Source organism: Larus michahellis, chromosome 3 (assembly GCF_964199755.1).
Source record: "Larus michahellis chromosome 3, bLarMic1.1, whole genome shotgun sequence".
NCBI lineage: Eukaryota > Metazoa > Chordata > Aves > Charadriiformes > Laridae > Larus > Larus michahellis.
In genome coordinates, this window is record NC_133898.1 from 56,082,461 (window position 1) to 56,316,873 (window position 234,413).

Consider the following 234,413-nt stretch of genomic DNA (forward strand, 5'->3'; position numbering starts at 1 on the left):
CAGCTGAAGCTGCTGCCAGAGCAGGCGGCACCTTGACATCGCTCCTGGCAATGATGCTTTAGCATGGGCAAAAGCAGAAAAGGGGGAAAAAAAACTTACCTGGGGAGATGTCATGGTTTTGGCCGGATTGGCCGATCAGAACGACGGATGGCCCTCCCCACCCCCTCTCCTCAGAGAGGAGAGGAAGAGATGAGGAGATTTACGAGTTTAGAGAAAGAACTAAACTACTTTAATGAAAATAATAATAAATAAGAAAATAGTAAATAATAATAGAATAATAAAAATTAAAAAAAAAAGTATACAGTATATACAAAACAGTACCCAGCTCCCAGGATGACGATCGCGTCACCAGCAGACACAGGGAAAGTCCCAGACTGGAGTCAGCGACAGACAGGAGCTGAATTCCGGAACTAGAGTCAGGAGTGCTCGGATCGGGATCAAAGGCAGACGAACAGACAGGGTCCTCTTCAGACGTCGGCCATTGAAGAAAGAACGAGCCAGAGCCCCTTGTCCCTTTGATCCCTCAGCTTTTATACTGAGCATGATGCATATGGGATGGAATACCCTGTTGGTCAGTTTTGGGTCACCTGTCCCGCCTGCTCCTCCCTGCAGGTGGGACCCCTCTACGCTTCTCCGCTTCTGACCCTCTAACGGGGCAAACAGCAAAGTTAGCTGACCTTGGGTGTTATAGCAATAAGTCTAAGCAAGAGCCTCTGTGCGTACCATTCCTTGGTATAACCAGGTCTTCTCACTCTGAGAGTGAACAGTTTCTGAACAATATGCTGTTAATTTCAGACTTCAGAAGAGGCCCAGCTAAAAAGTAAAATTACAAAACAGAAAATTGCTTCTGTTTTACCTCAAACCAGGACTGGAGATGACTAAACAATGCAACAAGACCCGGAGCTGATGAGGTGCCAGGGGGCCAACAGGGCCCCTCAAGACGAGGGCCAGCCCCCATTACGGACTTGCTGCCTTTGGAAAGAGGGGAGCATTGAAGGAAACCCTCTTCAGGAAGGCTGCATGGGCAGCGCAGGAGCGCCTTGCTGGGGGAGGAGAGACGGAATCGAGGGAATTTGCTGTAATTGTTCAGCCTAATTGTAATTGTGTCCTCAGCCTCTCCAGCGGCATTCTTTTGCCTATGGTGTCTTCCTCCCCCTTCAGAGGGAAACAGATTTACAGGCTCGGCTGACATTATTCATTTCAGCGGAAATTTGAGAGGGAGCCACTTGTAAAAGTCTGTGTAAAACAACAAAAGAAAAATGGCAGAGGGACAGGGCTGATAGATATTGACAGTTACAGATGTCTTCATCTGCCTGAAACAGAAGAACTGCATGCAGTACTCCAGCCACCTGCACCAGCAACAAGGAAAGAAAGAAAAGGAAAAAAAGGCATAGTTAAAGGACAAACAAGCCTCTAGGCTTTGGAGAAACCTGCGTGTCCCTAGACCTGAGCCAAACTGCTTGCTGCAGGTCCCTGCAGCCTCACCTGAGCCAGAACAGGCCTGCCATGAGAGGCCAACACAGCTACAACACTGAGCCTGAAGTACAGCATGGTAACTTCTAAAGGAATTGAGATGTGATAGGAAGTACCAAAGCTGTGGGAACAGCAACTTTGCTCCCTTCTGGCTCTTCTGTTGGAGCCTCAGATGCTTTGGACAGTGATCAATGAGGGGAAAACAACAGCATTTTCCATCTGTACTTGGTAAGCAGACACACTGGTATGAGCAGCTGCTGTAACCAGGGCATCCCACTGGCATCTTCTGCCCATGAATCCGTGGCTGGAGCAAGATGACTCCTGCTACAGAGGTTTGGAAAACGCACCGCTTTATAGAATAAGAAGTTTTATACCAGTGAGAGAAGAATCAAAAAGCGATGCTCCCAGGAAACATCGCTTTTAGTATCAAAACTCTGGTGTCAAGGCACTAAGTGAAGGCTGCCAAAGGGCACGGCCAAATGTGCAAAAGCAGTGTGGCGCTGAGGAGTTGATGGCTGCAGCGTCCAGAACAACTCTGGCACCCCAACACGTAGCAGGATTCAAGGCCAGATACCTGGAGGGTCCAAAAGCCCTGGCTCTCAGGCCAAAAGAAAGACATCTCAAACTGAAGCTACAAAAGCTTTCTGGAACAAAAGAGACAGTGCAGAGGAGGGAAACAACCACCTTATGGGAGCAAGCAGCAAATGAAGACTTTGAACCAGAGGTCAAAATGTAGATATGAGCCCTTGAGAGCAAAGGCATCATGAGATATGGGAGCTCAGAAGAGGGCACATGGTTGAACCTCCTTGCCTGAATGGGTCTGGCAGAGCCACAACCCAGCAGCATGGATGGTACTTGCTACCCCACAGCTTAAGGAATGGCCTAATTTCAAACAGTGCTGACTACCTAGCAGGTTCTCACAGAAAATTCAGGCCATATTTCAGGCCTTATAAATGCCTGAAATCCTCACCTTAAGCAGCTCTTTGAAACCACCTGCTCAGGAGTCACAGCTCAATGTCCATGTGCATGCACATGCCTGGTGTGCACCCTCATGTTCAGCCTCTCCTGTGCCAGGGAAGCACAATTCCTGCACACAGCCCTCCCTGCTACATCCCTCTCAACCTTTTCTCTTCCAACACTGGAGGAAGCACTGGGACACCACTGGGGGTAGTGGGGGGGCCTTGCTTAGAGCCTAGGGCTACCAGTGGTGTCAAGGGCATGTTGGCAGGGACAGGTCTCTAAGGAGCAGATGGCAGAGAAGGAGGAGGAGGAGAACTGGTCTTTCAGTAACAGAGGCTGGATGAAAATGCAAGTGTAAAGGCAAAAAACCCCACCCATGTTGGTGCGAAATCATTCCTCTCACAAACACCAAACCTGATCACCTGAGTGCTGGGACTGCTGTAGAATACTTTAATCAGTTTTGGGAATGCTTGTGTCCAAAGCCCTGGTGAAGGTTGTGCTTGCAAAAGAGATAGATGTGCCTAAGCCCCCGGCCCGTTGCTCAGCACCACAGTGTACCTGATGCTGCCATTGCCGACTGCTAAAATCTGGCCTTTTCAGCCTCCAGAGTGAGGGAGGTGTGGGTGCTTGGCATCCGTTACCTGCATTACCAGAAGGATCCTGTAAATACTCCCTCAGCCTCTCCATTGGAGTGTTCAGTTCCTGCAGAGTATACTCTTTCCTCCCAGGTGCTAATCACACCAAGGATGCTCTCCACCAACTCAAACCTCCTTTTCCTCTCTACTCCACAATCCCCACGGATGGGGGATCTCCAACCACAGAGATATAGAGCTACCGACCGGTTCACTGTCCTGGCAGCAGTGAGCAGGAAACTCAGAAGCTTTAGCACCACCCCCGTGGACACGAATCCAGCTCTCCTGTGTCTCCTAATGCCTTTTGCCCAGCAATGCTTCATGCAGAATTAAATTCATACAGTTGAGCACACATTGGCAGAGATGTGCATCAGAAGCATCATGAAGGTGCCTCTCAGAGTTCTCTGTAATTCCCCAGATTCTGTAACTGAGTGCTGTAATTGAATAGATGGGAACGTCAGCAGAATTTTCTATCGCTTATAGAGAACAAAAGACTTAAAATTTAACCTGAGTGACCTCTGAGGGCTCAAAACCATGGACTCAATAAAATGCATGGCAAAGAACACCAACACATTTGTTGGAAGTTTTCATGAACTTTTTTTTTCAGCTAATCTTATAATTTATGAGTCGGGGAGATCTGACCCATGATTTTGGAACGTTTTGGGGTGGCAGCGAAAGATGCCCCATGCATGTTTGTATCTCACTGCCTCTGAAAAGGTCAAGACCACTCATTAAGTAGTGTGTCAATGCTCTTGCAGATAAAGCAACCACACAGCTGGATGAGAGATGTACAATGAAGCGGTGTGTATTATGTTTTATGGAGTAGGATGCTATTTCACTGAGGGGCTGACCTGAATAGGCAGCTTGATCTCCTTCTGCCTTTGTAATTTCCTGAGATCTTGTGATGTCAGACAAGGTTTATGCAAAGAAAATGTTACAATATCCACCGTATTCATGTATCCACCACACACTAGAGGTGTAAACGTGAGATTTATTTCTGCAAAATTCACCTTCACCTCTCTATTCTAGTCAGTAGCATCCTTTTACACAGCTCAGGTGAATTTCCATACTGAGCTAGAGAGTTCACCAAATGAACAGATTATGTTATGATTTACTTTTGGGATTAAAGTATCTACTTACTGCTCACCTATTTCCAGTCATGGAACCTGTAAACGGGCAACCCTGCAAAAGAAAAATACAAGAAAAAACTCGTACACATATATTAAAACATCTAAACTTCTCCTTGCTCTTCTTAGGAAACAAACAAACAAATCAAATGTATTTGAAATCATGAGCATATAAAGAAGGATTTGTTTCTATTACCGTAGCAAGCAGGATGCAACGCAAACCACTGAAAGGTTCATAACGATGCAGCTCTAAAGGGGTTTGTGTCAGAAACACTGCAAAAACAAACACGGAGCTATACAAATCCAGGGTGGTTTGCTATGGCTGACTCTTGTTATCCAAGTTAACGATGCTGCCATGTCACAACAGCACACCCATGCCTGGTGGGTCTCCAGCGGTGCCGTTTTGCATCCGTGGAGCTGACTCAGCCTCCAGAGGGGCTGCCCAAGGCTGCGGGGCCAGTGCCCTTCCTCGCCTGGGGAGGGGGGAGTGGGGCAAAAACCAGGGGGTGGGGGCCTTGATCACAGCTCTGAGGGCTGGAGAGGCGGGAGGGGAAGGGTGAAGAAGGTTAAGTGCGAGGAGCACTAGGAAGGGAAACACCTCCCTGTTGTCCCTTCCCAGCAGGAGCCACTTCCCTGCATTCCCCCCTGCCCTCCCTCCACAGCTCTACCCAGCTTGGCTTCTCACGGTAGAGGATGGGCAAAATAAATGATGAAGACGGTGGCTGGTTTTCTGCCAGAGGCTTGCACTGCCCGTGTCTGAAACCAGCCCCGTGTGCTGCACTTCATGCTTAGTTATAGCTTTGATTTTATTTTAAGCAGGTAACTCACCTTAAGACATGATGTTGGTTTAAGTTCCCAGAGGTAGCCAAGAAAACAATGTGTTGGTTTGGTAATAACGACCCTTATTGTCCAGCAATTAATAAAAGCTGTGCCTATTAACATGCCATTGATGTTTGCGCTGAATCATGTCTGAAACCTGTTTGTTAAGCCAGAGATACCTCATCATCCTGCTGGTTTTATCAGGCACAGTTTTTGGAAGTTCTTCCTCTCCTTTTTTTGGATCTAATCACCCATTTTCCTGCCTCCTCCCTGGCTCCTGTGCCCAACGGCAGAGCAGGAGAGGGAAGAGGAGCTGGCAGTAAGAGCTCAGGACCCGGCTACAGCAGACAAGAGCTCAGGACTCGCCTCCCAGGACCTGGCTTCCCATTGCCTTCAGTCTGCGTGCACGTATTGCACCAATCTGCAGTTGCAAGTTCAGCAAAATCAAAGCAGCATAAGGCTATCGTCACGCTGCAATGAACCAGACCATTGACATCCAGGTGAAAGTTTCAGAGCATCAAACACGTGTTTCTCCTCCTATAAGGGCCACAGCTAAGAAAGGCTCTTCTGCGTGAGCTTCGGAGAGGCTCTCTCCTCTAATTCCCTGAAGAAAACCCAAAAGCAGAAAGCGAGACCAGCATTGCATTGGTATATTGGCTGATGGGTACAAAATCTTCTGACAAGTCGTTTGCTCGGCCCTGATTGGAAAATATCTTTAATTAAAACACCACATCAGAATCCTGAACCAATTTCATCCCAGCTCCGCTAAGTGCTTTGTACAAAACATTAACTCTAAAATCTCATTACACATTAGCAATCCCTGTGACAAACACAAATGATAATTTAGCTCTAATGCGTTCTGGAGCAAGCCATTTTTAAGAGAGGCACATGATATCAGCTTGCTAGGAGAAGGGGAAGAGTTGAATTTATCTGTCTCTTTATTTTTTAAACAAATGGCTCGAGCCGTTTCAGCAATGGGCTGTACAAATCATTGTAGTGTGTAGATGTGACAGTGCACAGCAGCTGTTTAGCCCAAATCTGGCACTTGAGCCTGTGCTGGGTTTTGAAATCCCACCAGCAGTGCCCAGTTCCCAGGTCTTTAAGCATTCAGAGAAGGGAAACAGGGATGGGGAAGGTGGGGATGTTTGTTGATTTTACAGGACAGAGGGAGAGGGAAGCGTGTCCGGAGACTGCAGGTTACCTGAGCTTCCACAAAAGCACAGGCAGAGTCAGGGAGGGGGAAGGAGAAGGCGTAGCGCCGGCCTGCAGCCATTGTAGCTGGCTTCGGGGGCAAGAAGCACGACTGCAAAAAAGGCAAGACTTGCAGCAGTAGCGCGATCCCTGGCACTGGTGGAGATTGTGCACCACTAAACATTGCACAACCCAGCCAAGACCACTGAGGACACTACAGCGGATAATATTTATATTAAGTACAAGAACCGTCTTAACAGCACTTCTAGGCAGGAGGGACAGCACTGGAACTAATGTTATTTGCATTGTTTATTGTCAGAAAGATGTTAAACGTCCCTTCTTCGATTAACAGCAACACCCTCAATCTCTCCCCAGTCTTGAAAATGACCTTTCCAAACTCCACAGGCTGCACCTGGATCAATTTTTCTGTGTGCAAGTGGGCACGTGGGCATTTAACTTTGTGAAATGGGAAAATTATGGCTATTTACTTTGGGATTATGAAGCATGTACATGATGAATATTATACAGGGATTTTAAAAACAGGCAAAACCCAACCAGCCCATCTTCCCAGACACCTCCTCCAAGTACCATCTACCAGATTTGGTCATTTCCTTGAAATCTAAAGCTGGAATCAGGTTTTTTATTGGCTGACATAAAGTCACTGAAATTTTCAGCTAAGAGGGGGCTTTTCCCTCATCTGCTGCTTTCTGGCTGCACTAGAAATCAGCTGGATTATTTCTGATCAAATTTTGTCTAAGGACATGGGAGGGGAGAGATCTCCTGCATCCATTCTCTTGTCACAGCTGAAACACATCCCTGTAGCTTTATGGATGTGACAACATTTCCAGTGGAGACAGACTGTTGCATCTGTAGAGAAAAAGGTGCAAATGAAAAAAAAAAAACCACCTCAACTTTGGCAACGCACATCTCTCTCCTGTAAAAATACTTGAAAACATGTATGTTTGCTCCAGCAAGGAACAAGCCCCCTTAAAAATTGTTGCAAGATGGATGCAGTCTTCAACCAGCATCTTCTTCAGCAGCAGCTGTGCTTTAACTCTGCCCGACAGAAGTCAAGAGATGTTTACCTCCAGCTTCAATGGGTGCTAAGGCACGATAGCTCCATGTGCTTTTGAAACCTTTTTCTTCTATGGCAGGAGAAGGAAAATGACCACATTGGACTAAAAAAAAAGGGCTTTGTTTTTCTTTGCAACTGAAATGTCATTCTGTGATTTTCCCTATCTCCATTCCTGGAGGCCTGACAAAGTGACGCAGCTCTGTGCGGGGAGCTCCCTCTCCCAGAGCTCTGCGGTGGATGTAAAGTCCAGCAGTCTCCATACAGAGATCTGCTAAGTGTATGGCGTTTTACTTACAGTTCCGTTACAAAACATCTAAAAACTATCACACGGATCAGACAATGAAGCTCTGCTTGAGATTCAGGAAAAATGAGAAGCCCCATAGGAGGTTTTTGTGAAAAGGCAATGCGCTTTTGTTAGGGAGGGTGATAGCAGTTGGGGTTGTCTGGTTACCACAAGGCCAACGGTTCCTTCATTTTTAGTGCTTAAGAATAGTACCTTGGGATTGCATCTCTCCCTCTCTGTCTTAGCCTGCACTGAAGGCCAATGTCCCAAAATCATTCAGCTTCTGTAGAAGACTTTTACTTGAAGGGTTTTGCTTTTCCACCCTGGCCACTCAATGGACCCACCGGTTCTCAGGAAAGCCTCTCTGATACATACTTTCTGGTTATCTACTCTTACCTCTTCAACTGCTAGCTCTTGCAAAATTCAAAGGGGGAAGGCGACTAACGTTTTACCTTTCGTATCTAATTTTCCTTTCTCTTAGCTTTGCTCAGATTGGATTTCTCTTTTCTGAAAAAGACAGAAGATGTTCTTAAATCATATGTTGGATTTTGCCACTTTATTATGTTGGGGTTTCCTCCTTGCCTTGCTGCTTATTGCGGCAAAAGCCTCCTCTGCCTTACATTCAGATCAGATAACTTGGAGCCTTTCTGGTGAGCCCACAGATCTTAATTTCTTCACTTACAATAAAGCTTTCCTGAATTACTTTCTTTCTTCTAGAGGATTTGTCTTCCAAACCACCCTGTCATGCTGCCAGATTTCAGCATGATTTCCCTTCCTTTCCCCTTGCCACACTTGCCTCAGATACCGAACTCTTTTATCACACACTTTAAAAAATCTTTTTTAGTAAAACTTTCAGTAACAAGTAGCATGATGTGAAGGTATCTCTACTGCTGTAACCGCACCTGCGTTAGGCAGCTGTTCTGTTTCTGTCCTCTGGGTTGAGACCAGCGCACCACCTTTCAAGCACAATTCGGTCAAAAACCATTCCATGCTGCTCACAGAAGGGGTGGGGAGTAATTCGAGCGGATCCTCCCCTTTCCTCCCCTGCATGGCCTTTGGCTAATCGCTAAGTCATGTCTGTTGGTTCTGCAGAAGCAAGTCCGTTTTGGAGGGGACCACCTTGATAAACACTGCAGGGTGGGAATGGGAGCTGTGCTTAAATTTGTGTTTGGCAGTGACAATCAGCATTATCGAATGATGCTTCATTAGTCATGTGAAGAACTGGACAATGCTGTTGCTTTATTTTACAGCCTCTTGCCTCAGTTATAAATTCATATCCTGACCTTGGTCCATATAACTCCAGTCATAACATCGTCCTTCTGTGGTATACCTAACAAAAAGTCATCAAGGTCTTCGATCGTTCTGGACGTGCTTCACAGCTCTGCCTACATGCCCCTATAGCTGTGCACCACACCCACCCGGGACCTCACCGCCCTGGTTCAAAAGCAGCAACTCAGCCAAGGTAGCTTAAAAAAAAATGTGGAAAAAAAAAAGAAAAGGTTCAACTTGCCCCACTCCTTAGTTCAGCTTATCCTTGCAGAAAGTCACTGTCTGTATACTTTGTGCCAGTCACATGTTCAAAAACTACATTCAGTTCATATCAAGAGGAATTTATTTCTCATCGCCGCTCCAGCAGAAAGCATAAGCTTCACTTTCTGTGGAATACATCACGTCGCTCCAGAAATAGTCTGATACTTCTTCAGCTTGTTCAAGAACAACCGAGCTACCTGTTGGAGAGAAGAGCTATCGCTACAGGCAGGAAGCATGCTGGAACAAGGCAGAGGACAAACTAGCTCCCGAGAAGCCCGGGAGTGCAAGAAAACGAATGGGGTGAAGGACGAGAGAGCATCACGTACAGCCCCTGTGTATGCTCTCAAAACCATGGATCAGATGTGTCTGGATGTGAATCAATTAGATGGGTGGGTCAAATACAAATAAGCCTGCATTTGTGAGAGATGAGGTAAGTCTAAACTGGCAATGACACCGCAACGATTAGACAACGACTCTTTCAGACCTGCAGCTCTTCATGCTGCAGGCTGTGGCTCACCTGCAGTCTGCTTCTGGTGGCAGGAAGGCTCCTCAGTGCTCTTACTGCCTTCTCCCAGCAAGGGCCCCGATGCTGTTTGCTCAGCTTTCCTAGCCTTTTTCACGGGGGAGTGGCCACCCCATGGCCTGCCCCATTAGGCTGTAGCTGCTTCTCCACTTGGATGGTGCCTGGATAAGGGAAGCGTGAGGCAGAGGGACATCACAGCCTGATGGAGCTGGGGCTGCCCTCTGCCCGGGACCAGCCTGGCCGTGCCACCAGCCATCCTGGCAGCTTCTTCCCTCCCATTGAATGAAGAAGGCATGAATGCATCAGTCTTTGCAGGATAACCATTGCCCAGGTGGAAAACACCCCCTTGGGACTTCTGCTCTCAGTTCCTCTCTCTCCTCCTTTCTCAACCAGAGGCTGTTCTCTGCCAGCATCATTTCTGGTAGGAGTTCATGGTAGGACACCCACAAGTGCTGCTGGAAGCAGTTGGGAAGCGAGGCGTGGGAAGTGGGAGGACTGTATCTGCTCTCACACGGATCAGTGCCCCCCTTCAAGAGGGGCCTGTAGATACCATTTTCCAGCTTTGCAGCCCTTGCAATTTCTATGGTATCCCCTGCATAGTCTCCTGTTGCTGGTTGTACTACAGGGAAGAAATTCCCCACCCATCAGACTGGCTCTACCCAGGCTGTACCTGCCACAGCTTGTGGTGGTCATGCTGTCCTTTTCAGTAACCCGCATTCACAGTGATTTGTGGCTGCCTATAAATCTGCCACCCCTGCCTGGTGGCATCAGAGCTCTCCCAGGAGGCGTTGACCCTGTGAGGGAGGCTGGGATAAGAGCAAGCTGTGCCCTGCATCCTGCTGCAGGCAAGGCATCCCAGGGCACAGAGCACAGCCATCCCCAGGGAGCAGGTAGGCTGGCTCACAGGAGAGCAGCTGGGGTGGCCCACTGGCCATGCAGGCAAGTCCTGTAATGGGTTTTGCCCCCAGCATCGTCCTACACAGCACTGGAAGGGCACAGCCACGACCACCCAAGCAAATGCAGATCGACTACATCGGCTGAGGGGATGACAAACATAAGGAGGAGGAACGTGGTGTGAAGCAGCTCCTGGTGGGATCAGAAGCAGTGCAGCTTTCACACAGGTTTTGCTTAGCATAAAGGCTCCTCTGATGTTTCATGACTATCAAAGGCTTTGAAATTCACAGGAATTTCGAGGAAGGCAGAAAGTTCATCTGAAATGAGAGAAAGATTATATTTTCCCTCCCACCATATTTCCAGCTTCCCAAGAATTTTCCTTTGAAGACTCCACTGCTCCCAGAAATGTCTTTGTGATGTTTTTTAAGTCATTTCCCATACAGGATCATTACAGCACAGCACAGCACAAGCAAACGGCAGAGGTTCAGAAAGCAAAGTATGGGGGTGAGAAGTGAGGCTGTTGCTGAGCTTCGGCTTCTCAACAAAACCAAATCATTCCACCACAAAGCAGCATGGTTAGGAGGCAATTATACCAGATGTCCAATATAGGAGAGAGAGCAGGGTCTTTCCAAGGGGCAAATTTGACCGAGCAGTGCCTTACTGCCTCATTGCTGACTAGAGCAAGGATACAGATTTGGGCTAAGGGAGAAATTCCACTTGAAAAAAATTTTTTTCTGAAGTCTGGGTACAGGCAAGTCCCATCTGGGAAAGAAAGCGCTCGCAAACTTCCTGCAGCAAGGAGGAAGGGAGAAGGGTTTCATGGCGAGGCATTTTCTAGCCCCTGGAAGGGGATTCCACTGGCTGGTCTGCTCTGATATCTGGCCATGAGGGAATAGATAAGCATGGGGCAGACTGCAGAAACTATGAGATGAAACTGCTTCTTTCCCTCTGATAAGAGGGAGCTGGTGTTCAACCTATTACTCAGATTATGGTGGATCTGAATTCGTCTCCCCTTGAGCAGAAGCTACAGAGACAGAGCAGTTGGATTAAGTTTCACTTTCTTATGTAAAATGACTTAACTGGGTAGATAAAACTTAATATATTTGTGAAGCCTCATGTGTTTCCCTGAGACTTGATCTCAATAATGTCTTATGAATGCCTTGCTGATTGTTTAATGAATTATTTTTCTCCCTCTCAGACTGTTATTAATACATTATAAGTAGAAGAAATGCACAGACTGCTTGAAATAATTCCTCTAATATGAGTTCAGCTGCAGAACTCGAAATATTTTGCCTCCTGCTACATCTGAGCAAATGCTTTTTGATGAGGGTTTTGGGGCAGAGGAGTTCCCCCTCTTCTTGTGATGTAGGAAACCCCGCAGGATCTGAAGGACAACGAGTGAGCCGCACCGGGGAAGGTCAGCTTTACAAATACATGAGGCTTCAGCAGAAACCAGCTACTTCGCGTTCACATCGTTTTGTACCTTCACCGTGGGCTTCCAGTCAGCAAAGCAGAAGCAGGAGGGACAGAGAAGGTTTGGAGACCGAAAAGGGGAGATAGATAGTCTCATTTTAAGGCTGTGATACAGGACTAGGACCTTATTGTCCCCCTCGCCTGCTGTGGGCTTCAAGAGAGATTCAGTTCACATCCACCTCACATAAAATTTAGTTGTCTGAAGGGCTCATGTCCAGCCAAACCAAATCCATGGGGGGCCCGGGCAGGTTACAGAGGAGGAGAACGATTCCCACTCTTTGTATTAGACTTTTCTCCTAATCTAGGATGAAGTGCCCATGTCCGGCAGCTGACGAGGGAGGGAGCCTTGCTGAGAAGCCCAAACCAGGACTAAAGTCAGGCGTCCCACTGCTGGTGCCAACACCCACCCACACAGGAGTGTTATGTGGATGGGTCTCTATTAAAAGCTCGTAACTATAAGAGGCATTTTTTTTTAATAGCTGTGAACTATGAGAACTCAAAGTTCTTAACACCTGAAACTATTTTCTGTGTAATCCACAGATTATGAAATTCTGTCCCTTAGCACAGTTCACCGTGGAGGTTTCATGGATCATTTCACTCGCAGGGTTAAAATAACAGCCCACACTATACCCGTAGGCATGTAAACGGATCAAACTCAGCTACCTCAGTTACTCTCAGCAGCACTATGCTCATGGGGGGAAAAACAACAGGGCATTAAAAGAGAAGGAGAGAGTGCCAGGAGAGTAAATGAAGGATGGCATGAAAGACATGGAGTGCTATAATGTCAGCTGCATTTACAAACTTCCATTATTATCCTTCACCTTCATCCTTGCCTTTTCCAAATCAAAGTGCTTTCACTTTAAATAGCACTGTGCAGGCAGGGGAAGCTGATGAAAACACCCAGTGGTGCAGTTTTCTGCATGCAGCCAAGCCAGCCCATGCCTTGCATTCAAACCAGAGGCAAACAGCTTTCATAATCCCCGACGTGCCGCTACCACAGGTTGAGCTTAAAGCCAAGCAAGGACATCGAGGACATTGTACTCAGGGGAGTGGAAGGTGGCAGAGTGGCCTTTGAAGGGGTAGGACACACACTATCCTGTCCTGCAGCGGGGGCATGGTGGAGAGCAGGGAGGACAGAGGGGGCTGGTGTACGTCGTGCTGACCCCAGGAGCACAGGGCCGTGGATTTCCCCAGAGACAACCCCACACACTCCTCTGCCCAGTTTGCTGCACACCAGCCCAACCAGCTCCAGCTGGCCGGGCTGGTGTGCACAAGACAGGAGAGAGTGATCCCCAGCTGAAATCTGATGTTGTTCAAATAAAAACAATTCTGCAGCTTTAGAGGGAAATGCCAAATACAGAAAAAACACGGAAAGCTTCCTAATTACTTATACTAAGTGTTTGGGCATACACACTACGAGAACGTTTCTTCCATTAGTAATGTTTGCATTAAAACCACTGTCCCAGGGTCTCCTCTGCCCGAAAGGTGGCCCTGAGGCACACCAAGGCTGCAGGTTAACTTGGAGTCTCAAGTGAAGAAGCATGAGACAGGCAGATCAGCACTTTTGCTATTGCGCATTAGGGTGACTCACAGCTTAGTTTCAAAGCCACGTAGATGAGGATTACTCACTGCTCCTTTCAGCTGATCAGAGCTCTTCTCTTTCCAGAACCAGTTAGCAATCGTCACCTTTGAAAATCAAGGGAGGGCCGCACCTGCAGCTGGACTCATTACCATCATTTAGACATGTATAAGTCATCTTGTGGCAAGACACCGCAGCGCTGAAGAAGGGCAGGGAGGGATGCTCTGGCTTCTCTGCTCCGGCTGCTTTCTCCATGACTCCCACAGCACCGACCAGCTGGTGGCATGTCAGCTTTCCACCACACAGGGTGAGGGCTCCCGCTCCCTGCACAGGGCACAGGCGAGTCACGGGTGGTCCCCGGGTTGGAGGCTGCCAGGTTTTAAGCCACTGAATAACATCATTTCACGACTGTCATTTGTGTGAGCCAAGCTGTGCTGTGGGGTCTGCCTTTCCAACAGGACCCAGAAGTCACTCAGGTCACTTCAGGAGAAAAAAACCGCCAAGAAAAGTGTGAAAGAAAGAAAATGATGAAGAACAAGTTGGGGCAGCTAGACAGCAGAGGCAATATGCAAGGGCTGGAAAAATACAAATACACCGCAAGTCTGAAAAGTGGTGGCTGACAGACACCTTTGCCCTTAAAGATATGTAGGCACCTAACTGCTGACTGAAATCAAGGGGGAGGTAGATAGATATCTTTGCACCTTTAAAACTCAGGGTGTGGACTGCTCCCAGGCCAGCACCTGGTCCTCAGAAATGGCACGGACTGACCAAGGATTGAATGGGAGACCCCAGAAAAGCTCTTCTCTTTCATCTCAGGTGTTACAAAGTGGGATACTGAAAACACCTGAGGTATCCCAGTTCCATTTTCTCTGCTCTGATAATGAGTGTTTTGAGCTTAGCTAGTCTCCCCCACCTCTTTATCTATATGAAACCACCATTTTAAAAACACCGGGTTTGGTGCTGCATTGCTGACTCCTGCACTTGGGCAAAATTGCTCCAGAAATCAGAAAGCACTTGTAGGTCAATATTTAATAACCTTGTATTAAACCATGTGGTCATTATTGTCCTAGTGTTACACTACGCTCTTGGCAGTCATTACAAGCTCACTTGTAAAAATACCTCCTCATGTCTATACTTTCATCATGCTGGCTTACTAAAATAACTCCCTATGGCAAATGCTCTTCCATGATTACTCCCCTCTCTCCAGTTGTATTGCTTGTACAGCTGCTTCTCCTTGGGTTGTCAGACCCACGTGGCACCAAATTACTGACCTCTCCTACGTTTGGCAGGGAGCTAGGAAGCATTGCCACATTTCCCCACAATGGTACATCATCATTTTTAGTATTTGGGATGTTAGAGAATAGGTAGAGAAAGGAAAGGAGATTTCTGCCAAAAACACATGCCCTGGTTCTTGAAAAACTTAATGTTTCAGGCATTAATTCATCCCAATTAATTAGGGAGACGGCTAAGATAACCCTTTAAGTAACAAGCACTACAGCTGCTGGTTGAAAGATCTTTGGGCCTTCCTGTAACAAACCACAATAAAACGTCTGGTGGTTGGAGTTATAGCTTATTTATAAGGATGCCTTAAGCAAAATCCGGAGGAGAGGGAGAGGAGGGAGAAAACGTCTGACTAGAAATTGTATTTAATCTACGGAGGGGCAGGTGATGACTTAGGAGATCCAAGAGTGCTGTTTTTACAGTCATGAAAATAATACCAAACACTGTAGGTCTGCACTCAGGCCACCAAAAGAAGAATCTTGTGAAGCAAGCAGGTGGGGCTGATTTTAATGCAAGGAGGAAGCGTCTCTGAAGTTATCCATTTTCTTTTCAAAAAGATTCTTGCAGCAGGCAGGGATCAAGTAATTACTTTGCCCCTGTTCACAAGATATCTCGGAATAGTAACAGACCACACACCCAGGAGATGATTAAAGGAAGTCAGGGGTCAGGAACACAGAAAAGCTTGTGATACAGTAGAGAAGATTTGCATGGCCATTAATATTTCATGACTTACCAGCCATGTGGTTCAGAGCAAGTATCTGCACAATAAAGTAGAATTGTCTGCCATCAGGTTGCATATTTCAAGACGTACCTGAGTCATAAAAGTATTATTTACGTGCCTTTACCCATGAACAGAATGCAAACCCCTCTGGATCTCTGCACCCATCAGAGAGGAACCTGGAGGGCCTGTCTGAGGGCTTAGCAGGATTTAAGTGGTGCCTCTGCCCTGGGCTAGACCTCTGCACAGGGTGAGCTTCAGTCTAAAAGCAAAGCCTAAGTGGTATTTTTCTTACGGCAGGCCTGTTAGATCCAGTACAAAGGAAAGGAGTTACTGCACCATTGGTATGTCTCTTCAGCCATTATTCCAACCTGTGAAACAAAAGTGTTATTTATATGCAAGTGTATAGGTAGCAGTGCAGACAGAAGACCTTGAATTCTCTGACATTATTCCCATTATAGACACATCAAAGCTGGTAATTAAACTGGGGGGAAAAAAACCCATGAATGGCTACTTTTCTCCCAGTGAAAAGAGCAAGACCTGTCAGGGATTAAGCAGAAGCATTTCGTCCCAGGATTTTGGCAATTCTGCTTTGTGAGATTTCATTCTGAGCGAACAGACTTTACTGTGGCAGCAGAAGCAGGTCCTTTCCTCACACGCAATCAAAGCTAGGAATTTTCCCTGCCTGCACACGCCTGTGTGTGGCAGGAATAAGCAAGCGGAGCGAGTGGATCGGCTGCCTCACTGGCACAACCGGCCTCTCCCGCTGCCGCCAGCCACTCATGAAACTTTTTTTCCTGCCTTTGCAACTGGGCTCTCCCTTTCCCAACCTGCTATCAGCGCTGAGGCTCTTGACTCAGAGGGAACATTTAGAGCCGGAGTGACATTGCTAAATCGTCCAAAGGGGTCCCTCAGAGGAACAAGGCACGTTAGCATCACTCCTCAGAGCCGCGGCTACTCTCGTTCTGGTAGCGCTCTCTGTGTGCGTGAAGAAAACGGTGAGAGAAAATGAGAAGTTGTAGAAAAGCAAAAAAGAAAAAAAAAAAGTGCAGCACCAGAATTGCTCCCAGTGTTTTACTGACAAGAAATGTAAGTCCTTGCCCAGAGAATTTATAGCTGAAATGAGTCTAATGGCACTGGGCCTGATGGCCCCGTCTGCGTGCATTGCAAATTACTCACATGAGCAGCCCCACTGACTCCGTCTGAAGGGTTCTCCGACGTGCACAGTCTGGCTCACAGTGATTAGTGACAGCAAACTGCAAGGGGAAAAGGGATGACAAGGGAGAAATTGCTCTAAGGCAACTTTATTTACTATTTCCCTCCCTCATAAAAAGAGTCAGAAGTCTGACTATTTAATTCACTGGTTTAACTTTTTTTTAAACTAGGCATTTGCCAGAGCGGAAATAATTTATTTCAAGGTTCCCTCACACTGGGAAGTCACAAGACAAATCCAGAGCAGGTGAAAGTCCTACTTCATTGATGTAATTCATTTCTATCACTGTGACATACATGACAACTAATGAAATGCAGTTGCTTACTTCGCCAAGATAAAAATCTTAGAAGAGTCTTGATTGAGGAGCTAAATCCCCACTTCTCCACCTTCCACCTACTGGGGCTGGCCAGAAGTGTTTGGTTGCCAGCTGACTTGTGGTTGAAGGTGACCAATGACAAATCAGCCAATACTGACTGGGCTTTGGTGGGACTAGTGGTACGGCTGACGAGGTGGTTCTGTTTTATACCTACCTGCTAATGCTGGCTGGTGCTTGAGAAACCCAAAGCCCTGCTTCTCACAAACAGCATTTATCTCTTTCCTTCAGAAGCAAGTAGAAAGCTCACTGCAAAATCGGCATCCTAAATGTAACCATGCACAGCTACAAGCCTGAGGCTGCAAACATTGTTGTTCTTGCATCAAAGTTAATTATTTTAAGGCATTTCAGCTTCAAAAATCATATGGTAGCCTGAGAGTTGAACAATCAGAACCTCGCATGACTGCAGAGGAGACCTGGTGGTTTTATGCCAACTTTTGCTCCCAAATGCGGTCAAGGAAGAGCAATACTAATAAAATAAAAGCAACATCCAACACCCAGGTGTGGATTTAAAAAAAGCAACCCAACTTTTAAGTTCAACTGTCAAATGGAGATAGTGTATGTCACAGATATCCCCTCCTACATCCAATAACACTCACGCACCTTTGTTTAAAACTAATGCAAACTAACGTAGTGTTAAACTATCACTGTATTATAATGGTGTCAGGATTGCTTTAGTCAAAAGCTCAAAGCTGTTCAACCTCAGTACACACAGATCGGTGAAACTATCCGTGTGCTGGACTCTTCAGTGGGCTCTGTGAACAACAAAGAGTTCTCAGAGCAGATAGGCATTTTCCTAAAAGGCAGCAGAAAATTTGAGCAACCTCAGTATTTTCTGTCTGACAATACCAACAATCCAACAAGTAAAAAGCGGTGAGTTAGATACGCTAGTACTATCATCGTGCCCGTCTCCCGTGTTGTCCTGGGAAAATCTGACTGCCACCAATCAGGTTTGCAATTCAGCCCCGTCTTGCCTGTCCTGCTGGGTCTCAAGTGCAACTGGCACTCCCTGCTTCTACCTTCCACCGGTGAAGAGGCAAAGCAGCGTGGTTCCCTGCAGCTGCATCTCGGTCCCTTCGCCTCTCCTCAGACTTCCTGGCTGTGTAAAACGAATGCAGCTCAGTCCATCCACAGTGAGCCTGCAGGACGGAGAAAGTTATGAACGCAAATCAAGCCAACGGAAGAGACAGCCATCTCTGTCACTGCTGGTACCCACTGAGGTAATCTGGTCTGAGACCTAGGAGATTGTGCACCCTTTTTATACTGTGGGCTTGACTAAGTAAGAAATCAAAAGTTGGTGGGTTTTTTTTGCTTACATGCTTTATTTTTAAGTACATTCAGGATAGTAAGACACTTGGACACTGTGATGATGCTAGACAGCACTCAGCATTGTACTATCTGAGTACTCCACAGTCTTGAATGCAGTCATCCACAGCTGACACGCTACTTGGGTACTCTTATCAACCTCATTTCGCCGACGGGGAACTGAGGTACAACAGTCTTTGTACAACAACTCAGAACAAGAGCAACAAAGGTACTTGAGTGAAAGAGTACTGAGCTTCTTTATGGGTAGCTGGGGAATGCAAAAGGCTAAGTTATAACCATACACACTGTGCACATGAAAATGGGGAGAGAGACATACCCAAGCAGCTGAGCCGCTAAATTAGTTACTCTGGGTGTGGTTGAAAGACAGGGATTTATTGACCAGTACTTTCCCCTCTGCACTCAAGCAGGTATGTTGTCTCTGCGTACCAGGGATTTTCTTTTTTTGTTGATGTTGCTGCTAAAAACAGACAAAAGAAGATAAGGCAATGGCGTTTTATGGAATAACATAAAAAGACTTTTCTGTTGAAAACCTAGATCATCACCCTGCATATTTCAACACCTGAATAAGGCTTAATTCCCACTTCAGGTGCAGGTGACTGTGGGTTTTTTGTGGATTTGGCTGCAAGGATCTTGCTCAGAATTGCACAAGTCATGAGCAATGAAAGAAGCATCTCAAACCCAGGTGTTCCAAGTGTTAGATTTGTGCCTTCACCATCGAGAACATTCTTCTTCCATCTGCTTGGGCGGAGATATATATCTATTTAAAGCAGGCTTTCTAAATAATGTCACACTTGCACATCCTGATTTAGACCTGAAGTCTTGCTTGTAGTCTTTCTATACCAAGACCAAACTGTGCCACCTGGCCATACTAATGAAGGGAGAATTTGGCTGTAAAATGTAAGACAGCACAGGAGGGGGCAGGGCAGAACCTTAGAAGAACAGAACATGAAATTCAAATTAGGCTGAAAGATTTCCAGCAGAGAAATTAACAAGTTTGCTTAAGATAACAGGGAGATATGGCAAACCAGCTCTTCAAGGACTGAGATAATTTCAATTTTCCTCACTTTAAATTCCAGCCTACAGTCTCTGATGAACTTCTTGTCAACATAGCATGGGCTTCTTGACAGTGCTGGTCTTGTCTTCTCCTGGCTCATATAAAGTCCAAAGTAATTTTATTCATCTGTTCAGGACAGGATTCAAAGCCCTGACATTATTATTTTTCTTTATCTTCTTTCAGTCCAGATAGGTATACATTTCCTATTTTCTCTCAGAAACAAAGCTGAAGATCTGCTTCATTTGTTGCCTTTCAGGGAAAGAATCAAAATTGTCTCATCACTAAGGTTATATGGGAAAAGTCACACAAGAGCATGCCAGTAATGGCTTTGTGGTCCCCTCTGCAACACTGGATCCACTCTCTATAAAAAGATCCAGAGATTTACTAGAGTAGTATGCATGTGAAGCTCTCCAGATTGCACCCATGTTAAAAACAAGACATGGATTTTGCCATGGCAATTAACATGCAGTAACGTCTTAGAGCTGGTAACAGATGTTTGAACTTTTGGAGATTAGCGTGTAGGCTAGAAAATAAACTACGCTCCCTGCATCACAGTTTTACCAGGTATTAGGTAAAGGACAAGACCTTAAAACCTTCCTTTGAAAAAGGCTGTGCTCCCTGAAAAGGCACGTACACAAGAGTGATTTGCAGTATCTTGTCATTTCACTACCTCTGAGCCGTACAAGGTACATTCTCAGTCCCATGAAAACCACCTTGCCCATTGTTATAAATTATCAAACGACAGAATCTGGAAATCATAATTAGAAAGGTGTACACAACTAACAAGTAAATATTACACTATTATTACATTGTGCATTTCTAATGTACATAATACAGTGAGACTCCAAAATAGCAATCCTAGTATCTTCATTGTATAGTAACATGTTTCCCATAATACTCTTATACACAAAATCTGCCTTTTTACTGTAATAACTCCAGTTAAAAAAATACCCTTTAAAGCACTGCCCTACAAGGTACAGACTGATACGTCTTTCGTATTACAAAAAGACCTGGATCATTTTCATGATTTGAGAGACTATGAAAGCAAACCAGAAGTAACACTGAGACAACTGCTCGCTGAACGACAGACCTATGGCAAGAGGACCTGGGATCTTCCTAGCTTCAGGCAGTGGAAGTACCACCTATTTCAGAAAAGCCACCCTCAGTGAACTGAAAATCAACAGAATTCATTCTGAAAACGTCCCACTAACTGTTTAGACTCTGGTCTGCATAAGGGGTTTACAAATTTGGAGAAAAATTTGGAGAAACCACCTTCATTTACTGATGAGCTGCTGAAATGATGCAATGCTGAGAGGTGTGCCATTATTTGGTGTTTTTTCCTTGAACCTCACATCTGAGTTTATCCAGTTGGCTATTCGGACTAGTCAACCTTGTTTGCTGCTGAAGATGAAAACAGTTTGAAAATGCACCGACAGAAATTAAAAAAGGCAAATACATGCTATGCTATTTCGTTACAAAAACTTTAAAATGTATAGTTTGGGGAGCCACTGGTTATTTGTGGTTGATAATTTTTAGAAGCGTTCAACTCAACAGGCACTGGCTGTCGGTTGTCTATTTTTAACTGTTTGAGAACTTGACATGGATACTGAGAAAAGAATTGGATAATAGCTCTTTCTACTTTTGCTGGTAGACCTGAACATCAAAGTGAAAGACACACATTTCAGACACTGCATTTTGCACTCTGGTATGAATGCCTCTCATTATTTTGACATAGATAATGTTTGTATTTCCTCAAGGTAACTACAATAACTATAGTAAAAACATTCAGGAGACATCTAGTAACATCTGGCCACCCTCCATGAACATACCAAAGCACTGATGCAGAAAGTGTTGGTAGAACAGTAGTAAAGTCTGTTGATAGAAATTTTCCAGTCATAAAATTCCACATCTAACTTAATTTGTAGACCAATAAATGCAATTCCTAGTATGAACGTGATCATCAACAGGTATTACTGGCTTGGGGCCGGAGATAAGGAAGATCATCTCAATTCTGTTCTGTGGAGGTCTGGATGGATGAAGGAGAGGGTTCGCACAGTGTGGCCAAAGACAGCATGGCAAGTGAGGCTGTGCCCACATTTCAGGCCAGAGTCGTGCCTGGGTTTGCAGCCAGAGTAACAGCAAAGACGTCGCGGGCTGCTTTACCACCTCGAGTGGCACATGCCAAATAGCATCTCTATATTCTACAACTACCGAGATTAACGCTCATTCAGATATGATGCCACCACTTTGTTGTGACTCACCATGGAAGGTATCTTTGAATGCTAGTTATGCCAAATTTTCCTTCCTGCATGGAAGAGTGTAGGAGAGGAAGTGCACCTAAACCTTGGTATTCAGCCTCCTCTCCCCTATTCTACCAGACTTAAAGACACCATATTTAACCTTATCTGTACGCTAACTTCTGAAGGAAACCATTTTTTATTTAAACACTGTAAAACAGAAGGAAGTTTTAGCAAAAAATACCTTGGTAAAGAAATTGTCTTGAACTATAACCGGATATCATCACATAAATATTAATGAACTGTTAAAACACCATAATCTATTTCTTCTCCAAAGTGTTTCTCACTAGATTCATACTGGGTAGGGTGGCAGATTTACTATCTTCATCCTCTATAGTAACCAGAACCTCCCCACCAAAACAGTATGTTAGCTTTACTACAAAGTAGCACTCCTCTTCCTTATGTGCTCTAAACAATTCTAACAGTAATGCTCACAGAAGTACAACAACATCAAAATCACTTGGTCATCTTTAAGAAGTTTATAGAATTGGTGCAACCGCAAGCCCATATTCAAAATATGTATTGCATGTTTATGATACGTAATGCATGCTTGCTTCATTTACAGTTACAGACAACAGCATATGCAACAAGAAACTGTTAAGCAAAAAATACCCTGGTAATCAGATGACCATGAAAATTTAAGCCTCTTCAACAATTAACATCTTTCATAACACTGTTAAAAGCATTAATGAAAATTGAAGTGTGAAAAATGTACATTCTTTATTCTGCTGTTTAGATACAGAATAAAATTTAACTTTTCAGAAAATAAAACTATAGCTACAGCTTTGAGAGCTGTCAGTTTGCTTTTGAGGATAAAGTACATGCACTTTTTCCAGTTACTTTATTGCACATAATGTACAGTCATAAATGGTGTTTTATTTACATGTGTTCTGGCAACGTCCATGTTTGTTTCTCCCCTCAGAATACATTATTTTGCACAAACAAAACCTTAAATGCTTCACACAAACTGCCACAATACAAGTCAAAGCATATATGTAGATATGTTGTTTTGTTGTTGCTGTCTTTTCAATTCATTCTTCTAAGAGTTTCAGATCTCAGTTAATCTTTGCCTTGGGAGTCAGATTCCTCCCAGTTAGTCTGTTGTCAAAGACGGACATCCGAAATGCTGGCACCAAGAAATTAGCACTGCAACCTGCTGTGCCCAACACCCACCTCCCATGCAGAACCATACCACCTGCAATTAGTGCCCAGGCACATAGAAGGAAGAGCTTTCGTTAACCAGTTTGATTCAACATTGAGTACCATGTGTTAATGTTACGGTTCATGTGTTATTTGGACAGTGTTCCATTAATAGTGTTTTAGAAAAATATATCAAATATATTAAAAACAAAATAGAAATTCCAATAACAATTATGTACTTTCAACCCTAGGAATGTGTTACTTCGATTCCATTCTGTACAATGTGCTATTTACGATGACTGCTATTTTTACCCAGACACAAAGAAATAAGTTTCGTATACTCGTTAAGTATGTTTCCCCCAAGTTAAATTAATTTCTTAATGGATGGCAACACACTTCAATGTCTCCCTGCATTTTCAGGGCAGAAAACGTTTTAGTGGTCCCCCTCAAAGAGTACAGTCTGGGAATAAACCATTCATTACATGTAGATTTTGGACATACTTTTTAAAGATATGTTCAAATAAAATATCATTATTGTCAGTATACACCGAAAATATGTTCATTAAAAACATATGAATTATGTCCCTGAAGACTCTTTATGAAATATATTCTGGATTGATAACACACATACAAAAAAAATACTCTCAGAGAAACCATATTTGTTGTACTTTGGTACAACAGTTCACTTTTAAGAAGTGAATAGCTTTGCTCAGATTTTTCTTTGAAAGGCTTTACCACGTTTTTGTTTATATTCTGACCAACTAAAAAAAATAGATTTACCCTAAAATAAATCCCACTGGAACAGCAACTTTCTAATTAACTTGAATATATGATCTTTCAAATGTTAGAATTTGACCCCAGAATAATAATAAAGAACAACCTAGCTTCAGTGATGTAGCAACACTGAAGCCATTGTCCAATTCAGTTCTAAAAATAGCTTCTTTCTTTCCTATAAGCAGGCAACGTATAAAATGGTTACATTTTCAGACAGGCACTTAGGTAAACTGAGAAATGCATTTGGTGGACAACAACAAAATTTTGATTTTAGAGTTTTCCTTTTTTTGCCGTCCTTCAGCTTTAAAGTAGTTCAAAACTTACAGCAACTTTCACTTCTGCACATAATGAAGAATGAGATGAAAATGCACTGTGGACAAAGTATGACAGTAGTTCATATCTAATAAAAATACAAAATAGTAAAAATATTACAGAAAAGCAGTAGTTCTGGGAATAGAAGTATTCTTCAATATAAAATACTAATCTTTTGTCCCATCTGAATAGTTTCACCTAAACTGGAGAGAGGACTCCACCAACTTTAAATGCCTGCCTCTGATAAAATTCTCTAGGAATATAAATTATTTGCTCTGAAATGACACTTGTGCCAATGCAATCAAAAGGTCCTGACGTTATCGGTTGTAAATGCCTAATTTTTTTATCATCTGCCCGTGGCTGACTTTTAGGATAGTAACATAATCAAGATCTATTAAGTTAAAAAGATTCTGTACAAGTGAAACTACTCTAAATGCACTGATATTTCAGCTGTACCTATACATTTTTGTAAAACAAAAAGCAACATACCATTAAAAAACTAACAAACACCTTCATCAGAGCTAGACTATTTTTCTCCATAAAATAAAGATGCATTCTATTTTAATTACTACCAATATTGTGAGAACTTTTTTAAATTAATGTTTTATATCACATGGATTTCAAGATACGTATTTGAAACATCATAAATTAAAGAAGGCATTTGAACAGATGCAAAGACTCCTCATCTGAATTTTTACTATCTACAGGAAAAAAAAATGGGCTTTCACAAAAACTGGTGATATCTGAAGAGTTATCTACATCAAGGATCTCCCTCGACATAAACTGTAATTACTGTCCACTTCAGATTACAAATCTAGGAGGACGACCTAGGATACGTAAAGGAGCCTCGAACAGCAGAAGCTTTGAGAAACATTTCTGTAAAAGCATTTGCATAGATGTACATTCAAAACAGCACTTCCCCCATTTCAATTCCCTGCATTCATGCTGCTACAGTCATCCACAGGGATATAGATCACATAAAAGCAGCCCTGGAATTTGAAATGGCTGTTGCGTGGTAATTTAGCGAAAGGTGTATTTTCGTACTTTCTGCAGTCAGTAGGAAATGATCCAGTTTGACCTTTGGCTTACAGAAATTGTACTCCCCTGAGCTAGGCAATACTGATAGGCTATGGCAGAAGTACAAAAAAAATAAAAGTTACTTAAAAATAGCATGGCGTGAAGAAAATAAGGCACTTTTGGCAAGGAAAACCCCCAGATTTTGTATTTCAATGTACGGTAATTCTGTCTAGAAGTATTTTGTGCTTCGAAATGTCACGTGATGCAACAGTGAATCAGGTGCCAAAACCAACAAATCACCAATTCCTATGAGATTAACTGCAACCTCTGAATGGTTCAACAAAGAATCAAACTGGTTTCTGTACACCGTCACGATTTACCAATGCACTGGCATCTTTGCTCTTTTGCTGTGAGCTGACAGTAATTATTTTAGAGAAAGAAAAAGAAAGTGTGGAATTAGTAATGCAGATGCTGAAAGGCAAGTGGCAAGACTCTACAAGAAGAATGCCTCAAAAAAATGCTACTTTGTTCCCATTTCTACTGGCACCTATTCCCCAAGGTAAAAAGGCCAGAATGACCAAAGCCAACTTAATAGTAGTGTGCAGAATGTCAGCCGACAAACAACATAAAAACAAGTCACGTTGTGTTATCTGTGGTCACGTTCTTCAGGGTTAGTCCAGTAACTCAAGACTTTACATTCTTCCGTCTTTATTTGTTTATTTTAATTAAACATGTAATGGTTAATAAACAGACATAGTCCAGAGTTAGTAGGTTGGTATTATAACATTTATTAAAATAATGCTATGGGTTAATAGAAACAGCAAAGAACCAAAGAATTAAAATGCAAGCTATGTAAAAACCCAACTAAAACCCAAATATGTCTAATGTATTCATCCAGTAGCTAACTAAAAGCCCAAGAAAGACAACACTCCCAATATAATAAAGTACTGCAAAACAATTGGCAATTTTTCAGTTATCAAAATTGTGGGTTTTGCATTTTGTATCCTTTTTTCTCAATCAGGAAAAAAATTCTTTTGAATGTTATATAACATACATATAAAACAAGATAGAAAAATACATTATAAACTTGTAACAATGGCTGTAAATACATTATCTTACATGTTTCTCATAGGCAATAGGTTGGTTATGGTACATACATAGCATGAAACTACTAAGATAATAAAGAATAGACAAATACATGTCATCTGTACGGTTACATACAAGCGACACTCCCATCTACCCACTCTAAAAAAATTACATAATACTGTCAGAAAGAAGTCTTAAAACTACTTATTTTAATAAAGAAAAAGTCATTAAAGAATGATAATACTGAGAACCAAGGCATCCAGAGATTTCAAAAGTCATGCTTATTTTTTTTTAAGTTGATCCAAAATTTTGTCAACTAAGTTTTCAGAAGTTTGTTCAGAGCAAACGTTACTTTCACATGTCACACATCTATTTCATACACTTCCCCTCCCCCCCCGTAAAAGACCTTTGATAAACATCTAAAATGTCCAGGTTTTATCATAGTTGAGATGAAACTGGATCAAATACTGGTATTGTTTTAGCAAATCTCTCTTCAAATGTTCGAGTGTCGCAAGTTTATTCAACCAACCAACCAAAATAAAATCAAAATGGCACAGCATATACTGTAAGTAAAATCAACACAACTGTATGTGTAACAGGAAGACAAAGCCGGTGGCACAATAAACAAAAAGCTAGCTGAATACGGAAGGATGAATGTCTATTGCATAGTAAATAAACTGATAATTATTTCCAGGTGAGACAAGATGTTAGATGAGGTCACCATGCAGGTGCTTAAAAATGTAAGCCCTCTTAGCTTACTATTGACCTTTCATTTGGAAGCTGTGAAGATTTGCAGGAGGAGAATAAGTTGACAAGAGGGGAATAAAGTTATCACCTGATATTTGCCAAGTTTAGTACTGAGCCCCACACAAAGTAATACTTAATGTTTTCAGAATTAAATACTGTGCGTTCAACAGCTTCAGCTCTTGCAATTGCCCAGCTGTATGAATCTCATGTGGAAATAAAGGTCAAAAATAAAGTACAGCTGGACTTCAAACAATTAGCTGATGCCCCTCTCCTGCTTAGCTTATAAAGAAAAGCCAGCGGGCGGATCTAACAATAGTCAAAGAAGAGCTGAAAAATAAATAATGCGCATGCTGTTTGCCACTGCAGGAGCTGCTCGTAAAAACCGGGGACACGCTCAGACTGTAACTGAAAACTAGCTAAGCTCTTTCAATGTCATTATCCACCAAACATCAGTTTTCTGGGCGACGACGAAGCCTCCTATATTTGATGTGTATTTATTCTAACCAAAAATCAAGAAAACTCCTCTCCATCCCTGAACAAAAACGACATACTTCCAGCTCTACAAACATTTGTCAGCTAATAGTCTCATCTAGCATGAGGCGGTCTGCATCACAGAACCCTTTGGTTTACATTGCACAAGTACGGCATTTGCTATGATTTAGAAAGTGGAGTGGCTGAAATAACGATGGGCTGGTTTGACAAAAACTTAGCAAATATTTTAGGTAAGGAGATTTTGGCAAAGTCACATCACACTAGTATGGCAAAAATCAGGTAATTAATATGGTCAACTCATCATTTGTCTTTCCTCACAGCTTCTTTCACATACTGGGCGACTGAGTGGCATGCAGTAACTTGTCTGAGGGAGAAGCTGATTATACAAGACATTTGACTAAATGACCATGAAGAAAATAAGGCACTTCCTTTTCTTTAGACTTATTCCAATACTTAAAAAATAAAAAAGAAAGACTAAAAGGCTCTTTTGGTCTTTTGTTTCTTGACAACCACCAGAAAAAATCATTTAATGAAATAAAGGGTTTCTTTGTTCTTTTTTTCTTTTTTTATAACACTTGAAAGTATAAAATGCTACATTTCCAAAAATATATTTTTTTCTGCACCAGCACCCTTGTATAGTAAAAGTATCTACTTTTTTGTTCATTTTGTTTCAATGCACTACACTTTATCTACAATTTCATTACATGTATACAGCAAATAGGCAAGCATGGCTTTTACATCCTTAATGAATTTTTTTTCTATACAGGGAGGTTTAAAAAAAATATTTGAACAGTTTGCCCAGTAATGTGACACATAATGCATGTACCTTGTTCTCATGTAATCTTCCGAGGAGATTAAAATATGGTTAAAATAATTTAAACTCAGATTTTGCTTTAATAGTGTTGCTGTTTTGTTCTCGGCATTAACGTAGTTCTGAAAAGTCATCGGAATCTGCATTTCATGGCACACTTTCCTTTAAAACGTCCAATTTGGCAGGCAATAGAAAAAAGGCGGCAACGTCTGCCCTTTGAGGGCACCGGTAGTGACTAAACAGCGTATCAAATTTTGAATACTTTTTGGAATCCCTTCCCCAATGACATCCCTGACCAAAGGTTCATGCATGATGCATCATCACACAGTACATTCAGAGAGAGCTTTGACTTCTTTTTTTTTTTTTTTTTTTTTTTTTGAGAAGAAAAATATTCCTAGAAGTCTCTCACAGTAACTGCCTCTGTCATCGGGTAGTTAAGGGACATCTGTCTCCATCTCGTGCGAGGCCTCCTTACCGTTCGCTTGGGGCGGGACACTAGAGGATGATCAGTGCGGAGGGATGAGTTGGACCTTATTGCTTTACTACTATTCAGTGCAGGTTCTAGAACCACTTTCACCCAAACAGGAGAACAACAAAAAGCGGAGTTGGAGGACAACAATTTCTTTGTCTGTTTTGTTAGATGGTAAGACGAACGGACAAGTGCCCCAGCTCGCTGCACTGAAGACAGGCAAGCAAAGGCGTTTACCAGTTAACTGATCAGCAGGCAGGCATGGTCAGGTCATCATTGGGTGAAGAGTTCAGAGGTCAGAAGGTCATAGGTTAGTTGCCGGTGGCGGCTGGGTGGTTAGAAACAAAAAAAAAAACAAAACAAAAAAAGAAAGAAAAGATAGAGAAGAGATTAGTTCCAGCTAGTGACGGCTTAATGACAACATGAAAACTAATCACAACTAATAAAAAAAACAAGCATGTTTAATTCTGACATACTGATCGACACCATCTACAGAATGCAATAAAATCATGACAGCCCTCCATCATGATTTGGACACGTGAAGGAGAAGCCCGCTCCCACAAAACCGGTTAACAGGAGAAATAGAGATAAAATACGACTAACGACTAATGGTTAGTAGCAGTCGATGAAGGAAACTGGAAAACAAAAAACGATGAACAGTTTTGGAACTGGGTAGAAGATTTCTGGAACAACAGTCAGTGCGCAGCATCAGTATCTGACTGCTATTAAGCATTAGTACCTCCCCAGGTGCAAGCATTAAAGCAACTATTAATGATGGATGTGATTATTAATAACTGGTTGTTAAAAGAATGGAGTCATCTAAGGAATTCTGGACTTAGAGAAACAATTTGGTTCAACAAACTATGGGCCAAACAAAGGGTTTTTGTTCAATAAATTTTTTATTGCCTTTCATTTATTCTATTTACAAACAACATGGAATTTCTTGGCCTCATGATACAAAGCAATACTAAACTGAAGTCTAGCAATGTAGGCATCATCGTGGGAACCAGGAAAACGCTCAGCCTGCTACTTTAGCCAGCATTTTCCCGTTCAAAATACTATTTTACACATATAGGACACTTATAAAATGCACTTGCATGTAAACACTGTAAAAGTCCTGCCATTTTAAAGTCTATACTTAAAAAGCTCTAAGTACATCAAAAAATAGAGAAAATATCTAATTGATACTAATAAGGCATTTTAAAACTACAAACAGCTCTCTTTATTCATTTTCAAAGCTAATACTCTGCAAATACAATAAAATCTGACATTTCATATACATTCCTGCTTTATATTTTTATATTTTAAAAGAAGCCACCTGTAAATACTATTTTCTTTTGCAAAAAAAAAAAAAAGAAAACCAAAACAAAAACAACAACAACAAAAAAACAAAAACAAAAAATAAAACCCAAAAACACAAACAAATTACAGTAAAACATAAAAAAGTTCTCAAGTGGAAAGTTATCATTCCCAATGTTCTTGAGCTGTTCCTTCTTTAATCATTCTCTCACATTCTCCTTCACCAAACTTGGTCCACTTAACAGTAGTATGATTTTTTTTATAGTTTTTTTTTTTTAAGACTCATTCAACAGCTTCATTATAGCTAATAAATTCTGAGGTTGATAAAGTTTTTGTACTGTTGCCATTTTGACTAAGGCAGAGGAGATGAAAGTGAGAAAGGTATTCAGTGCAAAGTCAGATTTGTGCCATTACATAAAATGAAGTCCAGTAGGTGTAATATTCACAGATAGCATCGATTTAGCAATCCTTCCTGTGGGCTGATTTACTTTCACATAATAAAAATGGCCTATCATTTAGGATACAGTTCATAACACTATGAAAAATTACTGCTGTAACGTAAATGAGACCACATGCTCCCTGAATTTTTTCAGAATCATGCTAAGTGGGATTGGTTTAAATTAAAACGGCTCTTTCAAAAATAAGCAAAAATAAAAATAAATATTTTTGTGTGGCACAATCTCACCACTTTACAGGTATACTAGAAACAGAGTCTTAAAGCGTTTTGAGACCGATTACAATTTTGATTAAATGGTATTAAAATTTATATATAAATTATGTGACAGTTGGTCTGGATAAAACATTCAAGAAAATTCTCAGCATTAATATTTCTTGTGGAGTTTATAATCAAAGCAAGCTACCTTTTAAAAATACCAGTACACCTGTGATACATCCTCTGCCAAGTCTCTGGCCTTCTACAGTACACACAGGTTTGTCAACTGTGCAAAACCATTTACAGTTTATTACAATTAAATCAGTCAGTCTCTCTGTTATATGCATCAAATTCAATTTTGTATTATTTATAAACTGGGGTTTTATTCTGAGTTAAAATGAGCTATATTTTTCAACCCTTCACCAATTCTAAATGCTTAGTTGTAAGAGTAAAACATTTACACATTTGGGGATTCTTGCTTTAAATGCAGTGCTTATCTCTAAAAAAAGAAAAAAAACCTATGCAAAGAATAAAAACCTACTTAAAAAGTGAATGCAGTAGTACTACAAAGTCATTTGAAAGTTGATGTAGAACTTAAAAAACCCCAAAACTTTAGACCCAATGAATGCAAATATAGATTTAGTGACATTTAACGATATCAAAAAAAGTTTCTGCATTGAAAAAAAAGTATTTCGGTTTGCTGACATTGTTTTTCAAGGCCACAGCTATAGAAGTATATTGGTGACAGAACAACCAAATAGGTGAATATGGTAAATACTGATAGTGTTCTAATTCTGTAACATAATTTTAACATAGTAAATGAAACTGCTTTACTGCTGAACAAAGTTATCTTCAAAACTTTTTGTGAAACTGTTAAACCTGTGCAGTGATAATCTAGGATTTAAAATTCAAAATACAATGAAGTACAGTTGTAAAATTAACTTTGTGTAAGTTTCTTAATACACACTGGGATTATTTAGATAAGACTTTAAAATAATGTTTTCCTGAAATATCAGCATGGTTTTCATGCTGTAAGTGAGAGGTATGCATGACTTATTCCACAGGAGATAAGCCATGTGTATTTGTTTATTTACTTAAGACACTGGGCTTCCAATACGGCTAGATATGAACACAGAATTATCAGAAAGTGGCTGTATTTTAAAAGAAGATGAAACGATACCATTTAGTAATTTCAATTATAAGCGACCCAGACAAAACATCTAGGCCCTTTGCAAAGTATTTAAAATCTATGTTGAGTAAACATTACAATGATGAACTTAAACTACAAAGTGGTATTCCTGCCACCCCCCTCCCCTAATGCTTTATCAGTGTATTTACTGGTTGTCTCAGGCAAATATTTAATTAAACAAAAAGGCAGTCTCACCTGTCACCTGAAACTACCACTGCAGATCATGAAAGACCATTAGCAAAAACTGATTTTTGCAACATCAGGTCAAGCTTTCAAAGATAACCAAATCCTTACCACCCATTACTCTTGACAGAGACAGGTTTTAATCTTTTTTCCACTTCCTTTTTTTTCGGTAAACATGGGCTATGACCTTATCCTGGTTATACCCTGTTGCCCATTGAAGAGTTATCAAGAAATGAGAACAAGCCAATGGGCTGTAGATAGTGTGCAGTGATATAAAAGAAGAAGCAATCTTCTAGAAAACTTTAGTGTCTTATTATCAGCTTTACGCTTTCTGTAAAGCACAAGATCCTTACATATGAAAGATAAAAGTGTTACCTAAATAGAGCAAATATCCAGGAGTGCCCTTTCAACTGTATTGATTGAAATCTGTATTGTTTCCTGTAGTTAATTTATGGGAGGCTGTGAGAAGTGAAGTGTAGTCAATGTTAGGAGATGTCAGATCTGTCACCTGAATTTGACTTTTGAATATTACAATATCATGGGAGCCTGCACAACACTGATTTTGATGAGAGCAGAATAATAATACTTGGCACATAATGCTTTGCATCCTCAAAGCCCTGTACAAAACAAGAACCCCCACAACACCCCTGTGAGGTAGGGAAGTATTATTATCCTTATTTTACAGATGGGAAAACATACACAGAGAGATTAAATGACTTGCCGAAACCCACAGTGAGTCAGCAGCAGGGATGGGATAAGAATTCAGCCCACACGCTGCTTCCTAGCCAATGTCAATAAACCGAAAATATCACTTTTCTCAATAAGCTTAGATACTTCATTCAGGGGTCCAAAGGCATTACACTTGAGGAACAGGAGAAAAATGAAGATTTACTTTCCATTCAAGGGTTAAAGAGAGATGCCCAAATATTGGATGTCATCTCACCAACAGGACTTCAAAAGTTGCATCTCCTTCAGGTTACACATTTTAGCAGCAAAAGGCAAATACCAAGAAATAGATTTTGGTAAAAAAACCAAAACACCCTCCCTTCCCCCACCCTTAGTAATTCAAACTCAAACAACTTTTGAAGTATTATCTTCACAGCCCTTACCTTTCTGAATTCAGTCAGGTATCTGAGAACATGCATCCTCCTCATAATATACAGTACAGTGGCTCAAAAGTTTATTGGAAAAAAAAAAGGAATCTAAATCTTCAGATTTCTCCAGACACAGACAGGAGGCATTTATTCCTTTACTTCTTTCTCATTAAGCAACCATCCATTCATTTTATTTTGCAACACCAATCTGATACTTCCACACCAATTAAAAGAACAAACTGGGGGGGGGCACATGACCAAATTAATTATTGCAGCACTGAATTCATAGTGTTTCCTGTTGCAGATGGATCTTTACATAGTTTTTAAAAGGGAATCAGTTATAGCATTTATATTGAATAGATCACAAAGTGTATATATATCATTGAGCTGGGAAAGTCAAGTTAAAACTGCAAGCATTCCCAAAACTCTAATGAAATATTAACTAACCAGATTTTTGAGGAAAAAATAATGAATGGGTCAAAATATGGTATTTGGTTAACCAGCTGTGGTGTTGCAAATCTCATGTACACTCAAAGCACTTCTTACAAACAAGAACTGCAGAACTAAACTAACCTCGGTCTGCGGTCACAATCCTTTGGTAAGGATGGACACGCATATCGTGCCTTCGAACTTTAGTAGCCACCGCACCTAGTTAAATTGCAATTACCAAGACAAAGTTAGAAAACATTCAAAGAAAACATTAACAGCAGGTTTATCAAAATGGATTTAAATGATCATTAACTACAAAAGTTCATTTTAAGAAAAGCAACAAGTTAAGGCACAGTAGTTTCAAATCTTAATCTTAAAAAAGAAGTTTATCTGTGCAGATTAATATTGCATTTATTTTAAACATCCTGGCCTTAACCTGTTTAATCCATTCATTTACAATCCCAAAATTACAGTATTTCATGAAATCTATTAGACCCAAGCACATTTAAGCTTTACTAGTCACATATTCACTGAAGTGCCTTTCTTGCAGCAGGACTATTTTAAATAATGCCATCTTTTAATACTGACAATTATTTGCTAACCTTAAGATCACTTCCAGTTCTACCACAAAAAAAAAATAAATTTAAAGCAATTCTTCAAGCCTACAGATTGTGATTTTAAACTTTAAGTCAATAAGTATGAACTGCAATGAATTAGGTGATTAGTAAAGCAAACACTATATAGAACACTTAGCAGTCAGTACACTACTATACACTCATAAATTACAGCTACTCTGTAATAATAGGAGCTAACCCAAATTAATAGCACTATTTTACTTTAAATCTATGTGCAAAAAAGTGCAAGTAAGTCACTGACTGCTAGGCCAAGCTTTTTTCAAGGCTGCTGAAACTAAGCATTTGTTAAAATTCAGATCTGATGAAGGATCAGTTAAGACCGTTCTTGAATTCTTAGCCTTTCGTTGGGAAAGCCATACCTGAAGATAAAAGGAAGGGAATTAAAAGTTAGTCACCAACTAAAATTTGATCCCAACACCAATACCCCCAAAAATACTAATAGGGGTGTATTTCTTTGCCATTTTTAACAGAATTATTTTAAGACGCCTTAAAGGTCTGCCACAAAAATATAGCATACTATTAATAAGAATTAATGTAGTCTGAAATAAAACTCAACGAGAAACTAATTTAACTCAATTAACTCTATACAGTTGCTCAGATAGTAGAGTAGATGTATTAAGAGTTACTGAGTCTATGCTACCTAAGTGGAGGCGTGGTCTTTTTTTTTATCCCCCCCCCCCTCCCTTTTCCTTTTTTAAATAAGATTCTTTGGTGAGTTTAGGGCACTACACCTGTAATAAGCCCAAAAGTATGCAATGTTTTCAGATACCATTTTAGGAGTAATTTTCCCCTCCTCTCTCTTTACAGAAAACTCAGTGAGAAATCAAAGTTCCCTTCACTGTATTAAATTATTACTATGGAATGACGTATTTCTTTATTTGCTTTTAACTGAATTCAGGAGAGAGGTGTGCCACTAACTAGCAACTGATAGCTACTGTGATGATGCCTGTAGCAGTGACTTTACCCCAGGATGTATCAAAAGTGGACTCGCAGATTGGGGGGTGGAGGAGCTGGGGAGAACATTTACATGTTTGAGGGAAATCTAATAATTATCCTATGCTCACTGAATTCTGGCTATGGGGTAATGGAAAACAACCATAAGCTGCTCAAGGACAGACCCACTGCATACTTTTGTCCTACTAACATTTTTATTATTGATTCACTAATCCTGAAAGGCAGAAGTCTGAAAAAGTCTGAAATCATTTTCTTTTTTACTATATAAAATATAATGTGGGAACATGCACACATACAGATAACAAGTATTTGTCACGTAAGTGAAACACTGATTTTTTGCAATACCTTCAACAAAATATTGACTTTGAACCTTTTTGTCCAGCGTTCATTAGAGATGTTTAGAATTTGTGTAAATCAATAACTGCCACTAAACAAACTAGGATCAAAGTCCTATAAAATCAACATTATGCAGCACCAAGGTCACATGCAATTCAGAACAAGCTGAAGAGAAAATATTATTTAGATTGTGTAGAGGGTAGGGAAGGAAGAAACTATTGGAACTGCTTGTTCCATATTGACCAGTTAAATGAATTGTCATGGCTGCTTTATCATTCTTGCCTCACACAGCAAGTCAATGAATGACAGACATTTCAATCCAATGTATATAAAAGAAGCCATCAGTAAAGTTGCTAATTGTATCATCCTTTGGTCAGAATTTAGCCTGCTTTATATTCATTCACTGAAATTATTTTCTGCTTACAAAATAATTTACAGCTTTCTGACACCGAGGAGAGATTTATCAGTTGTGTACAACATAAAGAAGCAAAAAACCCAACAAACTGAATAAAGACCTTTCTACTCTCTTCGGCTTTGCTACTAAAAAAGGTATAGCAAAATAGGAAGTTCTCTCTTCCACAGATTACTGGAAATTAATTTGTATTGAAGACAGCACAAACAAATCTAGTATTTATGGGAGCCCAAATGACACATAATAGATGTCAACTTCTATTTGTTTTTTTCTTCCCTTGCCTACGTATTCACCATCTAGTGTCATAAAAACATTAAGATTTCATTTTCAGTAACCTTATTATTATACTAAACACACATATTTAATAATGCAAAACATGTTTAAAATGTTTTGGAGTTACACCATTTGAGCAGCTTTCCTAGGCATTTTTGATATACCTGAGACAAGCTTGTTGTTTCAAGCTCTTTTCTTTGAGCCCCATGACCTCTACCTTGCACATACAACAAAAGCATAGGCAACACAGTCTCCAGTCATCCGCGTACACAGATCTTACCTAATACACCACTAGGTTCAATAGGATACTCAAGGATTGATGTAGCTGGTGCCAGCGTGTAGGGGTATTCATATGGTGTGTAAATTAAACCAGCTTCGGGTCCAGGTGGAACTATTGCAGCGGTGGGATGAGGAGTTCCGTTTGGCATGACAGCGGTTTGTATTTGTCTGATCAAAGGCATTATGGTAGGGCCAGCTGGCGTAGGAGTACGCAGGGCAGCTGGTGGGAGAACAGGCGCAGGCCCAGTAATAATCCTTGGAGCCTGGGCTGTTGCTGCAAGAGAAAAGGCAAGGGCTGCTACAGTAAGCAAAGAAATTCAGAGGAAAGTGTGGAGATAGCAGTACAAAACGTGGAAAGAATGGGAAAAAAGGGGAAAAGTAGGAAAGAAGAAAAATAAAAGGAAATCATTAGTACATGCGCTGATCACACAGTGCCAAAGCACACCATTCAAATGCAAACAGCTTTCCATTTTCCAGTGTGATTAAGTATGAACATGCAAAATAAAAAAGCCATTGTAAAACAGTGAGGTAGATTTCTCAAACAGGTTACACAGCACAAAAGCTCCATTTAGACCGTATTTCTTCATTTATGCTATCAAGACTGCATGAGACCGAGATGCATGCAGGAGATACAAGGAAAATACTGTCATAATCAAATACAGAGTACAAAATTTAGTGCAACCATAGAGTCCACAGATACTCAGTTATGCAGAGCTGTCGTATGAGTCCACAGTTTTTATACATCCTAAAATTGTATTTAAACATATACGCAATTCCAGTTTCCAGGATTAGTAAAGTTAAAGACGACCTAGAAACACAACGCCTCTCCTCTCCTACTCTAGCATTAGTAAAATAGACTCAAAAGTTACTTCCATATCAAATTCCTCAAAATAAAATACTTTCTTTGTATTAGAAGTTCACTATGGTCTTGCTTAGGGTGAAGGAAAAAGGTGCCTTTATTTTTTTTCCCCCCAAACAGTGCTAGCACATTTCATTAAGTGTTATTTGAAGCCTGTTGGCACACAAGATGAACAACTTCTTAAACACTAACACATCAGCTGGTAACAGTCAATCTTGAAGGTTTATAATTTATAGATTTCTGCACATTACTGTTGATCTATATTGATTTAATTAACTTACAGGTGGTCTGAAAAAAGAAACGTGAGGAAAGTTTTTCAGATCTGAGACTTTTGTTTAAAAAAATAAAAGTAATTAAAAAAACACAAGTGCTCAGACTTAATGTATAATTAAAAAAACTAAACCCTTAAACATTTTCATTTCCTTTCTTAAAGGGAAATAAACCAATACAGCTTCTACATCTTCAAGTTTTCATTAAAATCAAAACACAATCAATGAAATTGTCTTATTATCAAGAAGTGAATATTAGTGTGGAAATCTCTAGTCAAAAAATGAAAAAAAAAAAATCCATCTTCCCACTTACACTGATACAATAGACCAATGGGAATAGCTCAAACAAAAAAAAAGTTCACGTTAATACAAAGGTTTCTATGCAACACTTTGCACCAATTTAAGCTAATCCGTCAGCTATTTTACACATAAATTTGTAATAATTTAGAGACTAAAATATATTTAAAAGTGATCTAGCTTTAAATATTACTGTGTTCATTAGAGCTGGAAGATTTACCGCTACCATTGTAGCGGTAAAAGCCCTTGCTCATGTCTCTTTTCAAATCAGAATAATTACACTGGTGTAAGCACTCTCAAATTGACCTAACTGCATTCCAACCTTTAAACATATTCAACATGGAAATGGTGACTGTGCGGAGAAACAAATTTGCAAATATCAGTGGGCCCTTAGTGAAAAGACTGATTTAACTGTGCTTACATTTGACATCTGTATCACAGCTACAGCAAAAATTTACTTTGGAACAGTATCAGCAACTACAGTTTCAGGAAGAGAAATGAGATTTTCAACTAGAGAAAATAATTTGTATCACACATAATAGCTATATGCTCTCATTAGTAGGTGTATGTAATTAATTTTCAAGTGTAAACCTGTGCATACATGCATTTGCAAAAGCATTCTCACACAAATGTAATGGAAGAAATCATAAAAATGGCTCATTACATCACTGATCCCTGTGAACTCAGCTGTGAAATCAGTTGATGAATTGTTGGAAAAACATAACATTGGGGGGACGCATGCAAGCAAGATGAAAGGAAGGAATATAATACAGAAAAATGTAATCACAGTATCCTGAACATCTGTAATGTTTTCAAATTAAATCTCTAAAAATAAAATGGAAAAGGAGTCCATTGTCCTTCATATGTATTAAGGAAAGAATGACTGTAAAATATAAAAATCTGGCTTACGGGTTGAATTTTCTCAAACTATATATTTGTAAATATTTCAACCCAGCCATACTGTTTAAAAAAAAGAGGGGTCCCGGGGGGAAAATCCAAACAAAAAAAACCCCAAACTGACATAACTTATCTCCAGAAGATCTTTTGGAATGGCTACCTACTGTCCTGTAGGCTTTTTACTTCCCTCCAACCTCCAACACAGTTGTACTGCACGTTTGCCAAAAAGTAGCTTTAGGAATCAAAACCTGCAAATATTACTACGGCATTGACCCTCGAGCTTATGACATGCTTACGTGATTTGATGTTGGCATCTCTGTAGGTGCCATTCAGAATTGCAAGCTCCATCAGCTGCATCTTTTTAAGGCTGTCTTCTCCTTCTGCCTGCACGTGAAAAGACGAGAATAAAGTCAGGGTTATTAATTCACTAGTGCACAAGATTTAAGGGACATAGAATAAAATGCCTTCAAGTTCTAACCAAGCAAAATACCTGCGTACCATTAGGAACAAAACCAGTAAGCTTTGTTAACATTTCCTTAAATTAAGTACAACTTGCATGTTGTCTATCATTAAGTGGTGTTGATAAATATCTTAAAAGAGTTTTGAAAAAGGCTCATACCATAAATTACAAAAATAGGGGTAATGTAAGTTGTGATTGATAGAAATTGATTATGGAAATTTTTTCTCAAATTTCAGTAAACGTTTTCATGTACTCCTAAAGGTATCTTTTAAAAAATTGTATTATTGGGCTAGAGGAAGAACAGACACCACAGATCTTAAGCAACTTCCAATTTATTGTAACTTGCTCCACTAAAGTTGATACTGACTACTTCAGCGGGGGGAGGCAAACAAAAAATAAATAGCCAACTTCGAGTAGCTTTCCAAACAAGATATCAGAAACTGCTGTAAGGCAGAATTTGTAATCCTGGCACATGTAGATGTATTCCGATAGGGATATAACTATTATCTTCATAATGTACATTATTCTTGTTTTTGCTTCAATGTAAATGACTTCCCTGAAGTTATCTACTCCTGCAGCTTGCATAAATATTGCATAGTATTCAGTAAAAAAAAAGGTAAAAAGGCTCACTTTTCCAGTTACTAACAAAAGTATTTCTAATTAGTACAATTTTAGTTTAAAGACCAGACATTTTCTGATCTGTCTTTCCAGAAATACTACCATTTGTTTATTCTACATCCTATCAAGCAGAAAAAAAGATTATGATACGGGAAACCCAAGAGAGATGGTCAGCGTGTACTTTGATGTTAAGTTACCACCTTGCTACTTGTATTGAATGACACTGCTGAAATTCTCACTCAGATGGAAAAGAGGGCAACTTCACTGTCAGCTGCACGGCATTCTTCCTTTGATAAACAGGATTTCTTATATGTTTACTTATCTTGTATATTCACACAATGTTTCCCAGATATTTGCAATGGCATTTCCCAAGATAATGGGAACCTGGATAATAACATACTGTGCCGTCCACTCTGAAAATATTAAAGTCTGATTTCAGAGAGAGTTGTTTACCTAACTCTTAAAAGATGGTTTGAACTAGGACTTCCAAGAGCACTTGTGATTACAAAAAAAAACAGAATAAAATGCCACAAAGAATAGCAATCACCGCCAATAATAATAATAAAAGAATTATTGAATAACTTTGTGTCCATTACAGCACTGCACCAATGAAATGTCATCTCAAACTAGTTAAGAGTTAATAGGATTATCTATGTGCACTGTTCCAAATGTGTAGGGAAATATTTTTTCAGGCTAGTTTGCAGCAAAATATTGTTATACATACTTTAACTCCCAAGCTACGGAGAAGGGATTTACTAAATTACAAGACAAAAGACATTTTTAAATTGTATCTAAACAAACATAATACTTAGTGTGAGGTATGCTCAAGGACCACCACCCCTTGCAATGGCAACTTTGAAATCCGATTTTTATCAACAACTTAACATAGTAAGATGGGTCAACACTAAATTACTTTCAGATGTCAGAAATGAGAGTCCTAATTGTAATACTGAAGACTTGCACAAACAAAGATTACACACAGCACGTAACAATTTATGTTGCTGATAAACATTCAGAATATACTGAAAGTTAGCCATTTTCTTTATATATTAAATACTGTGTGACAGACCAAGCCAACACTAATATTGAAAAAGTAAATACACATTCAATTAACATTTTAACTACAAATTAATTGTACAGTTAAGTACTGTACTATCCAGAAACCTCAGACTCCATAGTCATTAAAACAAGACCCTCTGGAATACAAAATGTACTGATTATAGCATGCGTAATACGACATACTCAGAACGGACTTACAATTTACATTGAAAATAAATTATTTTTTTTAAGAAACTATTATTCTATTGCATCTTTGCTGATAACTCACCTGGACGATCATGATGCAACAAAAACAATTCCAAATCTATCTGCCCATCCAGAGCTCAGAAATTCTTGTCATTCTGGATATACCTTATCTAATTTATTTCAGCAATAAAGATTTTTAACACATTGATTCCTCTTTTCCTCTCCCCCCATAATAGTTATGCTTTGTTATTGGCTTTTTGCTTGGGTTCCTTTATTTATTTATTTATTTGAAAGTGTGTAACAAAAAGACCTCCTCACAATGTCAGCTACATCCCCCATATAGCTCCATTAATGTTACTAAAATTGCTCACTTCCTTCAAATAAGAGTTCAGGTGATTGATCTGACACCATTAATGAGTCTCAGTAAATGCTGAATCTTACATTCCACTTGCTAGGATAATTTTAGTAACTCTAATCCCAGATTTTGCACCACAGTGAACATTTCCCAAATGTAACTATTTATGGGATAATAATTTTAAGGCAGAAAATGTTTTTTCCCTTATGACATCCCAAAAAGAAGGGGTTATAACAACTTAAAAGCAATAAAAGACAGACAAAGTAATTGTTCTTACATTTTGCTACAGGTCACTATTCTTCCTATGAGAAAAGGCATTGCAATTATCTAGGTTTTACAAAGTATGTTTACAAAACTAATAGTTGCCTTCAGCATACAAAGCAGACCAAGTCCTTTTATTTTTGAGATTTACTTCTCTGGAGTACTGCTCAGCAGTTGATAAACTTTTGCTCTTTTAAACAGTCTCCAAAACATAGTTTAAAGCTTTTATTTAAAGATTGTATCAGTGATAATGCACAGATGTCAGATGTGGACTTGCATTAGTAGACATTAATGCAGTCTTTCAGCTTCTGGTATTTTGTTTTTTACAGCATTAGATAGAGAGAGAAAAAACCAAAAACAACACAACCCCCCCCTTTAAAAATATCTTTACTGCTGACCACAAGGGCATCATTCCGACTCCTCCCAGAAGATGGCACTGTTTATTATACAATACTATCTCCTCAAGACATGGGTGCTTACCACTATTTGCACCACCCTACTAGTACTGCTCAAAATCCTGCTGCCCTCTCACACCCTAAACATGCAACAAGTCACTTGCCACCAAGCGGTCAGGAGCCTTTCAAATACGCTGTCACGTCCTTCATTCTCTGGTAACAAGCCCTCCACATATCGGTGAACATCGTTCACCAATATGCCAAGACCTCACATTTCCAAGAGCTGGGATAGAGCAATGGGCACATGTTTTTGCCTGCCCTATCCTCTCTCTTCCTTGCTGACAGCTGATCAAACGAGGCACACCGACGGAATCTAGCTTAGCTCCAGGCACTTCTGCAGGCACTCTCTGTTAAAGCAAAGAGAGGTTGCATCAGGGATACAAAGGCAATCTCTAAAGGGACAGTACATTACCTGTACAATAGCTACAACAAAGCTTAGTCATTTGTACCAAGAAGAAGCTACTTTGAGCAAACATCAATAAGGTCACTGAAAGCCAGATTTGCATAACTAAGTTGAGGCTCAAGCGATTGACTCAAACCACTCATCCTCTTAAATCTCCAGTGCTTTCCTTGTATTTCTCATGTACAAAATAACATGCAGATTAAGAAAAAAAAAAACCAAAACCTTAAACGGTATCTTGAAACATAATTCTTTAAATGTAAGCACTTGCAATTGCTCACTGAATACAAATATTGAAGAGACACAAGCAGTAAATCCTGACAAAGTCAACTGTGCACAGCCAACGGCAGTTCCCCTTCTGTGAACACACAACCAGTTTTCCTCACGCTAGCTCAGCTCGACTTAGGATAGCAATAAAAAGACCTGAAGACGACCAAATGCCAGTGATCACTATCACTTTAAGTAAATTGTTTTCTAACCTTTGTCAGAGTACGATTAACAGTCACAAGGTTTGAAACGCTAGTAACAACTACAAGTGCCACCTACATGAAGTCTCTGCGGAAACAGTTCCCAGAATAAAACAATTTCAAATGAAATACACAACGCTGACCATACTGATGCCCAATTAAAACCACAGCTGTGTCTTCTACACTGGGCAATACTGTCTGTTTAAAAAAGAAAAAAAAAAAAGAGGAATGCAGTTATGTAATAAATTGCTATTAGTAAGAGCTTGTTTCATGTCATGAAACAGGGAGCTCAGATAAAGCACTCCATTTAATTTTTTTAATGACTTCTTTTTATCAACGTCCAAGCTATACTTCAACCTCAGAAACCCCAAGATCCTCAGAGAATTCTTTTAACTAATGCTTCTGAAATTATTATTAGGCACTTAAATGCTTCAGATTCTCATACGCATACAGTGCGCCCTTAAGAGTATCATAGAGTTTAACTTCTTATTTATACACAAAACATACACAAGCATGGTATCAAGCTGGCAGACAGACTGGCATACAGACTCCAAAAGGAAGTGCATCCACTGTGCTATGTCAATGAAGACGTCAGAAGTTAACAACAGTCGTCAGAGGTGACAGGTAGACTGTTAAGATTCTGTGTACAGTCAACTCTGAGAAGCCTATAACAGATTACAGTAGAGAAGGAAAGAAAGGTACTCTCTTAAAAGGAAAGAAGGATCAAGTAGCAATGTTTACTACAGAGCAGAGATCCACCAGCTAGCATCCAGTAGAGCCAGTCACTGCTCATAGTGCCCTGCCATACTGCTGCCGAACCCAAACTGACACGCATGGAAGGTGACTGCAGCGGAGTTAATTTATAGACCAAACAATCCACTCACTCGTAGGATAGCATGGACACCTTATCCTGACAGAGCTCCTTGTGCCTCACAGTCTCACCCAGCTAAGTCTCAGAACATACCCTGATTCTCATTATGACCAATATGGGCAAGGAAGGCTTTCAGCATTTCTGTACAAACGTACATACTCTCCCCGTATAATGCTCATTTTCCTTTCAAAGTAACTACTTTGTAAAATATAACAAATATACTTTTTTCCTACATTCATAATAATATAGATATGCTTAAGGTGTCGTTCATTGACAGTCTAGCTTACAAATGCCATGCAGTTTGGATGACATTTTTGCAATCCTGTCGCACATCCCCGCACTTCAGCTGAATTCTCATGAATTAAACTGAGTCCAACCCTAGGAAAGGCTGCAGTCAGTTTTATCTTGCACCAAATGCAGCCAAGTCTGGCTTTGGTTAAGGGAGCAGTCCTTCATAAGCTGTTTCAGGGCTATCCATTCAGGATCAGAGCAGGAGCAGCAAGTGGGAAGAAGAAACAATAGTGAAGCAAAATGATGGATAAATGTGAATACAGAGACCAAAAATCAGTCTTGACCTTCCCCAGACAACTGCAGCAGGCCTGTCCCACTCAGGGAAAGAACAAGCAGGCACACTCAGCAAGACAAAAGCACAAAAGAGCAGCACGTACCTTCCAACCACCTCAGCAACTTCTGCAGACTACCTTCCTGCCTGCCCCATACCACCTCTGCTTAAACAGCAGCTTGGCACCTTTCCTGCCACCCTCGGAGAGATCTCTTCCAGCCACCACATTCTGTCCAAGTCCATATACTTTTCTCTACATTTACTTCAGGCAGAGAATTTTGCCAATAAGACATTGTATTTTTTAGTACACAGGTAAGGCATTAAGTAATTTTACACACACTCCAAACAGAAGGGCAGAGAACTTGGCAGTTATGGAAGAACACCATACTAATGAAAAAGAATAGATACTTCAAACTCTTCCTCAAATAGAAAAGTCACTTACAATTGCCACATACAAGAAACCTAACTTTTCTACCACCGTATCTCAGAAATACACACATTAAATCCACACTGTCATTATTCTTTAAACTGCGTATCAGTATAGTATAAGCCACCCACAATTTATTAGTTTAATACGAATTTTCGTAAAACACAATGGCACCACTGAAATTTTTTACTGTTACTGATCTTAGCCTTCTTACGCAGGCGGCGCTGCTGCCCCTGAGGGGTCTGTCACCCTGCCTTCCTACAGTCCCCAGCTGCTATACAGCCGCACAGCTGCAGCTTGGAGGCTTGCGCTGTGACACTCCCTGGACTCTCCGGGCTCTGGAATGCTTTTATCTCCCTGACAAAGAAAAATGTTCCACTGCAATTCACTTGTAGATCAGTAAGTATTCCTAACATACCATGCGCCGGTCAAACAGCCTTTACACATGAATGTCTCCATTCAGGGACAAAACCCTTCCATTCATAATCTATAAACAAAAAAACCTCACAAACAATATACTACAAATTCCTAGACATACACGTATTAAAACAAAAAACAGATCTCAGACATCAGTATATTGTAAAGTATATTATAAAATACCACAGGCTAAACCACGTTAGAATCCTTGAAGTGCGGGTATACATGCTTAAAATCTATTCTGTGTTTGGAAGGTCTTTTTTTTTTTTTAATATCCAAGTTGTTAAAAGACTGAAGTATCTATGGCAATGAAATCCTATGCAAGATGACAGGTAACCAGATGTAAAACACAAAAGAGCTTTTTAAAAGAATCTGAATGTGAGTAGCTAAACTATTAATCAATTGCCTACTGCGAGATTTCACTTTCATAAAGGCTAACTTTTACTTCTGGCAAGCTACTCTGCTACTCAGTGTTAAGGAAAACATCCCATCATCCCTTCCCTTCAAAAAAATTGACAAAGACTTCCAAGTTTCCCATGCTCAGAATGTAAATATTGATAGTGAGAAGTTGTTGGTAAACATATGTTACTGAGACTTTCTCATTCTTGATGATACACTTCCGATGGTGATGGAGCAGAAAACCTACAGCATCGCTTTGTTTGTGCTGAGGAGAATTTGCCGAAGAGCTCTTTTCTGCCATAATTTGGCAGCTATTCTTGTATCAGAGGAAACTTTTCCAAATACTTCTGAAACAAAGTAAAATAAATCACTGCTTTAAGACCAGCCATATTTCTTAAAGCCCTGTATGCCATCAACGCTACTGTGGCATTGAATAGGTGGCAAGCTATAGCTCAGTTATTTCTCTATTTCTTTTTCAATACTGATGCCCAGTACTATGCCTATGAGGACAGGCAAAGATAAATTAGCATCATTATTTCTTCTGGGCAACACAGTCTGCTTATCTTCTTCAAAGCAAGCTCTCAGTTCAAATGATATGCAAAGACGACTGTGCTGTTTGACTTGACAAATTAATTGGTCATAATGTTAAAGATACACAAGGAGGAAAAGGCAGCATATCTTTTTACACTTCCCATCACCTTATCTGACGTGTCCCTGTTTAATCATGATACTTGGCTTACCAGTAATATTTTCGAGAGTCCTTATGCCCTCCCTCCCCCATTTTCCATTTGTGCAAGAAGAAAATACAGATAACGCAAGAAGAAAATACAGAACCATCAGCATGAAGCGCATTTCATAAGCCAGACTCAAATACAGCATCAGTAGAACTCAAGGGTTTGCTTCATCGTATCCCCTCTGAGTACTAGTTGTTAATATATGGGGCGGCAGTGTGGGAAATCACCAGTAGCATTCTGCTTGACCTTAACACATTTTTATGTCTGTCCCAACATTTCTTCACAACAGACATGACAGGCTCGTATTGAAATCACAGGGGTCTGGGCTTTCAAGAAAATAAGGTCCCTTGGGTCAGTTATGCTAGACATAGCAATACTTAATTCCAGAATTTGCTTTTTGTTTAGCCTTTTTTTTTTTTTTTAATTATCATTCCTCTTTCCCTCACACCTCAACCTTTTAATGGTGTTAATAAAACCAGTGAAAAGAATCTCTGTACACCACACAGAACAGCTTCAGCAATTCATAAAGCTCCAGAACAGGAATGCATCTTTCATGACATACATATATACACCAAACCCCCAAAAATCCTAAAAGAAAAAAACATTTATACAGTGGCCTTCTAAAATGTTTTTAAAAAGACAGAATTATACTGAAATACTTCAAGATTTGTTAGCATAGACATTCGCTAACATTTGTATTAAGATTTAAATGAAATGGCTATCTATTTTTAGCAACACGCAAGCCCAGTTGAAAAACTTTCAGAGCTAACATTTTATTTTTGATATTTCTAATTTTGGAATGCTAGACGTTCAAAATTCCTCCTCACTGGCTAGCTTAATTCCGAAAGAAGGAGCTAAAGCTAAGCACACTGAATGAGATACTGCCAGGCAAGCCTCTGGTACAAATTTCCTGCATACAGCTCCACCAGCAACATCCTCAGTACTACGAATACACTGGGAATCTGAACAGAGCCGAAACCAAGCACGACATATTATGCAGCTCTTCATTCCAGCTGTAGCTTATCGAACAGACTGAACGGTGCCAAAACACTTCGAGGCTTCGTTGACACACTCCACTTATATCAGGACAAATGCTTTAATCCCACCCTGACTTTTAGGTAAATTATAAAAATAATTTAACCGACTTACGCTACACAACTACCTACGATAAAGGTGTTTGTTCTAACAGGTACAGACTAGAGGCAGTTGTTAGAAATATAACAATGGAATGATCAATTAAAGTACTTGTAGATAAGGCTGGCCTGACCTGTACCATTTATTTTTCCTCTGTTATCCCACGAGGTTTCTATTAAAAGTTTGAGTTTATACACTCTGATTGGCTGTAAATTTCCCTTAAGTGCACAGACAGCGAACGCAGGTATTGCCGGGGGGGAACAAACCCCATTAAGAGGTTTCAAAACTAGTATTTTATTCAAACTCTAGATTCCCCAGTGCCAGCTAATTTTGTTTCCAGCTACGCTAATGTTTTAGTATATAAACAAAACCTTTCATTCTCAAAATGGTACTGAAATATGACCCCAAGTTTTCATATGGAAAACATGCCCATTATGTTTTTAATCTGTTCCTACACAGAAATAAATAAAAAAAAAAAGTGTAAGAAAAATGACATTTCATATCAAATTTAGTAACCTAGAAAGAAAATGACAAGTCTCTCTCTTTAGAGCAACAAAAGAAAACTAACTGCTGGTGATGAGGAGTACGAAGATTGTTGCTGTGAATTAGTACGCATCTTTCAACTGTACCTTCTCTTATGTGTTTCACTAAACACAGAATTCAGGGCTGCAGACTACCACATGAGAATTCAAGCTGCAGTAGTAACTTTTAAGACATTTTCATCTTCAGCTTGAGACATCGTGAAAAGGTAATACTGACTAATTAAAATAAATTCATGTATAACAATACAAGGCAAAACCATGAATGTTCAGGCTTATCCAATTATAAAATGTTAGTATTCAGGGAGCAGTAGCCTTCCAATCGCCACACTTAACTGCTGTAGTCACATTTTCAACAAGAATCACAACACCTCAATGTGATTAAAAGAATTGTTTCTGCATTTCACCTACGTTCCTTTTTGCAAACCGTTTGCATAAGTTGTGTTTCGATTTTCAAGATAACAAGAAGTACAACAGCCCAGTTTTGTTGACACTGTCTTTTTCTACACACACAACCCCTAAGGTGGAGTTGTCAGATGACTGTTTAACTTAGAACTCTGTATAAAGCTACCAACTAGAGAAATGATTTTTTTAAAATGTAAGATGCCCAAAGATTCAGTTGATCTAAGTTTTAAATTTTTAGTCCAACGGTGGAAACACAACATTGAAAGTTTAAAAGGACTTATGCAGTCAATATATACTTTCAGTAATTCTCAACAGCTGCTAAAAAGTAAATGAGTAGTACTAAAAGCTCACAATTACTTCCAGCTGCTTACGAGTATATGAGCAACCTATAGCTCTGTTGAATATAACATATGTGTCTTATATGCATTTTCCTGGTACTCTAATATAAATGTTACTGTTTAAAAATTGAAGTTAACTCTTCCATAAACACCACAGACGCCCCTCCTGTTCTTCTTGAACTCTCAGAGCTGATGAAGTCCAGAAGGAGGGGGTGGTAGTATTCCAACTGGCTAGTCTCCTCTCTCATACGGCTGGCTAAAACCTGCTTTCACACAGCTTAAAAATACAGAGAAGTGAAAAAACGAATTGTGTGCACTCTCTTTAGGGGACAAATATGTCAATCATATGACCTTCCGTTTGAAGGCTCAAGCTGCTCAAGGCAGTGTGTTGCTAGGGAGAAGGCTTTCTGTGCTATTTATTGAGCTTTCTTTTCAGCTTTTAGAGACCAGCCAATGCTTATTTTCCAGAGACAGGAGGGAGAACTCTGGCTGCCTGGCAGAGGGTGGCACAAAGGGCCTTTGAGGAGCACCTCTTACCCAGGGAGCCCCACCGCTGGGCGCACCTGAGCAACTAACCACATTCCCTTCTTGGCAAATAGAGCTGTAACCCATGGATATCTCACGGGCAAGTAACCCTTCCTGCCCCAAGAATGAAAGGGGAGCGATTCTTGCTGTTGAAGGCTGTTATTAGGAGCGTGTGCTGCCAAGGAGCGGCCATATGGCGTACTGTCAGGTGTCCACCAGGTAAGAGCATCACCTATAACACACACATTTGATGATAAACTGAAAAAAGGTGGCTTGGACTCCAGGTAGCCATGAACGTTTATTCATGCTGTCACATAAGAGATGAGGGAAGGCATGAACGTTTCTTCTACCAGTTTGTACCATTTTTTTTGTTTCTACGTAACATAATTTTAGCATTAAAAATAATTTTAAAAGCCTCATAAGGCAAAGTCTCGTACATTTAGCCAAAAGACTTGTGACATTTATAAGTATTACAGAAAAATATACATGCAACAGATTTTCATTTTGTTGTCAACTCCTTTAATCTTCGCAACTTTAGTTACAAAAGATTAGTGGATTCTTAGTACATCATTAAAAATCATGCAACATACTTCAGTTTCTTATAACTACTCTAGAATAGCAGAAGTGATAATAATTTGACTTCTTTTTTTTTTTATAAGGCAGTCACATAGTTTTCCAGTGTAATCATTCAGATTAATTCAAACATACACAAGTCTTACTTTAATTATTCATTATAGTTCTTGGGGAAGAAAAAAAAAAAAAAAGAAACTTGAAGCTGGAGTAAGACACGTTGCTTGTGTTAAAAGAAAATTAAACCGACTTCTTGTTTCAAGATATTCACCTCTGGCTTTGGGAATTCATCACATACTTAAAGGTCAGTATTTAACATCCAGATTTTGACAAATAAGAACCACCTATTTTTCATAATATAGTTATGCAAAAGAAGTTTCTTATGATATTCAACTTTGTATATAACGTTTTATTCTGCTGCATTTTTTTAAGAGCAGATTATAAAAACTAGGAGATGGTAACAATAATTTAGTTTTTAGACTATTACTAGCACTTTAAAAAAACCCCAAACCTTTACATTCCGAAAAAAAGGTTACTCAATTGCAATAAAAATACCTTTCCATTATTTACCAATTTCACAAGGAATATACATTTCAGCAATTTATATATAAAGCATAGTTAAAGAAACTTTCCTAAAACTATCGTTTAATTAAAAGAAAAAAAACAAACAAAAAACAACAAAACCAAAAACAATCCGCACAACAACAAAAAAAAACAACATCAAAACAACAGTTTCTATAAAAGTTGCTTTCTGGAGTTTGGGGTAAAACCTACACATTTTTTATTTTCTTTCCCCAGCCAAGACCATTCAGATGCCTTGCATAAATAACAGAATTTACCATTTTTGCATGTGGGACATGTTTCAGAACTGTATCTCCCACAAGCAATTATAGATAACGACAGTTCACATATAGAAAAACACGATGTAGTTTTCTATCCAGAAGGGACTGGGATCATGAGGTATCTGAGTATCAATGAGAGACTTGCCAAAATAAAGGACTGGTTAACCTATCGGAAAGTCCCCAAAGAAATTACTGACCAGAATTTTTTCATTTCTTCTTTCCTAAAATGCTACGAACTCGAATCAACTAATTAGCATTAGTTTTCTATATAATAATTAAATGAACCTACATGATAAAACAATTAAGGTCTTTAAGTCTAATTTTCCATCCTAGAATGAGAAGTATGTATCAGACCTATCTTAAATAATTAATTTCACCATCATTCCCTGCTGCTCTGCACACTAATTTAAAAATCTGCCTCCTCAGCAGAAACACAGACACACTACACTTAAGTAACCATTCAGCAGAACTCACAGTGTAAATTTGATCAAATTTCACTGTAAGTTAAAGGCTATACTGGGACTGAAATAATCAAGAATTCTGTGCTTCTATTTGTTGCTGATCTTAGCATATTTTATTGCATTGTACCTGAACAGCTTGCTACAGACTCTGGATCAGATAGTACATCAGAACTTCATTTAATGGTTTTCGTTTTTCATTTTCTAAGCAGCTGAGTACCTGAACTGTGGCTGAAACAAACCACAGTCACTGAGCCACCTGGATCAATGCACATCATGCTCAGGAAACAGTTCTTGATAGGATAATCCTACAATATTTCTACGTAAGCTCTCCCTTGTAGCTTTCCAACAAACCTTAAATGCCAAATACATATTGTATCAACTCTGCGGAGAACAATCAATGTTAATATTAAAAAAATAAATCCACCCTAATAAAACCAAACTGTTCAAGTGGGAACTTACTTTGTTCCCACATATTCACTACCAGTGCCTTGCCCATCACTCTCACTCCATATTGTATTGTCAACTGCATATTGATACGCAATCTCCACCTCTTTCCAGAATGATCCTTGAGTCCTTGTTATACAAGTAAAACAATCATTCTCGATTGTTTTTCACATCTTTCTGTATAAATCTGTTTAAATAATGTCCAGACACTCTGGTTCCCAAAACACTTAATTGTTCTAATCCAGTCATTAGGAGAAACCAATTCTTTCTGTTTAGATATTTGAAACATGTACAATTAAACTGTCTCTCAGAGACTGCAGAATTATAATTTCATATTCCAGCAGACAAGATGCACACCCATAAGCAAAAGCAGCTTAAAATACATTTTCTACAACAGGATAAATCACCTTAGTCCCTCTTAATCTCCTGAACTCCAGAATCTCATGAATATTGCAAAATAATACCTGAATTCACATATTCTCCAACTTTCTGGATGATATATATATTATTTTGCATTAAAAACTTCACAAAACACCACCACCACCATCCCCAACCAGAAATAATACAATTAAAGCTCTCAGTTACAAGATGCGGCTTTAAAGTTAAGAAGCAAACCTAAAGAGGAATGCAAATTTTCGTATACTCTCTGAGAGTAACTGAAGAATGTTCATTTAGCCACCACCAATGGGAAGGGACAAACGAAGTCCTTTTCCTTACGTCAAGGGAAACACAGATAACAAAGGTCCAAAAGGCCTGAAAAGCTAGGGCAATTCTGAAGTGATTCAAATAAATGGAAAAATGAATGGAATTTTGTTTCCGGAATGTGTCAAAATAAGCCGCTGTGTATCTGCACATGATTGAGTTCAGAAAGCTGAGACCTTAAAAAACAGAGAATGGAATGGGAATCAATCAGATGGAAAATTTACGGAGAATAATTTCAGAGGAAACGTGTTCAGACAAGTTTACCTAGAAAATACAAGAGCCGATGCTACAACGTAAAAAATTAAAATGCTATCTTAAGACTTTTTCCCAGACTACAAATTAGTTCTGGATGATTAGGCTGAGGTTTTACACGGCTATCAAAGGAGTCCAAAATTATTTCTGAAGATGTAAAAAGCCTCTCAGCTGGCATTCCTGTGGTACTTTAAGCCAATTTAACTGGTGGTGGTCACAATCCTACTCTTTCCTCACTGTTACTATCCTGCGTCCATCACTGTATCCATGACTGAGCCATGTCAACCTGCTAATCTGGCAAAAAATTTTTTTTTTTTTTTTTTTTAAATATGAAGAGTTTTCTGCCAGATTACAAAACTGATAGAGCTCACCAGGCTCAAAGGTGTGCCATCATAAGGAAGGACAGACTGAGGGGAGTTGAGACCTCCCCTGTGCAGAGCTGTCAATTGACTCAGCTGCGTCTGGAATTAGAGTCTTAGTCTTGCTAATACTGAAGCCTGGCAGTCTAATTTCCAAACTAGAGGCAGGATTTTTCTTTTCTAACTGGAATCCACCATCTGCCAACCAACTGAATTATTTTCATATTTAAATATTTATTTTCATTTTTCTTACTCTTCTTTCTCCTACAATATTATTTTTTATTTTACTCAGTTTCTGCCCATTTCTCTTCACTTAAAATCATTATCGTTTCTGAGTTTCCTTTCTCTTGATGCTGACCTTCAGTGGAGGAATACCATTATACCTTCCTTGACCAACTGTACTAATCACACTCCTCTAGTGGTTACCTCAAACTATGTGAAGTACGCTTTCTCCATTTGTAGATTTGCTCATCAGAAGCAAAGGCTACAATCTCAACCATTTACTTACTATTCTAAGTATCTATACCCATGCATGTTTTGCAGAGACCTTTGAGCTTCGTTGGTATTTGCGCTCTGTGCTCTAAAAACACTGAACCCCCCCTTAATTTTTAAATCTCTTCTAAAACATCGCCACCCTAAACTGGCAATTTTTTCACCTTAGGCCACCAACTTTAAATCCATACCACTAAAATAGTATATCCAATACTTACAAAGCTCCATGTTAATAAACTGAAAATAATGCTTGATTTGATAGTGTGAGGACCCAAAAAAAAAGAAAAAATAAATTTCCTAATGAATATTTTTTCCTGTTTCTGGATTATATTCTTCCATAGAACTACCCTAAGTGATAACTGTTGATTTTCTTTAGACAAGAATTCTATGATTTTGGATGATGCATTTTATTTTTATGCCTCTGCATGCAATGTTAATTTTAGCGTAACAGTACATAAATGCTATTCTGATCTGGAAGTTCAGATACCTGCAATATGCATGCATAGCTTCGGCTCCCAAAAGCTTCTAAGTTAGTGATTAAGTGAAAAGAATTGCAGAAAGAAACAAACTGTTGGAATCTAAAGATCAGAGGCCAATGTAACAATGCCTCAGCAGAAGCAAAATTAAATGGAGAATGGATAAAAATACTTCAAGAGAATTTATCAGAAAAGGGGGAGTGCCTTGAGAAGAAACAGCTGCTACCCCTACTGTTCTAGCAGAACGCACATTTCTTTGATTCTCTGGATTCCCAGACCAGCAGGAACCAAGAAGCCTAGAAATACAACAAATTAAACAAGGAGAACAAGTACTTTGCATGGCTTTCCACTTCCTCCCCACTATGGTATTCCCAACCTTTTCTGTGTCCATGCCACTGACACTTCCTCTGTGTGCTCTGGTGCTTGTGAGACATTCAGTAAAGTGATTTACCTCTCAAAAATCACCAGAAAATTTTGTGGATTACTTTTGTACCATTTAGCAAATACAATCAGCTCATGGAAAGGCCTGACAAGTGCTTTTTTATTATATTCATCCACAAAATAAATAGTCTGCAGTTGGATTGAGCAGTGAAGCAGAAAGGGGACTTTTGCTTCTAATTGTTAAACAGGCTCATCACATCTCATGAAAACACGCCGCAGTTGGAATCAGATTCAGATCTCTGCAGGTCCAACTCCGTTTTACCTAAGACAAGATAACAGGTAACCTGGCTCCTATCCAGATATTTTTAAATATGTTATACTTTTGGATCATAAAACCATAAGGTTTCTCTCTGCGCTGCTCATGAGGTAAAAGACAGAACATCCTTCAAAGAAAATATCCATCTTCTATCAAGTAATCTGTCTGATGCATGTCTTCATTCACTCTGGAGAAGGATGTTTCTGATGTGACTGATCAATAATTTTCAGGTTATGAAAACCCTTCATAAAAAAATTAAGTTAAATACTAGGTAGCAATTCCACTTACCCCCCACTTTCCTCCCAGGTATTGCAAAACTAAGATCATACTATGCAGCCGAGAACCAGTTATCAATAATTAGCAAATATCCCTATCCCAACATCTGATCTGGCAGAAAAAACAGTTGAAGCTGTTCCTGTGCCCCCATTGTCACTTATTTCCACCTCAGCTGTGCAAGTCGAGCACAGAAGAGGAGAGGAAGACTTGAACTAAAGATAGGTCCCAATCAAGCCCCCCAACCTATGGAACCAAAACTCTGAAATGCGGAAAAAAATTCCAGAGTAAGAAATTTGAAAACTGTAATACCAGTAACCCCATTTTCTCTTACTGCCTGGTTTCTGTAAATAGCATGGATTTGCAGAGCTGCTGTAAGCTATTGGTACTACAGATCTAAGTGATGCACTCGGTTCCATTCAGTATCCCAAACAGTTCTCTGTATCACTGACTTTTCTGTACTTTTTTTTTAAAAAGAAACCAAAACGCTGTTAATATCCTCTAATCATTTAGCATCCCTCTTGCAATACAAAGTGTATAAGTATTCATAGTTTCAGTTTCACAAGCCACTTCACACTTTGATAACACCTTTAAATTTTGCTGTCCCCTTCTACTAACTCAACTAAGAAAGTACAGGGGTGGGGATAAGTCTGGTGAAATCAATTCACTGGCAATCTTAAGCACACATGCTCTGGAGGAACCAATATGTGTACATTCTATGAGGAACCAATACTTCTCAAAGTAACTTTAAATGAACAGCTAAAATTCTGAGTATTAGTAATAGTAAATGCTGCTCTTCATCTAATTTCTTTGGAGATAGTTCTGAAGTTTCACAGAAACAGTACCCTGAGGCTACCAAATGGAGTTTCAGCTGCATCATTAGTAACAGTTCAGGAATTTGTTAGAACTTAGCAGCTGTTCAGCTACTGAATCACCAGCACAAATTTACTATTTTCCTTTGCTAATTTACAGGATTCCTGCTAGTGATGCAAGATTATATCAAGGAGTTCTAAGCATATTTTTACTGCTTTAAACAAAAGTCTAAATTACTGCACTTATGGGAGTACTGCTCTCTTTTTAATTAGTTCCTCCACCATATCCTCATAGTTATGATGAGTAAAGATTTGAGATACACATTAAAAAGGATCAGAAGGAAACATTTAAGCTTTAAGCTATATACCCAATATAAATTATTGTGGGGGGAAATATTGCGTACTATTCCAAGTATGATATGTCCTTGAATATACATTTTTAAATCTAGCATCAAAGTATTTAAGCATGTGTAAGTTTCCCTATTTCTTTCTTTAAGTTATCAAATCTAAGTGGCTAGGAGAACATTAATACATGCTTCCAAACAAGCAGTGCAAAACACCAGTCATCAGTTCTTACTGCTACAGCCGACTTCTTGAGCACAACTGAAGGTTAAACAAGCATAAGTGATGTTCATCACTTGAGGCATTTGTGAAAGCACCAAGTCCATCTTCTCACATTTCAATAGCATTGGTGCTGACAAAGAAGTCAGCAGGTCAAAGCCCAACTCCCTTCAGAGAGAAGGCAGGCCTGAGCTGGGAAAACATTTACATGTGACCCAAAAAAAACCAGTTCGAAGGGCCATAGCACCTTATTTGTTTTCCAAAGAAGCCTTCAACACCCTCCTCCCCTTTCAGAAGCAGATTTGACAAGTGTTGTAATAAATACTACATGCATAGAGGAAAGTTGAAATCAATAGCAGGTTAATGTTTATTGAAACAATACAGAGAACCATTTTTAATAGCATTACTTGAAAATAGATCTAATCTAGCAAAGGAAATTCAATTTATGTTTAGAGCAATCAGATTTTGTTTTTTACTCCAGGGATTTGTTACAAACTCTGTCTCTCAAAATGTGCTTACTGTACTGTATTTAGCAGAAACAGTTTAGCCTTAATAAGCTGATAGTCTGCACGGGAGCATGGATCAACTTATTCTCATTAAGAATGTAAGCAGCTTTCTAACAGCCGCCTTTGCTGTTCAGCCTATGCCAGCGAAAGCAGGGATCTCTCCTCTAAAACCCGTAATTTATGAGTTTATTCAAACCCGCCAAATTGCTTTAAGTAAACGCCTCTTATATTTGAAAATTCCCATGGCAACTCATTTAGTTTGGCAGGAAGGCAGACCCAAATTCAATCCCTTTATCCTCCAGCTAAACCATTACAATGGTAATTCTGCTCTGACACTCTGAAGAGACTGCTAATTACTGCACTCGGGTCCCCAGACAGATTTCCCATTCAGATTAAAATGGCTGCGCACGGCAGAGCACAGTAGCAACACCTTTGTGTACAGGAAGGGATGCTCTCACACGGCGGCTCCGTACAAGAGAGGCTCCATGACTGCAAAGACAAAGGATCTCCTATCGGCTCAAAGCTGTGCAGAACAAACGTTAAGAAAGGCAAAAACCAAGCAGCACGACAGCAAAACACACAACTGAACCCTAACTTCAGCGTTTTCACTACTGAAGATAGTCACCTCCCCGATGAAATTAATTCGTCTTCTATTATTGCTATTATATACTGCACGTAATAGCCTAAACCACCGATCAAGGAACTACATAAACCGCTACTGAATATTGTGTCATTATACTGAATGTCTAAGTGCCCACAATCTCACTGACACCAGAACATCTCAATTTTTAAAAAGCCACCCAGGTCCTTTTACAGCGTTATTTATTTTGAGAAGGGCGTGGTGTTTATTTTTTGTGACAATGCTTTTTTCCCCTGTCATTTTTAATCAAGAAAATGTGAAGGAAACTAATGACTGCTCCCTTGCTCTTCTGCCCCAGCTGTTCCCTCTTCATTGAAATGTAAACAGCAGCTCAATGTTGAAGAGAATAAACATTTGCCATAGGTGGACCAACATTTATTGCATTGGAAAAGCCTAAACACTGGCTTAATTTTGTCTTGTAGAAAGAACAAAGATGGTGGTCTCGCTGTCCTCCCAGAAAAAAATATTTTTTTAGTACTCTGAAGAAGTGGAAGGTAACTTTTTTTTCCAAATTTTCCAAAAAAATGGAAAAAAAATTAAAATACATTAGCATCTTTTACAAGTGATCATAAAACCAAGCCCTAAGTCTTCAGATAAAATTTGAGTACGTACTACTTTCTTCCTTCCTTAATGTGGCAGAACTACCTACCTTACCCCAATGGTTTAGCATGGACACTGGGAACAGGAGCTACCCAAAAGAAAGCTAGGAGAGAGCAAATGCACTAGATCATAGCAATTACCAACTTATGAATCCTCAAATATTTTTTCAAGTGGAGGCAATGACCTCTTTACCAAGAGTTCTCTCCACATGAAAACAGGTTTGTAAGTTTTTATTTATATTTCAGAGTTCCTTTATAAATAATCTACAACTCTTCCGTGTTGAGGGATTATCTCTTGAAAACCTGTTTTAACCATCCTAGTTAGCTACTGATAGACTGTATTAATGAATCTTGATTACTTTTAGTTAGCTACTGATAGACTGTATTAATGAATCTTGATTACTTTTGATCAGCCTTTCAGGTTCCACTAAATATTGTAGCTCCATGCAGTGAAACAGTTTGATAGCATAAGGAAAGATACTCGTATAACTAGAATCATAGAATGTGTTGGGTTGGAAGGGACCTTTAAAGGTCAGCTAGTCCAACCCCCCTGCAGTGAGCAGGACATCTTCAACTAGATCAGGTTGCTCAGAGCCTCATCAAGCCTAGCCTTGAATGTCTCCTGGGATGGGGCCTCCACCACCTCTCTGGGCAACCTGTTCCAGTGTCTCACCACCCCCATTGTAAAGAACTTCTTCCTAATGTCTAATCTAAACCTACCCTGCTCTAGTTTAAAACCATTGCCCCTCGTCCTGTCACTACATTCCCTTGCAAACAGCCCCTCCCCAGCTTTCTTATAGGCCCCCTTCAGGTACTGGAAGGCCGCTATACTGTCTCCCCGGAGCCTTCTCTTCTCCAGGCTGCGAGACCATTTTGGCACTGAATTTGAGGATTTATTTTTGGAATTTAACTTGGAGAACAACATCCACGCCAGGGAGCTGCACTTCAGCATGTGTGTCGCTGGTTTGCACAAGGCTTTTTCATGAGTGAAAAAATTCACAGCCCAGTTGTTAACCAAACATGCATTTTAAAGAATCATAAACTAAGTGGTATGGCCGTGGCTGCAAAATGATTTCTTAACCCTTTTCAGGAAGGTAAATACCAACCTTAAAACAGGTTTTCTCTAAGCAACAACTTGTTAATTTTTTCAGGAAAGCCTATCCCCTTTTACATAAGACTCAGGATGAGAGACATCAGAAGTTTAGGGGTACTGAATGTTGGCACTGCTGGCTCCAGTAGGTCTTTACTTCCACGTAAGTAACTGCTAAAGCTAGGAATGCTTTGGATACAAACCTGATCTCCCTCTTTTAATACTAGATTTAATAACTGACCTATCTGGAATGACTTTTCTTCACTTCCTTTCACCTGTATAATCTTAACAGTAGATAAATTCTACTATTTCTGTAAGTTTATAAAGATTCTACTTCCTCTCATTTATAACCCACAGAAGAAACCCATTTATTGATATGCCTTAGTTAAACCTTTGTAAACCCACATATGAAACTGACTTCACTTTTATTAAAAATATTTTGAGGCTACTGTCATAAATGTATTGCTAAAACTTTTCTACAAGGTTGAGAGACACATGAATACCAATGCTCCTCCCACATTATACAAAAATGCTCGTATCTACAGATTAAGTCATTTTTGTTTTGAACTCCATCTCTTTATCAGCTTGGAGAAACAAAACGAGGATGCCACACATATCTAGGATATTATAAATCACCCCACCACTTTATTTAAAACTTTTATGAAGAAATATTCATAATAAGGCATACTGCTGTGCCTTTCATATGATATAGCATGCTCAGCACAATCTGTTATCAGGATATTACTTACACCTGTTGGTCCATTCAGAAACCGAACTGGTGCTTAGTTAGGTGACCTCTCAGTTGGAGTTTATCCCTTTTCCTGAATGTTAAAGATCCACTAGATTCAATTAATTTATTTCAATGCTGTATTCTAGCCATTTTTTTCCCATTTACACTTGACTTTCTCATTTGCTTCACTTACATGTTTATTAAACTAAGCACTTAATTGACATTTCTAAAAAGCAAGTCAGTCAGTGAGGCAAAAGAACAAACTGCTGAATACCACCTGCGGTCAGTTTATGTTTTCCACATTTGACCCTGACCTGAATATCTTTTGTTTCTAGTCATAGTTAATGCACTTAAATAATTTAAAAATAATCTGTTTACATGAACAATATTTTAAATGCTCAGAATTAAAGTACTATTTTAACTTCATATGGCTGCCATTGGCTTCTTACTGAGGTGGCCAATCTGTCACATGAACTATCAGCATTTGCTCTGAAGTTTGACTTTCTCTTGCAACATTCTTCATTAGAAATAGGCTTTCAGACTTCTAATATATATATAAACCTCTAGTTAAGCTTTGTTTACGCACCGCTGCTATTCTTATATTTATCATCACATTCATTGATACATTTCAGCTGAAAAAAATGCGTTGTCAGCTTCCACTCAGAGGCCTCTATTTACTGCCATAAACGAAGAATATACTTTTACAATTGAAAGTGTTTTGACATTTTCACATCAGAAAATGTTGTTGTAGTGAATGAAGTATTTTCATACTACAACTACTGTATTAGCTTTTAAATCCTTTAAATGCTTGTATACATTTATTGTCTTTTTTAAAACAAAAGCATTGCAATTTTGGAACAACGAGGTAAGGTGTCACAGAAGAAATATAAATTGAATATTTCTGTCTTCTTACACATAGCTGTAAATGTGTAAATTCAAAAGGTATTCATAACATGAAAGATAACTGTAATATGCCCAGCATATCTAGGGCTGTATGGCAATAAAGACAAACAACAGGCATATGTCTCCTAAAAGCTTAAGAAAATGTAGAAGCACCAAATCAAAGCTATGTGAGAAGAATGGTGTAGCAGCACTAAATATTTCACTGATGAGATGAAATCAATTAGACTCAATGCCTTCTGAGTCATTTTAGGGAACACAGAACATAAGTCCAAAAGCTGTTTCAGATACATGCCCAGAACAAGATGACAGCAAAGAAGGCAACAACAGGTGCGAGCCTAACAAAGTTACACTGACATAATAAGCTGTTGTAGAAAAAACGCAACAAACTGTTGCGGAAAAGTTATGACCGTTGGTGAAGACAGCATTTTGAAAGGGAAAAATCTGAAACATAGCTGGAAAAAGACAGACCTTTTATGTAAAATACAGGACTAAGAACAACTGTCCTTTTATTCATAAAACTAAAGTACAAGGATGAACTTTGTTCTGCGAACTACTTAGTTTTGGTCATATCGCTATTTTTTTTTAGAACAAGAACACCTGTAGTGTTCTGTTCTTCCTTTCTCCAGCTGAAAACTTACCAGAACTAGTATAAAGAACTAGATGTGCAAAAATAAGACACATTCTTAGAAAGTTACACAAAATGGATGCATAGTCAACTTTTAAAACGTTAGAGAGACATCAAGCAATGCATTTAATTTCAAAATATATTGTCTACTTTCCATAGCTAACATTTCATATTTTTTTCTAAAAGTATGATTTTTAAATTCCATATTAGCGTGATTCATAACATTTGAGAAAGATAAATTTCCAGTAACTTTCATTAAAAAAAATTACTGAGATATTCTAAACTTACTTCATTTTTGTTTTAAGAACAAATTTAGTTCTGAAATCCTATATGCAATGGCAAACAAGAAACCCAAAGACAATTTTATCATGAAACTTTTCTAATGAAATACAGCCGTATTGTTAAAAACATCTTTTAAGTGCAGGCTGGCTCATCTAAGAAAGCAGTCAGACCCATCTGGCCCAGTTAGTGAAGCAGAGCAGAGTCAGTCTACAACTTCTATCAACAGAAAAGCCAAAAAAAAAAAAAAAAAGTAACTCCAATATATTGCTCCATCTGACCTCTACATGCAATTCATTTGGTGGTTTATAAGGACATTAGTGAAGTCAGGACTAGTACCAAAGAACACGTAAAAACAATCTAAAGTAACATACATTAATCTGAGATGTAAGGAGCATTTGAGATAAAACCATACTGACACATTAATTATGCTTGCCCGAATTATATTCATTTTTTTCCTAGAAGTCTGTTACATATCTTCGTATGCCTGTAAAACATTCAATGAGCACCTATACTGTAGCATCAAACACTGCACGTATTCCCCTACATACAGTGTAAGTACTACAACCAGAATAGAAGATCAGCTTTTCCAAACAGGAGCAAGAGTGCAGAAGCCCATACAAGAAAGCAGCTCAAGTATTTTGTATGAAATTTCTCTTCAGCACATTAGACAGACATTGAAGTTTACAAGCATATTACGTGAGACACTAACTATGTATTTAATATGTAGTGCGTTCCCAAGTTCTACGTATAAATTCTTCTACAGATGAATGTGTGCCACTTCCACCCTCCCTAAGAACAGCTGAACATCAAGCTTCAACTATAGAAATACATTTGTCTTCATTTAATCCAGGTAAGTATTAGTGCCTGGTGTTATTACTTAGTATTTTAATAAGGGCACAATTTTATTTTCATTTTGGGATTTCTGAACGTTTTCTACGTTGAAGACTATAGTGTATGCTTATATTTGGCAGCTTATGAACAGAAAGCTCTACTTGCCTTACTGTGACATTAAAACACAGATTGCCACCCACAATTCCTCAAGTTGCTTCATGATTTTTAAGTATTTGTGAACAGTTAATCAGCCCACCTGGATGGTGTCTGAAATCACTATACGGCTTCATATTTTGTATTACAGTAAGTTCGTTCTTTTTTCTTTGGTTACCCATGAGCCACCAAACAACAACAAAAAAATTCTGGTTTTGTTTTAGTTTTGATAATGAAAAGTAGATTATCCATTTACTAAAAAGGTTCAAGTCACCTTTATTATCTTAACTATCCCTCCACAGTTTAAAAACTCAGAATATAAAATCTGAAAACATTTTATAGTAAGGTAATGGTTAAGCAGTCATTTCCCTGAAAAGTTCTCCATGGAACCATCATAGTGAAACCAACATTTGATAAAGATATTTGATAAAAAATCTGAACCTACTGACATTAACTATTTTGGAAATTTTATTATGCAGTAGAGAAACTTTCTCCAGGATGTTGTCTTTAGAAAATTATCTGTAAAGGAAAACTCTCTCATGTAACCTTCAGAAACAGAAGTTAAATAGCATAAGGATGAAGTATTATAATATTCCTAATGAATTATCTCCTCCAAAGAACACTCCTTTCTTGTAACTTTTATTAACTATGTGATGCAGAAGTGACATATGGTCTCGGGAACTACAAATTCCAGAATACATTTAGAGTCATGTCCATTTTTTAAAAGTCAGGAAAATCTTCACAAGTCTCACAAAACGTAATTCTTTTAGGAATGACAGTCAAAAACAATACATCAATCAATAAACCAATTATAGTACCACCTTCTTTCTGTGCAAAAGGTCACCTCCTTTCTGTGGCTAGTGTGACACTTCAGAAACAAAGTCAGCCGAGCTGCACTGCAGCAAGAAACGCCATCTTTATTTTAAATGCCCAAGTCATTCTTGAGAGCAAGAGATTCAGTATTAAAAACTGAATCAGACATGAACCTAATTGGCGATGGAGAAGAGTATGAGTGGCCATTGAGTGGTTTCTTTTTAGCTTCTAAAGGACTGTTGCGAAATTAACAGTATAGTCAGGACAACTGGTGATGACTGGTCATTTGCATATTTTGAAGGATCTTCCACTATCTAATTATTCCTGACACAAAACCATCATTGTCACACTTACCATTACTGCCAGCATATATTGCCCAGGCAAAGTAGCTGTAAGACATCCATGACAGTTCCAGGATCTGCATGTACAGCCTGTACCAATTTGCAATGTACAGACCTGTATCATTTGATCTATCAGAGGCAGTAATCATCCTTTGCACAAAGAAGACAGACAAATTAACATCCCTTTACAAACACTGTCCAGGATCCTAAACAGATGTGAAAACTTGGAAAGCTGACTGTTCCTTCATAAATCACTCAAAATCTGGCATCTGAGGTCATCTAAGCACATGGGTGCCAAGAGACCTGGGTCTCAGAGTCAAAACAGCTGCTGGTATTACTGAAAGATTCCATTTATGTTCAATGGATGAAATCTGCTCTGAGAAAGAAGTGGCATTACCTCTGAGAAATCCAACGTTGCTCTGTGAATTCTGCACAGTAAGTAGGAAACGGATGTTATTTTTGTAAATTTCAACCTGAAATTTAGTGGAGATATAATATTTAAAGAAGGATCAACCACATCTTTTGCAAAAACCTAAGAGTCATCTTCTACAAGTTCGTCATTCGGACAAGCAAAAAACGTGATGCTTTATCTTTGTTTGGAGACAGTGCTTCTCTGAGGATCTTTGGACATATGGACAGACAAGAGTCTGCACTGAACTGACAGTGTCTCTGGCCTACTGGGAAGAAGCGAAAACGTATCCAAATCCCAAATCTGTCTTAAATATGATTCTTAACTCCTTCCCAAAGCAATGGACACATGGATGCTAGAGTCCAGCTAAGAATACTTTCACAGATGAAAAGGGTAGTTGCTAAATCTGTAAGTCTTTTCAAGATCCACAGATATATTCGTCATTTTATGCCCGGACATGAAGATCCTGTCAGCACCAACAAAAGACACTCTCGAAACCAGGAACCAGTCCTGAAATCATAGTGAGAAAAAAGATTTAACTGTTTTACATTTGAGAGTGGCAGAACAGTACAACAGACTGTCAGTCTTGCTAGGGAGAGTAAGGGGTATCTGAGGAGTAAGAACACCCAACTGGTTTACCTGAAGAAGGAAGATAAGCAGCAAATAACAGAGCAGAGGCTTTTGTCCAAGTCAGTACATAAAACTGTTGAGTGTGCATAGAATAGAGAAGCAACCAAAGCTACTCTTTGTACATCTGCTCATAGTTGTGAGTGCGAGGTCTAGATGTCAGCTGCAGAGGTCTAAGTGACAGACTGGTTGATATACCATTTTATGAATTCTTTTCCCAGAATATTTTTTGGAGGAAGCTGCAGGACTCAACAAGGATTGAGAAATATCAGTTGCTATGATTTTCCAAAAGCAACGTATTTGAGATGAGGCAGCAGAACACGATGTATAGCAAAGATTCTGGAAGGTGGTGGAGAGTCTACAGAAGACCTAGCAGACTACTTCCAAAAGCAAGTGTGGATAGATTTATGTAGCAACAAACTGTGCTTGAGGAAGGTGATTATTACTGAGATTACTCGGGATTACGAGTGCTCTCCAAGCAGGATGATACTCTGGTTTCCTCTCCTCCCTTATGCAACAAAAAAAGGGTCCTAAGATGCCACACTGTGGGTATCAAGAGAAACAGAGGGCCCTGCTCTATAACACCAAGTACTTCTTGCATGAAAAGGAACTGAGAATTAAATCATGATCAGATCTTTTTATTCTTCTGGATCTACAAACACTGGCATAAGCATAGGAATAGTCACCTGTATCAATCTCTCTATTAAAAAAAAAACTCAACGGAAAAAACATTTTAAGCTCAACCACACTTTCTAGATGGTGCTACTGTTTGTCCCTCTTAACTGTGTATGGTGCACCACACAGGACAAATGTTATTCTCTGCCAGAAACGCAACACATCCCTGTTATTTTGAGGAAAAGAAACTTTTATCACCAGAGACACAAAAATGCTCCTGACAAAGTAATGGAAGTGTAGACATATGCCCGAGGTCAAAGCTAGGAAAAGAACTGGTATAAAGGATGTCCTTATAGCAAAGTGTGAAGGTACATATAGAGGAACACAAAGGATAATTTGAAAAAAAAGACTCTCCTCCCCAGAAATCCACAGGAAACCATTATTTCTATGCTTTTAAGTATATTACTTGTTTGGATTGGTAATACATGCTAATAATATTAATGCTTTAGAGGAATAAAGGCATGTTTACAGTTTAATTCCTATAATTGTAACTCTCAAACTAAGACTTTTTTTTCTGAAATTACTTGTTTTTTTCAATCATAAGTAACAGTCTGATGTTCTAAAGACCTTTAAAGACAAAAATTATTTTTTCTACTTTTTACATAAGCTTCCCTTGAAATACAAGCTGTTTAAAAAGCAAAGCTTAAAAAAACCAAAACTGATATTGGAACACCGAAAGGAGTTAAGTGTTGGGGTTTTTTCCCCTATGAGCTACTAGAGCTACCTCCATCACAGTTTACTGAATCTAGTAAGAAAAGCCATGCCTTAAACCACAGATGCTTTTCATTAAACAACATTTAATCATATACCTAGTTGCCTTGGTTCCCCTCAACCTTAAAATTGGGCTGAAAGGGTATGTGTGATTGACATTTGAAGGAAACTGATTAAACAGATTAAAATGCAGCCAAAATAAATAAAACCAGCATTTAGAGTATGTTGGGGATTATGTCTCAACATAATCATCGTGATCCCCTAAATAATCATAAAAGTTGTCTTAGCAAAGATTTCTAGAGTTTCCAAATCAATTTGAGACTTTTAGTAAAAATAAATTCCTAGATTTCAAACCTAAACCTTTGATTGTTATTGTCATATCCATATAATCGTGCATCTTACTTTCAAGTTCCTGAAGGTGACCTAGACTTTTAGAAAAGCCTGTATACCTCAGATGTACAAAGTGCTATTAATTTTAATGGAATCTAGTAACTGGACTCACTTAAGATCTTTTAAAAAAATCCTAGCTACAGTAAGTAGTGAAAGAAAGTATGTGTTGGGACTGCTACAAACAGATTACTTCTAACAGCTGCAAAATATATAGAATGCAAAGCATGGCATAATAAGAATAAATTGCACTATTTATCAGCTTTAGTGTCCTACGTACTTCACTTTATTTTCCAAGTACTGTAATATGATTTACACAGGAACAAGAGATGACATTTGCTCAAATGGTACTGTTAGAGTCTCTTTAAGGCCCAGTTGAGCACAACTCCTAGGTGACTGCAAAACTGCTGACCTTCCCACTTACTTTCTAAGGAAGACAAGAAATATTATTTAATACCTGGTTTACTAACAACTTAAAGCACAAAGGCTACATAGCTAGATATATAACATATAATTTTAAAAGTTCCTCCACAAAAATATTTCAGTAATACATAGAATTTACATTATTATGTATCCAACAAACCAATTTCCAAGATAATTTTAAATTAATTCTAAGATGAAACCAATGAAACTATTCCTTATTAGCATGACTTTCTGCATGAACACCAAGAACCCTTCAGAGTTTCCCCCCCACAATCTCTACTCTTACAGGGTAACATAACCTTTGCTCATTCTTCTGTTTCCAGGACCACTGACAAAACTACAGATTGCTACAAAAAAAATAGCATTCCAGGAACAACCCTTCATATATATGTGTGTGTATATATATATATATATTATTTTTTTTAAACAAACATTTACCCCTCAGAGTATTTTACAAATCAGCAAGGAGCTATCACCACACTTTACTGATAAGAAAGATAACATTTATTTAAAGAGTGTCTTTGCTAGCATAGGGGAAAACACATATTTCTATGACCAGAGGAATTTAAAAGCCTGATTTTTTTACGTGTATGTATCTTAAATCTGACTGACCTTTGGATCTTCAGAAGTAACAGATTTCCCTGAAGCTTTCCTCAGTGCTGAGTATCAAAGCATCTCTTTGCAGAGTTCTCCACCATCCACTAAGACAGGAGCTCATACTGCAAGGATCACTAAAAGAGTCCATCTCTACAACCTACCTGCTTTGGAAATTAATCAGTAATTTCAGGAATGACTACTGAAAGGCAAATACAGGCCTTGCTTTTGCAGGCTTAAGTATTCTTCTCAGCACTACAGCAATAGACTATCTGCTCCAAATGACAAGAAATACCATTAACTATAAAATCAGATTAGCACATTACCATATGTACTACAATGGGTTAAAAATGTTGGAGAAATTCAGACATTGCTCTAAGCTCCCTTTGTCTTTCATAATTTATCTTCCAAGGCAAAACAACAAGTGGTTATACTCTCTCAAACAGCTTTCCTGCACAATATGACATGAAGATTTTATTATTCAACACATCTCTGTTGATAGCACTGATTTTGATTATAAATTCTAACAAAGTTGGCAAGCAACCTCTCATTTTAAAACTTTTAAACTTTTCTTTAAGACTCTATCAGCTATAGGTCTGCTCATTAAAAACTAAATGTTCAGACCAGCAGATACAGAAAAATAAAGGCCCCTGGCTGCCTAACATAGCCAAAAGGCTTCGCAAAGAACTAGAATTACCTACTTGCGTAATTTTCATCACTGCAGCACGTACATACGACACATCTCTACTTCTTCTAGTTTCGTTTCACCTTTCCAGACCTATCATTTGCTTGCTTTAGTACAACGATATCAGTATAGTAACTATGATTCCCAAGAAAGCCAGGGTAGTCCAAGTTTAAATCTTGGTTTCAAACTAGGACACATAAGCTATAGAGTGAAGAAATCCCAAAGAAGCTACTTTTAAAATGAGAGATTTGGGATTTAAAACACACTTCATTTTCCAACAAGTTGAATTTGATGAACATAACTTACTATGTACATAGATGTTGTAGAAATATTAAAAATTAGCTGATAATGGTAATACTGAAGATGTAGAAGGCACTTCTGTTTACATTAAGTTATCCCTATTCATAGTGTGTTTGAAAATACGGCAGAGCTTCTAAAATACTTATTAAAATACATAAGATATCAAGAAAAAAAAAAAAGAAAACCCATACCATTTCCAACACCACACACAAAAAAAAGGATTACTTGGAGTCTTAAACGCTTCTCATTAATAACTGTTCCAAGCAATGCAACTTTCCAGTAACATCTCATCGAATTTTTCACTTTCCAGGACAGTTTACCAGTCTCCAGTTTAATCTAAAGCATTTTACAAATGGCCTAGTCCAAAATTATGTAAGCTATTTATAATATTCAGCTCCAATTTCTTATATCATGCTCACCTATGTTTCTCCTGATAACAGGATCCAGCACATTTCCATATTAAAGCCTCAGCCTATAAACAACTTACGAAAGAAAAATCTTATTAATACTCCACTGGAAGCTCAAGCATTTCTGTGCTGTTTTAAAAAAGAAACACTTGAGTTTTCTATTGAATAGTAGGTGAAAAACCCTGGACACTTTTCCAAAGGCTAGAATGTCAACATAACATCATGTAAAGCAACTTGCCCAGGGAAGTTGTGGATGCCCCATCCCTGGAAGTGTTCAAGGCCAGGCTGGATGGGGCTTTGAGCAGCCTGGTCTAGTGGGAGGTGTCCCCGCCCATGGCAGGGGGCTTGGAACTAGATGATCTTTGAGGTCCCTTCCAACCTGAACCATTCTGTGATTCTATGAACTTGATGGCTATAAATCATCAGTCAGCACTGAACCACAGATGTTTGTATAACAAGCTTTATTTTTGCATAATTAGGAATCTAGATTTCAAAACTAACACTAGCAATAAATAATGCTTTAAATAGCTGGAAAAGGGAAACGTTTACTGGTTACTTTACTATTATTTCACACAAAAATCTTTGCAATTGCTAAGATCCCTTCAGAAACCACTGCCAAGATGCCTTGTACGTAAAGTGATCTCACCTCCTTAATACAGTCTGGGTAACATTTAGTATAAAAATGTGTTAAAAGTGCAGGACAACAAATTTCTACTCTTTATACTGTGTCTCCCCAGGAGTCACAACTCTACAATTAGCATTTCTTCCACCTAGGTATAAGGCTGCCATTTCAAAAATGAAAACCAACCAACCAAACAAAAAACAACTCGAACTAGAAATGAAGGAGAAGGAAAATAATGCATAGGTAATTTGTTGCAGTTTTCTTGTCATCTTTATAAAGATGGACAGACAAGGAGAATCCTAGCTTCATCATCTACTTCTTACATAAGGCCAGAAATACTTTAACAAGATTTTATATAAACATCCCAACTTACCATGTTCTGCTCCAGGGCCATCAATAGAAACAAGAACAAAGATACGGAAGAAAACAACAACAACAAAAAGACTACAGGAAGAACGGAAAAAATAACCAAGAATAGATGAAGCAACTTTAAAAATGGGATGAAGAATTGAAAAAAAGTTACAGATACCACAAAACGAATTACCAGAATAGGTCAATGTCATTTTTTCTTTCACGACTATGTCTACCAAAAAACAAACAGATTAAGCGCATTTCTGGAAGACAGACAAAACCCATGTAGAACCTAATTAGAGCTCCGAATCAATGCATAATCCTGCTTTGGAAGGGCATGTGCCTACTGAGTTTCAGGCGACAGAGCTTCTTTGTTTCTCTTTGAGAAGAGACTATTTTCTAAGTTTCCCAAGGTCTTTTTCAGCAATTACCATCTACCATTTATCAAGTTATACATCGGCAACACCTTAAATAAATGAATATAGAGGGTGGTGGTATACATCTCCAATAACTATTTTGGAAAAGAAGGAAAAGGGGAAGAGGGATGGAATATTCAACAGTAACTGTATGTAGGCACAATTAACTTATTTCCCTGGGTTCTTGTCCTGGTTCCGGTGGGGATAGGGTTAACTTTTCCTGCTATTCCATGCCATGTGAGCCACGCCCACCCTGAGCTGCCGGGGGAGGGGGCAGGAAGTTGCTGCTTAAAAGCGGGCTGGGGCGTCCCGGGTCCGGCCGGTCGGCGAGCGGCGGGGAGCGGCGGTCCCGTAATCGCGTTTGTATATTCCTCTATCCGTGTTGTTGTTGTTTGCCTGTTCCCTTTGCTGTTCTGTTAAACTGCCTTTGTCCCAACCTAAGAGTCTTGCCTTTCCTTACGATCCTTCCTGTATTAGGAAGGCACGTGCGAGCGGCACGTGGTTCTTTGTTGCCATCTGAGGCTAAACCACGACAGTTCTAGAGGCCATCAAAGATGTCCTGAAGAAAATTCAGAGTACCAGCTGGATTAAGGTGCTTAGAAATAGCTGTTAGAGGAGCATCTTTCTTCCATTAGTATAACAAAAGCCTAGAGAGTACAAGAATCAGTATGAACTGCTACCTAAGTTATAAGCTAATAAACATACTTACATAATTATATCTGATTATGACTACGTGTTCAAATTTGTAAAATAATCAACTGAAATATGTGAGGGCAGAGATCATCATAAATTTGTATTCAATCTTTAATTATCTGCCAACTTTTTGAAAATAAAAAGTTGAAAACAAGTTTATAATCATAATATAAACCAGGAAATTTTAGATCCCCTTTCAAAATGATTCTCATGAACAATGTTCTGATAAATAATATTAGTTTTCTCCTTCATACTATGAAGATGATTGCAGGAGAGTTGAGGAATTTAACAGAGTTTAAACAAGATTTAATTCAATTAAGTTAGAAATCACCTAAATATCTTGTAATAAATATGGTCTCCAAAAATCATTTCCATCAACAGACGTTATTTTGGTGGTAATGAACCACTGGCTCTACAGAGTTTCTAACACAGTACACAATGATGGAGAGAGCTGCTTCACACTTGCAGCTGGCCTGAAATAATTTTGTTAATGGTCAATAATAGTGTCAATAAAATTCATATCAGAATTTACTTAAGGACTGCTCAACATAACTAATTCTTTATTCAACTTGTGAATAAGCTACTGAAATTACCAGTACCAGATACTGGTCAGTGGAAAACAGCACAGGAAAACCTACATAGCAGTAGGCTTTCCTCTTTTGTTTTCCACTGTCATATTCTGCTACATACTCGCTCGCAGTTCTACAGAAGTTTAAGTTTATTTAAGGGTGGTCTGCTGCGATCCCATTTTTCCCTGGCTGTGTGTTCTCATTCTATCACTTCTGTCAGTGCTAAAACAAAACTGACTCCCTAGCAAGTCAGCTAATCCAAGGTTAAGCGCTCCACCAAACGGACTGGCTACCCGGTCAGATGAAGGCCAGTACTTTCTGAAGCAGGAACAGCAAATCGTGAAGGAATGGCAGGACTGCAGCAGCCCTTGGCGCATACTGTCATGGAAACATTAAGTCTGCTTCACACTACTAAAAATAATACACTATCACCTCTCCTCCACATGAAAAAGTTTACCACGTTATCTAGCAGTCACTCCCAAGAAGTTTGGGCTGCTTCATTACCCTACCTACAGAGCTCCCCTTTTGATCATTTACATGACGTGCGCTGTGAGAGCCTTGCATCTGAACTGACAAAACACATGTAACACAGGAATTTCCTAAAAAGCTTTTAAGGACAGCAGTGTCTTTTTTTCCTGCTACTGTATCACTTATTCATTTCATAACTTTAATTGAACAAGCAGCAAACAATGGATTGCACAGCATGACCAACATTGCAACAGGGAGACTATAGAAGGCAGCACTATATTCTCACTCGTGAAAGCAAAAATGCAAAACCAGCACACCATGCAGGAATGAGTTAGAAAGAGCTATTCAGCGAAGTCAAACTTGCATGCAGAATTTATAGTGGCTTTTTAGATGGCTAAAACAAATGAAATCTTCTCCTAATACCTTTCAATTTCAAGCTTTTGCTAGTCTTAGCTACAGGGCAACAAATTATGCACAGTGTTACTACAATATTTTTTTTTTACTAAAGCTAAAGCACAATTAAAATTTTTTAAATTAAAATTCTTTCAACTGTATCAGGTTTTTGCTATGGAATTCCCAAAGTTCTGCGGGTAAAAACAGAGACATCCTTCAGTTTATTGTAAAAAGCTGAAAACAAATCACAATTGAAATTTACAACTACACTTAAAAAGAAAGTATTAGACACTGACTTTAATTAATAAGGAAGCCCCACCTCATCACACTTGCTGAAGGCAGTATTTGGGGAAAGAAACGCTTTTAGGTTATCCAACTGAAAACTAAAATGTTCAGCCAATACTATTGCCCCTTCATTATTTCATTAAAGAAAATGTGTCGGATAGAAGAGTGACTAAAACCAGGAATACCATTCAAAATAACATCTCTAGTAACAGAGTAAACAGAAGGACAGTTAGCGAGTGCTTATGTACTAAGCATCACCACAAAGAACGTTCCAATTTGTAAAAATCATGCAGCATTCAGCACATTAAACCAGATGAAACACTAGAATGTCATTTTCTGCTTTGATAATGAGTACAGTAAGCATTTGCGAGAAGAAAGTCTGTGAGTAAAATCCTTGCAGGTTAGTCGGACTACCATGAAAAAGACTCACTTCTTCAGCAAAGTAACTACAAAATGCTTGTACTGTGTTTTTCTAACATCTCTTCACAATTTAAAGCAACAGATACTGAAGCAGAGACTGCACCCCATTTAACACAGAATTTTGATTTAACATAGGGTCACAAACATTTGTTGTAGCTGTCTGCATTACATCTTCATACAAAGCTTTGCCAATTTTTTTGTTGGCATACTATGTTTCAAGACACTGAACATAAAGAAGAGTATCATGCTCTATGACGCTTACAGTGAATAGTTTGTTATTTGATTAATTTTTTTTTTTTTTACTTCATAGCAAGATGATGGCGAATATTCTCTTCAAGGTAAAGACCAAATCCTACTGCCCCAGATTTCCTTTCACTATTTACTGTATTCTTAATTTCCCTGCCTTCTGCTATACAGAATATAATAACCCTTTGTTTTATAAACAGTGTATGGTATCTGTTTTAATCTTTTGACATAAAAAATAATTCTTAATGTTTTTCCCAGTCCCATCCTTTATCATAGCTGATACTGAAGGCAGCCATCATCAGCACAGGTTTTCCCCATTTTCTGCATGATCTCCATGAGAATTCAGTTGCAACTTGTCAAGGCTGTTTTTATTGCACTACAAGTAAAGCAGAATACAAGATCTTACGGTGCTAAGTTGCTTATTTTTCTCTGTAAACAGCCAGCATTTCTTATCGTACTGCCCTGGTTAACACATCTTCTACACATTCCGTCTGCTGCTCCTACTTTTGCTTTTTTAGTAGTGCCTTGCACTTAACCTTACCGGCCCCTCAGGCCAAAGTAAATTCACCCAATAGTAAAACCTTAACTCAAGAAGATTCAATCAATCACTTTCAGCAACTGCTTCAGCCTCTTGGGCAATTTTCAGGTACTTCCACAGTTGTTCTCAGTCTGATTTCTACTTCTCTATTATTTGTTAAGCATAACTATTTTCTCTCTGTTGTTTATGAAAATGTTTAGAGACAAGAGTGTATGTCCTTTATTCCACAGTTTCACTAACTCAGACTTATTCAGCCTTCCAAACAGCTTGCTAGAAACAGACTACAGTCATAGCAGCAACTATGATACGGTTAAAGGATGGTAACATCAGTTAATCCAGCACTCTTCGTGCCAGTTTTTTGAGGCTTTTTAGCTTTGCAAAGTTGTTGGTTTTGTTTTTTTTTTTTTTTAATTTGACCTGAAGACTGGCAAAATTAATTTCCAACTTCAGCTCTTCCATACAGCAAGAATTATCCACACTTTCTTCTATTATTATATGGCTTATTAGGTTTTGGTAGTTTGGACTGTCTATGAATTTATGTTATAGATAATCTTGCTGTGGAAACTGTGTTCTAGTAACATCTTTATTTTGCATCCTTTCCTTCCTCCGTTTTTAAATTTCTCAACTACAACACTGAAACATCTACTACTAAACAGGATGAAATGCTTGGGAACACTATTGAAGACTGATGGTAATTGTTGTCCAGTGCATAAATCTGCTACAAAATACACAAAAATGACCATTATAAAATCGGTTATTTGTTGACTCCTATCTACTTTACATTATAATGAATGTTTTTCCATATTAAGGAACAATTTTCTTATCTCCTACATAGCATGGTTTTATTTGTGTTTGAATTACTTTAAAGAAAATCATTGCCATTGACATTCATCTACTCTAAGGATTTTGACATTTAAAATCAATATTGCTATGGTATTTATTTTAATTAAGCTCAATTATTTTTTTGTTTAAATAATGACACTTTCCCCCATACCATACAGCTAAATTTAAAGATATCCCAGACTGAAAAGTCTAAAATCATGATTATAGGTAAAAACCAACCAAACAAAATTAAACTACCTTCTACTGAAACATTATTTCCTACCCATCACACTGTTGAAATTCCATCATCATAGTGGCAAATGATACACAGAGTTTGACAGGGAGCATCACTGACTAATACTGTGTTGAAGTTGTCTTCAGACAAGATGGAGGCAGCAACCAAACAGAACTACAGCTGCCCCAATGCAGGAAGAACAATAGAAGGAATTTGAAAAACACTGATTCCAGAACAAATTAGAATAGTAAGCAGAAGCCTGAAATACGATGTTTTCCTTAGAAAGGAAGAATGTGGAGTTAAAGGAAAAATGGGTAAAAAGTATTTGCCTGAAATTTGAATTCCGTTGTACGTGCCTCACCCTATATTAAGACAGCCAGTATAAAGATGAATTGGTAATTAAAGAGACCTGGACATCGAAAGGAGTATAAGGAGAAGACCTGTATAACACAAGTAGTATTTAGGAAACACATTCAGCTAGAAGAGTTTATTCAACACTTCTTAGAACATGTAGAAGCCTTACATATTTCTCGCACAGGAATTCAGACCTGCTGCCCAGGACCTCAAAAAATAATTCGAAACCCTTAATGACACTGTAACTCAGTATGCTATGCTCAGTTATTACGTATGTGCCTTTACACGGGCTCTTCACTTTTCTTACGTTCTGCAGCACACAATCCAGAGCACCTTTTGTTTTTCCTTTGCAAGAGAACCACCCACCTTATTGAACTCTTGCAAACAAGAAATAAACTCTCAAAGCTCTCACAATGAAGAGAGATCAATAACCTGTACAATTCACTTTAGAAGGAGGCATAAGGATGGTACAGCTCAGTGTGATCCGCAAAGCCTTCGGACTGCTTTATTCTTCCTGTTTTTCTTTGCAGAAAAACATGAAAGAAGCAGGACCAAATGATCTTGCAGGTCCAGATAATGACCAGTATCTCACTGAACTATGGGAAGAGGAAAAGAATTAGAACTATAGAACTTGAAATACAGCCGAAATTAAAAAAGAGTTTCACACCAAAGAAATGTAAATTAAATACAATTCCCCCCCCTCCCCCCCAACAAAAAAAAAGGGAAGTTTTTTTTCTCCTTAGGGAGAAAAAAAATGGGTTGTTCAGCCAGTCTGTCTCAAGTTGTCCTTTTTATTTCTAAAGATAAACTGTTTGATTATAACACCACCTTGGTAAAAATCCAAGAGCAAGTGGAAGGGGAAATTAATAATTCACATCCACAAGGAAAAAAATCACTAGTGATCGAGATTCATAAAGATGAGAAGAAACACACGCTGCTACTGAAATAGTCTCTGTTCACCCAACTACCTTCAAATGGAAATCCATTTTAGTAGTGTGCCTATTTGTGCACTGTTACTATAAAAAGTAAGTAGGCTTTTTAGTATCTTGAGTATAAGATAACTGATTATTCCAAGAAATTAGTAACTCATTCCTCATCTCTAACACCAGCTTGCCTTTCTGAAATGTATCTCAGAAAACCAAAGCATTGCCAATATATGGCAAGAATAAAACTGAATCTTCTCTCATACATAATCTCAAATTTTATTCAAGTTGGATGGAGATGAAACAGAAATACATTATTGTCTTTTTATCAGTTTCAATCCTCTGACATTTATTTGGAAAACAGTAATACTTGCAGATATTCCACGTGAAAGGGAATTTCCAATTTTACATTCATACATTTTAGATCATCTTTGGAATCTTCCAACATCCACAATTTCACCCATCTTATTCTAATTAGCTAGGAATTCTTTTTTTCCTCATGCTTATCCTGATTATTTAAAGGTTTATGGCTGCCTTCATAAGTTTTCCATTCATATCTTTTAATCCCAAAGCAGAATTTTTCAACACTCAAAAACTGCCTGAAACCATAAGTTAACTAATCAGCCATTTTTGATACTACTTGAACAGATGCAACAGGCAGTGCAAAAACCAAGTCCATCGATGTACTCATCAGTAACGAGGCATAGTTTTCAGAAATGAGAGCCAGACCTTTAACTCTTGCGCAGGTAATAAGCACCGCCCAAATCTCATGCTTACACATTATATATATAAAGATGTTAATGAATAGAACTGACAAAGCGTTTTCAACTGATTATATACTTCGACAATACTTAGCCCTTTGTTATTTATTTCTAGAGGGGAAAAAAAATTTCTGTAATCAGGATTATAGAGCTCCCCCAACTGATTAAATTACTAGATGAGGCAGAATATTTTAAAGAAAAAGAGCTGTCTGACACTATCACAATGAAAAACTACTACGGTATTCATTTTTTTTGGAGGCTCAAACCACACCCATATACCAGCTCCAGAAAGCAACAAGCATAACAAAAACATACACAGAGTATACATGTTAGTACTTCATACATACTGGGGGTTTGTGACCTATCAGGTCGTCCTGAACATGACCCTTCGGTCATATTATTCAGCAGTAAGAGGGTGGCAGAAGAATCAACAGATGTTTGACAACATTAATTCTGTATTACACAGAAGTTTGAGTTTTGTGGTTTTTAAACTATTTGCTGCATAGTAGTTAGAGAATAAACATAGGTGTTTCAAGTTTTGCCCATATAAAAAGTCTTTTTTTTATTACCATTTCTAATCCTGACTATAAACTCAATCTTAATGTGCTCGAGATCTCTTTAGTAAATGAATAAATTCTGAAGATGAACTTTCCTCTAGCTGACTTCAGTTTTCAGAGACTGACAATGTGAAGAGGTCCACATTACCTTTTTTTTTTTCATACTTCCTGCTTAGTATTCTACCATATTTTGTTAATTCAAAAATTAAGTCTCTCTCCTGATCTTTGGTAACTTTTAAAAATGTTTCTGAATAAATGTGCTTATACAGCATGTGTCACCGTAAGCTCCCTCACAGTTAGCATCTATTAGCATTCACTAAGCACCCAAAATCACTAGGTCATTTTAATACCACCTACTACTTTCTTTCACAAGATAGTCTCAATTTCTCCTTATAACATAGAAAATTTTTCCACCACTGAAAAAGATATAATTTATTTTTATCATTTTATAACGGCACAAAAATGGTGGTAAAAATCAGCACAAGATACAAGTTAATGGCATGGGATGCACTATCCAGCCATGCTAAGTCACCTTGCTTTGAGTGAGAAGACAGAGCAGATCTAAGAGAAGGGCTCTTACAGGGTAATTCTGGTCCCTACGAAAGGCTTTAAGTTACCTGGCTGGGCAGAAAGCAGTTTATATTATCAAGAAATGAGAAGTACAACCCATTTTCCAGTCTCACTGTGCTTATTTTTCCCCCAGCAAAGTTTTTTGATAGTGTGTTCCTGAAGGGTTTTGTTCTTTTTGTCAGGTGTTTAACGTGATGATCTAGGAAAGCATGCCTTCTTTTCTTAAAGAATCAGAATCATCTCAAAGCGAATCATAAAAGCATATCATATTTCCCTAGCCTTAAAGTGAAGCATCCTTATACTGAAAGAAGGTGAGAAAGCTAGTGTTTTGTAACAGTTTAAAGGTATAAGAATTTCCTGCATCCGTATCTAAAACAGGCAAAAAAACCAACCCCAAAACCATCTCTTAAAAATATTATTCTGTTCTGCGGAATAATTCGATCCGGGATGAGACATTTTAAAGATCACTAGAGTATTACAAAAATATTAAGCTTCATTTTAGGATGCTGCTTTGCAGGCTTACTCTTACTGCTTCAGTACTAACTGTATTTCAGAAGTAACTTCTAGAAATGGAAAACGAAGACTTGCATACAAATACTTACTGCAGGTATCAGTAACTTTTTTACTTCTTCAACAGCCCTCTTCAGTTTTATTTCTGCTCTGTTCTGAGCGTCCTCCACAGTGATAAGTACATGTAAATCTTCATTCAGGTGTTCCCAGTTGGGCTTGCCTCGGTTCTGTTCTTCCTAAAAAAATTAAAACATGGAAGCTATGAAGCATTGTTACGTTCTGTATAAAACAATCACATAAACAGTAGACAAACTCAATTCTGTGAATAGTACAAACTGTATTTTCAGCGAGATAGGAAAAGACGTTGTGGAGACTGTTTTATGTGGCTACTTAACAAGAACTTAGGCTTCAAAATACCTTTTTGAGGATTTTGTTTGTGTTTTGGAACCTCATACTTTTTTTTAAAGAAAAGACTACAAAACAGATGTGATTTCTTAGAGTATCTTTCCCAACCAACCAAGAAGTACTATAAACACAGCATTACTTTCAAAATCCTTTGGAGCCTTTCAAGGGTTAAACAGATAAAACATACTGATGGTTACACAAACCTAGTATTTTCAAGAAAAGTGATACAGACACCATACATAGGAATTCCATCTGAATCACTCCAAGGGACAAGAAAAGAGAGCAATTCTTCAGTTTTAAAAATGGCTTTTAAATACTTATGAAAAAAAGGCTCAAGAATCAAACATTACAAAAGGAATAGAAGCTGCAATTTTCAAAACAGAGCTACATGTACTGGATGAAGGGCAAAGAGGAGGAGATGACAAGGCTTTAATACTGAAGTTACAGAAGAGCATGTAACAAAATGGTCATCATTACACAGGTACTCTGTTACATCGACGGCATTAATAATCCCAAAGATAAAACTTAGTAATGTTTTCAGAAAGGTAGGGCATACTAAACAAAACATTTTTTTAAATGTACACATTTTTAAACAACAGATGTCAGTAAATTTAAGTAATACATGCAAGTATCTGGACTTTCAAAAAATAAGATAACGAACACAACAACAGAAGCAGCTTTCTGTTTTTATTAAACAGTGAATAAAGCTAGCTAAATTTCCCAGAAGCATAATTTAAATTTGACAATATTTAAGATATAGTAAAATGAGTAAAAAAAAAAATCAGGGGGAATCAAAATTTTAGTAAATGAGAAAAGTTTATTGTAACTTTTGACTTTAAATAAAGGCCCATATCAACAAAACCCACTTATTTAAAACTTAAAATCTTGGTCATAATAAAAGAGCCTGCTATTTGTAAGACAAACACTTATGGCTTAACCACAATTCACATTTTTAAAAAATCAGGGCAAGCAAAGTTAATTGCAAATGTATCTCTTCCTCCAAATTTCATTGAAATTCTTCCAGGAAATCAGACACGCAGAGGAAATGTTCGAAGATTTAATACTAACAAATGCTCGCAGTACTTTATATTCATATATACCTGAGGGAGCAATGTTCCTTAGAATGTTCTATCTTTAATTCAGCTGCTTTGTCTGAAATGTTTTGTGGAATAGACAAGGATAAAAAACAGAATCATGAGAGATGTATGTATAATTTATGTAAAGGAATCAGCACTTTGAAGGAAATTTCTCTATTCTTCATGTAACATATGCACATACGCACTACTCCATACTATCAGCTACAGTGATTTTTTTTTAAATGTTATCTTCACCAACTTTCTAAACAATGGTGACTGTGAAAATATCTCTGTGAATTTCAGAAGCTGAAAAAAGAGAGAAAAACAACTCTCATTTATAAGAGAGTACTTGACGCAAAGTGCGGCTGAGTTATAACATGTTCTCTACTGTAATTTAATCTTTGAAAGAACTATCTACCACAAGGTATTTGCAGCTTATTTTACTCAATCATGATCAAATCTCCACTATTACTATTTAAACAATTCAATTTACTTTTTTAAAAATCCAAATCAGGAGTGAGTTTTTTTAAGATGGTGATAAGTTACATTACAGGTATGATGAACAAGAGAAGGTTCCTAAACCAGCAGAGGGCAGAGCAAGAAACATGCCACTACCTCTTCTTGTACTGACCAGTGGTGAGCTGACACAAAGCTGGAATGGGAAAAGTACCTGTTACTAACACATGAGATGAGATGACATGCATAATAGCCTGCACAACCACAGTACCACGGGGGGGGGGGGAAGGGCAAATCACAAGAAAAGGTGTCCCCAAGTAAAACATCAAGTTCTGTTCCTGAAAAACAGGGAATGCCTAACTGCAGTTTTAGCCACCATACAATTAAATGGCATGCTTATACATAGTGTGGACAAACATAAAGGGCCCCTGCTGTGCTGCATCGATTTCACCTGTCAGCAACGAAAAATAAAATGCACATTGTTATAGTGGATGTATGACTGATTTATTGCCTCTGGGCAATCCTGATAGGTTGCCCAGAGAAGCTGTGGATGCCCCATGCCTGGAAGTGTTCCAGGCCAGGCTGGATGGGGCTTTGTGCAACCTGGTCTAGTGGGAGGTGTCCCTGCCCATGGCAGGGGGGTTGGAACGAGGTGATCTTTAAGGTCCCTTACAACCTGAACCATTCTGTGATTCCATGATTTGTAACCTTTAGAACACAGAAAAATACTTTCTTATATAAAACAAAGTAGCCTGCCTCTCTGTTATTCGGTATTTAAATGTTTCAGATTAACATAATCTCAACTATTGGTGCTGTACTTCAAATTATTCTGTTGCAGCATGAGGAATTTTTTGTTCAGTTTAAAAAAAAAAAAGAGAAGCTGCACATAGGACAATAAAAATATGATACTGTAGATTTACTGTTTTTCCCCACATCCCCTGATTTACTTTTAGGTGGAACGCATTGTGTATAAAGTCAATAATCACACGTATTGTCAGACCTCACAGCATTCACAATCATACAAATACTTATCAGTAAGATAACTGAAATAGTACACAACTAGTTCTATATATGCTCTTCTATGGTCATGAAGTACATTAATAAAAGTCCTGTTGTTGTGGAGAGTACTATTTCTTAAGTCAAATGGTAAGACTGAAAGAAAGGTTAAGAAGAATAAAAATCCACATATATGTTTTGAAAAAACAGTTAGGAAAAAAAAATAAAGAGAGTTTGGAATGGGATCTCTTCTGTTCTACCTCAACGCACCGGGGCCTCAAATTCCTCCACTGCTTCCATTCGGTTGGAATGGAACCCATGTGGTTGCTTTCTTAGTGGGTTAAGTTTTCCAAGTCTTTCAGTTTATTGAAAATGCTGGTTGAATATTATACCAATACGTATGTTCATTTATTTATTTGGTTGGTTTTACCAAAAGTGGGAAATCAGATCTACACTAGGCCATTCATTCAAACAGAAAGTCAGATGCAAAATGTACGACAGGTTTAACTCATGGGAGGAGAGATAACCTGCAACCCCTTGCAGCTAAAAGCTGCATTTTTTTATGTTGCCTCATTCTCCTTTTAAATTCTGAAAGGATGGCTTGGAAAAACATATTTTCCCCCAAGTAAAATCTCTACTTAAATTAAACTAGTCCTCTGTGCAACAAGTCTTGAAAACATCTTTTCCCAATCCTGTTTTATTATAAAAAATGCTGAATGGGTAAATTCAACATATCTGACAGTCAAGTTGGAAGGTGTCTGTCTTAAGACTCATGAAATGTGGTGCAACACTTCCAAGGGTTGGTTAGGGTTTTCTTTTGAAAATGTTTGGGGAGCAAATGGCAAAAAGATGGGCAGGAGTCCTGCTGCAAAACTTTGTAGAAAGAAACTACAAGCTGTGGGTATCTTGAAGTAAACTGCAGCTAAAACAAACTAGATTACTTCACAGAACCAGAGAGTGGCTGATATGGGACAGGACCCTGGAAATCATCCAGTCCAAACACCCTGCTCAGGGCAGGGTCAACTCGAGCATGTTGCTCAGGGCCAGCTTTTAAATATCTCCAAGGATGGAGACTCCATCACCTCTTCAGGCAACCCGTTCAGTATTCAATCAGTGTTCAATCATAATAAAAAAAATAAAAAAAATAAAAAAGCTTTCTCTTATGTCTAAACATAATTTCTTTTACTTCAGTGTGCCCGTTGCCTTTTGTCCTTCAGTAGCAGCTGTTGAGCAATTCAGCCTGGTTGCCAGGTCTACCTATAGAAAAAGCAGCGTCAAGTAATAGAAATTGCCATGGGAGTTACTTTGGGCAAAAAACGTTTGTTATCACAGCAGGAAGGGTACGTGCGTAGAAGAAAGAAACAGCACCAAGAAAACCAGAAAACCTGAATAAAAGACTCGGGAAAAAGAAATTCAATTGCATAAATTCAAAATTATATTACATACACAAGAAGTAATTTATAGCATGAAGTTTTCCTGCATCTCGTAGATTGTTTATGGAAGAATTATACAGGAAAAATGGAGGCAGTGAAGATTCAGGAAACTACAGAGTAAGATGATTTATGCCACAACCTTGGGGAACAACAATATTAGAAAAGCTTAATTACAACCAAACTATCTTGTCTGCTAAATTAAAGAACATTAAGAGCAACATAACTGGCAGATGAAATTTCACTGTGCTCCTTGTTTGGCAGAAATTTCACTATCCTTAAATATAGCCTAATTCTGTAAACGGATTTTGCTTTCATTCTGTTGTCTGTGTGTATACGCTCATTATCCTCAGAGTACCTATACACAATAATGGACTTGAAGAAACTGCTCAGTATTTATCTTGCTATTAAGGTCAATGGATCAGGTAGTTTAAAAAAAAAAATAATCTTGCTACAACTTGAAATTCAGTTGCACAAAAATAAAAGAAAAATCAACATAATTACAGAAGGTTTTTTGTGCGGGGTTTTCCTAATTATTTTTTGTTTTCTCAGGAAGGGATTTAGTGGGGAACCAAAAAGCAGGCAGAGAGGATGCAATTAACTCACATCTATACAGCCAAGCTTTAATATTAGAAAAGTTGTTCTATGAGAATTACTGAAGTTCAGCTCCCTGTTGATTTGTGTCCTATGTTTTCCGTACACCTCACACTACCACAGTAATTCCAAGTCGTGGTCTTATACCTCCTGCATCCCAGTCGTTTAAGGCCACTTCTACTTATATCTCCATATCCCATCCCAAAGCTTCCTTCTTAATATGACTATCGACTTAACAAGAAAGAGACAGCAGCTTAGTAGCTTTCTGTAAGCTAGGCAAAGCACATGACTGAAAACTTGGTATATCCCTTCCCTTGACTAGAGGTATTAAGCTAGGCCTCTCCTCTACCTAGCCAGTAATTTTCGAAAAACTTAAAACTGAAAGGAAAGAAGTGCCTGTCAAGCTTGACTGAAATTGTTCAAAAGATTCAAATGGTGAAAGGGGAAGATATTTTAAGAAAGCAAGCCACCACAAAATATTTTATCAAGAACTTTTAAAAAAAAATCTCAAACTGTATTTCTCACCACAAAGGGCCAAGGACCTTCACAGTATGGCTGAGTGACTAAAAATAAGTTGATGATTAAAAACTGGTGAAATACAATCCAGTCATTTCTAGCTGTAGAATGCCATTAAGGGAAAATGAAATAAACACTGAAAAAAAATACCTTCCTAGTATCTGTTTATATAAAGGCAGGGATATATTAGTTAGACAATAAAGAATGAATGCAATGCGATAAGAATGGAAGTTTTCCACGTGACATTTTTTTCACAAAGCTATGGCCCGTAGTATAAAAAAAGTGCAACTCCCATCCTATGTACTTTTTCCACTCTAACTCATACAGTTTCCAGTAATATTGGCCACTAGAAAAGACAAATACAGCTCAGTAGCAACAGCAGGAGCCTTTTAAAGAAATAAAGTCACTGACTCAAGTAAATGTTGAGTATCCTCACTCATCTTGAAGTGATAGGTTATTAAATTCTGTTTTCACCAACCTATTACAACAAGCTGCTCTCCCAAACGACAAAAAAAAACCCACAAAAAAGCTAGAGTAGAAGGGAAGAATGTTTTCATACAATGAAATTGAATGCTAAAATTAAAAGGCATCAGAAAAGCTTTAGTCCTCTAAACCATACAAAGGTTTAATTCAAGTACATTCTGAGAACTTTAATTAAAATTGTCCTAAGATATAAGAAACAGTATAATCACTCACAGCCACTTCTCACAGTCAAACTGAGGAGGTAAGATGTGGAGAGAAGAAATTCAACTATTTAATAAAATCACCACAATATATTTTGTCTAATAGATTGTGCTATAGGTACATTACAATTGCATCTAGAACAAGTAGTTCTAGATGAATGTTTCTTTTCCATAGTGAAAACATTCACACATATTTATCAAAGTTTTAAAAATAACTGGAAGAGCAGTTTAAAAGAAGCTGTATGAATTTTAGAAGTTAACGTGTTGATTCAAAGCGATTTTGAAACAAAAGTTAAATCTAACTAAGAAGTGATAAATTAGAAAGGTCACTGTAAGCAAATTCTAGTCTTGCTCTAGATTAAGTATTTTTAAATAAGAGTTGATATGTATTTGCAACCATGCAACAATGTCAGGTCTGAATTATGACTCTGAGAGAAACATTACTCAACCATTCAATACAGATTACACCTTATTTAACCTTTTGTAAACACTGTTGAACTGGTAAAACCAAGCCAGAGGAACCCAAGACATTTAGGGAAAAGAGCATTCTAAGTCATTAGTCACAACTTTTCATGGGCCACAAGAGTTGTCCATCTTGTGCTGCTCAATGTAATTCTTGTTCTTGTAACTGTTCTTTCTGCTAACCTGCACTACAGAATTTTATTTTTAAGTTTTTGGCATCTCCACTGCAGAGATCGTTGAAAACAAACATTTGGAAGATGGAGGATTTCAGTAACATATTGTGCAAGGAATAAACCACTTAAAAGTCTCAGATATACAAATAACTCTACATCAGCCAATACATATTCATGAGTGCTCTAGCCCTAATGAAATAAAATCACTTGAATCATCTCATACTGTTGTCTTACTGTATACTTTTGTGAACAATTTAACGACCTCAAAGGTTCACTCCCCATTACCAGTCAGTTCTTATTCCTCCACTGGGACTGGGCCCAGCACCACACCAGCTTTTCATAGCCAGGGCAACATGGTGATGCAGCAAAACGACACCCCTTACCCCGCTTTTTCTGCTGGACAAGTGGGTTGAATAAGATCATAAGGGGCTTTTGAGTGTCAACACAAGGTCAGTGCTATAATTGAGAAAGGGAGAAGATGAGGGATCATATTTTAACACATAACTGCCACTTAAAGACTCACCACATCTCATGAAACTATCCTAAGTGAAACTTAATTACGTATGTGCCAGGGACAGAACAACAGTTATCTTTATTATCTGACATGAAGCTACTTGTTCATCTGTGTAAGAACTATTAAATGCTAGTATGTAGTAATAATTGTAAATACAAATATGGCATTTTCTCCTTCCATTTTTGCCAGTGAATTTAAGTCTTGACCAGTGAAAAACAAACAAAAGCACCCTGAAAAACAACACCCCCCCCCCAAATTGTATTCTCAAGTGTATTCACATGATATACTCCTGACATTAACATTTCAATAAAAGTTTAGAAGTAGCCTGCAAACAAAATAAGTGCTTAAGTAAGAAGCAAAAATTGAGGTTTTTATCAGATGAAACTTGAAGCCAGCCCTGCAGAAAACCAGTTTAAAATGATGCACTAATTACAGTATCTGTTTGAACAACAGAAGTAATTTTATAACATGAAGCATCGGAACACACTGATTGTCCTAACCCCTGCTGATAAACTGCTTTAATTGTGCAGTTACAGTCAGGCAAATTAACATAGACTTTTGCTCCTACTGAGCTTCTAATGGTAGCAGTTCACAAGCAAAAAGCTGGTGAAAAAATAACAAAAGAAATGCTGAAAGGGTAGCACCTGGTCAGGGAGAACACCATAGCTTACTTCACACTTAAAAATTTCTGATCAAAGTTCTCTCCTATAGAAGCAACAGATCAATTGCTTAAATTAACAGTCACATATTTACCGTTTTGAATCTCAGACAACTTATATTATTTAGTATGTCTTTAATTATCCATTATTATTGTATACTAAGCCCCCTTCAAGACAATTCTGGATTAAGAAGTGGTATCTTCCAGCTCACATTAAACTAGCCAGTAGCTGTCAAACACTGTCATGAGGCATTATCTAAAAGATCTTTTAAGAACTATTCTGAAAAAATCTGATGGCATAAGCCACCTTAATGTTTAAACGTGCAGAGGATTCTGTTCTCTGTCTCGGAGCCTCAACACAGACTTTGTGCTCAGGAAACTTCAAACCAAGCGCTGCCCCAAGTTCAGATCTGCCCTGCAGCCAAAATGGTTCCTATGTGCAGGAAACACCACACTGCATCTTTCTAAAGCTGTGGCTTCACAGCACAAGACGACGGCCCAATAACCAGGGGCTTCTGATCAAAGAGGAAGGCTCTGCCACCGCCCAAGCCAGCACTCTCACTAGCTGGACAGTCAACTGCTCCAGAGAGCAGAGCCAGCAGAAACTGCATCGCAAAGGCTGAGTTTCTCTCAAGCACACAACAAGATCGCATCTCTCCAAGGTTTTCTTCTTTCGTATTTGTCTCAAGTTGTGCCAGTGTGAAAAATAAGAGCAATGGTTTGCGGAACAGGCTGTATTGTCAAATGCTATCAAAACTCAGGAGCCTGCTAAGACATATTTTCACTGTTTTGGGATGAAAGTAAAGAAGTTTTGTATGCATCAGTATCCTCAGGGAATAAATGCGAATTTAGCACATGAAGCGCACAGCATAAACACAATACCTTGATATATTTGTTAGAGATGAATGCAATTAAAATTACCATGAAGTGTCAGACTTTACCTAGTCAGAAGAGTGAGGCTGTTATAACTATTACTAAGGACTGGAGGCTTTTTGCAGTTGTGAATGACTGGCTAAAACATATAAACAGCACTTTGAGGAGAACCTTTTTTTCCAGCTTCAAGGTGAGCCCCTTAGTTTTTCCTTTTTCCATTCATATGAAACTTTTACTTTACGATGATGACCAAAAAAGATCATCATCGAGCCTGTGATTTAATGATCTGTGAACTTAACGGGAAACACCTGAGCTGTGGTTTCAATTTCTGAATACTTACTCTATTTTTAAAAATAAAAATGCTACCACTATTCCTCAGCTGTATTAAAGGGATAAAAGTGGCCATTCATTGGTTTCCCAGTCTTCTAGTCTACACAGTATAGTAGTCCTGAATATTTCTCTAGAGATTTTTTAAATAATTAAAAAAAACAACCCACAACCAAAAGCCAACAACCAAAAAAACCCACACCAACCCCCAAACACTGTTCTTGCCTGCAATTTGGACTACTGTTTACAGCATATTGAGTTTTGAACACTGCAGTCACTGTAGTATTAGTCACTAGCACTTGTAGAAGTAAAAACCATAAATGATATTTTCGTATTCAATAGAGAACACGATCAGCTCTTAGGCTGGTAGTATAATTTTGCAATTTTTGAAACATTTTCTTTCCTCTTTTGAAGTACTATCATTTAACTTTCATCAACTGTAAATGCCCCAGATAATTGTGGCATCTTACTCAATTTCAACCACTTTTATTTCTTTAATCCATGTTTTATTTCCTCTCTGCCTTGCTTAGATTTGATTGCTGCTTTGCATAGCGGACCTGGTCAATGCATGAACACTCCTCTCCTCAATAATTTGAGCTCACTGTTAAATTGATCCATTTCTCAGTTAAGCTCATCCTCAAACGCCTGTGCTCTGGCTCTTCTATGACAGCTGCACATATAAGCTACGTCGAACAAAATTTGAGGGTCAAGAAATAACAGAATAAACGCACACTTTTCTTCAGATGCTATTCCTACTTAATCTAAGCACGAATTCCAGCAGTTTTCACTCATTTATGTTAAAAGTCTAAGAAACAGACAAAGCTACATTAATTCATACATAATTTGTTAATTTTTTTAATATAATTAGGAATAAATGATTGGGGGTTTAATTTTTTTATTTTTTTTTTTAAACTTCAGACTGAATTTACAGTACTGTTAAAGAAAAGGAGGAGAAAGAAATACAAAGGGGAAAAATGTATCAGCTAAGTGACCTTTTGGAGCTACCAGAATAAATAGAGCTGCTTACACCCTGCATTTTAATGCCGACATATTCACACTTCTGCCTTCCTAATCTCAATTTGCCTATCACTTCCAGAGTCCAGTGACTCAGCCTCTGCTTGAAAATACAACCATTTTGCTTTTAAATTTTCAAGAATGAGGCACACATATGCCATGTATGTGAAAAATAAAAGATATATCAACAGGGATTCCTCTGCATAAATCCTGGTGAAGGTCTTAAGGGAGCATATTGTAAAGACAACTTTGTAAAATGACAGTATAGTCACGCCAACACGTCACTTTTTTTAGTTACAAAATAATTGTAAGCTTTTAAAAGAAGACAGAACTACTCCTCCCCATTTTCTCATGCTGTTAACATTTACAATAATGCGTGATTACTAACCTCCTTAACATCTTTTCAGAAACTTCCTAACACTTAGTAAGAAAAGTGAAGTTTCACTCACTCCAGATCTTTGCACAAAAGTGTATGAATATATCACTGCAGAACATTTTTAACAGAAACTCAGATTGAACATGTTAACATAACCTCAGTGTGCCAAGAAAATTGAGAAGTACTACCTCTTAACCCGCAATGTAACAGACGAGTTTCAGATACAGTTATAAAACTCTGCACAGAACTACCAGCTAAATTTAACAAAATCAAATGGAAAACTCTTTCCTACTCCTCCCTCATAAAATCAACTGAAGTAAAGAAGAACAGGTTCATAGTTCTCTTCATATGTACAAAAAAGTTAAATGACCTTTGTTTAAGAATATAAACAGTTACTACTGTTTCTTTAAAACCAGATGACTTGTAAAAAAATTGGTTTTTTACAGTAACGTGTTGTTAGCTTTATTTTAGGACACTGTGATCTTTAGGTTTTTACTATTTGTCAGAGCAACAAAAATAAGAGCCTCATGACTCAAACCAAACATACCTAGGTAGCAGTTAAGCTTCGAATAACTTCCCGAGCCATACAGAAACTGGTTTTTGCTCAGTGAAGTTTAAAAAATTAAAAGAGAGAAAACAAACATTCATCACCTCCGGTTTTTTAGAATCATAGAATTGCTGAGGTTGGAAGGGACCTTTAAGATCATTGAGTCCAACCTTTAGCCTACCCTGACAAAAGCCACTTCTAAACCATGTCCCTAAGTGCCCCATCTACCCTTTTTTTAAAAACCTCCAGGGATGGTGAATCCACCACCTCCCTGGGCAGCCTATTCCAATGTTTAATAACCCTTTCAGTGAAAAAATGTCTCCTAATATCCAATCTAAACCTCCCCTGACATAACTTGAACCCGTTTCCTCTCGTCCTATCACCTGTCACCAGGGAGAAGAGGTCAGCCCCCATCTCTCTACAACCTCCTTTCAGGTAGTTGTAGAGGGTGATAAGGTCTCCCCTCAGCCTCCTCTTCTCCAGGCTAAACAACCCCAGCTCCCTCAGTCATTCCTCATAAGGTTTGTCCTCCAGACCCCTCACCAGCTTTGTAGCCCTTCTCTGGACACGCTCCAACACCTCAATGTCCCTCTTGTACAGGGGGGCCCAAAACTGAACGCAGTACTCGAGGTGGGACCTCACCAGTGCCGAGTACAGGGGGATGATCACTTCCCTAGTCCGGCTCACCACACTATTCCTGATACAGGCTAGGATGCTGTTGGCCTTCTTGGCCACCTGGGCACACTGCTGGCTCATATTCAGCCGGCTGTCAACCAGCACCCCCAAGTCCTTTTCTGCCGGGCTGCTTTCGAGCCACTCAGCCCCAATCCTGTAGCGCTGCATGGGGTTGTTGTGACCCAAGTGCAGGACCCGGCACTTGGCCTTGTCGAACCTCATACCATTGGTCTCAGCCCATCGGTCCAGCCTGTCCAGATCCCTCTGCAGAGCCAACCTACCCTCAAGCAGATCAACACGCCCGCCCAGCTTAGTGTCATCTGATTTTCGATTGGTTCAGGGGCAGGTTAGGGAGGAGAAAGGGTAGAGGAAGGGGAGTAAGTCTAAACTTTGATACTTTAACCAGTGACACACTGCCAATAGCACTTTACCGCTGGACTACAAAAATGCAGCAAAATGCAGGAAAGAGGCCATGCACAGAAGAGCAAAGTTGGTTTTGCTGCCAAGGCCAGGCTGACATGGTTGCAGTACCAGAGCTTTATCTCAAAGCCTGTACGGGAATACGCTGCTTGGGAATGGCTCTTTCTGTTCTGGATAAATGTGTAAGTTAACAATAACTGTGAGTTTTGACAAGACCATGCACAGTCAGACTGCAAAAAACAGAAGTGGGGGCAATAATCAATGTTACAACAGATCTCATGCATAAGCTTTGTGGAGTCCTGACCCTAATGAAAAACAGGGTATCAGCATTGATATGATTATACCTAACATTTTTCTTATTTCCCCTTTCTTATTTCAATCCTCAGGATGAATCTGCCTTGAAGATTTCCTCAAAGATGCATAATGAAGAGCAGGTGTCTGAATCACTCCTGCTTCCTGTAGGTCTGCAGGGATGGCAAGAAGATTCAAGGGCTCAGGCAGCTAAATGCTATCCTGAATAATTAGATTCAAATCACCTCTTATGCCAACAGGAAAACATAGTGCTAAACATAAAGCAAACTTTTTCATAAGTGGTTGCTTAAATGAATATTGCCAGCTTTAGACACAATGTCTGCGCTTATAATTAGAATACCGATCTTACATAGTCAACTCAGAGAAAAAAACTCTCCCAAATCACAAGTGATAACTACTCTGCATTTTCTTGTACAGAAGCGTTTCTTCTGTAGACTTCAGTTTGACAACAGAGCTAAACGGTAACTGCTCACTCCCACCAAAACAAGTGGCTTCAATCCTTTATCTTCCCCTTGGCTGCCTGCAGAGTCCTTCCCTCATCATTGCACCAGCAACAGCTCTCACTGGGCCCTTCTAGAGCCAGTTTAACACAGCAGCAAACCACTGCTGTCAGATTAGGTTTTGCCCGTTCAGCAAGCTGAACTGGCTCAGTGACACATCCCCCAAGTCGCAGACTGAGCACAAAGGAGGGCCCAGGCATATCCCTTTGTGGGAAGCTGCCAGCTGTCAGTCACACCTTCAGCAGGCTGCGCAGCTCCAACCACCCTCAGAGGGGGTGAGGATGCGGGAACCCCACGCTCTGCCTGCCTGACTTGCCACTCAGTAGACATGTTGGGCACTTACCAGTGCTGCTTATGTCAAATGTAATTTTACTGTAATACATAAATTGCCATTTAAAAATTAAGTATTCTGAAAACTCAGTTTCCACTCACGTCACGTTAGGCATGCAAAGCAATCAACATTTTCCACTTCAAATGTTACATTTCAGTTGCTTACCTGAGAAACGAACATACTATGGCCCATTTATTTAAATGGGAGTGTGGCAAAGAAAAAAACCCTAGTCACTCACAGCACAGTGATTAACTCCAAGGAAAAGCTCATTTGTACAAAAAGGTTGTAACAAGCAACCTTAATTCTAGCATCTTCTAGTTTGAATTTGCAATCTCAACACTCTTAAAAATGTGTAATTTCACAGACCAGCTAGGTTTCAGTGGCCCTGTTTCCCTATTCATCGTACAGCAGCACTAATACTGCCCTATTACATAATCACCTAGAGTGCTTTCCACTGATGAATTATATCATTAATATGTCACTCAGTTATTTGCTCTCTCATTTCTTTACACAGTGATTTCTCCCACAGTTCTAAATTCTGGAATTTTCAGATTTACAGAAGTGTTAGAAGGATGCCTTGTATTTTGGATTAGAGAGGAATGAGACCAGAAATGACGCTCAAAGTTAATTCTGCAGTCAGCAGGCCTTCTGAAACTCTATTACGGAAGGGCTTTATCTTAGTGAGCTGGTACTGTTAAGCAGATGATTGCCCGTGGCTCTTATCCCACTGCTTAGATGGTGGCTTGCTCTGCTCTAAATATTGGTCCTCTCTACAGCTCATGGGTCTTTTGGAGAAGATAAACAGCCAAATTCATTGACAAATGTTAACAAACTCATTTTCCACAAATATTGTTGTTAAACAGACATTATGCTGCAACTGGCCTAAGTTCACAGCATGTCACCAAATACACTGTGCTGTCCAGACAGGGTAAGAGGTTTTCCACCAGTTGGAAACAACTGAAAAGCTCGATTTCAGGGTCACTCTAATCCATATACTAATTGATTTGCTGCATAGCTAGAAAGCTTACATGTTAATTGCAATGTTTTTATGCAAGTTGAGCCTCCATTCATCAAGTTTTCTGAGGGAGTTTTTTGTTTGCTTTTCCCTTTCTTCTTCTTCCGTGTGTTTTGTTTTGTTGTTGTTTTGCGGAATGATCTATGTGAACTTTGTGTTGTCTGCCTTGGATTCGTACTATGGTAATCCTAAACAGAGCATAAATAATAGTGTAGTATGTTCATTGTCTATGATTTATTCAACTTTTTCTTCAACGGTGACCCACAACCAGTAGTACTGTACTGAGTGGAACAAACAATGTAGCATTTCTATAGCATTTTGTATAGCATTACTGCTAAGACAGATTTTAACATATTTAATAACAACAGTCTAGCCTTATATTTTATCTCCATTCTCTTATTTTTTCGCTAAGCTATTAACAAGTGTACTCTAAAACTACAATAATTTAGTCTTATGGTGATTACACAAGGATATACTTATTTAATCTTTGGGTTTTAATCATTTTACTCCCTCCTGAAATAGTTCCATTCTTCCCATATTTACTCAGTTGCAACAATTACAAAACAAATTTATTTGTAAACAAATAACCCAGACAACAGTTCAAAACAAACAGAAAGTAACAGGCAAGATACTAGCGCAAATTAAATAAAACTAACTTCTACTTTAAAAATGAAACAAAATTTTATTATGAGGAATACAGAAAAGTCCCCAAATTTGTTACTGAGTACAGAACTGACAATAAATATTAGCTAATGAACTAAAGTTGAGTCCTTGAAAGAATTCAGAACTACTGCCTCAAATGATCTCAGCACACAAACTTTCCACGTATTTATGACTGAAACCTTGCACACAGTCTGTAATTACGTTGTTTTATTGCAGCAGTTGCCTCAAATCCTTGCTACAATTATACGGGATTTGACACACACAAGTTACCACCTAGATAATTCAAAGTGTGACCACTGTTCCAAAACTTTCTATGACCAATTTCATGCAACAACTCCATTGATTATAACGACTGCAGAATGAGGGGTATCCAGCCTGCGGCATGTGTTCTCAAGGCTAGATTAAAACGTAGTAATAGGCAAGCCAGCTAAAGACTGTATAGCCAAGCACCAGCTTGGCAATATTAAATGGCTCTTAAGAAAACCACTGCTAATATATTAGGGAAGTCTTTCCTACAGTACAGAGATGATAGATCTTCAGGATCAGTATTCCCCCTCCCCCCCTTACCTCTCAGGTGACATCAATTCAGTGACTAAAAAACCCAAAACATCAGTAAGCCAGTGTAAAATAAAGTGTCATAAACCCCTTGCTGATTACATAAACACAAAAGAAAGTTATTAATAATTTTAATTCAAAGTCAAATATCACAATATTTACATTGCATACATGTATACTGGTCTTGGGAGAGAATGTCTAGATATGCATCTTTGAAGATCCCAGTCAATTAGCAGTCCTACAACTGCTGTTTAGGAGAAAACATCATCCTTCCAAAAAGACATCCAGTTTCACATGAACTTTTTGAATCCCACAATTTTTGGTAAAATGTACAAAGACATTCACCAAAGGAATGTAATTTTAAAAAATATCTTGTCATCTCATCAATTACTGAATCTGCTGGCATTTTCATTTGCAAGATTTTGAGTAAGAGTGCACGAACTGAATAAAAACTACAATTAACCAAATTATCACAGCTCCATCACAAGTCACTGTAATGTGAAAAATTAAGACTTATTTGATTATGCAAAATTTCAAGTTCTGCTTTTTCAACGCAGTGTCCCTTCATAAACTGTCACAGGTATTAATTTGAGTCAATACGTCTTATTAACTAGCAAAATGTTTTATCCCACTGAACTATACTGTCACATTAGCTCACCAAAAACTAGCTTCTTTCCTGTCCCCATCGTAATCCTCTATCACGGAACGGCACTTTTCCCCCCCAACTCCCTAAAGAGAAGTTGAACAAAACTTTCTCAAATACATGTAATCCTGTATTGTTATGAAACGATGAAAACTGTCTCTATTTATTGATGGTAAGGAAAAGGGAGGTCTAAAAAACCCCAAAACACTATTTTCCTAACTGAAGTGGTTTGAAGGTTCTTTACAAAGCATTCAAAGAAACATGGGAAGAATTAACAGTGTCAGCACGCTACTTGTCATTAATATTCTCCATGTTACAATTGTAGTATTTGCTATTACATGTTAAATCTTTGCACTGTATTACGATTTAAGAATTCATCCAGATACGTCACAAATGAACTTCACTACTTAAAACACGAAAAGGATACCAAAAACACTGAAAAATTCCAGCCCTTCTCAAAAACCAGCTCTGATATTTCAAAGAATTAAAACCCAAGTGTACAGTTTCATAACTTTGCTTCCCAGTTCTCAGTTAACACCCATCTAATATCAATCACAGTCAAAAATGCTAGTCTGTTTCAAACATCTGCATACTTAAATAAGAAAATTAAACACAGCAAAAAGTCCATTAATGGTAGAGAGAACAGCTATTGCTAGCCTGTATGCTCCGAACTTGTTGGCTACCGGGTATTTATCATCCGAAGATGTAAAAAGCATCATCTCCACAGCATACCACGAAGACACGGTCATCCAGTTCAACTAATTCAAGAACAATTACTGCACTTTGCCCAAAGCCTGTAGTCCCACAACAGTTTAAGCTATTCTAAGTTGGTGCTGCAAGTCCCACCTGAAGTGCTTGTGATCCAGTTCATGATTCTCAAAAGCAATAGGACGTTTCCAGCTTTAGTTTTCAGCTGGCTCAGCACTGAAGCAGGTCATCATAGTCATTTAGATCATCGGTAACTGTCACAAGGAAGGGAGAAAGTATACCTAGCCATGGCTGTGCAACTGGTACTGAACAGCAAGTGTTGACTTAAATTGTCCTAAGAGCAGCCCTGGAACTTCAGATATCAGAAGGTGCCACGTTTTCTGATGAGCAATAGCACTCAGAGGCTGACTGATTTTTAAAACTTCCGCAAAACAGATGCATAGTTCCTTCCTGTACTTCCAATACAATCTTCAGAAAAAGAGCAAAAATACTAATTTAAGAACATAAGTGATACCTTCAGGAGAAACTCAACATGAGCTCTCAGAAATGTCCCCAGCATAGAAATAATTACAGGTTTAGACCCAGTACATAAAAGGTTGTTGAATTGCCCTTAGTGAGAATGCTGAAGAGCTGATATGAAAACCACCAGCTGGAGGGAGCAAATATTAGCCTTTTTTTTTTTTTTTAAAAAAAAAAAATCACTATGATGAACCACACAACACAATTTACATTTTGAAGATCGGTTCAAAAGAAAAAAACTTCAACAACTATTCCCACAAAAACCTTACTAATATTAAACTTCTGTATTTTACACCAATTGGGTATTGCAACAGCGTGTAACTGAGTGAAGCCTGTCAATAATCAATAAAAGCTTAACTATATTTTTCCTCACATCAAGCACACAAAGCAGATTCACCATTTAGGGAAGGGGGTGGGGTGGGGCGAGATTCTTTTTCAACGAGGGTCTCCTCGAATTATAGGTGATTTGCAAAAACTTATTGGAATGTTTACAAGAAGTAAAACATTTACTTGCCTCTACCTCCAAAACTGCTGGATCATGGTTGTCTCTGCTCTTAAAGGAGACCTGAAAAGCAAAAAAAAATTGGGCTTGTGCCCTATTTTGCTTCTTTAAGATGTTTAAGAGAGGCATGAAGAGTTGGAATTAGGGTTTTTATTTTATCCTGTGATGGACACAATTTATTCCTTCTTGTTTACACTTGAGATTGAAATCCCAAGAAGCCATAATATAAGACAACCTAGTTAAGGGAAAACAATGCAAAAATCAACAGAAGCTAAGTCACAGAAGAAAGAAAAAAAATTCAGTTTTCTTCCCCTTACCCCCACCTCCTTCAAGTTCTCCTGCATTTGAATAATGAATAACAGAAAATCCCTTTCCAGGGTTAAGTATTTCTGCACTATCACTACTGGTGATTTGCACACAGTTTTAAAAATTAACACTATACATAATTTAAAAAAAAAAAAAGAGATAAAACATCAGTTAGAAATTTGATTGAGGTTGTATTTCAAAATTTTAAGATAAAAAGCGATCGGAAAAAAGCTCAAATCCTTTTCAGGGCCTCAAAACAGCAAAATAAGTAGTAAAACAGTTTTTAGAAGTTCTTTGCAAATGGGAAAGAGTGAAAAAACATGATCTGGCTAGCTATAAATGGGCGACAAACATGACTTTCTTTTCCACTACTGACATGCCTGTAAATTGTCTGAATGCATGCTGTAGTGAGGCAGTTATCAGAACGTAAAAGCCGCTGCAATGTTTTTTCTAAAACATCTCATCTGATAGCATGAGGCTAATTAAAAAAAAATTAAAAATGAAAAGTCACATTCATACCAGATGCAAATGAGCAAAGGGGGTAGCTTATTTTAACTAATACGCATTACTGTTGGGGCAAACATAATAGCTCATTCATTTTAAGTAAGATGGGGTGGTACCACGTAATCCATTCAAAAAATGGTTTAAAGCCCCTTCTATATTCCTTCCACTCACACTTCAACTATGTAATTACTATATATGAAAGATGAAGTCCAATTTTTTTTTGTAAACAGGGAAGTTAAAAATGTTGCTTATGAAAAACATGCGATCACCAAAAAACCCAAAAGCAGGATGCCTAGAAATAAGAAAAATATATCCAAAGCACGTTAAATTACATACTTAAAACACTATTATGAGAAGTCATGTTGTCTTAAAATTATATATTAAACTATGCTCAACCAGTACAGGGTTGTAGCCAACATTTTAAGTTATGTCTAATCAGTGAACTGGCTGAAGCTCCTCATTATTACATACATGGAATGGGATCTTGCTGAAATGCTAAATAAGCATTAGACAGCACCAGCACCCTTCTCTGACAAAAAGAGTAGATACACTCAGAAAGGAACGCCTGGTGACACAAGGCACAATTTAATAAGTGTTTCTTTCAGGGACAGGACTGGGTTAAGCAACTTATTCTGATAATGTGAATCCTGCACAAGAGTAGGCCAGAGACCTGGGCTGCTTTACTCTAGGGCTATTCCCCAGCTTAGCTCTCTGTGTATTACCAACAACTGTAATGTTACTTCTCCAGTTGCAACAAGCAGCAGGCACCGATTCAAACGGTACTAGCACTGAATGAAATTCTCCAGCAGCGTAATTCAAAGGTGGGTTGTTTTTTGTTGCTTTGGGTTTTTGGGGGGGCTTTGGGGTTGGTTGGGGGCAGGGGAGGGTGTTTGGTGGTGTTTTTTTTTTACCCTCTACAGATGACTATAAGCAGAGAATAGAATTTAGAAAAAATCTTTCTTTAAAATATTGAAAATTAAGTATTAGAAAATAAGTCAAAACTAAGAAAATCAAGTTTTGTTCAGAAGAGTAACTTAGAGGTCTATAAGGCATAAGATTCCAAGATCATACACGAGATTGTTACAAAGCTATAAAGAAAAAAATTCACAACATTACAGTGTTTTCTCCTTTCTGTTGAACAAGAATCCTTTTCATCAAATCTTCTTACTTTATTGGGTGAAATTAATGGTAAAATAGCAAACTAGGAGTTAAAGCAAAAACATTTTCGTGCAGACACTCACGTATCTCATATCATCGAATGTGAAGGTGAAGTTTAACTCTGCAAGTTAAATTTATTTAACAACTATCTACCACCGAAAACAGTGGTCCTGGCTGCTACTTCTCCTGAGCTGCCCCTGCTGCTTAGACAATTGTACAGGGGTCAATTTAAGAAACTCACAAACTCAACTGACTCCTGAGGATGCACATGAAGTAGTGGGAACAGATGTCCTAAGGCTTTTAAGGGGAACCGACCATTACATCAATCCAAACGCAGTGTCATACCACTCAGAAAATCTTCAACGATTTGTGACAGCAAGAAGATTTTGTCCTTTGAGGACTACTAATATGATTAACTTACAGAGCTCAGGCATTACTCTGCTTAAGAGTGTGCGAGCCTCTTCAATCCTGCATAATTTGACAAAAATGTAAGTAAAGACTGTTTGAATTAAATTCTGATTTAAGGACATCTGTGGTTATTTCAATACCCATTACACCACCCACTTAAAGAAGAGTGTATTTATAATGTGTCAAATTCACTTTAAGACTACTAAACATACCAATGACACAAAAATAGCTTACTTTTTTTACTAATGTTTTTAATACCCCTTTTACCATGCAACATAACCTACCCATGCAACTATTTATCTTGATACACCTCCTACCTATGCAACTATTTAATACAACACATTAAAATCCCATTAAAATGTTATGGAACAGAAGAAGTGACTACAAGACATTTGAAAAGAACTGAGAATTACATCAAAATATCCCAACTACTAGTTTCAATGCTATTCTCCACAGTAACATACAGTAATCTAAAGGACATTGTCTTCTGCTGTAATTTACAAACAATGCCTAGACCATACACTCAAAGTTCTTGCTGTAAAACCAACGGTCTCAAGAGAAAGACACCTTCACTAAAAAGTGCTCGGAAAAAATTATCAGAAAAAATTGCTGATATGATTTTTTTTCCCCTGTTAGTAAGCATATTTTAAATATTTAACAAACTACAGTTATACTCAACAAGAGTTAAAAAAAAAAAAAAAAGAGTAAAAACCCCAAGTTTTCAGTGCAAGTCATGCTCAGCCAGGCATATACAGTATAACCTCCATAACCTCCCTGTTTCACCCGTAACCCTTAGCCTGCAGGTAGGGTTAAATAAGATGTATCCCACTTTTGTAAGTAGAACGTCACTTTCTCATAATGGGAATAAATAACGCCTGAAACGAACTGCAATAAAATTTTAGTGACTAAGCTGACTTAGTAGACCAACATACAACTACACAACACACCATCACTCAAGCACCACAACGCAAGAAAGGGATACATTGCAGTTGCAGTGTATGCAAAGTAAAAAGTAGGCACAGCTTGTCTTCTATGAAGAAGTTAAAACAGATCAACAGGATAAAATATACAGACAAATCAATGTATGAACAAAGCACTGAAGAAAAAAAAAAAAAGCTGTCATCTTTGAGATATGAGGTGTCCCAAAGTGAGATGTGAAATGCTTTTATTTGGGCACTTCAATATACACAAACTGTTTTAATAGCTTTCTCTAACATAATACAACATGCAAGATAACTTACCTATTTGAGTTTTAAAACACTGCCCCATTTTAGGCAGGAGGTGTTATTCCAGTTCTTTACTCTGAAGATACCAATGAATAAACTCTTAAATCTGATAATCAAATAGCACATAAAAGTGCCACACACAAAGATTCAAAACCACAGGCATGCCAACAGTTTTTTTCCAGTATACATCCATAAGTAGAGGCACTAAAAAAAATAAAGAATTAGAACTAAGAAATAAAGTTTGCACTGTATATATTCACCAAAAGTCCGAAGAGCAGCTGATTTCAACTCAGAATAAGTACATAAGATCTGAAACTCCAGGCACAGAAATAACTAGTACACAGTTCCATACTGAGCTTTTTGTTTGTTATTTCAAATGTTTCCCTTCTGTAAGGGGATCAGCATCTTTTTTGGGTGGTACGTGGACAACTATACACAGTCCTGTAAGCTAAGTCACCCCAGGATACTGAAATCTGTGCATTCTGCAAGTTCTGTATGTCCTAATATTCATCCCCACCTCCAAGTAATTACGTAGCTCTTACCACCATAACCACTGTAACTGCTGGGATGAAGACAGACTGGGATTCAAAGAAGTGCTAAAATATCTAGTTTGATACATATGAAAATTACTATTCTCAGTTGCAGAAAGCAAGAAACCGTTTATCATCATAGAAAATGTATTTGTAAAAATCACACATAAATCAGCATTTATAAGTTTAGGGAAAAAAACTGCTTTCTGCTCTGTTGTCATTATTTTGTGGTGACTTAACAACATGACCTCCTGATCTCTCAGGCTTGATCTTGTTCATCTCAAACTTGCTGCAGAATTTCACATCCTGTTGCCTCTTAGTGCGATCATGCCTCACTTCCTTTTCTCTCTTTAAAAATCCTTGAGGACAGTCTTGAATTTATCACACAAGTGAATACACCTTACTTCTTTTCTTAAAACAAACAAACACATCTCAAAAAAAATCTGCTAAGCCCGTTTGAACTAAGAAGTTTTTCTAAGCTAAATTAAGGCCAGTAACAAGACACACAACAAATGCCCAGTGCTCTAATCATTAAAACTTGCTCCTGAATCCTCTTTGAATTCAGGATAAGCTATTGACTAATATAGCACCCTATTCTCAGTATGACCAAGGCAATAGAACTTTATATGCAAAAAACCCTACACAATTAAAATCTGAGTTCTCTGAGATTACATGCAGCCAAACCATACTAGAGCCTGAAAATTTTAGCTTGACCCTCACCAATAAACTATTTTCACTTTAACATATAGAAATATATTTATTAAGTCCATGATGCACAGAGCCAGATATGGGGGAAAAAAACCCCTTAAATTCAACCCAATTGTAGGATTGTTACATACCTCAGTAGTATACACACACAATGTATATATATAGGGAGAATTAACGTTTTTGTGATTTATATAAACCTTTGATAAATTAAGTGTTCCAGTACATTATATTGAAATTTTGTTCAGAACATCTTACTGTTATCCCTCTTTTTATACCTAAGCTTAACTCTAAGTCATTTTTTTTCCAATTTCAGAGACTTTGACCAGAAGGAATAGTCAGGATGATCTAATCTGGCCTCCAATATATCATAGGCCATTACTTTTCAACAGAAAAAGAACTGCTCTGACAGTAATCATTACAGATTAGTTTAGAGCATATCCAAGGTCATTGTAACTTGACTCTGCTAATACATGGAATTAAAGTTTGTTTCTAGATGGATTCTTCACACTTTCTTGAAGAGAATTCTCTATCACTCAAAATTTGATTTGGAAAAAATATTCTTAGCTTTGAGGCACAGACATTCCAAGGGCTACCTGGTAAATTTTCCTTACTTTCTTTCACAGTAAGTTTTGAATTTTTACTCCTTAGAGAATCACATTCTCCTCTCAGCTGTCCAAATGGGCAAGAAAAGGGAGAGGGGGGATAAAAAACATCAATATCACAACTTGCTACTTAAAAATCTAGTGTAGCTCTGCTCAGAACGACCTTAGTAGAAAGAGTACTTAAAATACCAGATGCACGCAAGTACATTGTTATGCAGCTAAAAGGCAGAAGCACAAATGTGAGACATGCTCTATAGGTCCCAACCATAAATAAAATATTGTTCACATTTTCAGTGTTTTAGTTGCTGATCCTACATTGGCAGGATCTCAACCTGCTGGAAATTATGATTCATTGTGTACCTCTGCAATAAAAACAAGTTTTATGACATGCTTTCAGTAGTACTGTTTTCATCAGAGAAAAAAAGGCATGTTTAGCATGTGTATATATATTTCAAATGACAAGTACCATCAACTCAGATTACGGTGGGAGGGAGATAAGGGGTCTGAATTTTCCTCACGTGATACATAAACCCTGTCACCAGGATGCTTAACAAACAGGATTCTTCTGGAGGACTATTTGGAGACCTGAAAGTCAACTCTCAGCTTCTAGATTTTTCATGTCCTAAAGCTTCTTGGTAGAATAAATTTGAGGGGTTTGTTGTTATTTTGTTTTGTTTTTTCCAAAGGTTATCGAGATAGTGAGCTTTTACTATTTGATCAAGTATATGACTTAACACAACATTTTTGTACAGCTTAAAAATGAAGTTTAGGAAGAACTGTTGATGGGATGAGTGCAGAGAATTACCTGATTTGTTCATTCCAGCTGGCATTTTTCAAATGGAAAAAAAAAAGTTAGACAGGAAAAGAGAATTTCCATTCAGTCTTAGACTGAGGAACCTCACTCTAGGGCACAATCAGATAGACTGAAATTCCCCCCAAAAGTGACTGCAAGTCCTAGAAGAACAGTAAAGAAAGGGAAAACCTGCTCATACAAAAAGGTTTAGGAAAGGCAATTGCTAACGGAGAAAAAAGCTCCTTTACTTTTCCACATTTTAACACTACAAATAATTTCAAAACAGAAGTTTTCCTCTCTGCAAAAAGATCTGCGTATAGAGATTACGTGACTATACAACAGAATAATACCTATTCAAAACTGAATATCACAAAATTATCTTTAAATTCTGTATATGGAAATAGGCAATTTCTCTAAAAAGAAAACACATGAAATAGTTCCTCAAAAATCTAAATTAAATACTCAAAAAAATGTTAGTAAATTATTTTCAAGTGAGCAAAGTCAATGAAGTATAATCAGAACAATTTAATTTAAACAGAAAAATCTGATAGGCTCATTATCTTTGCTTTACAGAGAACAAAACATACAATATGTCCATTTAAGACTTTGTTCTGAAAGAACACAGTCCTCAACTTTATCTGAAGTTGGGATTTTATACTAAATACGTGAATGTTTAAGGAAGTCTCAACCAAATAGCTTTGATATTAGAAAAACTATCTGTGACTGGACAGTGTAAGTTGCAACACTCACCTATAAAGTGAAATGACTATTCAATGGGCATGTCTGATCATAGGAAGCTATCTAATCACTGCAGAACCTAACCCTACATGGATGACCTAACAAAGTCACACTAACACTGTATTGCAGCACTTCTACGCCATTAAATAATTCTACTAATCTAAAATGCATCCCAAATTCACAGTCCACATTGTTTTTTTTTTTTTACAGTGCAGAAGAAAGAAAACTGGAAAACAGTTAAAGAAAGAGACAGAGATCATTCCACTTCAAAATGCCAGATCATAAAACACCTTATCAAATTTTTATTTAATGATTATCACTGTTTACTTTGTATGAAAGGGTAACATTGTGCTGAGTAGGAACAAGTTTACATTTATTGACTTTATGAATTATCTAAAGAAAATTTAATCAATAGTTATGTGAAAATTTATTGCTAATTATATGCAATTAAATAATTTCATTAAATTTATTACTTAATAGGCCCCAAACCCCATTTACTTCAAAATAAAAGCAGACTATTTCTAAGACATGCCATTTATGACATCTCATCTAAGCAAGGCTTTCTACAATTTTCTTTCTGTAAACCATGATAGATTCACGCAATTAAAACTTTTTTTTTTTTAAACTGACTTTTCACTGCAGTTTGCTTGCATCCTGTGAAATTACAAAGTTCCACTACCACATAAAAGCTACATTTCTGCTCTTAAACAGTGACACTCTATTTAGGTTTTCAACAAAACAAGAAAATCTTTCAAGTTTTCCACAACTTACAAAGCCATTTAAGGTAGTGTTTTATCTGCGATGTTTTGTTTTGTTTTTTAATTCTAAGGTTATATCTAAGACTAGGCATTACTGTTAACTAGTCAGTATGTGCAATATACCTTATGAACAAACTTTATTAATTGTGCCTAATTATTGCAGGCAACCAAACTTACTTTCTACATGTGACCTCTCTTCACCTAACAGCTGAAGCTCCGAAGTTCTAGTTGAATTACCATGCATTGCCATATCCACTGAGATCTTCAAAAGAATTTCATGTGCACGCTTTAAAGCTGTTACAGTAATTACTCCTTTTCACTTACTGTTTCGCATTTTTGGCCAAATTAGTCCAGCATCACACATTCAGCTTTCACTCCAGAATAAAGCTGTTCAAGCTTGTTGAACACAGACCTTCCATACTTCATAAGTAAAGCAACCAAGCCTTAATTTCTTTGGATGAATGAAATAAAATGCATTTAAGTGCTACTGGAATCATTCTATACCCTTTCATATTGTCTACTAATGTATTTTGTACATTTTCAATTTTAGAATAGTCTTTAGCATTGCTACCCGAAGGAGACAAAGATCCAGACAGATTATCAAGTCTTTCTTCTACCTTAGCTTCCTTGCCTTACTCCCCCCTTGTTATTTCTGTTTCGATATGCAAAAAAGAGCTGCTACTTAGAGAATCCTATCTGAGACTGAAGGGCTCCCACCCAAAATACTGCATTCAGTTTTGTCCCATACTTAAGAAATCTAAGGGGAAAATATTAAGCTGATAACAAAATTTTGCAAAACTAGATCTGAGGACATTTCTTTATAAAATAACAAGTATTAACAGAATTTTAGAAAAAAAAAACATGCTTCAAATATTTGTAAAAGAAAAGCTCAGACAACAGATTTAATTTTAAAAACGCCTCTTTTTCTGACATGTAAGGAATACAATAAAATTCCAAAAACCGGTGAAATAAGGACCCATGACAACAGATGCTTCACACAAAGGAATGACACGGAACAGGATAGGGCAAGCGTCTTCTGAATTTTTAACTTCCACATTACAGTTAAGGATTTTTTTTAAGTTCTACTGTAGACACTGTTAGTAAAGTGCAAGATTTGAGAGTCATAAAAAAATAAAAAAAAAGATGCAACACAAAACAACCAAAACACCAAAACCCACCACACAGAAAAATGACAAAATTCGTTTTTCTTTACTGTCACTAGGTTCATGGAAAAAAAACCAAAGCTGCCTCCAAACAGCTGAAAAAATCCTGTTAATTTTCTTCACCTCACGTCTTCCACACCAGATAAACGAGGGCATTATCACTGTTTAATACAAGTTTTAATTGAGTACTGTCACTGGTGGGAAGAAAAGTGCGGAACCACGACTTTCCATATCAAACAAAGCAGGTAATTAACAGCTATTCTGGCACAATCCCTTATCACCAAAATACACAACACTGTTAAGTTCTCTCAATGCCAATGCTTTGCTTCAACAAAGGAAAGCTGATGTTTCAGGGTCACATTCACTCCTTTAATACACAGGCATAAATTTACTGCTCAGTCAGACACCTATAATTAAACACAAGAAGAATATAATTCTAATATTCAGACAGGCTTGCATATGAGTGGGATATTTCCCCCTGTAAAGATGATTGCCTTTCATTTTTTGGTTTCAAGTAGCTACAGTTCACTTAGTTTTGATTACATAGCAATTAGATATGCAAATACAGGAGATCTAAAAAAATGCTTTTCCAAATGTCAGATTGTAAGCAATCAAGCTTATTCTTTTCTCCTGTACACACAAGCTATTCATTAAATAGCTATTGTCTTAAAAACATTCCAACAGATTGCATTTATCAGGGTTTTAGAAGCAAATAGGGGAGTGCACATTACCCAGAACATGGCTCATCAGGGAATGAAAACGATCTTACAATTAATTTAATATATACACGATAGGAGTTAACTAAGTTGCAACTAAGTATCATATTCTTTGGGCACTTTTCCCACTACTGTTATTATCAATATCTAAGCTCACGACATCTTCAAATTAACAAAAATTCATTAGTTCATATGTTTAATGATACTGTATTGGTAATAAATTTCACAGCTAAAGTTGCTAATTACTGAGTATCAATAATTTTGACATTGTCTATTGAAAATATGTTCATGTAAAGAAAGTAACTATGAAACCACGCGGTCAGTATAATTTTGGCAAGAATAGCTATTTTGAACACCCCTTTTCTGAGGGCCCACAGACATATTCTATTAGAAGTGCAGAGTTACAATTTCATGTAAATGGATCACATATATGAGCTCGGTTCTTTGTGACACATTTCACAGGGCCTCTAGAAGCACCCACAGTTTCAGAGATCCACTGATCACAGGTTAAAATGATGGGAAAGGATGTTTGGCAGCAGCTCTGAAGAGCCTGGAAAAGCAGAACTACTGCAATATTAGATGGATAAGTCTATAAAATATTGTTACCCACAACTATGATCTACCAGCTTGTTCTTGCAGAACTCTAAAGAAGCAGGAATAAAATGGGATTGGGGCAGGGGCTGGTCGGTCGTTTCTCTAAATGATCACAAAATTCTCCTCCAAGCAAATGGGAGGGGAAAAGAGATCCCTAAAAGCAAGCCTGTGTTTTCAGTGACTCAGCCGTGAGGAAATGCACACTAACAAAGGAAGCTGAAACAGTTCTTTCCTAAGGCTTAGCTTTCAAGCCAAGTAACTGAAGTAAATAAAATGCTTTCCTAGTTGATTCCATGATTGCCAATCACCCTTCAAGATGTCTCTCGCAGGAGCACGGATCCTTTTTCAAGGTCAGGAGAGCAGCAAAAATTACAACAGATGCCTGATTCAGAGGTCTGCTTAAAAACCTGAAAAAAAAACAGTTTAACTCTGAAGCCCAGCTGTAGGGCCTGAAATGTTCTGGAAACTCAGATCCAAAGAAAAGCTGGAAAGGCTTTTTTACAAGAACTGACATTTATGAGCTAACAGATGAATGCGCGTGACAAATTATTTGACATTTTGAGGGTCTTCAAATTTGCTTCATTTTTTTCCTGCGAAATGTTCGACTTGATTTTATCTTTCCCTCCTCTTGCAATAAGGGAGCCTTATTTAACCAGCCAGTAAGGCAAGACTCATTGCCTGTCGGCTTGCTGTTGCTGTCCATGCAATGTTTATATCCCTTGTGTTGCTTCTTCCCTAAGGGTCACTATAAACAACCGTTTGAGCAGCAAACGGAACCTGCGTATTTGAACTCCTACCCACTACAGCCTGACATAAAGACGGATACTGCTGACAGGGGAACCCAAATATTTCCTCCCCTGCAAAAACTCCCCTATCTATTATGTGCTTCTCCCAAGGAAGACACTGGAAAAATCCTGTATCTACTACTGTGAAAGACCAGGATCCAAAAAGCATAGCCAAAATGCCAGGTTCTTGGCAGTTTCTTTATGTGGCAAGATTGCTGGTACAACATTTAGTCAAATTTACTATATGTCGTACTCCAACTTGCAAAACCAGCCAATTGAAAGGGGTTTTAAGAGGAACACAAGTAATAGGCCAAATATGATTAATTTTAAACCATTACAGTTTATTCTACCTGGTAGATTCTTCTACTATAAGTCAGGAAACATGTATTCAATTAGACCGCAAATAATAGGCCTGAAGCCTGCAGTAACCAAGTAAAATCAGACCTCCTTAAGAGAACTGAAACACATAATCAATAAGAAGTATGTTCTTCTCTTCAAAACATTTGTTTCTTCAGGTTTATATGGAAGATATGGCAAATTCAAAGTATCAAATTTTTCTTAGAAATGGCAAAGTGTTTTGTTTTGGTTGTTTGGTTTTTTTGTTGGTTTTTTTTGGGTTTGTTTTTTTTTTTAAGGGAAGGTTAATTTTACTACCAAATTAACTATCCCAAAAAGGTGTATTTCGAGCCAGATTGAACTTTTCATTTAAAAGGCTAGATACTGAAAAATTCCACTATTCGGGCTGCAAAAAACAATTTTGGCATTTGCAATATCCTTGTCTCCTCACCAAATATTGACTAATTTTCGGATGAGTTTCAGTATTTTAAACTGCATTAATACCTATAAAATTTATCACTTATTTTGGCTTCTAACACAGCTTTTCTTGAGACCTTTTCTGATTAATTCTGTTATGAGTCAGCATGAGTTAACAGATTTACAGTCTGGGTCTTTTTGTCAGGCAAAATTTTAAGTGAACATTCAATTGCAGTGTTACCAACTTGAAACATAAATGATTGTTTCAAAGCCACCTCAAAGACTGCTTTGGTCATTTGAAGCTCACTAACTCACTAGATGGAGAGTGAATACAACATGATATTATCAACACAAAACAACCTATAGTTTTCTCCATAAAAATTCATTCAGAATCTTACATTTCTTTGTCAACTACTAGCTTTTAGTTCTGCAAATTATATATTACAGTATGTTTTGTCAGTTCAGCAAGCTATTTAAAACAAAATACACCCCAAGATCCCCAGCAACCTAAAAATTAAATTCCCTTGAATACCTACGGTTGTAAATATCTGGGGCATTTGAAATCAATAGTACTGTATCTCAAGTGGCTCCCAAATAATTCCATCAAGTGGATCATTTAAATCAGTCAGGTACTCCAGGTGGATTCAGACAGTTGGCTAAATGTGGTTTGTCATTCCATTTGGCAACATCTGATTGCCAGGGAAGCATTAATCGTTTCTATATGGCTGCAGGACTAAACATCTAGATAACCACTTATAAAGATACTCCAAACTGTATACAAGTAGTGACAGAGTTTGTATTAATGTGCTAGGGGGTCCAATCTTTCAAAAAAATGCTCCTTCCTTATTCAAAACAAACATGCAATTGCTGAAGTGAACACAGAATGGACGAGGTGCTGTCAGCACTTCTTTCCTTACACTTTCAAGTACCACCACGGCAGAAACTCTAAGGACCAATAAATTAAGGTACATAATCACATTTATTAAGAAAAAAAAAAAAAAAGTTTATCTAGGCCCAAATGTCAGTATTTGTCATCCAGAATTTAAAGATCCTATTCATAGAAAAGGAACCGGCACTTTGATATGTAGAAACATGGGAGCTGGAGGAGAAAAAATACTGAAAAATAGGAGACCATGTCCATGCTTTGGACATGATTTTGGGAACAGTTCCCATAGTTCCAGACTGCAGAGATGATACACGTACAACACTCATACTATATCAAGAGAGGAGAGGAGAACAGAAAGACCAGTTTTCAGCTTTTTATTCATAATACTGGGGTCTGATTTTGATGGCTATTGAGCTGGAAGAAGTTTTCTTAAGATAAATTGCTATCAACAGTGCTAAAAGAAAAAAAAATTCCAAAGAAAACCACCACAATACCAACTACACTCAAAGAAAGTAATTTAAAAAAACCCCTCCAAATAATTAAACAACCCCACACCAGAACATCCAATTCCTTTTTGCCTCCATGGAATGTTACCCTCACTGGAAGCAGTCACACCAACCTCGTGCCATGACACATGGTCAGAATAGTAGAGAAAGACTGGAAATAAAGTAACACCTGAACAAGACTTACTAACCACAGAAAAAATTATTATCATAGTTTACATAATATGTATTATATCAAACATTTAGGTTATATTGCACTCACTGGCCACATGTCAGACCAAGGCATTCAATTTAACAGGCTGTTCTTTGCTTAAGAAAAAAAATTCCTTCCACTTGTGCACGGAAAAACACCACCAGTACACTTGCAAAATGATGCATAAAAGCCAGGACATTTTGGTTCATAATTGCATTGCCTGTTTTACTTCTCTCAGGAATCAAAAGGGATTTCAAGTATTGCAGTTGAGATACCAATTAATCTTAACCTCTAACTTTTACTCATTCCTCATGTCACATCTACAAATCACCTACAGAAACCTCTAGCCAAGTCTGAGGGCAACATCAGTATCTACACTCTGCATCACTTCACACTCTCCACTTCTCTTCACAAGCTACTACGTTCAGAGTTCACATTCCAGTAACTTCAAGTCAAGAGCAAATTCACCAGTCACCCTGACTCTTAGGAAATACTTTTATGATATTTTTGCTGTTGGATTTTTTCTTGCCTTTCAGATGGTCTTCTGCATGCAAAATGATTTTGGCTGTTAATTAGCTAGTAGCATGAGAAGTCTCTCATTGATTTTCTTATGCCTTATCTTCCTTGCTTGAATTACTCAATTCCCTCACTATTTTAACTCCAGTTACTATGCGCTACCTTCATGCAATATATATATATAAAAATATATATAAAAAAATTATATATATATATAAAAATATAAAAATATATATACATATAAAGTGTTGCTAGAAACCAAAACAAGTTTAGTGCACTTTCATGGCATCTTATCATATTTTCAGGGGATAAATGAAGCACCATAGACATTAATCCTCCATTTATTATAATGATTTATAAAGGACATGACCCTTCAGAAGGAGGTCAGCAAGGATGAAGATAGAAAAAGACAGCCAGAGAAGATCTCCCTAGAGAACTCAGAGGAACCATGTCAAAGCAAGGAAAATTAATATAACTTATGAAACAAGGGAGAAGTTTGTGAAAGAGGACCAAAAAGAAAAAAAGTTCCCCTAGTTCAAAACAAAAGGAATAAAAACATTAAGAGAGAGATTCATGATCCTACAAAGACTCAAGAAGAAAAAAAATCTCCCATAGCTCTTGCTATGAAAATATAACTGCTCCGTAAATTATTTTAAATTGTTCTCTACACTACCATGGATATGTTCATTCCCCAGAAATATTAGTTTGTCACACATGAAAATATCCTGGTGCTTCCCAGTAACTCTGTGGCAAATTCATGACATTTTTGTACCAACTAGACACCTCCTTCCTGGACTGTCTCCACCCATTCTCTTCAAGTTTTCTACATAATTCTGTAACATCTTCTAATGAAACCAACCAAAAATTTGATATTCTCATTGTTTTCTTACAGCCAAAGTCTTCCTGTTACTTCAGCTGCCAGTTATTCCATTCTGTCAGGCACATGAGAGCTATTGCCTTGAATGAAGTCACTCTTTTGCAGATTTGACTTTCAACACCAAAAACCAGCCTAATTTTTTTTTTTTTTTTTTTTTTTTTTTCATTTCAGGCCATTATGGTTAGAGGACAAGGTTCTCGTTGTCTTGTAGGAATATACTATTGAATTGATTTAAGAACCCAATTACAATCAAGAATTATTCAATTAACAAATTCATCAAGCAAGCATGAATACTGTATATTGTGTGTGTTCCATAGCAAGTTTGTGGCACTTAACAATCAAACCCAATAATTTACACAGAATGTCAGATTCTATTAAGTTAAACAGTCTCCAGGCAAGCTCAGCACTGGCCATTGCTAAGTTAAGTGTTCTACTGCTGTGAGAGTACAAAGTTTTCTCTAACAGAAAACAAGATTTGTGTACCTGGCCTTAACAAACATTTGAGTAAATTTTCATCCTTCCATGCAGATACTCAACACATACTTTAAACCAAGTTGTTATGAGTTTTAAATATGTGGGTTTTTAAGATAAATTCACAGTGTGCATGCACTTCAGCAAGTCCTGCATTTATCAAAACATTCCCCATTTACTGCCCAAAAAGATGTGAAAAATGTGAATAATTAGCAGACAGAAGCTGCTAATTATTCTCAGTAAATGCTAATAAAAATATGCAGCTGTCAATAAATCCCTCTCTATCTGAAAACTGTAAAGACCAACAATAAAATCTTGCAACTATAGCTAGATAAACTGTAAAGTAAGAATACTGCCCCACTGCATACCCATTAACATCTACACAGCTACTTGAATTTCATTCATATCCTTAGTATACTGTACTGTAGGCCATACCCAGCAAAAGGGCAACCTGTGATTAATAACATCTGTTTTAATCCAAGTCTAGGCAAGACAAAGGTTAACACAGAGCCAGCAGATCTGAGAAAAGTGGAAAACTGTCACCATCTAAAACCAAGTTTAAATGGCAAGCCACACAGACATTTTAGGAATTACGATTTGTGATTGTTATCATACAGTAGACTTTTCCAAGTTGAAAAGGAATCCAGTATCTTACTGCAATGAAACACTACAGATTACTTGTCGCTATCTGGAAGATAAAATAGCAGAAAATCAAATATCTCTATCTTCTAAATGTTTAATTACTAATTTAAGTATTTAGTTTCAGCAATAGTGGTATCTTATTTTGCGCTTACTCTTTGCTCCATGCAAAAATCTTCCTGTCAGTCTCAATAAAATTGCTAAATCTGACCCTAAGGAGCCATATCCAGGATGGTAAACAACAACCTGTATTCTGCCTCCCAGCATCCCCCCCAGAAATACAGAGAACCAAGAGCTGCCAAGAACTGAAACCTACTCAGAAAACACACAGGCATGCTGCTTTCCTCCCTTAATCAACAGGTTCTGCCTCCATTCCCACATTTAAGTAGACTCAATCTTCACACATGACAGGGAAATTCCCATGAGCCTCAAACTAAGTACAGTCTTTCCCACACAGAAATCCAAGCATAGTTTCACGATACTCGAACACGCTCAAAACGCAACCCTGAACACAATTCTTTTTCTGGTAAGCAAACTTATAATATCTCAGCATTAACTCTTAAGAAAGTTCAAAGAAATCCAGCCATATACCAAACATTAAACCATCCACTGAAGGGCAGCCCGATAGGTTAACGTCATAGCATAGAAAAATCTAGAATCCGGAAGGAGTTTAGCATTGCTGATAAATGAGAACGGTGGTAAAGTCTGCAAAACCACTAGTTGTCCTTCACAGAACATCATGAAAATAGGGAAATATCTCTGCATCTATCCATCATTTGTGGAATCTCGCAAGAATCGAATTCCCCATTTGAGTATTATTAGATAACACTCAACACTATTACCCCTGCAAGAGAAGATTAAAGTTTTAAGAACTCATATGACTGTACATAAGAATGCCTGTACTCTGCTAAAACAAAGTCTCGCCTGGTTCAGTAACTTGTCTCTCATCTTTTTCTGCTGCATAAGTGTGGAAAAACTTTCAGGTTACTGTAGATTTTAGTTACTTAAACCATTCACTTCTTTCACTACTTTGCTAGACAAAGTAAAATGTCGATAGATGTCTGCAGACGATTTTGTGAATACCTCAGAACAATTCAGTACGAATTGTCCCCCAAGCCTTTCAAAACTTCTATTCAAATGCAAGATACAAACAGCTGTGAGCTGTAGCCTAGTCAACTTTTTATAACACAATTAACACACTCTGTGCTTCCCACCTAACAAAAGCTTAGGAGTAATTTTGCAGAAAGACAGTTTCTACCATGGTACAGATTAAGATGAGTCAATCACCGTTCAACAGACATAGAATTTTAATTTATAAAATAGTCTTGTTTACACACAGATGTTCAAGCAATGATTTAAGATTCCTTTGATACATCCTTTCTCCACTACACTTCATGCTACTTTTCTCCAATTTCAAGATAACCTAGATTCTCTTGCGTCTTGATCATAAGGCTTTTTGCTCACAGGGAACTGACAGGAAAGACAAATAAAAGGAAAGCAAGGTATAATACAGGCTGTTTTCTACTAGCGTGGCTTTGATTACACTCCTCCAGTCTACAGCTTCCAGTGTCTTTACCAAGATACTTCTTTAATACCATTAAGTCAATTATTTCCATATCTAATTAGCTCAATAACCAGTTAGCTATTTACCAATTTAACTGCTCTCAGAACAAAATGATATATAACCAAGTCTTGCTGTCAAAGTTGATCATAGCCAAAGGCCTTAGCTATTTTTCAAGTTACATAGGAGAACATGTCTTAACAGTGTTAAAATCTGCACAAAGCTGCAATTTTGTATTGAGCACATGGAGAAATATATCCAATACATACTGGATATATTCAGCATGTAGCCAGTAAAAAGCAAAAGTATGCATGAAACAAACCTATTTAAAAGATGCATGGTATCCGATACATATCAGTAATATTTTCTGAAAGACTAATATTGCTTTGCAATAATACTTCAGGCCCTCAGGCACCTGAATTTTTCTGTCCTTCAAAATAAAATCATTCTGATCTTGAAAGTAAGAGTGTTCCTCATACTGTTAAGTGAAACACTTTTGCAATAAATTACTTCAAAGAAGAAACGTTTGTCAAATCTTATATAAAACTTAAGGAAAACATTATTTTCTTGTAAAATTCAAGAATTGAACAATTCTCTACATAGAAGCTCAACATGAGCCAGCAATGTGTGCTTGCAGTCCAGAAGGCTAACCGCATAATGTGCTGCATCGAAAGCAGCGTGGCCAGCAGGTCAAGGGAGGTGATTCTGCCCCTCTGCTCTGGCGAGACCCCCACCTGGAGTACTGGGTCCAGCACTAGAGGACCTAACATAAGAAGGACATGAGCCTGTTCGAGCACGTCCAGAGGAGGGCCACAAAGATGACAAGAGGGCTGGAGAACTTCCCCTGTGAGGACAGGGTGAGAGAGTTTGGGTTGTTCAGCCTGGAAAAGAGGAGGCTCTGGGGAGACCTTATAGCAGCCTTCCAGTACCTAAAGGGAGCCTACAGGAAAGACAGGGAAGGACTTCTTATCTGGGAGTGGAGCGATAAGATGAGGGTTAACGGTTTCAAACTGAAAGAAGGTAGATTTAGATCGGATATTAGGAAGAAAATCTTTTCTGTGAGGGTGGTGAGACACTCGAACAGGTTGCCCAGAGAAGCTCTGGATGCCCCATCCCTGGAAGTGTTCAAGGCCAGGCTGGATGGGGCTTTGAGCAACCTGGTCTAGTGGGAGGTGTCCCTGCCCACGGCAGGGGGGTTGGAACTAGATGATCTTTAAGGTCCCTTCCAACTCTAACCATTCTATGATTCATTTCAACATATGTGTCATCACAATAGCTTTATTATCTGTTCACACATAGTACTTTTCACAGAATGTAAAAGATGAGCATCCTATAATCAGGGTAGCAATAACAGGGCTTGTTTAAGACGACGCACTGCAAAGTACGTGTTATTTAATGTCAGTAACTTCACTTTATAAGCTAAGACTTTCCATTGGAAATCAAAGTGTATCTGATGGTATTTCAGAGATGAAGAGGTATTAAAATATTACAAATATATATTACTTTAATTCTATACAGCATGTAAATGTATCACGAGACAGTTACATTTTTTCACCTTAATCTTTTCCTCAAGCTTTGTGTAGGTAACAAGGATAATTTTTTAATTCCCTTATAGCCTTACCATAAAAAAGCAAAACAAAACTGGAGAATCCAAAGAAATGGAATTATCTATTTACCATGACAACTCTGCACCAGCCAAAGAGAAAGACTGGTACTAACCGAGAGCCTGTCTTTCATGAAACCTTATATAATTTCTGCTTGCAAGATGAACAGTGATGTAGGAAAAAGTAAACTGTAGGTCAGGAACCACAAATCAGTTCAAACAATCTAATGCAAAGCAAAGCGCAACAGATTTCAAGCTGTTGCAGTGGCTGAAGGCAGAGTTCTTCAAATTTACAATTGCATAGCTGCCTGTCTTCCTCTTTGAAATAACCAATTGTAAGAAAAAAAAAAAGTGTATCATAATGAGATGCCTCCTCATGATGCCCTCTCCTCACACACTATTCTAGAGGAGATTCTTGATTAAAAGCAGGAAGAAGTGGGAAAAAAACAATGTAGATGACCAAGACTGCCACAAGCCAGCAGCCTGATGCAGTAAGGCTGCCTGCGCCTCTAAGTGACATAATGACAGTCAGCATGTTCAAGAGCACAGAGCTGACTGACTCCCTATGGGTGTGTCTATGTCTGTTTTATGGAATTCACGTAAGACAAGGGAGATGACAAAAAACAATGTTTTGCTTATCCATCATTGGACAGTAATCCCTTTTATTAAGCAGTATTCTTTGATTAGTGTGAAAATTGCTAGTTTTCCTCACTACCTAATGAGAGGTGCATTCAGACAAAGCAAAAAATGCCTTGGTCTTATTAAAGTTACACATTAATTAGCTTTTGATGAATGTCTGTAACCCCTCTCCCCTCCCCAATAATCTCCTTCAAGTACCTCCAGGCTCTAATCACAATATTCTCAGTAATTAAGGTTTTGATTTTAAATTTGTCTAAAGCTGCCTAGAGAGATGTTCTGATTACCAGCTGAGCCTCAGATACAAATGATTTGAGGATTTCCCTTGCTTTCTGGGGGAAATTTGTCATCAAGTTTCAAGATTTGATGCTACTTCAAGTCATTTGGCCATATGACAAAGATTTCTAATTCATTACTTCTGTTCATAGGCTCACACAGGAGAGTAACATTTTCTACAGAGCAAATCAGGATGGTTTATTTTCCAGCGTGCCAGTCTTTGTATGTTCTCTTGGATTCTACAACAACTAGCAAGGTAGGAAGAGAAAAGTAGACAGTTAGTTTGCTCTAGGAGATGGTATTTAGTACCATGCAGCTGTCACATTACAGGTTGACAGATTGGTATAGTAATTAATTCCTTCCTACATCCAATAAGGTTTCTTTTATAACTAGCACTGGCCAATCAGGTTTGCAGATATGAAGTATACTTACAAAATATACATACAAGTTAACCTGCATTTCTTATATCCTCCAAATTTCAAAGCAATTCAGTCAAAAACTGGAAAAATCTTGAATACTCACTTTTCTAAATAATGTTGACTCCAGATAAAAGGAATGGGGTTTAAAAAACAATTAGTGTAACCTAACCTTCCATGAGAGAATACTATTACTTCTGTATTTTACACTTTGAAGTGCACTAGCATTTTGAAATAGAACCTGTGAAGAGAGAACCCCCTTGAGAAAATAAAAGGTGGTTATCATTAAAAGGCACTGACTGCCAAGGAAGCTGGTCACCTTGTACTGCAAGTCTATGGAATTCATCTGTAAGTATAATTGATCAGGAAAAGAGGCAAGAGCCAATAGCAGGAAGTGTCCTTCCTCCCAAACTGATAAATGTCACTCCTTCTTACTTTAGTCTGTAATCATCATGTCTTGAATACAGCTTCCAAATCTTAATATTTAAAAGAAACATCTTATTGGGATGAATCACAAACTGCATCACAATAAATGTTTATTAAATTCTTCCTACTGCAGCAACAATGGTATAGCAACAGAAAAGGCCAACCTGAAAAAGATAAACTACTGACTAATACCAATCACCTCAAGAGAGCAAAAGAGCTATAGAAATATTAGGAATGGATGGCATGAAAATAGGTTTTATCAAGAAAATTATTTGGCACTCAACACTGGTTTACAACCAATATTATACTATCTGGTATTCAAATATATTATACTATTATACCATTCAAATATATGAAACTATTTAATGTTCAACACTAACTGTAGTATTATCTCATGAAATCATCAATGGTCAAGTGCTCTGTGCTCCAAAAACATCAGACAACAGACAACTTAGAAAAGGTAATGGGCATTAAAGCACTGCCTGGATCAGTTTGTTTACAGGGAAATGGGTCTCTTCAGAAGAAAAATTGAGGCCTCAGATGCACGTTTTTTTCTTTCTTTTTACACTAATGTAGCTGCTTGCAAGTATAGCTATTGTTAACACAACTAAGCATGCTTTTCACACAGCAAAGCCAATCTGCAAAACTTTAAAGGCTGTATCAAAGCATCATTGTTAATGACTATCTTAAATATACATACGTTCGCTACTAACAGTGAGAGGTTATTTCTGGACCATTAAGCTTGGGGTCTCAATCTATACTTATAAGCTTTCTGAAGAATAGATGCCTAAATGTTTTAGCTTATGGTATCTATGAACATAAATGAACCAGAACTAATATTTCTATTCAGAAAAAAAGTTACATAACCGAAGTTCTGATGAACTACCCCAAACTAGAATTACCATTCCTAAAAGAAAGAGGAAGCAGCAATAAACTTAAATTCTGCCCATAAATGAAGAACTGTATTATTGCTAAAAACACAGTGTCTTTTAAATGGGAAAAAGGCTGAATGAACTTTTAAGAACTCACTCTTTTTTTTAAGGTAGCTTTCAAGAGTAGATCAAATAGTCTTCTCTTCTAACAACTAGGTGAAGTTTGAAAACTCTTAAAGGGAGGCAATATTTTCATTAAATCTCCTGCCCCAGGCAATTTTTTTAAAATAATATGACAGAATACACAAAAATCTGACTACTATGTTAATAGTCATGTAAGAAAGGCAGGTATTGCTTTTGCAGAGGAGAAAAGCCGTTTCCATCAGAGGTGACATGATAAGGGAATGACTAAGACAAAGAGGCTCCAGCAAAGCCTTGTAGAACATCTCTTATCACACAGACACAAGGACAAACTGATTCCTACTGGATTAGTGTCTAGAAGGGTGGTCAAACATTTAACCAGGGCCAATGACATTAAGCAATTTTTTTGTTACCAAAAAGGAAGGAAATAAACTAGTCAGATAATCTCTTTAGGTGTAGCATAAAGAGAAGTAAACAGAGGCAGGACATGCAGGAAGAATTTTAGGCACCTAGGACAGACTGTGAACCCTGGAGTACCCAACCAATGGGAAACAGGGGAGGGAAAAATTCGGCCGGGATTAGGGAATAAAAAGGTGTGTTTCAAGAACTGAAAGCGTGCCTACTTGCTAGGTCACCCGCTCTTGCAAGAACATGAATAAAAATGTGCTTCACAGAGGATTCTGCCTGAGCCTATTTCATTCGGACCGGAACTTGTTTCTCACAGTCACAAACATCGCTATGTAATTAAGTTTGTTCGCATACTGGCAACGATACACTTCGTTTCAAAGTATAGCATCTACACCCACACAATTTGGTACATCAGGTGAAGCATGCTGAAATTGTAATACTCAGAAATTTTAATGTTTCCTACCACCCCCCAGTTATAGAAAAACTGTATTTCAAAATCCTGTCCAAAAATATCAACTCTACAAATTCTATTTATCAATTTACAGTTTAAAACTCCCTAACAGTAGGGCCCATTTATATGTTAAATGTACCTCAAGCCAAGAGACAGAAAGAATTCAGGACATAAACTATAATGTTTTAAAAAAAGAAACCTTCATAAATCAAGCATTTAAGACAATATCACCTTTTTATTTCTACAGAACCTAGACAACAAAAAACTCTCTAGGTTATAATAGATCTTAGCTCAAAAACTGGCAATCTAAACATCCAAAAGAGCTATAGGTAGAATAAGAGAAAGGGTGGTGACAGAATTACAGCAGACTATGAAAACAAGAGGTATCAAATGAAGTTTGAAAGCGACAGAGGCATAAACTCTGGGAAGGCTGAGATTTTTAACTGGGCAAACACTATTTTAACTGTTAGTTGCTCCATATGTATCAATAGAATGTATTATGTGGCTGATCTGATAAGGAAAAGAGGGGGTTTTCTAACTAAAGAACCAAAAGAAATAATACTTATGGCAACAAATTGGAAAAGAGTACTCTTAAGTACACATTTCAAAACTGTTGTGGAGATGCTGGTGTATCTTCAGCAGTAGCAACCAGATGTGGAGGGAAATAGCTAGAAAGTAAACCTTCAAAAATAAATTAGTTCCAGCAGTTACCACCAGAGCAACTTGATATTTGGGATGGCTCTGTCCTGAATAGTGCAGTTTCCCCTATATATACAGGCAGAGCACGTACGTTTACAGGACAGGGCAAGGAACAGCCACTCCACCGAAACACAAAACAAATCCAGAAACACAGTGCTTCTTGGTTCACTCAGAGAGAATTCCCTGCCATATGAATGTTTAATGTTCACATTAAACATTTTTTCCAATCCACACTACTTGCACAAATCACTACTTTGGTATTTCAATACGAGAAAGTTTTTAAGAATACCTTTAAGGTTAACAGCTCTTCCTTAGAAAAATATATTTAACTTCAATTTTTACCTTTACCTTGTGAAACATGACACAATTAGAAGTTAGTTATTACTGTAATTGCTAGTTAGACTCCCCACTTGACCATCATGGAGCATGCACATTTAACTTCTTTAGGGCAGGTTGTGTTATTTACCAAGTCTGTAAAAACACTAGATAACAAAAAAGCATATAGTAAGAACACAACAAATAAGAGAGACATGAGCTTACCCCCTGTTAGAAAATAAAACTACGCATCTGAAACTACACTACCTTTCAAGAGCTTACCTTCTTTTTGTCCCTCATTGAGCCCTTCCCTCGGACCATTATCTTGCATCCTGTTTCTGCCTCAAGCTGTTTAGCTGTTAGTCCCCTGGGCCCAAGGATTCTTCCAACAAAGTTAAACTGGAAAAGAAAAACCCAACATTATTTCTATAAAATCAAGTAAACAAGATTAATTTAAAATTTAACAAGATGTATTTCTGTCTTTAAAATATCATCAAGTATTTTCAGAACACTATATTGAATACCTGAAGTTAAAGAATGAGATAAGCACTATTTTCATACATTAGATGCCTATGCGACCCCTACTTTGGGGGATACAGGTTTCAGGAGAAAATAGGTTTTTAAGTTTAACATCCGGTATTCTAGGGCAGCGGTAGTCCTAATTTCCTCCTCTTTAAGTGCTCTTACAGAAACTACGAACCACCCTCTCTCACCACTAACATGACCAGACACGCTCATTAGTAGGCCAACAACGCGAGTCACATCACAGAAAGGCACAGGTTCTGGCTGCATGACCAGACATGCACACAACTTCCATGTGGTGGGACTGATGGGGTGCCAGATGTAGGTCTGTAGGCACTGAGCCTTCAGGAAAGGCCTCCACTATTCATTTGCTCCCTGCCTACAGCTAAGGAGCCCACAGAAAACATTCTTTTTCACCCTTCCATGCTGTTCTGGTGGGCTCGATCTGGACAGCACGCTGCTGACTAGCCACCCACATCTACAGGAACTCTTCTTTATCTACCCACGCCATAGTATTTCCTTCAGGGGAAAAAAAAAACAAAAACAAACAAACAAAACCCCAAAATAAACCCCAAAAAAACAAAAAAAACACCACCAACAAAAAAACAACTGAGGCTTGTTACATACTCACTTTAGGTTTCATGGGCAACATTTCTGGAAAACATTGTATTTGCCACATATATTTTTATATATATATAAAAAAATAAATATATATATATAAAATGTGTGTATGTATGTGTGTATATATATATGTATACACAGACACATGACAAAAGCACATGCTGTTTCTTAAAGTTGTATCCTTTCTTCAGTTGTGCATACAAATAGAGCAAGTATTTTATGTTTAATTGGCTAACTTCAGTATCAGCAGACTACCCCCTGCCTACACTTAACACAGTAATACCGCCATTTAGCCATACATAACATTATTTCCTAGTTATTTTCCAGGGTTTTTCCTCTTTCATTATTTTCAATCACACATTCTGGAAATTATGACATAAATAAAAAAAGCACTAAGTAAGGGTAGCAATTAAGAACATACAGCAGTACTCTGTGACAACTACAGCGCAAAGATGAATTGCCAGGCTCAAAGGATACATAAACCTAGAAATTTCAGACCAAAGATTGAATTTAAAGAAGATACTAAGAACAGAAACTCTTCAGTAAGGACAGAAGTCTGGGTATTTTAGATCCTGGTAAACAAAGCTATTCAATGGAATTATAAAGAAGTCAGCTTTCATTTCCTCAGCTAATTAAAATTGGGTTTGAGTACTACAACTCAACATATTTGAAATTCTTATAAAACTGCAAAGACCAGAAATGATTTAGGAGTGAGCAGAAACATGAACAGAAGCAAATTAAAGTTCTTAAAAAAAAAAAACCACCAAAGCAAAACAAACTATGTTTCACAATGGCTAAACTGTTCATCGGGAAGATGCACTCCCAAAATTATTTAATATTCCAAGCTCAAAAAACTAAGACATATTTTGAAGTCTGAATCAACTGTCAGGGGAAAAAAATACAGATTAAAGGTACTTGTGAACGCATACACAAACTGTGAATCATAGGAAATTAAGGAAGATTCACTAAGACCTAATAAAGCAATGAACCAGTTACAAGTGATAAAGTTCAGACTTGAAATATTATCAAAATCCTGCATTTGTTACACATTTCACGCTTAATACCAAAATCATACCACTATCTTACATAAACAGCATCTCGCTTGCCTTTCTCCACAACCACACTCCTGCACACTAAACCTTTAGATATCTATCCCATTCCACTGGTAAAGCTAAAATAATATTGCAAACCTGACTGTAAACCACTCTTCTCACCAACACACAAGGTGACTATCACTGCATTCTTTATCTCCCCCAAAAAACCAGCAGCCTCTAATATTTTATTAGCTTGAATCATGATTAAAAGAATAATCGAATTCTAAGGTAAGATAATTTGGATAAAAAATTTAAATAGAACAATTTATGATACTAACAAAAAAACCCCGGAATTTGTATTACTCTCAAGCTTTCAACTTTATTAATGTTGTCTGAAAACTATTTAGAATTCTGGCTTCCAGTTGAAAAATTGCTGACTTAAAACATTAAGCCAGTTTCTTTTCCAGCTACGCCCAGAATATTCTCCTTATAAAGAGCCTTCATAAATTGTTCCAATGTAGCTCAACCCCATCTTTTCTTCCCACACTGTGTGCATTAGAACCTTGAACCTTTTTGGATAGGTATTCTTTCTGAAACTCTGATCCTTCTTGTTACCTCTCTTGGGCCCTCCAATTTGTTAATTTCTTAAAGCAGGATGCCTGGACAAGACAATACTTCAACTGGGATCTCAACAAGGTTAAGTTATTCAGAACAATTATATCTTACAAGCCGCATTCCTATTAATGCATCCCAGCTTCTTTCCATTCCCAAAAAATTCCGTTTTAATGTTTGGTTCAACATTTGTTGACCGTCCATACTCTTCTCCATTACTTCTGTTTTGCTAGTTTTCCCCAGTTTTGTATTCAATTGCATACGCAATTTTATACCCCCTATAACAACAAATCCTCTACGTTTTGTAATGAATTCCACATTGTTGACTTCAGGCACACTAATTTCAAGAGAGTTGTGAATTTTAATTCCATCTTTAAAAGCATTTGGTATCACTTAATTGTTTTCTAAGCATACTTTCTATCTCACCAAGTTACTCCTGAATGTGTTAGAGATTCAAGCTGCTGGAGGACTCTGCAGGACCCCACCTGAGTGGGGTCTGACTTACTGATTAAGTCATCAGTAACCAATTACCAGAGGTTAAGCCAATTACTGCTTTAATAAATGATTCCCAAGCTTTTGTACCGATGGATCACTGTCAGTATTCAGTTCCCTCAGACTACCATCTCAAAGTCCTTGCTGAGAACTCTAAAGGAAAAAGCAATTCTGACTCTTGTGAAGGGACTAGGTAGAGTAGTGACCAGCAGACCACAACTCAGGAACACAGTGTAGACTAAGCTTTCTAGTTGGACAGTCTCAAAAGTGTTATCAGAATCCAGTTGTATCACAAGGTACTGCTCCTCTTACCTGCCAGGCCAGTTAGACCATCAAACAGAACTACTGGAACCAGATACATCCCACAAATTCATAAGACCATTGTTTGTCACATTGAACTCAATATTTCTCATGCTCTTTATCCCATACTCTCTCCCAAGCATACTCTTCTTCATCACCTTATGTTTCCCTACAAATAACACACCTGTGCTCAGGAAGACTGCTTGTTTTAACACTTGTGCAGAGACAAAGCTAGGAATATATACCTATAATTTCTTACAGCTTTTCTCATTCTGCACTTGTCTAATCCTCTAGGATTCACCTTACCCCCAGTGAATTGCTAGAAAATAAACAGCAGTGGTTCACAAACCAGTTTCACCAATTTAAGACCATATTACTTTGAATGTATCCAACCTCACACACGTTGGAAATAGAGAATATGTTAAAAATTAAGTAGAAATGACCCATGCTAAGATTAACTGCATCTTCAGCAACAGTACAGAGAAAGCAATCAAATACTTGATTTTCCTTCATCAAGTTAGTCTCTCCTTCCACAACATTAATGCATCTCTATACTCAATGTATTTTTATATGTCAAACATTTTCACTTGCTGTATTTCACAATTATTTTCCTGGGTTGTTTTTGAAGAGCTGAACTAAGGTTTTGAGGTCGCAAATCTTCCTACACAAACTCAAAATCAGAACTCAAGAAACAACCTCCAGACGAATGTGTTTGTGACATGAATAAACACAAAAGCATCCTATGCGCCACCTAGAATCCTTCACATTTGAGGAACAATGGAGGGAACCAGAAAGTATATAACACTAACAATATTCATAAAAAGCCAAGAATTGGAGTATCTAGCAAAGCTCAGGTGCTGAAGTTGTTTGGGTTTTGATTTTCTTTTTATTCTTTTCCTGAAGTTCCAACCTGTTACACCATGTTGCTCTCCCTCTCTGCCTGTTTCTCTGCATTGTCACTCCCATTCCCTTAGTCTGCTAACCTTACAAGCCTTAAGTTTCCAGCATGTACAAAAAACACAAGCAAGATCCTGCAGTAAGACATTTGTTGCCTTTCCTTGAGAAACGCCCGAAATACACACTCTTAAGAAAAGGAGACAGACAGCATACATTGAGAGATTCTGTACATGAGGATCTTTGTTACTGAAGGTGTTCAAGCAGAAACAAACATATTAGGGGAAAAAAGTTGCTCTAAATCCCATTGTTTGCGCCTATTCTGGGATATTAATGATTACTCTGCAGCAACTGATGCTCCCCAGAGCTAACAAAATTTCTATCTGCTATTCTACCTAACAACTCTACTGCATCAGAAAGTCACTGATAAAACCAGCTTGCATTCTCTATGCATAGAACAACTGTTTCACAAGCAGACCAGGTGCTTCTACAGTCCTTCTATGCCTCACCAGCCCCTACACCCAGAACAGTAGTAGTAAAGGAAAATAAAACTATGCTGAAGACTCAAAGCTGCTGATTAATAAAAGGTTGCAAAGAAGTGTCTGATTTTTACAGCCTATGGGAAATGCAGTGTTTAAGAAATTTTCCATGCAAGCTAAAATCTGAGGAACTTGAGGGAGTGCAGTAGTACTAAATTTCATACTGTTATTGTGTCTTTTGTATTTTGTGTTTTCCTTTGAAACCTGGAAGTAAGATATGGCAAGTTCTAATTTATCTGATGAAAAAAAAAAATTATTTCCTTCATTGGTGCAGAAGAATTTGAAAAAACCTTATTTGATTAAAATATCCAAATCTAGCAAAAAAGAACATAAGCATATCCATTTGGTTAAACAATTATTTTGCTCAATTAAAAACTAATTTATTCTACCATCTTATTAAAAAATGTTCCAATGATTTTCTATACATTGAATTTGCATAGTTACTTATCACTGGAAAAAAGCCAAAACAAGCTATTCTTAAAGTCCAGTTCAACCTAAGGAAATAAAAAAAAAAGCACCTTAGAAAGCTTACATATTCCTTGGATACAATGCATATCTGAGTATAAATGTTTTATATGCAACCTAAACATTATTTTAAGGAAAATCTCAGTAGTTCTTCATACCAAAACCAAAAGATGCTGTGTGCTTCATGTTGACTTTAACTAAGAATACTTTAAGATATAGTAATAAACATTTAAATTGAGCAAAAATTCTAAATACACACAAAAAGAGCCTTTTCTTTACCAATAATCCACAATAAATGCTTTGCAATGTGTCTACATTTCTAGTAATCTGGCATTTGGTCTCACCTTTTGATCTCCAACTTAGAAAAAAAGTCACATAAGTTCTGTGAATTCCTTAAAATAAACACTGCAATTACTACAACTGAGTACTTGTAACCATAAATGTCCACTCTTGATGATGTTATTTAATTCTTTACTGCCTGTAGAAATCCACTTTAGTATAGTTATGCCATAAATGAAAGCATGTTCTCCATTTTGAGACTGCCTTTACATATATGAATTCTATAAATTTTTTTTTAAACTGTAACAAGTCACAAAAACTTCAGACTTTTACATCAGTTAGAAAACAGCTTAGCCCTTCCCTTATTGATATTTTTTCCAAGTACAGTATTTTATTTTACAACTCAGTTAAGTATTAGATGTAACTCTGCAGGCTGTAAGCAGATTTTCACGAAGACAGAAAAGTACCTGATATTCACCCTTCTCAAACCCAGATCACCTCCCGGATTTTATACTAAAACATCAAATGAACTAACGCATCCCAAAAACGTGGTTCAAAATGTCCTGGTGGTTTAGTTTGCTTTTAAAAAGTATGGAGAGCAGCATTTCCTGCTCACTTCATTTTCACATGCTTTTTCTCACCAAATAAAAAGCAGCTGAAGACCAATACTCTGGATGGTTCAGTGGTTAAAATACGTCAAGGTTAAGAAGCAACTGAAAACTGGGTGTTATAATGGAGAACATCTGGTAATTTTATCCTAAACTGCAACGCTGACATTCAGTTTAGACATTCTGGAGTGAACTTTCTGTGCCTTCAGATCATAATAGTCCTATTCCAAGACCATTTGGGAGATAACTTAACCTGACGCAGTTACAAGTGCTAACTGTGGAAATAATGAAGAGACACAAAAAAACTGCAGCAAGAAGAGAAAGGCATTCAAACCAAAGCATGATGAACGTGTATGACACTCATGATGTTGTTTGTTACATGTGAGTACTCTCTGTAAGCAAGATTAATGTTACTCCTAAATATAGATAAATTTCTTAAAGTTACAATTAAATTTGAGTACTAATTTCCATGCATGGTTTTGATGAAGAAAAGCAGATAATGCATTTAACTGAAACATACTTATATACAAACTTAAATTGGAAATACTACTGTAGAAGATAAAGAATAGTACCATGCTGACAAAACACATCATAAAGACTCAGAAGTCAAGGTTCTGAACCCAACAAAAGCTTTCACTGACCTACCAAAATTAGCAAATTTGCAGTTGTTTTTTATTGTTTTCTTTTTAAAGGAACATTGTTTTGTGATACTGGTAATAAATTTATTTTTTCTATAAAATATTTCTGCATTTATTAGAAACAGCTTGAATTGCTTTAAGATGAGTTTTAGATAATCATAAATAACTTCAGATATATATGGCTGATTAGATTTTTTGAAAGCCTGTAACTTGAAACAAGAATAAAACCACTTGAGGTACCGTAAAACAAAATATAGCATATTAAAACTTAAGAAGGTAAGATTGTATACTTTCAGTTAGGTAATTCAGTGTTTTATAAAGAAAAAACTTTGTAGTATAACATTATAGATAGGTAGCTTTGAGACTACTTTCTCAGAAACTTAATCTGAAACATTTTATAGGAGAATAGAAATAACTGAAATGGGCTATTTACCCTATCTTACTCCAAATATGCTTTCTAGCAGTAACATTTTCCAGTATTTATTCAATTAATGTACCGTAACCAAATACCCATTTTCACAATGACAAGTTTGTCACAAAGTTGTTGTGTTATTTTTGCTGTTGGTTTTTTGTGTGTGTTTTTTGGTTTGTTTGGTTTGTTGGTTTTTTGTGGTCTGTTTTTGTTGTTGGTTGTTGTTGTGCATTTTTTTGTTGGTTTTTTTTTGTTTGGTTTTTTTTTTTTTTTACAAGAGCAGCTGGACTGATGTATACTTATATACATGTATATATACACACACAAACACACTCATAGACTACTTTTAAGAGAACTAACATGTGCACCTACTGGTTGGTTTTTCTCTTTACTCAAAATGACCATGAATAAATTTGCCACCAACAGTAAGATAACAGCAGGAATTGATAAAAGACATAGTCTTTCAGTTCACATTTACACTCCCCTCCCCATTTTTTTCAGTCAAAATATTTTCATGAAATACTTCGAACAATTGCCACTATCTCATCCAGTACACAAGATGATACCACTAGATTTTTTGATAGGTGGCGATTAAGGAAATAAAAGGTCTCTTTTTCCATGAACAGAAAACGGCAGATACATTTCATGCCTTATTAAAGATATTTCCAGTGATTCAATACCACTCATCACAACAGAAAACAGCTATACAGATTTTGTTGAAAAAAAAGCAGTGGTAAGAACTACACCCAAATAAAAACAAGTGCATCATATATACAGATTACTCAGCAACCACACCATAGATTAACTAAAAACAAAGATGAAAAGTTGACATACACAGCCACTTGTACACATTTAAGAAATAAAGTGGGAAAAGTATAACGTTCCAGGAATGAAATAATTTTGAAATTGCAAAATCTTTCATTAACTGCATTAGCATGTATTTTGAGGATTAAATATGTTCCAGTGGAATTTGGCAAGTGTTCTGCATAGTTAAGAAAAACAGACTATCTGATGAGATTTTGCAGGGAGAGGAGGCTGACAAAGCAGATGGTATTATCATTGTCAATACAGTGAACACAGACAATAGTAACCACACATAGAAGTTAATTTTTACATACAAACTAACTTTAGGTAGTTGTTAAAGACTGCTAGTAACAACAGTGAAGTTGTTTCCTGAAGGCTCTTCCAAAAACACCTACTGGTAATAAAAGAGAATCGGCAGACAGCAATGCATGAGAAACATTCCCTCCATCCCTTAATACAGCATGTTTTCTAAGCAAAATAACCAAGTAAATGCGAAAGTACATATGTAGTGAATACCAGCATGACACGCATAATCTGCTTATGTCAAATATATCCACTTATATATGCTGGGTGTATCTGACATACGCCATTCTAATACTATAATCAAAGCTAAACGAGAACTATTGAAGCATTTAAGTGATGAAGTTAAGTAGTAAATTAGAAATGCTGTGCTGTAATTTACGCATATAAGTTATCATGAAATAATCTCTTCATCACTTACAAACAAAAATCATTAAGGTAGTGGAAAACAAAATACAGAATATCAACCCTCAGAAAGTTAGGATCTGTCATATTTGCAATTAGGTACTTTTGTGCCGGATAAACAAAACCAAAACCTCTAACACACCATTTGAAATACCTTCAAGATTACCTCAAGTGTGAGAAATTTAATCCCTGACATTTAATAAAGGGTCATTAGAGGTAAAAGTACTTAAAGTTGTTCAAATTCTCTAAAATTTGAGTTGTCACAAAGAAAACAGCAAAATCTTTATCACTGGTGAAAAAAAGGAGATAATGAAAATATTTTTCTTTTTTTAGTTTAATAAATGGCCAAGCATCATTTTCAGAGCATATATAATTCACTAAGACAGGTTCCATCTTTAGTTAGTTCACTGTATACTTTTTAAACACAGATTATGTGGATTATTTTTTTTTTTGGTTCCTAATTCAGTCACCATAATCACTTTCCAACATAAAAGCCAGAGAGTAACTCATCTTGTCACGGGCCAGAACTGACAATTATTGTGGGAGTAAGACAAGCTTAGTCTAGTTAAAAACTTCTGTAAGTAAAATATTTATTAATGAAAGAATAGAGTATATGAACAAAATTGTAATATATTACTAAAAGATATAGTATTTTTGCAGTAGCAGAACAAAGTTAACATTCAGTGGTTTTAAGTCTGTCGTATTATATAAAAATACCAGCATCCAGAGGAATATGAAAATAACACATCAGTGCAGAGGTTCTGCGTATTACATGTCTCAGAGGTTACAATGAAAAACTCAGCTAGTAACAAAGAGAAAATAAGTTCTCTCCATACAAATACCTACATCTAGTACTCTTTCCCAGAGCTACATTTAACCTAGATATTACATAATGCAGTTATTGTAGCAGTTATTTTGGTAACATTTGAAGTTCCTTTAAATTAGATTATTTTAAATTTTTTTTTAAGCACAACTTCTTAAGCCAATTACAACAGTGTAGATTCCATGTGACCTCCAAAAAGGACAAAGATCTACAGAAAGTTTTCCAAGCCCACTAGTAAGCACTATTCATAGCTGGGGAGAACACCTGAAATCTCATCTCTAAGTACTGGGTGTTTTTAATGTTGCATAGCATGCGTGAGTCAGGCCTCCTCCATTCTGTTTAACCTCTAACTCACCTCATCTAGAAAGCCAGTAAAACAGCATCAGTACAAATTACACACTGAACAGATAAAATTATGTTCAGAATTAAAATCTCTTGAATGAACATGCACGTGCTGCAAGCCAGTTGGCTGACCAAAACTGAGCGTAATATTTAGCATTTGTTGGCCTGTTAGTAAACAGACCTTGCCTATATAGAGACTGCACACAGTCTTTTAATAAGAAATGTTGATACAGGTTTATCTGTGTTTTCCAGTAAAGCTTTAATAATAAAACAGTAAAGAATCTGTAATGAACCGTAACACCTCGTTCTCCCTGTGAGATTAAGAATCGCAGGCTTCCCTCTTGGACATCAGCAATACATGCTTTCATGATTTCAAGGATGGATTACCATAATAAACAGTTTGGTCTACCTTAAGAACTGCTCATTTATTACTGTTTTTTACTAGTGAAGTTCTCCGAGTAACATTAAAACAGGTGGTACAATTAATAAGAACCTTTAGAAATTTTTAATACTAACAATCAGATTTTTTTTGCGTTTAGATTTTTCTTTTCACTTAAAAATGTAATTCTATTTATTAGTTACCAGAATCACAAGCATTATATTTTCCAAAGGATAACCCTGAGCCCCACTCAACTATGAAGTTCTCTTTGCTAGTACCTATACGCCAGCACCATAACATTATTTAACAAATTAAAAACTGCTTCAAATTGTGTAAAATATGTCAAAATAAACAGCATGCCACATAATTTCAGATAGAAAACTGAGGTTGCTTTAATTGGGTGATAAATTTTAATAAATATATTGCTTGCTACAATAAAAATTAAATTGTTTACATGAAGCAGTACTGTACAGTTAAAGCCCCAAGAGAGCACCGCAACATTAAAGAACATAACCATCTTAAAATAAAAATATCAATTTATTCCATTTAAAGATGCCACAATTCTGCAGGGTCAGTTTTATTTCTGGAGTTGACTTGCCAATTACCAGATTAGTTACATTTGTTTCTGACTGAGCAGAATATCAGCCACCGGTGATCACTGAAAAAGCTAAGAATCTTTTTCTGATCACTGCAGCTGTAAACTAGACAAACCAGATTATCCATGTGATGTCAATAAAATACAGTTTTTACTCAGCAGACTCCATCCTAATGCTTAAAGTGCTCCTTTAAAAAAAAAGGCAAAAAATAAAAATGCATTTAAAAGTATAGCTGGGATTTAGAATGAATTACTAAATCCTTTAAATCCACATTATTCACCTCTAATAACCTCTGCGCTGAAGGCTTTGAGAGCTTGTTTAACTGACAAACAGCTTTAGAAACCCCATGTAAATACAATGGATCAGATCTATAAAAGAGGAAGGGCGGGGGGGAAGGGGGGCACGGGGAGGAGGAAATCGGGCTAGCTTTCCAGGTCATTTTAATAATGGTAATAGAGCTTTCTTTTTTAAAGAAAAAAAGAAATCCTAGAGCACAGATTAAAAAAAAAAAAAAAGTAACACACTGAAGTATATAACTTCTTTCCTCTAAATTCTTAAATTGCATCTTATAAGAGAACCTGAGTAAATTATCAAGTATTCACATTAAATACTTGATGTTTCATTCACGTGTTCAAATTTTTTAATGGAATGTTATCATGATAGCTAGAAATTTATCTAAATAACACTTAAGTTTTAGCACAGAAGTCCTAATGCACACGACTAAAGACATAACGTCATCAGTAGCCAAGCCTAGTTAACAGATTGCATTACAACTAGACAGAGAAGCCAACATACAGTTTCCTTTGTTATCTGTTTGAACTAGGTATCTGTCAGAACTCATTATCAAAATTCAGCCATAAGAATTCAGGATGTCATAATTTGTGTACATCCAAAAAATAAAAATATTCAAAATAAATTTCTCTTGTTGTCTAGTGTTCCAACATAATTTTCATCCACACTTTCAGCAACAAAATATAACACAGTCTTCCCAGAAAAATTTATTTTCTGCTCATCTAGGCAGAAGATTCCACCTGATTTTTTAAACACAATGAGTACAAGTCTTATCAAAGCCAAAAAAGATGGGGGAAAAGAAGTTTTTATATGTTAACAGATGGGGGAAAAGAAGTTTTTATATGTTAACACAAACACAGTATCTTTAATCTCAAGGGCACTGTGTTACCAGATTAGCTGCTAAAGAGCTAACAGCATTTGTTCACAAATTCTTTGGCTATTTTGAAGGTCATTCTATCCTAATCTACTAGATCTGAAAAATTACCAGATCTAACCAATATTCAATTCAGTTTTCTAAACGTTAACTCACGACTTAAACATTTATGCCAAGACATTTACCATTTAGTTAATAATTAAGTGATTACTAAGGAGTTTTACTGTCCTAGGATTGTATAAGGAATTTTTTTTTCCTTTTTCATTTTTCTGTAGCAAGATTACACCTCCGTCATATAATTTTGCCATTAGATAATGCAACCTTCAGATGGAAGCTAGAAAGGAATCCAAACAAACCAAAAGGCAGATCTAAATTTTTTGTGAAAATGAATGATGTACTGCCACCATAACGACCTTACAGTGTATTGTCAAAGAGTCAAGAAACTTTAACGCGCTGCAGAAGTTGCACTGCTTAATCTGTTTTAAATAGAAGCAGCAGAAGTCAGATAAATGGACCACAAAGTCTGAGAGAATTAATTTAAGAATAACTTAAATTACTGACCTCTAACACAAAACTATAAAGGCTGTGTGCTTCTGTTTTTTACTGTACAGAAATAAATAATCACTTGTAAAAAAGCTAATATTATAAACGATCAGCACTTGTGTTAGATAAAAGCAATAAAGGTAAGTTTATTAAATTAGCTATAATTTTGCTGATATTAATTTTGCTATTTTTGTATAACGTATCACATATATAATATTTGCATTGACCTAAAAAACTTACAGAATTCAAAATGGAGAACCACGAAGGGCTGCTGTGCTAATTCAAAAGGTAACCAGCACTTCATAAATGGTATCATGTACTAAACACAAGACAAGATTTTCAAACGACTATATAGCTCCACAGCCATCAATCTCTACACAGAGGTACACAAAAAAAATATAAATATGATTAAACACAATAAATCAAATTCCCTGAGGAAAGAAGCTCAAATCTCTCTAATCTCTTTTACTTAAGGCCTGAAAACCGTATCTGGTGCATCATCATGCTACGTACGGTCCACCTGAACTTTTGCATACCTATTTTAGTACTCCCTGTAGAAAAGATAAACACATACAAAACCAATAAATGAATGCAAGACCATCTCAAATTGATAGGAAACCACTCTGATAGTACTATTGTAACAAGGAGAAGCTGCTCCTATCATGGGAAAAAAACCAGCTCTAAACATTAAGACAAATGAGACTCATCTATCATTGTTGCAGTCTTCTAAAAGCTGCCACTAAGCTCCTGGGCTACGCCTCCCTTCTACAAACACTCCAACAAACTTTAAGGAAGAAGGCATACCAGAATTTCCCGATCTCTTCCCACCGGGTCAGACTCTGCTGCTGCCCAAGGAGCCTGTCCACATTTAAGATTAAAAAAAAAATGGCAAAGTACTTTCTACTAAAGGCTTTTAGGTTGGACTACAGATTCACCCTCTTTAGCCCACAACTTCTTTTAGGGAAAGGCTGAGTCCACTCCTTCTCACCTGCTACGCCCAGCAGAGAACTGCCTCTAGGGTGCCCCACCAACACAGACATGAAAAGGCTTGTTCATTACCTGTTGAGGAGCCATAAAGGAGGTTTTGCTTTTCACTTCTCTTTGGGTCAACTGACAGCTGTAAGCCAGGAGAAACAATCAAGTTCGGGTTCAAGAACTAAACAAGTTCTTGAGAAGATACAGTAGAAACCTCAATCAACAAGAAGCAGCAAACAGCATCAAGCAGGATTAATCTTACAACTAAGGTGCTGGACTCATTTCAAGCTTACATTCTAACAGCCTTTACTGCATGTAAAAGAACTAGATGTAGTTACAAGTTACATACCAAATATGAACCTTTTAAGCAATTAAACACCGATTTTTCCAAACATTAACTTTCACTTCTAAAATGTATCAAATATAAAATAACACTTAAACCACATGATACTTTTCTAAATCTCTAATAAAGGGGGAGATTAAGTTATATAAAATTTATACCATTTGAGAGCATTCACGCTTAAAAAAATAAATTTTTTTTTTCTAAATTAAGTACTAACCTGCAAGGTACTTAATCAAGTATCAAAATGTTTCCGAAGAGTCCCATTAAGGAGTGAGAAAACATCAAAAGAATGTTAACGTAAAATCATCTAACAAACGGCTTGAATCAAAAGTAAATAAGTTATTTTTAAAAATAACTTTCTTTGAAAGTAAATTAAGTATTTATTTCTTTTTTGCATTGAACAAGCCACAGAAAACTGCAAAGGAAAACTTTAGATGAGTTTTATAAAACTATTGTTATAAAATTAAGATTTTATGTTACTAATAAAAGCCCTCTTTCAAAGTTTGTCCTTCCAAACTCTAACCTTCTCTGTCATTAGGGCTGACTGATAAGCCACCAGCTGTTTTTTTCTTCCTCGTGCTACAATGCATTCTCTTCCTTTTTAAGGCTAGTATACCCAAGCAACAAACAGCAGGACTTAAGCCAGCTGCTAGAATGTCACAAACATATATATTTAGCTCCCATCTCATTTATTGCCATCCCTCAGTGTCAGCCATTTAATGTCCCTTTTGCTCCACTCTACTGACATTCCTCACCGAGTTGACAACACAGCGGGCTGGATCAGCAGCCAGGAGGTACAAGAACACACAACAACAAAGCAGAGACCTTATCAGTTACGAGAGACAAAAGCCATGCCTTGTCAAACATACTCAAGGTGAAAAATATTTTGGGTTTTGTCCCCCCAAGTCCTTTCTGATCTCATTTTCAGTGTTTTTAAATTGTGTACTTGTTTATACAAACATTAACTTTAGATCTTCAGTGAAAGAGCACTTTGTTCTTCTAGCATGTTTAATTAGCGTTATTTTTTCTTCACCTAATAGGACAGAAATCCTCCCGTTCGCGCTATATTAATTTGCGCTATTTGCTTCACCTCTGCTTTCTCAATACTTTTCATACCTACTAATACAAACCACGCGTTAAAGTCACATTTGCTTTCCATTTAAGATTGTTTTAGACATTAACCCTTTTCCTTATGCCACAAGTTGAAAGAAATTCTTAATAGGGTAGTTTCAATTCCATTTCAAGTAACTATAAAATAATAGCCCTCAAAATGAATTTTATGCTACATGTCCTGTTCATGTAAAAACACTAATCTAATTACTGTCATATTTTGGAAATAATTGGATTTTAAATTGCTTAGAATTATCAACATAAGTGAGAAAGCTGTAAAGATAGACAAATTAACAATTTCATGGTTTTAAAATAGGAATCTCTGTTATCATTAGAGGCCCATTTGCAATGATTTAAAGGCCCACAGTACAGTTTGGTAGTTTCCTCCTTTAAGCGGTCATAAAAACCTTTAAACAGTAATTGAAAGATTGTTAACAGAAACTCTTTCAGGAAGTCAGATCCCGTGAACAATCTAATAGTAGGCATGCTTAAGTGAGATAGTGAATAATCTGTTTCATCCTATTCACTAAGACGGGGTTTTCAGAACAGTGACAAGACATCAGTTTCAATAACACCAGGAGATGAGTAAAAATTGTTCAATTCCATGCTCTACTTGGGAATCGTGACACATTTATCTAGAGAATTAACAAGTTGTGCTGTGTGTAAATCGGTCTCCAAAACCTAATTGTAGGTTCCAGCAGTGCCCTCTAAGCCTCACAGTTTACATCATTAAACTCATATTCCAGTAACAAAGGATCCTCAGGATATACAGTCCAACAACTAATTTCCATAATAATACCTTTTAATTAGATGTGACTACATGTGACACTACCCAAGGCACTTAAAGTTGGCAATTTTGCTGTAGACTACTTCCAATTCTCAGTAATTAGAAGTGAGAAAGATGTGTTTAAATTGGAGCACCATTGCAGATGGTGATACTGTTGTTACAAATACTTTGCAGAAATGGAAATTCTTATACTTATGGGACACCATTCCCTTTTTTAAAATTATCAGAGAAATGCAGTCACTTTTCCTCCCCCCAAAAGGAAGAGCTGACCAAGCAGAAACAGGCTTTGAGGTTATACTTAAGTTTATGCAAAGGAGAGGTGCTCAATAACCACTTAATTTCATCTTATTAGTTACTGGAATTTCAGACAAAGTTCTGCATCCCTTTCAGGCAATAGGCTTTATGCTGAATTATTCAGTGTTCTATAATTCTAAGTTCCGAAAATAAGTTTATTAGTCACCTTGAAAGGTGGGAGGAAACACAGAAATTACACACTCCCAAATCAGAAGACCCTAAAGTTGTATTATATAAACAGTAATTACTATTTTTTCCTCCACAATAGCACTCTCTTTGACAAGCAAAGTTCAAAAAAGAAAAAAGAAAAAAGGTAAAGCAACACACCAAGCAACAGAGCAACTAAACTCATGAGAAAGATGCATAGTATCATTTTGCGGATAAAGGGTGAACGAAGGTAGGCATTACCAATGACAGCTGTGATGAAAGTTACCACATTCAACCAAGATATTTGTGGAAAAATGCATTTTATGAAATTTCTGAAGTGAGTGAAAAATTAAGGTATTTAACCTTCCTAAACATAAACATGTTTTTTGTGTTTAAACATAAACAAATTTTTACTTTGTTCCTTTACTTTTACACACATTCACGTATTGGTAACACAACTGCAATCTCATTCATAGAATTAAAGTTTTACAGTAGAAACAAACTGATTTATATGAATTCATGGCAGGTGAAATCAGAATTCTTACCTAGTTTGGGACAAATCAATGTCTGAAATACCTATTTATATCTTTAAATATATTGAAAAGGCACCAAGTATTTCAACAATCAGAACTACAAAAACTCGTGACTTAAAACAGAGAATTATAATGCTTAGCCATAGGGCCTTTGTACATTGCCATCAACTTCCATGTACACAGTTTGCACTGCATTAGATTCATTAGGAGTTGATTTACCAAACTAGAATTTCATGCCATGAAAATACTGCAACACATCACAGAAAGTAATTTTAAATTGCTTCAACAAAACAAAAGCAATCTCCCTCCCAAAAGTGTAGAGAAAAAAACAGTAGGGTTATGTAATTGGTAGTTTGCCATTCTACTACAGACTTCAGGTGACATGCTACCAACCAAGTGTAAAAGAAGACAGACCAGCAAGTTTTCAATGCCTACTTGCTGTTGTTCAATTATTTCTTCTAAAAGAAAAATCATAAATAGGGTTCTCAATGTTTAGTCTTAATTTAAAGTAAAAAATTGAACAATTCTGTTCCCCTTCTGAAAATCATAGAATCTGCTGGGTTGGAAGGGACCTTTAAAAGGTCATCTAGTCCAACCCCCAAGCCTCTAGAAAAGGCTGTTACAAGAGTGTTCAATATACATCTAAAGCTGCCAGAATCAGTAAGTTTGCAAAACTCAAGCCCAAAACTGCGGGAGAACAGGTCAGAAATGCAGAAGGTATCCCAAGTTATAGCCCTCTGAATATTTCCTTTAGCACCTTGAGGTGTAATCCACCTTGTCTGCTTTAAATGACTTCTGCTAAAAGCTGTTACATTACCAAACCTTAACTCTTTGCTCTATCTGCAAGAAGGTAATACATAAAAAGACAAATGAGGCAAAACTGAAAAGTGCCTGAAACACCTTAAAAAGCCCAACTGGTCGGGAGCGTTTAAGGGTACAAGTCTCACGACATACACACTACAAAGATATATGCTTCAGCCAGCACCAAACACTACAGAGCAGCAGTATCACAGTCTAGTATTACAGTAATAATAGCACCTTTGCATATAAAATCATATTATCCTAAACACTTACAACTACAACACTACTAAAATAGCAGTATATCACAATTCCTACCTTCAGGCTTCATTTCTAACTAGCTTTTGCCTTTTACCCAGGGGCTTTTAAAGTAAGGAGACAGACAGACATTACTGTTCTGTTATGACCACCACCACCACAGTCACTGCAAAAGAGGAACTACCTCATTTAACCATGGAAAAAAAGGCATAAGAAAGACTTATCACAAAGCTTCGAGATGCACTTCAGGTTTATATGCCAATCTACCTGTCCGTAGTAACATACATCTCTATATCCTAAGTTATCTTCCATCCCTACGTACGCTACAAAGCCAGAGTTCCAGGTTGTTCAGGTTGCCCACCAGCTGACTCCCTAAAGAAAATGAAATCCTTCAGAAGGACTCACAAGCCCTTGTTTACAACTTTCCAGGTATCAAGGACAACATCTGCACTTGCGGAAGAAATAAAAAAAAAAAAAGATGCAAAGTATTATTTTGGCCAGATTAACTAGAAAAAAAATCTAAAGAGATCAAAGCTGAAGATACACTATCTTAGTATTTGTGTTGAGTGACAGCAACTTTGCTTTACTTTTAATGCAGGTGACAACCACTTTAAAAATCACTTTAAGAACAACAGTAATCAAACACAGTCAAATGAGTTCAAACTATAAAATTCAAACAATTAGGTTAAACAGTATGACCCAGAAGTTTAAAGTTAACTTGAATACTATATTCATTATCATCAGTACTTAAGATACATTAACAAGATAACAAATGGTCGTTTCCACTAATCACAATAAACTTAGAAGAGCAATACAGACATACCTGTGTCATGCAGCATTCACATTTATAGATCATGTTTACTTGGCGGGGAAAAAAAAAATAATCTGAGAAACTCCCGCATATTTAAGACAACTGTAAATCATAATTCAGTTGACAATCTTCCCAGAGCAAGCAATCCCTTTATCACTGACAACAGGACAAAGCCCTCAGTATCCTTTGACACTACAGATCATCGTGTTTGTAACTAGAATGAACTTGAATTTTAGGTCAGTATGATCTGATTGTTTATAAACCCCATAGGTGAAAGATATTGATCAAGATTACATCAGTACCCTAAAGAAACAGGAGCTTCTGAAAAAGCATTAATCAACCTAAGCAACAAAATTAAGTGTTGGGTGGATGAATATAGACCATTAGGACAGGTGCATGAGCCTTCCCAGAAGACAGGGGGTACTATACTATATCATAAAGTGTAAGACAAGAGAACAGCATGGATGAGTCGAGATCTGCTGGTCAAACTACAGGGCAAGAAAGAGACGCACAGGCAGTGGAAGCAGGGACAGGTATCCTGGGAAGAATATAGGGATGCTGACCAGTTGTGCAGGGGTGGGGTCAGGAAGGCCAAGGTGCAGCTAGTCCTGAAGTTGTCAAGGGGCACAAAAAATAGTAAGAAGGGTTTCTACAGGTATGTAAGCCAGAAAAGGAAGGTTAAAGAAAGTGTACCACCCCTAATGAACAAGACTGGCAAACTAAAAACAATGGACAAGGAGAAGGCTGAGGTAGGTACTCAACAACTTTTTCGCCTCAGTCTTCACCAGCAACCTCTCTCCCCACACCTCTCAAGCGGATGGACCGCAAGACAGGGACAGGGGGAGCAAAGTCCCTCCCACTGTAAAATAAGATCAGATTCATGACCACATGAGGAACCTGAACATAGAGAAATCTATGGGACCTGATGAGATGTGTCGCAGAGCCCTGAGGGAATTGGCTGATGTAGTTGCCAAGCCACTCTCCATGGCATTTGAAAAGTCACAGCAGTCAGGTGAAGTCCCCAGTGACTGGAAAAAGGGGAACATTGCATCCATTTTAGAAAGGGTAGAAAGGAGGACCCTGGAAACTACCGACTTGTAAGCCTCACCTGTGTGCCTGGGAATATCATCGAACAGATCCTCCCAGAAGCTATGCTAAGGCAGATGGAGGACAGGGACATGATTCGAGACAATCAGCATGGCTTCACCAAGGGCAAGTCCTGCATGACAAACCTTGTGGCCTTCTATGATGGAGGACTGCATCAGTGGATGAGGGAAGATGCATGGATGTAATCTATCTGGACTTCCGTAAGGCCTTTGATAGGGTCTCCCACAATGTCCTTCTCTCTAAATTGGAAAAGTACAGATTCGATGGGTAGACCATTCAGTGGATGAGGAACTGGTTGGATGGTCGCATCCAGAGGGTGGTGGTCAATGGATCAATGTCCAGATAGAGATCAGTGACAAGTGGTGTCCCTCAGTGGTCCGTATTGGGACCAGTACTGTTCAATATCTTCATTGATAACATAGACAGTGGGATCGAGTGCACCCTCAGCAAGTTTGCAGATGACACCAAGCTGAGTGGTGCAGTTGACATGCCTGAGAGACACTATGCCACACAGAGGGACCTAGACAACCTCAAGAAGTGGGCCTCTGTGAACCTCATGAGGTTCAACAAGGCCAAGTGCAGGGTCCTGAACTGGGTCGGGGCAACCCCCAGTATCAATACAGGCTGGGAGATGAAGGGATTGAGAGCAGCACAGCCAAGGAGGACTTGTGCATACTGGTGGTTGAAAAGCTGGACATGAGCCGACAATGTGTGCTTGCAGCCCAGAAAGCCAACCGTATTCTGGACTGCATCAAAAGAAGCATGGCCAGCAGGTCAGGGGAGGTGATTTTGCTCCTCTGCTCCATTCTTGTGAGACCCCATCTGGAGTACTGTGTCCAGCTTTGGAGGCCTCAGCACAGGAAAGACATGGAGTGGGTCCAGAGGAGGGCCACAAAAATCAGAGGGATGGAACATCTCTGCTATGAGGAAAGGCAGAGGGAGTTGTAGTTGTTCAGCCGGGAGAAGAGAAGGATCCAGGGAGACTTTATTGCAGCCCTTCAGTACTTAAAAGGGGGCTTATAAGAAAGATGAGGACAAACTTTTTAGCAGGGCCTGTTGTGGTAAGACAAGGGGTAATGGTTTTAAACTACCAGAGGGAAGATTCAGACTAGATATAAGGAAGAAATTTTTTATAATGGGGATGATGAAATACTGGCCCAGGTTGCCCAGAGGTAGATGCTCCATCCCTGGAACATTCAAGGTTGGGTTGGACAGGGCTCTGAGCAACCTCATCTAGTTGAAGATGTCCCCTGCTCATTGCAGGGGAGGTTGGACTAGATGACCTTTAAAGTTCTCTTCCAATCCAAACTATTCTATGATTCTATAAGAAACAACTAAAATGAGTGCAAGTAAGGTGTAAAAAGAAACTCTGGCTGCTCATCAACCAGCATTATTTTTCTAAAAATAAGCTTTTCTAAAAAAACCAACCAAAAACATATAAAAACTTAGAATTGTGTATTAATATCATGCCAAAGTAACTGAAACAATCGTGTCCAACTACTGTTCTTAGCGGCTTTAAAAAAAACGGATGAATACCTATTAGCTACACAGTCTCAGAATCTCCTATGCAGAGATATCTATTGAGGTAGCATTTGTGCTTTGTTCTAAATCCAATGTTCAAAACTAAGGCAGGTAAACAACATTTCCTAAGCTATGAAACAAAACATGGAAAGAGAAAGAAAAGTTCTTAACAGAAAGTTTACTCCACAAGCTGCTATTTGTGTACAATCTTCCTCCCAACAAGAATCATGGAAAAAGACCAAGTGACCAACATCAATGAGATGCAAATGCAGAGAAACAACAATCCTGTTCTTTTGAATTATAGATCAAATTCAAATCGGAAATGAATGCCATAATTGCAACATTACACTGAAGACTTTTCCTTGACAAGTGATATACACTTTAAAATGTATTAATAAGTTAAGGACTTCAGAAACAGCAGAACCTAAAAACTTCTTAAAAAACCCTAGTCTATATTCTTGCTTAAAAGGCAATTTTTTTTTCTTATTAATATGCACCCCCCAAGGCTTACGGGCAGACTTATTGTAGCAATAAATAACAGACCTTTTAGTATTGAGGACATGTAAGCTGATTTTTAGCTGAGAGCATGATTTAGGAGAGATACAAGGAAAACATCAGTCTGATATTTTGACTGGTACTCTAAACTACTTTGAAGAGCAATTCAGGATGGGGCTCAGTGCCTTTGCATCCCAGCGAAACACAGAGCAAGCATAATTAGTGAAGACTTGCATTTCACTGATCTACCTATATGAAGTTACAGAACTAATGTTGTCCTCTGACAAGAAAGTATTGAATTACTTTTGCAAGGGCAACTCCATAAAAATCTGAGTGTACAAACAGTAATACCTAAACTACAGAGCTACTAAAAAGGAAGAAAATTCTAATATGCCTGTCAAAAGCTTACTGACCACCAGATACCAGGGGGAATGGGTGGGGAGGGGAAAAGAAAAAAAAAAACCACCACAAAAAAAAGGAAGATAGCATTAAGACAGATTAAGTTTTTAGGCAAAGTACAGAAGCTCAGTGTTATAGGTCTCCTTTGTCAACTAACCAAAGGAAAAAAAAAAAGTCTTTAAAAACCTCTTCATTCTCAAGAAAGGGTTTTTTCTCTATGTATTTCCTACCTCCTTAAAACATTGTACTTCTCAACTACAAACCCCATCCTTCATAAGTCAACTTCAGCTCTCTGAGGAATAGCAAAGATCTGTTCTTGACAGATAACTGGGTGTATCTACTAGGGATTCTGATACTTAAATGGTAATTTGTAAATCCACACGTGTATTTTAAACACAGCTCAGCCTTGCTCTATTAAATATGGGTTTATCCCTTACTGATGTATTTCCATTTTTACTGCAGTCCCCTATCTTAGCTAAAATACACAAAAATGTTAATTCACAAAAAAATACCAGTAAATTCAGCAGGTGTACCCACGTGTACCTAACCTATTCACAACAGCAAGCAAAAATGTCATGCTGAAGCACTTCCTCCTCTCTGTATGAAATCCTTCTTTACTATGATAAACACTTCAAAGAACAGATTGAACAGAAAAACAATGAAAAACAAAAGCAAAAATGCATAAATCTCTCTGCCCCACAACTGACCTTTCATTATTTGTACTTGCACACAACTCTTTGGTACTTAGTCTTGCAAGAGCTACTACACAAACTAGAAGTTCTGATGGAAAACAGTGCAGCAAAATGAAGCATAGACAAACTGACATAACGGAGTTGTACATGATCAACCGAAACCACATACTCAAATACTTTTGGAGTCCATGAACTAAAGAAATTCAAGCACATAAAGTGCAGAATTCTAAAACAAAAGAGGCCATTAAGAAGACAGCTCTGATCAAACAAATGGCCCATTGAAAGCCTAATAACTCTGCAGAGATAACTACAGTTGAGAGACAAGCCATAACGAAAGGCACCATGCAAGCAAAACTAAGCATGATAGATGTTGACTACTAGGTGTTAACTTGCTCTTCAAAAAGTTCAGTTGGATACATCCTTTGCAAACTCCAATTTTGTAATTCCCTATGTTAGCCATTTTTAGTAATATTAATTTATTCTAGCTAATATTTCAGACATTTCGTTCACAGAAAAATAACAGGCATCTACAAACTAACTGTTTAGACTAATTTAGAAGCTTACCACTTTCCTTCAGCACTTGGCTTCCCTGCACACACACTCCTCTTCACCCACATGTCCTCTTCGCCCAAATGTCTAGCACTAGCTGTTAATGTCAGATTAGAGGATTCCTACCCTTAGGAGTTAGACCTGTATAGTGACTTACCAGATGCAGTTTATTTCTGCTCCCAAATTCCTGAATTTACTTTGAAAAATATTAAGGGAAACACTGTCTCTTGCCAAAAAAAGGGCTATTTACTTAGTCTTTACTTGTCTTACTTCCACCCTACCCTCCTTTTTTTGTTTGTTTGTTTACACACACATGCAAAACAGAGCATCTGCAAATAGTTAAAGAGCAAAATTTGAAAGTAAGAATGGGAATAAGACTATTAACAGAGAAATGACTAGGTAATTGTTTGTCTAATTTAACTGCACTCAATGCTCGAAGAGTTAAATGGGGAAGAAAAAACTCTCCCAAGGATGAAATATGGACCAAGTTCACCGGTACTCCTGAACTGATGCTGAGCCTGCAAGATTACCATGAGAAACTAAAGGACAGGATTTTTATCTCCAATGTATTCTAGACTGTCTTCCATCCTTTTACCTCCGAGGACAAACATGCTCTGTAGATTTGACAGGCTTATTTCTGAATAAAATTATGACAATGTATGTCATCTTTCAGCAAGGTGCTACCAAAAAAAAAGCAAAACCAAAAAACAAGCTACTGAGTGTGAACCAGGGCTCAAAAGAAACTTAACTTTCAAAAGGTGAATCAGATGGTCAGTATGGAAGAACATCCAATAAAACACTAGACAGAAGAGTAAGAAAAGCTTCATACAAATATCCAGGCATGTCTCCATTTTATTAGCATCTAAACAAAGGGGACCTTTCTCAATGAATCCATTCCCTTACCATTTGCAACCAGAGTGCATAAATCCTCTCATAAGTATATAAAGTTCAAACTCAAAATTAACTTTTTTGCTCCCACGACTTCTACTAGAATATTTTTCCAAATATCTCACTCATCCTGGAAATCAGTAAACAAATTATTTTAGTTCTTTCATGTACATTTGTACTTGTATCAGTAGTTAACCTTCTGCCAAACCTTCTTTCAGCCCTGCCGGTACTCTGTAGCCCAAGTTTATTCACAGAGACCCATTATATTCTCTCTTTCCTTCCTATTGCAAGGGTAAATAAGGCCAGCTCTTTTAGTCTCCTTCCCTGTTTACCACTAGGGAATGAAGAGCTTAAGTAAAAGAATCAGAACAATAAATAAAGAGGATGTTATCATTTTCCTAATCCATATTAGGGATGCTATTAAACTCTGATATTACCAAATTGAAAAAGGATTTAAACGTTTTGTCAGTAAGTTCCCCATAGTAAAATGAATCCCTCTGTTCATCATTCTGTTGTACTAATTAAACAGTTTTAACTAAAATGGTCAGAAAGTACGCACAAGCTGTTTATCACTGCTGGCCTTTGAGCTTCAGTATACTCAAAGGACATGCTACTTTAGATGCGATAATTACTGAGTTCTTACATTTTTACTGAAGAGGCACAGAAGAGTTCCAACAGAGAATTTCACATTAATCAGAGCTAACAGGGTACTTATTAATAATAAAGCCATGATTATAATAGAAAAACATTTATTCAGTCCAACATTTGTAGGTACTAATTCCAAAAACTGTTTAAATTGATATCAGACAGAAAGTTTAGTCTCAGCTCTTTAGGGAAATTCAAGAAAATTAATCATTTATCTGAAGCATAAGAAATGCTTAAGACTATTAACTATTCACCCACAAACAATAGCATATCCTCCATTCTTCTGCTTCCTACGAGCTCAGTAATTTTCCTGACATCTTTTCTTCTTACTTTTTTGAACTCTGATGGAAGATACTTCTCCGTGAATTGGAAATGCCTTCAAATTGTAACACCAAAGACTTAAATGAGCATACAGAGATTTAACTACGTGCAGAACACATTTATAACTGAAGGGTGAATTACAGACAACTAATGGAATTTAATCTTCTGGGTGCCTTCTGCACAATTTCTCAAGTTTCACGAGCACATACATGCTTCAGAAAAGAAAGTAGCTCCAATCTCATTTTGAAGACTAAAATGTCTATAAAAATGTAACGCCTTCCAAGGGTGCTAGAAGAAAATAACATATACAAATATACACAATTGCATTACTGTAGATTGCAATGGAAAAAACAATGAGCCAGAAAGCGGACCACCCCAACAGTTAACACAATTTATCACATTATGATTACATCATGAGAAAATGCTCCTTATACTACATACATACAAGAGAAAGTTAGTGACTATTTAGCAAGATTTTTGCATGTCTTCCACTTATTAGTACAAAAGTAGAAATACAGACTCTAGATAGTTGGCGTTTAAAAACTAGAGACCGTTTCTGACAATCAATTTTTTTTGAAAGTTAACCCTTCAATCAACTATGGTCTTAGAATAAAAATCAGAATTAAAATACTCTATATGCATTCATATAAAAAAATTATTAAGAGACTATAGAGAATTTTATATATTTATTTTAGCTTTGTAATTCAATTTTATATATTCTTTCCTTTGTGTAGGTACCCAAATTACAGTCGAACAGTAATATCAAAGTGATAGGCTACGACAATTTAGTGTCATCTTTTATACATATACATATATATGTATGTTTTTATACACAAATATAAAACATGAGTTTGTTTAAACTTATGGCAGACCATTATTTTTTATGCCTCAACTAATTTTGGATTCTGTGCACAAAATGGCACTATAGTACTATTCAGTATTCACTACAGTAAACTAATCTATATGCTTAAAATTATACATCAAAAATATTTACCAGAATAAAAGTTTATTATAACATCATAAAAGTTTGTCAATTTTTTTCTCCTTTCTGGTATTAAAAATTTACTAAACCTACATCAGAAAACAGTTTCTGGTCACTCTTCTCTGCATAATCTTTAAGTTTATCCATCTTTATGTTTTTGTAAGGTGTAGAAGATTGTCAGTTGGAAGAGAATGATGGCAATAGAAAAAATTAACTGGATTTATCTGACAGGCTCACTCTGATAGTCTGCACAGCATGTCTTCCCTGTATCTGATAACAATTAAATCAATTGCTAGATACGAGTAAGAAGTTTAACGTAACACTGTGTGATCACAATGAAATTATCTTTACAGGTGAAATTAATCTTTACAAGTGAATTTTACAGGTTTGTTTTTTTTAAGATAAGCTGGAATCACTGTACTCCAGACCTTCTGAATGCTGTACTAGCCTGAACGCAAAGCAGGTCATTTAACTTCTAACTTGTAGAAATACGTAATAGTATATTCTAGTTGCTTAACCAATTATTGAGGCTGTGCAGACCCCATTCTGAGTAGCTAGGAACAAACACAGACAACATGTAGACAGGCAGGAGCACATAGAGAACGCCGTGCTTAGCTCCCCAGTGAGGCTTGAACTGCCATGTGCCACCACAGTGGTAGAAGCTGTAGATTTTCTAGCAAACATTACACATCCCAAAAGAACCAACTACCTTTTTATTCCAGGTCACATGTATACAAATCACAAGTCTTTCTAACTTCTGAATTTGTAAAATTTTATTAAAATAAATTAGTGACCACTTTGAGGGCATTCTTCTGAAGGCACACAAAGAACTAGCAGGAGCTAGAGAAATTGCACACCCAAAGTTACACAAGTACTTTGACAGTAACAGAGACAAACTCTTTCCCGCTTCTTTACAGCATATTTGTCAATTAACTGGCAGTGAAGAGGCTAAGCTACTATACCTCTGATTTCTAGAGGAAAACCTTAATAATAATTATAGGAAATCCAACCCCTTTTTCTTCCTCCTATCTTGTGTTCCTGGTACAGCAAGCATTAAGTTCTGTAAAAACTACAACTGACAATTAAGGCAACTCTTTGCAAAGGACACATTGTCAAGTTATAAAATCAAAATTTCAAAAACTAAGTTATGTTTTAAAAAGACTATCATCAATATAACTCTAAGATATATACAGATACAGAGCCATTTACATTGCTTTACGGAACAATTGCATAGCACAGTTCCTCTCAAAAATCTGTAATTCCAAGGAGTTTCAAAAGAATAACTGTTTTTGGTGTGGAGATATGTACGCATGTACGTATGTGTACACATATGTATTTGGATATGCATACGCATATGTTTAATTTGGGAAAAAAGACAGAAGGGAAGGGAAGAGATGTCCTCACTGCCAATGCAAATTCTTTGAACACTTTTCCCAGTAGAGGTATTTTAACCCAAAAGCAACAAAACAACTTTGTGAAAACTAAAAAGGGAGAAAAAATTGTCTAAATATTCTTTTCTGAATAATGACTTGCACTTAATTTTCTTAATGGAGTATGGCACAATGAGGTTTTATTTAGAGGCCTGTACGTTCTAAGCAGCATTAAAATAATAAAGCTCAATTTGGAGAGCTTAATCTAACTAATGATACAAAGAAAAGTCACAGAAATACACAACGTTGCTTCCATTTTTTGCTGTTCTGTACTTTCTTCCACTTTATACCACTTCAGTGTGCAAATGCCTCACTTGGACCCTGCACTCCCCCGCTGCAACAAGACCCCTAAATTCTATTAGGGAGGAATAACAAAATTTCTTATTTTGTCAGTGACCAACAAAAATGGTTGGGGTAGATTTTGACAGGACTATTTTTCCCAAGTTATTTTAAGAAACCATTCAGACCACAGTAGTTCTAAATAGTTCATCTAGTTAAATGAAATCATTCTCCCTCAAAAACGTAGGTGTACAATGGAACAGAACACCCAATGGAGAACATAACATTGGCATGCAAGCAAGGAGCTTTTCTTATGCGGGAGGGGGAGAGGGAGGAACAACCCCAAGATAAAGACATTTCTATCTGCAACAGAACTGGTTACACAGGTATGGGACAAACAGTAACTGAGAACAAGTACAGTCTCCAAAAGGTCTCTGAGGGGTCTCACTAAGGGTTCTCTAACTGACTTTTAGACACATAATAAAAGGAAAAAGCACTGTCCCAAGAACTACTTCCCTCATAAAACTCACTACACAGTGTCTCAGGACTGACAGTACTGAATGAACAAGACAATTCCGATCTTAGATCTACGACTTTATAACCCATACTAGTTTGGTATTTAGCACAACCTTCTTCCACTCACACTCACTACAAATCAAGCCACCAAGTGCAATATACACTACTTTCCTAAGACGTATCTTGTCAAAAGCAATTCAGTGTGATCCAAGGGTAGCATCACATGAAATTTACATTTAAAGACGACCACAAGGATCAAAAAATAATTTAGGGACTAAAAAGATATACTTACATCTGGATATTCTTTTACAGGCACATATAGTTTCTCTTGTAACTGTACAATAGGTCCCACAGCATCTGGTAATTCTGCACTTCTCTTCTCCGTACTACCATTTAATGTGTCGTTATACATGTCTTTCCGTACTCTGCTAATTTCTGTGGGGGGAAAAACGTATATTAGGTATTAAATACAGTAACAGATTATAATCTAGCATGACAGTCTTCTCTTTCTAATCTTTACCAAACCTTAATGCCATTTTCTTCTTCTCTTCGTGAGCATGATGGTAACTTGAAAGAAAAATCTGTTGCGGTTTTGTTTAGGTTTTTGTGTTTGTTTGGGTTTTTGTTTTGTTTTAAATTACAGCACCCATCTTAAATGTTTTCTTCATGTCTGTAAATTTGCTACCTCCTCATCCTGTTTATGGAATTCAGCTATTGAAGTAAAAATTATGTGCAGCTATATAGAACACTTACAACATTGTTCACATAATTTAAAAGGTGTATAAAACCCAATTCTCTCACATATATTTTATAATAGAGCATCTAGAAAGTGAAAAAATTAGAAATCCATACCAAACAAAAAATACAAAAACGCATCTATACAGAACTATTTACAAGATTAACTATAGCATTTGGAAATGAAATGGTGTATCTTTCAGCAGGGAGAAATCTGACAACCCAAGGGTGCAGTTACTGAACACATGGGGTGACAAGAAACTAGTAAACATTGTTTTACTGACCACCCTCAGTGAGATAATGAAAAAATTAAGACAAGTATGGTATCAGAGACCTGGGCAACCTCTATATACACCCAAAAGTCCTACTACTTCATTGCAAAGTAATGAAAAACTCCTCAAGAGCATCAGGGAACGTCACAAGTGGACTTATTTCTACCAATTAAACTTGTATTACCCACACCTTAAGGTATTTACTTGCAAGACATAGTTGAGTAGTTATAAACAAAGTAGTTAAAAATGGATCATTTGATTCAAATAAAGTTCAGTTCGACTAAACTGTAACAATCTGATAATGAACACAAAGCTTTCTCTTATTTAACAAAAAAATATATTTAGTAAGAGCTTGTATTTCATTTCTAGAACTGTTAAACTGGTATTTAAATTGTTGCTATAAGGAAAAAAAAGTCCACATTTCATACCTTACAGAATTCCAACTAGTATAAAATTTTCTCGAAGAGTTTATTCCAGTAGCACTAAAGAATTACTTAAAGTTAATGTATTAACCAAGTTCCAAACTGAAAACTAACATTTAAACAGGCATTGTTCCCAACACATTAAGACTCATGACAGTGTGGATTGTAAAGCAAAAACAGACTTCAATATTTCCAGCCTTTTACTTAGAATTGTTACAACTGCTTTCAAAATCTTCAGAATTGAAATGAAACTGAAAACAGAAAATTTGTGTTTTCATCTGACCACAGGAAGCCACAAAAACGAGAAGTCACTTGAAATTCTAGCAGCAGACGAGATTATTATAACCTCTGTTTCATAATGAATTTCTTCTCTGCCAGATGATTTATAGCTAAGATTTCACCACTTGAAAAGCTAGGGAGGAGAGGGAGAGCGTCAGAAACAATGAAATCTCTGGAACGCAGCAGCCCTAATTTTCAACCGAGTTAGTCTGAATTAATTCTAACAAACTTACTCTGCATGTTCAAGAACAAGTTGTTTCGCCACTGGAAACTGACACACTCAATTGCGTATACTATATAACGATTTGGTGGTTAACACCTGTTTAAAATGGAGAACACAAATTTCGTCATCATATAATCATAGCTCAAGGAAGAAATCCACAGCTGCTGCTACACTGACAATTTTGGCAACAGGCACAAAATCCTCGGAACTACAAGCGGTATTTATACTGGCTTCAGTATATAAAGAAATTCTTTAGTACATCTCTTTGAACAAATATTATTATCTTTTGGCAGACGTTGCTTCCTTTTCATTCCCTTCAGATTTTCCATTAACTTACACTACACTGAAACAAGCTAGGCAGTCTGCCGAAGTACTGAAGCGTAAGTAGCAACACGGTCATTTTTATTTATATTTGGCAGCTACAGAGTAGTTGCACTGAAAATTTAATTTTAAATTGTATCTTTCATGTAGAATATAATCACTAACTTTAGATATTCTAGTTTTCACAGGAGAGAAAGAACACTTATTTTAATCTTTCCCTTGCAAATAGTTGTATGTCACATTCGTGACACTGTAGAGCCACACATTCAGAATACACACAGATAGTATGATAAGCTGACTTGAGGACTACCACTGAATTCTGGTTTGTGTGAAACTTAAGCCATCTATCACACCCCAAATGTTATATAGAATGAAGACACCCACCAACTCAGGATTTTCTACTCTACTACAGGACCAGACACCTGAAATATAGTTTTCTTTGACTATCTAGTTTTTTATCTTCTCTCTCTACATTCAAGCCACTGGTAACACCAACAAACATCAGGATGGGGACAGTCAGCTACACTAACTCAGCATTGTCATCGGCTTCTCAAGTGCTACTCTTTCTTCTGCTTCTTGGCATTTTATCTTCTCTCTTGCCTTAGACACTTTCCGTAAAATCTCAGAAGAAGCATCCAGAAGCAATAGGTGAAATAACACGCATGCATTCCCAATTTTTCTTTAACTGCTAATCAGGTCTTCAAACTCCCTTTCTGCATAATACGCTATCCAGGAGTCTCTCTTTCCATTTATGTTGTATTTAGTAGAACCAAAGTACTACTGCTTAAATTACAAAATAATTAGATCAAACCTCCAGTTCACCAATTCTCTCTCACTACTAACTCTGGATAAAATACAACCTATTTCCTTCCCAACTTGATAGCTCATCCAACCACAAGCACTCTCCCAAATAAATAACTTCAAGAGCTGTATATCTGCTTAATATGCATCCTGTGTTTTCCCAGATTCTGCTGGATCTTTTTACACATCTTCAAGGTCTTTTTTTCTTTTATGACTAACAGCAGTTTTGTCAGATACCTGCCTCTTGTTTAATCACACCTTGTGTCTCAGCAAGAGTCCATACAAAACTATGAATTTTGATCACATCTTTCCTTTTACTGTCTCCATTAAACCAAATTCAAGCTTCTAGTCTATCTTGCAACTTTGCCACTCACTTCAAGCAGTTACACATATCTCTAGAACTATCTGCTATTGTATTTCCAGCACCTCCCTCGAGAGTTTATTAGAAGTGCAGTAAGATTCCAGAAAGCCTCACTAGCAGCACGTTAGAAAAAGCTAAAAGCTCTACTCTCACCTCTAGCAAGTATCCATTTTATCCTTTTCTGAAATACTTAACAATACTTAAAAATCTGAGGATAGGCGTAGTACAAAAGTAAGAAGGTCACATCTTCAAAGCACAGCTTTTTATTTTTTTTTCCACTGAATTCACATATCATTAAAAATAAGAGGAACCCAAGCAAACAGCTTTTTCTTTAGATTTATTTCACATCATTTCTTACACGCTACCAAGCGGATGTCTCATCTTTCCTTCCCAAAAGCTTCTTTGGTATGTCTCTCATGAAATCACACTTCCCAAATTCATTTGCAAGGTTTTAGCTCCTCCGCATTTACAATTCTTTACAAATTCTTCCACCATGATTTCTCACAGGAAGACAACTGATTTAAAAATAAAGCAAGCTTTACTTTCAAAGTGAACGTCTAAGTACAGTTCTAACTACTTTACCTCTATTCAACACCACAGTGCTAACTATGTTCTATAACACTCTAGGGATTTAAAAGAGAGTTAAGTAAGCAGAGATACTTAATTATAATAGTAGTCATAGCTAAAAAAAGAATACAGCAGCTTCACCACACCTCTAAAACCTGTGAGCTCTGCAAATGCAGTAATAGGCCTCTCTGAAAAGATCCAAGTACCCATCCCCACTGTAGGTACAAACAGAAACTCTCTATGAAGAATTTCAAAATCCACATTATTCACCTTTAACAATACTCTGGTCTGTACACTGTAAATTGTAAGTTTAGCAGTAAATGGCAACTTTGTCTTGCTCACAGCAGGGCAATGGAGTAATTGACTCAAAAAAAAAAGTCAAACTGATTTCAATATAATATCTTATTCCACCTTAATATGGCATGACATAGTCACCTACGGGGGCAATGACATGCATGTTGGTCCGGGAGAACAGTTTTCTTCCTCTGTTCCTAAAAGCTATATAAGTAATGTAATCTTTTGTTTCATTCACCTACAGATAGTGTTTTTCAGTCTCTCTAATGTTTTTAAGATATGATCTGAAGCAGGACACACTGTTTGCACTGACTACCTTTGTACAGAGATGTACTTTTTTTTTTATTTCTTCATGACACTTAACGATAAAGTATTCCTCCCTCTTGAGCACATGACGGACTGTGTTCAGATGAATGTTTGTCATCACATTAAAAACCACCAAGAAGTTACTGCTTTTCAGCTGTCAATTATCATTCCCTTAGAGGAAGTAAGACTCAGTATGTGTTTAAGACTGTTGGATTGCAACGTAAAATGGGTTTACATCAACCACTCAGCAAGAATATTCAAAGTAGGAAATCACTGAAAAGGTTCAAATTCTTCCTCCCCCACCACTTTCAGAGTTGCAAACCACCCTCATCCCCAGTGCTCACAGCTTTAGAATTTCCCACCGTGAAGCCCTATTATAAATTATTTACAATTTCTTTTGAAAGAACAGACCGGGACACTGTTTTAAAACCAATGCATTCCTCATTGCAGTTTAAACTAGGACTAAGAATTTGAAGAACTAAAATAAATCTTCCGATGTTAACAATTTGCACCAATTTAGCTACAGCTGTTTAACAAACAGAGCTAAACTGATGCCACTCTCAGCCTATGTTCCTTTCCTAAGTCTAATACAACATTAAGCCATCAATGCACACAGAATTTAATTCTTTAAACTGAGAAAACTGTTCATCTGTCACAGAAGAGCCTATCTATCATTCTTGATTTTTACAATACACAGCAAATGTGGGTGGAACAAACCAATAGCCACAATCAGCAAGAGATTCAGAATGTATCAAAATACTAACCATCTTATAAAACCAGTCAGCATGCTTCCTTAGGGAAGCAAAGCACTATACTCTTAAAGATTCTCAAATACAAGACAGTTTCCACATGGGGCAAAAAAAAAAAAAAAAAAGAACTTATGAGCAAATTTTTTACGGTTAAAAATGTAAGAGGTATGGTGATAAACAGTTATGTTCATATCACTAAAAATCTACATGGTACTTGGATCTCAGTGATGCATAAAACACTCAGTTTCAGTTTTCTACTTTCTCACAGAAATCAAGTTATGCCCAAAATACCGATGACACCAGATTTTTTTTTTTTTTTCCCCACATACAGCATAGTTTTATGTATTTTGACAGGAAAAGTTAATTCTTACAATAAATGTGTGTCTTACAGAACATGGCATTAAACAACAAAAATAAATAATATCTCCAATATTTCCACAATATTTTTTTGTGAAAAGTGAAAAATTCTGATAACTGTCTATCAGAGACAACTTTAGCAAGTCCACTCGAATTCACAAGATCAGCATGCCTTGAGCTGAGGGGACAGGCAGGGAAAAAAAAACTGATTCACGTCCCTTCTCATTCTTTACTACTAAGAAGTTTAATGTTGGTTGTTTTTTTTTTTAAGTGTGAAATGCAACAAAATGCGTGCAAAAAGTTAACATTTTTATAAAATATTTTTGCTGCACACAGCTGCTGCTGGATCACCAATTTAGGAATTTAAGAGATACTTTTAAGCAACAAAATAATTTTTTTCCAATTCTTTTGCAATCGGATAGGTCCCCAAACTAGTAAACAAAAGTTACAAACACTCTAACAGACAAACATACGATTACCACTTTGGAGGACCCAAATTCACTGACTATGGATCCAGGGTTTATTCAGGCAGACAATCCATTCCATGTCCATTAAAGCATTACCCATCAATTAGACAACTGCAACTAGATACCAGTAAGTTCTATATAATACACAGTGTTTTCTTCAAACAGCATCCAATAATATTGTAAACAAAACACCTGAAAAATGTCACTAAGAATGGAAAGGGAAAAAAAGCACAAAAAGTATTTGACTATTATATTCTGGTCTTGTTGAAAAATCTCTAAAGGCAGGTGGATTATGAACTCTCTTGAAAGCTCTCTGAAAGCTAATACAGAGCATGTGATCAAACTACAAGAGTGGTGTGCTGATGTTCACCCCCTGCCCAAAAAGAACCTTGTTGACATAGGACATACCAAATTGAAATACAACCTTTATTATAAAAAATTTAATCAGGAACCAAAACAATGTGACATCGCTGCATTTATGCCCTGAATTGATCAGCACTTTCTCTCAGAAGAAATGAAAAAGAATCTAGAAGTTCTGGACACCACCACTGAGGCTATGGCATACAAGTTATGCAGCACTGTCACCCCAACCCTTCCCAAAAAAAAAAAGTGTTTGCATTCCAAATTTCAATTCATCTTTTAATGCCTTGGAAGAACTCTAGTTGCTTCTCCTTTGTTCCTCTGAGCCCAATCTGGCAGTACCCTTTCGATGATTAAACTGTCAGTCCAATGATAAGTGGGCAACACTTTCAGCAATTTGTCAGCACACTCGGTATCAAAATTCAGTCATTTTCTTTTGCAAGAAGAGCCTGCAAAACTCCTTCTGTTGTGGGCAGTTCTAAGGTTTGCAGCAAACTGACTTCAAAACCAAATAGAGCACACTCATCTGTTCTCTTTGTATAAACGTCAACAAAAAGCTTTTAAGTGCTTTATTATTGGTGGAACATTGCAACTCATGTGTTTTCTAATCTAGCAGCTTTAGTATGCTTACTTGGCAAAGAAATAGTTGGTTTTATTCATCACAATTTTAACAGTCTTCACTGTTAACACCAGTGCTGTTTGCTACTATTGCTGATGCAGCAGAAATAGCAACGCGAGCAAAAAACCAAGTCATTTTTAATATTGTGCCACATGGACCTGTACCCCGCGTGCATCATCAGTGTACAGACTAAAACATTGGCAAGCGCTTACCCTACCCACCCCCTGCTATTAATCAGTGAAATGCCTGAACATCAAGCAAAAAAGATTCCTACCATCTTTCCTTCAGAAAGCAATACAGAGTAAAAAATTAAAAATTTAGACAAACATGACCAAGCATCAAAGCTGATGAAACACAGTCCACTTCTGACAAATTTTCATACATCATCAGCTTTGGTTTCGAGCATGACATTGAACTCTAACATAATTAACGGCATGCATTTAACAGTCATGCATTTGTTTCCGCTCACTAAAACTTGCATTTACATTATTTAATGCAATGGTATGTCAGAACAGCCAGAACGGGTCTGATCAAAAATCCCTCAACCCTGCATTGCATCTGACAATGGCAATCTGCATTCACTTAAGACAATAATATAAAGAATACTAAATACAGTCGTCTCATTTTCTTGGTAAACTCAAAAAGCCATACATTTGAGATGAAGTCCCATGCCTCCTCATATCCCAGTACTACGCTCCAAACAGCATATAAATCTTTAACATAAAAATCAGTTTAGAAGTCTCTAAAAGGATAGTTGAACAAGCCTTTCAGCAGTCTACTTGGTATCTTCACCTGACATCATCTAGCAACTGACATACACTATCCATCCATATCCAAATGAGTATCTTTGTAAAACTGAAAGCTTCTTGAGGTGAGTAATTAGCTGATAGACAAAAAACAGCACAACTAAACTAAACTTTTAAGAGTTGAGGATAATTGTTTTAAAAGTCAACATGAAAAATCAGGAAAATAAATCCAGAATATTCATCTCTCTATTAAGCCTCAGCATTAGATCAAGCTTACACAATAACTCAGTTAAAGTAGATGAACATATACTGTTCTGCTTGTTACAAGATTTCCTTACAACATGGATTAGATTAACAGTATCATAGAATCATAGAATCATAGGGTTGGAAGGGACCTCTGGAGATCATCTAGTCCAACCCCCCTGCCAGAGCAGGGTCACCTAGAGCAGGTTACACAGGAACGCGTCCAGGCGGGTTTTGAATGTCTCCAGAGTTGGAGACTCCACCACCTCTCTGGGCAGCCTGTTCCAGTGCTCTGCCACCCTCAGGGTAAAGAAGTTCCTCCTCATGTTTAGGTGGAACTTCCTATGTTCAAGTTTGTGCCCATTGCCTCTTGTCCTGTCCCCGGGCACCACTGAAAACTCTTATCAAACTCGTATCAAACTCTTCAAAATATTTTCCACTAGAGTCCATCAGCACAGCACAACTGCTGAAGCAGATTTGGTGGCTCACATTCATATCAGGCTTAATTATTACACTTTGAAGACTCTTCTACTCCAACTTCCTTTATTAGCAAGTTGCCCCCAAATACTTAGTTACAATACTTAGCTGCTAAACCTATTTGAGGTTTTTGTTTGTTATTTTTTTGCATACCCCCTAGTGTGAATCAAATGATTGACAGCTAACCATAATAATAAACAACTTGGCTATCTTCGGTGCAGGAGAATCAGCAGTAATACAATTTTGCACAAACTACTAATCATGATCAGAAAGATGAAAGAAAGGAGCCATCCATTCTGTATTTTACCTCAGTTTACTGTCTGGTTTTGAAATTGTTCTTTGTGAACAATGAAAATTGACTGGTCTGCAATGGACCTTCTCTACCCAGACACTATTGCATGCTCCCTATGTTTGAATCCATTCATTCACATACAGTCAATTGCTGTTCAATTTCTACAGGTATCTTCAATATACAAAATAAATTGTATTTATGTTGAACACCTATGAAGTCATGTAATGGGAAGCTCTCCAGTTAAAGCCAGAAGGTTATTTGCTCAAAAAGTATACCGAGTACTTCAGAAAACAGTAGCCTAATTCACATCAGAATCTCCTCAGTATCAGCAAAGAAATCACACACCCTATGCTATCCCGCCAGTACGTGCCAGGAGTACCTCAAAGTAAAAAGGCAAGATGCCATTTTACAACCTTCAAAACGAAACAAAGTAATTGAAAAAAAATCCTGGTTGAGAACCTCCAAATAATCAGTTCTGAAGTTTAGTGGAGAATTAGAATTCTGATGCAGTTATCCAAATTTCAGTTTTGTTTATTCTTGGAACTGAGAGGAAATCAAATAGTGAAAACTACAAAAAAAAACAAAAACAAAAAACAACACAACTTGAAAGAACTAAATAGCAGCACCATTACATTCTTTCCTGATTTCCAAGGGTGCATCTTAACATTTACAAAGAATAAAGTACAGCACATGCAGGTTATTTTCTCAATCTTTTGGAAACCATCCACAACCATCCTCCACAGACTTAGCAATTACAAGAAAATATTCTATTGGTTAATGGGCTCTTTGTCTTTTGTATGAAAGGAGTGAGGGCATTTTTTTTACTCCCATGATCACCCAAAAATAATTAACTGTTGACTAACACAGTGATGTCATGGGAGTCTTCTACTAATTGTTTTAAGGCCAAAGTACATTTCCCACACCTTCCACATACAAAGGCAATCTGAGGGAACACAAAACTTTGTAGCTACTATGAAGTATTTCAGGAACTATAGGAAAGCGAAGATGCATATCCTATGTCCTCTGTTAGTTTTTCACATAGCTTTGTATCAGTCTTTTCCTTGTCATAAAGATGAATTTCTACAGTGTATGCACACAGTGATCACTTGACACATTTAAAGCTACATATCTAGACCATACATAGACAGTGAGTTAAAGGAAAAAAAATGATTCGTTAACAGTAGCTGATTAGTTATGAAGAATTAACATTATGCATTCTTTATTAAAAAAAATATACTATACTGCTATTGAGATGTTGACAAAGACACTTTAAAGTCACAAAAGCCTGGATTTTGGCACTAAGTTTTTGTACCTCTGACATCTAAAAATAACTGTGATCACTAGTTATCAACAAAGAAATCTATTCAATACTGCTAGATACTAAACACCAAAAACTGAGGAAACTTCTCTGATCATAAGGAAATTAGTTATAAGCAAACATCTCTAATTCTAACCTGCTAGCATAGCAAAACAAAGCTAATCCAGGATTTGTAAAAGCAATGCCTCTACATATACAAAGTACTATTTCATAAGAGGCTGCCCTGACAGCTTTCATCACTTCAACTGGAATCTAATGCATCTGAATAGGACTGACTAGTTCCTCTCATTCCCAATTTACTTTTTTTTTTTAACTGATCATGTACGACAGTAATACAACCCCACTTTTAAGGGCTGCTCCCTATCACACGGTAGCGTTTTACAGGCTGCCCTACCATGGCTCTGTCAGCATTTTATTCACAAGACTGTAAGAAAGTAACAATTTTGGTTGACAAGTACCAACACTGACATCAAGTTAGCCATCTACTACATCAAATACGTTAACTATTGCACTGCTCTGACATTAAATACATTATCAAGATGCACTATGCAACTTCAAACTAACTTCCAAGTATCAGAAGACTTCCGAGTTAGGCAGTACATAAACAAAATCTCTACCTAACCAAATACATAAGCAACACCGTAGCTTAAATTTGACAACACAGCTAACCAAACTATAGGCCTAAATTAAGTACTACCCATCTGTGTTAAAAGATTATACATGTCCAACATATCTTTTAGCTTACATTTATTAAGTTAAAAAGCTTAATCAATCCTTAATATAGCAGTAGTCAAATATTCCTGCATGTGACAAACTAATAGATTGAACCAACGTACGAAGTTGTTTTAGATTTGGCTATCAAAAAAAGTTATAAACCTTGAACAAACAGAAGAACAGCACAATTTATTTAAGCTTAGATTTCAAAACAGGTCACTTTGATGAAGTAATGGAACTTGTTGGCAAAATCATCTGAACAAAAGGGGTCAAAGACGAATACTAGAAAAACTGGAAACTCTGAGCTGGATGTACAATAACCGAACACATACACATGCAGGAAGAGGCTCCAAAATTTAGTTCAGAAGTAAATATTCCAGCCAGATACCTTAGGCCATTTGGATTACTATGCCAAATTTCAGAAATGTTGAAGAACTTAAAATACTGGTGTGAAGGTCTGTAAAGCATACTACAAGTTTACCAAAGTTAGACTGTGCTAGGCTAACATAATAACGATGAGAGCACTACAGAAAACTGTGCAGTGCTAAGTGGAGTTTCCCATGCAACATACTGCATGGAATTTAACTTAAGAAATGGTGATTCCTAGAAAAGCTCTTCAAAGTATAAACTAAAACAAAGTCACAATAGCTGTGCTAAAAATAGAACTAGTTAAAAGGAGATTGATCAAAGGTGATGGAAAACCTCATAAAGGGTGAAATGAATATTATCTAAAAAATGAATTAGTGAAAGTGAAATCTCACTCTGAACTGTTAATGCTGCAAATCTAGGAGGTTGCCTGCTCCCCCACCCCCCCGGAATGTTCTGTTTTGACACTGATAGGATGCAAAGCCCATTATCAATCACACACTGACCAGGAGGGACCAAGCAGTGACAGCAGTAGCAGAGCAAATAACTTAATTGATGTAGCTCTGTACAGTTTTTTCGATAAAGAATGGAAGAATTGCATGAACAACTCTGTTAAAATGCTGTATACAATTTTGGTGACCCTCATTCAAAAAAAATACTGAAGGTATGAAAGGATGTTTGGATCATGTGAAAACAGACAGCCACTCACAGGAAAAAATAAAGAGCTTGGCTTGAAGGGGTGTGGGGGAAACCACCACAAAAAAAAAAAAAAAAACAACTAAAAGGTTTGCTCATTGTCAATACACTAACAACTGCCACCAGAATAAGAGTTAGAAGGGCAACAGGTGCTGTAAAATTAAACAGATTTTAACTGTCCGCAAGTAAGTGTAACAGTAAAAAAAAAATAAATTTCAGAATTTGAGACATATGATTTTGTAATCCACTATAGTGAATTACAATTTTATCGGGAAAAAAAATTGTTAAATCAAAACATGATCTGTTTTCAGATAGCATATTTGACACATAGCTTGGGATAAGAATTCCTTACCAGACAGTCTTCAAATTACAACAGATTAGACAGGTCACCCACCAAGATTCTGTATGCAGGTGTTTTATCAAACTGCTATACGACCCACTCTTATCACATATACAGTAAGATTAAATTTTTTATTTCAAGCACCAGTCTTAGAATCCATTAAGAACACTACATATGCTAATAAGTACAGCTTTACCTTACTGCAAATTCTAATTTACTATACAAGTACAATCAGTGACAGAAATTTATATGAGAAATATAACAAGTAAAAAATTTTAGTAACATCATTAAATACTTTAACTGTGGTGTTGAAAGGATAAAAAAAAATATGTTTTTACTTATGCTAGGTAGCACATACAGAAAATAGCACTATTAAAAACTCACTGAGTTCCTCTATCACAACTGTTAAGCAACTTCAATTTCACATTGCAGTGATTAAGATAACCAGTCAGCTTTGAAAAGCTGCTTGTTTTTCATCAACCTAGAGGAAAAAAAGCAGCGTGCTTGAATTCACTGCAAATACATACACCTGAATAATCTTCTAAAAGATAAATATACCTATGTAAACATGATTCTCCAGGGAACTGAAACCTAGCAACAATCAAACTAAATCTTACATGACTGAGGCCTAACTTCAAGGTTAAAAAAATAGGCTGTTTGTAATTGTCATCTTTATTAAACCTGAGTATTTTTCCGGACTTGACCATAAATTAATCTGAAGAGACATATTAGTATACTAATCTTACTGTTATCCATCCTTTTGTACCACGCATTAGTTCAGCATCTGACTCAACACATTACTAGCAAGCAGGAAATCAGCCAGGCAACTAACTTTTTCTAAACATGCACAGCCAGCAAAACTTCAATGAAGAGAATCACTAAAGCATCAACCTCTGATAAAGTGAGGAACAGGAACATTGCTACTTAGGTTTCTTTTACTGCAGTGAAAGGTACTAGCTGTTATTTGCCCAATTTTATTTACTGTTATTCCACATAGGGAATGGAATGTTCAATCTAATTTGCAGTCTATGTTAAAACATACTTAGCTCATCTTTCAAAGTTTCATTCCCTTCAAGATAAAGTAAAGCTCTTCAACTACAAAAAATCTCCATGAAGAGTATTTTTATACTATGGCAAAATCCCACTGACTATCAGAGGTATAGGTAGATTCACAACCTTTTTGCTTCTTTACATGATAAACAGGTAACGCTGTTGTTTTTGTAAAGTGAGTGCTCTATTAGGTGGATTCTTTTTTCGATAAAGACTGAACCACGCTCACTCCCTTCAACCATAACAGAGCTTTCACTAAGAATAGTGAGACTGTAGATGGCCTGCCTACTCTGTAAACAGTAGTAAATGTTTGGTTAGCGGTACTACTCTTACTTCTAGAAGTAATCAAAATAATATAGCCCAGGCTGGGCCTTCCGATCATCCTTCTTTTTCATTTTACACACGATTCTTGATTTGCATGTAGCATCAGGCCCCCATTAGGCAGACCTCTCTTGAGAGTTGAGATAGCCATAGTCAAAATTGTCCTCAGAGTATTTTGGTCAGTACAAGTCAAACTACCTTGAAAGTATCTTCATAAAGGTATATCAGTTTACAGGTACATCAAAGGTAACTTACACACTTTGCCGTGAGATTCCAAGTGGCATGATTATGAAGGCTGTCACAACAGCAGTCAGCTAAAACCTAATAAAACAAAACCAGCACCTTTCCTCAAAAGACACTGACTGCACTCTCTCCAGGAACATAAACAGGTTAGTATTTCTTGATAAATTACTACTAACTTTTTCAGAGTTGCACAATGTAACTATCCTGGAAACTATGACAGTATTCTCATATACCCTTGATTCCAAAATGCATATCAAAAATGCCATTATTAATTGATATGATTCTTCATATTTGTAATCCACAATTGTTTTTACTAATCAGTAACAATAATTACTATTACCAGATATGTAGGCCTTTCCTTGAGACAATGCATCAATACGATATCACCTTCAAGAATAAGCACAAGGCTTCTTTACATGTAAATAAATATGGACTGCCTTGGTCTATACCTTATTATGTCTTTATGTTAATACTCTCTTGTTCAACATCAAGAGGTATTTTCTAAAAAATCTGAAGGAATTGCACTTTTCTGGGAAGTAGACCTTTATGAACAATCTCATAAAACACCACGAAGAGATCAATGAGAGCGCTTGCAGATGTGATTCTTTCTTCCCCCATCAAGATACTTGGGACAATTGATTCTAGAATCCACATTGCAAGCTTGAGTATTTGTTAAAACACTTCAGTGCATATGTTTAACATTTAAGTTGAGAATGGAATATACTTATAGCATGTTTTAGTGTACTTTACCAAAAAAAGGAAATAGGACTTTACAATACACTTGAGTCTGTTTAATAAGCATTCAGACCTTTTATGAAATAAATCTTCTCTACATAGATGATCTTTTTGTTTGGTGGATTTTTCTTTGTTTTTCTTCCTTTTCTTTGCCCAGACCACGACAAGAAGTAGTTTACTTTGACACAGTAAAATCCAGCACAATATGCATACACGGCACAACAAAACGGCATATGGTTGTGATAAGCAATGTGTTTAAGATAATTGACAAGTTTTCAGGTAGTTGTGACTTATTCATGAAGCAAAAGTATGATATTTTTTTCCTCTTTCTTACTTATCCCTTGTTTCCTAAATAAGCTCATCATTATTCTGCAAGTCACCTGCAATAGTCACTCAAATCCAGTAGCAAGACAGCAGGAGAGACAGGTCTGGTCCTTGCTCCTTTGCCAAAAAAAAAAAAAAAAAGGCAAAACAAAACACCAACAAAAAACCAACCACAAATCCACAAGGAAAATAGTTCAGAGAACTGCTGCCTGAGATCCTCCAGTATCAGAAACATCACTCTTCCTGTGGAAAAAAAAGCACACCTGAAAGTCCTCATCTGTGTGCATCTTATGGATCAGTTTTACCAACACAAAACAATTGTACTCATATCTGGCAACTTGCTAAATTCAACCCAGTGAGCTAAGCTGGCATTTTTACATTCAAAGACCTCTGTCACATGAAATAAGGTATTAACTGACAGCAGAAAAAGATACTGTCCAGCAACAGAGGAGGAATGAGACAATTTGCCTCTGGGTTTCACAGATATTTCCTGACAGAAAAGACATAGCAAAACTCCAAAACTTTGGGTTTACTCCAGGCTCTGGGAAGAGACATATGGTTTTGTCCATTTTCCTCATCCCAAACCCTCTCCTACTCCCAAACTGTTTTTTTCTCTATACTCAAGTCCCATTTTTTACCTATGGAAGATATGATTCTTCATTCCTTCAGTCAGTTCTAGTTCCCACCCAACATTCCCTTATACCTCCCAAGCAGTCCGCAAACCATGAAGGATGGCATCACCAGACTTTTTTGGCCAAACACAGCATCTTCTTGACTTTTTTTAAAAATAATAACAACAACAATAAAAAAATCCTTCTTGAAAGCTGAATTTCAGAATAAAGTAAAACAATTGCTCACAACCCAGGAAAGCAAGTCTGTTCTCTCATGTCAACTGCAACGACATGGCCTTCTCAGGCTGGAGTAAGGCACACCTATCCAGGGTAAGACAGCTCAGTAAGAGAAACTGGATGGAGGTGCAGCACATACTCAGCAGGATAGTCTTTTTGGACAATCAAGTGCTCAAATACAAACATGCGATCTGTCCCATTTGAATCTAGGCAGATGGCTAGACAAAATGATCACTCACTTTAGCAACCTCTCAGAGCAAATATTTTAGAGAAGTGTATTTTTTGTTTTAAAGTACTAAGACATTTTCCCCCTATATTCATTCTTGAAAACTTTTTCACCATTTCAATTGAAGCTTTTAAGTAGAGTTCAGCCTAAACGACGCACTTGGCATGAAAAGTTTTAGGTAATTCTGCAAAGTTACATAGGACAGAAGAGATCACTTAGTGGAATACACAATACGACCTTAACAATAAGTTGTATCACAGCTACTAAAAAAAAAAAATATACGTCAGCATGGCACATTCCAGAGGTCATACCAGAAGTTTTACATTACATAATTCATGTACTTAAGAAACACACTCATTTTCTGGACGACTAAAATAGGATTTCAATCTACGCACTAAAAATACTAGGATTACTGATATCATTCTTTTCAGTGCAATAGTGTTTGGTACCAGACACTACAGTGAAAGCTAACATCACATTTGCTAGTCTGCCCACAAAGTCACCACCTGAATTTTATTTCATGCTTTGTCTTATGCATCTTAAGGAGAACGTACCCACATCCACACCCGCCCCCCCCAAAAAAAAAACCCACCACCCCCACTATTCTAAGATGTATTTCAACTTTAAATACAGGGTATACAAATGGAACCAAGACGAGGCCTCAACCACACACCAGACTACACTACCGCTTCCAGCATTAATTGCCCAGAACTGTATTCTGCCCAAGCAGATGAACCATTGCTCATTAAATCACAGCCATGCACAACTACTAATGGCGTATAGCTGAGGTTACATTACCAGAAGGGAAATAAAATTTTAACACCTACTATGTCGAATGTGAGTAGGAAAGCTTCATTTTCTGCCTCCATTTAACATTCAAGGCTTGTTTTTATAATCTTTGAGTACAAAAGCAGCCAAAACCTGAAATAGCCTTTCAGGCTTATATTTTCTGTTAGTCTCCGTCTCTTTCCCTCCAACTCTTCTCTTTCACTCACTGTTCCATATACTGGCTGCAGGGGGAAACAATTCTCTTTCGAAATCATCTTTGAAGAATAAGTAAAAAAGCATAGGCAAATAGTCAATCCCCTCCTGCCACTAGAGCCGCAGAGCATCCGATAAGAGCTTGACTGCTTTCAATTACATTGTGCTGTGAAAAAGCAAAACAAAACAAACCACCACCACCAAACAAACTGAAAAACCCCACAGAACAGAAAAGCTTTTTTGGGTCCTCCATCCATTACTGATTCTTTAAAAACTCATTTCAACATTATTTTCTTACAGAAAATGGAACCAGGCTATCAAACCATAAACTGTTCTTGAAAGTACAAACAAGCACTCTAGGTAAAGTTTATAAAGCTCCATAGAGTGTAGCAAGGAACTAGAAATACAACCAGGAACACTATTCAAAACAGTCTGGATGCATGCTAAATACATTTCAGCTTGCCAGGAAAAGCTTACATGAGTATATTCTATTAGTTTCCCTCATTAATGCAATGAGTACGGAATGAAAAGATCTAGGCTGGTATATATTTTCAGCTTTGAATGGCAGCAGCGTTATTGGTATCAACTGTCATGCTTCCTCTCAAAAGTAAAAATAATAATAAAAAAAAATCAAAAAGTTAACAGTGAACCACGAATTGTAGCTATGCAATTCAAATGTGGCCATAAACACTGGGGGCTTTGCAATCCACTTAGGTAAGTGGCCCCAAACTCCTCAAGAGCAAATTAAAAATTAAAAAAACACAAAAAGACCACATAATTATTATTTTTTTTTTAAATAATCTCTGTGACCTGCAACGTTCCCTCTTTAGGTCAGTAATGAAATTAAAGTGAAGCACAGAGATATTGCAGATTGCATGACAAAGGAAGAAACGCAAGTTATTTAGATATTTGGACACCTTTTCAGAACTTCCAATAATTGGAGGAGATCCTAAATTAAAGTTTTCAGTTGGTATCAATATAGAAGCACATTCTGCAGTAAGATTAAAAGAGACCAGTGTATTTAAGCAACCTGCTTCTCATATTTACTAAGACTTTGACAAATTATTTTAAGATTGTGAATCGCATAGCTTGCATTGGAGAAACTTTTTACTTTGTTTCTGCATTTTAGTAAACTGAGTCTTGCCCGCTTAGTGAAGTAGCGGCAATCAGTAAAACTAGGAAGTAAACTCAGTCTCCCATCTCCTTCCCTTAATTTTCCATTCTTGCAAGAAAAGCAACCAAAAAGCAAGCCTAATTTTATAGCTTCACACACCCACCTCAATGTTTTAGTTCTTTCCTATACTTAAGCAAACAGTACTAAATAAACAATCTCCTCTTTCTGGAATAATCTGCACCTACCACAACTTTCACATCTGGTTAAGAACATGAAAGATAAGAAATTTAAAGGGGAGGGAGAAAGTGGTTTTTTTTTTTTAAACACACCTCAATGAAACACTAAGAACAACAAAAACTGGACTTCCAAGTTCTTCATAAAGACTTCTCAAAAGACATTAATTCTCAATTTAATAGATTTTTGGCCCACAATCAGATGCACAGATCAATTCCTACACTTGGGAATGACTAGATGCCCTATTTAAAAGTCCTCCTTGATGACAAATGCCAAGGTATGTATTTACTAAAGACAAACTGAAAACAGACCTTTATAAAGTCAGTCAACAAAGCAGAACAGAAGCTAAACTATGAAAGGTAAGGCTGCAGTAAACAATATTTATGAAAGCTATGACATGTTAGAATAGATTGAGAGTCTTCAGGAGGACTGGAATATAAAATGTAGCAGATTAAATCCAATGCCACATGCAAAGTAAATTGCATGAAAAAAATGATGAGTTCTCTTATACATTACACTAAGGTTCAACAGTAGCAATTCACAAGACAGTCCACACCATACTGAGTAGCATAACAAAGATAATTAAAAATAATGAATTTTAGGACTCCTAACGAAACATAATGGAAAATAACAAACAGAGCATGCTGAAAATAAAACAACTGTTACCATCATAGAACACACATTAAAGTTTGAATAAATAAGAAATTCAAAAGACACAGAGTGTCTTCATTGTAGTTTATATTATAACAGCCTCAAGACCTTTTGTACCACGCACTGTACAGAGAATCTCTCACTTTATCTCAAGAAAAAGCTCTTTCTCTAAGCTTATAACGAAGGTATCAGTATGGGGAAGTAGAAAAACGAGGCAAAAGTAGTCTGCGCAACATATCTGGTTACAAGGAGAGACCTAAAAGATCTCTTAGACAAAAGATAAACAAGATGAGATAGGATCAATGACATAAAGAAAGTAAACCAAGCCGATTTCCCCTGTTGAAATGCAAGATGAAGACCACAGTGAATGACACAAAGGCAGCAAAAGGAAAGCCATTTTGACATAATACAGACAACACTGCCAAACTGCAAACATGACTTTATGCAACTACAGGGGATAAACGCCAGTGTAATCACTGTCATTAGAAATAGACCATACAAGCTCTTAAGGGCACACCACACACACAGAAATAGTGACAAGAAGTTAGAATACCAGCTTTCCTTGATGGGCATTTGCTCTGTGTTGATAGATGCAATACAAACAAAAGCCTGTAGGAAAAAATTAACTTGAAAAATCGATCTACACCAGTGTTTGAAGAAAATAGAGCATTAATCATACATTGTACTGAGCAAAATGTTACTACTGGCAGTTTTGTTATGTCTTACCACTGGTTGTAACATGAGTCACAACTAATTTTTAAGAGGCTATTACATTATTTTGGTTTTTAGGTTTTGTTTGTTTGGTTTTAATCTGAAATTTAGGAAAGATGAATGGCAACACAGAAACTTAAATCTACACAGATATTTAATCAACAGGAAGAAAGAACTGTGACAATAAGGCTCATCCTAACCAAATGTAAGATCCAAAGAATTATCACAGTGAGCCGTACGGAATTATTCCTGCTCTCCTTTACAGAAGCAAAAAATTGCATAGTTAAAAAGGCAGCACACCACTCGTCCCAGAAAAGAGCCACAGATCTTGAGAAAGCTGTAAAAAGGAGAAAGAAAATTATGGCAGTGCAAGAGAGTTCACTACTCTAAAGGAAGGAGACTGCATACCCCAAATTATACACAATAGTCCAGAAGAAATCAGAACCATCAGAAGAGCATTATTCCAAGAAGTCAGGACTGCTATACCACTTCTCCTTCCTTTGAAGGTAGGGAGAGTTACTAAATTCACAGCACACTGCTGCTGAAAAATGAAGTCATCACTGTCTGTCTTCTCACTCCCAGCTGCATAGTTCCTTAACATCTCTCACACCAGCTCTGCCTTAGTAAGCCAATTCAACTCACTAGTTGAGCAAAAGACTATTCATACATTTTCTCTTTTTTTGCTTGATTAGCTTTTATTCCAGGTTACTGAGCTGAAACAGATCACTCAAGAATCCACTGAATATCAGAATGAGCAAAAAGGAAGTAACAGGGACTCCTTCCCAACAAGAACCTCCTTTTTGCATCATCAACCTAATAAATTAGTTCACAACCATGTTCCATAATTTCTCTCCAAGGTTTTCCAGTAATTAAAAAAACAAAAAAAACAAACACAAAACACACACACACACACCAAAAAACAGCAAGACAAACAAACACGCAGGTCCTACAGTCACTTTGCAGTAAACAGGTTGGACATAATCTCTTCTTCTGTTAACTTAGCATACACATTCCAGTTTCAACTCTACTCAAGACCTGTACTTGGTCTTTCCTAATTAAATGGGTGCTTCTGAATTGCTTACAGGCAATAAAAAGCATAGGAACCGGAGTGAAAGTCATACCGGCCAACTCTGAATGTCTGTATACATCCAAACCTGTCTACCTGCGGTAAAACAAGAATTCTAAGGAAAAGCTGGTCCCCTCTTAGAACAAAGCATGAAAGCCCAGTTAACGTGTTTGTTTGAATCTACTGCAGTCTCAGAAAATTAAGGTAAAACAAGATTATAAATGCTACTGCACATTTCTCAATCAAGTTCGGCCACGGTTTTCCAGTGACCAGAAAATAATACAGAAATTTATACAGAAAATATGTTCTATATAAATTCTATACTGTATTTTCTATAGAAAAATCTAAATAATCCAAAACAGTGAAACACATTCAAGAACTTGTCAACCATTCATTTTATTTTGCTACAAATCTATACTTCAAGCCAGGGAATATGGATGAGCTACTCATTAACTACAGAAATGGTGTGTGGTAGACTTCAAACAACTGCCAGAATGAGGTTTAACTGTTTTCACCACACAACTACTTAAAAATCCTCATGTCTTCTGGTAGTAAAGGGTACTACCTCTTAGGAACCTCTACTTCACTAAAATAAGAAAAAAAAAACCAAAACCTATCAAGATTGGTAACAGGTTTGACTTTTCTAACAGGCAAAACTAAGTTAAATCGAGAACAAGAAATGAGCAGCTCCTGTTCCATATACTTGATAAAAAGATTCTTCATGTTGGCCCAGAAATCAGGCCATATTTTACCTTTGGGAATTTTGCCTTAGGGATCATATAACTAAAAGAAGCATTCTACCACAGACTATACTTCTGATTTCATTTAAGAGGAGAAACTGGACCAATGAAATATTTGAAAGAATAACCTTACAGTATTGTTCAAAATGCCACATTTAATGTTTTGCCATTAAGACTTTCTATTCTGTTCACCTTCGTAACAGTGACAAAATCCAATACTATTCATTCTTAATTCTGCCTGAATGATAAGTACCTCTCAAAGCACCCAAAAGACCAGCCCAAAAGTGTTGCAGTGAGGACATTCAGTTAAGTGTCCAATAAAAGTACATATTTCTAAATGAATTTATTTGCTATTATTTCTATGAGCAGATGATAAGCATATGATCTTTAAGTAAGTGCCTAAAGAATGTTTTGTCTTCTTTTTTTAATATAGCGCTTACCATATATGGGAATCATATTTGTAAATTCAGTTCCTAGTATCTTACTTCCAGCGGGACTTCAAGACCAGTTGAATCATTTATAGCACTGCTTCTCACACCAGTGTAATGCTGCAAACAGCCTTCAAATACATGGATATGCTTTTTTAAAATCTCAGATCACATTAGGGTTAAATCTGACATAAGGGTAAATCTGTGAAGCAGTTGATAAGTTTCAATTAATTATGCATATTAGGTCCTACTTTGTAACAGGAGCAAATATCAAGCTAATAAAGGAACAGATTTTTCCAAAAGCCTTACCAAGTAAAGTTTAAGCAGCAAGGTCAATTTTTTTTTTTATTTAAAAAAAAAAAAACACCGAATAACACAAGACTGTATCTAGTTCTTAAATAAAGGTAGACTGAAGTGTCATCCATCTGAACTAAACAGGCCAAGCAAAATACCCTGCAATTCCTATGTTCTCCTCAATGTCGAAATGGGTGGATAAATTTAAAGCCTGCTCTCTCAGGAGTTGCTTTATAGGCAATTTTCTCCCAGTATCAAGGTCTGCAATTTCCATTTGGCTGCCAGTTTGCGATTAAATTCATCACCTTTATTATAAAAATGTGCTGCACTCCACGGCCTGCTGCACAAGAATCGCAAGGAAGACATTTTTCACTGCTAACAGCAGCATCATTCCGAGGCAGCCATCACATCCATTCAGACATTAGCGTCTCCAACGTAATGCAAGGACCTATCACTCACATGAAAAAGCCCTAACAGTGGGCACACCTCTGAAGAAGTTCTTCACAGGTGGTACCCTCAGATCAACTTTTTCAGTAAAAGCCACCATTATCTCCTACATTAGGTGTTTCTAGAAGTCAACGGTTTAATAACAAATAGATTGACATTAAACTTGTCTACTTGCATTAATCAAAACATTTCTGAGAATAAAAAACAGTCCTCGTATGGACTACACCTTCACATACACCTTGCACTCCTTACTAAAATGCATTAAATGGTCTTGAAACTTTGTATTTTTTGTAAGCACTCTACAGGATTTTTTTTTTTACATAAATCTTCTTTTTATTTTAAGTGTCCCTTTCTTTCCTGCAAACTTTTCAAATTTCCACTGATTTTCCCACCTCAACGTGACCTACTTTTCCTAAAAAGTTTTTGGGCGAGCCTGAAAAGTACTCGGGGAAAAAAACCCAACAAATATTCACTATCCCTTGATATAGAAGTCATAGAAGCAAAAAAAATTCAAGCAAACTACGCTACATGTTTTAATGTCCTCCTCTGCTGGGAATCAAAAGAAATGCCCCATCTTCATTTTGCTTCTTTTTGTAAGTGCTACCTGAGCTAGGTAGGATGTAATATAAAATTTGTACTTAAAACCAAAAATATACTACTGGAAACACAGAGCAGCAAAGTTATAACTACCAACAGGAATAAGAGCTAACTAAAAGGCACATGCCAAATCTTTATGAAGCATGGGAGTTACATTCATATTGGTTTGTGTTTCATTGATGAAAGACTTAAATTACAGTAAACAAATGAAAGATAATATGCAATCAGCAATTAAAAATATTAAGCCCTTAGCATTCTAGTAAAAAAAAGCACAAGAATGTCATTTTAGCATGTGAAATCAGTCACACTAAAAGGTAACCAAACGGTATTAGAGGTAACCAATCTATATGCACAGTATGGCTTAATTTCACGTTACCTTATTTAAGTATTACTCAGTTGTATTAACTAATGCTCATTTCAAAAGGTGCATTTCTCTTGCACCATTTTTCAAAAATACTTTGTTATCAGACAAGCAAACAGTATCCCATACAAAGCTAATGCATCTCAACAGTCAAACTATGCTGCGATATCTTCTTAACTCATTTCACCTTATGTGGCCACATAAGTGAAGACAGTAACATTGGAAATAGCAGTAATGCTGTTCAGGTCAATTCTACGTGCCTTTCAAAGACATAAGAAAAACCTGTTAAGCCATAAATCTCCGATATTTAACTAGTAGAACTTAAAAGAAATCATCTGAGAAGCCACTTCATAAGCACGAACTCTACACGTCAAAGTTAAACAACCAAAGGCTCTTTAGCCTGTCTATAGAATTCAATTAAATTTCAACCAGAACTTCCAAATATTTGTTGGTATTGCAGAATAATGCTAGAAACTTTCTTTTGGCAATAAAAAAAATGGCATCTTGTCACACTGTAATTAATTGGTTTCCACTGCAATGTAGCATAGAAAGCTGATTTCAACTCAACTTCATTGAAAACAATAGCTTGGTATTTGCAAGCTGAAGTTCCGATTATTTCACAGCCCAGTGCATTTAACAATTGGCACATCAAGTTCCGGGACTATTAGATTAAATTATCAACTAGATAAGATAATGCAGCATCAGTGTTTACCTCTTGCCATTACAGCAAAAGCTGAGATTGGAGCTTTTCTAACTGAAACCACAATAAGAGAAGGATTACTGTTTTGTCAAGACCTGTAGAATTAACCAAAAAGTGGTTTGTTATAAAGGAAAGTGCTCTGCACGACACCAACACATATCAGAAGACAGGCAACAATCAGCATTAAAAAAATTCTGTATGCGAGTTTGCATGATGATATCTACCATGTTCCACAAGTAAATTTCAAGATTGTATTTTAAGAATAATAGTTTTTAAAAACAAAATATGAATGTAATTTTTGCTGTCAGAAGTCAAACTATATTTGCACTACATTTATTATTTAAACCAGAATTTTATTTTTAACAAAAATAGTTCAAAGTAAAAATTTATAATTCTGATTTTTTAAGCTACATGATAATATTCGTCATTCATAAAGAGAACATTTCAGTTAATGAAAGTACGTTAAAATCTGTAAGATATGTAAAGTCTAAAACAGCAGACTCCCCCTGGCCTTTGGCTTTATAACTATAGCGATCTTATGTATAACTTACAAACACATCAGAAAAAACACAATTTCTAATCATACTAAATCTTGTTCATAGAGACAACAGTCACACCTGGGTAACCTCTTCCTACTGCTATATGACAGAAGTATTAACTAGTACCACTGCTCCAAGAGAAAGAAAAGGGGAGGGAAAGAAGGGGGAGAAAGAGAGCATCCATGTCTATATACATGCACGGTAGAAAACAGACAGAGAATACTAAAACAAAACCACTATTTATTTTACCAACGGGGTAATCAAAATTTCTGCTACCTAAAGAATCAAAATGTTGAAGATAATACAAGTTTTTACAGAGTAGCTACAGAATCATCAATTTTCTCTTTAGCTGACAAATTCCAGTGAGTTTAAGAACAGCCTCTTTTAGGAACAAACTAACAGTGGAAAAAGTGCAACCCACCGTACAAATTAAACATCCAGCATTTAAACTGAATGCTAACTATAAATCACATGTAATTTTTTTAATACAATTTTATAAGCTTCTAAAACAATACAGATTTGAACTATAATAGTTCTATCTATCTGATAAATCCACCAGAAAGGACCTTATAAATTAAGACTTTATATTCAGGATTGATTTAAAGGACGGATTTACTACATAGGCTGGATCTTCATCTGGACTACTATGTATTAAACAACATTAAATGGTACATTCTTTTTTTTTTGTTTGTTTGTTTGTTTTGTTGGGTTTTTTTAAGTCCATTTATCACTAACACCAAACAACAGATCCTGTCAGTTCACAGAGTTGTCCATTGGGGGAAAATTTGGGGGGAAAAAAATCTGAAATTTTTACAGCTAAAGGTACTTGAGCATCTGGAACTTGCTTTAATATCCTTGTTGATGAGTGACAATAGTGTGGGTGTTTTACTGCAATTAAAATTGAAAGCTACAGATACCTTTGAAGACAGTTTACTTACTGAAACTATTCTATAATAATAGCATACAAACAGAATTTAGTAGGTTACATCTCTTATACCTACTCTTGGCAATTAATATCTTAATATTTTGGAGTCCCAGTGCTGCAAACTGAACTCTGTTGAAAAACAGAATTAGATTCTCTACATCTTATCTGGGCAAAACGTCATCACACTCACTAGTTCAGTGAATATGTAATAGCAGGAAGTCCTAAGAGAAGATAAGTGCAGATAGGTGAAAGAAGTTTCAGTTTACATAATGGTGAATGCAAATTTTTTTTGTGATCTCCTTGAAGTTTCTTGTTTCAAAATTTTACTTTGGCCCATGGACAAGGGCAATTGTTATAATGAAAATGCCTTTAAATCGGTGGTCTTCAAACTTTTCCACTTACAGACTAACAAAAAGTTCCCAAAAGAGGTGAAGGTTAGCATGGCCTATTTAAATCTCCCAACAGCAGACTTCTTTTTTCTTTGTTGTCTTCAGCAACTCTTCATATGCAGTGGATGTTCAAATCATAGATTGAAAAATACCATTCTGCTAACTCATATTGTTTTTCACCTAGCTCCGTTAACTTTGCAAACAAAAAAAATGCTGTCTACTTCAGAGAGAACGTGGTCTCAGAGGTCTCATATCAAACACACTTTTGTTTTCATGCAACAGAAAAATATAAACCCTTAAGAATTAGGTTTAGGGAAAAAATTCTCTTTGATGTTACTTTTTGTGCAAGTGACTGCACAGTTTCACTGATGGTGCTGCAAAATGAAATACACCTGCTTTGTAATTCTTTGCTATGTCACAAAAGGATAGGACAAGAAGTGGCTGGAGTAGCTCAGTGTGACAAGCACAAGGAAAAATAGTACAGACTAAGTTGGAAAACGACAGTACATGCAGAGGAAGTCTTGATTAGATTGTACAAACGTTAACTTCAGTATGAAGTATCTCCATCTCTCTTATCCTAAGATAATGTTCTGCCAAACAGATGATCTGAACCAGATGGCAAGCTACTTGGATCTCACACTACCACAGCTACTGACACCTATATATCTCAGCATTATTCTCCTCTCCTAAATCAAGTGAAGCATACAATCTCATAACGTTTGAAGGCTAACTTATGTTTTTATATTATTTTGCAAAATGGAAACATTTCCTGAGTAGAAAGGCATTTCAGTTCAAAATGCAAGTACTTCAAGAAAATGCATTCTGATTTTTCTGCTCCTTTCATAAAACGATATGATAACAGTTTCAAGATCAACATATAATACAATTTTTGTAGTTACTTGTAGAGTAAGATGTTCTTAAAATGTACTATGTCCTTTTTTTTTCATTATACCAATATTGATAGGTGCCTAGTATTTGCATCCGTATTTGTGGCATTAAGTTTCATTAATTAGTTTAACAGCCTAGAAAACATCCAGGTTTCATTACTAGCAATAGTCATGCCTTCACCTTCTACGAAAAAAAAAAAAATCACGTTTATAGTGGCATAAGCTATGTTTTAACTATATATATATTACATACTACAAGAAACTACTAATCCATAACTGGACCAGGAAAAAAGCTCCTTAAATGCTAGAAATTTATTAGTATCTTACCTTTGTATATGAAATTTCACACTAAGAGCACACAACAAAAGTTTGAAGAAAGAGAGAACGCTATACCCTTCCGAGTCTTCAGGAATTAAGCCCAAAACTTTCACCAGTCAAGTTGCTTATTCCAGACGAGAAAAATGTACCACAAATGTAGTTTGATATGTGTAGGAATTTACACTATAACATACCATTATACTACACTAGTTACGACTAATATATGACATACTGAAATGGTCTTTGATACTGATTTCAGTATTGAATTCTGCTCAGGGCTGAGAAAGCCTGCACATGTAGGTTTAGGTAGCTAAACAGTCAGAGAAAATCCATACAAACAGCTCCCACAAAGTACAGAACTTGAATGTTATTACTTTAAACTGTTCTCCATGTATCGAGTGTTCAACAATTTCATATAATAATGGTCAAAAACAATTTTAGCACATACCATATCACATGGGATTAGAAAAAGGCCTGTGCACGTGACAAAAAACATTTATTTATGTTATTATTTTGATAAAAACAAAAAAAAACAAAGGCAATTTTACTAATGGTTTAACCCTCTCAAATTCACAACTATTTTCTTTATCCTTAAAAAAAAATAAATTTAAAACTGAAAACAAGCAGTAACTGCAAGTAACTGAAAGTTGTGAGGTCTAAGAAAGGTTAGTGCAAAACCAGAAGCAAAATTAAGTTCAGAATAAACTAAATCTGCCTCAAAGTTAACTTATCCAAATTTTTACTGCCAAATAAGGTTGCTGAGATTGCAAACATCAAGGGAAGTTCCAGAGTCTGTCATCAAAACACAACTCACATTTATCAGTCCTAAGGATTGATGCAAATCTTTTTCAACAAAGTATAAACGAGTTGTCCATCTGTCATTTTAAGCTGTTGAATTTAGTAACCTTCTCGAATTGTGGAAGGGACATGTTTCTTTTCTACTCAGTCAAGCAAAGGAGTGCAGTCCCTCCTCACTTAATTACCCAGCATACACCTAAATACCAACTGCCATCCCTCAACACTCCAGTGTTAGCTGTAGTGGCTATCTACCGCAGCGCCCATTTCTCTCCAATTCATCATAGTCAGCTTTCTTGCTGACACTCTTCAGAGCTGCCTAGTTGATTAATTGCTCTGTTATTCATCCTATGTTAATCTGAGGCTGACGCAAGAATACCCTTCTGAAGACACTTAACAGTATTAAAACTCGGAGCTACCAAGTGCCCTCAGTGTGCATTAAACCTCCCATTTGGAACCAACAAGCTTCCTCATGAATAGTTACGAATAAAATACAGTTATTAAATCAACAGGCACTAGGTTTATGTATCCCGTTAACTACAGACAGAGCTTCTACACAATTCCTTGCTCCCTGGAAGCTACACCCCAATTATTAGAAACTGGAAGTACTTTGATCCATATAGAAATTGACTTCAATTAACCCTATATTAAGTTGATATAGGGAAGTTCTCCCCCCCACCCCCCTGCAAGAAATTTCAAAATATGAGACTCAAGTCTCTGTAAACGTATTACAACAGCTAAATATACTTCCCTTCTAAAAGCAATTGAAGTCACTAATTTTATACCTGAAAGGTAGATTCTAAAGTATCATTCTTCCTCTCAAGCTGTTTTAATACATATATAATCAGTCTTCCAGATAGAACCTTGTTTAGAATTAATTTCTAATCTGTACCATATCATCATTTTGTTAAAGTCTATTTACTAGTTGAGCACAAAGTTGACAGAACTGTGTGAAAAGTGGGAACAAAAGAATCTGTATAAGGAGTCTTGCTTCAGGTTGATTCAGAGGCAGTATCAGATTTCCATAAAAGCCTCGAGTGTTTCAAAGTAGTAGTAATTCCCTCGTAAACTGACCACATGAGCCTCTCCGACTATGCTTATCTTTATAGATGATATGATACTTAAGTAATTAAAGAACTACCACAACTTGTCTCTATCATCACCTAACACGCACCATTTTCTCACTGCACAGACAGTGAGAAACACAGCAAAAACATCATACTTTAAGCAAGACAGCTGAGCCTATTACAGCATTTTAACCTTGAACTCTAACACACAAATCAACTGTTAGAGAACACACTTGTCAATACAGTATACATGTAGTATTTAGGCAAAGTTAGTTTGGAAAAGGAAGGGGGGGGAGGCGGGGGGGGGAGATGACGACAGTTGGACAACTTTTTGAAAAAAGTCTGTGTTAATTTCTGCCTCATCAAAATGAGACAAACAGAAACTCCCTAAAAGCAGTACACGGAGATTAGCAACACTGCTCAAAAGCAAAGAGCACTGGGTCAGAGACTTTTTCCTTCTATTCTCCTCCTCCCCATTCCCGCAAAGAAACCAAATACACTCCGCAACAAACAAAAGTGGATTTGGCTTGCTCTGTATCTAAAAATTGAAAATTATGCATTAACTTTTGATATAATTATTTGCAGGTTATTAGATCAAGCTGTATTATGAAGAATATTAACCAATTTGCTAGTGCTTCAAAGTACGACAAATAAATGAAAGCACTATGCAACTTCAGCTGAATGTTTTAGTTGAGCTGCCATTTAAATAGATGAACCAGAACATTAAGTTTTTATTAATACTTGTGCTAGACAGATCTGATGCATACTTTTTAAGATTTCAGGCGTATTCCATCTCCTAGACACTAATGAAGAAAATATACTGCAGTTAGGATAGGACACTTCAACCGATTAATGGTTACAGAGATTTATGAAACAGTTCTTTAATCTGAATTAGACAAAACAATACGGTTCATTATTTCAACAGCTGAAGGATTTAAAGAATTCAGCAAAGTCTGGCTTCCATCTAGTGTCAGCAAGCCTGAGAATAGTCACATCCTTAAAATTTTGAATGGACCAGATGCACAATCAGTTGACATCAATTAGGAGTTTCAGACTTTAAAGTAAATGTTTAAGCAAATGTACTTCTCTCCCCAAGGCTCTGCTCTATATCTTCAGTATCGAGACACCTCAGCCATTGTGCCAACACAACTACTCCAAGATCACATATAGCGTGTTCGATCTCAGCTCTCAGATCTGCCTGGAAAGAAAGCCAGCACCATATAAAAAAAAAAAAAACCAAAAAAAAACCCCAACCAGTCCAGAATACCAGCTGACCCTTTAAGCCAGAAACTGACCCACCAGATAACGCTATAAAACGCTGCATTATCTTCCCCTGTCTCTGCTCTGACACCAGCAGCCATTCTGATGCATTCATTACCCCTCAGAACTACGTCAACCTAACTCCTCCATGAAGCAACAAGATTTTAATTGTTTGTCATGCTGGGATTTTTTTTTTCCTTTTCAAATCAAGTTTTAAAGAAGTGTTAACGTTTATAGGTTTATATATGATTAAAAGTGTTAACTGCCCCACTATTAATATGCTCGGATGTCAGTCACTTGTCACACAAATTGCTTCACGGTTTACCCACTTTAAAAAGGGGTATCCTGAGGACCTTCCTGACCGGCACTTCCTGGAGCACTGCAATGGGGTTACAAAGTATCCCAACGTTGCTCTGGCGCACCCTGTGCTGGAAACACAGAAAGTCTTCCCTAACCCACGACGGTACGGAGAAAAGCATTCAGGCAAGCTGCAAAACAATCAAAAATATTTTTAAAACTGATTCAAAAAATTTACTTCCAGCAAGCTATTCAGTCAACTATATGCCACCAAAAATGCTAAAAGAAATGCCATTAATAGAAAACCTATTGCCATTTCCCTTCAAGAGAATGATTTTTTGCAATGATCTGAGAAGCAAAATTTACTATTTTGACACCGAGTATAAAAATCAATTCTCAAATGAAAAGCCATTGAAAACATTTTTGTTTTCAATTTTTACTCAGTATTTTAAACCATGAGAATAAAATAAAATAATAAAAAAAAAACCAAACCTGTTAGCGTTACCACACATTGCGAGCACTAACGTTTGCTAAAATAACTGCAGAGTACCAAAACAGCTGCAATTTCCAGTACCAGACCCAGACAACTGAGGATTAGTAACACAACTGCCTAAATAGAAGCACTTTAACTTGCACCATCTTGCTGCTATTGTCAGACACCCCACTGGCCTGCAACAGACACCCTTCTCGTGGAAACAGGAACAACGCTGTGGAGGGGCAGCTCTACTAATGAAGCTGGATATTATTTCTCCTTAAAGTTGTCATGGTTGCTTTGCTCATTCAAGCATAATTGTCTCAAAAATCTCAGCTCTGCTATTAAAAAGCTAACTCAACTTCTATTAAACATTTCCAAGAAAAACAACCAAAAGAAACCCAAACCCAGAAATTACTTTAATTGCACTGCGCAAGGTAACACGGGATATTTTCTCAAGTCAAAAGTAGAAATGTAATATTGCTTAAGTTTCAGCAACCCAACTCTGTGTCTCACCAGAGCAAAGGGATTTAATTCAGATTATAAACATTATACCTATCATCTGTTTCAAGATTCAAACAGCTCCAATGTCCTTCGCAGACCTAGATCCTCCCTGCTACAAAGCCGCAGACATATCTTACATGGTACTTCTACTGACCTAACCATTGCATCAAGCCTAATAAGATTAAAAGCACTGGCAGTTTCACTGTTCCTACTAGTTTTCTTAGCACTTGCTTATTACATTTCGATAAAATGTCAAAATCAACAGAAGATTTTCATAATAACCATTTTGAATAAAATCGGAACAGAAAAATTCATGCAGCACGAATGAGAAGTTGTGAGTTATGTTTCAATAAAGACAAGGGTCAGTGAGTGAGGGCCTTTCATTACCTCACAGCTTTCCTGGCAAGGCATTTCCCCTATCTCCCCGCTCTCCTGCCCCCCAACATTCCATATAAGCAGTCGAATATAAACCACCAGTCTCCATGGCAGACTCCTGCTATACTTCAATCAGCCTGAGCTGTCAGGATGGTCTGGTAATTAACACAGGTCTTCCTACGGAATACATACCAGATCAGCATCTAATAATACATCTAATTAATAGGATACCTGCATCAGTATGCATTCTCCAAAAAGGAGAGCATTTTAAGGTTACAGACAGCAGTTTAAGACAATTCAAATGTACTTGCTTTTCTACTGAAGTTACACAATTCAAATTATTTTAAGTATCCTGTTCCTGATTTGGCATTGTTTAGCGTACTCAGAGAAAGTTTTAATTTAAGAAGGACTGAAACAGATAATCTGGTCAAAAATGTTACTGAACTACGAAAGCAATCATTCACTTTGTGTCCAGCCTTCTCTTCACACGCACAGCGCTCATCGAACACCAGCAACATTTTTCTGACTTGACCTTTTCTCTTTTGATGCACGTAAACTTCATTTTCATAATTAAGACATTCTAAGTGCTCTCTTAAAATCCATTATTTCTCAGTTGTTGTTGGTTGGGATTGTGTTTTTTTTCCTTCCCCACTTCACTATAATATTAACCAACACACCTTCAGTTTTTCCTTTGTGCGCTATGGAAGCATTGTGTGCCACTCCCTAAGCTAATGGGCACGTGGTCAGTTGTTCCTAACCGTAGCAAGAGATTTTTTTATATGACACTAGTTACTTTGGAAAGTATTGCGTACAATTTTTGATGAGGAAAATGCAACTCAATTCCAACCTTAAGGAACAAGTAACACTAAACAAAAATTCAAACAGGTCTCTCCCAATTTGAAGACAAACAAGTTAGCAGCTCCTGTACAGAACTCTTACTTAAAAAACTCGCTGATGACAAACATTTTAATAATCAATTATTGGTAAGCAACAGTGAACAAACTGCTCTCAAAACATGAGCTTACAATAACTGCTTTATTAACTTAAAACTTTTATCAGTTAAAACAACACCCATCTTTTTAAGTTACACACCAGGTGACTGCAATCCTATAAATGTTGCAGATACAGCTCCAAAAATAACTTGTTTTAAAAAATAACCAAACTGTTGCGTGGGGGGGGGGGAGTATTGGGGGTGGAATTTTTGCAATTTTTCCCTAAGCCAAAAAGAAATAAACTTTTTCTTAAGTGCAATGGAGCTTTTGTTTTGATGTTGCATGAGGCTGCCAAGGAATTACCAAAAAAAACCCAAACCAAACCACACCTCAGAACAATCCTTATGACGTTTTTGAACACACAAGTTCTAGAAGCTTTACAACCTCGTAATTACAAGACAATCATAAATCAGAAAAACACCTCAGACCATTATCTTAAGATTTAGAGATGATTAAAGAACCAGATTCAAAAGAGCACTATTGATAAACAGCACACAAACAATACCTCAATGCTCTTGTCACATGCTGTTTTGTACAATTTTAGCATTACAGCTCAAAGTTTAAAAATTAGTCTGAGACTCTCTGGGCAAAAAGCTATCAGAAGGCCTTTATTCTAAAGAATATTAATCTCTCAACTTTGCGTTAACAGGCATAGTTTGTAATGAAATTACGGGGGTTTATTACAAGATCTGATACAACTGAAAAACAGACATGTTAATGTGGCCAATGCCCCTTCATCAAATCTGACAAGTCAGCAAAACCCTAGCTAAGCACAGGCTACACTTACATCATCACAAACAATAAGGTCACGTACAAAAGTAACTAGATAACTTCTCAGGGAGAACTCATTTACAACACCAGAACACAGTTCTTCAGTCCCAACTCATGCAGACATTTCGGTTAAGACAATGAGACTGACACAAGAACTGCAGTTTTGGGCACTGGGCTCTGCAAGTTCGCATGCACTTTTCTCTGAGCACAGTAAACAGAGCACAATACCCAAGAAAAAATTATCCTCCTTAATCCCTACCTAGATGTTTTTCCAGCTAGCTTTGTTATAACTGCTAGTCAGAAAGAGGCAGCCCATTTGACACAAGAATAGATTTAACTCCAAAAGCTAGATGCATGGCTTAATCTACATTTAAAGTCATCTTCAACACAAGTTCGACAGGAAGGCAGAAATTTTTGAGGTATAGTTACAAAGGAAACATTAATTCCTCATAAAAGTCTGCACCAATTCCTTTTAAAAAAAAAAGTTCAGACCACAGGTTTGGTCTGTGTACATTCCCATAAGGTACAACACTCTGACCACTTACAGGTTCAAGAAAACAAAACGCAAATATAAAAATTACACTACTCAGATCTCAGTTAATAGTTTAGGCATATTTTTTCACAACCTGATGAAAGAATAAGAGTGAAGTACCTCATTAATTTCAACAGGTCAGAGTGCAATTGCAGAGTTTGAAGTGTTCAATTTATTTAAAAAAAAATGTGCAAGAAGAAAGGTACAACTTTATTAATTTTCCACAAAGAGGACCATTAAAATATATGAGTTCTCAGAAAAAACAATCTAGGTTAGAATCATAAAAGTTAGCATCTGAGAAGCTGAAGCGCAAAAAAAAAAAAAAAAAAAATCGGGTCACATTTGATGGTGCAAACAATTACAGGAAATACAGCCTATTCCACATTCAGGAAAAGCCCTCTCTTCCCACAGGTTTGCACTAGTCTGATAAAAACAATCCAGCTTCCTAGTTATTATGATGTGCACTTTAAACATCCTTGTTAATCCACAAAAGCCTTATTTACACATAAGAAGTTGAAAGCACACATATGCAAAAATATCTGTAACCTAAACAAAACTGTGACTTTCATATTTTATTATCAAGTAGTTCTTTTAAAAGAAAAAAGTTTCCTCCATATACCTCTCACATCCAAGCTGATCTTCAAAACCAAATGCCATAAGGCAGAGACCATCTACTGAGTTAAGCACTAAAATTTTCAAAGATCAAACGCTAGGATACAGTTCAGAAAGAAAAACGTGTTTTGGATAATACACACAGCACAGAAATGGGCCAAAAAAGTAGATGTACATTCTGAAACCTAACCAGATTAGATGTACTGTTCATCTACACCGACAGGTCCATTTCTATCTCTTGTTGCGTACAATTACAAGAAGTAACCACAACACAAGCCCACTTCAGTTTTGTTTTTAAGTACCGGCATATAAAAATAAATAAAGAAAGAAAAACCATAGCATTCCAGTACAGAAAGCAATCCCATGTTTTATTTGTTTGAATTCTTCCAGTAGTGACTTTATTTCTTCAACTTGACCAGCATAAAATAAAAGACAAAAGCTGATCATAATATCATTCTTCTCAAGCATAAACAAAATCTTCAGGAAAAAGGTTGTATAGTAACTAAAAAAAAACAAACACAAAACCCCCACCTATCTAAAGCACAAAACAATAAACTAGAAGCAGCAAACCAAATTGCAGGGGGGAGGGGGCAGAGAGGGAACATGAACACTGTAACTTTATTTTTAGATTATATATATCAATCTATACATACGCACACCTGCCACTAATATTTGGTATTCCTAAAGATGTCATGAAACAACCGATGAAACTATTAAACATTACACTTTTAAGTGAGTGCTCTAAATCTTGCAGACTTTTCTAGCAAACCTATAGTTTGCTATTGCTATACCCTTCTGGAGGATGTCAGTGTAGCATATAGTTCTAGATATTTAACACAGTGGCTCTTTGGTAACCAAGAGAGGTGTTTTACAGAACAGTTGTTCCAACTTCTCAACTGTTCATCACTACTGACTATTCCACCTATGTAATGCTGTGCATAATCATACAATATATGTAAGTCCATGCAAACATAGATTCCTGCACAAATCCACAAGTATTTTGTCATTCTTTGGTATCTTTTAATAGATTTGTTAATTTCACTGCTCGTCAGTAATGGTGTTCAGAGGCCAGTCTCAAGCCTCAGGAAAAAAAAAAAATAACTGGCGCCCCTTAGTGTTCAAATTTTGAAGTCTTGAAGCAATTTACTACATTTGCATGAAACATTTTTTTCAACATTCCAAAAAGTTTTCTGCCTCCACAATACTTCCACCCAATTGCCAACGTAAACAGGAAAAGCAGAAAAGCTTAAAGGGATAGCAGACTTCTTCCTGAGACTATTTAGAAACACAGACTGTATTTTATTTATTTTTCTTTTAAAGAACAGTGTGAAAAATAAATAGCTGCAACACAATCCTTAAACTTTTTCAGCAAGAGTCCCCACAGCCCTCATTTGGAACTCCAATACTTCACAAAACAGATTTCCAGAGCTTTCAACATTTAAAAACATATCAAAAGATGTCAGTATGTCCGACATTCCTTTTTCAGTGTCCTTTTCGTATGAGGGAATGTTTTTCTCTCTTTTCTTCCCTGATGACAAAAAAAAAAAAAAAAGAAAAAAAACCGTTTCAAAATGGTTTCAGGCCTCCTCTGGCCAAATATGTTAAGTTGAAGAGATTCAGGAATTTAAAAATCCAACACCAAGCCTCTGGAAGGCTCATTTGTGCTAAAAGGGAGTCTTCTCAGTCAAGTTTCTTCTTTATGTTTATCGTAAATCTAACTATTCTGAAGAGGTTGTTAGCTGTGGTGACCAAGAACATAAGTTTTAAGTAGTTTTACTTTTCACATCCATATTTGATCCAATATAAATTGAAACTTCACCAAAAGTCTTGAAAATAAAAATAGAATCTCCCATTATATCGCTTCCCACAGTGCATCATTCAGTATTCTTCACTGCTTTTTTTTTTTACTCCTCTATCTTTTATTTCAGAAGGTAGCATTTTCTCCATATGCTATTTTGTGTTATAGTATAGTCACTATCTCATTTTTACAGTCTTGGGAGAGGCCGGGGAGTTATTCTACCAAATATAACAAGCTCTTTCATCTTCCGAGGTCAACAACTTCCCAAACTTCTTTTAGCAAGGAGGAATACGTCCACAAACAAGAATCCTAACTCAAAATCTCGAAACTCAGTATTTCATGCTAAGAATCCCAACAAGTTGAAACTGTATAAATAATTCATGGTTTTATTATATTCTACAAAGCCACCAAATACGATTAAACAAACAGGTCTCTCTAACTCTCCAGAAAGCCTACATTTAAGGTGGTAAGAAAGGTAATGCTTTTATCAAGAAAAGCAAACCTGAGAACTGAAGCATAAAGCAAAGTTAAAATACTAAGAGCAAGTGTATCGCCTAATTTTTAACACAGTGGGTGTGCTACTGTAGTGGGAAGACGTATGGGACACAGGAACTTCCCAGCATACTTTTTTTTTTCCCCTTTCCGAAATGCCATTATTTATTTGTAAAAACGCAACCTTAAAGGGAGCTATTTAGGAAAAAAAAAGGGGAGGGGGCGGGGTGTCAACACCCAGGAGCAGCCCCTTGCCCCCCCGGGGCAGGAGCGGGGTGCGGGGCTGGGGGCGGCAGCGGACATTTGGCAGAAGCAGACGAGGCAATTTCGTAATTTTTCCCCCCCCCCCCCTTCACTAAAGTCACACGTAGGAGTCTTTCAAGTTAGTTTCTTTAAAAGGTAAGGACAGCTGAAGGAAGAATTTGTTCGCTTCCCGTGCAATATAGGAAAATTATAATTAGTTTGCGGCCAGTTTGGGGTGGGGTAGAGCTGGAGCCGAAGAAAGAGCTCAGCCCCCTCCGTCTTAGTCATTCAAGTTCAAGCAGCTTCCAGAACAGCCAAATCTCGAAACCAAACACCCTCCCAACACTGCTCCCCCCCCCTCTCCCCCCCCCCCCCCCCGCCCCTTCTTCCCCGCCCGCGGCCCTCCGGCCGGGCCGGGCCGAGGAGCGCTGCCCGGAGGCGGACGCACCGGACCCCTCTCCCCGCCGCCGCGCCGCCAGCCAGCCCTTCCCCTCCTCCCTGCCTTCCCCCAGAGCGCATTCCTGAGCTCCTCTCCTCGCTCCCTCCCCTCCGTGCGCTAGTTACCCTTCCCCCGGGTTCCGGAGACGGTGCGGGGAAGGGAAAAAGAAAAAAAATAAGGGGAAGGGGGTGTGGAATAAAAACTAACCCACCCAGGGGAGAGCGGGGACCTGCGCGGCCGGGGCTGCCCCTGCCCCCCGACTCGCCAAGTCCCCCCCGGCACCGCACGGCAGCGGCCAGGGCGGGGAGAGCCCGCACTTCCCCTTTGTTTTCGGCTCTCCAGCTGGGGGCCGAGAGCTGTGCGGAGAACAGCGGCGAGAGCCAAAACAGGCCCCGGGCTCCCCCGCCGCCCGGCCGGGGCTGGGATGAGGGGGCCGAGCGGGATCCCGGGAGCGGCGCGGAGGCCCCGGGCAAGGCGAGAGGGGGGGTGCGGGGGGAGGAAGGGCAGGGCGGCGGAGCGGGGGAGGGGGGCGGCCGGGCGGGCGCTTTTACCTTCGTCCAGCAGCCTCTCGAGGTGGTTGAAGATCCCGCAGAAGTTGGGGAGGCTGCTCATCAGCTTCTTGTCGTTCATCAGCTGCATCAGGTAATCGGGGCTCGGCTTCGGCTTCTCCTTGGTTTCCATTTCCCCAACCATATTCCACAGCCCGCGCAGGAGGACGGCGAGCGCCCGCAGCAGCTCCGCCGAGCAAGGCGACGGCGGCACGGGGCGCCCGGCTGGATCCGGGCGGGCGGGCGGTGGGGGAGGGGAGGGGGCGGGGAGGGGAGCTTCCCCGAGGAAGGAGGAGAAGGAGGAGGATTCAAATCCGGAGGCAAACGCAGCCCCACCGCCGAGTCCGAGGGGCCGGGAACACAAAAAAAAAAAAAAAAAAAAAAAAAAGGAAACTCGGTAGAAACCCCCCTGCGGGCTGCGCCCTCCTCCCCGGCCACAAGGACCCGCCGCCGCCTCTCGGTGCCGCCGCCGCTCCCCTGCTCCGTGCGCCCTCGGCCGGCGCAGTCCTCGGTGTGTCCCCCCTCCTCCTCCTCCTCCTCCTCCTCCTCCCGCGCACACACACACGCCGAGCCCGGCTTCTCCTCTCGGCGCTGCCCCCTGTCTCCGCGGCGGGGGAGGGAGGGAAGGAGGGAGGGGACGAGCGGGGCGGGCGGGCGCTGCTGGCGCGGCTGCCGCTTCCGAGGAGCCGCCGCCGGTGTCTCTCCGCTGTTGTTGCCGCCGCCGCCGCTTGTTGTTGCCGCTGCGCCTGGCGTGTCCTCCTCTCCGCCTCCCTCCCGCCCGCCCTCCCGCCGCCGCTGCTGCCTGTGGCTGGTGAGTCTCAGCCCCGCCGCCGCCTCCTCACTTCTCCTCAGTTCGCTCCGGAGTTCGCTTCAGTTCAGGCTGCGCTGGCAGCGGCAGCAGCAGCGGCGGCAGGAGGAGGGGAGGGGGCAGGGCCGCCCGGAGGCGGGGACAAGCCCGGGAGGGGGCGGGCCCAGGGGTGGGTCGGCGGTTGCTCGGTGGCGGCGGCGGCAGCGCCGCTTGGCGGAGCCCGCTGTCGCTCCCTGTCCACTCCCGGGCTGGGGGGCCCCGGGGCGGTGGTGGCCACGCCCCCTCCGAGCGTCTGCGCGCGGGCAGGCCCCTCGCGCGCCTCCCGCCCCGCGGCAGCACGCGCGCGCACGGAACTCTTCTAAACAAAGTCGTGTCGCTTCGCTGGCTCCGCGCGCGGCGGGGCGGGGCGGGGCCGGGTCACATACGCCCTCCCTGGGGGGGGGGGGGGGGGGGCGGTGGATAGAGCCCCGGCGAGGCGCGCGTGCGCCCGCCCGTCACAGGCGCGCCGCCACCGCGGCGGTCTCGCGCGGCGGCGGGGGGGCCGCGGCGGTTGGTGGTGCCGCGCATGCGCCGGTGGGCGGTGCGGGTGGCGGAGCGGCGCGAGGAGCGATTTCTAATCGGTAAAGCGGTAGCGGGGGCAGGAGGAGAGTGGGGCGCGGGTGCGCCGGGACTGGGGGAGCTCCCTGGCAGCCAGCCGTAACCGGCCCCGCGGGAGGGCGAGGAGAAGCGGGGGTGGCGGGAGCTGCTCTCCCCTCCGCCCTCCTCCTCCTCCTGCCCCCTCGTCCAGGCAGCGCGAGCCCGCGCGCCGCGGGAGCGGTTTAGCGGCCGCCGTCGGCCTCAGAGGGGCGCGGAGCGGGCTGGGGTCCTGCCCGGCCGTACCCACGCCCCACCTCCCCCGCGTGCCCGACCCCGGAGCGACGGTGGTCGCCGCTCAGCGCCGTGCCCCAGCCGGGCGGCCCGCCCGCCTCGACGCCACCGGCGGGTCCCTGCCGCGGCGCTGCCTTGCCCCAGCCGCCCCGGCAGGCGGTTAAACTCCCTTTCGTTTGGTTTTTTTTTTGTTGTTTTTGGTTACAGGGCAGCGCCGTGTTTTGTCACCAGCCGTGGCTTGTTTGGCAGGTCTGGATGGAGAGACGTGATGGGAGCAGCAGCATCCGGCGGCCAGAATCAAAATTAACGTGCTCCATCCACTGTAGCCGCAGAGGCAAAGCAGCGCGACGCGGTTGCTTGTACGTATCTCTCCGTCCCCACGCAGCTACTCGGTGCTCTTACTCGATTCTTATTATTTAGGAGGGCGTCAGAAAGCTTTGCTGTAATTTTCAGTAGCTTGGTGGAGCTTATGTTATAAAGCTAGATAAAAATCGCCTCATGCTTCATGTAGTTTGCTGAAAGCAATCATTTTTAATAGGACTAGATATAAAGTCTAGATATTGCATGAAGTTCTGTAGAAATTCAAGTCTGTTTTCATACATACTGCACGGTATTTGAAGAAACTTTAAATATTAGGGTAATCACAACGAACAATGTTTCCAAAACTAAAAAGCAGTGCAGACACATTGTTGTCTTGACAGGTGTGCAATTTTATTGGGTATTGTCAAGTAGTGTTATTCTACTTTTCCTGAAAGATGTGTGTTGACAAAAATGTAGAGAAAGTATAGTTCTCATAATAGTAAAAAATGCCTTGGGTTACTGCATCCCTTCTAGTGTTTATTGGATTTTTTTGCCTTTAAACATGTAGAACTTGTTATTTGGATGTGAGAATTTTTATTTCATTTAAGGGTTTTGTTTACATTAATTAAAAATAAATGGGTTATGTAAGGTAAGTCAAATGTATTGTTTCCATCATTTTAAAAATATATATTCATCAAGAAAATATTATCTTTGTTACCAAAGAAGGAGTAACAATGTTACAAATCATTTTTTTCATATAGATCCTCAGTCCATCAATAGCATGCGCCCAAAGCACACTGCAGTATGGCTATGGATGATGAAACAATACGTTTTCTTTTTAGTAACAAGATTGTGTTTGCTCTTTTCCAATGTTATTTTAAAATTGTGACAAGCTAAAACATAACCTTATATGCTTAACAAAATTGCCATCCTTTTATTTATTGTAGATCAGTCTGAAAGTTGATGCATTTTTATTTTAATTTTTTTAGCCCTTTATTTGCTAATTTTTAACCACTGACTGCAGGCTCTTTTTAACCCTGAGAAAACTTGGTATCTAATCCTTCAATTTGATTAAGGGCACCCGTCAGACAGCAGGCTTTCATCATGAAATTAGATGAACTTAGATAATGTTAGAATAATTGTTTTGGACTGCTGATTCTCACAGTAAAAATAGCATATGGAGACTTTTTCAGCAGATTTGGTGCAGCTGTTCCCCTACCACTTCATTATTGCTTCCTGCACATAAAGTGCTTCCAGTGCTTGAATATGAGCAGACAAAACAACCACGCGATATAAGGTAAGAAATACCAGCACAGGTCGTTGTGCAGTACGTATCAGTTGTCTTGACTACTAATAGGAACAATATAGTTTATCCCAAGCTATTTTGCACTTATTTACTGGAGAATAAGATGGTGCACACTAGCAATTAATGAGGAATCGCTCATGCGGTACAATGCAAAATTCAAGCTCTAGTTTGCCCTGTGTTAATCTGAATTATTTTCTCAGTCTGAACAGTACAGAAACTGAGGCAGAGCTGTGTGCTGAAGCTGCCCATGTCATTAGACATAGATGACATAAATTCTCATCCTTGATTTTTCTGTAAACACTTCAGGACTGTGACAATTTAAATAATTGGAAAAATGCCCTTGGAAAAGCTGAATGCTTTAGCAAGATGTAGATAACTAACCATTATTTTAAATAATTTTAAATAAGCAAATCAGCATGATATCTTTCTTCATCAAGCATACAGTAAAAACAAAAGAGCTACCTAAAAGCTCCTCTTGGCATACATTATGTTCTTCTCTCTGCCTTTACCTTCCCATATTTCCACGTCCCAGGAAAGGGTGTTTTAAGAGTGCTGGGAGATGAAAGTTGAGTTAGTTCTGGTTAAAGAGCTGTTAGAAGGTAGAGCTCCCATCAAAACTGGCGTGTCTCCAGCCCAATCTACAGAGGTACTAGAAATACTCTTGCACTGTATCGAACTTTGCAGCTTTCCCGTGTGGGAAGAAATGAGGGGTTGGGTAAACAGGTCCTGCAGGGAAGGGAGAGAGGTTGTGCGGTATTGTTGTTGGGGGGGTGTGGGGTGTGAATGTTGTTTTGGTTGGTTTGTTTCAAGGTAACTAGGTCATGTAAGGTTCTTTAGGTAACTATCCAACGCCTTAACTTCTGTCTGAACACAAGCAGAAATCTGTATCTTTAACTCTTGTGTTTTCATCTAGGTATCCCTTCTTTTGTCATGTAACCTGTAGTGTTCTGCAACAGCTTCTCTTTTAAGGTGAAGCTTTATTGCATTAATCTAACCTTGAAGTAAGAAAAATTATGATAACACCAGCAGCAGCCTCTCTATATTACAGTAAAGACCTGCAATAATCATAAAAAGTAAATTCAATTGCTGCTATAATGTTCATAGCTGATAGCACCTTGGGAATTAGGAGAGCTGAAGGCTGATGGCTACTGGGAAACATACTCTTGTAGTTAAAGTGTCGGCTGTTACTTCCAGCGTCTCTGTTGACCATATGCAGTTGGATGTCATCAGCCTTCTGCAACGCTGTCTATAACAGGAAGGTACCAATGTACTATGCTACTCTTCCTTAGGGAAGGATGCAATTCTTCACTTACCTGTTACAGTCACTTGAGAAAAAAATACTGTATTTGTGATTCAGTATTGAATCATTCATGGTGTACAAGATAGTAGCTGCTCTAACTGTAATACAGCAGTCAGACGTGGCCACAACCAGATGAACATCTGGAATTCATTCATCTCTGTAAGGTGGTTAACGCATGAACAGAATAAGGTCTAGAGCCAGACTAAAAATCTCAAGAACCAATTAAATTGAAATTCTGTGATGTGTCTGACAACAAAAACATTTCCTTTGACATTAAGCCAAACTGACAGGTAACTTTTCAAACAGAAGCCATAGTAGTGCATCATTCAAAGTAAGTAATAAGCAGAAGGCATAGTGCTCACAGAGGTTTTCTTATTAAAAAAAAACCAAACAACCCAACAACAAAAACTGATGTTCCAATGACCACCTCAGATTCTTTAACTATTTATGCTAACACTTACCTGTCCACTCTGTATGCCAGACTTATCCTATCTGTAGAATTGGATGCTTTATTCCAGCCTGAATGTTTTCATGACATAGCAGAGAGTTGCAAATACATCTTGACTTCTGTTTAAATCCCATGATGGGCTTCATCCATTAAATATAGATAATAACAGACATAGATCATAACACATTTGAGTGCTGTGTGTAATCTTAGAAGAGATAATGCCTAAATTTGTCCACTACTGATGCTAAATGATCGCTGAAGAAGTGGAAGATACAGGTTTTAAGCACACCTTTAGTCTGTAAGGATTCATATTTCTATCTTCTATACTTAAGGTACTTAAAGCTGTACAACAACTGTGAAGAAGGGTGTAGTAACCCACAGTATCACTTCTGGTAGAACTGGCCGTTCCTCAGATTGGAATAAAGGAGCCAGAAGAAGAGATAGCTTTGTGATTCATCCACTTACGCAAGAGTAGGAAGAGCTGCATTCTCACGGTTCCTGTGGTTCTATATTAATTATGTGGTCATTAAGTTGGGGAAAATAAATGCTAAGCTAAACAAAAAAGTATTTTCCACCTCTGACCTAAATCTTGTACTGGACAATTTTCTTGGTAAGGTACATGTTCCATATACCTTAAGGTACTGTGATAGGATACTGTTACACAGATAGAATGGAGGGGCCTAAATTCTGCTTCATAAAATATTAAACATTTTCTTTAACTCTCAGTAGTTAGAATCATAGAATAGTTTGGGTTGGAAGACACCTTTAAAGGCCACCTAGTCCAACGCCCCCTGCAATAAGCAAGGGACACCTCCCTCTAGACCAGGTTGCTCAGAGCCCCATCCAACCTGACCTTGAACACTTCCAGGGATGGGGCATCAACAACTTCTCTGGGCAACCTGTTCCACTGTCTCACCTCCCTCATGTTAGTGAAGGCATGGGTAACTGTGTTGGGCTTCTCCTTATAGCACCAAATAGCCATAGTTATGCGTGGAAAAGATGTAAATCAATATATAGTAGAATGTATTACATCAATGTTGAAGATTGCCATAGATGAATCACCTGTTGGATTATATTTTTCTTTAAGTAGATAACTTCTATGGGTATGGAGTATACATGGAGTTTTTTTATGTACTGCTGTGTAGGCTTTTCTCCAGAAAAGACAGCATTCTAGCAACAACAAAATGCATGTCTGTCTAGAGAGGGTGGTAATTCTGCTAGGCCCCCAAGAAATCTCTGTGCACTAGAAACAAAGTTTAGATTGGTTTCATTTCACACTCTTCAGTAGGAGATCAAAAAGAATGTCACGTATGCCAGTTTTATTATAATGTTGCTGAGAAAGGCAGAAAACTCTGAGAAGGAGGGAAAGAAAAGCAATCTGAGAAAGCATAGAGGAGAAAAAGTTACCAGCAATTAGGGAGAGAAAGTTAAATCAAGGTACTGCATTGTAAACATAAAATTTACCTACTTTATCATCTCGTTCATAACAGCACTTAAATTTAAAAGCTGGGGGGGAAAAGCTAATTATTCACAGAACATATTTGAATTGTGCATTTTGAAGGTATGTTTTACCTCTAAGCTAATAAACTTCCCTACATCTTGTAATTTATAAACACTTGCATTGTTTTTGTGTATTTTACTGTTGGATCATCGGTATTATTCTTAGCTCACTAAAAGATGTCAAGTAATCCCTTGTATTACACCATAAACGTTTCCAGTGTTTCTAATCCCATGCACAGTCCTGTAGCTTCAGTTAGCGTGCTAACTGCACTTCCCATCAGTAGGTTCACAAAATTACTACGTTAGCTATTCAGCTCCAGGCTTGTGTAGGGGAGAATTTCAAATGGCTTCTGGCCTGTCCCTTGTGGAGAACTCGTGTATGGAAACCCTGTGTGAGCCAGTTTGTGCCACGCATTGCAGAAGTGGGAGTATCAGCGAGTGTGTATTTCTGTAAGTGCTGCTTGACTCTGTGCAGGCACAGAGTCAGCTAACACACATTCTGGTTTAAAAGACTACAGTATTAGGACATCTGGAAATTAGGAATATTAAGAGATCTTAGCCATTTTTTCAGATATGCCTGTTTTGGTTTTTACCTTCTATCCAATTTACACTAGATATCTAACCTTAAAACTATCCAGGATAACATTCTGCATTTTAATTGACACAGTCATCTCAACTACAGTAGTGCCCTCAGCAGCTTTTTTTATTTGCTACGTGTAACTAAAAATACAATGTTGAAAGACACATTTCTGTATAAGATAGGTAATCAAAAGTATTTTTACTTTTCATCATAGTGAGAAGTATTTTCACGTTCACTACAGGATTTTTGTTGTTCAGTACACAAGGAGCAGCAGTTCTTACACAAGAAGTTATATTGAACCGGACAGAAAACATCTAAGTGAAAAACGTCTAAATAAGAAAACTTTGCATTTTTTAACACCTTACGGTAACAGGCAAGAAACTTTGTATTGGCTGGGCCTTCTAATAAAATGTAATTCATCAGTCTGAAAAATCCAGAATCTTATTTTTTACTAGAAATCTCTTTTTCCCCACTCAAAATACTTTATTTATTCCAAGACTTCATCCTTTTTTATTTGTTTAATGGTGAAGAGAGGTATCTGGAGTGAAAGCTATAAGGAAAGAAACAGGAAGCATCCCAAATCTCGTGCCGTTTTGGTTGGCATTTGTTGGCTGGTGCATCGTAAGTCCCTATTTGACTGTCACTATAGCTCAAAGGACAAGTCATAACAATCAGTAAAACATAACTGTTGGGCTCGAAGCCAGAAGGTGAACATTTCTGAGTTGTTGGCTAATCTAGCAGATCGGACTCATTTTGAGCTACAGTAACTTCATACAAGGTCACGTGATCTTACCTAGCTAATGCTGTATCTGATTATTATTTAAAATTGGTTTATTGCTTGATTACAGTAATTCATTGTTATAAGTTTATAAGCACAATAAAGGGTGGGATTCACTTGCCTTATTACATTCCACTTGAATCTCCAGAGGGTCTACTTTTCTTTCATAGTTCCTGTATGACATCTGCTAGCCCCGTGCAGATGTCTCTTACACCTTTTGGATGTCTGGAGTGGCCACTGCGAGCTCTTGAACAGTCAGCTGAATCTCACTGTAAATATGCAGAAACATTTTTCTATTAACCACTTTTGTTCACAGAATAGTCTGAAAAACAGCTTGGGTCCAGGATTTTGACAACAACTGAATTACTCTGTTGAAGGTAATGCATTCATTACTTAGTTTTGGCTTTCAGAAGTGTGTTAGTATTTTACATTCATAAAGTCATTGTGTTGGGTAGACCACAGAGTACAGAGGCAAGGCAGTAGGCTGAAAAGTTCACTATGGTGTGAAAAGGTGAAATGTATACAAAATGGACTAATGACCTAGATTTAGATATAGTGGTCTGATAAAAAAAAAATCACTGCAGCTAAATTTGAAGTGTCTAGAAAGTACACTTTACTCTGTTGGCCATCTCTCTCTCTTAAATTTTTATTGTTCTTAGCTTGAAATGTTTTGTGTTTGGTCTCTGATTGTGACTGAAATATAGGGAAAGGAAACAGAATACATTTCCTGTATATTCAAATGACTTTTGTACAGATCCAGTTCACGTGATTCTAGATATTCCTGTTCATTTAGAACATGAGAAGTTTTCATGTACACGTTACAACTTTTCTTATAACTTGGAGAAAGTGGCCTTAAAAAGTTCTAAAGTAGGCAGCTTTATATTATGGAATTGTGTCATTCATAAATAAAGATGATCACTGTAATGTTAACATCTCTTACATATTGTATTTGTTTAAAAATATATATTTGAAAGTTACTCCGGCAGTTTTCTTCACCTTTCAGGTGTTTACATAACTTGTCAAACTAAGAGAGAAAGTTTATGACACATTGATGACAGTTTTTTGTTTTTACAGAACAGGTGTGACAGTTGTCTCTGTTTTTAGCACACATGCACTCCCCCCGACCCCCAACTGTTGTCCTATCAGTTTAAGGAGCAGAGAAATGCAAAAATAAGTTTCCCAGAGAATATGTTCCACTACCCAGTTTGCATAACAATACTGTTTTCTTACGTATTAACAAATGAATAGTCTGGTCTGACAATATGCTCAAAAAACAACAGGTTGTGGGGGGAACTATAAAGAAAACACTACTTGAGGCAAGGCAGGAAAAAAGTTATCTTGAATTTTTGCAACTGTCTTTTGATTAAAGACGGTTGGCATGAAAACAGGTATTAAGTGATCCAAATTAGGCAGCCTTCCTTCTTCCCACTGCAGAAAGGTCTGGAAAGTCCCTGTTATTTGGGAAGCTGGCAAACCACTTCTCTGTTAGAGGTGCAGAGGAGGCACGGCTGGACTTAAAGCATTTCCCCATCTCTAACATTTTTCTACTTGGTTTTAAAAAGTCATGACATAGCCGATCAGATGGCCAGTTTTCATGCCAGAAGTAGTCTTCCCCTTAGCAAGTCAATTAACATATACATCCCTACCTTGTTTTTCCTTCCAGATAGTCTATTTATAGCTATCCATCTGATTTTCATTACTAGAGGCATGATTGATCTTTTGTCCCATTTTGAAGTTTGTATGCACCTGTCTTGCAGGTTAGTAGTGAAATCAATTATCCCTCTAGCTACAGATATATCTTGGTACTTCATTAGAAGTTTGTCAGAGTAGGCGGAGTCCTTTGTGTTAGATTGACAACAGGTGATTAGTGGGGGAGTCATAGCAATGTAGGCACAGCTTGCAGGCTCAGGCTTGTACCTGGTGTTACATTGATACGCTCACTATATTGCTCCAGGAGTTGGGTTTTGGGGAGGTCTGGTAACAAAAAACAACCAACCAAAAACCCCCAGATCAGGTTTAATGAGGAGGCTGAAATACAGAGATTAATACGAAAAAATTATACATGGACTTTTCTGTTCTCACACGTGTAAAATGGTAGATTAGCAATGCAGTAAGATAAGTGAATATTACAAATATATTATGTGATTAAAATGACCATTTTGCATATCGTATTGATGTAATTCTGTTGTATCTTCATATGATTGATGTGGAGCTTGGTGAAGTGAGTTATATTATTTCATTCCAACTTTGTCCTCACAAAAACCAAAAACCTGCTGTCTTGGCTGCTTGTAATCAAGAATTCTGCTATGTGCGAAATCATTATTTGTGTCTAATTGCAGACTTTACTGTTCAGTGGCCTTTGTGCCCTTTTGTCTGAAAAGGATACCTAAAGCACAGCAGCAGCAGATCACAAGTCATTGTATGTAAATAGTGTGATATAATCCTTCAAAATTAATTTGATCTCAGACAATGAAATAAAAAAAAAATTAAATAATTATTGAGTGTATTGCAACATTCCCTCATTCTTAAAAATAAAAATACAAAAAAAATTGCAGAATTCCATGTGTGGGGTTGGACTAGATGATCTCAAGAGGTTTCTTCCAACCTAAACAATTCTATAACAATTATGAAAATACATTAAATACCAGATTTTATTGGTGTTCTGGTTTGTGGTTTTTTATCTGTAACTTTGGACTTTTTGACAGCATTGTTTGTTAGAAATAGTGGAGTTTTGTGTATAAATCCGTATAAAAGTCCAAATTGTAGGGTTTTGTAGCTGTACCGCAGATAATAATATGCTTTAAGCTACATTGTGATCTCATTGCCTCTCATTAATTGTCAAATTACCTAAAATTTCTTTTCGTGTAACCTACTTGTCCTTTTACATAGATGTTTTAAGTTAGTGTGTCAGTGCATGGACCACAAACAAGTAGAGAAGCATTTAGAGAAATTTCTCCGGTTTCTGAAACGTGAAGTATTTTGCTTCTCCTCTCGAAAAATTACACGATAGAACAAAACTAGGAAGAAAGCACGCACATCCTTTGCAAAGCCAGTCTGTTGGGTCATGCGCAGAGAACAGCCAAGCAGTGAGACTGAGATTGTATTGACAAGAACAAGATGAATGGCCCCCTGGAGACTGTGGGGTTTGTATGCTCGTTTCCACCATCTTTTCATCCTTTTGTACCCCCTTTCAGTTCATATGCAGATTAACTCAAAACCAAGTCCTCACTAAATACTCTTTTTCACTTTAGTTTTGGAAGGTAGACGGAGGATCTAAATATTTATGAGGCTTTTTTTCCCCTGGTTTATGATGCACTCTTGTTGAATGTTGAGGAATTACTTTAATGAATGCATGCCTGCACACACAGACACAGAAACCAGGCAAAAGGAAAAAAACCACACAAAGCGTTGTCAGCTCTAATGTCGGCACTTACTAAACAGTTCCCATGAAAAAAAAAAAAAGGCAAAGAGATTTAAAATCTGTTGCCAGGAGAAAAATAAATTGTGTGGCTGAGCACAAAAGAAGAACAAAGTTTCATCTTTGCTTCCCTCAGCTGCAAATGTAACTCTTATTTCAGCTCTGAATAAATTTGAAATAAAACATGTTAATTGAAAAATGAAAGCTTGTCTAAAAAGTCTTAGCTGGATTTGTGTTTTTAGTAATGAAGAAAAGGCAAAGCTTCAGTCCTGTACAAGTTTCCTTTAACATCAGTAGTAATAAATATGATTTTTTTTTTTTTGGTCTGTTACAAGGTGCAGTTAACTATCATTTGATTTGAGTTACAAGGCAGATACTTAAATAAAACTGGTTTTGCTATGATTTTGCCAACTTCAGTATGTTAATTTAGGAGGATTAGATTTTGTGAGACTGAGGGGTTTTCTGGAAACTAAACTGACATTTTTTAAAATTAAATACATAGAATATACAGAGATTATAGCTAGATATACTAGAATATGAATCTATTTTCAGTATGGGTAGATCAAAACTAACTTAAGGAACATGTTTTTCTAGATGGAAGACTATATTGCATTAAAATACTACAACTGAAATATGGATATATTAATTCTTTTACTACTACGTTGTCAAGAAGAGTCATCTCTTCAACCTTTCATCATCTCTACCTTCCTTCTACCCCCTTTTATTCTCTGATGCACACATAGCTGTGGCAGACAGGGCCCTAACTCTTACAAGTGGGATAGTAGATTCTTTCACATTCATGAACCAGAACATGAGATCTTACAATGTGGTTTTGTGCTATCATTTAAAAACTTACTGAAGCAATTGCAGACTGTTACTTTTTGTCTCTTCAAGGGCAATAGTATTTCATAAAACATTGCCCTAATAAATATGTTCATGTTTTTATTGTACTTTGTTTTCAAGGTATTCAATTTCATATGTAATTAAATTCAGTAAAGCCATCTACATTTCATTTATTCTAAAGTTATTGTTTATGATCTTCAAATACTGACGTTGCTATTTTCAGTTACTTTGCCTGTGATACCCAAGGGTTAAGTGAAACAAATTTTGCTTAGCAGATCCCAAGACACTAAAGTTGTATATAACCTAATAAAAACTTAGTATTTGACAACTGAAATTGCATCACTTTTGTTTAGTGCATCTTCTTCCCCTTGCTTTTGTGTTTCTATAAATCTGCATTGCCAGTTGTGACCACACATACAGTTTTAGATATTGTTGAAGCACTTAAAACCCTTAAAAGTGATCAAAAAAATCTCAGTTGTGTCTCTTAACTGGGGACATTTCAAACTTACCTGGACTTGTCCGGCCTGGGCAAATTGAAGCACTTATGTGGGGTCTTAGTGAAACACATTTGCACATCTGTATAATGGCTTGCCTCTTTTTTCTGTGGGTGGGTTTGCAGGGAGGGGAAGAAGGACTTCCTTCTATATACATGAACAGGACACTGGGTTAATAGGTGAATAAGGAAAATGCATCAAGCTGGTAAACACTGGAAGAAAAGAGCAGCAGGGAGATGAGATACTTGAATAAGCTTTGGAGAAGGAAGAATCGGAAGCCAGGGACAGAAAAGCTGGGGGAAAAACCACTGAAGAATGATACAGTGGTAGAGGCAGATGTAGCGGAAAGCTTTTATATGGAGAACAGCAAGGAAAAACCAAAGTTGAGAGAGTCCTTGGCTTGAGTAGGGTTTTTTTGGCTCCCTTTAAGCTATTAACACTCCCAAAGAGAGGAGGAAAAAAGTGGCACACAAGCCAAGGCTGCTGAAAGTAGGTTTTGGGGGTAAGAAGGGCGGGTGAACTGTAGGCCTAAGGCAGGAAGCAGGTATGTCAGAGTCCTGTGAAAGGCCTTCGTTTACGACACCAGAAAAACCCAATAAATCCAACCCAAATCCCCAAAGCCGAAGAGGCTGTAGCCCACAGGAGTGCCATATTAATAATGAGGAAAAGCAATTATCTGTCCTTTGCCCAAAAGAAAATGGCACAGGAAAATAGAAGAATTTACAAAGATAGTATGCCTGAGCTAGACACGATACGCATGGGCCCACCAGCTGTGACTTGGTGCAGCACACTGACACGAGGGACAAGCCTGCTTCGCCAGTCTCGGAAGCTTATCTAGAAACTAGAGACCCGTGTGGGGAGCCAGAAAGTCCTGTCTATACCAACGTGACTTCTGGCCTGTGTTATTAGCTAGCTCACATTCTTTAAATAGAACACAGGACATAAACTAGTTACCTAAGCTAAGAACTTATTTTCTTCCTCTGAAACGCATTCGCATCCAGAGATTTCTAACCCATTAGAATAAGCTCTATTTCCAGAAGATGAAAATGCACAAATGCAATTGCACAAATAAAATAGTAGTGCTTTCAGTGCATTCTTAAAGGAAAGATCACAAATCCACCTAGTGATCTTCTACCTTGTGAAGTTTTGCTTCAAAAATTACCAAGGGCTGGAGTACATTCTTCACTCTCCTGAATCAGAGAGTCCTATAGAGGATTCAGAGTTTAGTTCCCAGTGCCTGGGGGAAAAAATTCCCGGGGGGGGGGGGGGGGGGGGCGGGGGGAAGGGTCATGGAACTGATCATAAGGACCCAAAGTTACTGTGCTGTCAGGATTACCAAATGGGTTAAACTTTATAACAGTAGAAACAGGTGAATAACTCGCTACACAATTTTTACTATTTTCCATTGTCTGAAAAATTTTGCTCAAATTCAGAAGTCACAAGATATATAAGGATTAAAAAAAAAAAACAACCAAAAAACCAACAAAACACACACACTGCTGGAAATCGCACCTAAGTTCTTTCACCACTCATTTTTTGTGGTGAGCACTAAAAATGAGCAATCTTCCTTTTTCCTAAGGCTGATTCTGAAGCGTTGTCACATTTTATCTGAAGGCAGTGGGGTGCAGCCATGTGGTTTCAAGAAAGTACTTTCTTGAGTCTGCTTAATCTTTAGGCTGGGATTTTTCCAAATGGATTCCTGCATAAATTTACCTTTTTTTTTTTTCTTCCTAAAAGCAATTTCCTACAGTTGAATCACAGCGCTTTAAAGGGAATCTGCCACTCTGCCTAAGCTGTGAGAAGTCTAGCTGTTTCCATACTAGTGTAACAAGAATCATGTCACAGATGGAAGGCTTATCTCCATGGATGGCACTGAACTGAAAGGGAATCTGAAAGGCATTTAATTTTTTTTTGTGATTTTGATGTACGTAGAATGGTTTGGGTTGGAAGGGACCTTAAAGATCATCTAGTTCCAACCCCCCTGCCATGGGCAGGGACACGTCCCACTAGACCAGGCTGCTCAAAGCCCCATCCAGCCTGGCCTTGAACACTTCCAGGGATGGGGCATCCATAGCTTCCCTGGGCAACCTGTTCCAGTGCCTCACCACCCTCACAGGAAAGAATTTCTTCCTGATATCCAATCTAAATCTACCCTCTTTCAGTTTGAAACCGTTACCCTGTGTCCTATCATTACGTGCTTACAGTATTCCTCTTTGGTGCTTAAACAACTGATTTAGGTATATATCATGAAAATTGTCCGCCTTTCTGTGCTCACAGATGCCTCAATTTCTGCTGATAGGTAGACCTAGAGCTCCTAACAGACAGAAAGACTACAAAATGCTGAAGCCACAATTACCAAAGTGCTTAGAGGTCTAGCGTAAGATGTCCTAAGACAAATTTCTCAAAAGACGTTCTCCCCTAACATTAAAAAAAAAAAAGAAAAATATGGGTGAGTTTGTTCATCATCTCTGAGAATATCGACATAGCAGGTCTACAAATTTTCTCAAGTTACTATGGGTGATGCATGCTTTTTTCTTATCTTCTCATACGCAAGCAATGTTCACACTCATAGCTCAGAGTCATGAGCATAGTTCCATTAGCAAATCTGCAAATCTAGTTTCCAGAAATATCCTTCAGACACCTAACCTTCATGAATTAATTAATGAAGGAACCTAAGCCTGCGTCTAGACACGAAGATGTATTACCTTAGGTACAGAACTCCTCTAAGGCTTGAGTGTTGTAACAGCAAGGCCGTGGGATGCTGGTGGAGTAAAACAGAACGTCATTTCCCCCTCTTTACACAAATCAGCTCCAGGTTTCTTCACAAATCATCAAGATGTTAGCGGTTGTTCTTCCAGGCAAGCAGCTTCTGACATCAACAGTGCCAACTTAAGAGGAAGGAAAGTGGAATTGGGAGAGTTTTCTTCTCCAAGCACAGTATTTTTCTTACCCTGCTTTCTCCTGTTTGAATTGCTCCACATAAAGGGGGAAGGGCAGAAGAACAGGCTTCTGTTTGATAACTGTTTTCTTACCTGATATTTTTGACAGCAGAATCTGTACACTTAATAAAACCAAAGTGATTATTTGAAGGCAAAAGAAGATAGAGGCAAAACTTGCAGACTTATTTGAAGAAAAATAGAGAATAAACTAGTATGGACCCTGTACTGTTATTTCAAGAATACCTATTCTCTATATCAGAACATAATATTTTTGCACCATTCAATTTCTGACATTTTTTAAGCAATAACCATCGCTAAGTTTTATGTCAAGGATTGTCTTTGGCAAAGTGTAAGAATTTTTGTTTTAAGAACTGTTGAATATCAGGAATTAAATCAATAAAGGAAGCTTACAGAAACCTCAAGCATCATTCCTTCCTAAAGATCATTTAGTGTTCCTAAACTGTGTGAACTGAATTTGTTCGCACAAGTGTAATTCCACCAAATGTCAATGCTCATAAGTTGAGTACTAATTACATGATCTAATTTTGGAGCGTTCTAAAAGTATATTTCTGAATCAGTTATCTTTTGCTTTTTTTTTAATTTGTCATCTTGGTTTTCACAAAAAAAAAACCATTGTCAAAGTTGGAAACAAATCAATTAACATTTTGTGATGTTTGTCTGAGGAAAATAAAGGGGTTCATTTTGTTCTTTAAACACTGCCTTAGTCATTTTACCAGGGTGGTTTTTAAGGATAATGTCATAAAAATGAGGGTAATGATCTAGAAAGGCGCTGGAATGAGACAAAAGGAATTTGGATTTAATGTCAACTTTTGATACAGATTTTCTGTATGCATCTCTTCTAAGAAGTTAAACGAACAGGACCAGGACCCAGCTGTGACTGTAAGGCCAGGCACCCTGGGCTGGCTGTGTTCACACTGTTAAGATTTGATCCAACAGAGCACGGTCACCTGTCGAATGTTACCCTGCAAGTCCTTGGGAAAGTGCTTGTTGGGCCTGGGACAAAAATGTCCCCGGTGATGTTCTGACACTTGAGCAGCACCAACACCAGGATGCTCTCCATGGCACTGCTTAATTTCTCAGTGCAGAGGTAACCCCCACGTGAGTTTGAGCAAATCATGGGATTATTCTATCATTAAACACCCCATTAGTGGGAAATAACTATTTTTCCTTTCTTCCCCTTCTTATCTGCTATATCTGTGTGGGTTATGGTATCACTGGTAAAAATCGTCTCTTTCTGTTATGCGTAAACCACCTTTTGCAGTAAGATCATAGCTTTAATTTCAAGTTATTACACAGTATACTAGAGTAGTAACAAAAAGATTGCCAAAATTTAGATAAGCCTGATAAAAGGAAATCTTCAGCTCCCAACACAAATATACATACACATTCATACAAGTGTGAGGATGTAAGTATATTAATATATAGTAGTGCGTGTATATGTATACACACACACTAAATATGCTGTGCAAAAAAGTTCTGCATTACTGCATCCCTCTGCCAGCAGAATTAAGATAACAATCTATTACACAGCTATTTGACAGAACTGTTACAGTTAATTAGATAAACTTATTCTTGCATCGTAAATGACTCTTCTAAAAACCTGGACACATTTCCACATAGGCACATACGACATTTCACTCAAAACTGACAGCATTTTACAAACAAAAAACATAATAGCTAATCTCTTTCTGTTAATCTTTTAAATTATCTTTTAAGATGGGGCTACATACCATATAATTTAAATTATAACATGGAAAAAACTATTTATGAAGGATGAAGTTAACCATGGAAATGAGGGATGGCACAGGAAAAGCAGAACCCAAGCACAAGACAGGTATTTTAATGGCTGCATACTTGAGACTGAATTTCTTTCTAACAGCAATAGCTGTACATTAAACAAGAAGAGTAGTAAAGAAGACAGCAAAGGACAACAGTAACTGCACAAAGAGGGACCCGGCACGACAATAACAACAAAAAAGCAAACTTATAAATTAGAAACTTTAAACTCAGAATACAGAAGCCTATAAATCTTTTTTTTCTTCTTTTCTTTTCTTATAGTAATTATAGTTCCAAGTAAAATGGGGTGAAATAACCAAAAAACAAGCAAAGTTTCTGTCTAATCACACTTCAAAACTGCAATCTACAAAAACTCCAGACTTCCTCTGGGTTTACCAGTGCCTGCAAGCTCCATCAAAAATGTGCATTTAGTATCAATTGGCACCATTTCTAGGGATAAATGTATTGAATAAATACTACATCTTGTGTCAGAACTTCCTCAAGCAATGGTAAACGATGTGACTTTTCAAATTGATATAGTACATCCTCCCTTAGTCCAGGGAAAGGAAAAAAAATAAATGATGGAGTCAAACACTTATTAAGGCCCTTCAGACCTGATTAAAGTCAAATTGCAGGAAACGTTTACTTTAATATAAAATATGCACAGCAACACAACCTTAATTAGACACACATGTCTCTCAAGATATCAATAAATGTTTCCTTTTGATAAGTCTGATTTAATAGACTGTAATAACAGGGGAACATTTCTGAAACATCATTTAGGCAAGTGAGAGAAATAAACAAGCTCAAATATTTAAACCTCAGCACCGATTAGCAGACCATTCTTTCCAAAGAAATATCTGAATTTCAAGTTTATTTAGCTTCAGCCAAACACAAACAAAGGCTTTGTTTTTAGAATAATTGGTTTTGAAACTTGAGAAACAGCTTCTTGGCATTGGTATCTTCGTTCACAGAAGGCTACGGAAGCAGCAAACTGCGATGGATGTTTTAGGTCCTGGAAAATTCCACATCTGAAGGGTTTTTGTTTCTTTGTTCTACCTTTGCACGAAGCAGAAATTGAGAGGTCAGAAATGGGATCTCTTGTGCTGCGCAGCTACCTGGTAACCACCCCGTGTTCAGCTTAACCGTGCGAGCTCTCACTGGGTTAGCACCTTACGAAACCTCGCAGCAAGCAATATATGGCACGCACTCTTAGCCATTTCAAGCAGTCTTCTGCGTTCCTTCACAGAAATACTTGCTCTCCCTTTTTGGCCATTTACACCATAGAAAGGTTTTTGCAGTTTTGCTGAAATCTGCCAAGAACGAAGCACCAATATTTCTTCTTATAAAGGTTTCTGTTCTTATTCAGGCAAGGAGCACTTGATTTGTGTTGAACAGTGGGCTGATGGTTGTAATTCAGAGGTGATGACAGAAGGAAAAACTGTCAAAACCCAAGAGCTGCTAGAAGAAATGAGCACCCAACGTGTCTTCAAGCACATGAGAGCGCAGAGGGGAGGGCCTGGGTCAGGAGCCAGTAACAAGCACGAAATAAAGCAGTGACCTGATCCTTAAGTCTCACATCATGCCAAAACCGTTCTGTGAACAAGCCCAGGGTTGCAGAACAAGGACATCTCTTTACTCTGAGCTGATCTTCTTGCCAGGGATGAAGAGGAGAATGAGCAGTCCTACGTGAGTGCAACCTGTGAAAACACTTACCTGCATCTGTATGAATATTGTTTGATTTTCTCACAATGGTTTCGCAAGTATTGGTGGGTTCTGTTTTTTCCTGTGTGAACGTGAACGGCCTCAATTATTCCGCTGTCATGGGCTGTGGAGCAAACAATTACATTTGTTCAGGTTCTTGTAATCCAGAAGTAAGAATATTTGAGCATAAAATCAACAGTGGATTTACACTGCAGTCAGTTCATAAAAGCAGGTAACACTGTTTTTTTAAACTAGAGGTCAGATTCAAGCCCACCTGACATCAATGAATATTTCGATTCACTGATACCAGGATTTCATCCCTAATTTTCCAGAACGATGATTAAAATTACAATATCCTTTTGAAAAGGACTTTTCTTAAAAAAGGGGGGGAAAAATAATCCTTTTAATTCCAGAGACAGTATTTGAAAGGTTTTACAACTGTGTGTCATATAAATGGTGGCTGACCTGTACAATAAAAATGACAGATATTTCATCTGTATTATTGTTTCTGTTACACCAGATATTTAAACATGCTGAAATAAAAAACCCCAGCATAAACAGCAATAGAAATCATAGAACTTAAAACACCAGAAAATCTTCACAACATCATGAACTGCAAATAAACTCAGTCTCAAACTCAGCATTTTGTATTTCTTCATGACACGACTAGCTTTTTAAAGAGACACAAAACGAAAAGCACAAAACACTTCTTAAAAAATGCACATACACAAAGGTACAAACTGAGACACTCAAACGTATTATGAAAGTGAATTGATTTTTTTTTTTATATCCCTATATTGCTGATTATACCACATTGAGGAAAAACCTGCATTTTAGCAATGTATTTGCTACATTAAAATCAGTGGAACTGCCCAGACTGTCACTGTACCCTCAGTGGAAGAGGATGGATACTGCATGATGTCCTAGTAGGTAACCTCTTTTAAATAATTGGGATGTGGTGCTGGACTACGTGCATATTTGCCTTCAATCCTCCAGAACACAGCAGTGGCCAATGCGTAATAAGGCCTTTGATGACAGGGAATGGGGGAAGAAAAGGGCTGTAACTTAGGTGCTTTCCACTCCTGGTCTCTACCCTTCAAAAATATTGGGGGGAAAAAAGGCACCGTTGTTGGACAGTTTGATTTCTCAAAGGTAAATGAAAAAATAATAGGCAGAGCAGACATTCCCCAGAATCAGAATGTAGAGAGGTTTCCTCTCCTTCCCCCCTCGCCACCAACCCTGACCTGGTCAGGTCTTCCAAAATTAAAAAACCACCGAGATGACTTTACCACTTCTCAGAGAAAGCCTCAGTCTCAGCAGATGGGAAGTAGGCCTTTTCTTTTTTTTTTTTTTTTTTTTTTTCTTTCTTGCTGCCAGAAAAACACAACTATTCATCAGAAGCTGTGATACATGTAAGGAAAAGGAGAGTGAGCTGCAGACAGAAAGCAAGCAGCAAACTAATGCCATGGGTGCCAGATCACCTGCAGAAGAAAGCATTCTCTGAAACAAGGAGGCAGATGTTCATCAGTGCATATAGGGGTCAGGAGCTACAGACAGAAGGAAAGAATTTAGCATACAGCTTTAAGTGCATCCCAGCCTCAGCGACGGCAGCAGAAACAGCATGGAAGTAGAGAAATACAAAGAACTAGAACAAATAACAGAACGAACCCAAGAGGAATTCAGAGGGTGGTGGCGAAGGACACTCATCGCAAATGGGAGAGAGCGGCCGCAGTAAGCACGCCACAAGCAGAGTGCCGGAGGCGTGACAGTATGTGCTGCGGAAAAGAAAGTTTGTAACTGCAGACATTTTAAGAATGCGTTCATTCATTGAAAACAGCACAAAGCTCATAATTTCCTAGGGCCAGGGAACCTTTCCTCCCAGAAAAGTTAACCCACTTTTTCTTTAAAAGTTACTTTCTATGGTGTTGAACCATACGCTGGTATGTGTCACTGAAACTTTCTCCCTGTTTTGCCTCTGTTGTGCTGAGTATAAAGGACCTATAACTTTCCAGCTGGCTGTTTTTACCTGTGCTTCCATCGCTAGCAAGTCTGTAAATAAACTCTATGTGATTGCATACTGCATATAGATTAGGATATACCATTAAAAGCAATGGCACCCCTCTACCCTCTGCTACTACTTTACTTATTATATTGCATAGATAATCTACCAGATCCAGGGTTCCCTGCTGTCCCACCTACAAGGGACGTTTTTCCTCCCTTTTCTAAAGCTTTTGTTCCTGCTTCTATCCTCACAATACACATCTTCAAGTTCCTTTTTTCCCCTTACTCTAATCTTCCACTCATCCACCATCTTCCACTGCCATGCTTACCTCCAGAACAGATATACTTCCTCATCCTTGGCTTTCCTTAACTTTATTTCACTACTTCTTCACAGTTCAACTTCCACCTTCCTTCTGCCTCTAGGCTACAGGTGATCCCTATAAACCTCTCAGATGGTTACATCTTCCTTATTCCTTTCACCTGCTACTCCAACTTTAAATGCGTAATTCAAACAATCAAATCTACTCATTTTGTTTTTCTGCTACAACTCTTTTCATTTATCTCATGACTCCTGACTTTCCAAGCTTCCTGCATAATTTCTTTCCTGCCTGATTTTCCAGGCTTCTCTTGTGGTGCCACTCTCCCTGAGCTGTGCTGCTCCAGCCAGCTTCCCTATTCCACATGTCCCCTTGTCCTGCAGTAATATCCACCCTTTTCTTTTGGCTGGTAATCTTGAAATGTATATTTTGGCCTGACCAATAGTCATAGTATTTCCATTGTCACAAGAGTTCTCCATTTCGCTGTGCTGTACAGACACACAAAGGTTTCAATTAACATCTAAGCTTGCCAGGGCAAGGATCTTCCTTGCCTGAACTATAAACGACCTTTTAAGCATGTAACAACAAATGCAGAGATTTTGACACCATGTTATTTCCAGAGGCCTTATTTTGTGGAAAGTAGAGCTCAGTGGTTCCTCTCCTCCCCGTCTTCTCTTTGCTCTTCCTCAGATCCATCGGGATCTCCCGGCACAAACATGATTTCACCAGAGTTGTTCTTCAGGTCTGTAAAATTGCATCAGACCCAAAGAAATGTAGAGGTTTCTGAGGTGACTGTAACTGCCTTGTATGATAATACAGCCTGCCGGCTGCTGTGTCCTAGCACACTGAGATTCACACCTTATTCCAGCTACCCCTACACTAAAAAGGACTGAAGTAATGGGGAAGTAAGGAGTACAGATTGAGAGACCCATGCCTCATGTTATTCTTCCTTTATCTTTCCTACAAAATCAAAATTACACTTTACTGTCTTGGCTCATACTTTGGGTGTTTCTCAACTAAATCTTGTTACAGAAGTACTGTGTCTATGTATCACAGACTAGGAGAACAACTAATCTGAGTTATGTCATGTTATGAAACGGCACCTTAACGCTCTGCCTTTCGTTCCGCTATTTAGTCAAGTCTGTATCTTGCTCTACTGAATACAAAGGGACACGTCTCAGTGCAACATCTGCATAGGCAAGAATTAGAGGTGTAGTTTGTATAATCGGTTTACGTAGCTTTGTCAAATGGAGGCGTAATTTAAACAGCTTACAAAATTTCTTTCAAGGTGTACATTACGCTCAAAGGATCAATTTCTTCTGCCAATATTATTGCAAAAAGTTGAATTGCTGATTATTGCAGCCTCCTCTGCGCATCAAATGGAATCCTGATCCCATATTCAGTTTCTCTGTTTTTCCAATAACACTGCTCAAATATCCCTTGAAATACTCCTCCCAACCACATACATATTACTCCACAAGAACAGATGGAGTTTATGCACAACTGGCTTTTTTTTTCTATAGCCAATTGAAATGAGCAGCAAGACAAGACAGAAATTTGCTGAAATTCTGAATTCTTTCTGCAGGTTTAAAGATTTTATAAGTTATCATTCATTGATTATGCAACATCCATGGTCACAAGCATCTGTTCGTTGCATATGGGAGTTTAGATAAACTCCTTTTTTTTATGCTACTGCAGAAAATAAGACACAAGCACGTAACTTTCTCAAAAAAGGGGAGCACCATAGCAGCTTTGTTTGCAGGATGAGCACCCTGCCCCCTCTAAACTGGGGCAGAAGCAATCTCTAAGAGAGGATGTACTGTGCCCATGCACCCTGAGCACTCAGGGACAGACATGATAAAGCCAAATTTTCCCAGCTGGGCAGAAACAAGGGGAGCTGTGGCCGAGATTCAGCTCCGGCAACTTACAAGAAGATTATGAACAGTTCATAATAAGCAGAAGTCTTTCTGGCAGCAGTTACATGTGTGTATGCAGATAATCTATCCATTTGGAAAAACTGCAGACCAGGTATATCTAAGGCTCCTGAAACTCGTGGATTTATTCCTAATCATCAGAAGACATGCTTATACATCGCAGAGCTTCATTATCAGAACTCTAGCCTTCCAATTTCTGCCTCCAACCTCAGCTGTTTGTTTCAGTCCATTCAGCTCTACGAACACCGGAAAAAGATTAATAAATCCTATTTTATATTTTTCCCCGTTCCTGACTATCAAAAATTCAAATCCAACCATTACAGATACAACATTTACTTAATGGCACACTTTGTTAAGTAGCACTGTTTGGTTGTCCTGAATATGCCAGGAACACAAGAAAACAACTTTTTAAAAAATTTAGGAAAATTACTCTGACTCATTCAATTTGTTTCCTTTATTCTACCATTATGAAACACTGAGCCGTAAGAACAGAGGCTTCCAGGGAGCACTAGGGATTTCATGTCTCTGCTGACTCTCAAACATGTCACTATGCTGTGCTATTTTTTGTTTTCCCAGACTCAGAATTAGCAGGTTTTGCTCCTCCTCAAGGTGGAAGAGAGCAACATACTGAAGAAATAATAGCAAAGTCAAGTAAATATCTATCACTGATACAACGGGGGAAAAAAACCCCAAAACCACAACCCCAAATGGCAAAGGAGGAGAGAAATGAATTTAAATCAGAAAAGAAGTTTGGCTGACATGTCTTGACTCTTCCTGGATTTTCAATCTTGAGTTCAGATCAAGTTCCTTCAGTTCAAAACTCAACAGATTTTTCCCTTCCTATTCCACTTTCTTTCACACATTGCCTTCTTCAGATCTCTTCTCCTTTCTACCCTTGTTGTCTGTGTCTAGTCCTGTCTTTGAACTTTCTTTCCATGTATAACATTTATTTTTAAAAAGCTTTTATTCTATGAATCTTTAGCCATTTAATCAATTAACACAATAAAGTTAACTCACATAGCTTGGTTTTCAACCAGTATTTAACCCAAAGTTCACCACTTCTGTTTCAGACCTGAAATCCAAAAACATTTCTCCAAAAATATCATTCAGGCTAGTGTAAGAGATTTATTTTCTCTCTCTTGAAAGGACCCATTCTTTTGTGAACACTACCACGGTGTGCTCTTTGACCTAGCTTTTGTACTTTGCTATCCTGTACATTGTATTTCTCTGACTTACATTGTAAATTAGTCAAAACGAATACCTTGCCTGTGATAATCATTTTATCAAGGATGTTCTACAAATAACAGTAGAGTAGGAGATCAGCTTTGTCATCACTTCACTAAAGTTCATTACAGCATTTTGCTTACTCATTGTATAATAGTGGCTTGTTTAGGACTAGCCTGATCCAAAAAACACAAACACATTCAGAGTTTGTACCTAGATCTTAGAAAAAACCCAAAGTTCAAGGCAAACTCCAAAATCTGGATATAGGTTTGTATTCTCACACTCCCTCTAACACATTGTAGCTCCTGTAGTGCAGTATCCTAGGATTAATGGCTTCGTTTCTAGCCAATTTCTTTTCTAATTTCATCAGGCTTTGTTTTATACTTTCACAATCCAGCGTCTCTGTTGACACTGCAAGATAGGATTAAGTCACATACGGAATGTTGTGTTTAGATGCTGCAAGATATTGCAGAACACAGACAAAAATAGAAAATGCCAAAGTATGTGCAAAAGTCACCTCACAACTTTGCCAAGGCATTCTGGGGTTTTCTTAGGCTGGGTAGTATTTGCAGAATACACATCAATATTTTTTCTTTTACATAATGAACATGGTCTGCTTAAAATGATGTCCCTCTAATACAAACAAACCACAGCCTCTATACCTATATTTAATCCATTGTAGCAAGTAAGGGGAGGGAGGGAAGAGATATTGCAGAAAAATTGCCTAGCTTCTGTTTCTTGACTTCCAAAAACTGGTGGTCTTATATGAACCAAAGCGGGGAAAAAAAAGAAAAGTCTTTGTATCTAGAATCTGCTGGGTGCTAACTTGACATGGCAATGAGATGAAAGTTGGATTCATGCTAGTTTCAACATCAGAGGATTGGAATGCAGCCTACTTAGCATAGAAGTCAAACAATTCACTGGCAATGGATTGCTTTCCACTTCTAGATCCGTTAAATAAATAGAAAACTAATTAACACTGTAGTATGGCAGATGTAGCAGGTTTGAATTTCATTAGAGCACTGGCTAAGAACTGAAAGAATTGAGAAGTCGTTATATGTCCTAGTGTCTAATGAATCTTTCATACTGTCTTTTTCATGGGACAGACAAGATACTATTTATGTGCCCTCTGCGTAAGAATTTCCTGATACAATTCCACTTAAAATAAGATTGAAAGTGTAAGCCCTTGAAATTACTGCAAGTATTCTTTTCATTTTCCATAAAATTACTTTGGTTCCAAAACAGCAGGGTTGTGTATCTTTGCCTTGTGCATTTCTGTTCAGCTACTTAAAGCTTTTTTAAATATGTTTTTCACAGGGCATTTTTATGTTTCATTATCTATATTTCTTTCTCCCTGATGAAAAGTGTAATAGGTTGTATTTCCTATAGTAGTTAAGAACAGGGATCACACAAAGGAATAGCGATACTCACATTCTGAAAGGAAAAAAAAAAATTATTTAAGGCATTTATTTTTAGACTTTTTCCCCCTAAACACACATTAAACTGAACTTCCTATATCCAGAATTGCATAACCAGATTTGGTAGTATTAATTAACAATAAAAGTAGTGTTTTGCCCCATAAGAATCAATAAGATAATCATGTTACTTAGGAAATGGGAGTCATATGATTTTGCTTTCAGTGCATAATGAATAACACTAAGTTCTGTGCAACAAAAAGGTTTTACAAACCAAACCAAGCCATAGGACCTGTCTGAAATTCTTCCAGGAAAGCCTGATTGAAGCCCTGTAGCAACTACCTGATTTTACTAAGTCTTATGGGTATGTATACATGCTTGCAAAGGAATATACTTTTAATCAAGAAGTACATAAATTCTTAAACCTTATAATCCCAGGAGGTAGTTTTGTCTGGCATGCAGGAAATACCTGGACCGTTTCTGTACTTTAATATTTGGACCTTGGAACATTTTTGTCACACTCCACATAGCTTCATTCCTAGGCAAAAAATAATTAAATGTCTTTCAAGTGGCCATTATAAAGCTAAGTGCTGTACATAAATATGCATGAGAGGTCATTATTGCCAAGAGATGATGCTTAAAAGGTTCAAGTGTCTCTTACGAAGATTTTCCTACTTGCTCTACGTAAAGTGAATACTTCAAAGGTGTAGTTGCATCTCCAGAAACTGATTTCTGGGTTTTGGCTTTTACCTCTTCTGTGTTCTTGTGGGGTCTCCCAGTGATCAAATATAAGCTCACAGGTATCCCCAACAGTGAGCTGCTGAGACTGGAAACCATCCCTGAAAGTAGCTGTACCTGTATCAGGGGTCTAGCTGGGATCCCCGACAGCCCCTGAGAAACTGCAATCACGGCTAGAAGACCCGGCAGAACAACAGCCTTTGCTTTCAGGCGCAGCGGAAGCCAACTTTGAAGTTAAGTAAGCACCTGGGACGCTCCTTTCTACAGCAGGCTGTTCCCAGCCTGCTACATCTTATGTTCCCTGGTCAGACGCATCCAAGAAACAGCCGCCCTGCCCTCGGCTGCTGCGGTAGCAGGCAGGGCGGGAGGGTGGCAATGCGGCAGCACGGCTGGCTTATTCACCACCCGCTTTCCAAGAACAATGGGACAGGGCAGCACGGTGAGCAAGGCATTGAAATTGTAAGAGCCACCGTGGGTGTGAGAGCAGGGCTGAGGAATGCAAACATACACATACACTCCCGGTGACTTTGGATCTCAGTCTATTGTCTGACAAGGCAAGACCCAGAAAAGATCATGCAGTCAGTATATTTAGACACAGGTCTATAGCCTGCTGGGTTATTTTCCAGCAACGCTAAGCAGTTACATCTCCCGGTGATTACTGTGGGAGCTGCATACAGCCAGCGGCTCTCTCCAAATCTTAGCGTAGACTCCTATCAAACGCTGTTTTCAGCAGTCCTGTTGTGCATAGGATACCTACGGTGGCAGCAGCTGTGCTTGTCAGATGCCACAATTACTGTGTATTTCCCCTGCCCCTCCTCCCCCCTCCCCCCCCAGTTCTTCCAGTGGGGATTTTGGCGCTCTCACGTGTATATTAGCTTGGTATGATGTTATTCTTCCAACTGCACAAACCTTTCCAAAACGCTTGTCAAACCTAGAACTGTTGTGGGGTTTTGTCTTTTTTTATTATTATTATTCTTTTTTTTCTTTCTGAAAACATGTGGGTAGAAGTATGAAATACGTATTCCCAGCCTTTACTCAGATGCAACAGGAAAGCTCACTCTCTCCTCAACACAGGGTAGCCTGGAGAAGGTGACTACATGGTCCCTGGCTGATGTTGCTCCTTTTCCACCAAGTCAATTAGTCACATCCTCTGTTACAGATGGCTGACTTGTAGATAACCCCAAGGAGCAAATACGTCCTTCACTCTTGATCATAAAGTTAATTTATCCCGTACCTCCCTCCTCCAAATCTCAGTTTCTACCATACAACATGATTAAAATGAAAACCTGTAATTTTTTTTATGTTTCAGGTTTTTTGCTTATGATTTCAATTCACTTTTAGTAACATACTCTGCATCCCCTCAGTACATCTAATTCCAGAACCGTGGTTCAACTTGGGATTATATTGGTTCTTACTCTCTGGTTAATGCATCCATTTCTTGAGTTATTGCCTTTGCATTGATCTCTATTGATTCAGTTAAAAGACACGTTATCCTTGTTTCCATTTCTGCGAGGGAGATGTGCTTGCATTACGGGACCTTTAATGGCAAGGTTATCTCTCATGTCATAGCTCTCATCTGCAACGTATTTTACTGATTACTTTTCATGAGTAATCCTCAGCACAGAGGCTGCTCAAGAGATGGAACAATCTACGTGTCTGACACTGTTCGGTATTTTGCACTTAGCTAATGAACACACCCATGCAACATGGGTCACTGCTGCCTGGGACCGATTCTTCAGTGGTAAGGAAGGATGTCGTCAAACCAGTAAATCTATCCAGGGCACAGAAGGAACAATACCCAAAAGTTAATCCAGCAAAATTAAAGTTTCAGTGAAGATTTGATAACATCATCTGAGAACAGCAAGGAGAGGAGCAGAGGAACAGCTGGCAGAAACTTCCCTGCTCTTTTATAGCCAGATGTTAAGCGAGACAAGCGGAGGTTGTATGCTCAGACAAGAAGCTCTTTGGAAACAAGGGAAATGACATAGCTGTCAGGAGGTTCACTTCCTCTGCACAAAGGCAGCCTGGTTTCCAAAAAAACCCCTTTGCTAATGAAAATGTTGCAAATGCAGCAAGAGTAGCAATAGATGCTTTTTTGCTAGCTCAGCAAAAGAAAAGGGAAAAAAAATATGGATGTGCTTTTCCTCCCTCCTCACCTAGAATCACCTATGTTTGTGCACTGGGACTGGGGTGCTTGCTTGGCAGGATTCGGGGTCCCTTTTAGGGCAGGGGACAAACTTCAGCAAGCCGGTGGTGGTGGCTCCGTTACCAAACTGAGCTCAGGACAGCCTGGGAGCTCGTGTCTGAACACTTACTACATTTTAGGGAAGCGAAATTCTGACTCCCAAAAATAAAAAAGGAGAAATGAATCTGACCAGCTTTACATAGATTAAGTTTTCTGCTGGTCCATGTCATGTTTTAAATACCAGCTCAGCTGCCCTTTACAAAGAATATAGGAGCTGGGGCTAACGATGTCTCAGCAGGCTGGATTTGTCTGATAAACACCGGTTAGATGCATCAGCCTCCGAGAGCCTTGAAGTCGAATGTAATCTCTGGAATTTTAAGCTTCCTCTTACCCCACCACCTTCCAGCCCCTCCCAGACAAACTATTAATTTTAAAACAACATGTCCCTAATCCTATCACTGTTCTGTATGGTCACCAAATCACCAGACGAGACAGATCCTCAAGGGAAAACTCATGTCCCTGCATTGTGAGTAATGAATGGAATTATTTCATGCTTCACAATGCCCTTGAGGGGGAGTCATACCAATTAACATAACTGGGTTTTTCTTATTACATGATGGAAATTAATGAGATGAGAGGGGGGGTTGGAAAAAGGAACATGGCGTTTTGTGGCGTTTTGTAATGCATTTTGATCAATAAGGTTGAGGATGCATGACTATATTAGCAAAGCCCAGCCCCTCAGAGATAAAAATTGACTCAGTATCAAGGAAGGCAGGCTCTTTTTGTCCATGTAAGTCCATCAAGACTGAACCTTATTTCAAAATACAGTTTGTGTAATATTTAAGTATAGGACAGGCCTTGTGTTTACACCTGGCATGTTACTGCCTGAGTTCACTAAAGGCCAACGTCTCCTAGACGAGAAGTCCACGTCTCCTGATGGAAGTATAAGTCTTGACTGTAAGTGTCTAGACTGAACAGAAGAGTTTGACACTCAAGGAGGCATTGCAGCCATAACAATGCAGCTCTAGCATCCCTTATTTCTCACTATCTACACAAAAAAACGCAAAAATAATTGCTTTGAAGATAGGTAAATGCCAGAGGCAGTTAGGTTAGAAATCAGTATCCCTTATTGGCTTTGTCACAGTTTTGAGTTAATAAAGATTTTGTTATCTTTTTGGGGGGGCTAGATTTGTGAAAACATACCTGAGGATGCAGCTGGCATCTCATGTTTTCCCTTGCACCTTGGTCTACAAGTCATTTAGAGTAACAGCTTAACAATACTAATTTGAAATACGTAGGGACACTGATACAGTAAAATTCATTCATTAAGGGAAGAATTTCTTCCAGGGAAAAGCAAGCTATTCACAGCAGCTCACTGTAAACATCCGGTTTCAGTACCTAACTGGGATCACCAGGCGGCCTCCATAGATACCAAAGCTTTCAGGATCAGCTCAGGGCCCCAGGGCATCAGCCTTCCCTCTCTGCTCATGCTGTGGCTGCAGAAGATGTCATTACCTCCTTTTCATACCAAGGTCATGGGGTCCTGAAGACAATTCTTGAGAAACTCTTCTTTTAACTGGTCTGTTACCTCCTCTCTGAAACTTACCCACTGTCATTTCCCCATTAGCCAAATCTTTCTCTGTCTCACAGTTCCCTTTTTAATCCTCAGGTCCTCCAGCTTCACCAACCATCTGCATTTTCTCAGCAGGAGAACTATGCATTTCCTTTATCCAGGACATAATTCAATTTAATCAAAGAAAGATATCAGTTGATCTGGCATAATCTACTGCAGTAAGCTCAAACATAGCATTTTCTTCGAATTTCTCTTTGCCTCCATGTATCTTAATATACTTCCTTTCAAAAATTATGCTACAGCTCTACATACAGTTAAGGTTTCTCATTTTCCCCTCACTTACCTCCCTTCAGCCTCCCTCCTTCTGCAGATGAATGCTGGAACCCAAAACTTCAGTATTAACATGTTCAATCTTTCCCCCTTTTCGTGTCATGCTGAAATACGAACAGCAGCAGGAGGGCACCTGGGCCACCCAGGCTGGTCTTGCTGGGTCATTGGCTCCCTCAGCTCTTGTTCTGTCTGTGGACCAATTGCAATACATAAAAATTAGAATAGCTTTTCTCAGGAGGAATCCAAAAAACCTAATCCAAGAAGGCATTACACAGGAGAGCTACAGACTGAAACACCTCCAGGAAGAGAGAGAGAGCGCTTTCAACTCAATTTCCCCACATCCCAGCCACATGCTCTGGTTACCGGCATAACGGGAGGTTGCGAGAAGTCAGCTGAGAGGAGCGCCTGTGGCCCAGCTCCAGCCAGGCTCCGGTTCCACGGCAGCACGCACCCCGCAGAAACAGGCACTGAACCACCTAATGTCACCAGGTGTCTGCAGCACTTCTTGTAGGGTAATTGCTCACTTAGTGTGACACGAGCTTTAGGTCCCATTGCTAGGTAACTATGCCTCCTCGTGCACTGTAAGGGCACATGTTAAGGTTAAGAACTCCATCAAAGTCTATAAAAATTAGATGTTGCAATGTTCACACCTAGTTCTTTCATTCCCTGAACCTTAAAAAGGAACACAAACAGAAACTTGGCTGCCATCCTCAGATATTTTTCTTACGCAGACTTGGCCCAGCTATCTCCTTAAGGCACCTTTGCCTTGACTTTCTTTTTCTGAGCTTCACATTTTTTCAGGCTAAATTACATATACCAATGCAAACATCGTCTGCTTCCCAAAGCCTTCCTCCTCTTTGCTCTCAGTTACAGCTCTTTCTTTGGTGTCCTCGCTTCCTTGTGCTCTTTCTTCCGAGTGACAGCTGTACAGGGCTAAGAGAGTTCAATAGATAAGCATCTCACTCCATTATCCACCTCTACCCCAAACAATCTCTACATAATTTTTTATCACCAGCTGGATTCAGTGATCAAGCCCAGCATACAGAGACTGAGTCCCGTACCTCCCATCTTACACAGTGATGTCTCTTGAAATCTGTGGATTCCTCCTAACCCCTTTTTTTCTTCTCTTATTTAATGAAGTAAAAGAATTGGTTTCCAGTTATATCTGCCTTTCTGGTAATGATGATCAGCTCTCCCAAGTACTCCCTGGAGCTCACGGATACTTTTTTTTCCCCATTATTCTCCTTCAAAAGCCTGGGTTGGAGAGATGTCTGCTTTTAATTTCCCAGGTACCTCTCCCGTAGCCAGCATAAGTTTCCTGGATGATTTAATTCCTTTGGTACCTAATTTTAAAATACATCTGGGGTGTAAATAAACCACTTTTAGATAGTTCTTTATTTTGGTGGGTTTCCTTGATTCCCTGGTATCCTTTAGAGTTAATCATTGTTTATTTTCTGTCCTCAGAAAACGTATAGAAACTGTGACAGACTTTCCACCTCGCCCTGCTGAATGCCGAGGTACAAGTAGTAATTCACTTTCCTGGCAATATCCCGATTTTCGTCAAGGTAGCCTCCCTGTCGCTCAGGAAGGTGATGGCTGTCTCTCCAAGTAACCTTTGTCTTCCTATATACCAAATTTATCAAAACTTTTATTGTGTTCACATCTTTTCCCATCTTCTTTCCCTGTCACATCTTTTTGGCTCATTTTCTTGCATTCTTCTTTCACAATAGGCTCTTGTACCCATTCCTGCAGCGCTGACCCTGCTGATTTATAGGTCTCATATTCTTCTCTCTTTATTGCTCGTTGTGTTTCCCTGGTCGTCCACCATGGTCATTTCCACTCCAAGTAGATTTATTTCTCAATGGCATACAGATTTCTTGAACTCCATGGATGATACCTTTGAGTATTTCCCCACCGTATCCTACCTCTTCACTGTCTTCTGCTGTTTGTTTAAGAACACATATGCCTCTCAGTGTTTTCTGTGAATTCAAAGCTTTTGCACTTCTAATTTTGGGGAGTCACGAGTTCCTGATTTCAGAACTCATTAAATTTGGCCTGTGTTTTCGCATCCTCCTCTGTTAGCCCTTCTGCATGATGCATAGTGTGCCTGGGCAGATGCCAAGTGCCACAGTGCAAGCCCACAGCTTCAACTGTATATTCATAGCCTTTGCTATAGCGCCCATATAGCACATAAGTGCTTCAAAGATATGAAAGAGCTTGTTTTCACGTGACCCTATGAGTAAAGAAAGTGTTACTATTTACATTTTATGGAGAGGAAAGGCAAGGTTAAGACCCACATTTGTGAATGCACTTAAGTGCCTAACTCTAATTCATCTGAAAATAAAAACAGTGCTCTGATTCTTTAAGTTATTCCTTTTTTCAGAAGCCCGGCTGCTTTCCTCCAAGTAGCTTCCCATTTTCCAACACTTTCCAGCCCCCTTGTCCCACACGCAAGTGCTGCCTCCACCAACACCACTCTGTGCATTCCTCATGCCCACTTAATTCCCTCTCATATTCCCCTTTGTTCTCACACAGAAGCTTAATGTATATCTGCTTAATTAACACAGCTGAAGGCTGGGCCAGCCTGCAGGTGGGATCGCTTCCAGTGAGGCAACCCCTGCACTCTGACAGCAGGGTTTTTTCAGCTCTCTTTGTTTTCCCACACCACCTAAAGCATGGAGGACATGGATATGACCCCTTTGCTTTGTAGTGGTTTAAAGTATTTAATTCCTCAGTGGTGGGAATTTGCTTCCTACAGAGATGCAAAAACCAAGGGGATGAACGTCCTGAACACTCAATCCCCAGTAGATGTAAGAGGCAGCTGCCATGGTAAGCCCCCAGCCCCCTGCTCCTGGAAGACCATAAGACTTGCAAGACCCTAAAACTTCCCCTGCTGAAACCCCACAAGAGCCATTTCTGCCCAGACAGACAAAAACCCTGCTGGTGCCAAGGCGGCGGGTTACAAAACCAATGTATCCCCCACCACTCCACCATTTCGCCAGCCTTTGCCCTTCTGCCCGCTCCCCGAGGAAGCACGCTCTCCACCAGAACAGCCCGAAGGGGAAGCCCACCCCGGCCATGCCTGTGGGTGCTCAGGTTCAGGGCTGCAGGTCACCCGTGGCTGACCAAAACCCTGAAATCAGGGTACAGCCAGTTCCTGGTGGCTTTCTCATCCACAGGTCCACAAGGGGTTTATCTGACAATATGCTGGGAGACGCAATACAGGCACTCTGGTCTGAATTTCTCCCAATCTTTTCTCTTAAAGCTGTTCCACACCATAAGATTTTGTCACGCTTTTGAACAGGAACCTGGAAGCCAGGGATCATGCTCCCCTTTCAGAGACCAGTCTGCACAGCCAGTGGAGTCAAGAAAGAGATTCACCTCATCCTAAAAAAAAAAAAGGAGATGTACATCTGGCCAGCTGATGGCACTGACTCCGTCCTCATTGACCACCCTGAGACCAGGGCCACCAGCTCACTGCACACAGGGCCAGCTCTTGAAGCCGGGCCAGGTGAAACCCACCCAGATCTCCCAGCGTAGCAAGCCACCCCTCGGGCCACGGGATTTTTCTTGCTGTCTCTGATGTTATCAGCACAGGTGACATCTGAGTGTCACCTACAGACAGGCAAAAATGAGGCGTTGAGGGATTCAGCAGGAGCTCATGCACAGGACATGGGACAGACAGCAATTCTCCGCTGACAGACAGGGGCAGATAAAGGGAAATTAATGAGGAGAGCAGCAGGAAGGCAGTCCATCGTGGTGCCACAGCCCTGCCTTCGCCTACATCCCCAGCTGGTTGTGAATGATCCTGTTTTATCCGGCACTCAGTAATCACGCAGCAGTCACAGCGCCGGGCAGTGACTATGGCACTAGTCAGTTTGCTGTTACAATAAGATGCTAATATTTTGAACAATCAGGTACTCACCACCATAAAATAAAGCTAAGCACTCTAGATCCTGCTTAACAAGCCTGCTAATGCACTATTGTAATCAATGACACATTTGAACAGTAAGAACTGCCCTGAAGCTTTTTAAAGCCTGCTGTCCTTATTTTTCATTTTGGGAACAGAAGTGTTGCCTCCAGGAGGGCACCTTCTGTTTGAAAGGCAACGGGACCAAAAGCACAAAAAAAAGGACATAGATTGGTTGGTAACAAGCGCCAGCAAACAGCATCCAACAAGTCACTTCATCGCTCCCTGCCTCAGTTTCTTCAGCTTGCAGAGAGCCAGATATAAAACCAGAAATGGTCTTCTCCAGTGCCCAAACACTTTGCGACTCATGGGTGGATAGAAATGCAGTATTAAAGGTTACAGAGAATTATTCTTAAATGGGCTCAAGTGATGTTTGTTTACACAACGCAGACTTGATAAAGCAATTGCAGATAAAACATATCAGAATATGTTTAAGAAAGAACATCCATCGCAATCTAAAATATGGAATTCTGTGAGAGAATGAGAAAATGGGAACTGCATAATCGCAGACAGGAAAGGACAAAGGGGAAATAGTGACAAATCAAATATAGCAACTTTTTTCTCTCTCAAATGACACTTCTCATCAGCTAGCTTATGTCAAAGAAAAAAAAAAAATCTCCTGTGACTTTTATCTATTAGATTTTGCTCTCAATACCTGCCACGCTCAGGAGCTGCAGCTGCAAGAAGGCCCAGCTCTGCCACTCTCGGCTAATAGGTTTGATTGTTCTCTCCGAAATTATACTCACAGACAGTGACCTGCGAGTCAATCTGACACTCGGCTTCGCACTGGATAAGAAAGGCCCCCAGATAAGGCAGCGTGGGAGTGACTGGTGCAGCCTGACAGCCGGCAGAGAAGCTCTGCCGCCCCACCGGCGCTGCCTCCCCACTCGCACAAGTGACGCTGCTGATGGTGAGATAAGTCACTGCAATCCACAAAGTGCTGCTGTTTAGTACACAGTATTTATATTTTATGAATGTTAACAAGCAAGAAGCCCTGCACAACTGAGCAGTTACGAGCTCAAAAGGCTTTGTGAGATATTTTCTCTAAGGGCTCATTAATGTGGTCTTTTAATGGAGTACTTGCATATCTGAATCTTTAACTGTAGCTATAAATAGAGTTTATAAGCACTTGACGGTGTGTGGCAAAGCTGCGTTAGCAGTGCTTGCCCTGCTTTTTGTAAGTTCCATTTGCAACGGATATTTAAGAGGTGGAATTTAAACGTTTCCCAAAATGCAGACTTGTATACATCCTAATAACACTACACTCTGAATACCGTTTTCACTGGGTTTAACGCATTTGGCACATTCCCTCAACTAACTGAGCATCACAACACCTCAACAAAACAGCTAGTATTCCTATGCTATTGAAGGGAAAATTAGGGCATAAAGGCGTCAAGGTAGAACCCAAACATCCCACAGCAAGTCAATAGCAGAGCAGGGGTGGGAACCAATGAGCTCTAATTACTTGCCCTAATCATTAAACCCAGAGAGACAAAATCTGCCTTTATTTTCACTGGTGCTGAAGTAGAGTGACTCCAGGCATGTAAACCACTATCACTGACTGATGTAGCCGACAGCTGGATTTTTCCCTTCCGTACTTGGTTCCCTTGCGCTGTGAAACGTTCACTCGGTACTGACCAGGTGGCTTTTTCACCCCTCTTGATGATCGGTTTAGAGTAACAACAATTTCAGCTCACCAGCCCACATGAAGCAACCTTAAATATACTTTTGCCAGCCCTAGTGAAGAACCAACAGAATTACCCAGCTTAATGTACTATACAGGAATGTTGGTCTATGACGATATAGTAAAAGCTGCTGGCAGATCACAGCTTTTAATAAATCACCATATAGTATTATCCATAAAATTGCCATTTCCATGGACTGCAGAACTTGTGACAGCTCTTTTATTTTGCCTGGCCACCTGGGGCTGTACCCATGTAACGCACCCACAGCGTGTCTGCACTGCTGCCCCGTGCGAAGAAGCCATCACAGGTCAAGCATGACAAGTTTGAAGGGCTAGTTTCCAAAACATCAGCAACTTGAAAAATCTACCACAACCTAAGGAATCTGCAAGGTTTAAATGGGCCTTTCTTCACGTGATTGGTTTTTTTTAAAATGGACCTCTAAAATATTTCCCTGCTTAAATGGGCGCCCTGGAAGCCTTGGTAGCCTCAGTAAAGGAACACAGAGCGGCGCATCCACCTTCATCTGTCTTTCCACCACCCTGTTCCTATCCAGTAGATGCATTGGCATACGTCTCCAGATACACAACAGGGACTGAAGCCCAGGCGTGTCTAGAAAAGGAAACACCACACAGATCCTGAGGCCTCACTGGGAGATGCTTTCCTACCTAGCTTCAGCACTCAGTTGTGTAGTACACCTACTTGGATAGAACTACATCTGTTCACTAGGTTGCGGGCCCTGAGCACATTGACAAAGCCCCTTTAAGATGATTACAGGGGCTGTGTTGTCCTCTCAGGCTGACATCTATTACGGGTCATTATTTGGATTTTACGCTAGCAATTCTGAACGCTTCCATTTTTGGTTCATCTCTGATGCAACTGCAATCGAGTTTTCCGCATGCATACATCCTGAATTTATTTTAACTCTGCTCAGTGTTTAGAAGGTAAGTGAGGATGCTATTAGCCACCAGTCTGCGTCCATGAATGATCACTTATTACTTTCTCAGTGGTTTGGTTCAGACGTGTGAGAGAATATGTTAGCTTGTAATGAAACTACCCTGGGTTGAATTCTTTGAGGGAGCCTGTTGTCAAACCATTACTTTTATGTGGGGGAGCAGGGGGAAAATCAACCAGAATAATTTATAGCTTTAAAACGCTGATTTTCTTATGAACATGTATTAGATGCCTTAACACCATTAAACCATTGTAAACCAAAACATGATTAAATATTTAAGCAGTATCCTCTTTCCTACACAGGCACGAGTATCTATTTGTCTTCTATCACAACTGTATGCCCTTAATGTATTTTCAGCAGCATGGTGCCCCGCAGCACAAGCTCAGGATCAGTACCTCCTGGAGGAGTGGGTGGGCGGCTCCAAGAATATTGTCTGAGCAGGAGATCTAGCAGCTACATCCTCCTGTTAGAGCAGAGAAAGCACAATAAGAGTGTTTTGCCTCCTCCTTAGTCACCTCTGCTCACCTCCCACAGGGATACATATTTTTAATTGCTCTTTATTTATTTTGCATCTTCCTTCCTCTTCCCCACCGTGAATCTTCCTTGCCCTGACCTTCCTCCTCCCATTGCCTTCCTCCTCTCATACGCTACTGGTCTCTTCCCTCTTCTACCAGAACATTTGCTCCTTTCCTCATTAGCTTTTTTCACCTTCCTCTTAACAGAGCAAAACCTCTCAGTACTTCAGCCCTCTGATGTTGAGCTCTTCCCTGAAAGCCTTCATTTCAGAGGAGCTCAGCTCCATTTTTCCTGCTTGTGGTGGGCTCTGTCCCTGCTCAGAGGCATTTCTGAGCACGCCCTGGTACGCTAAGCTAAACACCACAGAGAGAAGAGGAGGAGACAGGCTGTGGGACCAGGTTGCTGGACGTGAGCAGCACTTGCCAGGAGACCAGTTTATTTCTGCTGCTTCTCCATGGCCTGGCAGGAAGACCATTTGCCGAGACATAATTTTTCAGGACATTTTTGCCCAGCTACAGGTCAGCTGGGATCCATCTCTTGAAACAGCAGCTGCATATTTCTCTTTCAGCACTATCAAGTTGTCCATGGGAAGACTTTCCACCTGGAGCCCAAACGGGACCATCAGACAGGGAGAAAAACCCTAATGTACAGGGTCTGCGTACCAGCCACTTTCTCAGCGGCACTACTGCTCTTCCTCTAGTCTGGTGTCCAAAAGGCTGCTTTAATTATTGACTCAGACAGCAGCACTAGATCATCATTCACCTCAAGGAGAACATGATCAAAAATCATATAAACATAAGACCGAGCTAGAGAATGACTGTGACATACCAGGAAGGCCAGTTCTGCTCTTCTGTGCACAGCTATAAATCAGGGTTAGTGAGGCAGTAGAGGAAGCGAGACAGGACCGCAACCTGGTGTGGGCAAGAGAAGGCGGCTCTGCCTTTTGCCGTCATAGAATCATAGGGTTGGAAGGGACCTCTGGAGATCATCTAGTCCAACCCCCCTGCCAGAGCAGGGTCACCCAGAGCAGGTTGCACAGGAACGCGTCCAGGTGGGTTTCAAATGTCTCCAGAGTTGGAGCCTCCACCACCTCTCTGGGCAGCCTGTGCCAGTGGTCTGCCACCCTCAGGGTAAAGAAGTTCCTCCTCATGTTTAGGTGGAACTTCCTATGTCCAAGTTTGTGCCCATTACCTCTTGTCCTGTCCCCGGGCACCACTGAAAAGAGCCTGGTCCCATCCTCCTGACACCCACCCTATAGTGTTGATAAGGTCACCCCTCAGCCGTCTTTTTTCCAGACTGAAGGGTAGGTTTGCTTTTTCTGGAAGAGGAAGAAAAGCCAGAGACAAAAAGCACAGAAAGCAGTGCAGGACCTTGCTACTGGCCATAAGGGCAAACATTGCTGCGGGGCTTCTGCCATAGGCTGAACTCTCATTTCCCCTGCAGCAGGATGTCCCCATCCATACGGCACATCCCACCCTGCAACATGTTAGCGCTCAGTTCAGTGGGCAAAGCCTGGGAGCGGTCACTGTTGGGTTCCAATATGAGGTTTAAGATTTGGGGGTTTGACCTATTAATCTTGTTCAAGAGAGGCCACTCTTCCAGCTGGGGCTGGAGGGGATGCTCTGCCTTTGTCCCCAGGAAGGTTTGGCAGAAGCAGCTGTGCCAGTCAGGAAGGCGCAGACACAAAGAGGCTCTAGTAGAATCGGGGACTTTGCGGCGGTCCCTATCATCTCCCTGCCTGTGCGCGGATGGCTGTGTCCCCTCTCACTGAGGTGTCCCGCATTGTTTCTGGTATCACAGATGTGAGGTTACAGTCGGTCTAACAAGCCAGTTATTTTCGTCTTGGTTCAGCCTTAATTTATCTGGGTTTTTGGTTTTGTGGTTTTGGTTTGTTTTTTTCTTTCCCATTTCTGTGATTTGAATTGGGTTTTATAGGAGAAAAAGAATAAGGCATAAACATACAGTTTAATGTTCCCCTGTTAAATTCAAGTTTAAGGGTTATTACCTATTTCAGCACAAGCAGCTGCTAACACAAAGTTTGTTCCCCCTCCCAATTTAGTTCTGTTCACAAATTCCACGTTTCCCTGTGGTGCAAAGAGGGCTGACCCCAGCGTGCCGCACACCCCATCTCACAGCCCTTCCCCACGGCCAGGGCATCACAGCCCTCACTCCCTTCCTCTCCCCAGACGTTGCTGTCTCCGCCCTGCTCCCTTCCCAGACACCCCTTTAGCTTTTGGGCATCAGCCACCCCTGGTTTTTGCGGTTATTTTATTTTCCTCCTCCCTCAAGCCCAGCATTGGGGTGCACAGCCTGCAGCAGGGTGCGCTTGGGCATCATGTGCTGCAGGAAAGATGGGGTGTTCCAGGCATGCGTCAGGAAGATCCCAAAAGGCAGCCCTTGGCCCTACGGGGAGGCTTGGTACTGCGTGCAGCAGGAAAATCAGGCAGCTGCAAAGCCTGTGGCACAAACCCTCTATACCTGCTTTTACAGCATCGGATTTATTGCGCTTTTATTGGGCATTTACTGAAATAAGTGAAGAGGTATAAAGTTCACAGTAAAAAAAGAAATGCCTTTCACAGCAAATTTCATGACTCTTATTATTGTCTGATAGCAGCAGTTTTGTATAAATTCCTAAACAAATAGATCGTATCACTGATTTTAACCTTTGCCAGTCTTTGAAGCAAGGTCCATGTTACTTCTGCATCAAATCACAACATGACGTAAGGGATGGAGATTTCCAGCCTCCTGCATTTTCTGTAGAAAGTCATTTAGCCAGGAAAATGCGGGTTAAGAGCTAACGAGTAAAACAGATTAAAAGCGCACAAACCAAAGCGACACAGAGAAGCCAACTGAAATAACCCCACAGCTATAAGATGAGGATATGGTTAAATGCAAATACGGTGCTTTTAAAGCACTGCATGGAGTGCAGGAAAAACCCATGCAACCTACTACAACGCAACAATGTAAGTCTAAGGTAAGGTCAGGGGCCAGTTCGTGTTCTCCTTTCTCACACCAGTCCTCCCTTTGACTTCATTTAGACCAATGTGAAGGCCACGACAGGCAGTATTTATCTGCAATTGCTGCTCTGTGCGGCTCCAGCCAGTTCTGTATGTGCTGAACTGAAACCAGAGCAGTCACACGGCATCGCTTCCCCATTTTACTCTCATTGAGACCAAGAAGCGAGGAGGAGGTCTGGCACCAGAACGGCATCAGCAGTTGTCAGGGCAAGGGACTGGTTTTCACCCTCTGCTCTAACACACGTTTTCTGTGCGACTTCAGTTTGCTCAGCTGAAAGCAGAAATAGCAACACTTCCCGATCACACGGCAGCATGTCGGGTTTCAGCCGGCTGTCCCCGGGGAGCCGCCGACCCCCAGGAAGAGGCCTCTGCGGCCGCCTGCTGCACCAGCCGTAATGCTCCTCCATGGAGTAAAAGAGAAAGTGGGCTTTTGCTGAGCATTAGAAGTGAGTGGTCACAGCTCTTCCCCAGTCTCTTTACATTTGCAGCACATACGTCATTCCTGCCCTTGCCTGGAGCAAAGCTAGTCGAGAGACGCAGCAGAGGCATCTCCCTTGGAAAAAAAAATAAAAAATAAAATCACTGTGTTCAAACCCTTGCTCTGATGCCTCCTCCCAACCACCGATGCCAATTGCCATCTGCGTTTCCTGGTCATGGCCACCATCTGCCATGGTGCAGAGACCTTGGCACAGAGACAGCATGTGCTGGGCACACCAAGCACCTGCTTTTGCCAGGAGCCGGTTGGTGGGCACTGCAGGACTGGGCTCAGCAGGTGCCCAACCACCACCATGGCCACACGGCCACTAAACATCCCCATTGGTGCTGGGAAAGGGTCCTTTCACTGACCTCCTTGGAGATCATGGCTTCAAGGGTACCTCCCACCCCTGATTCACAAGCCCCCAGGATGGGGCTGGGGCTCTACTCATTTCACCTAACCCCCAAACAAGTTTCCAGACCTTTCTGCACCTCACTGGTAACATCTGCCCTTTGAGGTTTATTTGTTAGTGTGTATGAAGGAGCAGACGCTTCCCCGAGCCTTCAGGACGGTGGGTGCGTGTGTCCACATGGACCAGGCAGCCCAGGAGGGTCGTCCCCATGGTGTCACAGGAGGGAGAGGGAGATAAATGTCATGAGACATCTCATGCAAAGCAAGTGAAACCACACTGTATAATTTAAGGAAAACATTTAAATTTCCATGCGAAACTTGAAACCAAGAACTGGAAATCAAAAACTACTGTTTGTACAACTGCCTTTGATTGATCGAATTATAGAAGACAGCTACGAGTGAGGGCTGGGGCAAAACCAAACACACATTCAACACACCATCCATCTCCATTCCCCAAATGTAATTATAACAATATGGGAGACACAAAGAGACAGCACAACACTACACACTGGTAATAAAAAGCTAGAAATATTTGTGGGCATGAAGGGAAGCTGTTGAGCAGAGGCAATGCAACCATCTTCTTGGGGAGCTGAAAAATGCTCGAGGAATAAAAGCTTTAAAAAAATCCCGCTGAAAACAGAGAAATACTATTTTTCTTTCTTTAAGGAGAAAAAACAACCATTATACTACGAATAAAGGAACACTGCAGGGTTTGCAACTGCCTGATTTTCCTACTGCACGTGGTACACAAATTGTCTTACAATTAAAAGCTGCTATAACACAGACCACAAAAACTGAACCTGCACTATGTCAGTATAAAAAAACCTATTGATAGAGAAGGGTCCTATCAAGTTTATTTAGGCCCTGTTACTATCATTACTGGCTTTAAGTAGCAGGATCCACCCCTTAAAAAAGGCCAGAGCACTGTTACAGTGTTGGGGTTTTTTTATATATATATATGTAGGATTTAAAAGCAGACGGGCAGAATTTAGTAGCTAAATTTCTTTTCTGTGATGAGGATTTATTTTTTCCTTCTACTGATAAGGGAGAAACCTTATTAATGAGGCCTCAGTGGTAGTTACACTGCTGCTGCTGCTCTGTAAGAGATGTACGCATTTTTTTCCCAAGGAGGGTTTAACTGCTTTGTAGATCCATAAAGATATTTCACACAGAAAGCTTTATTCAATTGGAGCTCTTAAACCTCCTTTGTGAAATGTTGTGGTATTTTGTGAGATATGTGGCCTTTGCTATGCACGTGACACTGGTAGGTTTCTAGGCATGCAAGTTCAAGAGCTTTATTTTCCAGACTATTTTTTTTTTCCTCCAATCAATTAAGCTTATTGGTAAGACTCCATGCTCTTCAGAGAGGAAGGGAAAGAAAAATAACTGCTAACTCGCTCTGCCTCCTGCAGAAGTAGCTGGATTTGCTGATGGTGCCTTTGCAGAGCAGCTAGGATGCTGGTTTCAGCGGCTTGCAGGTTCACAGCCCTGGAATGTTTCTGGTGGGTTTTTCCTCCTTCGTTAGAAACATTCCTGGGATGCGGGGGATTCCTATCAAAACTATCATCACCCTCGCAACGCGAGTCATTCCCCTGCTTTTGACTACAGACAGCTGCTGAGCTACAGAAAACATCACTCTGCATCTACAGAATTCTTCACAGAGGTTTTCTCCACACCTCCCCCCCTCCCCCGCCTCAATGTTGCATTTTTACATGCCTGTACACCCAGCCCCTATGGGGGAGTGAACAAATGGTCTTTTAAAGGCAGTCTTTCAGAATGCTCCAATTGTGTCCTAAATTGCATCAAAGTACACGTGGGCTCAGCTCTATGTGGACATAGTTTTAGCTGTAGGTTGATTTTAAGCAAGCCACACATTTTATACCAAAGCAATGCATAAAAGCAAGCACAAGAAAAAAAGCTTTAATTTAGTCACATTACTCCAGTAAGTAATAATGCATAGCAAGCAATAATTGCATGCAAGAAGTTTAGAGCAGATGTTCTCTTTACTTTGATTCTTCAGGCAGTGCAGTAGCAATTTCTTCCTTTGTAACAGACATAAGTGATTCAGTGTTAATAAAAAAGTTTCAGGCATGGAGCTCTTCCAGTGAATAGCTGAGGAATAAAATGCACCCTGTGAAACATGGGGCTGAACAAGGAAGGGCTTCCAACAATCCCCCCTCCCCTCACCGAGACCATTTTGAAAGCGATCTTGGACTTAGAGCAGCAGGTTTAAAGCACTATTTCTGCCAGGTAATATTCTTTTTTTTTTTCCCTCCTCAGAAAAAAGTCTAGTTGCTGTTCAAAGAGGTGGGGAATTGCAGACCACCCACCTGAGGGTCTCTCACCCAGCATGTGCTCGGGAACAGGCTTGTTCCAGCCCTGGGGCAACACCAACAGCATGAGCCCTTATGGGGAAGAGAGGAAGGAGGTTCAGCAGGCTGCGCTGTGGCCCGGAGGAGCCAGGCTCAGCTCCCCAGTGCCCAATGATCACAACATCCAGTCCACCAAGACAGAAAGTTGCTGTGGGCAGGTTGGGGCAGAGACAGGAGCACCCAGAAGAGAAGGCAACTGCAGTAAATGCGATCCCTCCCCACCAGAAGCATCGGCAGCTCCAACTGCACCTTGAAAGTCACATAGGAAGCAATGGGGAAAAGTCCCAGGCTGCCCCATATCACAGCGCTGAGGCACCCATCCGGCACTTCACAGGAGCAGAGCCTAGAAAGGCTCCGCCACAGAAACATCCAGAAAACTCCCAGCCACAGAAACCCCCAGGTAGTAGCTGGGAGGGACAAGCCAGGGCCCAGAGAAGCTGGGGTTTGGGATGCATAGCTGCAGGGGCCCAAAAAGCTGGAGAAATGCAGCCTCTCAGAGCTCACAAGCCAACAGCTTCCCGCCATTTGCTCTTATTCCCATCCCCCAGCAGAGCTGGTATTTTTCTCCCAATACACAGCAGCATTATGAAGGAAAAGGGAGGAGGACTTATTCCAGAAATGTTTTGCCTCAGCTACTGCCCAGGGAGCAGCTCTGGGGTGAAAGAGACGCAAGTTCCACAAAATTCACATTTTCTGAAACATTAACTGTGAAGGAAAAGCCTTTGCCGGAATAGCCGGTCCCTCCTGGTCTCTTCTCATCAGCTGCCCCTATACCTGCCCAGCTCTCATGGCATCTCTTCCAGCTCGGCAGAGCACCACAGGGACCCGGGAGAAGCAGGAAGCGAGAACACGTGAAAATGAAGTAATAGGACTAATGCATGAGATGGTGAGATGTGGGGATATCATCCCCTGCTTCTAGGGCTGGAGTTAGGTAAGCCGAGCTGCTTTTCAGTAATTGCTCCTTAGGGAAGGGCTTAGGAATTACACCCAGAAAATAGAAATTGAAATCTATTAGAGTTGGATGGACCACACATTTAAAGCTAGGCCTCTCCTGATTAATGCAATAGCGTGCAACATGAGGTAGCTGCTTTATGTCAGACATTAATTTTGTCTGGCCTACACCCAGCGGGCTGCAGCATCCAACACTGTGTGGACAGGCTGTGCTTGGGATGTGGAGGCCTCCCCAAGCTTCCCAATGCTTTTTTGAGGAGTTCATCTGCAAGTTTTCTTTGATCACTTCACCTGTATCAAAGAACGTGACTTCATGCAAAGTCAGCATGACTCCAGGGAAGGTACAGAGCTACAGTGGTTATGGATGCTAGTAGCTACACAGCTTACATCTGCACATGAACATACTGCACGCTACCAAAAGCACCCGTGCATTTATCTACAATCATATTAGTATGGCGGCGTCAATTCATCTCTACCAAGTTGTGTATCATACGGCCACAGAGGTGGAAGAGGTGCAGAGATGAGACCCAAGACCAACACGTTCCCAGTGTACCAGAGCGGAGCAGGCTGAGGCAGCAGGTCGGTGCACAGCTGCTCCCTTTCTGCCCTTCAACAGCCTTAACCTCTGATTTTCATGTTTTTTTAAAAAAAACATTATGCTGATGCAGACAAACAGAGGAAGTTTGGATTGCCCAGATCATTTAATAAACCAGGGGTACATCAAACTAATTTCTTAAGATGGGTGTACAAGACCCAACACTACAATACTCTGTTTTAGCTGTCCCTTTTCTTCCTGTTACCTCAGTGCATTTAACCTGCCCTCATGGAGGCAGAGCAAGGATGGGATTTAATTTCTCTTTCAGCATCTGTAAAGCATCAGGATTAGCTTCCCTTTTATCCTGGCTCACCCCATGGCCTCAGCAGCCAGAGTCAGCAGACCACGCAGATGCAGAGCTGTAGAGGGCTCCTGTACACATGGGTGCCTACAGGGCCAGCAGCAGCAGAGAAGGTGCAGTCCCAAAAATGCCCCTGGCCATGACCACGGCCACACCAACACAGCTGTGCCCTCTGCATCCTCCCCCATGAAGGTGCCCTTTATCCCATAGTCTAAGGCTTTCGGTCTATGTCAGGAACTCCCTTGGCAAAGAGTCTGAGCAGCCCCCCCTTCCCCTTCTGCTGGGGAAAGGGGACTCGGGGCACACGTCTGGCCAGCCGGTGCCCCAGCGGGGGCACGCAGAGAGAGGAGCTGGGCCATTGCCCACGCCGGGCATGCTGACCCCGACTGACACTGCCCAGTCCTGCTGCACCCACGGCCCCCAGCGTACAGGGAGCACAGCGGGGTCACCAACCAGCAGTTTGCAAGGTCTGCGCAGCTCGTTAGCTGCCCAACTCACTCCTGAGTGTTGGTAAAAAAAATTAAGTATTTGTTGGTTTGTGGAATAAACACCCAAACTGGCAACACAAAAGGGACACTCACCACACAGCTGACTCCCAGCTTTGCAAGAAACATACGCTTTCCTCCCCCAGGCTGCACATTGTCCCCCTCGGCTCAGGCAGGCTCCCACACTCACCTCACCAGAGGCCACCCACAACCCCAGAGGTGCTGGGACACCCATTCCTCCCTCTGGACATACTTCCCTAAGA

The 234,413-nt window shown here is 38.6% G+C and overlaps 1 protein-coding gene and 1 long non-coding RNA gene across 19 annotated transcripts; one reads left to right on the forward strand and one right to left on the reverse strand.

The window, feature by feature from the left end:
* Positions 1 to 26,650: 26,650 nt before the first annotated feature.
* On the reverse strand, positions 26,651 to 188,424 carry QKI (QKI, KH domain containing RNA binding). 14 transcript variants are annotated; one of them, XM_074580281.1, is made up of 9 exons: positions 187,625 to 188,424; positions 149,263 to 149,405; positions 120,600 to 120,716; positions 96,699 to 96,749; positions 78,836 to 78,979; positions 39,023 to 39,110; positions 36,406 to 36,699; positions 33,660 to 33,734; positions 26,651 to 28,997 (listed from the first exon to the last, which is right to left on the reverse strand). In XM_074580281.1, exons 1-9 carry the CDS (start codon positions 187,764 to 187,766, stop codon positions 28,981 to 28,983), a joined length of 1,071 nt encoding a protein of 356 aa, XP_074436382.1. In that variant the 5' UTR covers positions 187,767 to 188,424; the 3' UTR covers positions 26,651 to 28,980. The 14 variants fall into 14 exon arrangements, 9 of the variants coding, with proteins under 9 accessions (XP_074436382.1, XP_074436381.1, XP_074436383.1 ...); XM_074580280.1 differs by having other exon boundaries at positions 36,406 to 36,702; positions 187,625 to 188,421; XM_074580282.1 differs by having other exon boundaries at positions 36,406 to 36,678; positions 187,625 to 188,419.
* Positions 188,304 to 200,107, forward strand: LOC141740862 (uncharacterized). 5 transcript variants are annotated; one of them, XR_012586180.1, is made up of 5 exons: positions 188,877 to 189,049; positions 189,504 to 189,655; positions 195,825 to 195,885; positions 197,172 to 197,265; positions 198,398 to 198,954. It is a non-coding gene; the product is annotated as an uncharacterized LOC141740862 (long non-coding RNA). The 5 variants fall into 5 exon arrangements; XR_012586178.1 differs by lacking the exon at positions 197,172 to 197,265 and adding an exon at positions 199,521 to 200,107 and having other exon boundaries at positions 188,923 to 189,049; positions 198,398 to 198,651; XR_012586176.1 differs by lacking the exons at positions 188,877 to 189,049; positions 189,504 to 189,655; positions 197,172 to 197,265 and adding exons at positions 190,311 to 190,893; positions 191,816 to 191,871; positions 199,521 to 200,107 and having other exon boundaries at positions 198,398 to 198,651.
* Positions 200,108 to 234,413: the final 34,306 nt, after the last annotated feature.

What these genes read in the sequence shown, in the direction of transcription:
- QKI (XM_074580280.1), bottom strand. Translation starts at nt 187,766, where the DNA reads ATGGTTGGGGAAATGGAAACCAAGGAGAAGCCGAAGCCGAGCCCCGAT. An exon ending in AAAAGTTACTGATACCTGCA is followed by an intron (nt 39,111 to 78,835) that starts GTAAGTATTTGT and finishes TTTCACGTGCAG; the next exon opens with GCAGAAGGAGAAGACAGCCT. An exon ending in TGAACCTAGTGGTGTATTAG is followed by an intron (nt 33,735 to 36,405) that starts GTAAGATCTGTG and finishes CAATTTAACTAG; the next exon opens with GTGCGGTGGCTACTAAAGTT.